Genomic DNA, 262,649 nt, shown 5'->3' on the forward strand with positions numbered 1-262,649 from the left:
CTGGTATGGAGGACAATGGCTGAAATAAAAGTGTGGAGAGACATGGGAGATTGACTATATCACACTCCCTCAAACCCATGACGGCAAGTGCCATGTGCTTACAATGCTTACAATGGTGGAAGCAACCACCAGAGGTCTGGAAACATATCCTGTGCCCCATGCCATGGCCTGGAACACTGTCCTGGGCATTGAAAAGCAAGTCTTACAGCAACATGGTACCCCAGCAAGAAAGAACAGAGCTCATTTCCAGAACAACCTCATAGACATTTGGGCCACAGAACATGGCATTTGAGTGGGTATATCACATTCCCTGTCATGCACCAGCCTCTGGAAAGATAGAACAGTGTAACAGACTGTTAAAGACTACACCAAGAGCAATGGGTGGTGGGACCCTCAAACATTGGGATACACATTTAGCAAAGGCCACATGGTTAGTCAGCACTAGGGAATCTGCCAGTCAGACTGGCCCTGACAAATCAAAACTTTTGCATACTATAGAGGGGGATAGAATTCCTGTAGTGTATATTGAAAACATGCTGGGAAAAGCTGAGTGGGTTATTCCTACCTCAGGCAAAGGCAAACCCATTCTATGCTAGCCCCAGCAGCTGGAAAGGACTGTCGTGGTTTAACCTCAACCAGGAACTAAGCCCCACAGCTGGGGAAGAGAATAGGAAGAGTAAAAGGGAGAAAACTCAAGCCTTGAGGCAAAGACATTTTAATAGATAAAGCAAAAGCCATGCACACAAGGAAAGCAAAACAAGGAATTAATTCAACATGTTCCACTGGCAGGCACGTATTCAGCCATCCCCAGGAAAGCAGGGCTACATCACATGTAATGTTTACTTGCGAAGATAAACATCACTCTGAACATTTACCCCTTCATTCCTCCCCAGCTTTAGATGCTGAGCATGATGCCATGCAGTATGGAGTATCTCTTGAGTCAGTGGGAGTGAGCTGACCCATCAGTGCCCTCCCACCTTGTGCCCCTCCAGCCTTCTTGATGGTGGGTGGGGTGAGAGATAGAAAAGGCCTTGACTCCGTGCAAGCACTGCTCAGCAATAATGAAAACATTCCTGAATTTTTGACACTGTTTCCAGCACAAACCCCAAATGAACCTCTGTTCCAGCCATTGAAAAGAAAATTACACTCTACCCCGGCCAACTCCAACTCCAGCTCCAGCACATTCTCCACCCCTACAGACAGTGGGTTGACCATGGCTGGATGCCAGGTGCCCACCAAAGCCACTCTATCACTTCCCTGGACATGGAAGAGAAAATAAAAGGAAAGGCGCATGGCTCGAGATAAGGACGGGGAGAGATCACTCAGTAATTATTGTCACAGGCAAAACTGTCTCTATTTGGGGAAAGTAATTGGATTTATTACCAGCCAAATCAGAGCAGGACAATGAGAAGTAAAACCATCTCTTAAAACACTCTTCCCTCACCCTTTCCTCCTTTCCAGGCTTAACTTTATTCTTGAGTTCTCTACCTCCTCCTCCCCCTGAGCAGGATAGTGGGATGGGGAATGGCAGTTTGGGTCAATTCATCACACACTGTCTCTGCTGCTCCTTCCTTCTCAGGGGAAGGACTTGTGCTCTTTCCCTGCTCCAGTGTGGATTCCCTTGCACAGGGTGCAGTCCTTTGGGAACAGGCTGCTCCAGCATGGGATCTCTGTAGAGTTACAAGTCCTGCCAGCAAACCTTCTTCAGCATGGGCTCCTCTCTCCAAGGGGGCCACAGATCCTGCCAGGAGCCTGCTCCAGCATGGGCTTCCCACAGTTACAGCTTCCCTAGGGTATCCACATGCTCCAGTGGGCAGTACTCCAGAGGCTGCAAATTTTAATTGCTATGATACAGTTGTCACTGTATCATACAGCCAATCTTGCCGGTCTCTCCCCCTCAGCTAGGCCAAATCTCTGAGCAAAGCTTGTGTTACTGTAACAATCTGGTAGCAGTCTGTGATAGTTCTGTAAAGGCTGATAATTTCATGCTTGGATAATCATAGTCCAGATCTTGGTCAGGTGTGTCAGGTGAAGGCACTGTCCAAGCCCCTGAAGATTGTGCTAATGTTGTTGTATCAGGCTGTCCATCAATGACAAATCCAAGAGTTTTCATGAACTGAGAAGCTGATTTGATAGAGTAACACCATACTAGGATCCTTAGTCAAAAGAGGTTTCTCTGCAGATTCAAGTTCATCCAGATGTCACCTTCTGTTCTTTGGTATCACGTTTACTTTGTGCAAGGTCAGTGTTCCCTGTCTGTTTTACCTTCCCAGGCTGACCTTTGTGCTCTTTTCCACATGGTAAGCTCTCCGCTCTAGGGACCTGCTCTTTCTCATGAGACAGAAGAAGAGAGAAGGAAGAGTCGAAACAGTCTCTGAACCCTACAGCTAGTTTTTTGGCAGCCCCCTACCAGTGCTCATCTCTGATCAACTCTGCAGGACAATCTGTTAGTGGGTGAACACTGTGTCTCTCACTTGAAGCCAAAGGAAAGATCTCAATGACTATAGAGGCAGCTAGCCTAAGTCCAACTCCCATCAAACGTCAATGAACCTGCTGGATAATAGATACCTTTGTCATCTACATCCACTGGTTTCTGGGGTCAAGTAGTGCAGTGAAGCATTTTGCATGAACCATTTCTACCCAAACTGCTTGCTTTCTGCGTGAATGCATGTTTCATGCTCCAGGAATATCTGTCAGCAGTTTTTAAGATCTTAAGGAAAATTTAGGATTACTTACTTCCAAATCCCATTCCCTGCTTTTTGATAAATAAATAAATTTTAAAAAAATCTTATTGCTAGCTCTAAAGTGTGTCTAATGGAAGATCATTTCAGTTTCATTTGAAAAATTCAGTCTTTGATTGTGAAAAACAGGGACAGTTTGATGTCTTTTCTTGAATTAAAACGTTTGTTAGATAGAAGCTCTGTATTAAACCTTTCCAGATGTTTATTGCTAGCTTGTACAAATAGCTGAGAACACATGAAAAAGTAATTAACTTAGATCTACAGCAAGGGAGGACAAGGGTTTACTGTAACAGTGATGTGAAGGAAAACACCAAGTGTTCTCTAGAGGAATCTAAGGAAGAGATACGATGTAATTCCTCTTCTTTAATTTGTTTTTTTTTTGTCTAATTTAATCCACAGCTTTAAAATCTGAGATTCTCTTATCTTTACACTTTCAAGGCACAAGAAGTGCCTTGGTTGCCACGGAATTCCCAAGGCAAGGCAGAGCTAGCAGCCACGGCTCCAAGAAAGCGTGTGTCTGAAGGGCTATCAAGAGCTAACTCTCTAGAATAAGTATTGAAATTCAGGACTGCCAGCACTGGTAAAGATGTTCTAGTAGTGGAAGACCCTGTTGCAATTATCCTAGCACTGTTTTAGTCCTGCCTCCCTATCTCAGCTGTGCCTAAATTAAGCCCCAGCATCTGTAATGGAGTGCAGTAGACTCTGCCAGAGTGCTCAGATCACCAGAGCCTGAGCTCATAAGGGATTTAAGCACTTGGCTGTAGCCTTGCTGGATTTTTAAAAGAGTTACTGGTTTTATGCCCAGAAATATTGCATTGCAGTAGTTTACACTGACAATTATTTCCTAATCACTTGTGTTTTTATACATACATGTTTAGTAAATAACATACTAACAATCCTGAAAAAAAAATGGATTGTTGCAGCAAGTATTCCGTCATCAGTAGACTTACAGGAACAGATTCTTCTTCTCAGCTAAAATAAGTTCAGATAAATCAAACCTCAGAATACAGTCTTGCTCCCACTAAAATTGGTGGAACTTGAATCATCTCTTAATATTTTGTAAAAATTTTTTCACCACAGATTACTTTAAAAAATAATATGAAAACCTTTTATGGAAGATATTGGTATATCAATATAAGATACCCAGCCTTCCTGAAATCACAAACATGCCCATTCATTAAAGGTAATAACTGTTCAAAACACATTTTTAAAAATAGTTACCATTTGATTAATAGATAGCTAGTTAAGTGCTTTCCACTGTCCCCCAAACAGAACAAAAAAAAAGCAGAATGCATCTGTACTTCAATAGAGCTGAGTCTTCCTGATACACATGCATGGTTAAAAAACAGCTTCTTCAACTTTCTGACTGTGGCCATTTTCACCTCCCTCAGAGAGGATGCTCAGAGGACTCTACCTCGAGCTGAAGATATGACTGGCTTTGTTCTTCATCCTCTTCAAGCCACACATACCTGTTCCCTGGAATACTGGTATTTTGTTGTCTCTTTATAATGCAATTCTTGATGGGAAAAAAGATCTCAGCTCACCATTTTTGCACTAAGTAGTGACCAGTAGCTTGAGAGATCAAAGAAAATTTTATACACCATAGCTGAAGCTGAGTTTGGATGGCAACAGGACAAGTTTGAGGTGTGAGACTTGTTGTGGGCAGTAATAAGATGCAATACTTTAAAACCAGACCTGCAATTGTGTAATGACATAATCACGTTGCATCTGCTTTACTTTCTATGCAAGCAGAAATTTTTCATGGACCTCCTGTAAACCAGACACACAAATATTTGCTCTCCTCTGTGAGATTTCCATAGTTGTATGTAGTTTCAAATGTAAGGTGCACTAGTATAGTGACATTTTTTCACAGGAGACAGATTTGTCAAAATTGTAACTGTAGACTTTGGATTGTAATAACATGAATATTAACAGAACAATACGTACAAGTAAAAAAATTTCAAGATGGTAGCAGGAGAGCTTTAAAATATTTTTATATTTACTGAGACTGCTGATATATTTGATCTTTCAATGGCACGTCAGTGAATTATTTGCAAAAGGATTTATTGGTATAGAATTACTCTATACAGTCTGAATTTGTGAATGCAGTATTCTTTAGGGCTTTGTCCTTCAATAAATGAAGATTTTGAGAGTTTTTCAGAAATGTCAGTGAGTCAATGCTACTTTTTTTAGGCTGCATTGCCGATGTGTGTCCAGTTTGTGGTTGTGCCTAGGGAACATACAAGAAATTGAACTTCAAGCATTAATTCCCATGTTTAGGTTTTTTTGTTGTTTGTGTTTTCCTTCTGGTTTTTGTTTGTTTGGTTTTTTTCTGGTTGGTTGGTTGTTTATGTGAAAAATTCATGTACATTTTTATTTTTTCAGGGACAATGGGGAAGATGGGAGGGATGAAATTAGAGGAGAAGAGGTACATTATTTTCTTTCTTTTGCCTTCTTGACCTCAAAGTTACTGAGTGATAAAAATGAAATAATATACCATATTTTGTCTTTAAGAGATCTCCTGGGGCTCCTAGAAAGAAAGGAGAAAAGGGTGACATTGGGTGTTGGTAACATTTTGTCATCTTTTATTGGCCAGAGTTTGAATTTAAGAACAATAGTATGGCTATTCCATGAAACTGTCCCTGTGAGAAATGTCTTTAATAAACTCTCAAGCACAAGGCATAGCCCTTGTACCACAAAATTATTTGCACTTTTTTTTAATTTGAATTCCTATCAGGAGACATATTATAGAACTTATAATATTTTTGCTCTTCTGAAAAACAGCAAACTACTGATGAATAGCCAGTGGGTAATTTTGAAAATTACCCAGGAAATAGTTGCCTGTATGATGCATCTATTGAAAAAAGAATTTGAAGAATAATTATATTTTTATCATACCGTCTTCTAGGTGAGCATTTTCTCAGATATATTGAGGGATCAAGTAATTTCTGCATATGACTGATTTTTATTTGGTTAAAGATAGATATGAAGCTTCCATAGTACCCTGGCAGGGTTGCATATAAGAGACAAGAGGTTTTTTAATTGTCTGTGTTGCCAGCATCAGAAAAGTTTTTATAAAGCTTGGAGCAGCTCTGTGAGCAGGTGATCAGTAACAGTTTAGCCTCCACAGTTCAATGCCTGCTATTAGGGATGGCAGGCTGGTGAGTAGCCACCACACACATCTATGTGTGAACAATTTGAGCTTTCAGGAGCAGCAACTGGATACCTGTTTCAAGTGTGGAAAACAATGCTCTCAAATAACTCCTTGGCACCTCACTTCCAGAGAAAACTATCTTACCCCATCTGCCCTTACACAGGTGCCCAAGGAGGCTCAGAGCTGATTGCTACTCAGAAAACTCCGGTCATTCATAGATAAGGCACTATTACATTCAAAACATGAAAAGTGTGCTAACATATGCCTTTCAATGGTATAGCCTACCAGCCAAGTTCTTTGATATTTGGAATATTTTCTGTTGCGTTGCAATAGGCATTTTGAATTTATTCTTTTGTAAAAAACAAACAAACCAACATCAACAACAACAAAAAATCCCAGGGAACAAAACATAGAGCACAGTGCCTGTTTCTGTCCAAGAACCCCCAAGTTTCTGGTTTTCTTTAGAGACAAATTGGGAAACAAACTTTTATGTGTATGCTTCATGTGGTTACATTGACTACCTGCAGGAGTGTGTTCCAAACATGGCATGGATAAAACTACAAATTTTAGGTAGTTATAGCTTGTGTAAAAGCATTGTTAGATATATAAAATTTCTTTTTTCATTTGTATCAGTTTCCACCACTAGGCCTAGTGCTCAGCAAGCCTTTCCCAGTGACTATGGTATTAAATGATTTTTAGTGCCAACACACAAGATTTTATTTCAAGAATATTGCCACTGTATGGTTTCAGAAGTACTGTCTTTGAATTGTTTTTGCTGTGTTGATTGCTAGTTTGTTCTGACTGGTTAGGTAGATCCTCTGGAATCTTCACTGACATCTGTAAATGCAAGAAAATATGTTATACATAGCAGGAAGATGTAAAGAAAAAAACAGACCTTGTCAATACAATGAGTCTCAACATGTTACTCTTTTTTAGGTCATCAGGATGTAAGGGTATACTGAAAGCATACCATATTGTTTAGTTGTAAGGTACTGGATGTGTAACCAACAGAGGATTGAAGTCTGAATGTTTTTCATAACACTGTTTTTCAAGTTTCTTATCAGTATATGGTTTTGACCAGAAAATGATATACATGTTGCTAAGAGACAAAAGAAATTAAAAAAAAAATCTGTAAAACTTAATTATTACAAATAAAATATTAGATTTCTAATAATTCCACCTTTCTTAAACTAATGCAGAAAAAAGTGATAGTGTAAGGCACTTCTCTTGCATCAATATTTTTACAAACTATGATAAATTCTGCAATTATACCTAATACATTACTGTTGTTATCTATAACAAGCTATTAAAAAGGACTTGACAGTTTTATTGTAGTAAGCTAAGACAGAAAACAAGAAGAAAGGTCACAGATTTGATCATGCAGAAACTTTTAAGGATGAATTAATGTTATTAATCTAAGAATTATCATAATTTTACTTCCTAGGAATTCTAGTTGTTTCATCAGCGAAAACCTGTCTTAGAGAGGTTTTCTACCTTTGCTCCTTAGTCTCCTTTCTGGGTGTAACTCTTGTTCCAAGTGCTGTAGCACAGGGGGTTTTGTAAGGTCTTGCTTTCAAGAGCAGTGATGGTTGTGGATGTTTTGTTAGGTGCGTATTAACCTTTTTATTGTTTGTGCTCACACTTCATACAACCTCTTATGCATTGTCAGCTCTTCTGTATAACTCTAACTCTTTAATTCAAAAGCAGAGTAGACTGATTTTCACAATCCAGTGGAAAAATTTGACCAGACAAAAGATTGAAAGTTTTTTCCATGCTGAATGTGAGGTTGGTGCCTGAACCAGTTCTGAAAACAATGAAAATTGCATAAATAGGACTGAGCTGTGAAATTGGTATTACACTTGAGGCTTCAGCTAATAAGGCTGCTTAACATCTGTATTCTCTGTGGGTGCAGAGCTATTGCCACATGAAGAGCAGAGTCACTCTGCTGAACATCACAGCATGGAGATCCTGTGGACAGGTTTTGTGGCAAATCTCTGACCCAAAGCTTTCTGGTAAATTGTCGTTTGTATATGCAGTACGGAAGAGGAAGTGGTGCCTCATGTTCCTGAGTAATGAAGAATAAGGAGTACCTCATGTTCCTGTAGTTTGCTGACTGATATACATTCCCTCACAAATGTAGAAAATCTGACAGAGGCTCATTCTTGTTGATATCGATGGACATTTTCAATGTTCTGTGCATAGAAATTGCCTGTTAATATTTTCTCCAATATTTTTACTTACACAGCAATTATGGAGCAATGAGAAGTTTTTAAAATAAATTGAACTGCCAGCTCTTCACTGTTCTCATGGGAAATCAGCGTGTGCTTCAGTAAACAAGTAGATAAATCACATTTTGGAAGTGACACGCTTCTGTCATAGAAGGTATTACTTGGAGAGAATACACCACAGTCAACAGTATATTTTTGGCAGATGAGAAGGAGAAATGCTTTCACTTGTGTGAAACAAGATGTTGCATGCCTTTTGTTATCTTATGATGCTGTGTTAAGGTAACAGTTGCATCTCATTTTATCTTTCCCCCAGTAAAAAAAAAATTATGGGCTGATCATTGTGTAGATTTGGTTGGGTTTTTTGCATGACTCCATGGCTATTTTTTTGTGTTTCATAGCCCTCTGTTTCAGGGGGAAAATGCTATCGTAATTTCTTGAGAATTTTCCATTTTTATCAGAAGAGCCTCTTGTCACATTTTAATTGCATGTTTTTCCAATTAACTAGGAGACAAGCTGGAGACAAGAGAATTGCAGGGGAACACGGACAACCAAGATATGACAAGTACATCATCATTGATATTTTTTAATGGTCTTTTTTATAGGATCCTTCTTGATGTGCTGATTGCACACTTAGATTGACTGTTAGATGTTATGTCTCTCATTTTCAAAGGCTGCTAATGGTGACTGTGCTCTGTCCCCATGTATGTCACACTAAACAGAAGCAATGACCATCTCTGAATATCCTACCTGCTGGTCCAGTTCACTTTCCATTTGTGCCTTTTAGATAAAAAGCTACTGCAGAAGAAATTAGCTGGTTTAAGGGCAGTGTGATGACTCCATTTATTCCCCATTAACTTCTTTGTCCTGATTTTTCTGAGTTCTTGTATGTTTCTTTCTCCCTTTTCCTCTTAAGCTTTTCTATGGCTGAATAGTAACTTCAGATGTCCTTTGTTGTGACAGGGGCTGACAAGGGCTAGCTTATCCCTGCCAAAGTGTCTGCTCATTTTTTTTTAGGGGTTGTATTTTTAAACCGACTCTGAACATACTTTATGAATATCACAGTTAACAAAAATGAGCTTAACTACTGGAGGAAAACTGTTGCTTTGATACTATCCATCCAAGTTATTAATCTCCTAAAAGTAAAAAGGGTGTCAGACTTGATGTTCTTCTTTCACACTTCTCATTTACAATTCACAGAATAATAGAATATGCTGAGCTGGAAGGGATCCACAAGGATCATGAAGTCCAACTCCTGGCCCTGCGCAGGTCACCCAAGAATCACACCTTGTGCTTGAGAGTGTTGTCCAAATGTTTTTTGAGCTCTGTCAGGCTTGGTGCTGACCACTTCCCTGGGGAGCCAATTAAATCACTGGAACTTAAGTATGGAGCAAATAAAGGAAGACAGAAGGAAGTCTATTGATTTCCAATAGAAAATAAAAATGTTATGTCACCTCTATATTTTCTTTGAATACCACATATGTAACATGCTACTCTTCATAGGGCTATTCCAGAACCTGCTGGCCTCGAAGACTGTTCGGATGAGAGGGCATCTCCAGGATGCAGGGCAAGACCTAGATTCCTTATATTTTGCCATTACTGGAAAATATATTTGCTCTTTTTAAGGGAAAATAAGGAATGAAACAGAATATTTTCTTCCCGTTCTGGTGGTGTGGGATGGCTATATATGCGATGTTCTGATGACTGACAATGATGTATTGTGCATATATTGTAAATTGCATGATTGCATTACACTGTGAACTTCGAGATTTTTTAAAATAAGAAGATTGTGAATCCATCTGTATCTAAACACAAACCAGGTACTTCTGCAAATAGCTAACTATATACCTATAAACATAATTTTCAGAAGACATAGTCTAAATGTATAATTTCTGCATGTTTGAAAAGTGTACCTGACTCATACTTTGAGCATTTCCTTTTAGCTAATGCAAAGTAGAATTCTTACTGCACTTTTTGGTTGTCAGTAGCACAGTAAATTTTGCAGTTATGTGTTCCTAACAAGCTCCTTAGAAGTACCATTGTGGGAGTTCAGTGGTATGTATCTTAAGTCTCAAATGAAGTATTTATTTCCTCTTTGACTTTCAGATTTGCAAGTTCAACACGGTATAAAAGACAGATTGGATTTTTCTCTCATTGATTGTTACCACTGGTAAGAAGTCTGCAGCTCATGCTAAGCTGGTATTTTCCCTGTATGTCTTTGTCAGATATGAAATTATGTACTCTGAATTTCTTACAGCTTCAAAATAGGATTGCAGCTGAAATGAAATGCAGTAGTCATGTTCAGAAATTCCTCAAAGTACTAATGGTCTGTCCTTCCAAACAGAAATAGTTATATTTTAATATAACTATTTGTATTTTTAATAGTTATATTTTCTCACCCTAAATGGAATAAAATGTACACAGATAGTGGAACCTGTGTTCTACTAGAGAATTTCAATATCTAATCATGGTAGACTTGAAATAAATTATATAAAAATCTGTAATGCAATCAGCCCTTTTGATAAATTTTTGCTCTGGTGAGTAAAATATCTGAGCAATCAAGTGAAATAAGAGAACATGACTGTAATCTTTTTATTTTTATTTTTTTTAGGGGAATAAATGACTTAATGGAGAGGGCTTATTTTCTGTTCGTATCTCAAGCAAAGTCCATGTTAAAAGCACACACAATGCACCATCTCACTAAGTAGTCATGTGCTCATGTACACCTTTTTTGCTCTGATCCACAGCTATGTGAACTCATTAACTACATCTGCAAATGCAGCCATAAACGCTCAATCTTGTTTTGATATTGTAAGCCTGAGTATCACCACTTGCTTTCGTCCCTGATTTATCAATATCGCACTAGTTCTGTGTTAAGCATGCGTGTGAATTTATGGTCTTAGTGGGCAGGTGCTTGAAAAATGATGTTAGGGTTTTGAATGAAAAAATTTTTTTTGTTGCTTAGATTAATTTATTTTGCCAAACTTACTGCAACACAATTTATTAGAAATGGCAAGTGCCTTAGTATCCACTGGTTCCAGTTACCATGAAGTAAGTTTGCATTATTTTTTCCTAGTCTGTCTATCCTAACTCCTTAGAAAGTGATTGTGCCAAATAGTGTGAGTTTCTACAGTTAATAGTATATTTGGAAGACAATAATGCATCTTAAGTCACTGAAAGTCTTAAAATCTGCAGAATTAGGGAAACTAAATTCAGTGTATGTTCCAACAGTGATTTCAGCTTTTATTTGAAAAACTTTCCAGATCCAACATTTTTCGATTTAACTTTCTTTTACTTATTCTTTACCTTTCTGGGATAGCCAGTACTGCTTACTCCTATGTTCCTGTTAATAATGGTATTGTTCATTTTTCAAACTGACCTAGCAGAGATCTCATAAGCTGTGAACTCTTTGCCTATGTAGTATTAGGCTCCACTCAAACATTCTGAGTTGTGTGTTCCCTTCACAGGGGTTAAATCCTGCACTGAGTCAGGTGTTTACTGAACTGGAGCTTCAGTTTGCTAATCTATGAGCAGGCAGGAGAAACTAAACTGAAAAAGAGCTTTTAAAATTAAATGTAGATTCTCCAAATATTTTACATATCACGAATTTCTATTTACAATAAAGGTTCACAGGTCTTCTTAGAGCCTTGTATCATTTGGTTTCAGTGGTATTGGATTTAACTCCGTTGGTAAGAGCACTGTTCGCAATATCAAAATAGTCTGAGTTCCTCTGTTGTACTTTCCCCCTATTCTCTATGTTCTTGGGCGTATTATTTTTTGTTATTCCTTTCTACCCTGAGAGATCCAGCTAGTACTATCCTTCTCTCACCTTTCATAATTCTAGTTGTCTTGCAGCTTCCGCACTGCAGATTGCCTTCCTTGTCCCTTCTCTGACCTTCTTTTTTGTTTTAACTTCACTCCCACCAGTTCCTCCACTGCTTTACATTGAGCTGCCAAATAATTTTATCACACCTATTAATTTAAAACTTTCTCCTCTTTGCAATATTGCTCTCCTTTGTTTTGCTGTGAGGTTTTGGGTTTTTTTATTTATTTCTTACTATCTTCAGTACTTGGTGCGTTCTTTGCCCAAATGTGTCTGATACTAGTTATGTATAGAAAATTATAATGGAACTTGTGTCCTACACTGAATTTGGCTGGAATGGTGAGTCAGTAATCTCCTCCCTTCATGAGTGCTAGATAAATGATCCTATTATTACTGTAGTTATGCTACCCACTACAGCCTCTGATTTTTTAAATTACATTTTTCTTCATGATGCAGCAAATTATTTTCTTCAGCATAATTTCTGATTTTAGATATAATAATGGCTGGAGTAATTACAAGATGAGATGTATTTTACTACAGAAATGTCACATGCATTTTAAAATCCAAACAATTCTCCTAGTAATAATGTAATAATAACAGCATCAAATCAGTATCTGAGCCACATAGCAGTACCTGAATTAGTGTGGGCCCACATTGTGCCCCAGAGGAGCTTTAAAAGGGAATACTGTGTGCTGAAATTACAGGGTACTTCTATTCAACCCAATGCAGACTCTGCAGGCTCACTCTGAGGTCAGCAGTGTAGGTTCTACCTCTGCAGGCACACTCAGCAAAGGGGTACAGACTGCAGCAGGCTTGCATCCCACAGATTCGGAGTGCAAGTGAATGTGGAGCCTGTCAGAATTTTGACAAAACCCAAGGCTGTTTCTGCTCCTGGTCCTGTTGTTGTCCTGTGCTTGGGTGATGCTGGAAAAGCCACTTTCACTCAGTGCTTCAGCTTCTCCATCTGTAATATAGTCCTAGGGTAATTTAGCACCATTTTTCAAATATTTTTGCAAAACCTCTTGATAAAAACAAGCAATTTTTACTCTTCAATGCCTCACTTCAATCTACACTGGGCAGATTTTTGTCTAGCTTTCCATTTTTCTTTGTACTTGTCCGAAGTGCAGGATGAAGTTTAGCATTCTGTCATATGGCTTTTATGTGCATTACTCTCCATGACTGAGATGCAAGAGAACAAAATAATTTGGGGCTGTATTTTGTTTTCTGCAACTCGGTTACCGCTACCTCATCTACTTCTCAGAGTTTCACAAGAACAATAAGCTACTCAATGCACTAAAAAATATTTCTCACCGGAGATACTCCAGTGAATAGGACACTGGATGTGTGATGAAATTCGTTGCTGCAATTGTAGGTTTTCAAGAGAACTCTACAAGGTCCTAATGTAAGAAAAGAAGCTGTGGCTTTCAGCCATGGACCAGCCGCAGATACATCTTCTGTTAAAGAAGCAGTTATGGAGGTGAGTGCAGTAGAAGTCATTCTAGTAGTTATTGCTTCTGAAAACACACCCCATATCTCCAAAGCTTTCCTGGTAAGAAATTTACTAAACTTTTCTTTGTACTGAGTAATGTTAGTTCAAAACAAGAAACTTTGAATGTATTAGTTAGGTTGTGCTTGTTCAATATGTGACGCTCTTGGGCAGAGTCACTCACCTGTATCAAGCTTTGATCCTAATGTTGCACATGAGTCACTGTCAGTTATCTTTAGTGATGTAATTGTTTTATTGTCATCCTCATCAACATCATTACTTTCTTCCTTTTCTGTCCTATTAAACTTTTTTATCTCAACCCAGGAGTTTTCTCACTGTTACTCTTCTGATTCTCTCTCCCATCCTGCTGTGGGGGAGTGAGCCAGCAGGTGGGATTAAACCAGGGCACCAACATTGCACTGTCTTGCTAAAGACCCGTAGGTGGATGTTTAAATACAGAATGTGTTATCTTCTCATAAGTAGATGTGTCTGTCCTACTTTTACCTACGAGTGAAAGCAGATTCACTTTACAAAATAAGTTCTCAGGAATGTGAGTAGCACTTTGCCACATGATGTGCTTTCTTCTTGTGATCTTATTTCCCTTTCCCTTTCTCTGCCATTTTTTAAAAGAAAGTGAGTGAGAGGCTTCTTCCATCTTGCTTTAGGACCACAGTGGAGAGCAGGTACACCGTGGAAAGGCATCCTGTGAGGAATTGTGACTGACACAGTTCATGGACTGTTTTCACAAAGGAGAAACTGCGAAACAGCGTGAGCATAGGAAGTCTTTGGAGTTGGAAGACATGGTCCAGCCTGGCTACTTAGTTGGACGTTGTGGCCCACATTCCAAATCTCTTCTATCCATTGTTGCAAAAACTGCATTAGTTACATTATTAAGGTAGATTGTCGTTATCACTGGGGACTTCAAAGTCCTCAGGCCAACAAAATGTTTCTCTTGCAAAGTTTGAGGCAAATCAATAGTGCCCACAGAGCAGCTAACGAGAATACAAAACCTGTTCTGAGGTGTTTTCTGCCTTTTTCTTATATTTTAAGTGATAAAGCTCAAACTAATTAGTAGTTAGGTTGCTCTTAATAGGATATTTTGTAGAATTACTATAGGTAGACTTAGATTCTAAAGGAAATTGCTATATGCTCTAAGTTCACTGAAGTATGGATTAATTTTTACTATTCTGCCATCTAGTTTCCGAGAGGATGTTATACTCTTGTCACTTGCTGTAAATAAAAAATGATAGAAAGGAGTTGATAACTGTAGTGGTTCATTTAATACTGCCAAGTGGCCCTACAGAGAAATGTGATTTATATATTATAAGTGTCCTAGAAAATCACATAATTTCGTTTTAAACAGAAAGACCAAATTTAATTACATATACTTGGCATTAAAGAATGTGTTGTAGAGTGGGGTATATTTCCATGAAATCATGTAAAAAGGAATGTACAATAGCTATAAATTTTGTGTTCAGAGTAAATTATTTTTCTATCTGATTAGGAGTGAGAGAAAGGATATATGAAAAAAGTATTTGTGAGAAGGACACGGAAGATTTTTACATTAAGAAAATGGAGTTACTGTTTTGGATTCTGTTAATGTTCACCAAAAATAATATGTGACCTTGCAGAAATTATGATAATACTGCTACACAGGAAGGATTTTATGGATTTAAAGGATTTATTTCTTCCTTTCTTCCCTACCTTATAAAGAAAAACTCTTACTTTAAAATCGATGCAGTTGTGTTTCTCTAACATGCAGTTGAAACTCATGAAGCAACGTCCAAGTTTATTTTAGCCTATTGAGTTTTCATTCTGACTTGCATAATTAAATAATGTTTTCTGGTAGAAAGAATTCCTCATCATGCACAGTCTATAAAGAGACTACATTAGGTACAGTGGAACTCATGTGGAAAACCTCAAAGGGGAACTGAGATTAGCTCAGTTGGTTAGAATACAGTGTTAATAACACCAAGGTCATGGGTTTGATCCCTGTATGGGCCATTCACTTAAGAACTGGACTCAATGATCCTTGTGAGTCCCTTCCAACTCAGAATATTCTGTGATTCTCATTAAGACTGAATTATTTAGTCCCATTCTGGTGGTTTCTACTGCAGATGAGTTATTTGAAATGGAAACTCCTTCCTTTTCCTCAAGTGTCATGCTCAGCTTAGAGGTTAACAGATGAGAAACTGAAGCTTGCTGAATATCTCTGTTCTTGTTCATATGCCTCAGGCCTCCTCACGTGAGCAAGTCCAGCAGAGTCTGGCCTGCCACTTCTTCCACATTCACTAGATTTTACATATTTCTTAAAGCACTCATTGTCTTCATACAGAAAGGTGTGACTTGTTTCTAAAACCAATGAATTAAAAAAAAAAAGTTTTAAAATGCCACTATAAAAGCTTATGTAGTTTGGTTAAGTTTTACTTACTCTGGCATCCAGAACAGTTTTAAATTTCATTCGCCTTGCAAAATCACCACAAGGTGCCAGTGATTGCTGCTGCTTCCTCTGTGTCATGTCCTAGGCAGATAGGAAGTCTACTTTCTTTCTCTTGTAAAAATGTGAGGAAGTTCGTTCAAGTTGCATCTGTTAGAGCAAGTTGCATCTGGTGTGAGAAGGCAGACACAGACAGGGAACATAAGAACTAGTTTTGCTGTTTCAGATCTTTCCATAAGGATAAATAACAGTTGTCTGGAGACAAAGTTCATAAGAAAGGGTGAAAGAAAGCTGGTATCAAAAAGCTGGATCAAAAAAGCTGTTACCAAATGACTTGAAATCTTGCCAGGGGTTTTGGCCCAGACAGGTGATATTCTGGTCATTACACTCCCTGTATATATCATAGTGAACTAAAAAGTCCTGCCTTTGTTTATTCAGAAAAGAAGAGTTTTTGGAGTAACTCCTGAGAGTTGTCCTGCCAGATATTGGCGAAGACAGGCGGGCAGGCAGGAAGGCAGGCAGGCAGGCAGGAAGGCTTTTCCATTGCCTTTAGACTCTGACATCACCCAGACCTCTGCCTTCTAATAGGATAGAAAATCCTCAGTGCAGTTTCTTGAGTGACTTTATTATCATGTACTGTATATTCATCGTATATCTAGACAGGAAATTCAGATATCATCAGGGTTATTTAAATACAGGTCAATGGAGAATTTAAATGGGGACTGAGTTAAGAATTCATTTTATAATGTGTATATGGAAGTTCTGCTGCACTGCTGGAAGTTAGTGGACAAAAATGACAGTGGGGTGAAATGCTCTATATCAGATGAAATATAGACAAGTGACCTGCTCTCATTAAAGATCAACTCCAGCTGACCTTCAGTCAGATCTAAGTGCTTCTGCCTCTTCCCTCGGCTTTGGAAGTCTAACACTTTGGTTACTGTAAAAATATAAAAGCTATCTGTCAAATGAAAATAAGAACAGTCTAATGATTGCCTGTATCTGCTACAGCATGTGTTAAATTGTGGATGTAGACCATATAAAAAGACATTGAGCATTAAGTTATTCATAGACTTTGTTAGTGGCTTTTAGCTAAAAAGTCAGAACACTTTACTGGGGAAATAAATAAGGTGTAAATATAATCCTCACATTCATATAAAGTGAAGTTTATTTAGGTCCTTCATTTTTTCTTTCAAGTTTTTCTTATTGATGAGTGCAGAATCAGACCGCCATTCATCTCTCTCTATATAGTTTTTGTTATAAGTGTATAAAATAACGAAGTTACTTATTTTGCAAATATTCTTGGATAAAAAGTAAAACTTTGCCAAAATCTTCTAAATCCCACAAAACTAATGAATTTTATTACTGTCTTCTGAACAGATGAGGACAGCTACACACCAAAAGACCTCAAGCAAAAGTATAAGAGACTCCATATTCAGAGCCAAAGACCTGTGTAAGTCCATCAAACAATTATTTAGATATCAGGCATTAATGGTGAATAAGATTTGCTTTCAGAGCACTCTCTTTATTGGGTATTTTCAACAAGCTATTTGTCTGATTAGTTTAATTCTGCTGGATTTCTAAAGATAGAGAGTGGAACTGGACCATAATAAACACATTAGAAATTGACATTATAGCATGTTGAAAAAGGTCTAAAGTTGTTGTACATAACCAGTTATAGCCCTTGTATTATTTTTGTGTTTTAAACATACCCCCTTGCAGTCACCCAAAACTACTCATTGTGCCCTTCTGAAAATTTCCAATATTTTAATATTAAAATGCTCCTTTTTTTTTTCCTTGTTACATGAAGGCCTAAATATAATGAGAAAAGAGTCAAAAAAGTCAAAACTGAGGAAATCAGTGAATGATGGCAGCCAGTTTTGTGATTCCTCCTGCTAAAGGCATTGGTTTATTCTAAAACTGAATTGAAGCAGAAAGGGCTCACTTTAAATGCAAGATTCATTAGGAAGCTGCCCAGGAGGGGACACTGCAAGGCCAGGGTTCAGATCAGCAAAAGACAAATGAAGGCCTTATGAAACATGACATCTCCAAGCCATTGTCTTCGAGGTTACTTCCCCAAAGGATAACTGAGAATAGTGCAAAAGTTCCTAACATTTTCCTGGTTTGCATTACTTCAGTATAGAAGGATCTCTATTATGTAGGCAGGCACATTGTCAGCTTATAGCTACTTGTTAGGGCAGGTCTAACATGAATGTGGAGAAGAATCTGGATTCTTGTATCAGAAAAAAATGATGATAATAACAAGCAAAACCAAAGGTTTTGGAAGCCTTTCCTCCTGCCCTTGGAGGAAAATAGCTAGAGCAGTTGGTTGAGACTTCTTGTTTCTGTTTTCTTATGTTTAGAAACAATATCTCTTATTTGCAGTCTGAATTTTCTCTAGCAGCAGTTCACATACACGTTACTGTGGATCATGTCTAATAATAGCAGTATTATGGAGTTGTAACAATCAACTTTTTTTCTTGCCCCTGCTTCAAGTTGTTCTTTTCATCACTTTTCTTCTTCTCTCTTTGCAAGTGAATGATTCGTATAAACCTCCATCCGTTTTCTGAGTGAATCCTCTCTAAGGGAGACAAAAAGCATGCTGCTTTTCCACTCACCTGCAGTCTCTTCCTAGCTAGACTTTTAAAGCACAGGGTTGTGTTTTGGTTTCTCTCAGCTTCATGCTGTTTTCAAGATTTAGGTGAATAAAAACTGAACTGCGTAATAGGTATCAGAATAGCCAGTATGTGCTTAGCTAAAAGGAGCAGATCTTGTTGTGGGAAAAGCCAAGCAAATCACTCTTAACTTTTTCTTGAATTGAGTTTCCTGAGAATGGGGTTTGGGTTTTTGTAATCAAATGTTAAAACGTGCTTCATAACTTTATTTCCTGAATTATTCCTAGCTTTCATGCCTTTCCCCAAGTGTGAATTCCAACCACAGATAAGATGTTGTAAGAAGAAAATTGTCAGTACCATAAGAAGATGAAATGGCTTTTCCTTGCAATTTTATGCTGTTCATCATCCCTTAAGAATGAGTTAGCAATGTTTACTGAAATTGTGATCTGATGATGGCACTGATGATGGTAGATGGGAAATCATATTCATCAGTTCTGCTATGAAAAAGGATGATGAATTCAGAGAGACACATGGTCAGTGGCAGGCTAGAAAGCAAGGATTTCAGGTCCTTCCAAGAAAGAATTAAAGAGAGTTTATCAGATTAATTGCAGGTGAAGTACATGGATTCTCCACTTTCCATATCTATAATGTCATTGTTCCTTTTTTCGCCTCATCCTTAAGAGGATAAAGTGGGTTGTATTTTGTTACTAGGCACTTAACAATGCTGCACAGTGATGAGAGATGTTTTATTTCCATGTATTTCCATCACAAGGTCCTACATAAGCACTCAGTTTGTGACTCTATCAAGCATGGGAACTGGGAAGAGATTTCCTCAGTTAAATACTTGCCATCTTAAAGATAAAGAGGATGCAGGTGATGGGGAGAAATAAACGAAGAAGTAAATTTCTGTCTTCATAAGTTGCTTTTGTTTGTTTTGCTTGTAAGATACCTGGGAAGGAGAAAAGGACTGTGCTTCCCTTTAAAGGCACATAGTAATCTGAAGACAGACAGGAGCAGTTCACGATTTTACTCTGGAAGTCCTCTGGATTTCAGAGAGATGTCCGTTTCTCTTCCAGTGTTTCCAAGAGTTACAGAGACCAAAATCACTTGAAAGATACTTTGTTTTGAAATCACAATACCTGCCCCTCTTGCCTCAGAGAATCAAAATTTCTACATTGCTTTCAGAAACCTGAAAAAAATACTTAGTGTTTGTTGATAATATGTAGCCTCTGTAATGCCCAGATGACACTATTGAGAAGCTGCATTCTACCACAGTGCTCAGTTCATCTGGGCTCTCTGCTGGCGTTAACTGATTTGCAAGGTTCCATGAGCTTTGTGTCTTACTTTGTGTTTTACTTTTTGTTGTTATTAAGCTACACTGCAGGACTTCCACTTATCCCAATGGCTCTTCTATAGCATGTATATAACTCTTCATTAAAATATTCTGCACAAAAATCATCTATAGGACAATTTATTTCAGATCAGAGAGAACTGCAATGTAAAAATCCTGATTCTGCAACCTTGGTAAAGCTTGCCATTGATTCTTGCTTCATGTGTCTTAACATGTCTGGCACTGAACTACTTGGACTGTCTTGGTGATGACTGCACTGTAAAATGTAAGGAAACTCTAAAATTAAATCAATGCATATAATCATCCATTGCCATAGCTGGGTATATGTTATGTGTCTCTATGAGAGTTCAGGTTGCAGCTGAGTTCACACTCTGATTTTCCTCTCAGTAAAGCATTAAATTTGTCTCTAACCTCTGTACTGCTGGTTATCTTTGTAAAGTCTGCAAGAACTTCATAATGTGTCTGTCACATTTAGCTGAAATTGGCCAACGTGTTCACAATTGTACTGTGACAAGATAAACAGACAGACACCATTAAACAATATTAACCTTATTTTCATTGGAAAGGAGGCTAGAAAGAACTGTAGAAAAACAGGATTGGTACACTTCACTTTTCCTTCTCAAAATGGCCAAATTTTTATTGTATGTATGAGAAACTTTCTTTTTAAAACTAACCCAGGTCATCAGATTCTGAAGAATTTTAAAGCATGTCCTATTTTAAAACTGGGTTTTAAAATGCAACCTGGGTTAAAGTGAGAAGTGGATTTCCAGCTAATCTCCTCTGACTAAATTGTCCAATAAAAGGTGGCCCAGAAATTTATTTTGTAATTTATGTCATGCATGACTAAATTTGTGGGTTTGGATCCTGAGTCCTTTGTCCTTGCTGTGAAGGTAACCACAGCACTTCTTGTGACTGTATGACTTCCTGTGGATGGTTTGTATTGACTGACTCACTCTAGCTCACTCTATTTTTTTTTTCTCTTTTGAGACACATTCACAAAGCACAATACAGCACAAAATGCTCATTTTCTCCAAACGAAACAGAAAAACCAATAGGTGTTCCAGCATAGTTTGTCTTGTAGTCTGATACACAAATATGCATGGACTTCTGAAACACGTTACTTTTCAGTATGAGGAGTGAACTGGACTTGTGTGTGATGGAAAAGAGTCATTGAATGCCAGGGGCTTTTTCTTTCACGCAGTCTTTTTACGGCTTGAGACATAATGGCCCTTTCCTGCTTCAGTCTTAGATTAAAATTTTGGCTTTTGCTAGTTAATACAAAGCTATACATTTATGCATGTTACATTTTTGTTGTAAGATGAGGATTTATGAATTTTAAAAGTCAAGTGTCTCCCTTGGCAATTCCCTTTTCATTCTGCCCTGCATAGTTAACTCAACTGGCATTTGAAATAGATTATTTTCAAAGTTTGCTTTGCATCCAGGAGAATTTCCTGATTTTATTATCTTATTTCTGTTTTCAATTCTGCTATTCTTTTTTGCTTGGTTTTATTACATTTTCAGATGCTAAGGCACTCTGGCAATTTTTGTTTAAGAAATCATTCTTTTAAAACCATGCACAAGCAAGATATCAAAATGAAGGATTTTAAAAATGTTGTTTGAAATAGATGTCTTTGACCATGTACTCCAAAATTGCAAGAATTAGTAATAAAATTGGGTGTGTCTAATCCTGGTTAGGATATCCTCGGGGGAGTGAAGCAGAGAAGACCAAACTGCATTCTGGTGGCTGCTGCTGGCAGTAGACCAGATGGTTAGGGCTCAACTTTCATTTCCAACCTTTTCCTTAGCATTCTGCCTTCTTTGGCACAAGCACAGATTCCACTGAGATCATGTAAACTGTGTCAGAAGTGAACCCTCTAAACTGCATCTCACTGGCAAATGTGATATTTACACTGAATTACCAGGGTAAATCTCATCTTGAGGAGATTAGTGGGAAGCCCAAGGTCCTACTTTTTAATGAAAAAGTTTGACATTCTGGAAACAATAGAACATGATTTTTTTCCTTGCCATCACCATTCCTGAACATGCTAAGCTCTACAAGGTACTGTAATTCATGTTGATTTGTATATTTATGAATTCATTTCAGATTCAGTGGTCAGTATTTTAATGAGGTGAATAACGAAATGTGTTTTCTTCTTGCAGTGCCACCTTTTCACACAATGTGTACATGAATGAAGTTGATTTTATTTGCAGTTTAGCCCATCTGACACAGTTGCCTTCAAAGATGTAGTATTCTCCTTATGATCACCTGCAACAGTAACGACAACCATCCTTGATTTGAGCTCTGAGAGAGAAGTTATGTCTGTAACTCAGCTTGCTTGTATAATTCTCAGACCTTTGTCTCCTCTGTGATTTTTAGACCTGCTCTTCTTGTCCTTGCGTCTCATAGGTTCTTGAAAGACCATTTTCTTTGGCAGTCCCTTTCTTTCCTGTGTACCTAAGAATATTAACTTCTTTCTTCTTAATTATGCTAGCAAAGTCTCTTGTGATACAGTCTCTTCCCAAGAGATTATATTTGATATCTCTTATCACGTAATTTCTAGGTAATACCAATGTAATATATTGTAATTATATTCCATTTCAGTTTCTTCTAGTCTCCTGGAAAGGAGACTCCTTCAAAACTCATTTTTTACAGATATATGTAGATGCTGGTTTAATGCATAATTATCTCCTTTGAAAGTGAGTCTTTGGAGAAAAATATGAGCGATGGAAATCATAAGGTGAGAAAACAGGCTTCATTTCAGTCATTACCCCTACCCTGCATTCTAGAGTATAAATGCCAAAGTGGTGTCAGCAAGAACAAAGAGTCTCTTGGAGATTCCAACCAGTACAGCACAAACTCATCACACTGAAGGATGAAACCCAGTGACTTTTAGCACTTTACTTTCCCCCCACCCTTTTGGAGAAGGAAGATAAGAACAGAACTTTTGCTTCTACTCTCAGAGCTGTTGCCAGCTTTACTTTACTTGTAGTGCTAATGGTTTCCCTCTCTTCCAGAATCAATGGCACCTGTTTGACTTATGGCAGCTGGTCTCATTCTGACAAGAAATAAATTACCTGAGGAAATTACTAGCTATGTCTTTGCTTTTTCCAAGGCCAGGATATCCCCCCCCGCCCCCCACCATGAGTGTTTAAAGTTGTAAGGCAAGGGAATTTGTGATCCTGACTGGATTTTTAAAATCTCAGAATAGTAAGACAATTCATAACAGTCTTGTTAACAACAAAACACTGCTTTTTTTTGTTGGAAAATGAATTCCATCCAGGAAGTTTTTTGGATAAAAATAAAATTTTCTTTCACATTTTACAGAAACCTGTGCACATAAATAAAATTTTATTATTTTTTGCAGGTCACGTCTGTCAGAAAATTTATGCTAGTTATTGTAAAATCCCAGCTTTAATTTTCAACATACTATTTTTGTATATAGTAGTTTTGTGGTTAATAGCCCTTAATGGATTCTTTTTTGCTTTGAATTAATATGAGTATTTTTTTAATACAGACAAACCCTTGGTGTTCGCAACAGCCCAAAACAATGAGTTTCATCACTTAATTACATGCTTTATGGTATAGTACCTTCTTTTGTACGTTTAGCTCATCTTTTATTTGATACTCTATAGTTCTCACATTACAAGCACGAGCAAGCAGTTATTGCCTATTCAGTTCTTCCTGTCACTGCTTATTTACAGATCTGTTATCTCTTTCTTCAGGCTTCTGTTTTCCACATGCTGACTCCCAGTCTAGTTACCTGCTCTTTATACGGAAACCATTTTTTACCCATGACAGACTTCTCTGTGCCTTCCAGAGTCGTGTTATATGTATTTTCATTATTAAGAAGGACTGCACACATTAATCGCAGTAAGAGGGCACCATGGATTTGTTCATTGGTGTTTTATCTGACTGTTTCCCTGCTAATATCTAACATGCATTTTAACTTGTGGATCAATACTGAGCACTGAGTTCATGTTTATCTCTGTGCAAAATTCCTAAGACAGTTTTGAACTTCAGGGTTTGGGATTGGTTTAACCAGCTGCTTGAGATGTGTAGATGTGTTTTGAACTGTGGGTGAAGCACCAAGGGCTCTAAGATGCTTTTGATGAAATATTGATGAAATTTTCTGAGTTGTATCTGCTGTTTCTCTAGGCTTGGGAAGGAGAACAGGGACTGAACCAATGTTGCTATTCTGAGAAATTAAAGACAGGTCCTGAATTACTGGTTAAACCAGCACTTCCACTTTAGCCAAAAGCCTTCCTTGTTAGAGGGAATATAGTGAGCTAGTAAGTGAAAAATCCATGTTATTGATAGACTAGTATTCTATAAGATGCAAGAGTTTTGATAAATATTATTGAACAATACCATTTTCTTTTTTTCGGTTAGCTTGTCGGAAAACTGAGTCTCATTATGACAATTTGAAGTAGATTTGTTGACATTGTAACATGTTATAATCAAAGCTAAACATGCTATCTCCCATTAGCTAAATCCTGCTTTTGCCTGAACTGCTTTCTGGGTTTCACCAGCTCCTGACAGCTCAGTTTCAGCTAGTGTGTGAAAGGTAGAGTTCAATGGCAGAGGTTATGTTGGGTGACAAATTATTATGTTCCTTATCTGTTATCTCACAATTTGTTAATTTATTAAACATTTCTACTAAGAGCTAGCCGGTGTTTCCCATTTCATGACCTCTCTGCAAACTTTTTTACTTACTACTGTAAATTTTAACATAGCTGCTGTCCTTGCTTTACCTCTGTTAATGAGGACATCTTTTAAATACACACTTTGTCTCCTTCTGTCATCTTTTTCTTCCAGACTCCTTAGAGAAACATAAATTAATGATTTGTTTTCTTCCACCCTCTGATTCTGTTTTCCTCTTGGCCTTTTGCAGTTCTCTGCCATCATCACATGAGTCTCCGTTCCCTATTCTGAAGGGAGCAACATAATTTAGTTTTTCTAAATCAAGAAAATGTAAAGAAGTTGAACACAGGTCCCTGCTCTTAACAGGGAGGAATTGTATGAACAAAGATGAATAGCAGCAGCAATAGAAGGATTTGGTTGCTTCAGTAGTCAGGAAGCAAATCTCAACAGTACAATATGATGAAAGCCCCAGATCTCACCCTGCCATGCACCGACCAGACTGTTGCAGATAAGACACAAGAAAGTGCTTTGTACACTTGGAGCACAGTGGCAGGTGTTTGTTAGGTGCCACATACCATGGAAAATGTGGGCAGAATGTAGTGAGTGGCAGCGACTGGCATTTTGCAGTAAGTGCCATAAAAAAGGGATGAATAATTTGAGTTCACTGAGCCTAAAGATAAAGGTGATAGCCAGGTATAGCAGCAGGCATGGTAACAGTCTTCTTGGTGGTGTCTTAAAGAAGAAAAAAAAAATTTGCATGATTTGCAGCAAAGAAGACGAAAATCAGACATAAAAGGGAGGTGGCAAGTGTTGTCATCAGGGGAGGTTGCAGACTTTTCTGGCGACTCATAAGAACATATTACACAAATGTCTCTCAGGGATAGTATAGGTATAATGATCCTACTTCCACCAAAAGCATAAACTGGATAAGCTTTTTCCTTTTTCTTTTACAATTGTTGCTCTCCCTGTCCTTCATTAAGCTGCCTTATTCTCTGCTTCTGACTGTCCTGCCTTTCCGGCCAAATTAGCCAGTCATTAATGCTAACCCAGTTCTTTCTTGCAGGATGCTGTAACCATAGCCTCTGAAAACACTGGTATGAATTTGGGAAGCAAATTATGTGTACACCTTGAAAGCTTCTCTGCTGGGAACAGTGCAAATGTTATAAGCTGATAAGGACAGCTCTGTGAAGTGAGTAATGTTGTTGTTTAAGAAGCTGTGGTGTCTCCAGAAAATTGTCCTTCCCTGAACTCTCAAAATGAAGTGCTGCAGATATCCCCCTTTACATCTGTATACAGCACAGCAGTGCAGCATGGTTGTCTTTTCCTTTCCCTGATCTGAAGCTGCTCCTGAGCTGAAATAAGTCAGCTCTGATTTTAGAGGTTCAGGACTACAAGTAAACCTAGGCAACAACAGAGAAGACCTCACTGTGTTCCTGCAGCATGGCCCAGCATGCAGCAACTTTTTCCTTAGTGCAGTATATTGTGGGTCTGTGGATGGTACTAAACACCTCAGAAAAATGCCTAGTTTTATTAATCCTTCTGAATTGAGACTCTCTGCTCTAGGTTCAAGTGTACCAGTGTGCCTTGTGCCTCCAACTGACATGGTGTTTGCCCTGGACTTTCACTCACAAGTTACACCTCAAATATTTGAAATAATGAGAGAAATGATAACTGTAGTAGTCAATGTCATCAAAATCAGAGACACTAACTTCCTTGCAGGAGCTAGTCATTGTTGTCTCCTAGGCTCTGGCTGTCCACAGGCCGGTCTGCTTCTAGAGTCCTGCAGCAGGAATAAAAATTTTTATGACCTCAGAGGTCATAAAAATCTGAATTATCAGAGATCATCAAGTGGACAAAATATTGGCAATGCACTGAGGCCATTGCCAGAAACTATTTCCAGTAAATGATGCAAGGTTCTAACAGAAGAAAGAACTGCATATTTCAGCCAGATACCACCAAAAATATTGTATTAAACACTGCAGTCCTGAAGCGCAGCAAATTGGACATTTTTGCTTTTAATGATATTCCCAGCAATGAGAAAGCATTTGAGGTAGTACATTTGCTTACTTTGCTTGGTTTGGTTTGTTTGGGGTGTTCTTTTGTGGTTTGCTTGTTTGTTTGTTTTTCTGGGCAGTGTTGTTTTTTGGTAGTTTTTTAAAGTCAATTAAAAAACCTACACAGGCTAAGAAAGAGGTAGAAGAAGACAGCTTGACGGTTTAACAAAGCAATGTGGAAGAGGGAAGGGAGAGGTTACAAACAGAACTGCATGTTTCTGTTCAGAATTTGGTTTATGGCATTACAAGGATCAAAACTCTTGAATCTGGAAATTGGTAGTTAAGAAAACTTAAGGTGCCTAATGAATCTGATAAAAAATAGCCTGAATCTGCCTGCCTCGTTATAGTTAGTTGAGACCATCACTTGATAGCAAAGTTTTTATTTGTACCAAAAAAAAAAAATCATGGTTTTCTCAGTACATCCTTTCATACTTGCTTTCCTCTCTCGTTCCCTTTCCACACCTGCTCAATTATGGAGTATGTTAGTGGGTTACCAAGAGTGTTTATAAGTTTTTTTGCAAGCTATACCTTTAACAACTTCCTGCCAATTCTTACAGGGTTGTGTAAACCCCTGTTTCCTCTGACTACCTCTCATAATTTGGATTACTCCCTTGAATTGCTGGCTGTGCTGAGTCCTGCAGGGATTCATGGCTTCTCACTGGATGAGTGTATTTCTGACTTTTCCTACATTTGTTTCTCTTTCAACCTTGAGCTCTTCCCCCCGGGAGTAATTCCATATTACTGCTTTTTATTCCATTTGCTATCCCTGTATCCATGCTATCAGTGTAAGCTCCTGTGAAAGGCTGTCTTAACATGTGATGAGAATGCTGTATTTTAAGATATAATTTATAAACTTTGGGGACCATAGGGGATGTGACTAGGTAAACATGGAGCTGACCTAAAGATGAAATGGGTGCATAGTGTTGTGGGATTTGGATCAGAATTTGTTAGGTAAAAAATTGTATACAATAAACCCTCAAATATATGACTTATGGAGGTTACCAAATAAGGTTGAAACTGAGCAGAATACTGTATTAGAATATGTATTTCCACATAGTATTTCTCTGCAAAGACATGCAAAAATAGTTTTCTCTGAAAAAACTGAACTGTTCCAAGCTCCTCTCAGCTGTGGTAGCTCTAGGACATAATCTCAAGCTGCGCCAGGGGAGGCTCATGTTGGACGTTGGGAGGAATTTTTTCACGGAAGGGGCGATTAAACATTGGAAGGGACTGCCCAGAGAGGTGGTGGAGTCACCATCCCTGGAGGTGTTTAAGGAAAGACTGGACATGGCACTTACTGCTGTGGTCTGGTTGACAATGTGGTCAACCAGATATCTCAGAGGTCTTTTAGAACCTAATTGATTCTGTGATTCTAATAGCTCTCTTACCGAAATTCAGTTACGTCAGGTATTCAAATCAACAATGTCTACATTCACCTAAAATATCTTTAAAAACCCTCCTTTATATTTTATCTAGATACTATTTACAGACTGCCATCTCTTAAACAAAATGCTTCTGAACTGTTCATAAAAACTAAAAGTAATCAAAAGTCTATAAAGGCATATTATAACATCACAGAAAGAGGAACTACTGAAACTGTAACTGCTGTGCTGCTTGGCAATACTGACATTTCTCAAGGCTGGTCCAAAAGCCCATTTCCCTACAAGTGGTCCCACTGAAGCCCAACGAGATGTCTTGTAAGAATGGACATAATTATTTTTTCTTCCATAAAATTACTATATACAGGCAAAAGACGCACTCAGACATACAATTTACTGATAATGATGTTTCATTGCTTACCCTGGTTTATGACCTTTTAACGATCACTAGAAATTATTTTAACATTGTAGAGATAAGATTATATTGCGAATTCTTTTTTAATACTATACCCACCATTCAAGAGTTCTGTTTTTTGGTGTCAGTGGATTACAGTACCTGAAAATGAAACCTGATGTGTTTCTTTCATCAAACTATTTTGTCAATGGGCAAAACCATTAACCGACCAATACAGCCAAAGAGATGATTCCTTTCACCAGGTGTAGAAGGACCTGTTTAGAACTACACAGCAAATGGATACAGCAGTAGAACAAGCTTGACTTACCCCCCCTTTCCTTGCTAATCTGCAATACAAGTGGATTGAGAAAACATACCTTATTCCTGAATTCATACAAGATAAAAGGACAGTTATCAGCTCCTCTACACAAGCAAATAAAAAACTTCGTTCAGCTTAACAGAGAGCAGAAATAATAAGGTCTGCAAAGAAATGTCACACTGTTCTTGAGTTTACTTCCTCTTTTGAACATGTTATACTTGGGGCAATGTCTACCTGCTACACTAAATTGTCCAAGTAATGCACACTCTGATGAAAAGCAGATAGTTTTTTCCAGTGAATTCTGAGACTCTTCTTAAACAAGTCATTATTTCATGTGTTGTCTCTTCAAAGAACCCGGTTCACAAGTTAAGAACATTCCTTGCTTCCATCAGACACTCTGTAGAGAAGTAGTCTTCCATTTTTTTCCAGCTACACAAAAGAAACTTGTCAAATTAATGATGTTTGCTGTCAGTGACCTTCTGAGTCCATCCATGGAGAGGAGGTGAATCACCTGTTTCAGGGGGAAAAGCAGAATCTGGAACAGCAGCTAAGGAATAAGTTAGTAAAACTTACAAGAGGGAGAGTGAAAAGGATCTGGAAATCTGAAAAACTGGATCAGACAGTGTAATAGTGGTAAGAAAGTTTACTGCCCCTGTCTGACCTCCAGAATTGCCTCTCATATGAACATTGCACAATGAGGAAATAGTTCCTCCTGAAAGCTTGTGCTTTGGCTATTTTTGATAGACAGAGAACACTAGCCTGGTAGGGCTACTTTAGGTTCCCAGGACAGCAGAGCTTAGCATTAGACTCAAGATTAAAGCAAGGTGGATGCAAGGCACAGCTGAGGATCAAGGACATAATTGTCAAAGGACAGCTGAGGATCTGACACAAGGTTAAGCCGATCTCAAATGACAATTAACAGCCCAACGGCTCTGAGAGCTGAGACTATGGAATCACTGCAGAGGAACCACAGATGTAAAGAAATGCAAGTACCAAGGAGGGAAGCTCAAGTGGACTTTATTATAGCTATTAGAATGTACAGGGACATTAGTGCACTGGTTCTTATTTCATTTCTCAGATTCAACATAGGAGCAGTCAGACACTGAAGTACTTGTACTTTGTGCACATTTAGAATGTGTAATGTGGGACACCTTTAAATAATTTTCAGAAAGATTCTTGAAGAACAATGTAGTCAAAACCAGGCTAAGTAATTTATTCATATATTGCTTGGTATCTCAAGGAAATGCTGTGGATACCAAAAAACTTTAATATAAGAAGTGATAAAGAAGTGATGACAGGGTGGTAGAATACAGGTAACCAAATTTATCATCACTTTTATAGTCTTTAAAGTCCATTCCATTCCATTAACTGGAAACAGTCCTTGAAAACTTCATTATAACACTATTTCTTTATTACAAATATTTACATATCATATATTAATACAACTTTTATTTCCACACTTTAACAATTCCATCCCTTGACGCAGTTACTATAAACCCTTGTGTGGTCTGGAAAGTTGCAATATCTGTGATAATATCATGATGTCCAACTGGGAGAGACTCTGGACCCTTCCGAGGGGTCTCATCAGTGGGCCCCAGCTTTTGTTTGTTCTGAATTTCCTGTATAAAAAAAAAAGTGAGAAATAGTATTTACAGAAAAGTGAGCATTTGCAAAGACAAATTGTCACATGTTAGGTTGTTAGTGTAAGAAAACTAAAAAACCTCTTCAAATAAACAAGCAATCAAACAAACAATGCCCAAACATAAAACCTCACACCCTTTGATAGTTTTATCAGGATTACTCCTTGGTTCATTTCTTTTCATCACACACAACCTAATCTTAATCTGAACTGACATTACAGCTCTTTGATTAGGGAATGTTTTTTTCTTAGATTCATTTCAATTATGCTAAGATTTGATATTCCCATAGGGGGAAAAAAAGCTACAGCAACACACACATCTTGCCTCTCCAGAGTTTTTATAAAAACTGGTTCAATAGCATGAATGCAATTGTGTAAGAACTTTAGATGAAACACTAAAATATCGTCGTGCATAGGGTAGACCCACAACTGACTTTTTTAGTCACTTTTAAAGTAGCATTCATTCCACTGAACTGAAACAAAACATTGTGCTATTCAACAACTAGCAATACTGCCAGTTCTAAAAGTCTCTTCCAAGGATGTAATAAAAACTTCAGCATTCAGCTACTGTATTATTTTGGTGCCAGTACATCTCACATTGCCTCGCTAAGGCAATGGCTACACAAAAGCCATTCCAAACACTGATCAAAACCAAAAGTGCTAAAACTCTAGATTTTAATATTCCAGAAGAATCACATGGCTTCTCTGTGTAAGTAGTTTTTGGTGAGCCTAATTCTGTCAAAAACAAACGACATTTTTCTTTTAAAATAAGTTCTTCCCAACTGCCTGAAAATGCAATGCTGACACCATCCATAAAAGGTAGGAGAGTTATAATCAAAACCATCATGTAATTAATATAATCCATGGGGCCATCCAAAAGGCAAGCAGAGTAGGTGTCTATCAAACAAAGCAAAATACCTGAACCACCTCCGTGCCCTCAATTATCTTCCTGTAGTAGGAAACAGAGGGGCAATTAGAACTTCCAGCAACAACATATGATCTCTCAGGGTAGGCTAGATCCCAAAACCTAAACAGAAAGAAACAAAATCAAGGTGAGATATTCAATTTTGTCAGTTTAAAACAGCTGTTTAAAAGCAGCCTTGCTCTTATGATGAAAATGAGAGGGCACAAACACTATATGCTTTCAGGAAATGAGTGATGCAGAGAAATCTACACCTATATCAAGCTCACATGAGTTATTGTTTTCTTGTCATGCAGCCCATCAAGAACTTTACAGAAGGATACACACTGTGTTTCAGAGAAGCACCAAGTTTTACAGTACTTCCGCCAAAAACAATTCCCTTAGGTCGCTGATGCTTACCAATGAACACATCTTCAGCATTATTGTTTTGACTTCTTGGAGATTACTTAGGCAATGCTTGGCAAAATTTAGTACACCAGCAGGGGCAAAGGGGAGGGTGACAAACAAGAAAGTTGTTAGTTTTGTTACCTTATTTTCATGTCTGAGCCTGCTGTCAGTAATATGGGATTACCAGATGCCGGACTACAGTATATTCCATGGATGCTGTGAGGAGAAGGCTAGTAGGGAAAAGGGATATATAAAAATATATTATCACCAATAGCTGTTGCCATGCTTCAGAAAGGGAATGCATTCTTTGCCACATTCATCCACCCAATTTCCAGAACTTTCTGGCAAATACCAAGTCACTTTAAGGGGCCACATATTAATATATTATAGAGCAATGCAACAGATTGAACTCTCCATAATGGTTTTTATCGAATCGTGGAAGTTACATTCTCAGTGATGGCAAATGAGAGAGAATATTTCTAAAAGAATCAGGAAGATAAATCATACTGAATAGCACGTGAATGCTTAAATTTTTGGGTATGAGGGCGTTAAGGGACAGATATACAACAGAAAACCAGCTTAGATCACAGAGCTCTCTGTGTGCAAAGCACACGACCAAAATGAACTCAACACCTGCAATCTTTGTAGTATGTACAGATTTAAGTTTAGGTAGATTCCAGATATGCATTTACAACATCTATAGAAGCAGCTGTGGTTATTTTTGTGTATGTATTTGTGATTTAGAATGATATTCCAGATTGCTCCTTCCCCAATTAACTCCTTGAAGAGCCACTACTTAACTAGCAGTTAAATGTAGAAGTGGCAATTATATTACAGAAAAAAAGTGCAAAAGAGCAGGTGATTACAGAAGCATGTGCAATCCCAGAAAAAGCAAGTAAAAGTAAGTACACCATGAATTTTGGCTTTGCCATAACCTTTACAGGCTTGACTGGCTCACTGGTTTTCTAAGATCTGGACTGGATATACCAAGTGAGTGTTACAAGTACATTCCACAGAGAGTGGAGATATCGGTGAAGATTCAGGTAACACTGCTGTTTTACAAAGGGGATTTAATTTTGACAAGCAAACCAATTATGGTGACAAAAATAAATCCCAGGGCAAGTTCCTTGTGCCAAAGTGGCAAAGCCATAGAGGCAGGTAACTGTACTGATGTACAGCATGTAGTCTAAGCCTGTTCTAGCCTTGGCTACTCAACAGAAACTGGAAAAGAAAGAGACCAGACCTGCAGTTCTGAAAGAGGTGGTGCACTGCTGGCCCACAAAGTGAAGCGTCGATCGCCAGTTTCCATATCCCACATGGAGACTTCATTGTTGCCTTGAACAGCTTCAGGAAAGATATTGCCAATGCAAAAAATATAAAACAGGTTGGTTGGCTCTTGCTACTTGTTCTACTGACATCACAGAGGGTATGGCATAGAGACACTCTCCACTTGCTCCCTGTAGCATTTGTGTTAATCTCGCTTTAGCACTTTGGTTTTACTGCTTGGAAGTAGCTTCACTATAGTTAATAACAGCGTCTAATTTAAACAATTTTAAATGAAACTTGTTTTAATGCCTACCCCTTTTAAAAATGTATAAAACCCTCACTTTCCTCCCTAGATGACTTTGAAAAGGCTGGACAGTTCTTTCAGCATGGTCATCAGGGACTTCAGAGGACACTCCTGTGCAGGTAAGACAGCTATCCAAAGGTATAGACTTCACTAGCTACAGTGATGTTCCACGCTCATGTTTGGTGTGGACATGCAAAGAATTCTGTTAAAGGGATTGTTTATATGCCTGGCAGCAACCTAGCAGGCAAGACTAATGCTCCAGAAGGATGAACATTGTCAGTCTTTTAGTCTTTAGCAGGGAGGAAATGAACTAAAAAGCACAAGGAAGCTTGCTTTATTTGCATGTATTTTCAAGAAATTTGTTTTATCTCCCAGGATGGTTAATAACTAAGTGAAGCTTAAGAAGGAAGTAAAATATGAAACTCAAATTACTCTCATTTTACAGCAACTTAATCAATTTTGTTATTGTAGGATTAGTTTAAGTTACTTGTCCGTTTCAGAACATGTTCCTGACACAAACACATAGAAGTATATGACAGTGCTACAAGCAGTGAGGATGAAGCAGCTGTGAGCATACCAGATGAGGAATCTTGGGATATTTTTGAAAGCTCTAACCCATGACATAGCTGGATTAGATTCAAGTGGGAATTGGAATGGGACACCCTTCAGTCTCTGCTCCACAGAAGGCAGTGGGAGAACTCCTATCAACTTCAATGTATGTAATGGAGTTTTACCTTTCCTAAGATTTTGTCCTTATAAAGTCACATATTATTTTGTCCTTATAAAGTCACATATTATTTTGTCCTTATAATGTGGTAGAGTACACAGGGATGGCCCCTCATGAGAGTTGCAATGCTCCAAAGATGAGAACTGTAAAGGCTGTCTCTCAATTTCAGAACACTTTAATGCTACTTTTTTTCTTTTTAAGTCCCCCCAGGGCTTGAAACAGAAGCTGAAACAAAAGCTGCTTTAATCACAGCCTCTGGGGGTTGTGAGGTACGTTAAGAGACCTTTTACCTGCGATTACCCAAGACTGATACACAGGATGCATGAGCAGGCGTCTGATTCGGGCCTTGGAAGGATGAGAGTGGCTGGAGATGGGTAACTGAAACCTCATGTCCCAGCATGCCATGGTACCATTGCTTGTTCCTGGTGAGAAAAAGTTCTCCATAGTCAGAGGGATAAATACTTGAGTTTTTGCCCATATCCTTGTGCTCTGTTCCTAGGGAGATGGACTTCACTCTCAAGTACTTAGCAGACAGAATACTTCGCAAAAATAGATTAGAAGGTATTTATTTCCTTTTATTTGAGAAAAGCATATGCTAGTAAAATCAGATCAAGCAAAAGTTTCAGCTATAGTTACTATAAAATGAAAACTAGAAAGAAGGGGTTGGGGCAGGGAAGAGAGAGAAATTAGCAAGAAATGCAGGCTTACCAATACACAGCCAGCACTGATGTATGTCCACAGCAAATGAAGTTATGAGGCCTAACTTCAAATCATGTTTCAGTGTCCAAGCGTTGCTGCTAGATCGCAAATCCCATCCCACCAGAGATCCATTGACTGTACCATAAGCCAGTACTGACTGGGCTCCTGAATTGAAGTGATGCATATCTACCACACAGCCATCATCCTTCAGATCTAAGGACCTGGGTTGAAAGAAAAAACTAATTTAGAAACAGGTATGACTCCTCCCAAGTTTAAGACTCTTTCCAATAGCTTATGCTGAGCAGCTTTTTCCTCTTCTTGTCACTGCTCAAGGCATCTGCCAGAAACAACTTTCTGATTTTAGTACAATGGATTCTTATGCTCTTTCAGATCTCTCCACTGCAAGCCTAGTAAAAGGCTGTCAGCAGCTCTTTGCAAACCTAAACATAGCTCTTTGCTCTGGGTCTCTCACTCCTGCACCTGGGTTGGGGCAATCCCAAGCACAAACACAGGCTGGCTTGGGAATACACTGAGAGCAGCCCTGAGCAGAAAGACTTGAGGGTGTTGGCTGATGAGAAGCTCAAAGTGACCCAGCAATGTGCGCTCACAGCCAAAAAAGCCAACCACAACAAAAGAATCAAAAGAAACATGGGCAGAAGGTTAAAGGGTGTTATTCTCCCCCTCTGCTCCACTCGTTAGACCCCACCTGGAATACTGTGGCCAGCTCTGCAGCCCCATCATGAAGGATGTGGACCTGCTGAAGTGAGTCCAGAAGAGGACCATGAAGATGATCAGAGGGCTGGAGCACCTCTCCTATGAAGACAGGCTGAGAGAGTTGAAGTAGTTCAGCCTGGAGAAGGGAAGGCTTTGGGGAGACCTTATAGCAACTTCCAGTACCTGAAGAGGGTATAAGAGAACTGGGGAGGAACTTTATACAAGGGCATGTAGTGATAAGACACAAGGTGATGGCTTCAAACGGAAAGAGGACAGGTTTAGTTAAGTTGTTAGGAAGAAATTCTTTCCTGTAAGGGCAATAAGGCACTGGACCAGACTGCCCAGAGAAGCTGTGGATGCCCCATTCCTAGCAGTGTTCAAGGCCAGGCTGGATGGGGCCCTGAGCAATCTGATCTAGTGGGAGGCATCCCTGCCCATGGCAGGGGAGTTGAAACTAGCTGATCTTTAAGGTCCCTTCTAGCCCAAACCATGCTATGATTCTGTGATTCATGCTCCAAGTTTCAGATATTCATCTACCCAGAGTTTACAGGCAGGAACATCCCTCTTCATTTTATACAGCCAGCACTGTCCTCAATCACTTACTGCGTGTGCAAAATTGACACCTTCTTCCGGCACAAATGCATTGTATACCAAAAGGGAAAATCTGGTTTATAGTTTGCATCTCCACTGGATTTATCTTATTTCATTTCTGAACATAATCTCTAATAAGAGAGGATATTTGAGACAGATACCTTACTTTTACTTCGCAAGTAAAGAGATCTTCGAGATGGTTGCTAGATTTGCTGAGGCCTGGACATGTCCCCCACCCAAGCTGGAAGATTAAGCTGTTGAATCTGTGCCAAATATTCAAAAACTGCTCATATGGAGGTAATAAAGAGCTAAACCAGCCCCAAAGACTCCCCAAAATAGTACCCCATTACTCATATCTCTGCTACCTTATCACATTAAATGCCTGGGAGAAAAAAATTGCAGGTCCGAGGCCAAATCACATGTTGTACATCTGTAAACATTTCTCTAATGACCTGTAAAAGAACTTTCTAAATTACTTTCTAAGTATTAAGATTGTAACAAAGGAGGTAAGAAACTAATGGACCCAGTGCATAAATAAAGGACATGAGAACTATTCAGATTGAATGTTTCAAGCTTGTAATGACTTCAGCGACACAGGAAGCACCAATAACCTAGAGCTAAGAATGCTCCTGTTCTTTATGAAGCAAGATAAAATCAGGGATTACAGCCTTCTAGTACAGCCTGGGATCGGCCAGCAGGAAGCCTAGAGCAAATTAAAGGATCTAACTGAGGAATATACTAACAGCTTGAGCTCTGAGTGTGGCGAGATTTAACTGCTCTAAGTACATACCTGCTTTGTATTGGATGAATTTTAGGAGATTTAGGGAGCTTTGAAGCTTCAATACCAAGAAGCTGGATGGCACCATTATCCGAAGCTATAGCCAGGTAATGTGAGCCTTGGCAGAATGTAAGTGTCTTTACATGTCCTCCAATCCGAGAGTATGTCAGAATTGATCTAAACAGTAAAGAGAGAGAGAGGGGGAGAGAAAAAAGAAGATATTTTTGGTGGCACTTAAAAAAAATATAATTACTTCTTTCAATATAATTACCTACTTAAAACCAATGACTCTTGAAAGAGCTCTGAAAGTAACAGTTTCTAAGTGTTCCAAAATCAGAAAGCAACAAAGCCAGTGTTGGCTTTAAACAGCAACACAAGAATATATTTATATATGTACAGAAATTAAATCAAAAAGCCTGTAATTACTATGACTGCAAAGCAGTCCCTTTGCATTTGCTAGGGATTTTTTCTTTACTAACTAATTGAAGCAGCAATCTAATATTTTATAGCTGCAAGCCAAGAGGAACACCAGTATATCTCCTTATTGATATTTTCAGCATGCCCACAAGTGATTCATATTTTGCTCTCTGCTCTACTTTATTTTTCCTTCTAAAACAGCAGCCCCTAAATCCCATGAGTTTTAAAGCTACCTGGTTGTAGTGGTTTTTCCTTCCATTTTCTGGCTGTTCCAGACTTTCACTGTGCCATCATTTGAGCAAGTGGCAAAAATGGAGTGTTCATCAGAGACCCGAATGCGGTTCACCGCAGACTTGTGTTCATGAAGGTGAGCTACCAACAATCCTTTGGGACGCCATCCTACAGGGAAAAATAAAACCATAAAGTCTGGTGTTGGCTTCGCAACCTAATTAGGAACATGAACCAAGATCCATCCACCAACAGCTATATCAGGATATAGTCATTACAGCTGCAAAACACAGATGGCACCGAAAACACAGAGCTAAGGCATTTTAAATATTAAATGCAAAAGCCAACTTGCTCACTTCTAAATTGCACAATAAGTCATGCATGTATTTTGCCAAATAGGTGTTCTGCATAGTAGGCACATTTCCTAAACTAATGATTTCCTCTTTTCCTTATCTCTTGCATTTCTTCCATGAGATAATGATGTTTTTACTCAAATTATATCTATATATATCTATATACATATATATCTATAGATGTATAATTTTTTATCTATAACCTCAGTGGACTGTGATGTACCTGGAGGTGGGGGCTTGCTCTCCCACTCAGCATTCTCCATCATCTGTTTGGCAAGTCTCTCTGCATTACACTGCTCTCGCTTCTGCTGGATCAGCTGCTGAAGTTCGGTTTTGCACGTGGTGATGCGTAACTGGTGTGCGGATGGGGACGCTGTACTGCTCAGGGCCTGCATGGTTGGTTTCCTGGGTTGAACAACTGTTCCATCAGATGCCTGCAAGAGATCAGCATTTATAAATATATGCCTTACATTCTACACACAGATAAAACCCGCTCCTAAGATTTCTGGGTCACACACACTGAATAAAAATGGAAAAATCTTTTATATTGAATCAATTAACAATGAATTAGCATTAAAAAAAAAATCATACCTGTGTGAAAAAATTAAAAATAGTGAAATTTATAGAAAAGATTAACCATTCACTTATTCTACCATTTGCCTCATATGTTCTGTATACTGTTTGGAGAAACTGTAATCTGCTGAGGACAACTCTTAATGTGACTATTACAGAAGCAGTTATTGCTCTCAAGACTGACAGAACTACAGGTTAGCTGTCGAATGATTATTTGTTTATATTGGTCTTTATAAACAGAAGTGTCATTGTTTCCCTCTTAGTTCAGAGTGGACACTCATTTAAAACCAGCAGAAGTAATCTCCAACTAGAACCCAAATAGAATATAGTGTTCAGGGTTGAGAGATGCCTCCACAGGCTGCAGGGCTTCCAGCCCATCCTTCTGTAGTCAGTGCAAAGTATTACAGGTACAGCTGTGATGCCATACACCAGTTCCAAGTTAAAATCATGACACCTCTTCTATTCCTCACAACACATATCAGCACGTGCAATTTGAGGAAAAGCCTTCCCTGCCAGAAAAGCTTACCTAATAATTGTCTAATCCACAAAGCCCCATCTTTTTGTGCAAAGCATCTATTTGTTAGTGAAGTTCTTCTGTTCAAGAGACTAAACTTACTTCAATCCTTTCTCAGTTCCTATTTTAAAAATAAGAACTTGAAAGTCAGTGACTCTGCCAGAGAAGATGCCTGGCAGTAGCATGACCAATGTTAAATAACCTCCAAACAAGAACACCATATCTCTATAGTCCCACTTGACTCTAAAGTAGTTCAATCATTTCAGTTTAGGATGAGAACATAGTATTTTTCAGGTATACCTGTGGAGAGGATGACAAAGTGGCACAAATGCCAGCTGAGGACTCTGAACGAAGTGGTTTCCCAGCCTGGATGGCTTCAGGATCAGTAGTCTGTCCATGTCCTTTGGATATCGGCTGGGAGATGTTTGTTGGTTCCAGGGACCCAAACATGCTTTTCCATTCTTCATTTACATTTGAATCTTGCTTTACGTGTTTTCTAGCTATAAGCAGTTCGGAGGGACGGAGGAGGTGGAAGGAGAAGAAAAAAAAAACAACCCAACCAACATTATCATAACAACATTCACTCAGGCTACCCATTACTGTGAGACTGCATGGAAGTCCAAGGTTTACATGCCAGATTGTTATTTATATACAGAGAAAACCCTACTGCTAGGTTGTTGAGGTAAGTTGACAGGGAGGGAAACAAAACAAAGCACTTGCCACTTGTGTTCACACCTTCTTAATCCTACAGTTGACTCATGCAATACATCATTTCACTATAGGGAAAGTTCACATCTAGAAGGCTGCAGGGTTAGACTGCATCATATGATAAATTTTTCTTATAGAATCATAGAAGGGTTTGGGTGGGAAGGAACCTTCCAAGGTCATCTAGTCCAACCACCCTGCAATGAGCAGAGACATTGGGGATAAATTTTTAAAAGCACAGTATGCAAATCATTGCTAGTGCCAAATACAATCAGTTTTCCATCACAATTGCATCATCACTTGTAGATTCAAGAATGTTATCTCTGTAAATAGGATTCCTTTAGAGTCACTTAGAACTGTAAAATATAGAAAGAAAAATAAAAACATGGGACAAATTAAATTTGGACAAAGTCATTGAAGAAAATTAAAGGCATGCAGACTTTGAAGGTGACAGTTTTGGGTGAAACAAATCAGTTCAAATACAGACTTCATACACACTACCTTTAAAATCCTGTTGACTCCTGATTCAAGAATGCAAAAAAAATGAAAAATCCTGTACTTCTGTACTTTCCTTTAAAATGATACGCAAAACATTTGCAGATAAGGATCCTAATTCTGGAAATAAGATGGCAATAGCTATATGGTTTGCAGGTACTTCTGTATTTTTTATCTAAAACCACAGAACCTATCAGTGATGTAACAGAGGAGGGACTTACAAGCTTCAGAGAGCAAAGAGGAAGCTCAAACTGTCTGGAAAAGAAGAATTTTGAGGATACAGAGAACTAGAATAGTTAACAGCAAGTGGATTTCAGAGTTGAACAAGGAAATGTAAGAGGTTTTTGGAGTTGAAAGAGGAGTGTAAAAAAGTTCAATGGAGTGGATGAGAAGCTGAAGAACCCTAAGGCCAAAGGCCTGTACTTGATGAGTGAGCAACAGCTGGCAACTCCTCAGTGGCAGCCTGAGGACTTTTCAGTTTTCTCCAGGCTACCTCAAGAAAATATCCAGAATTTTCACAGTTAAAGAGCTCAGCGCTTCTTGAGAAGACACAGAGAGAGCAGAAATGTAGCCTTCAACATTTACACTGTAGCCATGAGTCACTAGAGTTTGTCACAACCAGCTGAACAACTGGCACACATAACTACTGCAAATGCCGTCAAAATAATTTAAAATATTCTCAGGGGGAAAAAAATCTCCATCTTCAATGATCCTGAGAACATTTCACCACCTCCTATTACAAACATTAGCAATAATTTTCTTATTGCAAATCCAGTGGGGATGGTGATACTCATGTATATTGAATTACTGAGAACACCCTGAAAGAAAGGCCAAACTTCATCTGTAGAGACCATGAAATATACTAACCACGTTTGTCATCAGAATCCTGCTTTGTTTTAACAAGATCCACTTGTCTCCCAGTTATTCCCAGAGCTGACAAGTCAATCACCCCTTTCTGACTGCTGTCATGCAGGTGGCTCTGATCCACTATATTGGCTTTAGCTTTATTTGATTTTAACATAAAGTCTTTCAGTGCTAACAGTTTATCTTCTTCCTCCTCAGTCATCCCCTACAGAATAAAAGAAAAGGTAATATTATTTATTTTTGAGCAATAACATGCATCAAGGCATGAAGATTTAAGAAGCAGTAAAATTAATGACTGGCTCAGAAGTGGTAGGAGAGAACACATCCCCAGAATTCAAAGCATCAGCACATTGCTCTTGTATACAAGACATAAGGTAAGCTGCAGTAGTGTAAGAATATCTTTTGTCCTAAGGAATGGGGCTAGGAATAGCAAAAGGGCAGAACAGCACTTAATGTTGGATCACTATCTGGTGCAATCTGCTTAAGTGCCACCTAGACCACGCTTATAGCCCCACAAGCCATAGGGAAAAAACCCATACTCAGCTACGGTCCTTTCTCTACCCAGTTCTCATTACTCTGTGTGAATGATTCCTTATGTTCCCCTCTTCACATATAAGCCTCGAGACTTTCCAGCTCCATTTGCTTTTGGCACTGCACGTCTAGCTCTTCAACAAATGCATGCTCCTCTGTCCAACACAATGCACAGCAGTGTTCTGTAATGCTGCCACATCACAGGTGTCAGAAATTTGAGACATACAATCATTTTTTCAAGACTTAGGTTGTATTGTTCTATATCTGGCAGATCTTTTAAAAATCTTTAACTTCTGAACTTCTTGTCACACAAGCATATACTGAAATCAATGGAGTTAATGGTTTGCAGGATCAGAACCTCAGGCTGGGAGTCCCTCACAACAGCAACTGCAAGGTCAGGGTCTGTGGAGGTGTACAGAGCCCAAGCATCTCAAGCCTGACTTTCAAAGTACAAATGAAAACCAATTACTTGTGAAAGAAGCTTCTTCAACAGCTGTGCAATGGCAGGGTCCTCCGGGGACGGGCAGTCACGGAGAGCTCCCGTTCTCTTCTTTTGACGCATGTGAAGGTGTCGGAAGAGGCTTGTGATATCCTTTGATCTTAGGACATAATCAAATATGGAACGGCTGACAGGCTCTTTAAGTACACTTAGCAGGACTATTTCTTTATCTACCTGCAATTCAAAAAGAGAGACCAGTCAACATGATGATATGCATATAAACATGAGGAAATCTAGCACCAAACACTGTCATCTCATGTCTACAGTGTTTGCCATTTTTTTCTCCTTTCCTGAAAGTCAGCAACTGGACAACTGCAAATGTTAATGTATAAAACAATCTCTTCCTCTGAATGCATGTACTAAAAACCAGTTTCCAGTTCAGACTTGGGGACATGCTTTCAAGCTTTCAAATAAGAAGAAAATCACATAGGAGTTCAAAATCATTGCACATCAATATACCAACAATCCAGATTCAACTAGCCTCCTTTCTTGAAAATTAGATGTGTGTTGGTCATATGAGACTTTCTGCATTCTCTTTCCCTCATTCCTATAACAGGCTTCTCATAGCTTACTGTCTGCATGAAAACCAACTTCACAATTATTCCAGAGTGAGAACTTTATTACAATCCAACTTAATGTTGCCCCCTACTTGCTTACTATATTTAATGATGCATAGCAAAGAAAAGATTTATACACTAAAATGAAACAGGAAGTGAAAAAGACAAATTTATCAATCAATGCCTAAAACACAGCACAAGGTGACTAAGGACATGTAAACAAGTAAAAATGTTATTTTAGTGAAGTTACCACCTGCAAGGTTTAGAAGAAAATAAACACAGGATGCATTTCTCAGTGTAGTAATCCAACTATTTCTTATATTTCTTAAATTCCCAAGAGATGCAGTCTACAGGGTCTGAAGTTATATGCAAAGATGCCTATGTGATCATATTACTAGCATCATGCAGGTCATTCCTAGGAATGTGCAGTTATGAAATCACTTAATTCAAGCTGAATACTCTGTCTTTACCCTTGGCAAAACACTGAATCACAGGAGTGGTGCTCCTGAAATAGTAGGCATGGTAACTGCTACCTAACAGACTGTTCATGTTTGCAGAGGTCAGGCCCACAGTCAAATGAAGTAGTGGGGCAGGGCTGGAACACTCAGCCTTACAGATGAAAGCATAGAACATAAACCCACTTGTTTCACAGCCAACATTTCACACCTCCTAGACTCTATAAACTAGCACAGTGCTACAACAGTTTGATTGTAAACAAGGCAGAAAAGGTTTGAACCAAAAACGTACTTGTTGATTTCAGGCTTTGTAAAATGTTCTGCATTTTGCAACAAATTTGAGACAACAGTTCTTGAAACGTGGAAAGCAATGGCCATTCTGTAACCTGCCAGCAGAGATCAAAAACCTCTATCACCTCTAACCTTAACTGAAAAAAAAGTAATATAATATTCTTATAGCCAGGACCATGGCCAGGATAGACTTAAGAATCACAACTAGTCAAGATTTATTCACATTAATGTTATTTGAAATATTACCTGTATTATTGGTTGTGTGATAAAAGGATGGAGGTATGGCATTAGCTTGCAGTAGACATCAGCAATATTCAAATACTGTGCTACCACAGTGATAAATCCAACTGCACCATAACATATCCAAAGATTAGGATGACACAGGAATGGTGCTGAAAGAAAAACAGGTTGTTAAAAAATATATCATTCATACAGAAGAGAGATCATTCTGCATATGGCAGCCTGCGATGTCATTTCCTTCCAATAGAACTACTCCCAAACTGAACCTTCTCTCCTGCAGAGCACCAATGTTAAAACACTTATACTAAGGAAATTATTTCATGGATTTCACTGTGCTCACGCTGCTCAGCTTCCTTCCTGTTCCCAAAATGCATATTTTCCCTATTTGTTCATTTCAATCCCTAATTGTCAACTACAGATTTGCAATGGAGACTAATCAAAAAATAAATCTCAACATTAATCTAGACAATTACAGAGAATTCTAATACCAGTGATTTGGGTTTTTTTTTTTAGTTTTTAAGTAAATATTTTATTCCTTCCTTCTTCTCCTCTCTTCCTTGAAGAGTCACTACTTATTTTATAAGATCATCAGACTCAGAAATCCTTCTCAATTATGTGGATTTTAAGAAGTTGTAATCAAGGGACTGTATCTAGTCATGAGATATAATAACAGATCATCTGCCTCAAATTCTGAGTGCATTTGAAAAGCCATAGCATTAAGAAGAAGCAGACTACATCTCAAAAGATCAGGTGGTATTTTCTTTTCCATAAATAGCTGGTAAATTTTGGGCACATCTACATTAAAGTGATAAGCCTGATGAGGAAAGAGAGACTAACTCTACATTCAAGGTTGTATTCAGGTAATAGGTTTTTATGGTGTTAAAAATTGGATGAGAAAGCATCACGATTTGTCTGAATTCCCTCATCATCAAAGGCTGATGGGTTCGAGTTTGCAAGTTATGTGCCTGATGGACTACCAGAAGTAACCAGGATTTTTTCTTTATAGCAGATTGGGATGTAGAACAAGGAAAGATCTTAAAGCAGAAAATTTTTGGACTAAGTGTTGTTTGCTGCTGTCCTACATACAACCAGAGGAGATGCTTCCAATTTGTTTGAGCAAAATTATTATTTTAGAGGTTTGAGCACTAACATGGTCCAATTAGTAATAGTTCCTTAACAGAATTTTGTGTAGAGTCTAAAACAGTACTATAGGTTTGCAGTCTGGACAGCTAAGCTGATGGTGAAGCTTTATGTAGTACTAAGATTTTTTTCTTAACTAGAAAAACAAGGTATTCTCCAGTATTCCAACTCACCGATATCACAAGCAAACTCATAAATATGGGGCTTTTGCAAGAGCCCCAGTTGGCACATACAAGTAAGAGCATTGAGGGCTTTATAAATGACAAATTCTTCAGCATCACTGAGACCTTGCTGAAGCAGAGGTTTGAGTATCGATGAGCTTTGCCAGCCAACATAAGCAGCAACACCTGAAACAAAAAGAGAACACCTAAAAATCTGAAGTAGATTGATAAACACCAGAAAATTCTATGTCTTCCCATCAGAATTGAGATTAAACATAAAATAACTGTATCACTTCTAATCTAATAAGGTAATAATCAATATACTTGTTCACATATTAATCTGGATTTTGCAACCAGTTGCTAAAAGGAAGACAGGAAGAAGGGAGAAACAGCACAGGTAAGAGAAATGCCCTCAGTGCCACTGTTACAGAAGGACATCTGCCAACAGCTACAGGTAGCAGTGCCTGCACATACTTCAATATGAGTTAGAGAGCTCAGTTTATAATTTCAGAATTTTATCTGAGTTCTTCTGTGGAGGTTTTGAACAGATATTGAGAGAGGAGTTAAAAATATAGGTTATCTTGACTTTTTGCCTCACATCTCTCTGTCTTTTGCAAGAAGCCAGGACAGTCTGACCTGTGCTTTGGCTACTCCATTGCTCCTTCTAAACAATTTCTGACAAGTTATCAGCATCACCTCTTGGGAGGGTTTGCCAGCACAGCATTTTGTGGCTTCCAGTCCTAATGGAACGTGTACATACCATAAAGGCCCTGCTGAAAGTTTGATCATGATTGTTTTTCTTGCCATGCACCTGAAGTACCATTTCTGCCCCCAGGTACTGCAATGGGAAAGTTTTCTTGACTCACAATTCCTGAGCCCTGACTCTCAGCAACAGTCATGTGGAGTAATTTCCAGCATATATGATGCATCAGATATACTTAACAGCTGATATCATCACTGCTAAGACTTTTAAATTGCTATTAGGTTTTCTGAAGTGACAGGAATCTTTAAGCAAGGTTTTAAGGTACTAAAAATAGTTTTGCAGTTATAACTTTAGCCTATACCAACATACAGTTTTCATCATATTAACAGACCTACTGAAGTTAATGGGAATATGCACCAGGTGAAGTGATACATCTAGTAGAAAGCTTGCAGAAATCTTAGTATATGCTTGTCATAATTTATGGTGAGCTTTTTTAAGTCAGTAGCTTTAGCAAAGACTCTAACAAAAAAGAGCATTTAGAGTTTATTTTTAAGTTAATCTACCCTAAACTTAAATGCCTCTGTCTCACTGGCACCAAACATTTGGACTCAAAGAAATACACATTAGTATTTACATTGTTTCATCTACACTCCTTAAAGAAACATTTACAGTTAATAATTCAGCAAAGTCTTTTCCTATAAATTCTAGAAATATATAGAAGAAAGGACTTTTATACTACTTAATTTTTGCATATCCTGGAAACTGTTAATTTACACACATTATTTTCTTCCTACTCTGTTTGGCTGAAACTAAATACTTACCAACAATGCTGTCAAAGAAAGCTCCTCGAAGATGCCAGTCATTCTTATCATTTAAGAAAGTAATCATATGAGAGAGAAGAACATCATTGGCTTTCTGACGTCCAAAAAAGACACATAGACGTGTTATTCCATTTTCCATCAGTGTTTGTTTCACAATATTCTCCGGGTCACTTAGCAAAGTGACAACTTTCTGCTGGACCATTTCATGCAAGGCTTGCAACTCTGCAAGGGACAACAGTATGAACTTTTGCTTGGTAAGAAGCAATATGTGCACATGTACTACCTGCTGCTGAAGGAGTTACAGTGACAGGTCATCCTGAAGAACACCTGACTCAGTAAGACAGGCAACGCAACAGAACCTCAACAATTTTAACAAGGGCTTACCGAAGATTTCAGGCTAAACCTGAGGTGGTGACATGACCAAAGAGCAGAGAAATGTGCAACAATCTCACCCAGATCAGTATATTCTAAACTTGTAACTTCAACGAAGATGATCTAGCTCATTCTGTATACAGATGAAATGCAGATGCGAAGAAGCACCAGAATGAGTCAGCTTCAATGTTACAACAGTAAACAAAATGCTCCAAGGCAATTCTGGTTTGATATGTTTGTTTGACTATCAGTTTCAAAATTCGTGAACTGACAACAGATAAAAAGTATGTTTTTAGGTAGGTAGATAGATTCACTTCATTAAGCATACAGGAGGAAAGTAACAACCCCTGCAAATGTAATACTTCTAATTTCATTAAATATCTGCAGTTACCGTAATGATACTGATGAAAAATTTGAAGATGACCTTGCCTATGGCTTCTACTCCATGAAGCAACTAAAAAAATATTTCTATTAAGTGGAAATAACAGAATTGTTAATGCACTGGCTATTATTGAAAGCCGTATAAGACAGGTTCTCAAACAAGTAAACAAAAATTTCAGCTACTGCTGCCCCAGCTTTGCAGGGGTGATTACTGTTTGCCTGCAGTCAGAAGGTCAGCTAATTTGCTTTCTATCATGACTCTGTCTGTCAGTCACATGAAAAAACTGCCTTCTGGGTTCAAATTTCTCATGCTTGGTTTCTAAAAGGGTAAAAAGAATAGAACTACTCAAGCTTCTTTCTTCCTTTCATCTCCAAGCTATTTCAAGGGATAGGTTGTATTCTTAGAAATACAGCCCACATGATGAGGCTTCCTCTCTCACTCCTCAGCAATTCTGAGCAACTCATGCCTTATGTGAAGGAACTTGAAGAGGATTTATGTTTGTTTTTAGTACATTTGTTGTTGCTTTATCTTAAAGTATCATCCTGCAGCTAGTTAAGAGATAATTGCCTTTTTCCAAAATGGAGTATGTGCAGGATGTTTACCAGCTATGATTAGTCACAGACTGATCTACTTAGCCCAGAAGAGAAATGACAGTTTTTAACCACAAACTCTTCCAGCTCAGAAGACTTGCCCAGCATTCTTCTGGGAATCTATGCATCACTAAAAGGCACTGGAGATGACATGCAGGTCATTTATTACCATCTGTCCTTCCAAAGGAAAAGAAAAAGAAAATCCATCCTTAGGATTTTAATTCATTCTCTGGGCGAGTTATAATACAAAGTTTTATTACTGCCAAATGGCATCCACACATTTAGATTTTTCAGGCAAAGAGACAGACAAGAATTGCCAGGCACAGGAACAGACAAGGAAGAACAACTGAAAGATACAGTACTATGACTATGCCATAATTTGACATGTTTTCTAAAGCCAGCGCTGCCTGCCACTTCAATGGAAGCAGCATTTGGAGCACATCTGTGTTTTTGCAGCTGACTTGTTTATGAGACCATGAGTGAAGCTGGATATGCAACCAGGCCACCAGCATCACCTACAAGTCAAATGCCTTGAGGACTTTTGGAGATGAAAAGTATGTTCACTTATATACTTCTTTGTCTTTCACAACATCCAGAACAGAGGTGTCTGTCTCTGCATGAAACTGTAACACACAGTGGTTGAGGCAAAGCATTCTTCCCATTTAACAGGAAGGCTAAGCTCTGAGAGATGAGATGGATCAGTGCTAACTAGGAGTTTTGCCCCGTGATTTGCTATCATAGGCAGGAAAGGTAAGTAGAAGTGACATTACCTGTGTCATAGTTATCACTAGGGTGAGATGTTTCATCCATTTCTTCACCATTTGGTTCATTTTCCATATTCAGATTTTTCAGCTGTACTAATTCCAGAAATCTCAGAGCTGTTTCTGCCAACAACGCTATGTTTTCTGCAAGGGAAAACTTCTTGGTTAAGAATTGTTCTACTTTGCCTGTTTACATCAGTCTGATAATCTCCCTGATGAGAGGTTATAGCCACTGACAGTACCAGTCATGATGGACAAATGGGACTGAAATTAGACAACATGCTCTGGTCAATCCACCTCTGTTGACCCCCAGCAAAGCTACCAAGTACATCAAATCACACAGTACTTTTGTCACGTAAACAAGTGGAAAAATTCTAACAATATTAAGTGTAACAAATATTAATTTAATTCTTCTAGAACTAGCCCTAAATGCCACCTAATCTCAGCCTAGTGACTAAATAACTTGATAGAATTTAAAGGCCAAATAGCCTGAATTAACTAAGGTTCCCGTCTGGTACACTGCAACAAAATAACAGCAAACAACCACACCAGGATATGTATCCTAGGGAATAACATTATCCTGGAATCCACTTTTGGAATATTTGACACCATATCTATCCACACAATTTGGCACCGTTCTGCACCGTTCGGAAGATGCTGAAGCAACTCAGGCTGCACTATATGGGTCAGGCCACTGCTGGCACAGGAATGATAATGCCGAGACAGAAGTCCCACTTAAGCAGCCGTTCTGAGTGTCATCCAAGAAAACAGCAGCATGACAATGGAGCCTGTCCACAGTCCAGATCAAATCCTCTAAGTCAGTAAGCCTGACCACTTCCAAAAACAGCACTATAGTAACAGAAGTTAACTCAGATAGACTACCTTTCAAAGTATCAATGTATTTTTTTCATTTGAAATTTAAACTGACCAAGGTGACCTAAAGCAATTGGTTTTATTCATTAAACGTAAGATAACTTCAGTATTAGTTTTATCAGTTTACTTAGTAAATGAAATAAAAACATGACCTGAGACATTTTCAAGGGAAATCTACGTTTATAATTAAAAAAAACCAAACCAAACCCAAAACAACACACCTGAAAATACACTGGTAATAGCAAATAAGGGTCCATGGTAAATAGCAAATACTGGCATGACTATAAAACTTCGTCCTGAACCACGCAGAACTCATATCTGAATAACATATGAAGAAAACATCTGCTATGGTATAATCAAGTCTATTACATAGCAAATAATGTAATTTCAGCCCCTGAATATCAAATTTCATTTTGTGGGAAAACAACTCTGAAGCACAGTAACACACTGATACTTTTAAGTTAGTTTTGAATTTATTCAGTTTAACTAGGTCACTCCAGGTAAACACTCTGAGCTAATGAAATTTCAATTAAGATAAATTAATAAAAGCAGCAAAGGATGGGCATGTCAAAAAGCCCTGTTCACGGTATTAGCCATTTAAAGACCACTTGTAGTTTTCTTCCTTACACTCTTGCCCATCCAGGGAAATAAGCCAGGACTGCTTCCCTGAGCATAAGGCTTTAAACTCTGACCCCTTACCTTAGCTGTGAGCAGACCTGCTGTGTGCTACATCCAGAATGTACACATTCTGCAAGTTACTTTTACATGCACAATTACAGAGGACAACAGATATTAACTTTCTTAAAACTTAATTCATCTAGCAGAGAGCAAATGCATTTTGTCAACAATTTAAAATGCAATAATTTACTTTGGGTACAGATCTACACTGGAAACCCACCTATTCGTATAAGTCAACTAATTATTAAGTGGCTACTACCACCTGCACCAGTTACCTTAAGTGAATGCATGTATCTTTACCTGCAGTCCTTTCTGAAACTTGTGGGGAGATTTACTGACATCGAAACAGCGAGCTAGATGATGGTTTTGAACAGAGGGGAAAACAGTGAAGGAAATACAGAAAAGCCCAAGATTCTGAGTTTTGACTGGATGTTCTCTTACCAGCGTATGCAAGTCTGACAATGGTGGCTTCATCCTGGGCCAAGTGTGCAATGCCTGGTAGAATGTATTCTGGGTAAATGTTAATATCATTGCGTGGCACCTCTTTGACAAGAGCAAGAACTTTAGTTAGTGTCCTCACAGATTCTGCCCTCACCCTGGGCACAGAGTCATTGCTGAAATGTAACAGATAAGGAGTAATACGATCCAGAAGAATCTCTACACTTAATCTTGGTGCTAAATGAAGAATCAGTTCCAAAGCAGCCAGTTTTGAATCACAGTATTTGAGAGTCTGTAAACAGGATGTTATCACAGACACTAGAATAACCAGCCCATTCTCTTTTGTCTCTCCCTCGGCTTTCTCTGTGCGGTCGTGCCCACAGAGATTGTGAATGATGTTGTCCAAATCTTTACGTATGACCAATATACGCTCATCTGCCGACACGAATGTTTCCTTGGCAAACTGGGCCATGTAAGGCTGAAGGAAAGTGTAAAATATTTCAGGAAATGCATTGTTACGTTGCTGTTTCAAATAATCTTCAGCTGCTAAACGTTTATCTGGCTCCCGATGGATCATCTGAGTGACCTTGAGACAGGCAGAAGTGGGAGGGAGCAGGAGAGAAAGATTAAAGGTTTAGACATTTGTAATACAAAATAACCCCAAAGCCCAAACCCAAACAATATGCAATCTGCCACCAAAGTAGGTGAAACAAACTGCAAACAGACCACACAGATGGTTCTAGTGCAGTAGTCCATCCTTACCAGCTCTCTGATACTGCGGTCTTCAATTTTGTTTAGGACTTGATCAGGGGAAAAGAGGCCATTTCTGTAAGCCAAAAGCTGAGATAAATCAAACAAGGGTACACCTTCTGTGAAGAGCTCTGCTATTACACAGCCTGGGGAACAAAAGAAAAAAAAAGTCAAAGATGTAAGAAGATTATAAACAGATGCTTTAACTTTACTTTCTGCATGTGGACAAGAACAAACCCTAAATGACTCTTTGATGAATTTAAATTAAGGCAAATGAGTTGCCAAACTAATTTGCAGAAAAGAGATAACATCTCACATTCCAAAACCTGGCTTTTACACTTGATCTTTGAAATATGTCCCAAGTAATTTATTACAAACATGTCAACAACAGAGGAATTTGCAATTAGGAAACATGAGGCAGTAACTTCAGCCACCTGCCAGGTGGAAAATACATTACCAGAAAAGGAACCCACATCACCGTCATGTGGAAGAAGAGTGCTGGTAAGTCAGCATGGATTGGGCAGTAGGTCAAAACTAAGCAGCCCTTTTACAGAAGGTAAAGAAATAACCTCTGCTTCCACAGCAGATGCTGGGAGACAGCACACATTCACTCACACGACTGCCAAACACAGACTCTCCTGTGTCATGTACGTGACAAAAATCCACTTCAAAGAACCCAGTCCTGCAGTTTGCTCCCAATGGTCTGCTTTATCAGTGGAGTGTCCTGGAAGTTTGGCCAAAAGAGCAGCTTATAAAATGAAATAACCATTTACTTTAAATCCATATTTTCAATCACTTTAAGGCGAAAAAAAAAAAGGTCAAACTTTTGGCTGTCGAACTGCTCAAGACAAGCTCAAGACTCAAAATAGGCTCCCACAGTCAAACTCCAACAAATATTTGTGAGCAAGACTATGACAGGAGCTTCCTCCAACTTCCTACTTGTGGGGAAAATGAAATGAGAAGAGGCTTCTAAAGCCAATATTGCCAAATGACCCTGAAAGCTGTCTCAGCGCCCAGGCAACTGGACCACCGACTGGTTCCTCCTCTCAGGTCCCATGAGGCACATGCTTCTCAGCCATGAGAAGATGCTGGTCTGTGCCTTGCAGAACCACCTCTTTCCCAGAGCAGAGCTGTGCCATAAAAGAATAGTTTGTGATTTCCCTCCTTGGATAATGGTGATGCACTTAAGTTTTGTAGCTTACTATGTCGTGTCTGTACATTTTATGTGAATGAAAAAGGTTTGGGGTTGGGTCTTATGCTTAAAATACGCAAGTTTTTTGACATGTTGTTCTCTAAGCCCACTGTAGAAAACCAAACCAAACTAAAACATCACAAAAAACTCCCAAACCAGACAAACAAAACAACAAATCAATTTTTCTGCATTGGATTATACAGTCAGAAACAACATATTGGTCTCTCCTGATAGCTCCAAGTACCTGCAGAAAAGATATCCATTGCACGTTTTAAGTCTCCTCTTGTTCGCTGATTGCTATTTGCCAAGTCTACCAAAGGAGTCGAAGGGTCCCGCATGTTTTCCAGCTCTGTAGCAAACATACTGCCATCGACAAAGCGCTCGGGAGCGATGTAACACGTTCTCCTCCGTGATGTGTCAAAGAAATAATTGAAGTCAGCAGGATTGTCTTCAGGAAGGTAAGTTGGTTTAAAACTGGCAAAGTCAGTTAGAAGAACCCAGTTCCAGCTGGTGACCATGATGTTCTCTGTTTTAATGTCCCCGTGGCGGACTCCAGACTTGTGCGCTTGATCCACCGCAGTGAGGATCTGGAAAGCAATCCACCTTTTCTCAATGTTGTTCAGGAATGGCCTGGTACTAATTCGGTCATAAAGGTTGTCCCGTACATACTGTCTGAAAAGCATGGCGGCCTTCTCGGACAGGGTGGCTTTCTGGAAGGGAAGGCAGTTCTGTGCCGAATGTAACCTTATCTTCAGCTCCTCCAGCTCCTGCTTATAGCTCGTCAGGGGTAAGGTCGGATCCTGGATGGCAAACACCTTCACGACTACCAGCCCCTCCCGGTGCTTGGCTCGGGCCACCTTGAAGAAGCGGGTGCTCCCCAGGCTCTTGTCATACTCGAAGTCGTGGATGTCCGAGAAGTAGCTGTCCACCGAGAGGATCTGCGAAGGGGCGATGCCAGCCAGCTGGTTCCCCATGGCGGCAGCTCCTCCGGCCGCAGGCACCGCGCCGGGGCTCTCCCGCGTCAGCCTGGGGGACAAACGCAGCGTGGGTTTCACAGCGCCCGCTGCCCCGGGCCCGCCTCGCCGCCCCGGGCCCGCGGCCCCCGCTCCCCCGTCCCGGGCGGGCCCAGCCGCCGCCGCTCCCTCCGCCCCCAGGCCCCGCCGCCGGGGCAGCGCCAGGCCGGGCCCGGGGCAGCGGGGCCCCCCCGCAGCACTCACCGGCCCAGGCAGCGCCAGGCCCCCTGGCCCTGGAGGCAGCGGGATGGAGCGGGGCGGGACTCGGGGCGGCGGAACCGGCACGGCGGGGCGGGCGGGGAAGGGGCGGTGCCGTGAGCTCACATCCTGCGAGCGGGGTGCGGGCTGTCCCTGGCGGGGCTGCCGCAGTGCCTGCTCGGGCGACACCGTCCCCGCTGCTCCCGCGATGTGGCATCGTGATCTCCCGATGAACTGGTTTTTTTCACGCTGCTTACGTTCTCTGGAAGGGTTTCTTCTTGATGTGTGCTTGTAATGCGCATAACAGAGATGAGTTCAGGCAGTTTTGAAGTTCTTCTCGTCTTTTTGTTTTGCCGTGCCAAGTGAGAGCTGTGAGCCTGGTGCTGAGCCAGCACAAACTGTGTGGGTCGGAAGGTGCCCGGAGGAGATGAGGTGTGCTGGTAGAACGGGCCTCGGAGGCATCAGACAAGACCTTCTCTCGGCAAACGGGAAAACAGCTGCCATGCATCCTTCTCCTGATGCTTAGTACTGGGCACTTTTTTAGGTGACTTAGTACTGGGGAGGCTTTTTTAGGGGACTTCACTACTAAGTCTGTCCTGAAGGGTTTTGGTATATCTGAAATATGAGAAAAAGACTTTTCATTTCAAAGACAGAATGAAACAAACCCCTTATCCTTATTGTTTGATATCCTTATTGCGCTTGAGAGCAAGGAGAAGCCCAGGGCAGAGTTTGCTCATCATTCCCTTTGCCTTTTCCCTTTGCCATGTTCTTTCTTTGCTACCGGAAATATATTACTAAAGATGTGGTATTTGTGTCCTGTACACCTGTGCCTGTATGCTCAAAACTTACCTTAATACATGATTTCCACCAACCATGCATGAGGTCACTTAATCGCGTAGTCTCCAAACTGGTTTGGGTTGTGCTAGTGAGGGCTTCTTGCCAGAAGGACTCTCCCACCAGCAGTGGACATCCTGGGAGAGTCAGCCTTTCCCAGGGCAGAAATCTTAGCCCAGAGCTAGGGTTACAGTGAGGACTGGGACCAGGGTGAAGAGGGTAAGAAGTGGGGAACCTATAGGCATTAGATTAGTGCCTAGACACAGTTCCTTCTAGAGTCATAACTATTGTGCCATTTTTCCCTTTGGAATCCCATGATCTGGACATAACTGTTCGACTCACAAGACCTTTACCTATATGGCAGGCAAGTGCCTGCATCAAGTGTTGCCCAGGGGGATCTGGAAGAGAAGGAAAATAGAGTCCAGAGTCCGTTTTCTGCTTTGCTTGAAGCTTAGCATATTGGCTTCGCGCTGTAACGCTCTAAAGAGCACTGTTTAGCTCTTGTCAGTGGGTACAGAAGGGATTGCGGAGCTGTGACTCGTGCTCCTTTTTTGACTTGAAACAGCCAGTGAGCTAATGGTACCCTGTTCTGATCACTCCCAATCGCCTAAAACATCATTACCTCCTCTTAGGACGTAACATGGATGGAGAAAGCTGTGTGGGGAGAAAAGTGAGTGGCTGCTGAAAGTCTGCATCTAAGCTGGATGTTGATTGTCTTGTAAGTTAATAAGAGGGTAATCAGAAAGTTTCCATTGGCTTGTCTGCAAAACAATTATGTAGACAATTATATTGCTCTCTAATAGAAAAAGTAAATGGATTTAAAGCAGAAAGTTTTTCTCAGTTGAATCATATGCAAGGAGTATAAGTTCGGAAGAAAGCATCTGAGGCTGTTCAGTAAGCATAATTCCCATGAAAATTACTTTAATTATGCTCTGGCTGTGTGTTCAGTGAAGAACAGAATGTGTATTCATGCTGTGACTTACTTCCTGCTCAAAGCACTGAACTATGACTGTAGCTACAACAGCCCCCAGTTAAGGCTTAGAAACTGTAAGGGTTCTGTCAGAAGGCCAGCCCACCCCAGTGATGTGCCTCATGCTTTTTGAACAGAAAACACATTACCTCAGCCAATGTAAGAGGCTACACCTCCCTAAGTGGAGTGCAGGAGTGCTTTTGCTTCCACTCGTGACTGAGCAGTCATCTCAGTTGTGAAGGGATGCCACAGACTGCGTGGTCAAGCTGCAGACTTGGTTGGAGAGGAGCATCTGTCAGCCCCTGCAGCTTAGCTGTGCTCTCCTCCCTTTGATCATAGGAGATAAGCTCCATTTTCAAGAGGGTAGAGCTTTTCCATACCCAGGGCTCTTTGTAACAGCCGCAGGCAGACTTTGCTCCAGGCTGAGCCATTAGTTACTGTCTCCTGGCTAAGATGTATTATTGTGTGTGCACACTGTCATGCTGGGCTGGAGTCACGATTCAAGCCAGTTTTTTAGCCACCTGTCTTAGGGGGATGGCCTCCCCAGTACTGCCACGAGTACAGCATGAGTGGGCACAGAGGCTGAGACAAATACAGGGGCACATTTTGGTACCCTGTAACTGGAGTTAAATCTAGTTAAGCTAAGCTGGCTGCAACAAATGGTGAAGGTGCATTTGTGGCTTCGGAACAATAAAATGGAAGAAAAGAGTGACTCGTGTATATGCTCTCCTTCCATTCCTCCTCATACTACACTGTCCAGGTGATCCTCCAAATCAAAAATAAATAGAATGCAAAACTTAATCATTTCACTATGGCATCTTTGGTCAGCATCTATTCAGATGGATACAAGAAGTAAAAAGAGACACTTAGTGGTGGTTGTTGACTGTGCTGAAGTTAACAGAAATTATGTAAGCTCCCGAATGCATTGTTATCTTTTTCCTTGTCTCCCAGATCTGTTTCCCTTCTAAAGCAAACATGCTTGGGTATCTATGCAAATGGTTTTGCCTTTCATGATTTCTTGAAAATGTCAGAACTCTGCTGCTTCTGCAGAGCTGAGCTTAAACTCTCAAATTCATACGTTTTCCTGAAAATGGCTTGGGAGGTTTTAATTTATTCTGATTCTCTATGCCAGGATTTTGGATAATTTATTACTTTAAAAATGTTTTATTAATATATCAGTTGACTTTCTAAGAATGGTGCTTTTTCATTGCTAATTTGCAAAGGGATTAAAGATCTGTCCTTATCACCCCTGATTAGTATGTGTTAGCATTTTAAAACCTTCTGCAACAACATTCTGTGCTATCATGTCTTCTGACAGTCTGTCCTGCTGATTTAGCAGGATTTCACTGCATGCAATATGGCAGTGATCCCAGGGACTTAAATGGGTGAGAGAAGTGGTTTATAGAATACTTTCTTTAAAAGTACCTAGAGCAGGAGGATTGCCTGAAGTTTAGTCTCCAAACTGATGTACTGACAGATTTGTTCCCTAGTCAAGTGCTAATTGTTTTGGAATGAGAATCACTTGCTCCTGGATTCTTCTACCAAAGCAGAATGTACAAAATTAATTTCACAAAACTTGGCAAGAGACCATATGGAAGGGGAAAATGGTATTTATTTTAAACAAAGTTGATTTCAGTCACTAACACACTGTGTTGTAGATGTCACTCCCATGCACACCCACACCACGTATTCAGAAGCATCCAAATGCGTGTGATACTTTCATACACACTTTTCTGTTTCATTCAGACCAAGTTTAGTGTTTCTGCCATGCAGTGAGTTAAATTGCACTAGCATGCATTCCCACCATTAGGTTATATGAGTGCAATTTTCTTCTGTGTCTGCAGCTCCTTTTAACTTTGGGAATTAAAATGAGAAAGCTGGAAATCATGCAGGCAAGCTCTATTACATGCCTTAAAAACATAAACCCAAAACATACCTGCAAGCTGTGGATAGTGCTTATAAGCACCCCCTTACAGTGAGAGTGGAGCAGTAAAAATGCTTTGCTTTTTGTTTTACAGAGCTATGGAAATCCACAGGGAGAAATCTCAGCCTGTTCTGAGCTTCAGATGAAAGCTGAGTAACTCTTTAATCTCAAGGACTAAACTGTGTAAATTTCCCTTTTCCCACATTTGATTCCTCTGCCAGAAACTCAGAAATGGCTCTTCTGTATTAGCCACAAGTCAGCAAATGGTTACCTTTCCTTGGCATAAGTCAGTTCTAATGCCAAACAACTTATGCATTTTATTTTATTATATTATTTTTATTTTATTTATTTTGACTATTTTATTTTATTTTATACTATGACTATTTAGTCTTCCTGTGAAATCCAGGGTACAAATCCCAAATGGTGCTCTGAGGCAGCGCCTCCTTGGGTACCTATTTAACGTGTTCTTCAATACAGACACCAGCCCTCTGCTAGAGGAGCCGATCTCTGCCAGACCTGCTCTCAGTTCTGGCCCCAGAGCGGGTGGACCATGGGGTGTCAGTGCTGCCCCACAGCCCTGCGGGACTCTGGGTGGGGGAGCGGGGGGCTCATAGTGCCCCAGGGCTCAGGGGCTCCCAGCCAGATGTGACCTCTCTGACATGTCATCTCTCTGAAATGTCAAGTGTTTCCAAGCAAGCAGGACTCTGCTGGAAGCTGAGAGGTTTTGTGTTTTTCATCTGTTTATTTTGTATGCTGGTAAGAGTTTGTGAGGGTCTAACAGAGTGGCCAGCACGTTTTGGAAACCTGTTTTTACATAGGCAGGTTTTATGGTGAGCAGAAGCCCTCCCAAAACAATTGTAGCTCGCCGTTTCCAGGGCTTTAGCTTCCCATGCCTCACTTGTTCCTATCTCAGCTGGATATAATTTTACCAAGAGACAGAGGCGACTGTTCAAGCACCTGCTGACAAAAGGCTGAGTATTATGTTGCAAACTCTCATTTGCTGGAATTGTAGAGGCAAAAGATAGCACAGAACTGGGGTTGAACATAAAATTTCCCAGAAAAAAATCAGCAAACAGGTGCTGGTTGCTGTGAAATCTGGATCAAATTAAAAGTCATTCCTCTCTTGCAAGGGAGATGATGATATATATGAGTGTGAGCTCTTTGAGAACAGGTACACTTTGAAGAAAGTCTAATGAGAAAACTCAGTTTACCTGGCACACAACTGACAGGAGAATTGGAATGGCAACATCTGGGGAGGTGATGCAGAGATGGGAACATCTAGTTGGCCAGTCCTGTTAGTTATGAGTATGTCAAGGAAGAGGACAGTGGAATAGTTATGGCCAGTTCTATAACAGCCTTATTACCCTCCAGACCCTTGTGTGAGAGCAACCATGGTGATACTGGGTTTATCCCTGTGAGAAAGGACTGGGAATAGAATCACTGCTCTTCTTGAAGTCCTCATGTGGGCATACAGCATTAAAAACAGTTGCAGCTTGTTCTTTCAGTGACAACTTTCTGGCAGAGACAGAAGCAGTAATGCTTATGCTGTGATATCAAACAGTGCCCATTTTTCTCCTCCCTTCCCCATTGAAACACTAATATATCAGGGAAATCCACTCCTAGAGTCTTCTGTGGTGTTGCAGTCCGATTGTTTAGCTCTAAATTCTGATCTGAATACAGCTAACATAGTCAAGAATTTTGGATTTTCAAATTTGAGAGGAAAATGATTGATTCGGACCCATCTTTAGTGAATGATCTATTAGCAGATGCCAGGGATAGTTAGACAGATCAGAACGTAATTATGTACCTCAGTGCAATATTAAGTTGTTAGTCATTCTTGCTTAATGGTGAAATGCATGACAGTTTCTGGTTTTGATTGGCGTCTGCATTACCTGCTCTCAGTAAACAGACTGTTGGCCTCTTTTTTTTTTTAATAGAAATTTGCATGCCATCTTCACCTTCCACACAATCTTGTTACCCAGCCTGCTTTAATATGTGATGCAACTAATAAATGAGCAGCTGCCATGGCTACTGTAGCCATAAAAATACAAAGAAAAGCTCTTCAGCTTTTAAGGAGTGGCTGGAGGCAGGTAATTAACCACAGCTTCACTTCTTGCACGCAAAGCGTGTGGAGAGCAATGCGCTGGGCTTCCCTGTGGGTTTTACTTTTATGAGCACGAACTTCAAGGATTGCAGTGTCACTGCCATTTCTGGGTGCAGCAAGAGGGTAAGAAAAAGCAGGGCTGGGAGCTACAACAGTCAACAGATTCCTCTCTAGCAAATCCAGCTATAATTAAGCTGCCAATAATGAAGGGGTCGTAAAAATATAATAGCAGATTAATCTTTGAATTCCTACTTCTGCTTCCTTTCCCCCATTTTCAGGCTTTACTCCTTCATGCTGTTCTTTCCACTGCTTCAAGTAAAGCACCTTTAATGCATCCAGGAGTAGGAGGATGTTCACCAAAAGATCTTGGCTCTTTTCATATCAATGCATTGTCATTTATGCATCTTAATATGCTGGTCCTCTATTTTTAAAGAATCCCTGATATTATAGAGCTGTTTAAAAATCACTTTTTTAGCATGCAAGGTAAATCAGATTCTCCTATGTAACAGATTATTATTTGTCTGTCAGCCCACAGTAAGAAGTCTGATTTCTGCCGACTGACTTCACTGTGAAGTTCTTAGTTGCCTATAATGAGGGTAAAATTGGGTCCAAGAGTGTTAAATTATATCTTCTCCAGCACAGAAGAGCACACCCAGACTTTCATCCATATCATTCCGTTTGCAAACAACAGTGAAATTCTTTTTGGGTTTCACTGAGCCATGACAACCTGATAGTCTTTTAGAGCTACAGATTGGATTTCAGGACAGAAATTGCTACTACCAGCTAGTTTGAATTCTTGTAGAGAGAGGCAAAAAATCATCCAGAAACGTGCTGCAAACCTACACATCTTCTTTAGTCTCTTTGTCTCAATAGCAAAAAAGTCTTAACAGGAAAGCTACTGGTATTGGTTTATTGGTTTTATCTTTGTCTCTCTATCATGTCTCATTCAGAACTTATTCACTTGTCTCTGAAATTCAAACCATTAGTAGTTGCTCTTTAAAGGTTAAAAATAATTTTAAGTTGCTATAAAATTAATCTGAAGCTGAAGTTGCATTTTCACTCTTACTGTTCAACCTAGTGTATTTTAAAGTGTTTGGGGCTTTGGGCCAAGCATTGGTATAAATCAAAATAAATACTTGTCTGACTTACTTGGGTATGTTCCTTCAGCAATCTGTTTCTAGCTCACAGTTTGGCTTTCTTTGCAGCTGGGATACCTGGATCTTTTCCTGCCAGCTCTCTTTTTAGTGTTTTGGGTTTTTTTGTTGATGGTTTTATTTTTACGTCTTCTGTCTGAAGCAAAAAGTTATCTAGGTTCAGCAGTCTAACATTGTGATTTCTCAGCACTCCAGTCAAGAGTTTTCAAGTTTCTTTGACTTTTGCCACTGCAATCAATATGTTTGAAAAAAATACTGCTTATTACCTAACTATATAATTAAAATTTTTCTGAGACAAAAAATTGTGGTGATAACTGCTGGCATTGATTCACACTGCTCTTTGTGCCCAGCCTGCCTGTCTGTTGACTTCAGTCAGGCTGCTGATGTAAGGTTTGCAAGCCTCTGCAAGAAAATACGCACAGTTCCTTCTTATGGAAACCCTTGTTTTTAAAATCTCCATAGGTTTCAGTCCATCTCATCTCCATTCTCTCCCCAACCCCTCTTGATTTCCTAACTGTGTTTTCTGTGGCCTCACTCCTGAGGCATATTTGAGCCTTGCATAATGCCTAACTGGAGAGGAGGGAAATAGCAATGACAGCTGGCTGTCTCAGGTGGCTGGGGAACTGAGTGTTGGGCAATCAGTTTTTTTCCTTGGTCCCACCATCCCCTCCTACACCAGCACTGACCATGGGAGCCAGCTCAGTAACTGGTTAGGAACTGCAGCTGACTTGGGGTGGCTCGATTCCTCTAGAGAGGTTCAATTTTAGATGTTCTCTGGGCTTCTGCAGCCTTTAAAAGAACGAGTGGGATGTTTTGTTGTCTTTCTGTTGTTAATTGATTTAAGTGTCTTTTAAACTAGGGGATAGCAAGTGAAGTGACATAATCATCTCAGCAGGTTTTGAAAATACTTTGAAGAGCAGCAGAGTGCATCCTACAGGGAAAATATGTCCCGTTTTGGGATGTTTGTGTTTGCAGCCCTGTGTCATTTGGAGAATCTCTCACCATGCACGCTGCAGACCACTAGAAAAACAAGTGCAAAATGAGGAGCTAAACAGCTGGATTTTCTCCTGTAGAAGCGTCCACTGGCTAATACAGTCATTTTGTAAAACAATGTATTGCAACTTGTTCCAGTCAAATCTGAGTAGTGAAAGGGTATTCAGAGTGAGCTGGGGGGTAGGCATTGCATCTACATGGCTCAGTTCTGGCAAACTCGCTCCAGCTCTGAGACTGAAATGAGACTTCAAACTCCTCTTGGGCCATACTTCTGCTGCAAAGCCATCTGATGGCAAAAATACAGTAGGAAAGAGTTATGGTAGATTGGAGTTATGGCAGATTATTAAGAAACATGCCTGTGTAAGGAAATGCATCTTCTTAGCAACACGGAGCCAGGCACAATCCTTTTTCTTGTGCTTTTTGACTACAATAACAGGTTCTGCCTCATACAAGAGCAGTGTTGACCACCTCAAAACATTTGCAGAGGAGCAAAGCACAGCCAAGACCCACTCTCCAGCATATGCTGCAAGTCAGCTGGCACAACAGCACTGTATGAGGAAAACATCTTTCCTTCAGTAAAAAACCCACTGCATTAGGAGCAGCAGGATGAATTCTGCTGTGCTTCCACTTAAACTAATTTTATATTAGGGTGTAAACAAGATTATTTTAAAGTGAGATTTTTTCATTCCCAGCCTGCAAAAGATTCTGTTTTCCAGCTGCTGGAAAATGTAGTGAGCTGATCCTGTTATGAACTCTCTCATGTAAGAATTGCCTCATTATCATTAAATGTTGGCAGCTCTTAGATTTGAGTTCTGCTTCATAAATTCCAAAAAGCAGCTCAATGTATTCAGAAGCTATTTCCCTGTTTTAAAAGAAACTGGAGTCTGTTCCAGGACCCAAGCCAGATCTCTTACAGTTTAAATGAAGATAGATTGCCACAAGATTATTTCAAAAGATGAAGAAAATTTTTTGCAGAGCAATTTCTCTCTCTCTCTTTTTTTTTTTTAAGGAACAAGAATTTGTACTTTTTCTGTTTTGAAGAACAGCGAATAAGTCCATCAGAATTGCACTATTGTCTGTGCCCACTAGTAAAGTAGTAATATTGTAATATTTTTTCCCTTGACAGAAGGCAATAAAGGGCCAGAATCCATTCTCCTTGATTCTACATACCAAGTCCATAGGATTCAGTTCACTCCAAAATAAAGTGAAGCTGCTTAGGAGGAACTAATGAGGAAGTCTGGTGGATTTCTCTCATCAATTTTTAATTTGAATATAATCCAGGTTAATGTTGAACACTTTAGGTCAGCTCTGTGTTGTTTGACTTCTATGAAACAATGAAAATCTCTTCTAAATCATAATGGGTTGTTACTGCAATTTTTCATTTTTGTTGGCAGACTGAAGTACTGAATAGGAAAAAAAGACAATTTTCTTTTCTTACCTAGAAAGATTTAGGCAGAGCAACACAACAGATTCTTAGTTATTCATGTTTCATATGCCCATAAGAAATAGAAGGGAATTTGCTATAGGCTGCAAAAATATTCCACAAAAATAAATTTACCAAGGAGAACATCAGTTCCAAACTGTGTACCCTCCAAATATCTGGGAATTCTGCCTGGGCAAAACAGTAATGTTGGATCTTAGTAGACAGTGTTACATACATGATGGATTTAAGTAATAAATATTTCCAAAAGGAGATGGAGAAGGGAAAAAACTGTAATGCGGTTGGGCATTTCTCGTTTTGCATTAAAAACTGTCTGCTTTCAGCATGTCCAGGCAGATTTAAACAGATGAAAGGGTCAACTAAACAATGATTGTATATGTACATAAATTAAGACCTGAGAGCTTCCAGTAATTTATTTTAGCTATTAAAATGCTGCTGTAATTTTAACTTTGAGAAAGGAAGTGCCTTAGAAGGATCAGAAGACAGGATCTCATGGCAAACAACCAAAACTGGATGAGTTCAAAGATGCAAGAGGATATGTATTCAGTCTGTTGAAGGGGGAGCATGCAGCTGGGGCCTAATAAAAAGAAATTATTGAATTTATTTGATCTCCTAGGGTTCTTTCCCTCATAATCTATGCAAGACAGCATTTTTTGATGTTATGACTTTTTTTTCATAACATCTTTCAAAGCAAGGCCTAGTGTCAAGAACTCCTTCTTATCCAGCGTTAGCCCTGACATTGCATCTCTTCTGTACTGCTTCTAGACTGGACCTGGACTATGGGTTTCCCATCCATATAGGGCAGAAATATATGGAGAGGGAAAGTAGCAGGTCTGACATGACAGTGCTGGAGAAACTTCTAATTGAATTAATGCTTCCACCAGGAAACCGTTGACTCTCTACGGGGACTTGTTTTATTATGCTAACCCAAAATCAAACTTTTCTCGGCATGTCCTGACTGGAAGTAGAGTACATAAAACAGGCTGAAATTCCAACTGCGGGTATATAAAAAGATTAACCCTAGTGCTCTATTCAGCCATTGCTTTGTGTTCCTTTCAGTTGAGAGGAAAAGGGGGTTTTCTTCCAGTTTTTCTTCAGAAAACTTGTTAACAATTATCATTTCTTATTGCAAGAAGGGCTGAAAAATTTGGCATCTGAACATCATCACCTTATGGCATGTTGTACCTGAGCAAAAACTTACCCTCACTATTCAGAAAACCAGAATCCATGAAAGGATGGTTTGAAGCATAGCACTTTGAAGTGCTATTTAAGCTGTCAGTTCTCTTTCCATACATGGTTTTAGATCAGGGATTTCAATTAAGCACTCACATTAATCACTCTCAAACTAATCAGTGAATTGATTCCAAATCTGGCAACCAGTCAGTGTTGATACAAGATTTTCTGCACGTATACTCACAAATTTTGTTTGCACAGTATTTTACTGCAAATATAGAAAGGCAAATGAAGTTGTCAATTATAAATGAAATTGAATCAGGATAAACTGAAGTGCAAAACTGGTGTATATATGCTCAGCAGCCTGTCAGTATAGACAAAACTACCTGTGAGTTAATGTCTTATTTGATTGATCTTCTTGTAAATAATAAATCACCTTTTCTTTCTGCAAGCAACATGAACCATGTTTATAGTTTGAGATTCTTTACATTATTCACAGGTTGACAGAGAGTTCAGAAACTCAGGTGAAGAAAATATTCAGTATATCCTATATTGTTTATATTAAGATTCCATGCTGATCTTTTGTACATAAGCCTTCCTATTTTACTAGCAGATTTCCATAATTTTGTATTAGTCAGGAAACTCGTGGTCTTCTACTTCTTTGGGGCATTTCCATACTGTAAGTATTGGAAAATATGATTTGAATAACAATACTCATAAAATGGTTTGGATTGGAGGAACGTTTAAAGATCCAACCCTCTGCCATGGACAGAGACTCCTTCCACCAAAACAGACTGCTCAGAGCCACATCCAACCTGGCCTTGAGTATTTCCAATGGTGGGGCACTCACAACTGTTCTCCGCAACCTGTTCCAGGGCCTCACCACGCTCATCATTAGAAGTGCCTTCCTTATATCCAATCTAAATCTTCCTTCTTTCAGTTTAAAACCATTGCCCCGTGTCCTAGTACTACAGGAAGGCTGGAATCTTTTTTATTTAAGTAATGCATACAGTTTGCTAGGTACTTCAGAAAGTAAGAAATTTCCAGCAGTGCTGTTACACTTTTACAGCTTCTGGAGTTAATGTGCCAAGGAGTAAATTTTTTCTCAGGAGGAGTCTGACTCAACTGGCTCCTAGAGAAACCATGTCAAAAGAAGGGAGGAAAGACAAAAGATGCAAAGAGTACATAGTAATCTCCTAAGAGATAAAATAATCCTATTCCTCCTATGAAGACAGTAACAAACAGAAATCTGTCTTTGTAGCTAAAGGTGGTTACTTTCTAGCCTTGACATGCTTCAAAAAAATTATTTCTATGATGTAGACAACAATAACAGGCTGTTATCTGATGAAGACAGTGGTACCTTAAAAGCCTTACTGAGTGATACAGAGCTGGATCTGTATGTTTACTCCAAAAAATGCCAAATGACAGGATGTCCCTGCATAGGAAGGAAATTCCATGTCTCATTGGAAAAGTTTAGTGGCCAAAAAGAGGAAACCAAAAAACCTACCATGAAAGAAGAAAATAAGTTTGAAATTCAAGAAACACAAAACAAAGTCTTGATGATGTACCCCTTTCTCCCAGTCCTTTTTGTTATCTGAAATATACCTTCACAAGTTAGAAACTTTGTATTTTTTTTTCCTGCATAAAACCTTACTAATGTGTTCTATTTATTTGTTGCCTGGGCTGGCCGAGAGTATGCAGGATAGATCATACAGCACAGATCCCTGCTTTGAGAATGGAGCAGTGGGGAATACAGAGGATTGCTGAGGCAGGGGAGAAAACTCAGCAGGAAAGGGTTTGTGTCCATGTCTTTTTCTTGGTGCTATAGTGAGCATGGGGAGGGTGGGCACGGAAGTGGGGGACAATGACAGAGGCAGGTTTTTATTGCATGATGTTCACTTCATCTTTGGCCGTAACAGTAGGAACCCTCTCTCCCCACCCTTTCCAGTACAAGATCCAGGGTCCTGAGTGCCCTGGGGCAGGTGCAGGTGTTTCAAGAAAGTTGAAGATCATCCTGGTTTTGCACACCCTAAAAATCTCCACAGGAACAGCCAAGTTTGGTTTTAGGTCTTGAAATTACGTGTGGGCTGCTGAAAGTAAAGCTACTCATTAACTATTCATTAATTCCTTTCTAGAAGTAATTTAATCTTCTACTTTTTTTTTTCTCCTCTCAAATAGACATCTCTTCCTCTGGTTTTTGTGGCAGATAACCTGCAGGGCTAAATGGAAATTGGGTTTGTGCCCTTATTTCTAGAGCGTTTTGGATTGGTGGTGTATCACTGGGAAAAACAGCCATCCTAGCTGCTAGGGAATTTTAATAATTATTTAACCACTTTTCTCTTATTTATTGTGAACTTCTTTCCTTAGTTTCATATTTTATTTTTCTTAATCTAAACATCCAATTTATAAATATATAATTATTTACCGTAAACAAAACATATATTTCTTCCAGTAGTGATTTATAACAGTTGTATAAAATTTAAAAGGAAGAAAAGCAGCCTAGTATGCTAAGGAACATGTAATATCTGCAACCTATCTTCTTAATTGCTCTACTCCATACTATTCAGCACATAGGCTTTGTTTCTGTCACTCAAAGACCTGCAGGAACATCACACCTGCACATCTGATTACCTAAAGCAAAACAAATCTGAACATTAATTCAGTACAATCCTCTGAACTGGTAGACTGACAACTCAATTAAGCAGCTATTCTGATAAGGAGAGACAAAATTGCTTCTCAAAAGACTTGCCATGGCATAAAGTAGCCACTGAAGTAAAACTACTGCAAAAAAGAGATTGTTGACAGCGTTTCACATGTCTTTGGTATTTATTTCCTTATTATGACTAGAATCTCTGTTTGTGAGGGAAGTTTGACATTTCACACTGATTTCTGAGCTTGTAATACTTAACTCCCTGTGTAACTGGATGAATATATCCCTGTTAAGCAGTTTCACTGTCATTAAGTATAATTGTGCTAAATTAGCATCCATGGAGATGTCCTCGTTAAATTTTTTTTTCTATACCGGCCATTATATACAAATAACATAATCCTGACAGAAAAAAAAAAACAGAAACCTGAGCAATAGCTAAGAGAAGAAATTTGTAGTTGCTTTTCAGAATAGCAGGCAGGGAAGTGGCTTCACACCAGCATCTCCTGGGACAGGGAAGATTACTTTTCTCAGCTAAGTCAGCAAAGTAGTCATGGGCTCTGGGCATTGCCATCTGATACAGGTTTTTCTCTAAAAGAGATGCGTGACCATTGCAGACTGGGTTTGGCAGAGTCCTGATTTTCAGAATGCTCAGCTTTATGCATGGAAATTATCTGTAATACTGTTGTTTCTCTGGCTTCCTCTGAGCACCATTCACAAGAACAATTTGCCATAAAAATTCTTCAAACGATCCTTTTAAGAATTAATGTTGGGAGAAGGCTTTTTCCTTTTTGAGCTCTTATGCTTAACATCTAATTAGCCCATGGTGTCAAGACTAACATGATAACTCTGTAGGCCAGACATTTCTCATGAGGAGTAAGGAATAATTTAAAACCATCATTAGGAACTGCAAGGTCTGGAAAGTGGAAATTCACTTTATCTATAACTTTAGATAATTGTACTGCAGTATTCCTTCCAATTTCTGGAGTTACTAGGTAAAATAACAAGCTGACATCTGTACTGTATCATATACTTGATTACCTATATGCAAAAAGTGGCAAAGAACAATTTCAAGTGATTTGATGCTTGATGGAATTTCCAATATAATTAATCAGCATCTCAGGATATTAAACTGTTTGCTTAAGAAGGATTTTTGGTTAATTGAGGTTCACTAAATAAGGTTACATAGAATGAAGAGCAAACTAGTTTGGCACTGAAGCCTTGCACTGAAGGGTATTTCAGAGGATTATTTGAAAAAATGTTTTTCATATCTAATAATTAACCTCTTAATTATCCTTAATTACTAGCCATTTGATTATCTTTCTTCTCATGTCCAGTAGGCTAAACTGACAGAAAATTATCTTATTTTATATAAAAGGAAGGGTTAGAATTTGTCCTTACTTACGTACAAAGAAACTTTGAGTAAAAAAAAATCTTTGATTCCATTAATATTAAAGTCTTATTAATTCATATTCATGTACACAAATCAAACAAACATATATTTTGAAACTACCCTGATATAATCTATCTTTCACAATATGCTTCAGTCAAAGCACCAGGACTGTGTTAGACAGGAAGGAAAAATGAATTCCAGAAAGAAGAATCTTTCTGATCATGCCTCTTCCTAGTCATTCAAACCCAGACACCTCCAACCAAGAACTTCCCAGCTAATTTTAACAATTAAGGAAAAAGAGTGATGGACTTTCTCAGGTAATCAGGCCAGATGAGCTGAATTCTCTGGAGAGTAAGGTTTTATAGCACAATATTGCCTGCCAGACAAGACCATTTATACTACTTTTACTGCATGGTTAGAGGAAAAATACGACCATGTAATAATTGCTTTTTCACCAGCGGCACCTACCTCCTGCATACCACACCTTCATCTACACTTCTTGGTAACTCTTGTGCAACAGCACAAAGATCCCAATATTGGCCTGATGTACCAGATGGGACACCTTGGCTAATGCTTAAGAATAGAAGGCAGGTTTTGTAACATTTTGCTTCACGTTTTCATGTGCTAGTAACAGAAGCTCATCCTGAGGTATAGCATCACTCTTTCTCCCATGCCAAGGCTTTTCTGAACAGGTTTCGCCGGCTTTGCAGCTGCAACAGTCATTTCTCTGTGATATCTATAGACAGGGACTAAAATAACACTGTCAAATCACCCTTCAGATCTTGTGAGTAAGGAAGGATATGCAAATGTGAAGGGCTAGTATAATATTTTATAATGCCATAGTATCATGTAATGCTAGTTCCTGGCATTTGTTTTAACATCCTAGTACCACAACATTTCTATAGACTTTCACATCAGTTTTGAGTAAGGTCATCAAAATTTTCTTAGGAGCTAATGATTTTCAACATTTCCTTCTCACATTTAGTATCTAATTATTCCTTGTTTAATTCTCTTTGAAAATTAATGCTCTTTTCCAGCAAATGAATGAAAGAACTTGTGTTATACATCGTTTTTATATTCTTATTTTCATTTTCTTAAGAAATTGCAGGATGAAATTGCAGGGGCCACATGTTGACCAACAGATTACTGTCAACTCAACTGACCACTAGATTGGCCCATGTGTCCCTCAAGGAAGTTGTGTAATTTCCATCCCTGAAAATCTTTGGCTACAGAGCAAACAAGAGCTGTGAGGAATAATATACACAAAATTCAGGACAGAGCAACAGTCGATGCTGATGTTTCTCAGACTTTACAAATTGAAGAACAAGCCAAAAAGCAAAGAAAGATTTATCTTACTTGGTTTTGTCATAATTGTTTTCTTGTGTAAATAAACAACATGTGGGTTGAAATGGGTTATTGATGCTTTCATTTTTATACTGTTATTTTTATTTGTTTGCTAATATTTGGTGGTATATTTTGCTAACATTATGGGATTTTAATTTGTTCAGTAAATGTGCCGTCTAAGATCTGATGAGCCAGTGGTGAAAAACTGTTGAGAAGTATTCAACTAGATAAATTCTACAGATCTTTTCTGTCCATTTGCTTTACAACTCTTTGATATGTTGTCATTTGCAAGTAGTTGTTCTTTGGCACCCGACTTGCACCATTCACTTCAGAGTATGCATTCACTTCAGAATGAGGATGCAAAATCTTCCCCTGCATTCCCCTGGTCTGTTTACACACTGTTAAGCTACCAGGGCAAACAGAAATGTTTACTGATGCTGTCTGCATCTCAAATTCCCATTTTTTCATTATTTCAATGACCTTTCATGTAGCAGCTGTGTGTAATGTTTGTAAAAACATTCCCAAATTTTGAGGCAAGGGATTTGTCTATAAATTCTCATTTGTTTCTAACGGTTTTATTTCTGATGAAAGGTCCTGATTGACAAACTAAGTGTAATCTCTTCAAAAAACAGCCTAGATAGATGCTGCCTTACAACTAATATTTTATGAGATGTTTGTGAACTCCAAGTCAATATGAATGTCAGCCTAGGAAATATATTTAATCTTTCTGCACAGCTGTTTTTATCAAGCTTCTTCTCAACCATTAACAAACAGCTGATAAAGCACTCAGGGGAACTTCTCATGACACAAACTGAAATTGGTTTGTCCAACCTGTCCCTTCTCTTGCCTAGTTAATGCTTTAAAGGTTAATGCTTTAAATTGGTCAGAGAGTTTGAGAAGACAGACAAATTAAGGAGCAGTTACACAAGTGATAAGAGGTGTGAGCTTAGCCCACCATCTCATATGAAATAAGAACACAACTCATTTCACTGGAAACAAGACCCCTCTTTTAATGATGGGATGAATTTTGTGATTTGCTAATTTATATCAATAGATCAGCCGCTCCAGATGGAAATTCTGACTCACAACCAGTGGAGTTGCAGGAGAAGCGAGGGCAAAGCACTTCCCACCTATCTGCAAGTTCCAAAGCGAGGCTGTAACTTGGTAAATGTTATTCCTGACTAATGCTTTAAAAAGACTGGGCTGAAAACCTTATCTCAGTACAATCAATAAGGGCATTTCCATTATTTTCAGTACAATTAGAATTTCATGCTGAAGAGGGAGGAATGTAATTTCAAAGTGACTTCCTTGATGTTAGAGACCACATGCCCGTGATTTACCTAGAAAGTTATTTTTCTAGTGCCCGGGAGTTTCTGTTTTTCATTTCAGTCAAAATTACTCTATTGACAATATTTATTCATGATACATTGCTTTGTAAGATACTCTTTGTTTGCTGTGTTTACCTGACAGGGGTGACTCAGTAGGACAGTTGTGCCTTTGGGTAAATAATATTTAGGGTAAAATGTTTGAATTGATCATTGTTCTTTCTGGCCATTTTTGGACTTAAAAGGTACTGAGGAGGGCTTCAGTTCTGGAAATACATATGTGAGTGAAAAAAAGATACCTTTTGTATCCCTGTTTTGTGACCTGGGAAATGATATCACAAAAGTGAAGTGTTTTACTGTGAATTTATGGCCATGTTCATAAATGGCATCCTATAGTGTCCTAGTGTAAGCCCTCAGAAGTCTGATGTGACTTTACTGGAGGTATTCTGTGTTTATAAAGAATCGTAAAATCATTTAAGTTGGAAAAGACCTTTAAGATCATGGAGTCCAACCTTTGCAGACGTGCACAGGAGTCAGGCAGGCATGGTGATGGAGTGGCATGGAGCAAGTGTGAGCACTTGGGAACTAGGGGAATAAATGTTCCCACAGCAGGGACCAGAACTGCTCCTGTCCTGCAGGGTGAGAAAATAGTTGCACAGGCTTCTCAAAGGAGAAATGAGCTGACCTGAGGATCATGCCCCTAAAATTTACTGACAGCTTTTCCTCTGCAGTGTTAAGACCCAAGCCAGATGGAAAAAGATTCTCATCAGAGCAAATTCACTGGAAAGTGTCCTCTGATACCTCCAGTTCAAACTTTTGTGTTATTTTATCATTCAGTATAATAGTTACAGCATCACAGAATAATTCTGTGTTGGAAGGGACCCACAAGGATCTTTCAAGTCCAACTCTTAAGTGAGTGGCCCATGCAGGGATTGAACCCAGAACCCTGGCATCATTAGCACCAGGCTCTGACCAATTGAGCTAGTCTCAGGGCCATATAAAGGTTCTTTAATATAAGCTGTAGGTAGTAAAGCCTTTCATTTACAGTCAAGATGTAACATATGCAGTGCTCCTGTAGAATGCCTGTTTTGCCTTCTAGTGTCCCTTCAGCTTTTGGTAGAGAGAATCACAGTTGAATCTAAGAATGGAAGTAAGGCTTGGTTTTCATGCTTTTCTCAGAAAATGCATGTGGTAAACACTCCTTAGGTTACCTGTATGTCTACTTCTATGCTACTTTTATGTTACCTGTATGTACATGATTGTCACTGGACAAAATACATGAGGTAATTTTGCAGCTTAGCTACACTTAATAGCTAAAAATTTAGAATCTAAGGCAGTGGGAAGAAAATGTTTTTATATATGGCTATTCTATCATCACTATGCAATGAATCACTGATAACAAAATCCACTTCACAGAACACCAGTGTTCATTTCATCACAGTGGCCGTGATGAGACTGACTGGGTACTGGGATTTAAAGAACCTCTTATCCTTGAGTGAAATTTGGCCTGTATTTCCAGCTGCCTGAGATTCATGTCTTGTGAGTAGACAGCTCCTTGCAAATGCATCAGATAAATTATGCACTAATACTCTACCTTAGACAAAAAAAAAAAAAAGGATATAAATACTGCTTTTCTTTTCCCCAAAAGTGCTTGTTTCTATCCGCACAATCTTCTCCTATCTCACACAGTACATTTATTTCCACTAATGGGCACTCTGCACACTCATTTCATCAAGGGTATGAAATAACCCAGTAATGTTGAATCAAATTCTGCTATAGTAAAAATAAATGTGGACATCTCCTATATGCAGCCTTCCCAGGTGGTTAATTGACAGTTTAGACAAACGTTGTTTTCTTGCACTGTTAATAATTTTTTGCGATTTGTGTCATAATACGTTTATTTACAGAATCTAACATTGCATTGACAGCAGGGAGTACAGTGTGTTTTGTAAAGTCAGCTTGAAGATCGTTATTTAGAGCAGAGTCAAAGGCTTACGAAGAAGACAGGCACTTAGCTCCCATGAGGTGATAAGGAAAATTGCATTGAGACAACAGAGCAGGATGTTAGCTTCCTATGCTCTGGGATAGAGAGATATGAGAAGCAAAATGCAACAGTAGTAAATCACGGGGTAATGGCATCATGTTATTTCATGGAACACCATGGAAAAATAAATGGAAGGACACCATTAACCCCACTAGAAACTCTATCTTGAAATGATCTCCTGAGATCATGAAATGTAACTCTTCATTCTCCCACTCAAAACTCACAGAAGCTCAGAAGGATTCAATAAGTTGATTGTTCCGTATGAAGGAAGCCCTTGAGATCAGTCTTGCAAGGAAAATCCTAAAATGGAGGCATGAGGAAAATGGAGACTTCCTTTTTCATCAGTGTTTTAAAGCCAGCAGAGCACCTGGCATCAGCTTTCTGCAGCAGATGGGGAAGTGGTTATCTTCTCTTACAGGATAAGTCACTGTTGGAGAGCAACAACAGCCTGAAGTTGCTTGTAGCAACTTTGGATAGACTGGTAATGTGCTGTATGTGGTGCCTTAAGATGGGCCCTACGGCATATATACCCAGCTAGATTTGCCAACAAACTCTCATGAGTCTTTTTTGAAAGCTGCTCATTCAACAGAATGCATATAATGCCAAGAAAAAATGTTCAGGGATGGACCAAGCTTTCCTGCACTTCAAAAGGCAATGTGACTAAGGTATAACAGAGCAGTGTCCTAATCCCCAGTGTGCACATTCCCATTGCAGAGGCACAGGGAAAAGTCCTTGCATTTGATGCCAGTAGCAGATGATATAATTTTACTGATGTCCTGATCTGCTCTTCAACGTTACTTCTCAAATTTTCCTCATAATCCATAGAGTTAACAAGCATTTCCCAGTTATATGCTGCACTGAATATCCCAAATACAGTAACTGTATGGTAATTTTCTTTTCTAACTGACAAATTGTGTACTGTTTCTCTACCATGAGAACTTGACTGAGTCTGGCAACAGCATTTGTGCATATTTGGTGTATCATATCGATCATAACGGGGAAAAAGCCAGGAGAAGGCGTTCTCCATAGAAACAAGGTTACAGTGGGAACGTCGAGTCTTCTCTTGGTGATAAATGGCACTTGACACTGTGATTGCTCTGCTCTTGTAGTCTCTGGAGGTGTCTCTATGCAATAAATTTTTACTAACATGCCCTTTACTTTCCTTTTTAATCTGCTCAACATTTTGGCTGCCAGATTTTACAAAAGCAAAACACATTGTATCATTTCTTCCCAAGAGTCCTTTTCCTAGTATCTCTAAGCCTGAAATTTTATATTTGCATGTGAACACAGTAAAATCGAATAATTCAAAGCAACTGATACTTCTACAGCTACACCAGATCAAGGTCTGTTCTCAGTTACCCATAGGAATTCAGCAGTAATGTAGCTACACATAGTTTTTTGCTTTTTAGGATTCATAAAGGAATTCAACAGATAGAGGAAAGATAAGAAGGGGAGCTCATTGCTACAGGATGCTGTGGGCGCCAGCAGTTTATATCGGCTCTTAAAGGAATTAGAGAAATTTATGCACAAAAAATTAATCTGGGCTGTCACACCTAAAGACACCTCTTCCGGTGCAGGAAATCCTTGACTTGGAGAATTCTGGAAGCTGACGAAAGTACCTCAGGGAAGCAACGTTGTGTGCCTGCTCTGCTCTTAGTTCTGTGTTCATCTGCTAAAAGCCATGGCAGGAAGCAGGTCTCAATGGAGACGTACTCTGATGGGGTATGGCTCCTCTCATGAATCCCTTAAGGCAAATAGTGAAACCTGCAAAGAGAACCCTCAGAACTGTAGCTTGTGATACAAGAACAAAACAATACTCCTTTTGTTTGGCAGAAGTGGGTGAGGACAGTCTCTCACCTCATGTCAGGGCCTTGAGGGCACCCCCCATCCCTCCTAGGGGTTTGACTGCCTGGGCTCAGGGCCAGTCCGGTGCCCTGTGACACAGACGGTGGTCTTAGGGACAGAGCTGGAAGGACTCAGTGAGGTCCTTCCTCACCTCCATTCACACAGAATCTGGTTTTAACCTCAGACTCTGGCTCTCTGGCTCCCAACCAGTCTACATGGCAGATGCATCACAGCCATGCCCATGCATGGCTGTGGACTCTGCTGATGCACGCACTGCCCCTGACCCATGAATTAGCTTCCCAGCCTGACCCCAGACCTGCCTCATCACCCATGGGCTTGCTTTGCCTGGCTGCCCCCCTCCAGCCTGTCCTGCTCCCTCCATGAGGGTGGTGGGAGGGGCCCTGGCCGGTGGGGCCATGCCCTCACAGCTCGCAGATCACCCATGGCTCAAAGCTACCCGCTTCTCTGCCTTATAGCTCACTCCTTTGCTGTGACACACCAATGTCTGTAGCCCTCTCTGAGGTGTGAGATGCCATGACCAGGTCGTTGACCCAATCTGTGATCCACTGATCCCTGAACATGAAGTAGGTGATGAGTGGTTGGTGTTTTGTTCGCTTCTGGGTTTTGTGCATCTTTAGCTGTTGGGCATGGGCACAACCTCAAGCTGTCATACACTCTGCTACCCATCATATTCATCATGTGAATCTAGCACACGTGGTCCCACACACTGGGAGAAAAAGTAATAGGTGTGACAATAATATGGTTGATCACGCAGCACCATGTATCTTATAATTCAGTGACATCTTCACAGAGATTCTCTTACAAGAATTTATAAGGTTGAAGGTTACCATGCTAAAAACAGAGGTGTTAAAGGTACTTGTGGATGTGGCTGCTCAATGAACTTCAGCAGTAATTGCAAAGTGACTGAGACGTGTTTTGCCTGGGCTTTGTAGAAGTTTACCGGGGGTTCTTTTGACTTCAGACAGGCAATGATAATGGAACGGCCTGGGCTGAAACGTGGCTTATGGCTCACTTGTGGTTGCAAGTCAGGATAATAAAGGTAATAAAGATCACTACAGCTACCAACATTTTGTGTATCAACATAGTGTTCAGAGAAGTTAATAACACTACATACTCTGCAGTTGGAATCTGTTCATCTAATTTGCCTCATGAGACAAAAAATTGGTTGCAGGTTTTCTCTTCCTGCCTTCCTTCCTTGAGAATTCAGTGGCAAAGGAAGCCAGTGCCAAACTACCCTGGTGAATTATTATTTCTCTGCACAAAACACATAATTCAGGCTTCATCACCCTTTCCTGTTAACAAGTTTCAATGCTGTTGGAGAATGATAATTTCTGTGTAACCTTCCACCTCTGCTAGAATTGAACCATGTTCAGACCAGGATGAGAAAGGACATCAGGTAAGTAATTTCAACAAACTGATTCTTTTGGTAAAGCACCAACTTATATTAACAAAACTTTTAAATAAAATTTAATATTGAATCCGTTCTGTGGTTTGCTTCACTGTAATTTTTATTTTAATAAAAAATCCATTTATTCATCTCTTCAATATGTCACACTTCTGTTTCACCCTCATTATAACTGTGCTCAAAAATTCGGGGGATTTTTCCTGTCTATTCATATTTCTGCTGGGCCTAGCCTCAGGACCTCGTTCTGTTTCTCTCTGCCTGATCAATTTATGTTTCATCCCTTTCCTTTTTCTAAAGAGTAAGTTGGGGATTTTCTTTGTAAGTAAGTCATCATATGTGGATTCATTTGCATTTTTACTAATTCTATTTCTATTTCTTTTTTGCGTCTATATCCTGCCCTTGTGTTTTAGGTCAAAGGCATGACAAATGAATTAACAATTCTTTCCCTGTCTGCCAGGATAACTGCTTCTAAAAGTCTGGTTTCTAATTCCTAAAAGCTGATGAGGGACCTATGCCCTGAAGCATACAGTTTGATATCCCAGCCTGTACCCTTTCTAATGAATGTTCCCATTATACATGCACTTGTCCAATCTTCTTTTGAATCTGAGTAACATTTGACCTCGGAGATGACCTGCAGGAAAAAAAAAAGCCACATTTTAATCAATTATTATTAAAAGGAAAATATATTTAAAAAAAAAAATACTTCCTTCCCATGTTTCAGATATGCTGTGGCTTCGTTCTTCCCCTGTGCAGAATAAAAGCAAATAAGAGCTCAGCCCTACTTTGCTGTACCTCGTTCTTCCATACTGTCTCTTATTTCCCTCTGTGTCTATCTCCTGCTAGCTCTAAATAGTTTGCATCTTTTTAGTCCTTTCTCATATAAAAGCTTTTGTAGGACTATCCATGACCATTGTCTGTCTCATGTCTTTGCATTCCTGCAGCTGGTTTTTGTGAGATGATGATATATCTGGCTATGGGTGCTCTCAGTTAGACACATCCTTAGTTTCTTAAATGGAAAATAATACTGCCTCCTGTCATTCTCTAGGCACATTTTTTTGATCATCCGTGCATAATGTGAGCAATAGCTTCTGCTTGATGTCTTTAAAGTGGCTGTATATCCTTTGCACTAGAGATCCAGGCTATCCAAAACTGACAGATAATTCAATCCTAAAATAATTTTTGGAGTGTGTACAAGGCAGAAAGAACAGATTGACATGCAGCTACTAGGAAGAATGTCCTTTGATATATAAACAGATAAAGTCTAAATCAGTGATAATTTTCCAGAATCTATTTTCTGAATATATTGTTACTTTCAAATGCCATTCTTCAAGTCAGACATTTGCCAATTTACAACACGAAATTCAGAGCCTTTTGGGCAAGCTTTTATTTTAAACTATCATGCTGATTCTTACTTTTAGTTGTATGTAGGTTTCCAACACATTCTTATTTTAATCTGATCAATAGATAAATGAACTGCCCTGAGAGATAGATATTTTAAAAATGGAATCTTTTATAAAGTAAGGCATGGGGTTTTTTTGGTAGATGCTAAGCAGCTGAACTATTAATTGCACCTGGAGTTTCAGTGGTTCTTGTTCACTTGGTTCTTACTCTCCATCAGCTTTCAAATGACATATATGCGTTCAATTAGATCCTTTATACCCTGTCATTGGTAAACTCACATTCTCCACTGTAGGATAAGTCACATTTCATACACTCACACTATCTCCTCTCCTTGCTTGCTTACTTCACCACCCTCAAATCTGTGATATTCACAAAGACAAAAGGGAAAAATCTAGAATTACATAGCAGTACTCTCCTTAAATCGTAGGCTAGGCTAGGTCTCTTTAAGTGAGAGGAAGGGGACCCAAGGTGAGCCCTTATAAAGGCAGTATTGCAATCACTTTCCTTTCTTATGTGGTGTGCAGTAGTCACATAAAGGGAAATGTTCCCAGAGGAACATTTGGGAGGGCCTTTGAAAAGGAAAAGAATTATAGACCACGAGAAGATGGGAAAAAAGGTTAGTTGTTTTTGATTCTCAGCTGTCGAATTATCTTAAGAATGGTAGCTACATTTAGAAAGGAAGAGTCATAAGAAGATGTAGAAGAGTACGTTGCACAACAAGTTTGAATTGCTAGAAAGGTGCTACTTTCACTTTAGTGAAGAGTCTCCTTAATTTCGGGGAAATGTTGTATGCTTAATCTGGCAGAATGCATGTTGAATTTCCATGTTATCTTTCCCTAGTCTTATGAGAGGAATATTTTGGAAAGCTAATGCTAAGTGTTTAAAGGTGAATTGCTGGAATCAGACTCAGTTTGAGAAAGACTTTCCTCTTGTTTAGATGTGGAGAAGAGGAAGATATCTTAACAGTAAGCAGCACTTCTGGCTCTCATTATAGCTCTTCTGATAAGATTTAGGGAAAAAATAAATTTCTACAGTGTTTTATGGGGCTCCTAGTAAGAATGTGTCTTGTATCCCTAAGTACATCTGCAGATCTAGTCCTTGATGTCCCGTATGCAATTTCTATAAAGCTTGTTCTTGAATAAGAGAGGACTTTCTCAATAATGTGACCTTGTGTGTCTCTGATTGTGCCTTAAATAAGTGTGCCTGTTTAGGAGCTGGACTGTACTGCAAGTGTTCTCCACCTTAGGCAAACCTCCTGTGAAAGTGCTTTTGCTTAGAGCTCTTCTGAGTAAGAGATGGAAAGCATTCAGATGAGTCCTCCTCAGAGCTGGAAGATCTCTGTGTCTGAAAAGAGGAAAAGTAGTGAGAAAAGGCCCCCTTCATTGCAATACTTCCACTCTTCAAGCATTTTCTGCTGGCTAGGAACATAGTGGGATTTTGTACAGGCTGCCTGATTTCCTGTATTTGAAGGCAAACTTGAGGAGAGCTACTGCACAACAACTTCATAGGAAGATTAATTATGCTAGACAGGTGAGACGGTGGGGATGTAATGAGTTGAATCTTGGATGAAAGAGTTAGGGGTGAGAAAAAGCTCAGCTGGCTGCCAGGTTCACAAGAAGTGAATTTCAGCCTGGCCTTTCTAGCCCTACTGCTCCACTAAGCACCCTAAAACTAACCCACAGTCCATCAGTACAGTGAAGAAGATGTTTTCATGCTCCTTTGAGACGTATGTGAATACTTAGTTGAACCTTTTTATCCAGGCAAAGTTAATAGGATGCAGTGTGTTATGTGTTTAGTAGACAAATAAAACACAGTGGATTTCTGTTATCGAAATCTATCATGGCTTCTTTTTGCTATGTGTGGTAAGCTCCTTCAGGAAGAATTCAGTAGGAAAAAAGCCTTTCTCTGCTTCATAATCCTGTCATATGAATACAGAATTGCCTGGGCTACAATGTCAGGATAATTAACAGTGAAGCACCAGTGGTGAGGGAGCTATCAAATGGGATATCTCTGAATCAGTATTGGGTCTGGTATTAATTAATGAAAGCACTAATTAAGGTTTCTATTAAACAATCTGGAAGATAAAATGAAGCACGCATTGATCAAGTTTGTAGAGGCCAGGCTGAAGCTACAGAATGATTGATCAACAGATTTTAGAGCAAGAGGCAAATTTTAAATAGGGTGAGATTTTAATTTAGATAGATTTAAACAATGCACTAGAGGGTGACACTTTATAAAATGGAAGGCTGCTGATTAGAGCTCATTAACACAAAGAACTTAGGAGAGTGGGTAACAAATGGGACCCAAATCCCAATACCATGAAGCTTTAGAAAGACAAATCGCTTTCCTGGCTATAGAGAGAGTAAAAGGGAGGTCATTTGTAGGATAGTGGCCATAAGAATAGCTATTCTGTGTTTCTAGTGTGGCAGTACAAGTGTAAAGCTTCAACCTGTTATCCTTGTGAAATAAACTCTTTCATTGCGACCTCAAGGTTGGATAGTAAAGGAATAAAGTTTCTGAAAGTGATGTCAAGCTGATAGATATGTGTACACAGTCTAAGAGGCATGTGGGCACAGTGTGCTCCACTGACAGCCCACCTCTCAGCCATGTGGCACCTGATCGGACACCCTGCATATGATCCACTGACGCTGACTTCTGATGTATTCCTTAACTTGCCACAGTGCAATGGGAGGAAGCTGCTTTGGCCATGGAAAATGTAGCAGGACATAAGCTACATAAGCAGGCATAAGTAGGAGTCTCAGCCTCTGTCTACCATCTTATCAACCTGTTCCTTCCAGCTACAAAGCTGAATAAACATTATCTTCTGACTGGGGCGGGGGGAAAGCTGGTGAACATGAGTAATGTGTCCAAGGAAAGAAATTATGAGAAATTTTGCTTTTTGAGCCTTATTTTATGGCTGGGGTCTCTTTCTTCTAAGAATGACTTCTAAATTGAAGCCCTGGCAAGGCAGAGGTACCATTACAGGCAGTTGCTTCTCATGACTTTGTGTTCCTGGAAATAAGATGTCATTAGGAGGAAAAGGGGGTAGCAATCTACTTCATGCATGTGTGGGAGAGATAGTAAAAAAATCTCAAAATACTTTGACATCTAGGAGGGGTTATGGACCAGATATCTGGTCCAACAGATCCACGTAAGGTATTTGCAACAAAACTTGTAGTATATGTGATTATTTTATGCCTGTGTAAATGCTTCTACACAAGAGTCCTGTATTATCTTTGAGAAGCATTATGAAAACTCAAGTAAATTTTCTTGTGGTAAAACTAATATTATATTTTGGCACTGTACTGACAATGAATCTATACATTTGCGAATCAATTTACTGGAGATCTTTTTTTTAACAATATCTTTTTTTTTAAAATGCACTTATTTTTACTCAAAATCAATAATACCATTTGCATATCCTTATGTTTTTTATAGTAATAGCTCGTAATTTCACAGAGTTGTAGAATAGCTGAGGTTGGAAGGGACTCCTTGGAAATCTTCTAGTACAATACCCATACTCAAAGCAAAGTCAGAAAGAGCAGACTGCCAGGACTGATTGCAATGTTTTGAATATATCTGAAGATGAAGATTCCACAACCTTTTGAGTAGCAATTTTCAGTGCTTCATCAATAAAACAGTGGTTTAATAAACAAATAATTATATTAAACGTACCTTTCTGAATTTCAGTTTTTGCCCATCTCTTCCTGTCCTTTCACAGGGCACTGCTGAGAATTCTGGCTCCTCCTTCTTCATTTCAGCCCCTCAGGCTGTTTATATATTAAGAAGATCCCCCTGAACCTTCTCTGCCCCAAACTAAACAGTCCCAACACTCAGTTTCTCCTGTCATAATAGGTATTCCAGTCCCTTATCTTTGGGACTCTTTTCTGAAATTGCTCCAGTATACACATGTCTGTATGGCACTAGGGAGCTTGTAGCTGGACATGGAACTAAAACTGAATCATTAAAATCTTACAAAATCTAAATCAGTGATGCATGTTGAAGATAGAGTTTGCATTACTCAAAATAAAAAAAAAAGGAACTGGATCAAATTTTAACTAGAATCGAACTAATAAATCCTCACAGAAAATTATATTAATTGAAAAGAACAGAAAATTATATTCGTTGAAAATCTTAGGCTAACAGCTCTGTTGGAGTTGTTATTTATCAAAGCAATAAGGTGTGGGGAGAGGGGGGAAGAAGCAAATTCTTATTCTGACAGTACACAGACTCAAAACACAATACTTGCTTTATACATACAGGATATGATTCAAGGACCCAAATGCCATGGCTTCCTTGGGATAAAGAAGTCTTGGTTCAAGGAACTTTGCAATGAAAGGTTTTAGAAGACAAAGGTCTCTGGCTGAGATGCCAAGATAGGAGAAGACAAACGAACAGCTCATAATGAGCAAGAATTAAATGTTGCTACCTGTCCTGCTGCTAGCAGTGAGTAGTAGGGCGAAGTCTGTTTGTTGATTAGCTTCTTGTTATATGTGTTTTCAGGAAGGGGACATTGTGGTATATGCATCTATATAGCTATACACATATACCTATATAGATGCATATGTATCTCTATTTTTTCCACTTGATGAAAAGAGAATTATTTACCTCTTTTACAACAGGATCTGGATGCTGTTTGTGGATTTTGGCTGCTAGTGATGTATTTCATTACTGTCACTAAAGATGTTTATAATACAAGGCAGAGGTTGTCTAAGTGCTGTGTGGGAGATGCTTGATTCACCTTGCATGATACCATAAGCATTAGTTGAACAAATAGGTTAGTGCTATTCTTGTTAATACTGGATAGTTGCCTCAGAGCTGAGGATTTTAATCTCTGTTGTTTGCTGTTTTCTGAGCACATAATGGATCGCTATTTTAGTAAAAATTTGGTTCATTTGTAGGTAAAGCAAAAATGTTTAAATTTCTTTCATTTTCTTTCAAATATATCATGGCATGAGAAGTGAGGGGATTTCTTTAACAAAAACACAGGGCACAACAAGAAGAAACTGTTCTTTCAGGTGTGAGAACGCATGTTTGGAAATTTTGTCACATTATTTTACACCAGAGAAAGGAGCACTTTTCACTAAAACCCTTAAACTAAAACATTCTGACAGCTGATATGGTATATCGAAGGCTTGTCTTCGCTTGTCTTGGCTTGTTACTGCCTTTCTTATAGGGGGGTGGAGGAAAGGAGAACATTAGTGATATGTATTACTGACTTACTCTTGATAGTGCAAGTTTTTCCTAGTTAAGGAATCTTTATCTCTGTTGCAACAGAGAATTTTAGGAGCTAATCAAGACAATGTAGAATTCTGATATTGGCCAAGGCCAAGTTACAGAGCAACCAGATGATGGTCCTTGTACACTTTTGAGGCTCCAGCTGCCTGGGTTACTGCAGATGTCTCTGTCTGGGCTCAGTAAGTACCCATATGTAGCACAGAAGAGGTGGGTGTAGAAGTGCCTGCTGAAGTACTGATGTTAGGCCTGAAACAAGCCTACATGGACAAGTGGTCCATGCCTCTGGAAGAGCTTCGTCATGCACTTCAGAACTTTTCAAAGGAGCATCTTCAGCCTGGTATGGCATAAACCACAACATCCTAATTTTAGGTAAACATCTGAGGTTATACAAAACAAATATGTCCTAGTATTTGTCCATTTTAAAGGAATCATTACAGCAATGTTTTCCCCTGCTTGACTCTTTTGTGCCTGTGGCTTGTGTCATCGGTTTTACTATTCTTGTCCTCCTGCTTATGGTGATCCTGGCTTTGCAGAGCAATTAAAATTCTCATGCTATGATGTGTCACTGATCTTCTTAACATTCCCCTGGCTTCACAGTAACAAGTGTACTTGGCAATTTCCAGTACTGACAACTCCAGTTTTCTTCCTCTGCTGCTCAGGTGGTCAGACTCACAAATGCCAACAAATTTTATAAAGCACAAAAGCAACGTCTCTGACTCAGCAGGGCTTTGTACCAAAGTGAGGGCAGGAGAGGTATTGTGCCAAGAGCCCAAAATTGGCTGGCGTCTCTCAATGGGAAGTGAAACAGCAAGATCACCTTGCAAGTAGGGCTGGTGCCACCCAAACAGATGGGCTGAAGTATAAGCAGCCAAACAGTCATTTAGGAACACAAAAAGGATTTGTTGAAGGCACATTTCCAAGCTTGAAATGTCAGAATGGTTGCCTGTGTCAAGCCTCCAAACCTGAAGGGAAGGATATGTGCAAGTAATGTGGGATGAGCTAGTGCTGAAAACAAACATGCAAATCTGTTTTGGATCCTTTCCTGAATCCACTGAAAGATTTTTTTCATAGCTGTGAGACCTAGAAAGGATGAGTGGGAGGAGAGTCCTGCAAATCAGTATTATTTCCCTACCATGTGCATCACTTTCCACAAACTGTGCTGACAAGGTAAAGAAATTATTTCTTTTGTCTCCCACAAATGTTGATGTGCAGGAAGCACATAACATTGCTCTGGCTGGTTAGTCTTTAGCAGCTGTATTTAATAGATTCAGCCAAGGTCTAAATCATAGAATCATGGAATGGCGTGGGTCGGAAGGAACCTTAAAATAATTTATTATACATAGGAACATACCCTATTAAAGAATTAAAAGACTTAGAGTTAATCTCCAGTGGCTGTGGAGTTTTATTAAGGACTGAATTGCTTCACTGTAATAAGAACCCAGCTCTGGTACTTTTCTACTTAAAAGATCGACAACAAAAGAGAGGGGGGAGACACCAATCCAAACTTCTATAACTGTGAAACTCAAGAATTTAGGATAATAATTGATGGAAATGTGCTTCGCTGCTTTTCCATCCACTACAAAAGCCAGACAAATACTTACTACTTGTCTGCTGATCAAAGGTGCAAAGCAGAGAAGGGCTCACAAAGACAAATGTAATGACTTAAAAGGAAATGAGTTTGCAGGTAAAATTCAAAGCCCCAGTTGCAAGCTAAGGTTTATCTGAGGTTGCATTGTTATGCCTTGTAACTGGTGCCTTGCAGTTCCAGTTTAGAAAGTGGAGAATGAAAGAAAGCATTAATCTGGCTGAAATCCATATAACAGGATTGTATGTGAAACAAAAGTGAAATCAGACAGTGCAGTTAGTGAAATACAGCTTGAGGAGGAGGGGGGAATATGCTAGAAACAGCAGTTTTCTAGCCTCTTACTGCAGCTGAACAAGCTTTAAGAAGCATTAGGAGGGGTAAAAAAACACAGGACCTACTTACTGTTATTTGATTTTTGCAGCAAAATGTTCTTACCAGAAGAGCTGTTAGAGCACACTGCCAGGGAAATGATTTGCATTTGGTAGAACTGCCCCTCAATTCTTTCAGCTCACACTGCCCTTGTGGCACTTTAACACTAGTCATTTGTTGTAGGCTCTGCATTTGATGTTTTCATTTTCACCAGTTCCTCTGCAGAAAAGGATTGTGCAACAGTCGAGGACTACCAGTCTTTGGGAAGAGGCAGAAAACATGCATTCATATCTCAAATTCCAAATACGGAAGCAGTAAGAGAAATTGCCTAAATTATGGATAATCTGCTGCATAAATCTGTCTTCTCCTATTTTATAAAGCTTCCTATCCATGCGATTTGGAAACTTGTATCGACAGTGAAAGACAAGAGAATTCAAGAAAAGGTAAAAGCAAATTAAAAAACCCCTTCAATTGTAACCCTGTGGGCTATATCTTAAAGGGAGAGGATCAGAAGTTTAGCTGCACTGTTTTCTAGATGTCAGTATCTGTGAGTAATGGCTATGTTTAAGATTTTACGAGAGCACTGTGAATTTGTAAAAATTTGCTCTGAGAACAAATAATTTTTGATTCCGAGGAAATTACTGGACACTTAAAGCAATTGGGGTGTGAGACTGTGGAGCTTTAAACAGTCATTACCTGTCTGTTGAAGATGGCAAAAATCCATATTTCACTGCTGTCATGAGCTGTTTTCAGTGTAATTCAAGTTCATCTTGAATCACTAATGTTCATACTACCTGGCTAAAAAAATTGTTAAGCTTCCTTTTATTTTTGATAGTCTTGAATCTGCTTGTTATGCTAAGGGGGGGATATTTGAGAAAATTAGTTCATTAATATGTATATAAAATAAACCAGACTTTCCCTTTTTTAACTTTTCTCTTAGTCATAAACCTTATGCTGTGCTGTTCTCTGCTGTTCTGTAAGGGTTTTATCTTTGCTAATAATTGCTCATTTTTCTGAGATCAGGTGTATGGACTGGTCAGTATTCAGGTCCTTTGTCATGTGTGAATAAGAGGTTGCAGTCTTGGCAGTAGAGCTTGTACCCTAGTTTTTTAAATGTTTCGGTAGATCATGATTTCTTGACTTAAATGCAAAATGAATATCCTTAGAACTGAATTGTAATCTGAAGCTGTTGCTGTTTCACAAGGAAATGGAAGCTGTTTAGCATGGGACAGGGGAGAAGTGGTTAGTCTGGAACGAGGCTATATCATCCAGTATGTGCTCAATATTAAGCTATGAGGTGAGCATTCAGAAGTCTATAACAAGAGCTGAAATTCTGCTTTTCTTTGAAACAGTTAAACTTCTTTGTTCTTTTTTTTGTGCTAAATGATACTGAACAGTGTACTTCTCCAAATGAGAGGTCATCGGGCAAAGAAAGACACATTCCTTTGCCATGATATATTTCGGAAAAAAAAGTTCCAGGGCTGTAACTGGCGGGAGGTGGGAGTCAAATCTGCTTTTCCTGTTTTGGTACAGTAATGTTCATTATTTTCTTTCTTGCTCTTAATGTTTTTACAATGGCTAACAGCTCAAGCACTACATACTTAAAGAAACATCTTACTCATTCTCCCTTGTTTTGTCAGATGATGGCAGGGCTGATTTTCACCACATAGTAACACTTGTTGGTTTGATTCTACAAACACTGGGAGGGTGGGACGTGCAGTTTTGCTTGGGAGGTTGCCCTTCATGGTGTTGAGAATAAGCTCTTTATTTCTGAGGATAACATTCTTTTATTTAGGAGGGTAAGTCCTTGGGATTGTTTGCTTAATACTCCCTCAATGTCTTTTAATAAATGTTATCAGTAGATAACTGCTTTCTCTTTGAGGGTTTTTGTTGTTGTTTTCTCCATATTCACCCCTTTACTGATCTCAAAAGGCATTAAATTAAAGCTCCAGAGAGCTGATGGGTTCATGCTAACTCTGCTATTGTCATGTTCTGTTCTGATAGCTTTCGTCTGATGTGCACAGTGATTCTTGTCCAGTCACGGAGGCAGAAATTACAAATGAAGGATGCATGCAGAGCTAGTTGGCTAAAACTTTTGAATTGTTCAAGGTTTGTCCTGACATCTTAACTTCAAAGGATGCATAGACCAGTTATAACCTGAACATTCATGGATGGAATTGAATGGTTTAGACAGCAACCTGTAACTTGATGGTAAATTTAATCATTCTGTTTTCATAAGGATGTGAATATCTTCAGTACAGTATACTTCTGACTCTGCTGCTTCTACTGCTGGAAGGAATCCATTTAATCAAAACAAACACTGATGGGGTTATTAGCATATTAGTCTCGAGACACAAAGCTTTATCAATATAAAATGAACTCAATGTGGTGCTGCTATCCATTCTCTTTACATTGATATTGTGCACTGAATATAATGAGGCTTGTTGAAGGACTGCTCTTCATTTTGATGTTCCAGAAAAGTTATGCATCCTAGGAGACTTGTTCTCTGATCAAACATTTAAAATGAAATACAACATTAAAATAAGTGTAATGGCTTCAATCTGAGGTTAGCTTTGCATGCTCACTTTAATGAGTTGCCTTTTCCTCTGGAAACCAGACAACTAAAAAATCCTGTTTACTAGTTGCTTAGAAACTGATCATCATTAAGAGCATTAGACATCAAATATTTCAATAAAACCTAAAGCTGTGAAATAAATGCATATTGTTCAGAAAAAGTAGATTCTGGAAATTACCACAGATTTTTATGAAGTCCAAGAGACAAACAGATTATAAGAAGAACATGTGTATAGATAAGAACATCCAGACTTATACTAAGAAGGATAAACTTACTTGCTTCAGGTATACAGTATGGTTTAGGAAGACTGTTTCAATACTAGCAGTGCATTGAACGTCTCCTTTCTTGGATCACCTTCTGGAATCATTCCTTACTGAACATATCAGGCCAAGGAACATGGACTTCAGGGAGTATCGGTATGATCCAATAATGGAATTATTTATGATCTTTGAGATTTTTCTTTAAAACTTCAATGTTTTAAAGCACACAAATCAGAAATCATTTTAACAGGCTTTATAGAAATGGTATGAAAATGTGTTTTGTGGCTACATGGTAGAGTTTCTTTGAGAATAAGTGACATTTTAACAGCATAGTTGAGTTTAGGAGGTAATTCTGGTTAAATGAGGCTTTTATCCAGAATTCTACAGCTATTTCTTATGGGAATATGTATTTTTGAAGAGTAAATCTTACATAATTCTATACATTGAATTTTTCCATTAAAATTATTATGATTAAGTTCTTGGAAGGTATGAGGTATTGAATGTTAATTCAGCCTGAGTAAGGAAATGAAACATGCTACTTATTTTGTTGTCAAACATAAAAGATCTATTATTTCAATGTGTTTAAGAGGCCTCTCTGTTTAGATAAAATACAATAGAAAACATGTATGCGGCTTATTTAATTGCGTTTATGCTGGCAGGGTTATCTCCTTTCCTTGAAGTTTTTTTTCAAATCATTTGGCAAAGCAAGAAGTAATTTTTTTTGCCTTTGTTGCTACTTAGAGTGTACCTCATTAGCATTGGAGGAAATTACTTTTCAAGAGTATTGCAATGTTACTTCTTTCCAAAACATGGCCAAAAACTTATACTTCCTGTTGAAAATTCCAGTTGGACCCAGATAAAAAATTTTTCCTGAAAGAAACCACAGGGTGCTTTTTTACTTCACAATTAGCTTCCAAAGGGCATGTGACCAATCTTAAAGGAAATTGCTTTGTGCTGAGAAACCATCAGCTCTCCTTCTGAATCCTAGCAGTAAAAGACATTACATACAGCCTTTCCAGCCAATACTTCTTTAGAATTATTTCTTGATTACACACCAGCCATAAGGTGAATGCTAAAATAATTTCTCTAGCTAAGAGTTCATGCATAGAAGCACCAGAGTGATACCATCAGTGAGGTTCTGTACATGAGAATTACATGAGATGGGGTCTGATCCTCTAGGGAAACCACTAAATGAGCTTCGGGAGTCCAGAGCTGAGGCAGATGGAATGATTTGTGCATTGTGCTTGGCATTGAGAGTATATGTGTATTTAGAAATTAACACAGCTGCTTTGGCAGAACCTTTTTCAGCCTCTTTTCTGAAGGAGGAGAGCTGTATCTGTTCCTCTCCCCCAGTAACTGCAGAACTCATGGATAGAAGAGTCTCAAACACGTGAAACACCCACACACTTAATGAAAATAAGGCTGGTTGGTAAGAGGGGAGGCATCCTATTAAAACTCTCTTTAAGAGCAACATTTCATCAAAGATCATGCAGGGGAGAACAATCATAAGTACTTCATATCCTGAAAAAGCTCCTGTCAGTGTTGACGCTTCTCAGATATTAAAAAGAAAAAATTCCAAACCCTACTCTGGAGAACCTATCTAGGACTATCTTGACTTGTCTATCTGGTAGTGGTTGACTCTCTGCTGCAGCGCCATCAGTTAATAAGTCAGTCAACCAGAGGACACAAGACTGTGGAGACTAGACAGGATATTCAAAATGTCATAAGAGAGCTACTGGCATTAAAACATATTTGTCTTTCTCAAGTTCACTATTCTCAATTCAGTCACTGCTTTCTAAATTAATTTGATTAGAGGTGGATAAAAGCATCTATGCTGAGTTGCATTAAGCTGTCTTTCCTTCAAATCACTGTCCTAACTGTGATGGGCAGGATTTGTAGGTCCTTCTGAGGACTACAGGAACAGAGTACACATTCTCTTGTGAGGATTTCTCCTAACAGAGCTTGTCAGATGCTTGCTTATTTAGTGCATTGTTCTTTTGCCTTATCTTTTGTTTTCCTCAAAAGTAGCAACTCTATCCAGTTTAACAAAGTCTTATCTCAAAGTAACCAAGGAATTAACACTGTCTTTGAGGAAGGCAGTGCTCACAAAGAATGGATCTTTAATCAAGGAGAAAAAAGCTCACAGACTTCATGCAAATAGGATATAAGGTGCACATTTCAATCTGTATTTAACATTTGGAATAATTAAACTGTGCTCAGCCCATACTGAGTGGTTAGAGATGCTTATAAAAGACTTTATACAGGTGAAACAGAGGTTACAGTCTTTGTGCACAGTTTACAGACCAAAGTAACATTAGTGTAACTGAATCTGACGTATGTTTGACACACAGTTCCTGAAATTTTCGGACTACAGGCATTTTTAAGTAAATATTCCATATCCTCAAGACTTTAGCAAGAATCAACTCTTCCAAATGGGAATGACTTTAGACATCTAGTTAGCCTGGAGATGAGATATTGGGGATGCAGCTAAAGGGTCTGAACAGGACATTACTTTATCCAAGAAAAGATCTATCAGCTTTTGCTGAAATAGCTGGCACTTGACCTCTGCACTGAGATTAACAGTACCTCCCATCCCACACAAGTTAACCTCTACCTGGAAGTGATGCTCTCTCTCAGTGTGTATAGGAGGGATGGGATCTATGATTGCTGGTGCTGTAACAGTGATAATGCTTGTATTATGGTTGTGGCAGTTCTAATGCTACTATAAGTTTTTTTTTAAAAAAAAGAAGAAAAAGAAAAAAGAATGGGGCAGCCTGACTTTTTTTTGCTTCTCTAAAGATTTCTGTATCTAAAGATACATTTGTTGTAGGTGCCTCAAGTTTCCAGTATAAGTGCAATCTATATAGCTATTAATGAAAAATTCATTATAATGGCTTTATCATGTCAAGTTAAGTTTATTTATTAATAGTGGTATTTTTACTTTTTGGTGTGTAAAAAATCTATGTTAAATTTGAGATGACACTTTAAAAATGCTGCTTGCTTTGAATTACTAAGGTGCTATGATTTTTGTGGTTCAACAGAGGCTGCACTCATTTCTCTAATGAAACATTTCCCCTAATTTCTCTTCTTTGCATTCTGAAGCATAAAAAGCTCTGACTGCTGTGTATCCCTCAGTTGGTGAATGTCCAGAATCTGAAATACTTCGTGATTCTCTGGGGCTGATGGATATTATGTTGTTTAATATTTTATGCTTAAGACCATCGTGTCAAAACGATTACTATGTTTTAACAGTTCCTTGCAGTTCACAAATTCATTTGGAAAACTCTAAATCTTCTAATAGAGATGTATCCTCTTTGTCACATTAGCTTCTTCTAGGGTCATTTGGATCAATATTTGAGAGATTGTATCAGAATAAATACCCATTTTGTCTGATTTGGCTTTATGCTAGACTTTCTCCTGTAGTCATAGAAATTCCTGTCAGGATTGTCTGAAGTTTTCCAAGGACGTGTAGATTCTTTTTTTTTTTTCCCTAAGGAGATTTTCTGCTTGAATTATGATCAGTGGTGTCAAAGCTCAAATGTTTTGTCCTTCAGATAAACATCTTTGTTGAATTAACATCTTATATTTAAACCACAGTTTAGGTCTTCACTGCTTTTTGTCGGACATGACTACACAATTTTTCAACCATATGCTATCTCTATCTATACAGATATATTTTAAGATGAGCAGGTGTTGGTGTTGTCATAAGAAAGCAGCAACTAATACAAACCACTTGAGGGAAGCACCATGCTAAACAATGATCATAATCTGGCACTGAGTTTCTCCCTTTTTTGACAAAAGCAAAAAGGAGCTGTGGTCCCTCACCATCTTGAAGAACTTATCTAGCTGTTTATGGACTGCGGCAGTTCTTGTCTAATGGTTTATACTACTCAAATTCTTACTTTAATATGTTGAAAATACATTAATCTAAATGGTCAATGCTTATTTATTTTCAGAGTATAAGTTTATGGAAGATCTGCTGAGGAATTCTTACACCATTGACATCTAAAATAGAATAGTATTATGATTAAAATATGATTGTATTACATTTCCTGAAATACTGTTCTTCATTTAGGTGTTTTTTTGTGACACAGATATCATCTCAATCAGATATGGTCAGGTTGGATGGAGCTGTGAGCAACCTGGTCTAGTAAAAGGTGTCCCTGCCTATGGCAGGGAGGTTGGAACTAGATGATCTTTAAGGTTCCTTCCAACCAAAACAGTTCTATGATTCGACGATTCTTCACTTAGGCAAGACTTGACTTAGTTTTCACTGACCTTCACTTAGACTGGACTGAATGGTTGCTCCTGACAACTATTCCTTGGGGATGGGGGGGAAGTGGAGCAGGCTGGCTGCCACTTCTCAAATCTAGTGAAATGAAAAACCTTAACAGAATAGGCTGTGCAGTAGAAAGGTAATTCTCTCTTTAATCCTTAAGCTCAACTTCTACAGCATTATTTGAATAACTGGTAGAACAGTGTATGTAAACACAAGTATGTCAAGGATTGAAAGCCAAGAGAAGATTTGAAAACTAAGATACATTTCATTATTGAAGCTTTATTTGTGTATAAATGGAACAAAATACTTTTAACTAAAAAAAACTTCTGTCCTATCCCACTGTTCCTTCTCTTTTTCATATGAGAATAAGTCTGCCAGATACAGACTAGATTTAATATATGGAACCTTCATTTTAGCATTTCTAATGTCATGGAAAGACAAGGAACTTACCAAAATTTAGGTAGCATTTAAAATTCTGAGACAGTAAAAAAACCCAGATGCTTGATTCCTCTTTTCTTAATTGAATTTCTTCAGCTGTGCCCTCTTGAACTAGCTTATTGCACCATCAGATGTACTGAACATGTGCTACAGTTAAGAAGTACTGGGCTCATATGCACTCAGTAACACATATATTTATTTACATTTCTCCCCAGGAAATTAGACAGAAATATAGCAGCTCTATTTTTTACCATATTTTAAAGATAATTAGAGCAGAAACTGCTCAAGAGGCATTAAAAAAGGCTAGGTGAAAATGATTTTGAATGTTAGAAATTCTGGGATTGTCTATCCCAACAATTACAACAATTATTTAGCCTTTCAAATTCTTGTTTCTTTTCAAAGCAATTTCATTCAGCCTTCCTATTGAAGTTTTGAGGTTCATACTTTCCAGATTTTCTATGCAACTGAAAAGATTAGGAACTTTTTTCAGCACAGGAAAACTTCTTTTATATAATGGCACAGTTCCATGAACCAGCATGTAACATCAAACAATATGCTATTAAAACCCAGGAATTACAAATGCTGTAAACACAGCAGCGTTATCGGAATTGGGCCTTTGGTTGTAGCCTTTCTCTGGCATTCGTGCCATGCCGAGCCTCTTTATGGTATTTACTTTGTATCTATGGCAAGTTTGTTAGGCTACTACAGCCTAAACTCAGCCCTCAGAACAACGGGAGGAACCTAAATTAGTAACAGCAACCTTAATAATAGTGGTTGCCTTTCATAGTAACACACGGTATTTTAAGTGAGGGCTAACATAAAGAAAAAATGTTTGCAACCATCTTATATATAGGACCCAGAAGTGCTGACATTGCTGTTAGAAACTTTTAAACCTGAACAAATTTCATGTAGCTGCTCCTTCAGTTACAGTGCTGCAAGAGGCATTGTGTTTGAGCAGGACTAATTTCACGTGGAAGGGCAGGATGTTGAAGTGAATTACTGTCACCAATGACTAGGATGTTTCAAAATCATATAAGTGTACCAAAAATAACCCCAAATTACAGTCCTGTTTAAAGAGAAGTGCTTGTGAAGCTTGTATACCTGCAACAAACCTGAAACTCATCAGAAAACATTTGCTAAAAAGTTCTCATTGGGATCAGAAGCCATTGTGTACAGGGTTGCAAAAATGAAGTCACTTGCTCTTTTCTTCAACGTGGATGTACTTCTTTTAGTGGCCTATGTCTTGTGGGGGGAAATGGTGATTTTCTTCTGTCACAAACTGCAAAAGAAATGCTATTTTAGAGGTTTTTGCAAGTCTAAAAATGGACCTTATTTTTCCTCACTGGTTTCTCTGCTACACTTCTGCATTCTTTATTCTTTGACCCTAGAAGCAGTATCTTGATTAGACTCTGTAGGATGTAATAGCTTAATTGCTGCAATGCTTAATTTATTCAAACCTAGCTCTCTCTCTGTCTTTAGATATTCCAGTAAGGCTATGGTTTAGGATAAAACAGACTTCATAAACAGGAAAAACTGAAACACTAAGGTTATTTTGTTCTAAATCCTTTGTAATCTGTCCTTGGAAGTGAAAAACAGCATCAGACTGTACACACATGTTAAAGATGTGAGGCTGTAAACAACCAAAGATCAACTTTTCAAAAAAGAGAAAGCGATTTGGAGTGAAAATTATGGGAGACATGAAAGACAAATTCTTAAAAGCATCTAGCTTACTGAAATCTGTATCTACTAAAGAAAATACTCTAGGAGTCCTGTTCTGCAACTTCAAGAGAAGCAAAGTCAAGGTTTTAGTTCACAATGCATACACACATAAGTAACTTCTAATTAATCCATGTTGCTCCTACAATGTTACAGGCTTCCAATGTAGTTTTGGTTTGTTTTAGTTTTTTTTTTGCTTCGATGGATGATTTTCTACAGGTGAATGAGTGATGAATCAGGAACATTAACAGCTTGGTATCTTTTTATTTCAGCATATTAAATAAGTCATAGATATGATAGATGTATTATTTGATATAACCTAATGATGGATAAACTAATGATAAACAGATTATGATTAAATAAATTATAGATATGATAAGAATCATAGAAATATAATGTGATCTTATAACAATATCTTAATACATCTTCTGACCTTAAATATATTACATGAAATATGAAAGATATAGGACAGAAATCATGCTTCTCATTAGATATCAAAATATTTTGGTCAGCTTTTAAATAGCATACAGGAACTTTAGGGTTATAATTTACTGTAAGCTGAACTTCAAATAGGAGACAGTATTTTCACAGATTTATCACTACCAGTTTCTGTAGTCTATAAATAGAGTTGTTTCCTCAGAACTCCTCAATAGATCTGGATTAGGTTGGAGGCCCTCAAAGATGGAATGGGTACTGCCTAATACTTTTATTGAATGAGAAACTTTGTTTTTCTTCCTTCTGAATAGGCAGTTAGCATGCTGAATTTGTACTGAATCTCCCCACTAGTTGGATGGTGGGGAGGAGGGCCTATAGTACAAATTTCAACTCTTTAAATTAAATCCTCCTCTGGTACTTCTTGCTTTGTTGAAGATGCATGGGATGCAGCTGATGTTAGTTGCTGAATTACTAGGAGGCAGAGGGGCACCTCAGGGCCCTTTTAACCTTCCCTTTGTGACAGGCTTGTAGAATATACCCTCCCAATTCATATGATATAGCTGTAGGGTTTGTCCTTCCTATATCCACTCCTGTCACTTTCAGCTGGGGCTGTATCCAACCTTTAGTGACGCATGGACTTGAATGTGAGCTATTATTTAATATAAGAGTTAGGCTGTAAGAGTTGCTGCAAAATATTTTAGCACATTTTTCCAAGGTAGACAGGAGCCTTCTGTGAAATGGATGTTTATTTTTTAATTCCCTTGTGCTGAAGTTTGATATTCATCAGCAGAGGTATGGAAACACTTCTGAGCACTTGCTCCCACCCTGAATTTGTCCTCACACAAGCTTGTGTAGATGGATGGGGAACCAGGTCAGAATAACCTTGTAAAATTTGAGTATTTTTGCTAAGCGTACTTTACTAAGTTTCTAAGTGTTACATAACTTGTGTGTGCAGTTTTTACTCTTCCCCTTGCAGCCTTATTGTTGACTTTGACTAAGAATGCATCTGAATACAAATTTAGTCTTTCTATTCACCAGCTGGGCCCATCTTAAGGTTAGGGGTCTTTTATGCCAGAGCACGTAGTTGCAATAGAAGCACGTTACATTAATTACTTTTATTAGTAACCCCTACCAGCTTTAAAAGTGTGACCTCGGACCACTTTTTTAAAGATATAATGGAGGAAAAACTCCTCTGTATATTTGGCTTCCATTTACATACACATTGTAGTTACTCTGAAAATAAAAAGGTATGTGGGCCTTCCTGTAAAACGAAAGTTTGTAATAAATTTCTCCCAACCTGAAAAGCTGCCACACGCTTTCACTGATAAAATTTTTTTGGCTCTGAGTCTGAATAAAATTTCACAGCCCAACATATTATGCTTAAGTTTGTTATCAAACAAATTATCTTATTCTTGCCAGGAGCAGAAATCTTTCAACTACGTAAACATCTGTTTATTAACTGCAAACTCCTTACTGAATATTACCTTCACACTGGTTTACTCTCACCAATGATCTTGAAAAAGAATTTCCAAGAGAGACTTGGCAAGATTACTTGTCTGTAATATATGCAGCATTCCTGAAATTCTTGGCACATAACCCTTGAATCAATTAAAACAAAAGTACTTTGCTGTTGCTGGGTTTTTTTTTTTAACTGTTTATAGTTTCACTGTTGAAATGTCTTTATTCTCTACCACAGACATCTTGCTATAATGTAACAGAAATAGTTTAAAAGTAAATGGGGTGTCTCCTTTGCTGTTTAATGAATTGTAGTAATCCTTCAGCAAGGCATACACCTTTACTGGCGAACAGTTTTCCACTTTCTCCTATATTCAGGCCACAACGTGACTGTAGCTGAAGCTGGCAATGCAGAGAAGTGGAGTCTTTGTCCTATAGTAGACATACTAACAAGGTATTTTGCCCGCTACAGCTAAGACTTCCAATAGTAACTTGCTTCACGGCATATTCCAATTATAGAGCACAATCTCCTTGGCCATGTTTCTTGGCTGTCTATTATAGGCAACGTGAAACTAGATCTTTACTTCACAAAATGTCTCAGGAAATGTGAAGCTTACGGTAGATAGAATAGAGGCACTTGTGAGAGCTTCCACTTTAGTAGTGAAGCTTTTACTGGAGTAGTCAGCTTGGAAAACAGTCACTGAGGGTGAAACAAACAGCTGAATAGCTCTGTATGTCCTAAATAAAGGGAGGAAAAACCTCTCTGGAAACTGTGCAATTAATATTTGTAACTATTTCAAAATAGTGCAGCTGAAGGAAGAGAATGGCAGGTGAGTAGTGAGTATGTGGGAGAGATAGAAGGTATTGAGAAGGAAAGTATAGAAGATGAAATGCAGGTTTGAGATAACAGTTGAGTGTTACAGATGTATGAAACTCGATTTTCTTGAGTGCTCTAAGAGTGTATGTTCACAACAGTTCAAAACTGATTTAAGGTTGGAACTCCCTTAGTCCTGCCACTGCTTCACACTGCCTTCCTACACTAGTTCTGGGAGTTCCGCAGTAATGCCTTTTGTGAGGTAGGCTTTCTTCTCAGCTGGGTTACCACGAGATGACAGTGTCTGGGCCCGTGCAGAACTGATTGCCAGGAAAAGGACAATTGCCAAAGCTTGATTTTGTTAGCTGAAACTGCTGTGGTGCTGCACCCCTTCTCTGAACATAGAATGTTGGTAGGAATGCTACTTAGGGATGGAATGAGAGGGTTAAACTTAAGCGTTTTAAAAATCAGTGAAATATAATTTGATTGCCATAAACCAAAGTTCCTTAATTAGCATAATTGTACAGTGTCAAGACAGGGCTGAGCTAAGGTAATTTGAAAATGTAGCTATGGTTTTCACACCTTAACATGCTCAGAATTATAAAATGAAATGTGTACTTATTTCCTCTGGGAAGGCTGTATAATTTTTCTTCTTTTAAACTTGAACTGATTTTATATATATACACGCACACATATATATATAAGCATTCGAACTTTAAGTGCAATTGCCATGGATTTTCCTCTGGAGAATTCTATTTGGAGATGAGGTGATTGCATGGATGGAAAGGATTTGGGGGGGAAATATACAACACAGGCTTTACAAATGATGGGCCATTTAAATCGTGTAAATGAGAAGCTCCAGTATCATCCCTCCTCTGTCCTGACTCCAATCATACAAGTACTCTGTATAGGACTGTAAAAGCACTGGTGAGTTTTTGACTTGCAGATGAAAGACAACAAATAATGAGATTAAATCAAATAAAAGTCTGTCTTACCAGAAACTAATTTTTTTCTTCTGTAAAAGCTAAATTATGCTCAGCGTTTTGAGGGGAGCTTGAATTATAACTAAAGTAAGCAAACAGTTGAGAAGCCTGTTTTGACAGAAGAATCACGTATTAACCTTTTCTGTCCCAAACTGAAGTGCTGTAGAAAGCTCTGTTGATGTTATGATTCAAAAAAATGTCTCTAGTTATAATGTATAAATAAATTCTCATTAGATTAATAAAATTTGCAGTAGATTTCATGACCATTACTCAACACTGACAGACTTTAAACAAATGCATCTTTAAAAGGATATTCAAAAGAATCTGTAATGTCACTTCAGAGCAACAAGTATTTCAAGGGTTGTTATGGCCTGAAAAGTGACTTCACCACAATTCTGTGTAAAGGATCTTCAATCTGCGAACCATGCAGTTATAGGTATTTTTATCATCTTTAAAATACATTTTACTGCTTCTGGTAGTGCTGTAGCACAAGGGAGTTGTTGAGATGAAGCTGAATTGAGATCCTGAAGACTAAACCAAACTTGAGGTTCAGCTTGCATATAAACATGCTGCAGCTTAAGGCTTATCTGTTTAATGCCATTAGACTGAATTCTCCCTTCTTTAATTCCAACTGATTGATGGTACTACCTGGAATGTAATGTATTTATTACTTTTTCATTTTCCCAAGCTTTCCAGAGGCCCAGAATTAATTCTTTTCTGAAGAAATAGAAAGGCAGCTAAAAGCAGCCTTTTGGGTTGCCTCTCGATTCATACAGAAACTATGTATGCATTTTTACAGCTGCCTATTAAAAAAAAAAACCCAAACAAGTAAACAAAACCCAAACAAACAATTTCTTTAATCAAATTACTAGTTTTCAGTCCTGAAGGCCCAAGAGGTCAGAAAAAGTGCTGAAAGCAGCAGCACCTATTCATGCACCCCATACCTGTTCCACTCTCTTGGCTGTGCCAGAGTAACCACTTCTGATTCAGTTAAAGTCTGTATTCACTGATCTGCTGGGTTATTCTAGACATGAATCAGTTCCCACGTGAACTTAGGTGTGGATCAGTTTGGGGTTGTGGGTCTGAGATAACCTATTGGCTGCCCCTACTGACAGCCACTCACAGAAGGCAAAGTCTGACTTGGCCATCAACAGGAGGCAAATTTTGAGACTTCTGTGGGGAAAAGGATGGGGAGGGAATGGGGGGGGGGGGCTGGGGGTGGTGTGGCAGGAATTCTTTTTGGTTGCTGCAGAACACTGAGGTAGTACTGTGAGGCATTTAAACCTGACAAGAGATGGAGAAAGCCTAGGGTGAAGAGTCTGCTTAAGCAGTCATTGAATGCTCTTGTGTCCTGAATGCAAAGCTATTTCCAGAAGGTTTTCTTGTTTTTATGAAGTATTTTCAGGTCTGTGAACTAGAAAGAGAAAACAGTGATGTAACAACCACTAAAGTGTTCAGTCTTTTCCCCCCCAAAACCCATCAGTATTGCACATCATTCCAAGTACTATTTTTTAAAAAAGAGAATCTAACTGAAGTTTAAGGACTGTTTGGCCATTTCTAATAGAATTTGTGTATGCTTTTCTGATTTGTATATGTGTATTTTCACTGAAATTATTCTGTTGGGACTAGACATGTTTGCTCATTGGATATTCAGAGGAGCATTTTATTGCAAGACTTTTTTTCAAGATTAAAAAATGTAAACCAAATATTATTTTAATTTGTGAGTACAACTGGCTACAACAGGTTACTGTAAGCAAAACATTTTTTAATTTCAGACTTATCTCTTCAATCATATCCTCATAATGTGCTTTGGTTTGCCAAATAATGCCTTTGCCACAAACTTTTATGGGGCTTCCTGAAGATATTAAGGCTGTCCTAATACTCTTGTGGATCAAGCTCATATTAAGGACAAGATTTTCAAAGAAACAATATTTAGTAGCAGATGGAAATAAAGTACTTTGAGCATTGTTTATTAAACAGACACTATTTGCAGATGTAGAGTATGGCAGAAACAGTGATATAATTTTCAAGGACGGATATAGTCCTGGTATAATGCTGAAGAGGTGCTTCCCAGCTGCCTGGCAGTGTCACAGGCATGTAAGACTGGCAGATGTATGCAAATGTGAAAGAGATTAAGCCCCAGAGATGAAGCTTTTTTAGTTGTTGTTACAGAGTAGGACTTGCTTTTGACTTTATTCTCTTCTTTCGAGACACATGAATACAGGATGTATGCAGACTTTGTCACGAATATTTAGGTCTCAATTGTGAACAAGCTCAATAATGTTCAGGAACTCCCAGTTTTCTCCCCAGACGTTTTCACAGTGTAAAGAAGTCCAAACCTGTTGTGAATGTTACCAGTATTAGGACCTACAGGCTTTGTTTTTTCCTTTATGGAAATATTTACATAAGTTTTTCACATTTAGTGGTAACATATGACATTGAAAGCAAGAGCTACCTGTTTTAACCAAGTAACTAAATGTTTTTCTTAATGACTTGTGCGTCAGTTTTGTGTTGAAATTGTGGCATTATAACTAGCATTATGAGTATCTCAGCATGGTTCTTTGCTTGCCTTACACACAAGTTAACAGAAGCACTATTTTGGAGGAGACTCACTCCTGCAATGACAGTGCTACCTGGGACACTTCATGGAGTAATCAGGGAGATATTCAAGTAACATGGCAACTATATGGGACAGGTCAGAACTTATGTGTTAGGTATTCCCAAACAATTAATCTGTCTGCTGTCATCTAAATTTTCTGAATGCAAATATCTGGAGCCTCTACTTTAAGTCAGCATTTCTAACTCTTCTTTACCTCTCAAAATATATTGAAAAATCTATATTGCATTAACACTCAAAGTTACCTTCAAGAGCTTCAAAACAAGCAAGGATCCTCTTTAACTTCCCCCTGTTTAGCTCAGGAATTCAAGAGGCATGCTGTTATGGGTTGTGAGATTTAACTGAAATGTTAAAAATTTAGTTCTGTTAAATGCTGCTTATGAACTGTCAAAGATTGAGTTTGGTTTCTTCTGCTGCTGAAGAAAAACAAACCCAAAGTGACAGGTTGTTAATCATGAGATGTTAATGCAAGTGCATTTTTAGGGCCATGTTGTCATGTTCCTTTAGAAATGGTGTGTAAAACCTACAATTAGCATGCCTTCATTAGATTTTGACCTTGAAAGTTGAAAGGCATTTTGTTCTTACTAGTGCTGTGTATCAGATCTTAAATTAAAATTTATTATATTGGTGAAGGTTGCTTTTATTTGAAAATTTCCCTAGCCTTAGAGCTCAGCACTTGTACTGGAGTTTCAGGTAATATTCCCGTGGTGTCTAGATAAGCATAATTGAATTGGTAAAGCATATTTTCCCCCTCAGAATTCAAATGGTGATTACGGTTGGTCATTTTATGATTGGCAGCTAAAACCTAGTTCGTTTAAATCTTAAACCTGAAGTGTTTAAGATTTTTTATTGAGTTGATTTTTTTTTTTCATTTTGCTAACATTTATAAAAAAAGGATAATTTGGTGATGCAAAACCAACTGGACTACCAGCCTAGTCTAGCTGTACCGTAACTCCAATAGCGGCTACTTAAGGCCTTTAAACTGAGACAGGGGAGATTCAGACTGGACATTAGAAAAAATTTTTTCACTGTTGTGGAGGTCAGGCACTGGAATATGTTGCCCAGGGTGGAGGTGTTTAGGAGGTATCTGGATCTGGTGCTGGGTGTTATGATTTTGTGTTTTAGGGGTTACAGTGGCAGTGCTGGGTGGACAGTTGGGCTGGATGATCTTAAAGGTCTCTTCCAGCCTCGATGATTCTACGATTCTACTCCAGATACGTGACACACATTTTCATGGCAGCAGAGCAGCACTGTGGCGGGCGGGCGCTACGGGATTGTTTTCCCACGCCAGGAGGGCCAGGCTTGGCTCCCAGCGCTGGCGCAGAGCCCAGCGGGCCGAGGGCACGGCCGGACCCCTCAGCACAGCCCGATGCTCCTCACCCCCCGCGCCGGCCGCTCAACGCCGCTCACCGCCCCGCCTCCCTCGCGGTGCCGTGCGGCTCCTGCCCAGGCAGGGAGGCGAGGCGGGCAGCGAGGTGGGCACCGAGGCGGGCAGCGAGGTGGGCACCGAGGCGGGCAGCGAGGTGGGCACCGGGGCAAGAGAGGTGGGCACGGGCGGGGCGGCCGCAGGGGCCGGGGCGTTCAAACGCGCTTATTTTTCAACCGCAGCGCGGCGAGGCCCCGCAGCCTGAGGGGCTTCCCCGGGCTGTGGGCGAAGCCGCTCCGCCATGTGGGGAGCACAGAGCGGCCGCCACCCCTGTGCTGCCGGCGGGCAGCGGGCGACACCGGCGGGGCTGCGGAGCTCGGCCGTGTGTGGGCCCCGCCCGCCCTTCCGCCGCCGCGCCCCGCCCCGTCCGCCGCCTCTGCCCGGCCCCCGCCGCCCGCGGAAGTGAGCGGAGCGGGGATGCGGCCGTGCCGCCCCGGGGCTCCGAGGTGAGAGGCGCGGCCAGGCGGCGCGGCCGGGGCGGTGGCCGTGCAGGAGCTGCCGCTTGCGCCTCTCTCCGTTCCTACACGCCGCCTCCACCGCGCTGCCCGCTGCCGCCTGCTCTACAGGGCGGGCGGGGCCGGGGCGGCCGAGGGGGCTGCGGGGCGGGGGTCGCTTCGGAGAGCCGTCGCTTTCCTTCGCCGCTTCCGTCCTTCCCGCCTGGCGCTGATGGTGCGGGCAGAGAGGGGAAGGGGGGTTACTTGGGGTGAGGGTTTATTTTTAGGTGCGAACGCCCCTCCCCGGGCGGGACGAGGCTGTTGAAGGCGCTGGTGGCGAGGGGGAAGCGGCGGCGCTGCTCCGCCGTGGTGCTGTAGCTGCTGGGCGACTAATCCTGATCTTCATCCTCGGTGGTCTCTGACAGCTCTGCGGGCTCGCTGCGTGTGCCTGTGCTGCTCCGCGCTGGCAGCACGTTGGGCTCGGCTCTGGTGTTCTATTTTTTTAAATTTTATTTTATTTTTTACCATTTTTTTTCCTCTTTTAGCGTTGGTTTCTCTTGCAGATGTTGCTGCAGGTGGGGGCAAAGGGAGCACTGTGATTGCCTGGGATTTTGGGGCATTTCTCTCTTCACCTTTCCGCTCCCGCTCCAGCGCTGCTGTTGCTAAAGACTTTTGTAACTATCGACTCAAGTACAATTTCGATGGAAAATGAAGGTAAAGGTCTCATCAGAGTCACTGACTTCATTGGAGCTAAGAGGATTTTTGCATGCAATTTGGTGACAACTCCTACTGGTGCGTGTGTATGTTTTACCGTTCCAGGGGTTTGCAGGGTTGCCCTTGTGTGCTTATCTTGTGGTAGGAATTTTGGTCTGCATTTTGTAGTTTAAGAATTGCAGGAGCATCGCTTTTCTTTATTTGTGCTGCTGCTTTTTGAACTAGTTATCAGAGAAATTCTCGTTTAACAGATATTAAGATATGCATCTGTTGTGCATTTCAGTGCTCTATGCATTGTTGTGCCCTGTGTGTTTGGAATAGGAACATTTTATTTAGATAGGAGCTTCTGAGCATTAGTTGCTTGATATTTACTTAGATTATATGATTTTCTTAAATTTATGTTTCAGGGTGAAACTGAGAAGCATTGATTGCATTTTATGTTGAGTGTATTTTTGTGTTCTTGAAAATGACTTAAATTTGCTCTCTTGGACAGTATTTAATTAAAAAAGTGGTTCTAAAGTTTTGAATTCTGCCACTTGAAAGATGTGGTATGATGTTGTAAACTATGTACTGAAATAAGTTGCTCTATTATGCTTTCTTCTTCTTGTCTAGTTTGGAAATGACTTAACCTGAGGACTTAGTTTGTGCATGTTGGTCCTCAGTTTTATGCTCTGGGAACCTTGAAAACCTCTTTGGATTGTGATAGTGACTTTGAACTTCACTGAATTTTTTTTTATTTTTTTTTCCTGATTTTTGTTTGTTTCCCTTTCTGTTTGATGCTGGTTGTTGAAATTCCCTGAATTGTATTGTTTTTATTACTATATATGTAAGAAAAGATTCCCCCTCTTCCTTATGTTATCACAATTCTTAGAAGATAGATGGGGTTTTTTTAGGTGGCTCCTGAATTTCCTTTGCTCTAGGTAGTTACATGAGATGTAGGTGCTCCTTTTCCACCCACCCCAGTCTGAAGAGAGAGGGGTGCTTTTTTAATAGCTTGACTTGATTGAAGAACTGAATTGAGTTTGTGGGGTAGACTGAATTATTTTCTATGATTGGATATTGTTCTGTTTGGAAGCATGGTTGCCTTGGATGACTGAAAGGTTGTGGTAATTGTGAAGTCCAACCCATGTTGAAAATTTGTGTAGGTTGTTATCATATGGTATTTCAGAACTTCTTTCCTATTTTAAAATCATGTTAGAATATTTAAAATTCTATTGATCAGGTCTTCCAACTGAATATTTGTAATAAAGAGCATGGAACTTAATAGGTAGAAGGAATTTTGGAGTGTGGGGACCATCTCTGGAAAGTTGGTCTTTGTTTATAGAGAGGCTGGAGAGCTGATAGAAGTGATGTCAACGCCTTTGCATTTCAGTCACTGCTTTGCAAGTAAAAGGGTTTTGAATGGGCAGTGCTGTGGGTGGAGGAAGGCAGGTGGGTGTACCACCAGTGAATAGAATTACACCTGGGAGGGGGGAAAAAAAGTAGCTGTCTGATACCTGTGTACCGAACCCAAAATGGCAGAAAGACTTTTAATGCCTCATAATTCGGTTACCCAATAAATAGTATATCATAGATGTGGTTTATAGTCAAGTTGCATGTGATAGTATGGCCCATTCTGGTTCTTCCAAATGCCGGTAGCACAAACATGGTATTTCTCATGGAATAAATAAATTAGGCATAAACATAATAATTGTATGATAGAAATCACATAAAAAAGCTTTGTCTTGGGGAAAATACTTTACAAGATGATCAGATGCATATTTCAAAGGCAGGAATAAAGGCTATGGTTTATCGAGGGCTTTCAAAACAGGGTAGGCTTCTGGGGGTAGGAGAAAATAATGAATGATAAGAAGAGTGAACTGGTCCTCTGAACACATGAATTAATTCTCCAATCTTTCCACCCCACACCCTCCTCATCTCATAATTATTTGAGTCTCGGGAGGGACACATATTTACAACTGTGTAGTGTCTATTTTGGTGTTCATGGTATTTTTGAGCCCTTCTTTTTCTATCCATTTGGCATTTTGGACACTAGACACTAGCAGCTTTCATGTCGGAACTTTTCAGAACTCTTGAGAGCATCCTTAATATATCTTCTCCTGGCGATAGTTGAATAATCTTTGTAATGTTGTAGAACAAAGATTGCCGTTAGACTATTTTTAAAATTTTTTTTTTCCAAGTTTGTTTGAAAGGTCTCTTGAAGTTTGGGTATTGAGCAAGAAATGACAGACTTTTTTTCCCCTCCTGTATTTGAATGAATATTCAAGATTGGGAAGTGATAAGATGGTTTGGAAAACTGATGTTTTCCTGTGTTAATTTAGTACTCCTAAGCGGTAAATGTATATTTACTCCAAGTTACTGTTTTGTCCTGAGACTTTGTGGTTCCTGTTTCTTATGTTGGGTTGATTGAACTTCCGCAAGAATTCATGTTTCTCATGATGGGCAAGAGAGAATTTTCCATCATAGGAAGACTTCTGCTTAATCATATGATTTAGAAGAATGATGTTTTTATTTCTGTTTGGAAAGATGGAATGTTGTGCCTTCTTTTCCTAAGAGGTGCTTTTTCTTAAACTGTAGGCAGTCAGGAGAACCTGGATAGACAAAACATAACTGAATGTAAACTAAGCATTTTGGATCTCTCCATTGATGCCTCTGGGCCGTTTGAAGTAGTTTTCTGTAGTGTGGTCTGAAATTTTTTCCTTTCTTTTATCAACGTCTTTTAGGTTGTGATTTAGGGTTTTCTAATGAAGATTGTCTTGTAGAAGACTGCCTTTTAGTAGAAAAATGACAAACATAGTTTAGGTTTCGTAGACTTTGAGCTTCTTTGAGGTCAGACTATGATTACAAATATAAGTTGTTAAATATGAGTACTGTTCTGTTCTCAAGGCCTTATGTAGTATTTATTTTTATATAATTAAGTGCCCAACAGAAGAGGTCGGAGTAATGTTTTTTCACCTGTAAACCCAAAAGATTTTCCACAAATCATGTAGAAGGTTGGTACAAAAACTCAGACCAGAATTGCTGCATGTGATAAAAAACATCATGTGATGATTCAGAAATCCTCCTTAATCCTCATTGTTTTGAGTCCTAGTTAATTTTAGCTAATCTTCAAAGATGACTGTTAACTTCAGCCTATAGTCTGTCTACATCCTGTAGTAATTTCAGGATAATTTTGATGATTGGATGAGTAGGGAGATATAAGTGAAGAATGTTTTATTTCTTTGAAAAGTATCCTGAGAGGACAAATTTTTGTTTGTCTTGTGCTTAAAGTGCAGTTGAATTTTCCAGTGAGTTTCATGGGTGGTTTTGGTGGCTTTTTTTAAATGATGAGAATGGGCTTAGTTGCTAAACTGACAGATTGAAGAGCAGTGAATAGATTTTGGGTTTTGGGGGCAGTGAGTTAGCAGCGTAGACTTAGGTCATCATGGATTAGGCAGCCGTACTAACGAAGGGGTGGAGCATGTGTACATGGGACTGACAACAGAGGGGGAAGGGATGCCTGAGGCAGTGGTGACTTAAACAAATTAAATAGTTCCAGAGTGGCATCATCAGTAGTTCATTAAATAATATCGAAAATAATCAGAATAAAATTTGTGATGGAAACTGTTAGAAATTCTGAAATGGATTTGGTGTAATCACAGCAGTTCAAGTTCCTTTTGGCATGTAGATAATTTCTTAACGAGTTAATAGGTGAAACAAGAATTTTGATATTCATTGATTACAGTTTTTTAATATCTGCAGCTTGCAGAAAACCAGAAACAAGTACTTAAAACTTATACTGGCAAAAGTCACATCTCTTCTGTTTAACTTGAAGGTTAGGGTGAGATTTTTTTTTTTCTTTTTTCTTTTTTTTAAAGTGGAGTCTTCACTAAAGACCAGTTCTAGTAGATATCTTAAATATCTTCCTGTATTTTAACAGTGCTTTGATAACTTAAATAACTGCCAAGTTAATAGAGCTCAGTCTTGCATTAGAAACATATATTTCCTTTTTAAATGAACAGTCACTGTCATCCTTTAGTCTGGTTGATGAATTATTAGCCTTTTCTTTCCCCCTTTTCTCCCATGCAGTTAGTTTGGAAATGCTGATCTGTAATAATCTAGTTCAGATGTTGCAGAATGTGTTTAGTTATTTTGCTAGCTTTGTAGGTCCTTTTTGTGGAGAGTCTATGGCATAATCTCTTGGTGAGTCAAGAGAAACGGTTTAAGGAAAATGCAGACAATTCTTAGGGCAGCTAATTTAACAAAAGATAAACAAATATTTTTGCTTACTTTTTTGTGAAGAGTGACAAATATGCTGTGATCTTGGGGTGCTGTTCTGTAGGACTGAATGAAAGTGTTGTCTTACTGCTGAAAGATGGTTCTACTCTGAGACCTGTTCCTGCTTGTAGTGTTGAGTTGACTCTCATGATCGTTGAGTTTGTCTGACGTGGCAGAAGGTTAGCTCAGCCCTTCCTTCCTCCTGCCCCTGTTGGATGGCTTTCTGTTGAATTATGAAGTTGAATGGGTTTATGAAGTGTCCAGTTAATGTTGAAAATGGTGAAGGACAGAGACCTCCTTCTTTTAGCATAAGCAGAGTGTTAGCTTGACTGAGTTTATTGTGTAACCATAGTATCAATTCTTCTGTAGACCATGGTGGAATTTTGCAAGAGTGGAGTAAGTTAATAAATGGATTTTTAGTTGCAAGGCCTTTTGATTTGGTCAAAGGCTTCAGGGGGTACCTAATTGACACTGAGTGATAAATAACATTTGCAGTGTGGTTTGTAGAAGCTGCAAGGAATGCTAAAGTTACAATGCATAGAAGAGAGGGAGAATAAAATACAGTAATCAAGGTATTAAATTTGGGACCAGCATCTGTTTCTAGTAATTTCTTTTGTAAACATTTTACCCTAAACAATTGGAAGGGATAAAATGGCTAATGGGCTAGCAGATGCAACCTGCAGAATCTATTACAGAGGCTTTTAAAATATTTTTAAGTAATAAATTTTCTGCAGCATTTTTTTCCCAAATGAATAATTCACAAAAAACAATGTTTCTGCTTTCTTGATACTAATTGTAAGAACGCTTATTGCCATAAGTAGAGTAATTATGCAGTGAGTTAAGTTTGCATTTAAATTGACACTGACACTAGCTTGGTCCTGAGAACTTTTGTGAACAGTAAGTTCAGTATTCTTTAATTAGAAATTTATTTTGTCATATTATGAGGTAACTGCATAACTGTCAAGGATATAATCAACTATGAGGTCTTGGAGCTTTGTTATTTTAAAAAAATACTGATAAAATATTTCTGTTGGTGTTTTTGCTTAACACAATTGTATGGCAGCTGAATTCTGTACATTCTGGATACATCAGTAGTGTATCACAGGGTGATAAAATTATTTATTAGTGTTTGCTGTTCAAGTGCTGTCCTGGATTCTGAGAAGCTAAGCACTTCCAAGTATTATGAGATACAAGCAGACTGTTGGAGAGGAGCCATGTGATCTTATTTCTAAGCTTAAATGTTCTCTTCTAGAAAGTTAGCAACTCTTGGTCAAGATAGATGACTGATATTTAGACCTGAAGTCTTTTGGCCTTTAACTTCTAAAGGGCTTCATGTGAATCAGGATTTAAGCTAAGGCATGTGCTATTTGGAGTTAAATGAGGTATGGCCATCAGTGCTCTCTTCCTTAATGAATTTCTGAACTGACCCAGTGTTATTATACATAAACTTTGCTTTCACTGAGGCACTACCATTGATTTGATCATTTTAATGTGTCCTTAGGATTTTGTACCTTTTTGTTCTTCTGATTAATAACTAGAGACAATGTATGAATGAAATGTTCAAGCGGACTTTTCTAGTGTTTAAGGAGCTTTTTTGAACAGGAAGAATGAAAACTGAATATTTTGGCCAGCCAACTGCAGATAGATCTGATGTCTTTGTCAACGCTTTCTTGGTAATGCTGGTGCCACCTCAAGGCTTTCAGCAATGAGGCTTTAAACTCATTATAGTACATCTTCCAGAGTATGTAGAAATGCTCCAAATGGTACATCTTTTGTAGCAATTGAGTAAAAAAATTTGAGTGTTTAGTATTCTTAAGTACTCTGCATTATTCTACTGTGTTCTACACTGAATGAGCTAAAGGAAGCTGAAGTGGTGTTGGAGGCTTAGCTGGATTTTTTTTGTTGCCATTACTCCTACAGTCTACAGCACCGCAGTCAGGTTAAGGTATCATTATTTTTGTGAAATGTTTTGTCTAGCTGGAGAGCAGGCAGTTGTCATTCACAAGGTTTGCAAGATTACCACATGCTATATACTATGATTACAGAAAATTGTCCATCTTTACTCTTGTGCTGGTAGCCTCAGTTGAACTAGATGTCCTACTTTCTATTTTTTAAATTGAAGAAGACATGATGAAACTTCCTGAAAGAGTAAAATGTATTTCAGTTTGTGGAGATATGTTTCTCTGAGAGTGTTCTTTTTAGAAGGTATTTTTAGGACTTGAAAATAGTTCTTGGGCTTTATAGTCTATTGTAGAGTTAATAAATTGGGTGTTAAATGGAGCATCTTAGTCTTTATTACACTACCTGAAGTGTAGATGGGGTTGGGGATAGGTTGTTTAAATATTTTACAACTTTTAAGGTTGGGCAAGTGCTGAGATTTATAATGGTCAGTGCCAGTATTAGGTGTCTATTTCTTAATTGATCAGAAATGCTGAAGTGTTGTGTATCAAGGAGGACAGTTCTGCATTATGGCTGCATCTTGGCCATGCTGAAAGTCCTAAGCACTGCTAAAATGGTACTTGAATACAAGGCAGGTTTTTTTCTAGGCTTAAAGGGCAGCCTAGCAGGTTGTTCTCGTAATTTGAGTCTTTATATTCTAGTTAATGGGTGGTGGTGTCTGTGCCAGATTGAATATTGCCTTTTTTCTGTAAAGTCTTGTGAAATAACACATAGTGGCAAGGGGCTGAAACTGTGTGACCTCCCAGGATAGAAATTACTCTCCAAGGAGAAATCATTAATGCAAATTAGTGTTTCTCTTTTTTTTCTGGCTTTTTTAGAGTCCAAACTTTTCTGTATACACTTTCTTTGATGTGGGGACTCCTGGTAAAATGTTTTAGCTCAAGTACTGTTGAACAGGAACAAATTCATTTTGAATATTGAATACAGGGCTGCTGCAGCTGTTTCCCCAGAAGTGAAAAATCATCAAGCTTTTCCAAGGGAGTCCATTCAAATGAAGACAGCATACAGTAACTTCCAAAGCCCTCAAAAAGTAGTTCTTTTCTCGAGTAAACTGTACCTGGTAGAAAACAAAATGCTCATTACAACATTTTGAGGGGCAGGAAGGGATAACTCTTTGCAGTGACAAAATACCCTTTTTGCAAATTGGTCATGAGTGTTTGTGTTGAATGAGTGTTGGCACTTCTTGCTCAAAGAAAACGATATTACTTCCCATAGAGGTATGTGTCAGACCGTTCTCTGACCGTGTTCTTTTGGATAATCCACACGTGGAGGGTGTAATGTTGGATATAAGGGCAATGAAGATGGTGAAGGATCTGGAGCACATGTCCTATGAGGAATGGTTGAGGGAGCTGGGATTGTTTAGCCTGGAGAAGAGAAGGCTCAGGGGTGACCTTATCGTTCTCTACAACCACCTGAAAGGAGGTTGTAGCCAGGTGGGGGTCAGCTTCTTCTCCCAGGCAACCAGCAATAGGGCAAGAGGACATAGTCTTCAGCTGTGTTGGGGAGGTTTAGGTTGGACACTAGGAAGAATTTCTTCACAGAAAAGGGTGATTAGTTATTGGAATGCCCAGGGGGGTGGTGGAGTCACTGGCCCTGGAGGTATTTTAGGAAACACTGGATGTGACACATAGAGCCACAGTCTAGTTGACGTAGTGGTGTTGTCATAGGTTGCACTCGATCTCAGAGGTCTTTTCTAAACTAATTGATTCTGTAATGTCAAATGTGTCTGTTTGAAGATACTTGATGTTTTATGGTCTTTCTACTTTAGAAGAACAACACATTTGTATTATGTTTTCAGTATATTTTTTAAGTTACACTTAGCAAAATCTAGAAATTGAAATAAACAGTTCAGTTGCAGTACCAATGTGATTCCCGTTTCCAGTCTCTATAACATTCGCACCATCAGGATGCTGGGCATCCCCCTTGCTAGAAAGGATCATGTGGGTTAAAATCCCATGTGCTGCTCTCTTTGAAATTTTGTCAGTGGTTCAGTGCATATGTTGACCAAGCAACATAATCCAGACCAGCATGGGGTGTGATGCAAACTCAGACATTAGTATTCTTTTGATGAAGTCAGGGAGACACATTCATATCACCAGTTGATCCACTCAACGGATTTAGTTGTTTATCCAAAGCAAATGCCACCATCCAGTCTCCACTGAGTTGAAGTACATTGTTTGTAACAGCTGTGGTTAGTCACACCTTGCATTATTTCCTGAGCTTTGTGGATGCTTCACCTTTACCCCCTCTGAGCCTTCTGTTACAGGGGTTTATTGGTCAGTCACAGTACTTGAGTATTTATCATGTCTAAATTCACAGGATTTTGAGGCTCATTTGAGAAATTGCTAATTGACAATCAGTCATAAATGGTCTTTGTGATGTAATCATGTATTAGGTACACACAACTGTATCAGTGCAGTCTGTATAGATAAAGCCTTCCTCGATGTACGTTCCAATTTTATGCACATAATTAAAATGTAGATAAATTAGTTCAAAAGCCAAGAATAAGACATTAAACATTGGAATTTACCTAATCATGGGAAGTTTGTAGCTTGTCTGCATTTATGGTTTGTGAACTTGATTGCAGTGATTTTTATTTATTTTAATAAATCCCTATCTGCTACACTCTGCTGCTTCCACCTGCTTCTTCTGTTAGTGTAACTGGTGAATTTCTCTGGAGATTTAATTCCTGTTAAAATCTGATTCAATTTCACAGAGAAAATTGCATCATAGTCACCATGTCAACCATAGTCAACCATGTTGAGTATTACTTGTTTCAGAATGATCTGAGGGCTCTTTTGTGCTCCTCTCTGCTTTAGCTCCACTTTTGGAATCCTCCCGTGAATCCCAGGTTTGCTTCTGGCTGTGCAGTTGGTCTAGGGCTTACTGTAACTATTAAGTGTGCCTAATGCCTTTTTTTTATATGTTGACTTGGCTTTTTGCTGTGTCTTGTTGTCACTTGGCCATTGTTCTCTGACTGGGACCTGTATTGAAGTTCCAGGAGCACCTTGCCTTCTAGACAAACAGGGGAGGGTAAGATGGCATAAACATCTAGTGAAATAGATATTTGTTTAGGTGATTGTTAGCTAGAGATTCTGTGGAATCACAGCCATGATGCTGAGCAATGATCTGTTGAAATGGAGAGCTTGAAGGTGGATGGTAAGATAGGTAAAGATCTGGCTCTCCCAAACCTCTAACCACCATGTCCTAATGAGTAGAAGATTTTGAACTGAATCTTCATATCTGATGGAACTGTCAGAAAACAGGATTACTTCCATTCTGGGTAGAGTCTTTTCCTTAAATATTCCTTTCCCCACCAAGAGTCTGCCTAGCAGGAATTGTTTCCAAAGTCCATGTGCAGACACATGGAGACTCAAACCTCTGTGCCTATTGACATGTAGTTGATCTCTAGCCCTGTGTGCTTTCAGGATTCCAGACAGTGCAGAAAAAGGTAAGCATTTGGTATTTTATTATGTTACTGTGTGCACAGATGAGGTTTTTAAACCTTTTAGTGTACATCAAATATAGTTTGATGATACAGAAAATTCAGGAAATGGGAAGCTTGTAAGTTTCAGTCTGTTCTGTGTTCAGTGAAACACCTTTTTATTATGTTGTTGAACACTGCTGTTTTTTCAGTGGGGGAAAGGTAGATAAAAAATGAAAGCTAATTCTTACGATGGGTGATGAAGTGCTGATTCTTTTGGGGTCCCAGTACGAAAGGCATGAACACTTGAAAGGCAGATCACGAATAATAACTCAGAAAAGGTGATAGCAAGTTATAACATCATATGTCCTGTCTGATTCTTGTAATCCTGAGATGATATGGCTTGGGATGCATCTCTGCTCAGGGCATGGCACACTGTAGATCTTGTTTGCTTGTTTATTAGTACTGTCACGTGGTTTTGCTCACAGTACAGATTCGTCCATCACTGATAGCAGTCGAGTCTGCAATGTGGGCTTTGTTGTCTCTTGGACCATGGTCTCATATCCTTATTAATAAAACTGCAGTTCCTGAGCAAGGTGCTTGTAATATTTCAAGTGGAAAAGGCAGCGTACTGTGCATAAAATGAAGTGCACATTGATTAGTTACACATCGATTATGTGGGTGTTCATTAATTGTGCTATTGATTAGGCACAGCATGACTCAGTAATGATCACATGGTATCTGTGATAGTCATGTACCTGAATGTGGGTCACTAACTGCTCATACAGCAATAGTCTTACAGGTGAATCATTACAAACAAGTTGAAAGGTCTTTGTAGTACTTGAGTTGGCTTGAAAGGGGTTCATTTTTACCATGACTGATGGGATAGATTCAGGCAGACTTAGTGAGCTGTTCAGGTGGACCCAAAGACTCAGAAGAAAGAATCTCAAAGAAAGAATCAGAATTTCTCTCAGTACCTCAACTTAATTGTCATTGTTTTGTGAACATCTGGTTGTGTTTTTTTCACTTTTGCTGTTCTCTATAGTTTTGTTTTTCTACTACCTTTGTGTTTTACCCTTTTAGGTCAGTTGAGTAGCTTTATGCAACATTTACAGGGCTTTATATTAGCTAATTAGCCAAAGTGTTTTGGTCACCAGTTTGTTTAAAAATAGATTTTTCTATGAGAGTGTTCTTAGTTTTTAGACAGCTCCCAGTGAATGTAAGTCCCACCATTTATGTTCTCTGAGCAAGAAGAGCTAAAATTTCCCCTTAAAAATAATTGTGAAAGTATCTTGATGTCAGTGAGCCCTGCTGATTAAAATGGACTCATCCTGCTAAGCTGAGAAAAACAATGGTAGAAGTAAGTTTTTGGTACTTGGTATTGGTCGTGGTGGAAAGAGGGTAGGCAGGCTCTTGTAGCATCTGAGGAAGAAGAAACAGTAATAGCTTACTGTTAACTAATTAACTAGACTTTTCTTCAGAGAAAACAAAAGGGAAGTCTGAATTTCTGGTAGTGTAAGCCTTCCAGATGAATTTGTATTCATTTTCATAAACATAGTTTGGTCACAGTTCCATAGTTATGTGATTGATGCATATTTCTTGGCCTAGAAATGGTAGTGTGTACATTGGAAGTGGTCCAAGAAAAGCCCTTCCTGAGGCAGCTCTTTATTTTTGTTAGTTAGCATCCTGCTGCTTTGTTCCTTAGTAGAGTTAGCTGCAAGTGGGGGATGGGAAGCTGTAGTCATAGCTCCAGAAGCTTCAGTGGTCATGGACGTGCTGCCTATCTGATAGCTGCCATAGCCCAGTATAATTTCTTAGCCCACATTTTCTTCTGCCATGTAAAAACTTGGCCTGCAGTGAGGTACTGAACTATTTTAAGGTATCAGCTGATGAATGCCTGAAAATTAATTGCAGCATAGGATGGGAAGGCATCTTGCTATATGTGGGTTGTCTCCTTTAGTACAGAATGCTGTGGTTTTGGGAATAGCTTCTGTTGGAGACCTTAAAAGGTGTTGCAGAAACCCAGATCTCTGGTGTGCAACTCTGGGCAGCAACACAAAAGACTTCAGAGAGCACTTGCCAACAGTATTCAATAAGTAGTTTTTCTCTTGTATTCTGGAACTAATGCATAGTAAAAGTAAAATCATTGGCTTGAATACAGTTATTGTGGTCCAGCAGATAGTAAGCACGACTGTTTTTTGGACCTAAATCTGTTGGTGTTACCCACTTCATATTTTGTGAAGGGAACAGTGATTGGTTTCTCATTGCCTGAGCAATTGAATTTAATTTGTAGCAAAGTTAGATATTTGAAATTGTTCTTTTCTGAACTACAAGTGTAGTTTAATCTACAAAGATTATAGAGGGTTTTTAGAAGTTAGATGAGGATCCATCCAGAATTGTCATACAATATGTAATTTCACTCTGTTGAAAGGAGCTGACTATAAAAAGACCTTCTGAGCCTTTATCTTTCTGATGCTATACCAGATTTTCTTTGTAGGTTTTTTCACTGCACAGAATACAGTATTCTTCATAAAAGTGGGAGATAATATGAATGAAACACATTCAAAATGAATGGCTTTTTGAGAGTCACAGAAAGCTTGTCAAAATAAGCTTTGTTGTAGCACAGTAGTTCTGCATTAATGAAGACTTATTTGGAAAAAAACCCTAATCTCTCAGAGTACCTTAATATTTCTGTTTAAGGATATTTGAATTCTTAAAATATCCTTTAAAATCATGTTATTAAACTTCCCAAAGTCCTAATTGGTAATATTAGGGAAATGATCAGTTATGTATCCTTTTTTGGGGTGGTTATTTGCGTTTAGCAGTGATGTAATTTGGTGTAGGGAAAAAGGTTTTTCCTCAGCATTAAAATTTTTAATGGCTGTCAGTTCATTTCTGCCTGCTCTTACTGAGAAAGCTTCGTTGCTCAGCATTTTATTGAGGTTGTAGAGTCATTGTGGTCAAAGTCATATGTTTGTGGGTTTGTTTTGGAAGAGCACTTAGGCTTAATGGTTTTCAGCCCTAAACTGGTGTCTGGTAGCTACAGAGGAAATTAGCCACCATATTCGAGTGCATGGCCAGCAGTGTGCGGTATAGAAAATGAAGATTGTCGTACCTCTTTTAGGGCATAAAATGCTGGAATCTTTTAATCTTGAAGTGTTTTAAGTCTGAGCATCCCTAGAGGAGATTTATATAATACATACAGTAATTATTTTCTAAAGCATAACCCCACCTATTGAAATTCTGTGAAAGTATAATGCAACAGCCATTTCTGTGGTCTGCATGTTTGCATGTTGGATGTCTTCCAACTGTTGGAGGGGGATGTGTGTGTGGCATGATGGACAGATAACTAATTGTGGGTGCACTAAGACAGAGAGCAGGAAGAAAGAGTATCACTCCAACTTCTCATCTAAAAAGCAAGAATCAGAAACTCTGAGGTTTCATTAAATATCAAAGCAGTGCTGAGCTGTGCAACTGATGTTGCTATTGCACTGTTCTGCAGTTCAAAAAATTTTAACTTCCTAAAATTGCAGGAAAACATAACTTTTTATAGCATTGACTTGAAGCTTTTGTATTGTAGTCAAGTTTTATGATTTCACTTACATCTGTGCTCTTTGAGGGTTTCTTAATGGTGTTTCTCCTTTGTGTACAAGAAGATGTAAATAGACCTGTTTGAAGAGCCTCCTTCTACTTCATTAATGGGTAGAAAGTAGCAGGGAGTGAAATTTATCTGGAGTGATAGCTTTCTGACCAGATATTGATGATAATGAGCTAAAGGATTATTAAGATATTTAACTGTTAGAATCTTTGTCATCACTGAACACATTGTTATAGAAATTAAGTCTTCTCAGTTGCATGTCCAATGTTTTCTCTTGTTATTGCAGGTGGTAACTGCATGAAAATAAGCTCAATTGTAGATTTTTTTTTTTAAGTGCAATGTTTATAAAAACCTATCCTTTAATGGCATTAATACTGAATGGCTCTGGTGTACATCATTTGAAATGAAACATTGGCGCTCTCCTTCCCTTCAGACTTTGGTTTTGTTTCTAGGTTGCACGTCTTCAAAAAATTCCTGATGGTGACAATGAGACAATGATTCCTGTACTGTCTTCAAAAAAAGCAAGTGAATTACCAGTTGATGAAGTAGCAAGTATCCTGCAAGTAAGTAATTTTTACATCTCTTAAGAATGCGCTTTTGTTACCAAACAGTAAGTTTGATATTTCTTAGGGACAGATCTTGTAATTGAAAGTTGATGCATTATCATGCATTTTGATATTAGCTATTGTCTGCTTTTAAAAGCAACTTATTTTTAAATTGTTACTTGAAATGCTCTGATCTCTTAATATTTTCGAAAAAAAAATTGAGTATTTGGAGGGGGAATGAGATTCAACTTGAAAATGTTTGGATTTCTGTATGCTTTGAAGATGGCTATTTGTTAATAAAAATCCTGGAGTCAGTCCTGTTATAAAATTCTGTCCTGGTTTTTTGTTGTTGTTGGTTTTTTTTATTGCTTTCATTCCTCTAAGGAATCCTTAATGTCCTTAATTTATTTTGGTAGCCTTCATTTTAAGCAGAGAAACAGGACTGAGGAAGCTGCCCATTGACAGATTTATGAACCATTGAATCTGGGTTAATTTTCATGATAGATGGTCTTTTTTCATTTTCTGTGTGCTTGACTGCCTGAGGAGTACACCATGATAAATGGTGGTCACTGACAACTCAAGACTTTGAAGTTATTGCAGTCATTTGGCTGAGCAACTGAACTCCTGACATCATTCTCAGGAGTCTGAAGTATGCCCAGAGTTTGGTTTGTTGTAGAGTTTTCTACAGGGAAGATCAGTCATTTAGAGATGTGTAGCAACATCTGCTTCTGTAGTTCTTACGTGACTTTTTGGTTGAATCTCTTAAATACTGCCAAACAGAATTTTAAAATAGTAGTCTGTTAGCTTTTACTGTCATACAAACATTTAGTACCAGGCTTGTCTTTTGAATGTTGCCCCAATGTTTATAATCTAAGGCTGTATATTTTGGTGTTGGAATTTATTTTGAAGTCTAGTTTTTCAGGGTAATTGCTGGCTGCTTTATTCTTTGCATATTTTAATAGGCTAATCTTCAGAATGGCTTAAAAAACTGTGAAGTTTGTCATAGACGGGCATTCCATGGATGGAATGAATTTGATATTAGTGAAGATGAACCACTGTGGAAAAAATATATATCCCAGGTGAATGTTTTTGTCCTTTCTCCTTTTTAGTTTTAATACCTTTCAGTAGTTTTGCTTGTTATTTTGGTTTACTTAGCTTTTGTGTACATGAACACATTTTTAGAAAAGTGGGAAAAGTCTAGCAGAATGGGAAACTGCAACTTCTATATTTTATATCTAATTTACCTGTTGAAAAAGCTTTTATTTAGGTATATACCAATGTTTCGATTAAGTGATTTGTTCTTGAATGTGTGTTCATACCTAGACAAAGGGTGCCATTCATAATTAGCCTGAGGGTTAGAAAAACAGAACTTCCTTGTAGTCAGACTTAGTCCTGAGTTTTACTAAGGTCGTAGAACAATACTGTTGGTAAATATTTAAATGGAATATGCAATATTAATAACTTGATAGACAATGAGAATTTTGAAAAGCAAAACTGCTGCCTTTGAACTGAGGGCGCAGGTGGGACCAGTCTTGATTCTGGTGTTAAGCAGAACTGGCAAAAGTGTGAATTTTTTTTCAGTGTGATAGATCTCAGAGACATATAAACATACCTGATATATATATATATCAGAAAGTGTCACTGCTTTCTCCTACCCACTCTTCCCACCCCCTAGCTACACAAGATATTTACACAGAAGTTTTTTCTAATTAATTTACAATGTTAAATATTTTGATCAACATTTCAGTGCAACCTTGAAGTAATAAATGGTTGACTCTAGAGATCCTGTGTTACTTGGGAGTGACTAAAAAGATATTCAGTGCTGTGTTGATGATAGCAGTGGGAACATCATCCCATACTAGCTGTACTCTGCTTTATTTTCCCATGTGTAGGGTCAATTAGTCTGATGCATCAGAACATGTCTAAGACATATTATCCAAGTCTGTTTTAGATGGGATTTATTAAGATGCATATTTGCTTTGAGTGTGCTTATCAGATGTGCTTTTAGAATGTTCTTCACTTGAACTGTTGGAATGTTCTTTTTTTATAGTGTTTCTCAAAAAAGTCATCATGTTTGCAACCAGCTGTCATAGAAGCAAGGTCCTTTATTATTTTAACCTTAAAAATCTGAGAAAATCATGTGATCTAAAAGGAAAATTGGTGTCTTGTAAAACAAGAAATCATGAATTGAAAGTTAAGAAATATATTGCTGCCTTAATAGTGATCAGTTGCTGAGAACAGGGTCAGTCTTTTACCTCAAAGACGTTTTGAATGTATTTCAGGCTTCTTTTTGTATGTTTAAATACAGTATAAGCAGTTATAGGAGATTATTCTTTTTGTATTTAAAATGTGAATCAAGAAATGGAAGAAACATTCCTGTTGCATATTGAATACAGTCTATTCAAGGTCTTTGATATTTAAAAGAAAACTCCTCAAGTAACCATCTGAAGTGCACAGAGTTAGATTTTCTTTGCACTGGTAGGTTATAAATATTTTAATAATAGAATAATATGCTTCAAAAATAGATCTGATGTGCTTTGAGGGGTAGATAAAATGGCCTTTCTGTCAAGAGTGTGGCTGAATTACTGTTCTGTTTCATTGCAGTTTAAAAACCCCCTTATTATGCTTCTCCTGGCATCTGCAGTCATCAGTGTTGTAATGCATCAGTTTGATGATGCTGTCAGTATCACTGTGGTAAGGAACTAAAATTCTGTCTTCCTTGGGAGTACTTCAGATTGTGTGACCACATGTGTGTTCAACATCACATGAATGACAATATGGGGTGGGAACACTTGACTACAATTAATGAGTTTGATTTGTATGCTCTCATTAAATCTGTTTAATTTGTGAGTGGATTTTGGTTTTTTTCTTTTCCTTGAGTGATAGCAGCAATACATATTAAAATACATCTTTGAATAATTTTCTGACTGCTTCTTGTATCTTTACTCTTCTGTTGGTTAAAAGACCCATCTTTAGGTGTTTGTTCAGAGGAGCAATTTTTGGCATTTTCTGTGTAATTTTAATCTTAAATTATGCCTTAATTTCAAATTTAAACCAACATAAGCCTTCTGTGAATTTACTTGAATGATGTAATCTTTTAAAACATGAAAAAGAAGTGTAACCTGAGCTCTCTAGAAATCACAGAAGAAAGATAGAAGCTGAAATAGTAATTTTTGTGTAGAAGCTTGCAGTTAAATAGGGTGCTAAACTAGTGAGCCAAATATAATACTCATGAACATTTGTCATTGCAATTGACACAGAGAAGAAAATTGTAATCCCTTTGACCTTTTTGAGGTGATAGGTGGTAACTGAAAATCTCGATTTCTGTGTGACTAGAGGGAAGTTCTGGCTGTTTTATTTTGCCCTTGTCTTACCTCCGCACTTCTTGTGTTGAGTTTTGCTTCCATGTGTAACTCAAGGTAACTGGAGGTTTGCTCTTTACCCCTCTATTTCTTTATAAAGAATAGTTGTCTTTGGAAGATAAACTATGTAGCTTCTTAAAGAAAAACTTGCAATTTTGAATTTGAGTATAGTGTTAGTTTGGAATAGTCTATTGTGTTCTAAGTTGGATTTAGGTAAACTATTTTATTATGAAATTTATTTAATTATTGTGGCTGAAAGTTGAATTATTTCATGTTTTTTTCCCTTGGTTAACGCCCTTAACTCTGTTTCTTAACTCTCTTGAGCAAGGCAATGAGAAAAGAACAAGGCAGTTAGTGTAAGGGAGCAGTAATTTCTGTATTCTGTGCTACAGCCTGAGAAGGAGTCTTTCAGTGGCTTTGTGAACATTGTAGATGTGTCTTAAAATATGGAGGTGTGATTGAGTTAAGGTTTATCAGTTGTGGGGTTTGTCTAACTTCTGACTATCCTCTACCATTTAGTCTTGTTATTATTGTTAATGCCTGCTTTATCACTGAGTGAATGCTTGTTTTACTTCATTTTCAGATGACAGTGCAACTTTTCTATGACTATGTATTTGTGTTCAGAGCCTTATCAACAAAACTAATTTGCTGCTAAAGATCAGTGACATATATTACTTTTGGTGGCAATGCTGGCTTGAGCTGCTTTTGCCATCCTTTTAGCTCTGCTGGTACAAAGGTATTGTAAAACTTTCTGCTCTGGACTGGGAACTGATGAAGATTAAAAGAAAAATAAAGTAATTACATACTTCTTTCCATTGATATGAGGCTAGGAATGCAAAGCTGTATCAGGTAGCATGATCTGTAGAATATAATATTGCCTCCAAAAGAAACATGTGTAGCTGTGATTGAAATATTTCATGGAAAGATGGAATATTTATGTAGTTACTTCCTAATATTCAGTTGGTGAAGCTAATGTTAGTATCACAAGTAAGGCAGATTTATTGGATTTATGTGGATTTAGTTGAGTTCAAGGGAGTTTTTCGCTTGCAAAACCTTGGTAATATCTTGGATATTTTTAGTAGTTGCTGCATGTACTTTTAAAGGCTTAATTAATGGATGTTGTGTTTATGTTTCTGTCAGAAATCAGTGTAACAACTCGGTTTCAGTAACAACTCAGTTACTGTAACAACTTCAGTTAATGTAAGAAAACTCAATTGACGAGTGTGTTGAAGGAGAAGATGAGACATACTTTACAATAAATTGATCATTGTTATTTCCTGTTATAGCTTTAATTAATTTGTGTGCTTTCACATCATATACCTAGAAGGCCCGTGATGTTTATGTTGAAACCTTGTGACCAGAATTGTATTTGATATGGGGGACTATGAGGGCTTTATATTGAGGCCTTAGTGTACTTATCTTGGATTCCTCCTAATGAGCAATTTTATTTTTTTTTTTAGCTTTTTTGTTTTGGATGTCTGGCATCTTGGCTGTTTGGGGTGTGCCTGGTGTCCTGTCTCTCTCCTTGGATGTCTGGGGCAGAGTTTGAGTTGCTCTTCTTCCTCTTGTTCTTCTTGATAGGATATTTTATGACTCCAGACCAGTTTTTCAGCTGCCTTATATCTAGTCTTCAGCTGATTCTTAATCTTTCTGTTATCTGGTTGTTTGAATAAAACCACATCTGTGATGCCCTGTAGCAGTTAACACACCTTTGTTTTGTTCACAGAGAACACCAGTCAGTTTTTCTATTTGTGTCATGTATTTTTCTGCTGCTGTCTCTTGCTCCCCATTTAGAAACAGGAAGCAAAGGAAGTTTTTCAAGTTTGCTATCTAGTTATTAATCTTATTTTTAGTAAAAGCAGGTTATCGCATCCTTGGACATCACTGAAGCAGGTGTAAATAGATAATGGCATTGCTTTTGGAACAGACCCCAGGGATACCAAGTGATTTTGAGCATGAGACAGTTTGTTTCCAAATCATCTTGTTAATATGAGCAAAACCAAATATGATTGCTTACTTTCTTGGTAATTTGGAATTCTTTTATCTCACCTGGTTTTGTTTTCTTGCAGGCAATACTCATCGTTGTTACAGTTGCCTTTGTTCAGGTAAGACAGCTGTTGGGTTGTCCAAATAAGAGTATTGCTTTTATGTAAACTCTTTTATTATTAAGACTGAACTAGTTCTCTTGATGCATTGTGCTGTGAATGATTGAGTAATGTGCTTTCATTGAAGTCCTTTGCCTTTTCTAAAGTGCATGATTTGTCCTGCTTTAACCACACTGACATTTATGCACCTGTATCAGTATTATACTCAGCCATAAGAGTACTTGCAAAGAAGCCCTTGGAATAAACAGTTGGAAGTACTTAAGTATTTAACTTCATATAAAAGATTTTGAAAATGTAGCTCTTGCTTCAATTTTGTGCAGAAATGGGGAAAAAAATCATCTAAGTAGTTTCCCAAGTCTTAAAATAGTTGTTTTTGTTCTGTAATTACACAGCTTTAGTCAGGGTGTGCCTGAATCAAAATTGCTTTGTACTTGTGCTTTATATGTTTAATTACGTGAATTCTGTACTATGCTTATTGAGTTACATATGAGTTGTGTTACCTTAGTTTTCCGGGAGCTAAGAGCACAGTACTTTTGGTACTAACTTGTTAAACTGTAGAATTCAGTAAGGTGTCTAATCCCTGAGTTTAGAAGTGTTACTGCAAGTATTACAAATAACTGAAGATAATGAAGGAAGTGCAAAGGACCTCTGCTATTCTTTCAGAAGAAATGCATGTGGGCAAATCTGGAAATTTTTCAGCGTTTGGACCATATTTGCTTTTTAAAGTATCTAATGCAGAACTGTTGAATGTCATCTCTTATCTGGTTGTTTGGAATATTACTTAATGCAACTTCACTGATAAAATAAATTTCAGTGGCTCTGTCTTATGTTGTGAAACTTTTCCCTGTTTTAAAAATATTATCTGCTTTATTTTTTAAAAAATGTCTCTGCAGGAGTACAGATCAGAAAAATCTCTTGAAGAACTTAGTAAACTTGTGCCTCCAGAATGCCATTGGTATGTAGTTTTGCCCTTTCAGTCCTAAGTTAAATCATATGAAGTTTAATCTGAAATGAGTAAGTGGAAAAGATTTTACTGAACATATTTCCTTTGCATCAAGTTTATATGCTGATGTAGAGCACACTTCACTTTTTCTCATTTTAAAGATTGTTTTATGAACCTAAAAAACTACACCATGTTGTTGCCTCTCTGAACCCTTCAAATGATGTTACTGAGATGTAACCTGTAAGAAAAAAGCGGCAAATTAGAAATATTTTGCTGCAACCTGTAACGTTGCAATGTGTAGTCAAGAGTGTGAATGCTTTTCTCAGACAAAATGCCAGAGAAGACATTCTTGCTGCTCTCCATGTTTTTACCTGCAGTGTACGAGAAGGTCGGGTGGAACATACCCTTGCAAGAGATTTAGTGCCAGGTGATACAGTCTGCCTGTCAGTTGGAGACAGAGTCCCAGCTGATCTACGATTATTTGAGGTATGTACCTAAAACGGATTTAATACCTCATAACTTTCCTTCTTGTGGGATAGAGGGGAAGGGAAGATAGCTACTGATTGCTGAAGTGCAGTAAGTGTTCTTGTTTGGAGTTCACAACTATCTTGGTAGAAAATTTGAAGTAATTACTTTCCAAATGTGATCACACATTCTTAACCAATGTATGTAGTTTCTTACTGTAGGACATCAGAGGAAAGAATTTTTGAATTTTATGTAGTATTGTATTCTTGAAAATTTTATTTTTTTTCCCCCTCAATGTTAAACATGTTGCAAAAACATTGTTTTCAGTCTGAATGCTAAGATATTTTAGCAACTGGTTGCAGGTAACTGGTTTTCAGTCTTTATTTGCATCAGTTTTAGCATATAGTTCCAGTGTTCATTGATAATGGAATATGAAAAAAAAAATGTGAAATTGTACTGGTGTAATCTTCTCTTTGACACTTTTTCATCAATGTGTGTCATTATATCTCCCAGTTTACTCAATACTTAACTTGTGATATTAGCATTGCTGGGAAGTGTTTGAGTTGAAGCAATGGCACTATAGCAGTATTTGTATGTTCTCTAGAAATGGAGTGTAATGGGTATATATATATTCATCTTGCTTATTTTGATGGTTTTGCTTGAATGTTACATTACTTTTCTGTCAGATTGGACATTCTCAGTGTGCCCAGTATCTGGGCTATCTGTCATGTTAAGGTAATTTCTGGATTTGAAGATCTACATATTCAGTTTATCCACTGTTGATACTTGATTAATCAGTGTACATTTCATAGACAAAGTCTAAATGAATTAGTTTCTGAGGCAAATTTGTGTTGCTCTTGAGAAATTTGTCTGGATCATGTTTTTAACCCCTGCAGTGTAGTTAGTAGTTGAGTGGGTTTGTTTTCGTGTTTGCAAACACTTTCTGCTTCCCTTGGCAATTGTGTAGTCTCTGCATTGTTATGAAACTGCTGTTGCAGCAGCACCTACTTTCTTGCTCATATCTGATATCATAAGTTTCTCATCTGTCTGCAGCCCTACACCAGATGAATTTTTTTACCGTCCTTAACCACTCTTGCAGATCATTTGAAAATAAAAGCTTGTCATCTTATTTTCATCTTGTGTCTATTGGTCATTGCTACAAGGTGGTGGGTTTCAAAGAAGAGGATCATATGGAGATCATCTTTTCAGAGAAGGATCTAGATTTCTTCTGTGTATTCTCACTGATGTGTCCTGAAAGCAGTAGAAATGATAGACACTATTTAGTTTGTGAAGTCATTTGCATATGTTAACTTTTTTTTTCACTAGTCTAATCTTGCAGAGACAATCTTGTTCTTAAAAGTATATTTAAGAATCTTTGCTGGCCTAAGTTTTCTGTATGTTAATAAGCAGTCAGTCAAGTTTTATGATAATATTCTCTAAAGCCAGAGTATTGCATCAAGAACTAACATGCCTGGAACAGTGTAGAATTTAAATACTATTCCTTTTGGTAGTGATGATATAAGTTTCAGAGCTCATGGCTATGTCTGAACAGTAGCAAAGCAGCATCTTCATCTTCCATCTTTGGCTCTTTTAAGTGAGAGCTTTGTGAGGTTTGTTGCTTCATTGATCCTTAAAATGTGGTCGATATTGACATGGCTCCTTACCACATGAATAAACTGGATGCATTTTTAATGGTCAAAATTGTGAAACTTAAGTAGTTGGAAGTGTAAACCTAACAAAATATTTTCATGCTTTTTACCTATTTTGTTTTTGAAGGCTGTGGACCTTTCCATTGATGAATCCAGTCTCACAGGTGAGACAGCTCCTTGCTCTAAATCTACAGCTCCTCAGCCAGCAGCAACCAATGGAGACCTTACTTCTAGGAGCAATATTGCTTTCATGGGGACATTGGTCAGATGTGGAAAAGCAAAGGTAAAATCATTATTAATAGAAAAGAGCATTTTCCATGTTTCAACAATTTGAAGTCAATTCTTATTTTTAAAGTTCACTTCTCAGTCATTAGTGGGATACTCTGCAGAGCGCTTCTCATTGGTGCTTTTTCAGACACTGGTTTAATAAGAAAACTAGGCCCAGGAGAGCTCAAATTTATAGGGAGCAGATGATGTGAAACTCCTCTTTCTAGAATGTGCTGATTTACTTCTAGAGCTACATTCACGTTTGAAAATTCAGTTGTGGCTAGTGTAGGTGTTACCCTTTTTGAGTTTTGTTACTGGTAATTAATAAGTATTTCAGCAGTGCACAGAATAGCAATTTGTTTCACAGGGACAAAATGTTTTTTAGGAAAAAATATCTACTTGTGACAAGAATAATTTTATAAACAAAGTTAACAACTGTAGCAGGCTGAAAAGCATTTGCCCACTATTTGAACCAAAGCTGTAAGATCAACCACTAACATTATAGTTAAACCTCAGATTTAAATTTTCTTTATTTTTGTGTGTGGGTTTTTTTTTTTTAGGGGATAGTTATTGGAACAGGAGAAAACTCTGAATTTGGGGAGGTTTTTAAAATGATGCAAGCAGAAGAGGTAAGTGTTTATTTCATTCCTTAAAACTTTGAATTTATTCCATGGGAACTTAGTTAAACATAATTATGTTGCTTTCAATATTTTTGTTTCCTCTAGTGAAGCAGATCTTAGCTCTTGAACATGAAAGTAGTAATTGAATTTTAGTGCAACAAAATATCCATAGCTGACTTAAAGATATTAACTGTGAAAATAATATTCAGAACCTGTCTAAATATTTACATAGTTTTCTATTTGACTAAATTGAATTTTCTACAGATGATTAAAAAATTCCTTTTGAGATATAATTTACCTTCCATGACTTTAATGCCTCTGTTTTGAAAATCAGTTTTATTCTTCAAGAGCTCTTTGGTCTTGGAAGAAGTACTGTGGCTTTTAGTCAGCATGTTGTTTTGGTTTTCTTAAATTTTTAATAAGACTTTTTGGATTAGATTTGTTGCAGACATCACAAAGCTCCCAGAGAATATTTCTAATAATTTTTTTTTTTTAATTCTATGAAAGAATAGTCTGTTTTCTTTAAGTAACGTATGGAAACATAGGGCATAACTGCACTTTATTCACTAACTGTCTTGAATTTTGCACCTGTGAAGTAGTATGTGGTACAATTAATTTGTTAACTGCTGCATGTTTGCCATTTATCAAGGCTCCAAAGACACCTCTGCAGAAGAGCATGGATCTCTTGGGAAAACAGCTTTCCTTGTATTCCTTTGGTATAATAGGTAAGATAATTTATGTAAAATAATTGCAAATTATTATCTAATGGAAAATAATGTGTAGGCCTGGGAAATTAAAGGCTTGATCTCTTTTTAAACAATATTTTGGCTTCTGATTTTATTGGTCACTGAATTCATTCCACTAGTCATCTGAAAAATACTAATGTGACATAACTCTAATCATAAGGTTGTTAACTTGCTTCTTCCTGCAAATGTGCTTTTCTGACTTACTTTTTGTCCTTTAAATACTTCCTTTTAAATTGCAATATGTCTTTGTAGTCTGGTTGAAGGTGTGCATAAGTGAGTACCTCACTGTTGGTATGATTGGGCAACTTGACTGGCAGATACTTTCTTCACCTTTGTTATACTAATGGAATCATGCTTTGACAGTGAGAGAACTAACAGATTTTTATAGGTAACTCAATGATAAGCTTGGTTTTGGCTATTTGATGTCTTTTTTTTTTTTTTTTTGTCCCCATGAGGCTACAGTACATGTTGGTTTTACATTTTTCCCGATGACTATTTTCTTTATAGGCGTTATTATGCTAGTTGGCTGGTTGCAAGGAAAGCATATCCTTGATATGTTCACTATTGGTGTGAGGTAAGATTTTTGTTTTTAAATAGTGTAGATCATGCATTCCAGAAAATGTCTGAAAGCTAGAGATGTATTTTATAATATGCTTGCACACACTGCTCTTAACTTCGTGTTAAATAATTAAGAATGAAAATGGAAAAGCAAATTCATACTTGTTTTTAATGATGCAGTATGTTCCTGTCTGTCTCTTAAACTGTACGTTTATATGGTGATATCTGAGTGTCTTGGGGAACATCTGCAAACAAGCACTAGAGTTGTACAGTTTGAATTTTCATCACTGAGTAAATAAAGTAATTTAATAGTAAACTGTAATTTTGTAAGAGGCATCTGACAAAGCTAAGTTACTGCAAGCCTTATGTCATGTAGTTCAATAGCTCATTTTCTACCATATTATGCAAACTTATTCCCAAGGTGTTTGCTGAGAACAAATCTGAATTTAGATGGTCTAACTCTGTACTCTTAGAAAAGTTGCTGAGATACTAATTACATGGACAGTGCATAAGGCAGAAGTGTTTCTTTAGATTACATGGTCAGACTCTGGATATTTACCCTTCTGTGGAGGGGAACCACCACCCCCCAGGAACTGCATCTTTGAGCATTGCCTAATGAGTTATTGTGGTCTTGTTTACACTGTCATCGTGTTTTTTATTTGTTTGTTTTTTAAGAGTGCCATTCCCTCACTTAAATTGCTGCCACATTAAGGTCTGGCAGTAGCCACTGTGGATCAGTTGTGGCATTTCTTAGTTCTGTTTAGTGCTGACTACACTTATTCTTACCAGTCTGGGCTGCTTTGCACAGCCCTGATTAGTATTTTGTGTAGGCAAAATAGGTACAATCGATTCCTCCCTCACCCCCAACATTTCTTCATACTTTTGCATAAATAATGAGTAGAAGTTATCTATTTCATTTTTTTACTGTCTTCAGTTGATATGTTTTAATGAATGGTATACATCTAGAATCACATGGCAGCTTCTTCCTTTCAGTTTTAACCTCAGTGACCAGACAGCTACAAAAACAGTGTTCTGAACTGTAAATGCATAATTACTATGTAATCTTGTGTGATATTCCAAAACAAGATTTGTATATTTAATTTCATTACAGTTTGGCTGTAGCTGCAATCCCTGAAGGACTCCCAATTGTGGTAACAGTGACACTGGCCCTTGGTGTGATGAGAATGGTGAAGAAACGGGCTATTGTAAAAAAACTGCCTATCGTCGAAACTCTAGGTATGACTAGACTAACTCAGAGATAGTATTTTGATACAAATGTTAGGAAATCAACAGAAGAATTGATGACTAAAGATAAAAACAAAGCAGGTATTCTTATTTTGCTAGCAATGTGGAGGCATCTTTAAACATTTCTAAATCGAATGGGTTATTACACAGTAGCAATTCAGGTAGGTGTTTCTGTGGGCCTTCTAATTACTTAATTTTTTGAACTGAAATGAACAGTTAATAGCATGCCATGCTAGCAATACTCTAAACTGAGTGATTGGCTATATAGACTCTTTAAACTTGTTTGCTGTACGATGTTCCTGTTAAATAAGACTTGTGAAATTATTTTCGAACCAAGAATTTTTGGTGTAAATTTAGGAACGATATTGACAGTAGAAAACAAATCCAGATTTGAATGCTAGAAAAAACTTTGTAATCATAGTGCACCTTCAGGATGTTATGCTGCTCATATTAAAACTTAAAATAATTTAAAAACATTTAAGCTCAAAAACATTCGGTGTGCAGGTTGAATCGTAAAAAATGTAAAGCACGGAACATGGAACAGAAATAGAAATACTCAGTTAAATAATTCTGATACATTTGAATTTCTTTTTGCATTTGAAGATTGGAAATATTTTTTTTCCAATGCCTCTAGTGGAGTTTTGTTAGTGTTGCAAGGGTTTTTGATGCTTTTGCAGTTCCTGCTGTCCTGTCCAGAAATGGCAAGATGCTGCAACAATCTATCCGAATCTCCATTCCTGAGTTAAAAAGACATATAGAAATCTCACATTTTTGTAATCTTTTCAAACTTATTGAAATTTGCAGGCTTATCAGTAAATCACACTTGTGTGACAAAAGTGTTGTGGCTGGTGTCAGATAGATCTTGTACTTTTTAATAAAGAGGAATGACTGCTGTAAAGCAGGGCCTCAATTTTCCTTGTTACCAGGAATCACAATTGAGATTTCAGTAATGTAGTTTGAGATACAGCAGAATAAAATAAAGGAGAAGTAGTGAATGGAAGGATTTTGGATGAGTTGTGAACTTGGGATTTTAATTAGGTTTTTTCTGTTTATTGGACTAACTTAAAAAGTACTTCGTACGATTATTCATTAATACTTGAAAATTTACTGTCTTTTGTTAAATCTCACTTTTTTTGTTTCACAGACAGCTGCAGTATTTCTAGAAATTTGCTTGTCTTGAATACTTTTGGCTTCGTTAGTTACGTTATTCTAAACAAGCATTGCCTTATAAATGTTAATTGGTTATTTCAGGTTGCTGCAACGTAATTTGTTCAGATAAAACTGGAACTCTGACAAAGAATGAAATGACTGTTACCCATATTTTTACTTCTGATGGACAGCATGCTGAGGTATGTAGTGTGATGCTTAGGCTTGAATTTTCCTTTTTCCTTTGTTTTGTGTATCAGCTCAAACATGCTTGAATACACTGCAGGTAAAACATCTGTCAAGAAAGCGTAAATTTACTGCACCAAGCTCCTGTCCCTCAACTTCCAACCATTTCTGTTCTTCAGTTCATTTAGTATTGCAGCCTTTGAGCTGTGTTATCCAAGCCTTTTCTGGTTACAGAAGAATTTTTTTATAAAATATGTTAAGTTCTTACATCTCTTGGTGGCTGTACATCACAATAAGAGACAGATGCTGAGATACAGCACAAAGGCAAGTTGAGAGATTGTGTTTTTTCTTCAGTGTAGAAAGTTGAGGCTATTTTACTGTTTCAGGTGCATAAAAATAAAATTTACATGTTACAAACATTTAAAATGTGGATATCTAGCTTTTGGCTAAAAGACAGTTTATTGTGTGAATCCTTCATATTGAATATGTACTATCATTCATGTTTTTTTTTTAATAATAGATGGAGTTGGAAGTAGGAGTAGGACATGAAAGAGTGGTTGTTGAATTTGGGGAATTGAAGTAATTGCACAAAAGAGAAGCAAAAGCAGCAGAGTGGAAAAGCAGTGAGGTGTGGAACTGGGAGTGTTTTAAATAACTTCTTGAATTCTCTAACTCCTTGATCAGGTTTTGTTTCCACAGTACAGTTAATAGATGGTCTTGTTTTCTTTTGTAAGCATAAATACTGGCATTTTTTCTTACTGTTTCCTATTATTTATCTGTGTTTTCTTATATATCCTGATAGCTATTTTTTTATTGTTAGAATACTGTAGGAATACTGTAACTGCTTTTCTTTTACTACTAGCACAGTTGTATCTGAGTCAAATCATCTCCTTTATCCTAATGGGAAAAGAACTTTAAATGACTCTGAAACATATTAGCTGTTAATGCTGTAGACAGGAAGACTTTTTTTAGGATCCTAGTGGGATGCCTGGTTTTTATGCACTAAAAATACAATTTTACTGGTTTTAACACTTCCCTGAAGTCTCAACTGAGAGGCTGTTCAACTGATTTTTTTTTTTTTCTTCTTACTGGATGAAAGTAGGACTCTGCTCTATACTTCCATTCCTCTGCAGGGGGTATGCATTATTAACCAGGGTAAAGATGAATAGGACACAAAAATTAGACAGCAAAAGAAAGGGAAAAAAAGAAAAAGAAAGCATGCCTAATACTATAAGGAAACAATATACACTGCATTTATTTATGCTAAGGAATAAAATTGATACTTGTTAAAAAAATTAGTCTCTAATGTATTTCATTGAACTCAGAGTGTTGCTGCATTAGAAGCTGAGTAAGAAGAATCCATGCACACTGAGTAAAATCAATCATTATGAATGGCCTTTTAAAAATTTTCTGTAGTTTATAGTTTGGCTGCTTGTTTTGCAGGTTACTGGAGTAGGTTATAACAGGTTTGGAGAAGTGATGCTCGATGGTGAGGTTATTCATGGTTATAACAACCCATCCATTAGCAAAATTGTTGAGGTAAGATCTTGGCACAGAGAGGTGAGTTTTAATTGATGATGTAGCACAAGAACTTTTTATGGCATTCACTTTGTGTTCTGTTTTCCCCTTTCCTTCCTCAACTTTTAGGCTGGTTGCGTGTGCAATGATGCTTTGATTAGAAACAACACATTGATGGGGAAGCCAACAGAAGGGGCTTTAATTGCACTTGCTATGAAGGTGAGTACCTGATGATGCTTTTTCAATTCATAGCAGGTGGTAAGTGTGTAGAAATAAGTTGTGGTTTCGTTTTTCTCATTTTATTTTCCTTTGGGTCTCCTAGATTTGTATTGCAGCTGCTCATCTCCTATGTTTTTTTGCTGTAAATCTTGGGTGTTCTAATGGATAATAAAAAAATACTTAGGACTGAAGTAAGATCTCTATTTTGATCTTCTTGCACTTAGTACTGTCTTTTTACCTGCTACAAACTAATTTACCTGTTGAATGTTGATTGTGATGTCTCTTTCCTACTTCTCATCAGAAGCAGTGAGAAGCTGATAACTGATGTATAGGTGCCTGCAGCATTTATAGCTCCCTTCAACTGCAGGGTGCAGCTAGTTTGAATTGTGGACACTGTGCTGAAATGTTTAGGTTTTTTGGTGGGGGGAAGGATGGAGGTGTTCCTTTTTTTTTTTTTCTTCTGTATAATGTTGTGACACATCCATTACAGCTACTGAGAAATGTGACAAGGCACTTGATCTAGCACTTGGTTTTTTTTTTTTTTTGTGTGTGTGTGATGGTGAATGAACTCAAGAACATTAAAAGATGAAGGTATGACAGTCTTTCCCTGTGTAACTCAGGCATAGGTTGTGACTATCTTTTTGCTGAGACTCATTTTAAGTCCCCAGTCTTTGACTGGAAAGGACTAGAGCAATGTTATTTTGACAAGTGTGTAGAAACTGGAAAGAACAGGAATCTTTCACATCTATTGCTGGAAAGGGAGGTAGTGATGGGGTGAAAGCTCTGTAAGTACTAAGAGTGGTTTATAGCGGGCTGCTGTTTTTGCATCTTCTTGAATTGGCATTTTCCCTTGGAGTAGGTTGAGGGTAGAGCCTGGAATGCAGCGAATTGCATCAGGGCTGGGGACAGAATAGCATTTGAAATGAAATGCGTTTTGTCTGGAGTCTTCATGGTTAGTTTCAGTTTAAATGCTTGGGTGATCCTGATCACTAAAAAAAAAAAAGTCATTTCAGATTCGGTCATTCAAACTTCAACTCAGAGTCTTGCCTTCTCCAGACTTTTTGCCGTAGTCTTGTGTTATGATTTTGTAGGCACTTCTAGCAGAGAAATTATATAGGAGGTATTTAAAAAAAATGCATTAGGGTGATAGACATTTTTTGTCCAACCAAGAACTATATTGCTAGCCATTGCAAGACTTATCTTTGGATCAAAGATAAGAAGTAGTGTTAAATGGTCTGACTCATGTTGAAACCTGAAAGAAGATGGTAGGTGCTTTCACTGCTGGTTTGTCAAATGTCTGTCTGAATTGAATAGTGTACACAAAAGCAACTTTGGAGATGAAACTGGTTTTTAACGGTGTGATGTTTTAGCTGAGGTGTCTCAACAAGTGAACAAATTGCACACCTGTTTGAAGAGAAAAGGTCCTGACATTGTGGTCGTACTTCTGTTTTATACAGATGGGTTTAGATGGGCTCCAGGAAGACTACATAAGAAAGGCTGAATATCCCTTCAGCTCAGAACAGAAATGGATGGCTGTAAAATGCATTCACAGAACACAGCAGGTAAACCTCAATGATGATTTCCTTGTGCACTGGCTTTGTGGAACATTTATCTACTTTGATTAATATCCTAATTTTTCCCTTCAGAAGTTATGGCAAGCTGGCAGTAGTGCACAGTCCTGGAAATAGGGTTTGATAAAAGACACAGTTTTAGTTTCAAGCTCTGAAGTGGAGATAAGGAATGGCAAGAAATTATTTCTTTGAAAGGCATACTGGGAAATTATTTTAAGTATATTGAAAGCTGATGCCTTGAATGTAGACCTGGCTGTTTTTTCTTCCTTCTCCCTCCTCAAACATCTAAAGCAATTCTGCCAATCTTCTGCTGTTTCAGTGCTGCTTAGTTACATAATGAATTAAAAGCAAGAATATGCATTGATATTCAGTAGTAAAATTTCTTTTGTTTGAAAACAGAGTTTCTGGTTTTGATGCGGACCTCATGTCCACAGTGTTGACAAATTTTATCCTGGATTATAATACAATTTATTTAACCTTTTTTTCTGTCTTCTGGTGCTTTCCAATACATACCTGCTTTCATGTTTCATTTAGACCAATCTGAATGTTTTTGTTACAAGTATTGACATAATCTCTGCCAGTCTGATAACTGGAGCCTTCTAGACACTATGTGCAACAGCAGACTTTATATTGGATTTATGGAAAATTTCCTAGTACTTCTGACCAAAAACAGGCTTGCTGATAGTGTTCAAGTATCACAGCAAAATCTTTGCTTTGGGAGCGAAGCATTTGACTCCTTTTATTTATATGGATTATATGATTGATGATTCATGTCTGTATAAAGAGTGGTGAGCAGGACTTTGTATAAGATTTTAATCTTAGAAGGATTTACTGTGTCTGTGTTTTGGAATCAGCAATTTTATGAGATTGTTGAAAAATTGGTAACAGATTTAAAGGGAGCATAAACTATTTGAAGGCTAAGAAAATACAATGGGTTTAGAAACTCGGAGCTCTATCACTTAAGCCTATCACGAAAGATTGAAATAACTTGACTACTGTGCATAAATACCTTCACAGGGAGAAAATAGATATATTGAAAAATACTTTTTAGTTCAACTGAAGAGAAGGTGAGTGATCAGTGATTGGAAATTGAGCTGAGGCAGCAGTTCTTAATGGAAAATGGGGGAAGGGAAGGAATGAGTTGATTTAGCGTTGGAGTTAAGTGTTTGAGGTAGGTGGTGGACTCTCAGTCTCTTGATATCATCATATCAAGGCTAGATGGCTATCTGGAAGATATTAGAGTTGTTAGGCCTGGTACAAGTATGCAAGTGATGTTTATTTACCTGTGCAGCTGGTCCGACGATGAGCTGAAGGTCTTTCAGGTCTAATGTTCTGTGTAGGTTTAATTACTGTCCTTCACATGGCCTCTTTAGTCTGTAAAGTGACTTCACATGACCTCTTTAGTCTACACTGTGACTGTGTCTAATGTGCCTTATGTCTACTGAAATGAGATATTGATTGTTAGCTTTGCTCTTTTGACATTACTGCTCTTGAACAAACACTGTGCAGAGATACTGAAAAGAACAGAATTTGTGTTTACAAGGTTGATTTTCATTATGTTCTGAAGGCTCTAAGCAAAACTATAGATATGCCATTCTTATGTGTCCATGTGTGTATGTACTTGTGTGTGTGTCCTTATATATACACATGTGTGCACACAACAATTCTTTTTCCTTTCAGGACAAACCCGAAGTTTGCTTTATGAAAGGTGCTTATGAACAAGTCATTAGGTACTGTACATCATATAACTGTAAGGGACAGACCCTACCTCTTGCTCAGCAACAGAGAGAGCAATACCAGCAAGAGAAGTCATCTATGGGCTCTGCAGGACTTAGAGGTAAGGCTGTTTCAGTGTCTCAACATAACAATTTTTTTTAAATGGCACTGCTTACTGTTTAAAAAAACCTAACAACAAACAAGAGCAACCAAAAACACTAGGATCTTTTTTTTTTATTCAGTAGGTGCCACTGAGTTGTTTAGATTTTAGACCTGTATAATAACGTGATTAAACTGCAAAGGGTGATAAAAGGCACTGTTGGTTCCTGTCATGCATGTGACCATAACTGAATGGTAAATTGCTACTTAATAGCTTCCATACCTTATTATAGATGTCTGTGGACTTTTTTGAACATGAATGTGTTTATTTTTCTATTACTTTGGCTCCTTCCACCTTCATGAATTAGGCTAGCACAACTGATTGCAGGTCACAAGATGCCATTATGATTATCTTCTATATTAACAAGCTGTGTAAGATTTTAAATATAACAGAAAATATTATTCAGAAAACGATTGTCAGGAGTTGATTTGGGACCAGGATTATACATGACTGGCTTTCTTTGGCCTCTGGAAAGAGAATTCTAGGCTGTTAAGTCCATATACAGCTTTTTTTTTTTTTTTTTCCCCCCAAGGTGTGGATATTCTGTGGTTCAGGAAATTTCTAAGATGCAAATTATTAGAATCTGAGAAGATATGCTAGGAGGGGCATCTCCTTGTGTTGTTTTGTTCAGTCATTCTTTCTGTCTGTCAAACAAAAATCTAGGATAATGTTTTGAAAAAAGTGAACTTGCTTTTTCCTTGCAACTCTAATGTCACTTAAATCTATTTGAATTAAGAATCCTACTGTAAAAGGCATTCCAGAAAATATTCAGCATGTACTCAATGAAATCTGCCTCTATAAAAGGAAAAAATGCCAAAGCAGAAAATAAATACGTTAACCAATCCTCCCTTTCATCCTTGTGCATAAAAGAAAGGTACAGAGAAAGCACAAAGCTAGATGCTGTTCTCTTTACACACAGTGGAAATATAAACTCTTTCAGCTGAGAACAAATAGGAAAGTTATCTTTAAAACCTGAAATACAACTGTTTGGTAAGAAGACTACTCTAAATGACAGGAATATACATAAGTAGGCTATTCTGAATATTCAACATATGTTGCTACCAAGGTTTTAAAAAGAGGAAAATTGCAATTCCCACCCTTCTGCTTTTTGCTGGCCTGCTAGTTTGAAACAGTTGTTTTTAAATGCTGTGTAAATGTTACTTTCAAATTGTAACATTCTTTCTTTATTTGTTTTTTAAAAGTTCTGGCCTTAGCTTCTGGTCCTGAGTTAGGACAGCTGACTTTTTTGGGACTTGTGGGAATAATTGATCCTCCACGGACTGGTGTAAAAGAAGCTGTTACTACACTGATCACATCAGGAGTTGCAATAAAAATGGTTACTGGAGATTCACAGGAAACCGCAGTTGCCATCGGTATGAATAGGCCACTTCTTTTCATTTTTTACTTTTTTTTCTGTTTAGCTAATAGTTGTGAAGTGTGAGTATTAAGTCTTTAATATTTGTGAGTTTTGTATATTAGGTTAATGTATGGCACAGTGCAAACAGCAGGAGAGAGAAAATCAAACAAAAAACCCAACACCCTAGCCTGAAGTGGTACTTTGGTTTCTTCTTTAACTGTAATTTCTCTAATTTGGTTAATATGACGTTTACTTTTGGAAGCTATGTATTTTCTTACTGTATTTTGTTATAGCATGTAGTTGATTTCTGATTCTGACACCCTCAACAGCACCTTCCTTACACTCAGCTTTGGATACCTGCCTCGTGGCAATGAGGAGGAACTAAAATAGCCAGTAACAAGGAATATTGATCTATGGCACTTTAATGCTGTCCAATACAGTTTTGTCCATACAACTAAGTTTGAAGTTTAAGTACTATTTAAGTATTATAAATATTTAAACAAACAATTTCTTTATGCAATGTAGTGCATTAAAGTACAAGCGCTTTAGCCAGAATGTGAATTCTTTACAAACAGGATGGTGAACAAACAGTTGAATATGCACATAAAAAGTATACCCCCAAATTTGCAGTACTTTCTCAGAGGTTTTTTTAACTTGTCTCCCCGATGTTATTTTTCATTTTCTGTCTTGTTATTTTTGAACTGTGAATTCTTCGAGGATACTGAGCCCTTGTGTTTGTTTATATGAAACCTAACAGAATGAGCTACAAACCTTTAGACCTAGAAGACTAAGCAAATAAATATCTGATTAGAATAGACTTTGTAGCATGTTTTTGTTACTCAGGAGTTCAGATAATTTACTCCAATGTACTGAATCAATAATGTCGTAAGATGGTCTGATATTCTGTGGAAAATATTAGGATGAAAAAATATAACTGGATATTTAACATCTCAAATGGATAAATTATTATAATATGTCTTTTATATTACTTATTTACAGCTAGCCGACTAGGATTGTATTCCAAAAATTCACAGGCAATATCTGGAGAAGAGATAGATGATTTGGATATTCAGCAGCTTTCTCAAATAACACCAAAGGTTTGTTTTGATATACTACTTACTGAAATGCAGTAAAAGATACATTTATATATTGAGAAATGCTTTTATTCTGTAGAAAGCTAAAGACAATATTATCTGAGACACAGTAATATTGTTCTAATAAATATCTTTTGGTCTGACATATGACAATATGAAAATTTATTTCTTTCAACTTAATTATCTTTTTAGTGGGTTTATTATTTTTGTCTCTTTTAATGATTCAGTATCTTTATTGGAATGTTCATTTTGCTACCTCTCAGTGAACATCATCTTTTTGTATTATTAGATTATTTTATTCCTAAGTAACTCAACTCATATATATATATATATATATAACCTTACAGTCTGCATGTTCAGGCAGTCCGTTGTTTTGTAATTTGTAAGAGGAGCTGTCTGTGTTTTTAATGATTTTAATCGATCTGAGGTCACTGGTTGAGAATTTTGAAAGAGTCTATTTATTAGGTTACTGCTTAATACTTTTTAGTTATTAGATAACTAAATGGATTAACCAATGTCAAAGTTGTAAATGTGAAGGCATAATCAAATGCAATTGAAGTTCAGGTTTAGCTGTGTTGCAAAATTTATGCATCAAAATACTGCTCTGTTTGCAAAAGACTGCAAAATTAGACTGCAGCATGCTTAAATCTGATATGAACAAGCCAAAAGCCAATGTTTACAATCAAGAAGTGTGCTGTCAGCTACTTGTCTTTCCTTAGTGACTCACAGAAACTGGGAAAAAAAAGAATTGTGTGGCAAGTAGTAATTTTTAGTTTATTTGGCAATACTTGTTCTTAAGGACTCTCCACATTAAATAACTGAAATTACTGCAAATTTGCTGAGACATGTTTGACCTGAGACCCAATTTCTTTTCGAGGTGTTTCCTTAAAATCTTATTAGGAACTAATTAAAATCAACTAATAAGATTGATATCTGTATGCAGTCTAAAGTGACTATTGAGAAGTCTGACTTCTTGTTAGGCTTTTTAAAAAGGAAAAATATTAACTGTATGGAGTTTATGGAAAACTAAATTCCATGTGCTCAAATTTCAATTTACAGAGAAATCAAGAGACCAAGAAAAATCTGAAAATTATTCCTTCTAATCTGGAATCTTTATTAATTAGCTATGAAACGTCAGTTGTTAATATTGTGATACAGAAACTGGTAAAGTCGAAATATACTGAATAACGTGCCACTAGTCCTGACAAGAGAAAAACACATTAATTGTAGAGTCAGCATGGCAATTGCCTGTGTGAATTTAGTCAGGAAGGCCAGCAGCTGTTGTAGCTCAGTTAATTCATTATTTTAGAAGGTTTCTAAATTGCATGTTCTATCCTGAAATAAGTAGCACCAACTTTGTTTATCAGAATGCACTTAGAATCTTATCTGGAATTAAGGATTTCACTCAATTAAAAAAAACCAGCTCACTGGTGCTTCAACTTTATAGCTAACAAGAATACACTTGGCCCTTGATAGTATTTTTTATCCTCTAGTTTTATAAAATCCAGTGCAATTCTTTTTATTTCTCAAATTTTCACTGTTTCTTCTTTGTGCTTTTAACAGGTTGCAGTATTTTACAGAGCCAGTCCCCGACATAAATTGAAAATTATAAAGGTACGTCTCATAGAGGCTCAAATCCTGGACTGTTGCTATGGGTATTGCCTGTGGTGCCTTTACTTGAATTATAATGTGCTACACTGTGTCAAGATGAAATCAGAAGTGCATCTGCTTTGAAAGTAAAGTATGTTTGAAAATATTACCTAGAAAAGTGCATAGTGCCCATAAGGAATAGGCAGCTACTGGTGGGCAACACTGTGCTTTCTTCTGTGGAGGGAGCTGAGGATTGATCGAGATTTTATGTCACATTGCAGTTGAATTGACTGGGAACTTGAAAGAATCGTATATCTGATTCCTCTCAGACAAGATAAAAGGGCATGAATTTCAAGCTATGTCTGTGGCAGTGCTTCTGTACAGAAGTTAACAAAAGAAGGTAGCAAAGAGGGACATACTCAATGTAACAATTGGTACAATCAAAAAAGTAACAAAAAGGAGAAAGAAAGAACACTGAGACAGCTGGAATACGTGAAAACTTATAAGCAGTTGATAATGTTAAAATGTCAATACAATGTCTTCATTCTTTCTCTGGAGTTTTTTGCTTTCCCTTGAAGGCAAATTTTATATACCCTGGCTTTAAAATTTAGGCTGTCTGAATATATGAACTGAAGTTTAGCCTAAAATCTTGTATAAAAATTAATTAGAAGAAAATCTGCAGCTTTTTTCTTTAGGAGGTTATGATGAAATTATAATAAATGGGGGAGGGCAGGCAATGACACAAACCTTGTATCTAGAATCATTTTATAGGATGGGTTATTTCAGTCCCTGATTTAAGCTCTTCTCCCTTTCTTTAGTCCCTGCAAAATAATGGTGCCGTAGTAGCTATGACAGGAGATGGAGTGAATGATGCTGTTGCTTTGAAGGCTGCAGATATTGGTGTAGCAATGGGACAAACTGGAACAGATGTTTGTAAAGAGGCAGCAGATATGATCCTCGTGGACGATGATTTTCAGACAATAATGTAGGTGCCCTTTATGTATATATCTGGTACTGTATAGTTTTAATAAGATATTGCCTGGATTAAAACCAAGAGAAGTTCCCCAAACTTGTAAGTGTAGCAGCTGTAAATGAGTTTTCCACTAAGTCAGGAGAATTATCTTTATGTGGATCACCTGTATTATCCCATTAAAAAAAAGATGTGGGAACATAATAGTGCAATGGGCAACTAAGCATTTCTGTGGTTTTTTTGTATGTTTATAATAATATAAGCGTGTATTTACCTGTTTAGACCTTTTTCTACTTTGGACTCATACATAGATCAGATGTAAGTAACAAAGGAGGCTGTGCATGTGTGTGCTATAAAAAGGAACCTGTATTTCTACTACTCCAAGTAGAATTATGGAAGTAGCATATTTGGAAACATAACTGAAGTGAAATTGTGAGTCTATTAGCTGTCAGTAGAATTCATCTTCATTTAGTTTCTTACTTCAGAAGGATAAAAATTATGAAAAGGTGACAGAGCATTCCACTCAAGATTTAAAAAATTTACATAGTTCTGTGTTTGTCTTCAACTCTTAAATGTTGTGGTGTTGCAGAAAATAATACGAACTATTTATATATCACAGGTGAAAATAGATTATCAGCTTCTGGTAACCAGCTGTTTGCACTTGTTCACCTTTTTTGTTTGGTGTATTTCAAAAAGAGCTCAGCTAAACTTATCCTATTTTGACTTTAATTCATCTGACTTTTGAAGGTGGCAATTGTTGACCAATCTGGACTGCTGTCTAGCAAGATAGCCTCCGTTTAGAAATTTTGCATCAATCTCAGAACACTTCAGTTTCGAACTGTGACACTTAACCCTGGGGAAGAAGTGAAATGTAGAAGTACAATATAAGAAAATCTACCTGGTTAGCAGTATGTTAAAGGGTGATCTGAGAGTTAAAAGGTTCCTATACTAATTCAGCCAACTGCAATGTGCTGTTATGCACAAACAAAAGAGAGTAGAGAATTGTTTTGGCATAGTCAGAAGACTACATAGGAAGGACATGTGGGCTTATTGAGGCTTTTGCTGGAATGCTTTATCCAGTTTTGCTCCCTTCATCAGGAAGGTTCTCAATAGGAAAGTGAGAAGAGTGATGAATGCTAAGGAGAAAAAAAAAGTGTGAACTTTCATAGTTTTACATCCTCCTCCACTCCCTTTAATGTTTTTATCTTAAAAGTTACAGGAGGAATGCTGATTAATTGTTATTCTTGGCTATTGGGGGAATAGAAGAAAAAAATCAGTTTTATTTGCATCAAAGTTGGCTTGATTTGGGTATTAGAAAATTCTTTCTCACTGCAGTAATTGTGATAATGTGATAGGCAAGTTGTGGCACATGATAGGGGTTAAGGGGATGATCTGTATGTATTTCATTCTGGTGCAGTAAGAATACATGGTCTTCTAAAGTCATGCTGTATTTCTGTGGTTTTTTTAAAGTGTGTGTGGAGTTGTTTGTGGTTTTTTTGTTTTTCTTTTTACATTTGAATTGGAAGCTCTCATCAAAGATGATGATGAATTTTGAACAAGGAGGCAATTTTACTAATAACCTTTCATTTTGGAAGTTAAACAGCTGGAGAAATAACTTGTGATTAGTCACAATCAGAGAATGGTTTGGATTCTTATAGTCAAGTTGAAAAACAATGAGTGCCAGCATTATAAGAACATCAACTCCATTTGTTTCCTGCCATTTTTATTGCTGCTTAAATTAGTAGCTTTTTTGCTTTGTTTTAACTTTTTTTTGGCAATAGTTTTATTCGTCTTGTGATGTAATCTTTCTTTTTAATTGCAGGTCTGCAATTGAAGAGGGTAAAGGAATTTATAATAACATAAAAAATTTTGTTAGATTTCAACTGAGCACGTAAGTTAGAACATTTGTCAATACCAGAAGTTTCTAACTAAGTCGTGAATGAATCAAAGGATCATAAGCAGATGTGCTTCATGTCAATATTGTAAATGTCATGGAGGATGCTGCTACGCTGTGCTTTTGAGGTTTTTTTGTGTTTGGTGGCTTGTTGCATTTTGAAACAGAGCAATAAGTAGAGATCTAACTTTGTCACAGTTAAGGCGTCCTGTTAAGGTGTGTAAAGTCAGTTACTGAAAGGATAGAAAGAAACAGCATAGCTCCCTTTGGGTCTTTGTTTTAAAGAAGCTAGTAGTCAGTCCCTCCTTAAGCAGAACATGTATTCAAAAGGAGGAAACCAGGGAAACAGTGTAATCCATACTCTGGTTTGTGGAATGAGTTAGCTATACAAAGCTGACTTCCTTTTCTTGCGTATAAGGATCCATATGCTAGCTATGTAATGTGTAGGTAAGACAAGAGTTTGTTAAGCCTTAGTTTAAAAAATTTATCTTATTGAGTCTGGATTCAGGAACATGGCTTTTCTCTTCACTGTGTTGTTTATGTACTTCATGGCATTTCAGGGTGATCTGAAAGTTGCAGAAATTAAAAAACAAACAAACAAAAAACCAAAACATAAACCCCCAAACAAAACCAAAACAACCTCCCCAACCTACAAATAACAAATAGCCCCACCCAAATAATACCAAAAAGAAAAACTAAATCCTCAACAAAAACTCACAACAAACCCCAGAAAATACCAACTTCTGTACCTGCGTAAAACTTAAAAGAAGTGTCATATATCTCCAGCCTTGACTGAGCAAGCAGTGCTTTCCAAAGGCTGCTTGGTCATTCAGGGTGCTGCCCCAAGAGACTGTCATCTCCGATCAGCCTCAAATGACCAATGCCCTGAACCGCCTGCATGCAGGGTTGGGTCTGTGGCTTCCAGTGCACCTTTCAGCTGCCGTTTCAACCCTCGCCCGTCACTACAGGGCTTTGCAAATGTGGGTAAGGCCTTCGAGCCTGTGCAGTGGATTTTTTAGGTGAGACGCAGTGTGCGTGGAACTGAACCCACCCTTTAATCCTAAGGTTCGTCTGGCAGGGCTGAGCGAGCTTGGACAGTGGCAGCGAGGTCCTCAGGACGCAGGTTTAATTAGAGTATCCTTCTCTTAGATGGATGGCCTTCCAGGGCTAAACAAGCTCCATCTGCCCAGGTTTGGAATAAGAGTTGTCCTTCTCCTAGAATGACTGCCAGAAGGCTAGCGAACTCATTCTGCCTGTGGATATATTGTATCTGACCCTACAGTTTTGACCTGTCTGGCACGGGTGACCCTACCAAAGGCACGTACCATTGCCAGCGTAGCTCGCAACTGCAAAGGGGTACACAGGCTTCTTTCCCATTAAAATGCTTAGGGCAAGCCTTATATTCCCTACTTTTCTGCCACCCATCTATATTCTATCCCAGGGAAATACCCAGGAACATCCCTTTGTCTTGACCACCCTTTCAGGATGCAACAAATATATCCAGAACCTACCGAACCTGGGTGGTAGCTGCAGATGAGCCAAAACCAAACCGTTCCAGCCCCCGTACCCGAACCCCGGGTGGGTATCTCTCAAGGCCCCAACCTGGCCAAGACCCCCAACCCCCAGAAGAACCCACTATCCACCCTGACCTTAACCTCCCCCCCACTGTGTTACTACATATCTTCCCACGCACTGCTCACCTGCGACACTTATATACAGGGCTGCCCTGCCCGCCCTCCCGCCAGTCTGAGGGCCCCCATGGCCTGCCTGACATCCTTCCCCTCCCCCAAACCAGACTGGCAAACCTCTGTGTGCTCTAAAGCTCCTGCTTCTGAAAAATAATTAAGTCTAGATATTATGGGAAAGTGTGCTTGCCTGTTAGCCTTGGGAATGGTAGCCTCAGGTTTTTGATGAGTAAGTTGCCCTTTGTTTTTTTTCTGTCCCTCTTTGCAGGGAGAGCATAATAAGGTTCAGTAGACTGCTAAATTTGGAATTATTAAAAGCCTTGCTCTCTTCTTGTTGGTTATGAAACCACTTAATCTTGCACTGAGAGCAATTAGTGCTTACTTGTTTACAGAGGTTTCTAATACCAAGCTTGCAGCCAGCTAATCTGTTTTCAGTCTTTCACCCAGCCTTCTCATCTTGCTACTAATGATGAGTGGTGCAGGTATTTTTAGGGAGCTTGGGTAGTACCTTACCTTGACTGATCAGTCAAACTAGTGACAGGTGCACAAAGTGATTTTGTTTACCTTAGAAGTGTAAAAGCAGTTTGTTTTTCAAAACCATGTTTACAAGTTCCACTTCTGGCACAGTAAAAATATAGCACCCAGTTCCCCAGTAAAAAAAAATCAATTAGGTGAAGGTGAGTGATAACTCTGAATGTTATCTAAAAGTTTGGGAGGTTTATAGATGCAAATTTGCTGCCTTTTTATTGCCAGAACAATACTGGTTTAAATATGGACTGTGTCAGGATGAGTATTCTAAAGGATTTCATGCTCTACCTTTAAAGTTTGTCTTATGTCAGTCATGATTCACACTGTCAAAATCTGTGTCTACTCTTAAACAGTTGAAGTGTTGATTACAAAGCAGTTATCAGTGGATCTTCAGAAATGTTCCATGCTGACAGTTATAAAAATGGATTCTTTCAACAGGAGTATAGCAGCACTGACTTTAATCTCACTGGCTACATTAATGAACTTTCCTAATCCTCTCAATGCCATGCAGATCTTATGGATCAATATTATTATGGATGGACCTCCAGCTCAAAGGTAATTACTTTAAATTCCATTATGTTCTGTAGTCCTTTTATTTCAGCAAGGAAAATGGTTCCTCATAAAGGAAACTGTGAAGTGTTAACCTTCAGTGAAATGTTTGTGAAACAGCAAACTTTTACTTTGAATTACAACATTTGCAGTATGGTTCTATGTTAATTCCATTTGGTTTGCTTTAGTGACTAACAGTATTATGGGGGCAGCAAGGATACCCAAAGATCGGTGGATATGCCCATGAAACTTGCATGCAGGGTTTTGGCTTTCCTCTGGGGTCTTCCTCTGACCCTCTTCACTGCAGGTAGATGGTGGTGGGAGATATGGAGTGGAAATAGTAATAAATCCTCTTTCTTCCAACTCAGAAAATCTAGTTAGAAGCCGTGAATTATTTTATGATGATAAAAATGTAAGATATTCTTTTAATTGTAAGCCTTGGGGTGGAGCCTGTGGATAAAGATATTATTCGAAAGCCTCCAAGAAATTTGAAGGACAGCATTTTGACCAAAAACCTGATTGTTAAAATCCTGGTTTCATCAATAATTATCGTGTGCGGAACGCTGTTCGTCTTCTGGAGAGAGGTATGACAAAAGTGCAAAACTTAAACAATAACAACCTAATTTAAAGGAAATCCTTTCTATATCAGCGCTTGGAATTCAGAATTAATGTGAACTTAGTTGCAATTTTTGCCCATGCTTATTTAATACCAGCAGATTAAAGAAGAAGATTTTCAAAACAGTTGTTGAAATGAGAAATACAGTTTTATTCCCCAGTCTCTAGTTTAACACAGACTTTTCCAGGTCCCAAATCTACTTGGGAAACTTTGGCCCATCTAAAGTAATTGTACAAATCTTCTAGCCAGACTGTTATGAAACAACCATTTGACTTTCTTTTCCTAGTAGAGAAAAATGTTGTTTGAACTTTTGATAGAGCATCATAGAATTCTTGCTATTCCATCTGCTTGCATAAATGTTGGCCATGAGACTTCATTTAATCATAGTTCAGAATTACAAATTGTTATAAGTGTGTAATTTTTGCTGTATGATTTATTAAATCAACTTGGAGCAAAGAATATACTTTTGTTTCATGTCCTAGGTAGCAGAACTTGAATTACTGTAATAACTTTAATTGTGGCAGATATAAAGCATGCTAAAGCCATTTAATTTTCTTTTGTTGGCAGTTAAGAGACAATGTAATAACACCTCGAGATACAACCATGACTTTCACCTGTTTTGTATTTTTTGATATGTTCAATGCTTTGAGTTCTAGATCTCAGGTAAGTGATTCTTATTGTCCATTTACACAGTATTTACACAATATGCACAACTTTCTTTGAAGGAAGATCTTGCTATGTTTGTTTCCAATGTTTTCCTGTAGATTTACTTCACACCTGCTATTAAGCTTCAGAGTTTCACGTATTTAGTAGGTAGTATTTCTTAAATTATAGATAAGTTAGGTTACTTAATTTGTTTACATTGTGCACAGCTGGTAGTAATGCTTCTGTCCTGACAGAAGCAAGGAAATTGTTATTAAAAGCTGAAGTGTTATGGTTCTTTATAGTGTTGTGTAGACTTGGTGGGTTTTTTCCCCTTACCAGAATCTGAAATTTCTTGAAGGCCTTAGCTTTTGTAGTTTATATTTTATAATCCTAAACCCATAGTCCAAGGAAAATTTTTTAAACTGTTCTATTTTTTTGTTTTAAGGAAAGTCTGAAATTTTATGCTAGTATACATTACTACATTTACTCTTAATTTGCAGTCTGTTTTCTGATGTGAATTGTCAGACCACGAAAAAAACCTTCCTTCTAGTATAGGGGGAACCTTTTTCTAATACACTGTAGTTGCAGAAAAGTGAGCTCAATATGCAAGTTGTTGACTATGAAGACAAGTCTTGTACTCTGTTTACCAGGGAGAAAATGCAATTAACCTGTTTAAGAACTTGTTCTGGTTTATCTAAGAGGTTAACAATAGTATTTTACATTTTTTCTAAAAGTCTGGATGAAAAGAAATTGTAATTACAAATTATTTTCTTGTCAAGATAACTAAGATTACATGTACAGTGTAACATATTACTTTTTTTACAGACAAAATCTGTGTTTGAGATTGGACTTTGCAGTAACAAAATGTTCTGCTATGCTGTCCTTGGGTCTATAATGGGGCAGTTATTGGTCATTTACTTTCCTCCACTTCAGAAGGTTTTTCAAACAGAGAGCTTGAGTGTCTTGGGTAAGAACAGTTCCCTTTTCAAAACTGTACATTAAGGATTAATTTATAAATGTGTTAGGTGATTGGAGCACTTTCTGGCTGTTTGCATACAACAGGAATACAAAGTCTGCTGACTCTTGTTGTTTTGTGTGAGAGATTTTTTGGGGTTTGTTTGTTTTGTTGGTTTGGGGTTTTATTGTTTTGTTTTGTTTTTTAAATACTTTTAGATATTTTCTTTGGGAACCATGATCTAAATGCATGTGGTACACAACTGATCACTGTGTTCTTAAATTTTTAGCTGCTTATTTATACTGGCCTTTTTAATATAAATTTTGTTGCAGGCAACATTATATGCTTTGTAGTTTTTTTTGAGCACCATTAATTTTGCTGTGTCACAAGTTTTTTCTCTAATATAAACACCTTATTTAGAAATCCCCATCCGTTATTATCAACTGCATTGTCATAGGGTAAACAAACATGGGGATTTTAAGAAGCTATAGATATGTAATGGTGTTGGACTCATTAAGACTTAGGTTTATTACTTTTATGGTTTTCTGCAGTTAAATTGTTGTAATGAAATACAGGTATTTACATAATTCTTTTTATTGTAGCATAATTTCTGATTATGTTAATTTTTTTCAGAATTAAGTTAATTATGTTGCTAAAAATAAGGTTATGAAATACTTTAAAAGCTTGTAGTATCATGCCTGTACTTATGGTTTGTGCATAAACTATGCATGTTAGTCTTCAGTTCCTGCAAAACATTGAATCTTGTTTCATTTCTCCGAACTTACCCAGTGATTGGGAGAAAATCTGAAAGTCTTGTTCTTTTCTATGTCTCTCCTCAGCCTTAAATAGCAGTTTTAAAAAAGGCTAATTGTCTCTTCCAGATTTACTGTTTCTTCTGGGACTCACTTCCTCTGTGTGCATAGTGACTGAGATAATAAAGAAGTTTGAAAGAAGCAAGGAAAAGATCCAGAAACGTGGAAGTTCTTCTTCGTCAACTTCGTCTTTTCTCGATGTATGATGCATATTGCATTCTTTTGTTTGCAAACTTAGCGATTGCTGTCTAAAGATGTAGGAGAAAGCAAAACAATATTTGGAGGATAAGGAAATCCTGAGGGCTTTTGACAAGTCCTTTGTTTCACTGGCTAATGACGAACTTCATGTTTCAAGACTGTTTAGAATTTAACTTCCAGCTGTGGAAGTAACAAATGAAATTATGCAACTTTGGTAACATTTTTCCTCAAACATAAATTTACTTTTGAGATTGAATGGTATTGCAGGGTGGGGGGTGGGGGTAGGGATTAATTTAAAGAAAGATCTAAGCCCAAGTCCCATTTTCTGCACTTAAAAGATATAACTGTGTAAAAACCTTCTCTTAGATATAAATATTTTAGTTTGTTTTTATTTAAAGCATTGTACTATTCTACTTTTCTGGTGGTGGGACTTTGCTACTAATACAAGGATAAAAATATTTCAGAGGCATTCCACTGGGTTTAGAGTCTGTCACAAGAGTGCCATATTCTAGCTACTGTATTTATTTACTTTATCCTGCAATGTGTAAGCGGCTCAAGTACCTTGTGCTACAGTTCTTTTGTATTCAGAGTTTGGTTTTTTGTTTTGTTTTGTTTTTTTTGCACAGGATGTGACCGCTGTCGGATCACTGTTTTTCTTTTCTTTTTCTGTGATTGAAAAGCCTATACTGCAATTTGAAGTAAATGTTTGCATTTCTTATAAGTGTGTTGTCTCTTTGTTTTAAAAGAAACTGGCATTTTACGCCAGATGAGCATGCTTGTTTTGATAGAATTGTAGATACAGGCTTTGTTTCATGTCTCGTTTGTTCGGTACTTACTCTAACACTTGACTCTTGGATCACTCGAGTGATTATAAGACAGTAGTTACTGAAATTATTTGTAGTGTACTGAATAAGAAAATGAATGCAATACTCCTTACTCTAATGGCAAAAAACCCCACTCCTCTTTGAAAGAAGCTTCATTTTCCTTCCTTCTTCCACCCTGTTCATAAAAATAACTTTTTATTGGTAATGTAACTTTAAATTTTAACCTACAAAATTACTTTTGTGCCTAGAAAAGCATGATAATAGATTTGTGTCTTGACGTGTTAAAAGTATCTTTAATTTATTATGATGTCTGAATATTCTCATATTCACTAATTGGAAATAGGTTTATTCCTCAAAATAGTCTTGTAGCTGTTGTCATCAGTGTCTTCTCATCATCCCTTGAGGAAATGTAAGGAACTATCATCTAGGGAATCTTGAAAAGAGGATGTCTGAGATCTCTAGAGGGAGTCAAAGACACAGTGGTATCTCTTCTGCTTGTAAACATGCGCATATGCATCTTTCCTCACTGTAGCCTGCAACTGTGGCAGTGGCATTGGCTCTGGACCATGCTGTCATGACTGTTGTCCTGTCAGTTGATGAGGAATTGTTGGAAACAGGCACTGGAATATTTATGCTCTTACCATTGTGACTTGCCCCACATACCACGCTCAGAATGAGGGGAGTTCATGGAAAACAGTTTGGCTAGTGCTGTATGAATTTTTCTGCTAATATGTTGTTTTAATTGTTTTCTTCTTTTTGCCTTTGGAGATTCCCAGACTTGGTCAGGAATCAGGGCATGAGTGCACCACTGAGACTGCTTTACGCATGCAATTCATCCATTGCTCTGCCTGACTCTGGGCCTGCTCAATATGCACATATTACCTGGACTAACCATGTGCTGGAGATCTGATTGTGTAAAGACAAAGACCCCAGCATGTGGTGCTCATCTCTTCCTGTGGGTTGTTAAGTGAACTGCTGAGCTGGTGGGGCCCGAACAAGATGACCTCTTACAGAAATGCTCTTGTGTCTTCAAGCAGAAGTTTCTTATTTACATCAGTTCTGCCTTTCTGAAGCTGAACAGACTTGACAGTTGTTAACTGTCTTTGGCAAGTGGGGCTGTAGCTCTTCAATACTGTAGGGTGTTCAGTATTCCAGTACAATTTCAGAACACTTTATTAATAAAATCCTTAGTATTCATCAATAAAGAGAGATAGTAAAAATTGACTGTGCATGCTGATGAAGAATCTCTTTAATAAACTTCGGTTTTGAGAAAGCACAGTAACTATACCTTTCACATAGTAGGTCTTGACTTGTGGTTGATATTCTTCTGTGGGATTTGACTGCTTTGTGCGCTGCTTGTTATCTTGGAGCCCCGGAAGTCTAGATAAGTACAGAAGTGCAGATGATGCCAAATTGTTGTCTTCTCTTGGAATTGTCATTGTCTCGTTTTTAAACAAAGGAGTTAAGAAGTACGTCTTTCCCAGCACAAGTTTTCCTTTCTGAATAAGGTATGTCAGTCTAGACAATAAATAAACTGTCAGTCTCCTATGGACAGTTTTGCCTTCTTGGGGATGGACTTAATTGAATGCAATTCAGTTTAAATATGCTAAAAGTTTTGGTGCTGTGTTTTCTAATGGAAGATGAAATACAAGTAATAAATCAAACTCAATGTCATTATTTGTAAAAATTTCTTGGACTGAATTCCATTGCCATTGATTTGGCTCTGCTTGTGGTTCATTACCACCTCACAGCACGTTTGAGAGATTTTTCTGCAGAGGAGTTGAATCAATAGTGAGAACTTTCCACAAAAATGAGGAGGCATTTCTTGTGGGGTGAAAATAGGCAACAACCAAGGAATTTACTTGCTTTTACTAAAACATGGAATAAAGAACGTTTCCGTTTTAATAAGTAAAGGCCCTTTATTTTTTATTTTTCTTCCAAATAAGTTGGAGACCCTGTAATGAGTCAAAAAGGAAAACTAACACTTGATTAAAATTCTGCATGGTAGCACTAGAATCAGTAATTATTTTCTTCAGCATACAGGATTGGTGTTTGCAGTGAGGTGTATGTCATTTCATGAGCAACAAAGAACAGCTGAATTCTGCATTGAGAACACATTTCCGGTACAGTAATTCTTAATCATTGAGTCAGCATTCCCAAAAGTATTCTCAAAATGCAGTGTGGTCATAGCAGTGTTTTTATCTGAAAGTGGAGTATTTGATCTTATCCCAGTCTTCTGAACTGTCTAATTGAAGACACCACTTCTCAGAAAGTCTCAAGAATTTTTATTATCTACAGCAGTTTTCCTGAATGGGATTCAAAAGTAAATTAAGATCTCTCTTCTCACATCACTAACAAAGTGGAATCAAACATAGCTGTATTTTTATACTTAGGACTTATTTTACATGTGACTATTTCTGATGATTAAGAACTGTAAGGAATTACAAGCTTGATAAAATAAAACACATGGGATCATAATGGATCAGAGGATGATTTGGACAATTAAAGATTTAAGTTTTAGTTAGTAAAATCCAGATTTTTAAATTTAATCCCTTTCAACTTTTATTTAAAATTGTCTGATGGAGATGCGATGCTGTAGGCTGCTGCAAATAGAAATCTATTTAGAAATAGGTTGTGAAGTTCTGGTAACTTGCCGTGTGGTTGAGTGTAGCTGCCATCTGCTGGTAGTTTAGCAAGTAGCAGCTTTTGTACTGAAACAAATCTTGCTATGACAGACTGTATCTCAAAAGCAGTTTTCTCATTAATGTAACATCTTATAGATTTATTCTTTTCTTATTGACTGTATTAGGGCAGTGTCGAGATTCAGCTGCATGGTGTCAGAGATCTTTCCTCTAAGTCTCAAGATCTAGTGAGTTACTTCCATGTGAACAGATGTGATAGGGAGCATAAGCAGGACTGAAAACTTGAGCAGACAACGCAAGAAGCAAGTTTGAATTCTGGTAAGTAATGGGAACACTTTAATCGTGAAAGGTGGAAATCACGATTTTCCTAAATGTAGGAAAAGGTATGTGGATTCTTGAGGAGAAAAAACCAGAAATGTAGTAATTAGATTTTACGTGGGGAAGACACTGGAAAACCAATAGTTTTATAAGAAAAGCATTTGTGTAAATTGATTAAATATGCTGAAAAGTTTGCTAATGCAAAGCACTGAGAAATACTGATGATGTAGGATTTTGCTTGTTAATTATAAATTGTTTTTCAGTATTACCACGTTGATAGTAAGGGTTTGTCAAGTAATTGGAGTACATCAGGGGAGTCAAAACAAGTCTGCTGTTTTGGTGTAGGCATTATAGAAAGAGTGACAACAGTTTGTTAATGGCAGAAGATTGTACACAATTACTGTGACAATTACTTGGAATTAGCAAACCTTCAGAAACATGCTCCCATGTGACAGCTTTGTGTGTGTGTGTAACTCTTTGTTTAACCATGTCACAGGGGAAGGGGGAGGAACAGAACCTGAAGTTTGTCCCTGAGTACAGTCAGTACCTATAATACTCAGTTGTCACCGAGTAAAGTTAGCTCTCCCTCAAAGTACAAGCACTCTATGTGTAAAGGCTGATTTTACAATATTTTTAAACTTGGCAATTTCCATTTCAATCTCATCTGTAAGACTATAATCACTGTGTTCCTCAAACACAAACTTCTGGATTTTTTGGAAGGGAGAAGTGTTCAGAGATATGAGGCAGAGCCAACTATAAATGTGCAGGAAAAGAATTCTTCAAGAATAGTCCAGCTCTGAAATGCTGAACAACTTTGCTCTCATTTTCAATTAGACTGATACTTTAAAGAAAAACAAAACACAGCTTTTATATAGCATCTCTTTTATATGAATATAAGTTACAAAAGGTGAATAAAAAATCCCCTGAAGCAAGATTTTTGGTAAAGATTGAATCAGGATCTTTTGTGAAAACAGCAGAGCAAAATCCAATATGGTCACATATTTCAATGTAATTTCTTTCATCAGCATGGCATTAGAATTTATTCCAGGAATAATGCTTTCAGTCATCCACTTCCAATGATGCAAACCTATTAACACTGCAAAAATGCAGATTTTCTGGTGTTGCACACTTGGTGGCTGTTCTTTTCTTATTAAATGCTTTCTTCTTCTTACAGGAGTCTGATCTAGTCTTGGTTGTCTTCTGAAAGAATTCTGGAGATACAGTTGACTCCACTGCATTTAACAAAAGCAGATAAAGTTGAGTCATTTTTGGAGATAAAATAAACAGATTTTCCACTGAAGGTGTTGATTTAAGCTCTTGGTACAGTCTGTGCACAAGGGTCCCAGTGTAAAGCCTGCTCAAAGGAAGGAGAGAATCTTCATTTAGAATTGCATTTCCACAGGCACAGAAACATGTTGCTTAATGAAACAACACAAATGCATACAGTATCCAACAGTGACCCCCGAAGGGACACCCATGCTACAGAGTATTTTTCTCTGTATTAACTGCTTTAAAGAAGGGAGTTCAAATGTAGGACAACTGGCCAAAGGAGTTTGACACAAAATAAAACAACATGTGAACATATCCCATCAGGGGCTTGTGGGGAAAGCAGATCTCTGAAACATCCTTACCTACTTAGGTCTGGCTCAGAGAGAGGAGTGCAAAGTAGCTGGTTGAGATACAATCCCATCTGAAGACAGCACTGCCACTGGCAAAAACTGTGTGCAGCATCTAAATCAAAGTCGTTATTTTGCAATTTCTTTTCCTTCCATTTTAGAAATTCGTTATATGCAATACTGTCATCTTCAGCACATGAGACTGTGGGATATAGGTTATAAATAAAAAATACATGGAAATAAATGTTCTGCTGTGAACAATACAAAAGATATCTGCTAGGTCTAGGGTCTTCAAACCTCTGATTCTAATTCAGGAAGCATTAGTAATGTTTTCAAATGGGTCAAACTTAAAATTAAGACATAATATTGTGTAAAAATTCAAGTATGAATATCCATGAGAATTGTAAAGTCAAGAATTCTGTTTGTTAGGTAATTTGCCAGACTGGGCTGTGAGGGGATCGAGTCTACCATTACCAAGGTTGGACTTGATTTTCTCAGAGGTCTTTCCCAATCCAGTTGATGCTGTAATTCTGTGAGCAAATCCAAACAAGCTTCCCATCTCACTCCAACCCACTTGAAAACCTGTCAGTCTGGTTTCTGTAAACTAGAACCTAAAGAAACTGCATAACCCTGGCATGCATCACCTTTGCCATCAAATGAAGGACTGCTGGAGCACATGTCACCATAACTCTAATAGGCATAAATATTACTGAAGCAATTTTTGTGACAATTTAGTACTTTCAAATTTGCAATTCACAAGTAGATAAAGTGTACTGTATTAAGTACAGATGATTTTAGGAAAACTCAGAGGAAAAAAAACATTGAATGCTTCAATAGTAGGATGCACAAGGATGTTAAGCTTATTTTTTGTAACTTTGATATCTAAATTAATATTTAGTCCTAAAAAAGCATTTATAAATGCAAATTAATTTTACAAGGTGGCAAAGTACTGTTTTACCTATATAAAATGTTATACTGAGGGTTAGCACTATTTCTCTGCACATATCAATGCAGAGAATGTGACACCTCAGAATATAGTGTAAATCAGTGCTAATTCATCTAAATTTGGACACCTCACCGTAAGCGGGAAAAATTAATCATGGTACAGATTTTTGTAGTAGCTGAACACCTGAAATTGTATTCTTGGGAGACATACCTGGATCATCGTTTATCCTGTGCAGTTCTCCAGATACTATCATTAGAAGTAAAGCCTTTAATTGATGCAACTTAACTTTCGGCTCTGAACAACGTATCCAGTAACATGTTACAGCAACAGGGAGTTGTAAGTGAGTTGGGATAGATTCTAGGAAACTCATTTTCACTCCTAGAGTCTGTAGCAAAAGCATCTGACGGCATGACGTGGACATCTGAAAATAAATTTAAAAATTGGAGTGGAAAAATAAAGGTAAGAGACTTTATTTGTTGTTAGCAATTTCCAAAAGGGAAATACATTTCTGGTTAAACTAGGTAGCACTTCAGATTTTTGGTAAAAAATATTTAAGTTTCATAGATATTCTGAACAGGAAATATTTTTAAAATATTACTTAAAACTTGAAAAACTACACCATTAAATGTCAGGTAGAAAGATAAAAGTAATCTTTTAGAATTGCATGAGGTGAGATTTTGAGAGGTTTCAAAGTCTTCATATCTTTATATATTCCATAACTTGTTTGGAAATCTTGTAACCATAATGCATTAAAATTATGTATAACATATATATATAGATATATATATAAAACCTTCATTCTTAGAAGTTATCCTTGCATTGTATGATGTAATGGTGATCTCTGTTCTTAATATGTTGAAAACATGCTTACCTATAATCACAGTGAAATCTAAGTGTGAAGCTTGCATTTTTCACCTGCAGTGTATTAATTCCTAGCACATGTTCCCTCTTTGTTGTGCCATTTAACTTCTGGAAGTTAAATGTTATAAACTGTGCCCCTAACTTCAAGCATGCAGTAGAATCGCAGCAGGCTGTTCAATTGTAATTCAAATGTTTTGTAAGCCTTGATTAGGGTTGTTTTGCCTACTCTCAGGCAGACATCTCCATGGCAGAAGAGAAACTGAAGTCAGTTTTGTCTAGAGCACTTTCAATGCAGAATAACATTTCTTCTTTTACCTCCTGTTCAATTGATAATTTCCATATATTTAGTAAGGAAAGCTGTAATAGCAGAAGCTCAAATCCATTAAACAAACAGCACACATACCAAGGTCAAAGTAAGGTGTCATTAATGTCTCTTATAATCCCAAAACATGATTTTTCAAAATCTTAAGTGTTGCATAATGCTCGTTTAAAAGGCCTGTGCCAATAACCTGCATAAAATAACCTCTATGTAGGCTTTTGGATCCATAGCTGTCTGTAGCATTTAATGGGCATAGCAGTGATACTCAGTTCCTTTCCAAAATAGCCACCAGCAAGTGATAAAAACATCCAGCACTGGCCACACACAGAAACGTGTTAACAGTTGATCTGAATACCAGAATGGACAGAGGACGTGGCTTAACTATGCAGAATTAAAAGACACAGACTGTATTTCTAGATGTTGCAGAAATTACTGCATACAAAACCTATTATGCAACTTCGGGAACGGGAGATTACTTTCCAACACGGGAAGAATTAGTCTTAATCGTTAGAATTTAAATATACAGAATTCCTACTGGTGATGGGAACTAGCCTAGTACAACTTTCCTTTGGTTCCACCTGTTTTTCAGGTGCTCCTCTGCTCTATCTGGCAAGCAGTAGGGGTTCACTTTAGCAGGAGCATACCTGGGGCAGGTAAAACTGCTGGGCAGCTGCAAGATGCACACATGAAATAATGATGATTTTTAGAAAAAGGCATGGGTCAGATTTTGTTTCAGAACATTGCTCTGATGCATCCATAGCTTGATCAAATACAAAGTAGGTTTTGTAGTATTAAACTGGACTTTTCTAAATGACATGAAACTGAGTTCCTTCCTATCATTATAAAAGCAAGTATTAGTGTAACAAAATCCATAGGATGAAATAAAGGCCTAGAATAGAAAATTTAGGGAGTACTGCATATACAAACAGTAACTTTTCATATCATTTATCTTGGCACACTGGAAGGGAGGCAGGAAGAGAAGGAGATAAAGACAATCTATGTAGCTTCTTAAATATCACAGGTACCTCTGTAGGAAGCAGTTACTTACTGAGGTGGCTTAGTTCAGACATCACATTTAGCGACCAGCTGGCAACCATGAGTCCCAACTACTTTTGTCACTCGTGAAACACTGTTAACCGTGATCTGTTGTGACAACCATTTACCTCCATTAACTTGTCCAAAGGAAAACGATCATCACAAAAATCTGTGGGTAGGCTTGCTGCTTGAACAAATGTTTTTTTAATTGTCTTTTGGCATCTGTCAAATTCACATACAACGGGCAGCTCGTGGGTCTGCTTACTTGGAGAAGCAGCTTCGTTATTTTGACGTACGCTCAGGAGCAGTCCATAGATAACTTGTCGGATGGGCAAAGCTGCGCTATGAGCGCTCGGTCTCTGCATGTTCTCCACCTGAACGCGGAGGAAGGTACTTCTCAGTATCAGGGCATTGATGATGAATGGGGCGAGCTTACCTTTTGCCAAAGCATCAAGTACCCACTGTGGTACGTCTGCTTTCCTGGCAGCCTCGCATTCATACCTTCCATTCTGAAAGAAGTCTTCAAGATTCACAGCAGACGGAGTGTAATCCTCCATCGAAGTGCACAGAAGCTCCCTTATTTCTTCCCTCTGATGTTTCTTAAGGTGTTTCAGCACATTCTCGACGGCCTCGGTGGGCTCTGCAAACTGCGACAGCCAGTTCAGGAGCCCCTGGAGGCGGAGGTGCTTCCCGCCCTTCCCCGCCGCGCAGCCCCTCGGCAGGCGGACCTTGCTGTAGAACGCCTCCAGAGCTGCCAGGTCCACGTAGTCGTTCCCGTTCATGACGGCGAAGAGCGGGAGCAGGCTCTTGTTCAGGCGGCCGAAGTGCCTGCAGAACCGGTCCACGGAATAGCACCGCGCGGGCACGTAGCATCCCTGCGGCGCCTCCCCGGCGCACACGCTCTCCCACTGGAAGTGGGACAGCGGGCAGTACCCGCCTGCCAGGTCGAAGACGCAGAAGTCGCTGTCGAGGGAGAGGACGGGGCAGCCCCAGCTGTTGGCCAGCGCGGCGATCTCCCGGTCGGCCTCGGCGAAGCACTGCACGAAGGGCACGCCGAGCCGGCCCAGCGCCTGCACGAAGGCTTCGCGGGTCAGCAGCGGCGCCAGGCAGCCGCCGGCCCCGCGGGACAGCCCGTGCGCCGCCCGCAGCTGCTCGGCGGCGCGGCCCCGCAGCGTGGGCAGCTTCCTGTCCTCGGCGCCGCGCCCGCCGTCCAGCACCACGAACGGGGCGACGCGGCAGGACCGCAGGATGCCGAAAAAGTCGCGCACGGCCGCGGCGAAGGCGCCGTAGTCGCCGCCGCGTCGGAAGTCGGCGGCGGGGGCGAAGCAGAGGCGGTGGTAGAGGCTGCTGCCGTCGATGACCAGCTTGGTGTCCCGCACCCGCAGCTCGGTGAAGAACACGCCGCGCTCCTCCACGAAGCCCGTCAGACCCTGGACGCCCATTGCGCCGGAAACGGTGCAGGAGCGACACGCGGAGCCCTCCGCTCCCAGATCCGCTTCCTTTTCCTCTCTCCTCCCGCCCGCCCGCCCGCTGTCGGGCGCGTGCGCGCCGTCTCCTAGCGACGGAGCCGCAAACACCGCGCTCCGCGCCGGGAGAGTGGCGCGGCGGGGCTGCTCTGCCTCTCCGGCGCTCTGCCTGCCCCGCGCCGGCCCGAAAGGAGTCGGAGGACCCAGAGGGATCGTAGTCCCAGCCGTCGGGGCCGGGCGCTGAGTCGGCAGGAAGCGGTGGGAAGGTGGGATAGCTGCTCGTGGGTCCCGAGCAGTCCCACCTGTCCCAGAGGGGTGAGGAAAGGGGATGGAGTGAGGGCACGCCGCCGTCGCCCCTCTGTGTGAGGGGAGCCGGGCGACCCTCGGAACGTGCGTTCTGAGTCTCACACGGTTTTTTAACAAGGCAGTAGCGTCTCTCAGGTTATCCTAGGGAATCTCGGCTTCCCGAATGTGCGTCAGATACTAAATATCTTCTTTGATAGTCGAGTACATTTGACCTTGTTTTACCATCACCCTCAAGCTCCTTTGCTACCGGCACTGCTAATAAAATCTTAATTATCCTTTCTCTGGATAAAAAACTCTCAGTAAAAAACCTGAGCCAAATGAGATTGTGTTACTTTAGGCTTGGGTAAGTTTATAAAGATGTTGCTGAAAATAATAATAATGGAGTCAGCATTAAGAAGTGTTTTTGTTTGGGTTTGGGTTTGTTTTTTTTTTTTAACGAAAGAAAAAACAAGGAAAATCTCGGTTTTTTTTATTTTCCAAAACATTTAAAGGAGTGGGCCAGTGAAGTCACTGGCAGGAAAAAAAAAATCAAAGTAGTAAGTACTGAGACTATTTAGAGCTTAAATATAAAAACTCTGGAATTTGTGCTGCAGGTGGTGGGAGGTGGTAAATGTTGATGTAGCACAGTGGTTCTTATGGAATAAAAAGAAAACCTGATAGAACTGGAAAATGGCCTTGATTGGCAAAGAAGGGTTTATCTTGGAAGCAGAAAGTGTCAGAGTATGTTAGCTGTTGCTAAAGAAACCAGGAGGTTAATCTTTCTTAAATAAACTAAGAAAGGGAAGAAGTTGAGGTGCTTTGTGCTTAGCATGTGTAGGTGAAACTATGAAACCCTAAACAACAACTTTCCTTTAGCTTACAGCTCAAAAAGGAAGATCTAACTCTAGCCAAGGAAGAAAGTATTTTTTTAAAAAAGTGATCCAGAAAACGTCGTTGCATTATTTTGGTTGGCATCAGCAGTCTGCCAGACTCTGGGATGGGACTTGGTGGTGGTGGGAGGATGGGACAAAATTTAGAACATAAACTGTTTACCAGTGTTACTGAATAGGGTATACTGGGATTTTTGAGGAAAAGGGAGCTGAGGAGTTGATTTTTTTGAGTTATCTTTAGTTGTTCTGAACTTTAATGGAACAATTGATGCTGCTGCTTGGGAAATACCTGCTCAGTGGGAGAAGATGGACACTGGTGGGAACTACAAGGAAAGTTGGGCTAAAGGTTTGAGTGAGGTAGGAGAGGCTACTGGTACATGCACTTCTTGAAGTATCAGTCAGTCTTATGGTTGAGTCAGTCTATTGACTCATACAGGGTATTTCTTTCAATCCACCTTTCTGTGCCATTAAAATCTGCCTGTGATGTCCCAATGGCAATCACTGTCTCCTGCCTTATAACACTGTTCAGCAGTAGATATCAAAACATTTCACAAAGTTACTATTATTATATAGAGAGGGGAATTGAAGCATAGAGTAGGTGGTGAGAGGCATTATAAGAAAGCACAGAAGTTACATTCAATGGGCTACTTGATCTTAAGTGTGATATTGTGGTGTAAAGGATTGTGATATATTCCTAGGGTCCAAGGAAGTATGAAAATTTGAAGGTGAGCTGTGCCAAGTGTCTGTTCTCTTGAAAAATAGGTATAGATAGCTCAGCACTTTTTCTAAGTGTAGTTATTTCAAAAGGCATTTATGAAGGCATGCATAAAACAGCAACTAGGAAAATAGTAAATGAAAATATTATGTAAACTTTCTAGAATTGGCAGTGTACTATTTTATGGAGTTCATCTTCCTGCCCTCTCCTTCTCCACACCTCAGTGTGACCCATTTATGTTTCTTCAGACAGATTTCAGAGAAAGCTGACATTCTTTCTTTAGCATGTGCATTTCAAAATTTTTGTCAGTGTTGCTATCTGAAAGAGAATAAAGAAAAAATATTAGGAGTGCTTTAGTTCAAAAAACATACAGGATTTGCAATATTAATATGTCTTGTAGTAACTGAAGTTTATCTGTTTCATAGCATAGTGACAGTGCAATGTCAGGCTTTTGGGCACAGTGTGACAGCAGGTCAGCAGATGGGCATTAAAATAGGTTCTTGCACATATACACACACACACACACACACACACACACTCAGAGTTTGTTGCTGCAAGATGCAAATTTGTAATCTTAATTTAGGCTCTGCATTTGTTTGGAAGAGAAGCCAATGACTTGGAACCTAAAGTTATGTAACTTTTAAAATTAAACAGTTTGTCTTTGTTCTTCCAAAACAATAACAAAAAAGGTGCATTTTTATGCACTTGCCTTCACCTTAAAATGAAATGGTGAACAAACCTAGCGTGGCCATGCTGCATTGCAGCTCAGGCAGTGCTGACAGATAGTAGTATTAGCACTGGTCTTGCAATATCTTTATTTGTTCCAAAGGATCCTCAGGCATAAATGACTCAGGTAGCATTATATAAAGACAAGGTAATGAAAGCAATATTGTTTATTATATGCAGTGAAACACCTACCCTTTATCATCTGCAATGAGGAAGGTTGAGTAAACAAAGTTCAGTTATTGAAAACCATAGACACATTAGAGGTTTGCCTTTGCAGTCCCTCTGTTTGTGGAATTGGGACTTCAATTAGACAAGAACTCCAAACCAAAGCTAGATTGTTAGAAAGGTGGGTCACGAAAGGACACGGCAGAGGAGAAATTAAGAACTTTTGGAAGGATTGGGTTATACTGAAAGTCTCTAGGCTTGCACGTAGCCACAAAACTCTAATTTGCAGAAGATATCACTGAATCACAGAGAGCTGTGAGGTCAGCGCTGAAGCAGATGGTGAAATCTGACAGATAAGTGAAAGAACAGATAAAACAGCTTAGGAGTTGTTGATGGGAGAGAACTCAAATCATGGGTGGAGGTTATGCTTCAGTATATACAAAAATCTTGAAACTTTTATCCTGGAACACAGATATTTTTGGTGTCAGCTACTGTGGTGTTATAAAGACAGATGTTGAGGAAGAGTTGCCATATCTAGGGGAATTGTCAGGTGAAATACAGCTGTAGTTGTCATTGCAAAAAGCACCTGAGCTTTTCAATAAGCACCTGCATGTCATTTCCGCTATGTTATCAGTTCAGTGAGTTAATTTAAGGTTGTTTTAGAGGGAGACTGTGTCACATCTACAGTATCTGTAGTTTGGTTATCAAGTCTGCTACCCAGAGCTTAACAGCTAGCAATTCTACTTAATTTGTGGTTTGGTGCCAGCTAAGCACTATAAGCGCTGCCATAGAATTAAATGAAAAGTTTAGTAAGAGTAATACATTGACAAATCAATTTTTTTTCTGTTTCAAGTGATTTCTGTGAACATCCATAGAAGAGTAAAGGGATTTGAAAACTACATTCTAGAGAAATTTGTGTAGTTTTTGCTACACTGAGAAATGCTGAAATTTCAAGAAACTGCTAAGCATGTCGCTGTTGCCAGATTTAATTCTGCTTGCCGAGATGGAGTGATTGCAAGAAGATACACTATTCAGAGGAAACTTGGCAATGGGAGCTTTGGAAGTGTGTATTTGGTTTCTGACAGAAAAGCAAAACAAGGAGAAGAATTGTAAGTAAAGCCTTCACATGCTTTAAATAAAAATTTTGCAACATATTTCTTGCACTGTGGATGTTTTTCTTTGTGTCTCATGTCTCAGTTTGGTGTTACACTACAGCCTTAACTGTTTAACTTTAGTGAGGATATGAGGTAAAAGCAGATTTTATGCTGACTCAACATTCCAACTCAATCTGGTTTTGTTTAATATAGTTTATCTAAGCCCTCTTGTGCATGGCAAGAGTGGAAATAGATAAAAAAAGTCAGACCCTTATCTCCATATTGATGTACCCCTCTGAAGCTTTGTTAAAAAATAATAAAACTAGTAAAAATATATGTAACGTACCTATTTCTCAGTGTCATAGCTTGGACAGGTTGCTAATGTAAGATTAACTGCATTTACATAGAACCAAGGTAAATTTTATCACTGTCCTGACAAAAAGCAGGGCAAAGGTACATACTCATTTTCACAAGGTTGCTCTTCTTCTTTGTAACAAAACTGTTTGCTAAAGGCTTAAAGTTTTATAAGTTATCATTTCATAATTATGTCAATACATAATATATGTGTGTATAGTATGATTGTATAGTTTATTTTTGAGGTCTTTTTAATTTATAAATGAACTCAGTTCTTGAAGTTGTTTTTTTTATGGAACACTTACTGATGTGCTGGGCATTTGCCTTTCGTCCAATGCTTATCTATCTTCATGAACATGATGTTTTTCTTTTTAATGCTTCAGAAATCAGCTGTTACTTGCACGCATTCTTAGAATATTAACAGCATAGTGAAATGTGGGTCTTCGCACATTTGCTGCTACAGCACAAGCTGCCAAACCTCAAAACCAAGGAATATGCTCTTATCCTTTAACTAGCTATTTCTATATTTTTTTCTTAAGAATTTTAAGTGATTGTCTTGAGCAAACATTCACTGCCTGCAGCATTTCATGTCTCTGTTTTTTTAGGGATGAGTCTGAGTTTGTCCTCTGCTTCCTTCGGGGCAGAGACCGAATATCAAGTGCCTTTTTTTTTTTTTTTTAATCAGTCTCTTTTTGTGACCCCAGTACAATACAAATACAACAGTATTTACAAGCCCAATTGCTGATGTGGTGCTCTAGTTCAGCCAAGGATCACTAGGTGGTGCTCGCGTATCACAGTTCATTCCTTCGGCGTCTCGAAAGTAGGATGGCGAGCGGATCCCCTCAACTTTCCATCACGTCTGTGCCAATAGATGGCACAAATACTGTCGCAGGTGAACTTGAAAACGCAGGTAGCATAATGAGCTGGAGTGTAGTCTCTTTCTTCTATTTATAAATAGTGGGTTTAGGTGGTAAAATATGCTGGAAATCACATTCTCAATACTACTTTCAAATCAGAAAATAATCTGTTATGGAACTGTATATTTACTGCTTCTGTTATATATATACTTTTGAATGAAAATTTAGGTGGCTATGCTCTTACTGTTTAAAAAGAGCAAGTGCTTAATACAGCTCTTTAGGCATTTTGACAGAACAAACCCCAAACAATGCAGTTGTGACCTCAGCAGAATTAGAAGTCTATTTTTATTGTTTTGGTGATGATCTAGAACGTGTTGAGACAAATATTATGTACAGTGTGAACTCAGCCAAAGATAGTTTCCTGAAAATTGCTCTAGTCTAAAGCACTGTGAATAGGAAGAAATAATAAGAATGGGAATAAATAATAAGGAAACAAATTCCCAAGATAGGTGACATCTTGGATATTGGTACAGAAGCCATTCAGGGATATCTTTTCAGTTTTCCATTAGTGCAACGTCTACAGAATAAGCTAAGGCAGAGACTAACAATGGTTATCATGTAATTTCATATATGCTCAGCAAAGCTTTTGCATGATTCGAGAAATAGTTTTGGGTCATGCCTTGTACTTTGCTGCCCCTCTAGGATCGTACCTGTAGTGAGCGAGTTGCTTCATCTGGAAGGGAGAGAGGATTGATTTTTTTGGTCATGCCTCAAGTTAACAGACTTACTTCACATATAGCTCAGAGCTACTCAGGCCAGCAATGCCCACCTCTCTAAGAAGTACATGCCTGCTTCATGCTTATCTCCAGTTCTGTGTATGGATGGGATTACTGACTTCCCGACTGTCTAAGCCAAGAAAATCCCTAGTCATACAACACATCTTGTGTTGAGGAACTCTGTTTTCCTAAAAAAATAATGGTTGCAAGTCCTTGTATATTCTCAAATGTGCTTGCTTAGTTTCTGATCCTGTGTAAGTTTAGTGAACAATAGGTTTTCTGGTTGTATTGATTGTGTTTGTGTTTTTCCAAGGTATATTTCCAAGTATTTTTAGGGCCATGAAGATGGTGAAGGGTCAGGAGGGGGAGTTGTATGAGGAGTTGCTGTGGTCACTTGGTTTGTTCAACCTGGAGAAGAGGAGACTGAGGGGAGAACTCATTGCAGTCTACAAATTTTTTATGAGGGGAAGCAGAGGGGCAGACACTGATCTCTTTGCTGTGGTGACCAGTGACAGGACCCAAGGGAATGCCATGAAACTGTGTCATGGGGGTTTGGATTGGATATTAGGAAAAGGTTCTTCCCTCAGAGGGTGGTTGAACACTGGAAGAGGTTCCCTAGGGAAGTGGTCATAGCACCAAGCCTACCAGAGTTCAAGAACTATTTGGACAATGCTCTCAGATACATGGTGTGATTCTCGGGGCTATTCTGTCAAGAGCCAGGAGTTGCACAAGATGACCCTTGTGGGTCCCTTCCAGCTTAGGATATTCTATGATTCAATATTATCCATGGTAGAGAGGGAGAAAACCAAACCAGTGATTAGTATTCTGGATTGAGATGGTGCCACCTTGGGGTTATTTCCGACTGGCTGTTAGACTTAAGGATTGCAATTACCTCATTTTGAGGTATCTGCTTAGTGTAGATGTGATTAATAACTTTTCCAAGTTTCATGACAATTTCCTAAAAAGAAAAGTGTAAGTTTTTCATTTCAGATTTATGGCTAGGGAACATGACTTCTGTCTTCCATGTTTGTGTAGTAGGTTATTCCTTCCACTGAACATCTTCTACAAGAGCTTTTGATCCTGTTGGGATGATTCTCATAGAATATGACAGAGGGTTAAATATCTCAGAAGACCCTGCAACTTGAAAACAGACAGCAGAGTAGAGACCAAAATCAATGCCCTCAAAAAAGAAGGGCCAGAACCTGGGAGGATCTTCACTGTGAATGAAGTTTCTCAAGTACTAGACAATCTACACAGGAGAGAGATTATCAATTTTCCCCAATTTTGGAAGAAACTATAGTCAGAATTTATATCATCTTAGACCCTAAATTCGGTTAAATACAAGAGACACATCTGTACAAAAGCAAGCTGCTTAGTTCCAGTTTACCCAGGATGCCTTGGTTTGTGTATTATTTGATATTTATTTGTTTCTAAACATAATGGACCTAGACCTACACAAAATAGTTAGGTTACTTGATTTGTGTAGAGAAAGTAGCAGGATTGTAGCAGCATTTTTACAACAAACAGTAGTCCCTGCAGGCGCTTCTATCCGAGTCCCCCTGAGTATCTTATTAGCTAATTCTTACAGGTAATTGTGGTTAAATCTTAAAGAGATTTAAGTTCAGCAGTAATCTTGAAGGACAGTGCCATCACTTAGAGATAATGAATGTCCTAATCAATTGTGCCAAGGGAAGCTCTGGGTTAAGTTCTGCTAATTCATAACCTTGTATGGGCAAGCAGCTGAAGTACACAGTAGGCAATAGGGACTTCTCGTTCATAAATATTCACAAGGTATTTACGTGTCCCTGTGGTGGAAAGCACACGCTGACAAGTGCCAAACTCCCTGGACTGCTCTACTGTGTGGTAACTGTGGGGTGTCAGCTCAACTTCTGCATCTGACTTGCATTAGAGCGTTAATCCAGACTCATGCTATGAGTCCTTGGAAACTGTGCACTTAGCTGAATAATTCATCATGTGACTTTCAATTATTTATGACTTCTTATAACAAATGAAATAAAATCTAAAGGTGGAAGGGATTTGTAACTTATGAATATCCAAGCAACAATCAGCAGATTGCTGTGTTGTCAAATTCTTGTGTTTGCTGCCTGTTTGCTTCTCTGAAGGTATTCCAAGGGAATGGTCATTTGCTACTGAATTGATTAAAACAGTAGAAAATTACTGCCAGTTTGTCATGTGCATGTTCATCTAATTGTACTGCTTTCCTTTTTTCTTCTCCCTCATTTAATAACAAAAACTAGAAATTAAAACTGGAATCCATCAGGACATCTTAGATTTGTAAATAGATATTCATGATCTCCTTGAAAACTAATCAAAGGTGCGTTTCCTGTAGGACCTTCTTTGATTGCTGCTAATTTTTAAATAAGCTTTTCTTAGCAAACCATCCCTTGCTCGCTTCAGTCACATGTCCTGTGCTGCTTCGTGTAGGGTCAGCTGCTGTGCGTCAGCAGAGCTACCATGGCTGCTGAGGTGTTACAGTCATGCTTGGCCCCAAATAAGAGACAATAATAACACTGACAGAGAGGCCTTGTGGATTTAGCTAAAGTAGTTTGAGGAATTAGCCTTCATGAGCTTTCCACTTGAGTGGCCAAGCACGACTTTCATATTCTGTGAGCAATGCTATGGGAGTCAAGACTTAGAACTAAGTGTCCAAGTCCTTGCTGAAACCTCTGTAACAGTGGCTGATGCACTTGTGTCTGATTTTAAGAGCACACCTGCAAATGGAGGTTGCCAGGGAGTGAAACTGTAAATCTTTTGTTTCAAGATTAGCAGGCAGTTCTAGATCTGGCCACAATTGTTTCAGATAATTTCTAGTGCAGACCGATACTGGTTCAGAGACAAGTTTGATAACCCCAGATTCAACCAAAGCAGATCTCTAGTCCCTACCTCCTGCATCACTGTCAGTGCCCAGCTTTTCCTGCGGCCCAGCATTGCACAGTAGAGCTCCTCCAGGCTTTCAGACCCTGGAGTGAAGGACCTGCAGTCCTGCCTTGCAGTGGGACTGTGACAGTGCCGAAGTACAACATGGGTGCAGAAGGCAGGAGCTGCTGTTAGAGCCTACAACAGTTCTGCATTCCTCTCTCCAGTAAAGCTATGCTTTTACACAGCTACCACAAAGCTACAGAAACATACACACACCTGCATCTTTGCATAGGGATGTTCTGCTAAAATTGGTAGCACAGCAGAATTTATCATTGCAAAACATAGGAGTCCAAGAAATGGACTATCTCACCCCGAGATGATTTATTTAGAGCTCAGGGTAAGAAAGTCTGGACATTTTTTGTGCTAGATGAACCTTCAGTGGGGGCTGCAGGGTAGCTTGGCACTGGAGCACAGATACAAGATTTTATCCTGCCCATGCTGGGGATGGATTTGGCAATTTAAAGCCACAGCCATGCTGTAGTCCTTTGCACAGGCAATTACTTTGTTAAAATTTCCAGTTCCCTCATTACCAAAAGCATAAAACCTGACATTCTGTGGCTTCTTTGAAATCAAAAGGTGATTATTGGAACATGTCGAGACCCTTTGCTCAGCTTGTGTAACACGGATGTCTGTGAAATCCTCTGCAGCAATGTCTGATATCAGTTTTACATCTGCTTAGTCATCTTTATGAACTTTGGTTGTATTGTTATTGGGTTTTCTTTTCTCTTTTTTCTTGTTTTTTTTTTTTTTTTTAACTGCTCTCCTTCTAGTATACTTTTTTTTGACTGAGTAGCCTACTTTTTCATTTTCATTGGGATTTGTCCGTTTGTCTGGGGTGAATTCTAACTAGGAATTTAATATATGTGAGTGGGAGGCAGAGTGCCTTAAAGGAAATATCACTTGAGTTTACGATAAATCTCATTCCTCACAGAGCTGAGCTCCGGGGAGCTCAGTGCTGCAGCACTCAACATATTCTGATCTGATGTGCAGGCAGTGAGTGGTGCTGATGGTTGAGTTCATTGTTTCGAAAATTGTTTACAAGTTGCACTTTCATTTCTGTGGAGAGATGTGCTTAAGGCATTATTGGTGAATTACCTTTCTTTGAGGTGAATGGCAGAGAAAGAATTTAATGATTTTGTAATTAAGCAAATGCCTTGAGATCACTTCTGTCTCATTCATTTTGTTGAAACTGATGTTTAGTTTTTATGCATTTGTAAGCTAGCTTTAATAAGGAAATGGAGAGGTGCACTATTATTACTTTGGGTTGAATTGTGGCCACCTACCTCAAAGATACCATATGTTATTGAAATATTTGAATATGTCTGTGTACTGTATCTTCTCACAAGTTAACCTTGATGGCAAGGTGTTTTCTTTTGTCAGCATCAAGGATGATGTAACTTCTTCCATGCAGAGTGAGCCTCCAGTTCTTTGTTGCATTCAGTAAATTGTAATGAGAAAACAGATGCAGTGAGGGGAATTGTGTATTTGCTGGACAGTCAGTGAATTTTTCCCTATTTTTTTTCTATGTTCTTTGGGTTATACTTATGTGATGTATTAGCAAATATAATTCCTAGTTCACTGTTTCTCTTAGCATCAATGATGTGTCCTTCATGTGTTCTAAAATAACTTTTCAATATTGCTGGTTAGTTGCTTCATTTCTGAATTGCACATGTTTCACTGATTGTTAAGATCACAGTATCATACTCGGGAGGGCTAAAATGTATTAAAAGATTTTTATCTAACAGTGGATGTTATATATGAAGTTATTTCCTCAGCATTGCTTGATTCCCTTTGCCTTTGATTGTAGACTATTTAGCAACATGCTTTTTTAAAGCTATAAACTGTGCTTTTATCTTTTTCTTCCCTCCCCTCAAGTACTATAGGTACTTGAATGCATATCAGAAATAAACATTGAAGGAGATGACTGATAGAAAGAGACATGTAGGAAAAGTGAATTTTCTCATTAAAGTTGCAGCAGTTAGTATTTATATTACTTATGGGAATTAGTTCCACTGAAGGGACAATACAGTTGACATAAATATCCTTGCAACATTGAAAGGAACGTAATTCTGCTTGCAAATATATTTAAATTCACAAAAGAGCCAATTAAATTTTACATTAGGAAATGTTTTAGTTGAATTTCTATGGAATGCATTCTTGCAGTGGTGACTATTAGTATGTCTAGTTTCCTTTCATAACTCCCGTTATTCAAAATAATCTGTTTTCTGTGAACTGATGAATATAGATCAGTTGATATGCAGGCTTCTCTACAAAATTTCCAATTACAACTAATTTAAAAATTCAAACTAATTCCAACAGAAGGAAAATTGTTTTTGGCAGATGCTGTAGCCCAAGGCTGCAAGAAGAATTACAACATGGCAATTGTGAGACATTTAATTATATTAAAATGGTTGAAAACAAAATGCTGCATCCAATCTTTAGTTCTGTAATGGTGTCTCCTTTTTTTTTTTTTTTTTGTAAGGGAGCATTAATTAGAAGAGGGTAGTGAATAGTGAAGTGTATCAAGTATGGGTAATGAAATCGCAATGGAGAAATGCCTGGTTTAGATGATTTGATGTTTGATGGAAGTAAGTCTTCAAAGATAAAGAAAACAAACAAATTATTTAGTCCTTGTCAGATTTCTCTCTAAAGTTACACTTACATTAGTGGCAGCATGAGACTTAATTACATTCTTGAACAAAGCTAAACTGTAGAAAAAAGGTTGAATGAACAGTAGATGGTGATAATGCAACATGTAAAAATAAAGTATTGCTAAAAATAAGTATATTCACAGGTATTTAGTCAGTACCTCATAATAATTTTTAATAATTCTCCTGTTTAGATACAAATTTCTTCAGTTCAATCACAGTCTCTTAGTATGTGATTTAGAACTGAAACATATGAATAGACTATAAATTTATTTACATTTTATTTTTTCATTTTTTTCTAGAAAAAAAATATTTAGTTTTCAAAAATGTGTCTTTGGATGCAAATTCATCCTTTGTTAATAAATGTTCACTTTTATTCTGTTACTTTTAATCGATGTAGATGGCAACCCTAAGATTTTTTTTCCAACATTGTCACATGGTTGACCAAAAATAATTAAAAGTATGCTCTTTTGTATATATGAGACTTTGCTAAGTGCAGAAGAAAATTATATAAGCTGTATTCCTTGAAGCTAACTTATTTCAGCAGTATTGTCTTTCATGTTCCAGAAAATATATTCTACATTTCTTTGGGATACTAATTAGGAACTGTTAATTTTCAAATAACCGTAAACTGTTTTCATCATGACCCGGCCTGTTCAGTGTTAGTGCATATGTTAGAGCATTTGAAAATTTGGCATCTTGAAAAATATTTGTAAGTGCTGTAATTGTGACTTGATGATGGAAAAGTGAATCATCCATTTCACCTGCAAATTTAAGAAATCTCATTACCATTCAAAGATATTTAAGCATGGTTAAATTAGTTAAAGTGCTTATTCAGAAAATGAAATTATATTTAATCCATCTACATATATTACAGTGCTCATATAGTGATTGAATTCTTAGTGGTTAACTCAGGGATTAGTTCTCAATGTTTATGAATATTCATGAATGACGTGAATAGGCTGTTTTGGAGTTGTTGACCAATGTTATGGCTTCACTAGTAAATCAGTAATGTTCAGGGGGATGACAGAAGAAGCATTTGATTAATCCTAAGAAATACTTAGGATTTAAATGGGTTTGTGCTTTACTAATAAATCCATAGTGGGCAAGGGAATGATAAAAGGAATCCAAGATTTGATTTTAGAAGTTATGTAGTAATACTTAGGTTTGAAATGTTTTGGTTAATGAGTAAACATATATATGTAAGGAGGAATACCAAACAGCACTCATCATTTGCTTTTCACTGGAAGTGTGGTAATCTTGATTTTCCCGCAGAAATCAAGTGCTGTTAATTTACTTTGAGTGTTTCTTTCCTCAGCTAAAACCAAGTATTCTTCTCGATAGGACTGATTTGTGTACCGTGACTTTTTGTATTTCACGGTTTCACCAGCTTCTTCTTTCTCAAACAGATAGATGTATGTCTTTAAACTGTCTGAGCACGCAGATACTGGTGTTCCAAATATGACGGGTAAACTATAAAGAATGATTATTTGAATTTTTCTTGCTAAGCTGTAAACTGCGGGAAAGCCAGTCCCTGACACCAGGGAGAGAAATCTGATTAAGTTACCAGTAACAGAATAGCTGTATGTATGATGGGTAAGGATCAGCTGAAAATTACGGTGGAACTAGAAGGCCAACTTAAGTAGATTCCAGTAAATAGGGTGATATTTAAAATCAGTAAAGTATCTTAATTCTAAATAAAAGCTGGATGTGCAAAAGTGCAAACATGAGAGGTCTGAAAGGAAACGAGAGGAAATTATAGCACCTGACAGCAGGCTAGTTACTTTATATAAGGAATATCCCATGTGCACAGTGGAACGTCAAATCAGACGAATCCTGTAATATCAAGATGTAAACTGTACAGAAAGGAGAGTTTCAGCTGGGTATAAGCATGACTATGTATCAAAAAATAGATTCTAATAGTATAATATTTCAGTGTGGAAGTTATAAAAAGAAATCTAAAATTATTATTTTAGAACTACACTGTTGTCCGTAACATGCAAATATCATCAACTGTGTGATATTCTAGAAAGCAGCTGACTGAGAAGCAGTAATGATGGGTGACTTCATCTTGTCTGTAGGCAGGTGGTGTCTTTGTTACTAAATTTCCCAAACAGTTTCAGTACTGTGGAGCTTACCGTGCAGACCTTTTGTGTGAAGGGTGTTGCCTCTTCTTCATTTTGGTCCCCATTTGTAGCACTATACCTTCTCTGTTTACTCTATGATAAGTAGAATTGAAGTCATCATTGATTAGACAGGCACTCCTTTAATTTTATTGTTTATGCTACAGGCCCAGTGAGAGGTGATGCATTTTTACAGCATTGCACCTGGTCCTTGTTCTGAGGAGTTACCAGGGTGAAGAGGTAGCCCTGCAAGTACCAGCATGGATAGAAATACAGTACACAGTTATGGGTGATGTCACAATTCTCCACATTGGCAACTCAGAAATAATAAATTAAATGAAATTATAATTAACTGCAATTAACTGAACAACTACCTGTGTAAAATGAAGTTTATGTTTAGTTATAAACTTCAAATTTTGATCATATATTCCTAGATCACATCTTCTCTGTAGTATATTATCAGACCTATTTATTAATGACATTAAGAGTTATATTTCTTGTACTTTCTTATCAGCAAGCAAATATACCTAGTCAATAATTCATGTTACAGTTTACTCAATAAACTGGGAAATGCTGTCTTTTCAGAATTGCATCCGATCCAATAAACAAAATCATATAATAATAAAGTATGTCATCGATGTAAACAAATACCAGATGGGTTGTAAAACATTTGATTTTAGATCAGTGCAAATAGACTGAGATAAACACTGCTGTGGTGCATTGTCAGTCACTAGTAAAGCTGAAAAAGGGATTCCCACTGTGTGTCCCTATTCTGAAGGATTCCACCTTCATGTTTGTTTTTCTCTTGCTTTAAGTGTTTGATGCTTGTTCTGTTTAGCCCCATTTGCTCCCTGTTAGCACGCTTTCAGACCAGGTGTGCTGGCATGGCTGCTTTTCAAAGCGTGACAATACAAGCCACCAAGGGTTTGCTGATGAAAGTAGATGTTCCCAGAGAAGGTGCTCGCAGAGAACGTCTGTGAGGCGGCTGAGGCATGGGCACTGTGGAGGCTGGGCTGCTGCTTTGTGTGATTTGGGAAGTGGGTTTATCTCTTGTGCTATTTTCTCACTCTGAAGGGATGAATTTTGTTACCTGTGCCAGAATCAGCTTCCTTCAGTATGGATGTACATAGTTTTTTACTCCTAAGATGCAAATGCATTCACTACAAGACTCTTTCAGTTGTGGTCAGTTCAAGATGAAGTTCCAAGTGTGTTTACATTATTGAATTGCAAGGCTATGTTTTTTTCCACACATTTAAAATCCAAAGGCTGTTGTTCTGTATTTAATATATCTGCTAACATTTCTATAATAAAGTTTTCTAATTGTATGTTCACTGACATTTTATTTTATCTCTAGGGACATGGTTTAGTGGTGGATTGGCAGTGTGAGGTTTGTGGTTGGACTCGATGTTCTTAAAGGTTATTTCCAACCTAAACAGCTCTATTATCTGTATATGTGTCTGTATTCTGTATTAATTTATAATAGTAAATTTAAATTTTGAAGTGTATTTGCTAAAATATTATCAAAAGCTTTGCAGAAAGCATGAAGTGTTGTTATGTTCTTCATATTAAATGCACTAAAATCAAACCTTCCTACATACAGAAACATTACACACATATGCCAGTGCAGATATACTTAATCTTGATTGCATGACAGAAACTTTCTTTCTAGATAAAAATGTCTTCCAGCTGTAGATATGAATTAGAATTATGTAGCAGAAAACTAATACCTTATTTACAAAAAGTATTTTCTTGATTTCTTCTTTGGAGAATTAATTTAAATAAAAAAACACCTGTCATCTTGTCTGACAGCTGATGACAGCATCAAAATCACTGAGTGACTAAGATGACAAGCTATTCCTACACATCAGCACATCAGGCTTTTATTGCTCTCTTGGGTACACAAGAAACTTGTATTAAGTGGTGTTTAACAAGGACTCATTTAGTTTGTCAGTTCTGTGACACAATTTATATGAAGGAAGGGGTAATGTTCCCATGTCAGCTAAGATGAGAAGATTGCATAGATGTTGTCTGTCTGCATAGAATGAAGCTTGTCTGTGGAGATGCAAACAAATCAAAGGGCATGTTTTTTCATTACACTTCCAAACGGGGATTAGGCAAGTTTATGTAAAAATTCATGCATTGTTAGTCAGAAACTGATTGTTCAGATTTAGGAAGAGATTTTCTTATGAAGAAATACAGCATTTTTTTTTTCCCTTAAGTCAAGTGAGTTACTGTAGTTTTATTGCTGTCATGTTTAACTACAGTGACTTTCCAACCATGTACTATTAAATAGGGAAATTTCTAAAAGCACTGTGAAGACTTCCCTTCAGTGAAACTTACCTTTCACGTATTCAAAAGTTTTTGGAAATTCATCACTTTGTTTCAGTAAAAAAAACATGATATTTTCTGATAGTCTCCAACGTTGCCTTCAGACAAAGTCCAGTAATCCATTCCTCAGCAACTGGTAAAGTAAATGGGAATGGGGGCTGTTCTGTGGACATTTTTAAACATTTTATCAGGAAGATCACAGCAAAATATGCGTTCTCACAGTGTCCTGCACTGAGGGGTTTTTCCCAAGTCAAGTTGGCAGTAAACTGCTCTACTCCAGGTTCTGTATAGAGCCAAGTCTGAACTACAAATTTTCCTGTGGCACATTCATATCTTAAAGTTGAAAAATATGAAAAATCCCTAGATTTTTACAGCCTTCTCCAGGGGATTTAGGGCTTACCTAAACAAACGTTAAATACTGAAACAGTATAAATAGATTTCAGCCACAAATCCAGGTTTGCGCTTTTCGCTTAGATATTCAGGTGAATAGGCTGATCTTTAGAAAAAAAATTGCCATCCTGAGTTTATCACCGTGAAAACAGTCACAAAAATAATATTCTGTGTGATTTTTTTCATACCTCCATGAAGAGACTTTGACAGAAGCTGCAAAAGAAGTTTCTTGCTACTCATTATTTCATATATGAGTCTTGAACATATGCTCTGAGTGGGTTTGAAATCACTTAGATTTGATTTTTTATTTATGTTTATTATTGTGCAGTAATCCATAGCAATGAAAACATGTCATAAAGAAAACTGTGCAGTAGGGAATTAGTGGGAGAAATATTTCAAAACAGTATTTTTAATATGTTGCTTAATCTCTATGATGACTGGCATATTTACTTGATTTGTAATGCATTCTCTTTGTTTACCCATATTTGCCTCATCATCTCGTATTGCCAGGGATTTTGTTGATGTTATTGTTTTGCACTTGAAGAAATTATGATGGGATTTTGAACAGTACATGGTTTCGTATTTTTCTGGTTTTATTAATATAAATATTTCTTTTTTCCTCTAGAAAGGTCCTAAAGGAAATCTCTGTTGGAGACCTAAAGCCTAATGAAACAGTTGAAGCAAATCTGGAAGCACAACTACTCTCCAAATTAGACTATCCAGCCATTGTCAAATTTTATGCAAGCTTTGTGGAGCGAGATAGTTTCTGCATCATCACTGAATATTGTGAGGTGAGACTCAAAAATTTGACAAAATCTGGCAATTAAGGTACGGTCTTCTAAGAAGCCATTTAAAAAAATGTTTTAGTTTGAATTTTAGGCTTTATTTGTTACTTATGGTATCACCTGCTACTTGTTAGGTGTATTTCAGATAAGCAGTGTTAGGCACTGAGGTGAGACTCCTAGCTCATAGAAAAACAAACCAGAGAAGAGCAAATAGGTATTCATTTTGTGTGTTATAATCAGTATTACAAGGAAGACCTAAATCAGATACATTACACATCTGTGGGAGAACTCAGAAAGGTTGTACCACGTGTACTACTTATAGGTAAGAGGATGAGACTGGGAGTTTGGGGCATGGTATGAAATGTGATATAAATGAGGAAGGGAAAACTCACTTGTCATTTGTGGTGATTACAAGAAACCTAAGCTTGATCACATGCATGATGAGATTGGTAGCAACATTGGCTTTATGAAATGAAAAATAGTGTAAGTCAAAGACCAGAGTGTAGTGGATAAAACAAATATTAAACCAGGATGTATTACAGTATTGTTACTATTAATTTTTTAACTCCAGTATTTGGTGTAAAAACATGTTGCTGAAATCTGTCTTAAGGCTTTAAAATAAGAATTTAAACATATTTAAGCTAGCTTTTTAGGAGTTTATGTAAAACAAGTGCCTACTTTGTATTAAATATAGATGTGCTCTTCAAAAAAAATAAGTCTGTCATACATGAAGTGATCTTTTATGAAACTGTGAAGCAAACTCTTCAGTTGTGCTCTGCTAGACATGCTGAAATGCTTTGGAAGCTAATGATCTTTATGCTACTGGATTGCCTGTTCACAAATCAGTCTTAACTAATCACATTTCTTCAAGAACTTGGCTTTGGTGAGAATAATGAAACAAGTAAGGTTCCTGACAGTTATTTCTTCCTTAGAAGCTTTGTTTGATGACAGTAAGATGCCTGTTTATTGCTGGGATTTTTAAAATTTAAATCTGAAATGTTCAATTCTGTGATGCAATCTGAATATTTGTTTACATATTATTTTAACACCCATGCAGAAGCTCTTTGTGTCATTCCCTGAATGTCTGACAGCTGAGGCTTGAGAGTATTGCCAACTCTTTGAGGAAATCCAGAGCTCAGAGCTGAAGGATTATTCTAACTGTCCAGCTATTCCCATATACTCATCATTTCCTCTCTACCGACGGTACAAAGTGGCCCAACACCAGATAAGTTGAACATGTAGGAATAAAGGAGCCTATTTCAGCAGCATTATATGGCTTTTGTCCACTGATTTTCCTCTCTTTTCTTTTTTTTTTTTTTTTTTGTTGTTCATGCAGAATAAAGTTATAGGTGAATAAAAAAGAGCATGATAGCAATCACTAGAGTAGTCACAACCATCACTCCTTGGAGATTTGGGTTTTTATTCACGCAATATAAACTACCCTGCATGGAAACATTTTGGTACTGAGTTACCCTAGGATCTGGGAATCATATACTCAAACACATGAGACTGTATTAGAGCAAGTCAAATGAAGGAGGGGGAAATAGATTCACTGGCTATGCACTGAATCTCTTCAGTTTTGAGTCTGCTGGGTCAGGTCAGAATGATATTTGGTACAATAGGATGTGCTTCTGACTTTTTCGAAAAGGACACGTGTGATACGATTGCATTTAAGCAATTACAATATATTTCATCAAGTGTTCAGGCAAGGAAGGTATAAAGCAAAGCTGTGAACAGTGCTATGAAGTTTCTTTCCTATTTTAGTGGGAGTATTTTCAGGAGGTATACTTTTGTATTTGCTTACCTATAACCTGCCTTTGTATGTGGTGGGATTTGGGTCTTTTGACCTAAAAGATGCCTGGTTAAACCATGCATAAATTGAGAATGAGAAAAATGTTTTGCTACATGATGTTGTTTGGAAGTCTAGTGCATTCAGTTTCTCGTGCATAGAATAATTACCAGATTGGCAGTAATTGGTACTCTTGGGCAGACTCAAAACAAAGAACAGACATTAAGTTGGCATGGAAACAGAACTGCCCTCTGAGCCTTACTCGCTTTCTCCAGAGTACTGTGACTTACTCATTAGCCAGGGTAATTTCTTCATTCTTGCATGAGTAGCATAGAGTGAACCTCCAATGCAGCTGCCCCATGCTATACTTGTCCTGTGAAAGAAAAAAAAAAGACAACATTGATCTGCATTGCTCAGCTTGACATCTTTTATTATAACTGAATTCACTCAAAATTATAGAGAAGAGGTATATGCGTTCTATTTTGATCTTCTTGTTGAGCTTCTTTGACAGTTTCCCCAAATCAAAATCTTATGGGTAATATAAATATTGTTAGCTAAGTCAGATTTCAAACAAAAATGTCTTAATGAACCTTGGATTTAATTTTGTAGTATAAATTGGACTTCAATAAAATACAGTTTTTACAAAGTAATTACTTTAAAAGTTGCATCATTTTAATATATTGTAAATCAGAACTGGTTGTGCTTTTCCCTGGACAATTATTTATACCTCTTCACTGTGGTCTCAGCTGTGATGTGAGTACACATATGCTAAGGAAATCTTAGCAAAAAGAATAACTAAAGCAATCAATGCTTGTTCACGTTATCAGCTCTAGATGCTAAGCTTTTTCAAATAAGTTAGTGGTGTGTTTGATACTCTGGATATTTAAATAGAAACTGCAGCTTGGAAACTCCATACGTACACTAATTGCTAAATTGTTGAATTCCTTATGAAGTTCATTATGCTGACCTTCCAAAGTGCAAATTGAGTTAACAAATTATTTCAGAGTTTCACAACAGCAGTATTTCAGCGAATCTTTTATAATGTGTTTTTGTTTTCCTTTTTTCAGACACAAAATTAAGGTTAAATATATTGTAGGACATTGAGACCATTCTTCTCTATTTGAAGGTAAAAAACCGTGCAGTTATGTGAGGGCACATGTAGTGCATTAGTGAACTGTTTTGTTCTCCTTCGACCTTTTGAAGGAATTGTCCCTCAACTTCAGAATATTCACTACCCTAACTCTGGAGGTCCTGCACTGATTTTCTTTGCATTTTTCATTGTAATGTGTTCTTGTGAGAGGGGCTGCATTGGGACAGGGAGAAGCACTGACTGGAGCCTACTGCACTTCTTTTATCCTCACCTGAATAGTACATAGTCCCTTGTGGCCAGTAGCCAGTTGACACGTGTTTCAGCACCCCCTCAGTCTTGGGCCATTGTTACAGTTGGGTGTGGATGGTCTGGGGCATCGTCTGGAAAAGGTAAGTCATTATTTTCAAGGTGTGTGAGTAATCTGAGACACAGTCCATCTAGTTGCCATGCAGCAGAGTTCCCAGCATTTTTCTTTCTTTTCTCTGCTTTGCTGCAAGCAACCATGGGGGAAGCTGTTGAACATTTGGAGTTGCAAAGGGGAAGCAGCTGCTGAGAGCTCCAAGTTCCCAGAAGAGCTTCTCTCTGGGCTGCAGCAGGGAGGCAGATGGAGAGTTGAAGCCATATTCCCTTCCACAGGGAATGAGATTATTCAGACATTTCAGTTAAAAAATTGCAAGACATTGTCAGGGGCACGCGTCTTTGCTATATGACAAAATACTTTTGCTTTCTTTTAGCAAACTTAGTAACTTTTAGTAAACTTTTAGTAACTTAGAACCTCAGGGGCTATAGAAATTACTGTAAATTCATGTGAAAGGCGTGGGACATAAATGCATGAATCTGCAAGGGCAGAACCTGCTTATTTTGTAGCAGCAGTATGAAGCACTTTGGTGTTGGGAACAGAAAAATGAGAAATGCTGAAGAGATCATAAAATGTTGAGGGTCAGCAATGCAAAGGATCAAAGGGGTTGATGATGGGAAATGACAGTACTGGTACAGTCATACAGGCTAAACTATGTTCTTGTATGTGGCACACAAAACTTCTGATTTTATGCAGAATATATAATGTAAAAGTAATGATTTATGGTGAATAAGCTGTCCTGATGTAAGGTAATTAGTCATTAGAATATAATGAGGCTCACAGTCCCTTTGCTCTGGGGTTAGTTACCTCAACACATTGCTTACCACTAATGTGAGTGCATTCTTGTAGACAAAATCCATTCATTTTATAAACTGGATAAACAATCAGCTGACAACCATCTGTCTAATTTTTTAGCAAAAAGAACAGCTTTCCTGTAAGTCTCCTCAAAATCCACTTTCATCATGTTGTTGTACAATTGATTTTTCCAAACATCTGGCTTACAGTTTTCAAGTAGTCTTTTTCTGAATTTTTTTTTTGTTTGTTTATTGTCACTCCCTACTGTGTGTCATATTGTTCCGTTTCCACTATTAATTCAAGATCAGTTGTAATTTTAATGAGGTATTTACAATAACACATGCTACATATTCTTGAAGCTTTAAATCTGCTTTGTTTCTGGAAAAAGTGAGTTTGAAAGAGGGGCAAAGTATCATAATTAAAGACTGTGTTTTAATTCTTAAGAGAGCAACATGGTTTCTTTGATGCTGACATGGTTATTTTAACATATTAAATCGGTGTGTCTCTTGACTGTTGAGTGTTTCACTGGAGTGGAAAAGTTTTTCTCAAATTTATTAACTTATTCAGACTGATTGGGGCAGATAGATTTCACTTATTTAGTTATCTATATATTAACCAGTCAATGTAGGTTCTCACCATAAGTCTTTGCAGAGAAACAGCATTTCTACAACATGATCCATCCCTTCCTAAGGTACACAACTGCACTCTACGGGTGCGTGTTCCTTTGTGTTAACTATAAAGGGGGTTTGGGGTGACCAGCTTGGATGCACACATCTAAAGTTGGGTGACATGAAGTAAGAAGAGTTGAAAACTTTGATGATATTGAGTAACATTAAGAGAAAATTGACCTGCTTTCCCTATGGAGCCAGACTTCTTGATCTCACTTTGATTCTCAGTTGTGTATGCTTTTGGTGATGGGAGAGTTCCGAATTCACATGCGTGCATTAATTTTACAGACTACGTGGTAAGGAGCCTGAAAGGTCTAAGAAAGTGGAGTCCTGTACTTTGATGAAGGAGATGGCATTTTAAAAACTTGCTGTAAATATACAAATATGTTGTGATATTTTTCAGGGTGGAGATCTAGACTTTAAAATTCAAGAATACAAAGATTCTGGGAAGATATTCACTCAAAGTCAAGTAGTAGAATGGTTTATACAGTTGTTACTTGGAGTCAACTATATGCATGAAAGGTACAGTCATTTAATATGAGAGCATTTAGCTTGGGAGGGGAGTGAATATGCTTACTGACTAGTAGCAGATACTCAGACAGAAATGAAACCATATGGATTGTCTTGTATTGGTATAAAGTTCTATTCACCAAAATGTTTTATTTAGTATATGTTGTATATCTCAATTATGATTAATTATCCCGCAAGAAAATTGCGCATTATATCTTTTAGTAGCACAGTGGTAGGTGTCTTTTAGTGTTAGACACACTTTTTCTAAGAGCCAGATTAAAAATGTATCACAATAGAAAGAGTTCATTGTTGTTAGAAGAAAATGGATTAAAAGTTTAAAACAGAGTCAGTTTTTTAAAGCGGAATCAACAAGGATGTCTTGCAGATACTTAATGTGAAGAATCCAATATATATGCTTGATGGACTCCAACTAAAATCAGTGAAGTTACATACATACCTTCTTTGAAAACAGACATCACTTTTAACAGAACATCAAAGATTAACTTAAAAAAATTCTGCAGGTGATCCAGACAGTGATATGTGGAGATCACACATGGTTTGAGTAGGACTAGTGTATATAAGTGAATACCTTCCTAGATCATATCCATGAGTGCAGTTCTTGCCTGCAATGTGATTTAGGCAGGCTGACTTCAGTGATCTAAGCAGTTCCCTTTTGCCAGTGTACTGGACATATGTGTGAGCCCTGTCTGATCCCCTTTCTACATCGTCCAGTGCTGTCACCTTTTCAGGGCTTGGGCAAAACTTGCTTGCCTGAACTTGAGTTGCAACAGGGCAATAGGTAGGAGAGAAGCCACGTGTCATCAAGACCACCCATTTCTGAGTTGAACTGAAGTTAAGCGTGTGGAACATGTTTGATCTAAACTGATGGATACCTAATGAGTTTTTGCACCTACAGAGTCAGACTGTAGAGGGAAAAGGGCAGAATGAATTGCTGTCCAGGATGCAAGAGCACTTGTGTTCCTACACGTCAGTTTATCCAGGGCTTGTACATGAAGTGCTTCCCAACAGACCGCAGTGATAGGAGCACAGTGAAGAGAGCTCTCTTGCAATGCTGTGCTCTCCAGCATTCACCACAGGCTGAAAGGACAGGGCAAAATGGAAATAAAAAACTCGACGATTTAACTAAACTATCAGTGTGGGGATTTTATTCTCTTTCTCGAACTCCAATTTAACACTTTATCATTAAAAGTTTTGGTACTTTGTAAAGTCCAATTTTGATGAAATCCTTCCTTTAATATAAGTGTTTAGAAGATGCGTTGTGCAGACTAATGCAGAATAATAATAACATTGCACTTGGACTAGGTGACCATTGTAGGTCCTTTCCAACTAAACAATTCTATTGTATGGGTTATTCTTTTTGTCTTTTGTTTTCTGTATTTCTTCATGCCTCTTTTATCTCATTTTCACATATGTCCCTTTTGTCTGCTCTTCTTTTTATATTACTCATCTTCTACTTGTTCTCAAAAAAACCTTCAAAACCAAATAAAATCTTAGAAATAAACTTTCTTCAGTAAATATGTATATTAAATTATTTGGTTTATTGAAAAGTAGGTTAATTCTCCAGTGGAAGCAGCAATTTGATTTTCTAAACAGCATTTAATTTTCTCCATTTGAATCATAGCTATTTAATAGTACCTCTCCAGACACTTACAAATGACTTCACAGTTTTAGTTTTATTTATATGTATTTGTTTGTATAATCTGTTATTTGAGTATGCATATTAAAAATTTAGATTTTTTTTCTTATTAGTTTAGAGCCAAACAATAGCTTAAATTGGAAAGGCTTAAAAGAATTTAGAACTACTTACAGAAATCAATTTGAAATACTAAAACATAATAACAGCCCTGTTTCTGTATAGGGGAGTCATACATGATTTCTTCTCTACTGATATAGAAAAAAGCTGTAATATATGTTTGAATTATGTCCTAATGCAAAGAAAACTTTTCCCTAGAACTAGAAGCTTGAAGGGTTTGTAACCTCTGGGTTGGGACTTCCTCATGCCATTCCTTAGCAAACCCAGCTGCTGTGGATGGGTGCTTTTATTTCAGAGCAGCAAAAATTGTTATTTCTGGTTTTAAACATAGACTATTCATTTGGTTGTCCTTCTTGCACAGCTTTAGATGAACGCCCATACTTTCTGAAAACTCTTATGCTGGAAACTTACTTTAAACCAGGACTTTTTGACTGCCTCAGTTTTTTTTTTCCTTTTTCTGTGATAACAAAAGATTATACAGGTTAGGCATTCCTGTCTTTTACTTACACTTCATGAATTCCAAAAAATGACGTAAATATCTTGTGGACATTGTGCTATCTACTGGCTGTTTTACATTATTGCAAAGATTTTTTAATTTGCAACCTGAAAGCTGACTTATCTAGAATTAAAAAGATTCAGTCTTCATCTGTATTTAATATAACCAGAGAGAGAAAGAGAAGTAAGGGAGAGGCAACATAGTTCAGTGGTCTTACCTAAATGGAGACAGCATGAAACCATCACGTGGTCTCTCTGGCATATGTGTAGTGCATCACATGTCAAGTGCACAAAATTAATCCCACAGCAATCAGGCAATGAGGCCATTGATTAATTTAACCTCACTTTGAATAAATCTGACTGTTATGTTATCCATGGCTTTGCTAATCTTTATGAAGAATTTATGAACACAGAAATTTTTAAAAGGTTACCGTTTATGTAAACAGCAGATAGTACAGGATTTAAACTTACCCAGAACCTCTTATTTCTCTTCATAGTTCTTCAGATAGAGGAAAGAGAAATTAATTGCCGAATATTTCACAGTAGTAAACTACATCAGCTTCCATCAGATTCACTTGTTGGTGGTTATGTTGCAGACAAAGCTTTATTCAAGGATGCTGCCCACTGCTCAGTGCTTTGTCCTGTTTCTTTATGACTAAGAGACAGCAAGCAGGTACTCTATGGAACATAGATATATTTACAGCCCAATTTAGAAACTGTCCCTAAGTGTCAATTTCTAACCAAAACAATCAGTCGATGGCTACTTCACTGTCTGTCAAGTTTTACTGGAGCCCAGTTAATTCATGTTACCTTTATAGGTCTGTCTTTTGCTGCAATAAAGAAGTCACACTCTTTCTTAAGAAGGATTTACAGTGCAGGCTCAATAATTTTTTCTTACTAGAATTAAAGTAGTTGTTTCAGGTAAGGCTTCATCTTGTAACTTGTTTTTCTTCTGATACATCATGGCAGAACAGGTTGGCTTGCATTGAGAGACATCATCATGCAAAGCTCCAAAGACTCAGCCCATATATTTCTTTGTCGTATTTATATGTGAAAGCATCTTATAATTATTGGTAATGCAAATAAGGTTCATCATAATAATAATTTTCATCATAATAATTTTCATCGCAAGATTATATCAACATTACATTTTAATTCAAGCTAATGTGACCCAAGCATCTTCTTTTCATCTCCTTTTCAAACAATATGCTACCAAAAGCTTTGTGGATAGTTTTTATATTTAAAGATACCTGTTATTAAAATAATAGATATTCAGGAAATGTTTAGGTTCAAAAATTCCATGGTTATATTTATACAAAGTAGTAATAATAAAAAAGGTTAAACCCTACCAATGCTCAACAACAGTATGCAAGAACACATATGAAAGAGAAGTTCTTTCAAAGGCTCTGTGTGATAAATTGTAAAGAAAGACTTTATGAATCTAAACTAACACAGCAAGATTTCTGTAAAACTGTGCATGTGTGTGTATATATATACTTATAAAAGAATAATAAATACCATCTTAATTTAATTTCCTTACTGATGTAATGTATGATGAGTACATGTATATTGCTCAAGAAAGCTGTCAAACAGAAAACAAATTATTTTTAAACAATAATTTATAAACATCAGTGGAGGCACACTGAATAAAACTTTAATTTTTCCCAGTGTGCAAACCTTCCTCTACAGGCATTTCTTTCAGGACACGAAATTGAAAGAAAAAAATTGTAGAAAAAATTGCTGTAGGAAGCATAAAGAACTCTTTTCTTTGACCCATAAAAATAGAAATATTTCTTTTTCATGCCCAGTCTATGTACATGCTGCAATGTCTTCTAGTATTATTTTTCATGGTTTTTTTTTTCATTTGTGAACTGAGTAGGTTGAATTTACTATTTTTTTCTCTTCTTGCAAAAATTATTTTCAAATGAGTTGTTAACTTAATTGTGTATTGAAATTGTGCTGCAGAATGCATATTTTCTATTCTTAATGTAGAAACTATTTTGGAAATAATTTCATTATGTCAATGCATAAGACTTTAATAGTTCAGTCAAATTTGAGATAATCTTTGAGGATTGCTCAGGAAAAATTAAAATGGATTAATATATTTGCTTTTCCTGCCCACATCTCAAGACATCAGTTGCTTCCTTTACATGATCTAAATGGCTGAATGACTACTGTATTTGTATTAGCAAATACAGTATGTATCAAATGCCATTCTAATCTCTTCTGAGCAGATCTGATAATTAATCTGCTGTGTTAGCAGTCATTTTAAAAGCGGATGAATTCTAATTTAGTTGAAGTTATAGGGAACAATACTTTTGGAAGCATTATTGACAAGAATTAGTTGAGAACATGTTTTGTAGAGATGTTCCGTTTTCCTAAGAGGTTGCAGAATTACTGTCGCACATGTAAGATTTCTAGAAATTGAGAGGATGCTGTATATCCTTAAATGCTGTGTGGCTTATGATGTTGTTTCAGGCTTTGATGGAAAAATAAGTCTGTAAAAGCTAATTGTTCTTTTCCTTTTAATCTCTGTCTTTTTAAAGTTCTTTTGTCTTCCACACTATTACTGTAAAAATTGAACTAGCCTAGTCTATATACATATTTGTCTTTCAAATAATACTTTTTCTGCAAAGGAGAGTTCCCTGACCTTTGAGAATCTCTTATTGCTGTTTTTCTCATCACTTATTCTCTTGTGAGACATCTCATTCCCCTGGCAGAAAATAAGATGTAATGCTTTTAAGACGATTCAGATAGGAAGACTTGCCTTTGTCCCTTCCTCTGCAGCTCATGCTAAGTCTGTATCTGTATTCTTAAGCTGGGATCCCCAGGTACATTTTTATTATCCTGGCTGCTTAGGCTCTCATCCTGCATGTGGGTACCTGTGAATGCACCTCTGTGTTTATATGAAGCTCCTTAATGCCATCGTCTGTGCGTTGTCACTTGCAGAATTAGCCTGTAACAGTGGTGGGCTAGCCTTTTGAAAAAGTTAAATACTAGAAATACTTAATACATGACTGTGAATGCTTCCAGTTGGATGAGGTTGAATTTCCTTTTATATTCCAGACGGATACTTCACAGAGATTTGAAAGCGAAGAATATATTTTTGAAAGATAATCTTCTTAAAATTGGTGAGATTTCCATACTTTTTAAAGATATATTTTGGTATGATAGAACAGTCTAGCAGATGTTTTGTCAATAAGGAGATTTAAAGAAAATCATGTCTGAAATAGCATTTTGATTTGTGGTCAAACATTTATTTGACAGTCAGACACAGGAGAGGCAGTGAAATCTCTAGCCTTGAAGGTACTTTAAGCTTGGCTGGACCTGGACCTGAGCAGCCTCATGAAACTTAATTGCAGCCAGGGGTTTGAATTAGATGGCCTTTGTGAGACCTCTTTAAACCCACATAGTTCTGTGATGTTATGCTTTTGTGGTGTTTTTATTTTGAAGAATTACAGAAGATCAGTTTTTCCATTATTTTAAATACTGACAGGTTTTTTTGGATGTACAGTCATGTCTAACAATAAACCAAAAATGTTTATATGATATAGATTTATATTAATAAGTTATTGGTGTTGCTTATATTTTTAGGAGACTTTGGAGTTTCTTGTCTTTTGATGGGTTCATGTGATCTGGCAACCACATTTACTGGGACACCATACTACATGAGTCCAGAAGTACTGAAGCACCAGGGATATAACACAAAATCTGATATTTGGTGAGTAGTCAGCTAATTTAGTTTCATTAGGTATTTATTTTCTAGGTCAGCATTTGGTGTTATTCAGGAATTACTCTTTTTTTTTTTTTTTAAGACTTTCTCAGTAGGGTGCTTCTACTTCTCCATTAAAACTAGTTCAGGAGATTTGAATCATATGTTGCCAATCTGAAGCCTTGCCCTTTATGTTAAGAAGCATGTAGTTTGCTATTATTCTGGGTTATCTGGAACTTTAAAGAATAGTATGTTTTCAGGTCTGGTCTCGGACATGGTACAGGATGATTGTAGGCAAAGTTCAGGTTTTGCTAGGAAGGGGGAAATCTCTTTTTTTCTCGTATTGAGATAGATGAATTGAAAGAAGCAACTTTCTGTGAAACTTCTAAGTGGATGAGCAAAGAGTGACTCCTGGCTGAGAGGATAGCAGAAGGATCTTCTTAGGAACTGAATTGAAAAATATTGGCAAATTTTAAAAGGAAGAAAGTACTTGCAAGTGGAAGTTGAAAATGAGAATAACTGTAGTGTTAGAATGGAAGCAAAAAGGCACTCTGTTTTAAGAAAGGTTCAAAAGTAGAAAGAAAAATGTCAGTTCTGCACTTAGTTGGCATGAAAATTCTTGAGATCAGGACTTCTGAAGTGATGATTAAAGGCTTTAGGAAACTTTTAGGTGTGCAGGCACTCTTACAAGCCAAGATGAAAAATGGGTTTTTTTGGAATGGGAAAATGTCTGGTTTGTTTATATGGGTGTCCTAAAACGTCTCATGTTTTAAGATTATAGTTAAAGCTATTGGGTTTTTTTTATTCTGTCACAGTATTTTTATATGTGAGGGTCTTTGCTTTTTTTGTGAGGTGTTTTAGTTGTTTGGGGTTTTTTTTCTGTAGGTGTGCATATCACAAGGGTAATTTTTTTATAAATATTTCAAATCATGAAAACTCTTTGTAAAACATTTGGCCACTGAAATACAGTGTTTTTTACTTGATAATTTACTCTAGTTTCAGCTCAGTTCTGCCTTTTCAAAATAAACTTGTGACTGCAGGATATAATTCTGAAAGTGGAAAGCAATCATCTACACTTTCAGATGATGGCAACCATTTTTCACAGTTAACACGTTCAATCCAGTCAACGAATGTGTCATGAATCTCATCTCATGGTCTCTGTAGCTGACTGCTATGGATTTGATGTCAGATTCTCTCTAGTTCATGTGTATCAAAACAAATATCAGTTAATATGTGTCGTCAGTAAAAATATATTGAGAGAAGATTTCAAAAGATGTCAAAACAAGTCAATAGACAGGGAAGCCTGCCTTTTGTGCTCTTTTAGTGTAAGGAATAATTGCTTTTATTGCAGTTGAAATGGAATGTAAAATACATGTTTAAGTTCTATTTGTGGTTACTAGCTTCAATCCATGTAAGTAATTGAATTGTACAGAGTAAATGCAAGCAGAGTTTGTTCCAATATTTTTATAAATGATTTTTATAAATTTCAGAATTTACAAAAACATAGGAAAAAAAAAACCTCACCCCAAACTCAGTAGCTCCTAGCTTTCTGCTCTACTTTATGCATTTTGTAATCTTTCCAAAGCATGACCAAGAGCACTTACCTGAGAGTGGAACTGCCTTCAATAGGAGCTTCTTGGCCCTCACTGTAGTGGCATTAAGGGCAAAGTGTTTCCTGACTCACTAGTTCTCCAACCTACAAACACCTTCTTTTTCTGAAGCCAGGAAACTCTCTTTTCATCAGGACTCATTTTATTGATTGATGTTCTCATCATTTCTTCTTTTAATTTTTTAATAATGATTCTATTTGATTTTTTTTTTTCATTTTCCCCATTTAACAGGGCCCAAAAGACAAGAGATCCCCGAGTATACAAGGAACACACCCTGGAGGCTCCAGATGAGATTGAGTCCTTGGGCCACTGTGCAGCAAGTTCAATTGCTCACGGAGAATCATATACTCATAGAATGGTTTGGGTTGGAAGAGACCTTAAAGACCACCTACTTCCAACCCCCCTGCCATGGACAGGGACACCTTCCACTAGATGAGGTGGAAGCCCCATCCAACTTGGCCTTGAACTCTCAGTTTGAATCCATTCCTCCTTGTCCTATCACTACAAGCCCTTGTAAAAAGTCTCTCTCTGGCTTTCTTGCTGGCCCCCTTAGGTACTGAGAGGCTGCTCTGAGGTCTCCCTGGAGCCTTCTCTTCTCCAGGCTGAACAACTGCAACTCTCTCAGCCTGTCTTCATAGGAGAGGTGCTCCATCCCTCTGGTCATCTTCATGGTCCTACTCTGGACTTGCACCAATCGGTCTGCATCCTTCTCATCTTGAGGGCCCAGAGCTGGATGCAGTACTCTGTGTGAGGTCTCACAAGAGGGAAGAATCGCCTCCCTCACCCTGCTGCCCATGCTTCTTTTGATGCAACCCAGGACATGATTGGCTTTCTGGGCTGCAAGCACACGTTGATGGGACATGTTGAGCTTCTCATCAACCAACATCCTCCAAGTCCTTCTCTTCAGGACTGCTCTCTTTCTCTGGCCAGTCTGTATTTGTGACCTAGGTGCAGGATCTTGAAATTTGCCTTGTTGTACTCCATAAGGTTGGCATGGGCCCACCTCTCAAGTCCATCATGGTCCCTCTGGATGGCATCCCTTACCTCCAGCATGTTGATGATACCACAAAACTTGTTGTTGTCAAACTTGCTGAGGATACACTCAATCCTTCTGTCCATGTTGCTGACAGTGGTGCTAAACAGTAGTGGATACAGACCCCCGAGGAATGCCAAGGAGTTGCCCCAGTCTTTTACATTTACCTGAAGTGATGTTCTCTCTTCAGCCTTGTCAATCTGATCTCTAGCAGGACTCAAAATATTACACACAAAAATTCAGAATTACAAAGGTTCCATGTTAAATGTAAGATAATGTAAAATATCTTCTGCAAAAGACAGTGCTATCTCACTATGTTATCATGGTTGTCTCACTGTTCACTCCAATTAATCATTGTTCATTGGAAAGACCTTGATTTATGCTGCATTAAAGATGTGCTCTAAAGACACATTGTGCTTTTCAGATTCACTGAAATGTTCTGCAAATGGCTCTTCAAAACTGGTTTCAATATTCATAGTACAGCAGCTGGTGCAAGAAGTGTTGTCCTTTATAACCCAAGCTCAATAGATGGGAAAAAGCTTCATGTTTTACAGTTTTTACATATGGAAGTTCTGCAGTTAGGCTCAGAGAAGCTGCAGCATTTTTGCTTGTCATCAGTTAAAATTTCAGGGCTGGAGTTCTTTGCTATTCCATGCTTTATGTCAAATCTAAATTCACATGAGGCAAATTAAAATTGTCTCACATGTTTTCCTCAGCATCCCTAAGCCTGGACTGGCCAGGCTGTAAGTGAAAGCCTTTGTAGATAACACAGTTTGGGGTTTCTCCTTTCCGTGTGAGGAGCTTCCTCAGGGAGCTGGTCTCCATTCAGCAGTTCACCAACCCCTCTACCCATCAGTGCTTCTCCCTAAGAGCCAAAGCAGTGCCGGCACCTGAGCTGAGACAGTGACTGACCCAAGGACAGGTCGGGGATCAGTCAGTGATGTGTGTATGTGCAAGTGGTAATTGGACTCACTGGTACACCAGCACAGTGTGACCCAGAGGCACTGCTGTGCTGGTGTCCTGGTGTCCCTTCCTGGTCTTATGGACTGCAATAAGGGACTGGCACTGGTGTTGGGGGTTGGCAGGAATTCCCATGGCACCAGTACTATGGCACTGCATTCATCTGCCAAGCAAACTGAAGCAAACAGTTACCAGCAGTAACGTTTCTCTCTTCTTTTTAAAGATATGAGCATATAAGGTAAACTTCATCCAGGAACTTTTCAGCGGATTTGTGCATATTGTACATTAGAAATTGTCTCAGAGGCAAAAATTATAACAGAAATACTTACTGAAAAGCAAATACTTTTTTCCTTTTTTTCCAAAGTAATGTCACAATCATTCACAATCACATGTAAATCCATTGTACGTAAATTGGGCTACCTACATCACAGATCTTGTGACTTTGATTTTATTGTGCTTGCTTGTCTGTGCTTTTCCCCCAGTTTGTCTTTTTCTTTAATATTAACAATCAAAAAATGGCCTTTTTTTTTTTTTTGCTGCCAAATTTTAGTTACAAAAAATAGCAGTAAACCAGTGAAGACAGTGGCTGAGATAGCTGTGATGGTATATGAGTACATAGAATCATACGTTATCTCAGGTTGGATGGAGCCCATAAGGATCACTGAGTCCAATTCCCTGCTCCTCAGAGGACTACCAAAAACTAACTCATAGGACTAAGAGCATTATGTTCATCATGCTTCATGACAGCTTCCTTCTGTACGTGGTGATAGAATTTGTGTCCACCTTCTATTTTCCAGCCACTCTACTGACAGTGTTCAGGCAGGAGCAATGTTGAGGCTGAGGTGATGGGGCTGGGGAAGATAGCCAGCATGGGGTTCTCATTTAAGGGCTGATGAGTGAATATGAAGAAATTAAATTCAGAAACATATTCCTCATATTCCTCTGAAGCCAACAAATTCTGAAGACTTTCTGCTATGATCAGACTGAGAGATATAAGCCACAAAGGTATTTACATTTACATTATTGGCTTTTGGAGTTGAATTTAAAAGCTAACTTGGATCTTACAGCCTTGGAAAAACTATAACATTTTTTGCAAAAAAGATCAGAAGATGTTAAAAGGACAAGAATGCTTATGGAAACATTTAGCACCAAAAACCTCAGGGTGGTTTCTCCTGAGAAGGAAAAGATACAGGTCTGTCAGTCAAGATTGTACAGAACACACTGAAGCCTGTCCAGATGATCCATTTTATGGTGTAATTGAGCATAAGCAGCTGCAGTGTGAACTAGTCATACAACAATTTTGCTAAAGTTATGTGCTATTTAGGAACTTTGTCAAACGTGTTTATGAATATAGGGAGTCGTCAAACCAAATGTGTTGGCTGGATAGTTTAATGACTATTTTAGAATTTTATAACATTGGCAATTATGTGGGCTGAGATTATAAAAGTAATTAAATTATATGTCTGGATCATGTGCAGATTGGTTATGGGAATAGGGAAGAAATTTTCTCTTGCTCCTTACAAGGTGCTTAGACCAGAAATGTAGAAACACAACTGAGTTTTGAGGCAAAAGCTTGGTGCAATTGCAGCTCAGCAGCTGTCCTGAGAAGAAATAACCTTGCTCTGGGACCCAGGGCAGCATTTCTCAGCTTAGGAGATACTTATTTAATTTCAAAGTTTCGTGTCCTGCAGTAAAAACTTTATTCTTTTCTCTTTTTTTTTTTTTCCTTTATTTGTCTTTATGGGACAGATGGGGTTTTCCCTGGGTAGCCTGTTCATGGTCCTGGCTGCAGCAGAATGCGCTGGGCATTCTTTTCATCCTTCTCCAAAGTCTCAGGTGTAGTCAGAGTACTAAACTAGACGAATAAATCAGCTTCCCTGATGCGACAAATCCAGTGTTCTTAATGGCTCATTAAGCAATTTTTAGCTGCCAGAACCAAGCAGCCTCCAAAACAGATTGACTCTGCAGAAAGAAGTTATAGTACAGTCTGTCAGGTTGGGATTTTCCTTTGGTTTTTTTCTTTTCTCTGGCTTATTTCCATATTTATTTGATGGTTTTAGATGCTATGTGCATAGGGTTTTTTTGTTGTTCTTTTTCAGTATTTTCTCATATAGTAATTATTTTGTTTCAGAGTTTGAACATGCATCATAAATATAGATCATGATCTGTGTGTTACTGTTTACTAGTTTTGGAAGTTTGAAAGCTGTTTGACAGTTAAATCTTTAAAAAACTAAGCAATTGTTTGTGTACCTCATTAGCTGGTCTTTAGACAGTCCCTAGCATAAATTCACTGCTAATTGTTTTCACATACTGCTTGAAAAGTACCAGTGAGTGGAGCATCCTTATTCTCTCTCCCTTATTTGCACCGTATGTAGATCCTGTGTTTCAACTTTAAAATTATTTGCTCTTGTTCTTTTATTACTAGGTGGACCAAAACAATTCTTCTCCTTTAAACAGAATGAATAATTGAAACTTTATTCATTGCTTGCTTTCAAAGATAATGTTTATATCCTTTTCTTGAAAACCATTCACCCACACATACTTCTAATTATTATTACTATGCTTTATTTTCTTACTACTTCTGTAAATTATAAATACCACAGTCAAATACTACATTAAGATATTTAAGTTGGTCTTCAACTCTGTCTGGCTCTCACCAGCATTTTCTATGACCTTACTCAAGTCAGTCATTGGTGTCTCGGCTCTCCTGAGTGCAAACTGGAGGTAACACTGTGCATCCTTCAAAGCCTGGACAAATCAACACCACTGTTTTTTAAAATACACTTGTCAGACAGAACCTGGTTGAAGTGCAAACTATTATAAATAGTCATTATATAAATTATTATGAGAGTGTTTATTTTAAAATGTTGAACTTGGTGATTTTTTATGATTGCCATTAGGACTGGTGAATAGGGTGATGCAAAAGCAAAAGGCCTTTTAAAATTGTTTGCAATCATTTTTCCTGGTTTTTAACAATTTAAAACTGACACTGGTTCTTGGCTAGGTTTCCAGACCTACGTGTTCAGATTTCTTCTTGTCTTCTCCAAATAAAATTTTGAGGAAATTTAGTTTTAGATGTTGCGATATGATGCTCTCACCTAAAGTTTCTTATTTCTTTGAGTACAAACTGATTTCATAATCTGTTTTGAGTATGTGGCCAAATGAGTGAAATCACACCAGAAGACACTTCTGTTATTTCAAACTGGCATTATTTAATTTGAACTTGAATTTTAGCTTCAGTCTGTTGTCAGAAATTAGTCTGCAAAACCAATTTAACCAAACCTATGTCCAAACACTACTAAACTGTTTTCTCAGTCAGTCACTAATTAAAAATTTGTATTCTTTACTTTACTCTTTAATGAGTAACTGCTTAATGTAGTTCATCTCATGGGGTTTTACTTTATTTTTACATACATACATATATATATATGTGTGTGTGTGTGTGTATTTATTTACAGAATCTGTGGAAATAGAATGTTGATTCATCCTGTTTATAAATGTATCAATTTGTGACTTGAATAAAAATATCTTAGATTAAAAGGATACTATGAAAATGAAATATCCTTCCCTGGAGAAAAGGGCATACAATTGAGATTTTACTTACTGTAATGTCAGTATGCATACTACTTTCAAAAATATTGCTTATGCTATTCCTATTTCTTTATTTTTCAAGGTCTCTGGGATGCATTTTGTATGAGATGTGCTGTATGAACCATGCATTTACTGGACAGAATTTTTTGTCTGTTGTGATAAAAATTGTGGAAGGTGATACACCTTCTCTTCCTGATAGATATCCAAGCAAACTGAATGCTCTGCTAAGCAGGTATGTTATTTTCTTGTTTAGTGGGTTTTTCAGTTAGTTTGGAAAATCTCTTAATTATTAATTTTGTTTTTTAATGTTCCAGCATGTTAAATAAGAATCCTTCATTGAGACCAGCAGCAGCTGAGATCCTAAAAACTCCTTATATTGATGAACAATTAAAGGTATGTAAGGAAAACTGATAGCTGTACACTTACCATTTGAGTATGCATTTTGCAAAAACAGAATGGAAACAAGGAAAACATGTTGAGAAAAAATAATTAGATAACAGCTCATTGGAACATTAATCCAGGGGACTTTCAGAGATGTATTACAAATATGACTGAGGGAGCGAGGCAGTGAGAAATGAAGCCCTTGTCACTTGATATGCTGAATTTATCTCCTCTTAAATGTTGTGAGCAACAAGGAAAACAGACATTTATGTGTAACAAGTGCAGATCATTTGGGCCTGGATATATATGTCTCTAAACTGTTCTGGTTAGTAATAATTTTAATGAAAACCAATGCATCTTGCTCTTTTGGCCCCTGCTTCAGGGTATATATTATTTGGCTTTATAAGAAGGTGGGGAAGGAAACTGCTTAGTCAGGTTTTACATTAGGACTGCATTGGGTCATAGCTGAAGAGTCTGAATAACTTTAGCATCAACTGTTGATACCCCTTCTATTTTATTTCCTTGCAGAAAATACAGTACAAGTTCACAAACATGACTGTGAAAGACAAGGCACTTAACTGGCAGAAAGAAACTGCTCCCATTTTTGATGCTGTGTAAGTATTTTTACCAGTTTTATGGGCAGCAGTATATGAAATTACAGTGTTGCCAAGTAATATAATTAACACTTCTGTTAATCTTATAGTGCTTTATATCCAGAGGGACCCATTCCCCAGAAATACAGAAGAGAAACCTTGTTAGTGAGACACATAATTTGTGGATCAAATATTTTTATTATATGACTGTGTGAATTGTGGATGCATGTGTAGTATATGCTTATATTAATTTAGTACAAATTGGTATGTAAATTATGACCTTTGTCTTTAAATTTTCAAGGCTTAAGTTGTCATTTTAGTTATGTCAGGATCGTTTATAGTGCTGCTGTTTCTGTACCTACTAATAATTGAATGTGAAAGCTGTGTTTCCTAAATGACACCAAGCTAAAAAGCATATAAACTTAAACTAATTTTAATCTAATACATTTGTAGGATACTGTTATATTTGTCTTGTAACTATAGTGAGAAATTAAGGTTCATGATACTTCTTGGCCCTAACATCGGTGGTGTCTTTGCACATGATCTCTCTCTTAAGCACTGAATATATATTAAATTATTTAATTGCATTAAATTATCATGCTGCAATGTTTAAAGCAAATGTCGGTATGGGCAATTTAATTTTGCCCTTGTAAATTAGCTCTGCAGTTTCATTGGCAGCTGGCTCTCCCCTTTGCTTCCAATCCCTGAGTTTTCTGTACAGGTTTTGCTCAGTTAGAAGCTAGCATGCTCAAAACCAGGAGTTTGTAATCCTGTGAGGAAGCAATGGATGTCCTTGCTTCTTGTTTCCTCTGACTAACTTCCAAGTCTGTAACAGATATCTGAAATTTCTTTTGAATTATTAGGTAACAGCAATAAAGAAACCCACACTCCAGTCCAGGATTAGCAGTGCTTTTGAGGCAATAGGCCTTTCCCCTTTGATTTTTTGTGACCTCCGCTCTTGGACAGGACCCACAGTTTTGCAACTGTGGTCACTTTGCAGATGCTGCCAGTTCTGCTGCTTGCAGTCATCCCTTCAGAAGAGGTGACCGTCTTCAGCTTTTCCAAATAAAGTGTTGTTTACTATCAGTGGCAGGGAGAAAGCAGAGTACAGACAGTTGGATTCACATAGCAAAATCTTCTGTACATCATTTTACCCAGTATAACTACTGGTAGTGTATCTGTAGGCTCTCGTCTCTACAAATTGTGGTTTGGGTTTCTGCCCTGTCACTTCTGTCCTTGCTGTCTCTTGTTGACAGATAAGTCTCTGTCTTTTTATGAGACCAAAGCTCTCCATTTTGGTGTGAATAGCTACTTTTGGTATAGATAGGTTGTTGAACTTTGCAAGCACTGATGTAAAATCCAACAATATATATTCAATATATTCAAGTTGTTTCAATTAGCTTTGAGAAGACTCCTGCCTTTCCAAATTAAATATAGTTAAGTACAGAGAAATTCCTCAGAGATATACCATAAATAATTTTGTGGCACTGAAATCTTGCCCAAATATTACTCCAATAGTATCTAGGTTATATTGAGTATTTAATGCTTGCGGAAACATAGAGTATGAGAATCTTCAAGGAACTTTTAATCCATGCCTTTATCTTGTGGGTGCAAGATTTCAAATTTTCTATATGCACCAAAAAGATTGCAGCTGCTTTGAGGAAGCAGCGTTGTTACCTGCCAAGTATATACTCAGACTTCAAATACCCCCATGCTTCTAAAGCAGACTGATAAAAACAATTTCTATTGTCTGTGATATATACTAAATTCTATACCTGATGCATGGTCACTATTTTGAATATATGGAATCTCATCACCTTCCATCATTTATTGACCTAGCTAGCATATGGGGAGGACATTCATGTATATCCCAGAATCTGTAACTATACTTGTTCAAAAGCAAGTATCTAGTCTCTAAGATGAAAAGCAAATTCTAACTACTTTCTGGTTTTATACTTTCATTAAAAGGAAACAGAAAGTCAGCTGCTGCCATGCAGAGGTCCAGAGTTCCCATAAATTGTGAAACAATGAATGACAACTGCTTTTGTTTGAGAATGGAAATTTACCTGGAGGTTTTAAAATTCAAGACATTAATTTGAGAAAAAAAAATCCTAGGAGAAACTTCCCTATAAATTAGCCTCTCATGTGCTACAGTGTGATTAGTTTTGCCCAAGTATTTGAAATATGGAAAAAATCATAATCTTATCATGACTTTCATTGTACTTATGAGAACACTAGCTGTCTGTATTGCTACTGGTAAGCAAAATGCCAAATAATTTCTGCAATTTCCAGATCTAAAGAGGCAGGTAAAATGAACTAAAAATACCTGGGTAAAAATGATAGAGAGTTGAAAAGAGGAGGAGAAAAATTTAAACATAGTGAATTCTCCACATTTACTGTAATGAATCAATACTCTGATCTCAATGTTGTACAAACAGTTTCTTGTAATGGTGTCCTCCTCAACCATTGCTACTTTATATTTAAAATTTTAAAAAAGTAATAAAATATTGCTTTTTTCTCACCAGGAATTTTTTTAGCCATGTATGGTTGAGTCTGGTTTCTTCTAGTAAATGCCTCTGATGGCTTACTTTATTCATATCCCATGCAAGTCATAAATTTTAAATATTTAAGTAAGCATAAAGCTGTACAAGTTCAGCTTTGACTTGAATGAAAAAAATGGGTCTTTTTACCCAGGAGATTCTTATAATTTAAATTAGAGTTTTTTACAGAGGACAAGAAATATGTCTACATTATTCATACTTGAAAGTTAGTTCCATTCTTATGAATAATTGAACTCTTCTTGTCTATGTCCTTAATATTTCATATTTCAAACTAATATTCATATCTTTGCACTATTTGAAAAGCATGATGAAACCTTCTCTGCTCATTTATTAAAATCCTGATTTCAAAATGATAGTCCGGAAGGAGTGTTACAATTTGTATGATTACAAACCTGGCTCTTAGATTATCGGAAGTGAATTTATCTCGTAAGGGCAAAAATAGTAATTTGAAATTAATACTTGTTATCATAAATACATGGCAAATATATATTGATGTACGTGAAACATGACTGCCAAGGCATTTCAAACAATGGTTGAATTTTTGTAATTGCTGTAGGATGTGAGATAAAAATCTGAGGTTAGTATCCTTTTTCAGGTAAAGGGCTAATATTGCTCTCCTTTGTTGATAAATACAACTGAAATACGTAAGTCAATAATTCATGCTCAGCTTTCAGAGATGGTCTATGGAGACCGTTTCACCAGTGAATTGTTATTATTGATTAGGACCAGAAATTCAAGAGGACAACATGATAATTATATCTGTCATTAAAGACTCATTAATATTCTCTTTTATTCTAGACAGCTTGTAACAATCGATGTAAAATGTACAAGCAATATTGCTTTTTTCTGTGGCTCTCACTTAGAGACTGCCTTTGTACTTTGAATATACCCAATAATGAAGCCTGACAGGGTAAATATTTCACTGTGCTTCAACATTTATTTTTCTAAGGAGATGACTTTACCTTTTCCATCCTCCCCTGAAATGATTCACATTCTTCACAAATCCAAGTTTAAATATTTCAATTTAAAAGAGTAATTGCTGTCCAAACTAAAGTCTATTTAGTCTGTTATACTCCCAGTGATTTTCTAATTATTCCCTCTGAAATGTCACTGTGTTTCAATATCAAATCAAAATACTGAATATTTATCTTTTTATATGAAGATGGGTTTGCACATGTTTCATTTCAGGCAGAGGAAAGTTCATTTGCAAACTCTGCAGGAACTGTCTGAAGTACAGAAAATGACACCATGGGAACGAATGCGGCTGAGAAAGTTAAATGCTGCAGATGAGAAAGCAAAGAAGTTGAAGTAAGTTGTGCCCTAACCATGCAATTTTCCCCATCCAACAGTCTAATGAGAGAGTTAGAATTGTCAAGGTAGAAATAAAAATAGAAAGGATCTTCAGTTACTCAAAGTGAATGGGGATTTTGGATGACAAAAAATCATAGTAAATATTTATGTAAGAAAAAAGTCAGAGCATTAGCCCAAAACTGATACTTAGAGCACTGTGTTTCTGGTTAAATAAGTATATGAGAGATTTTCAGATGTGTTACAATAGGAGGCTTTTTTTACTGACTTGTTATTTTAAGAATTGAACGGTCTCAGGAGTTGGACATTTAGTTACAATCCAGCTTTTGTCAATTGTTTTGGCAGCAGAGGTTTTCCAATAGAAGTTAATATCTCAGAGGATAGTCCTATCAAAGGATCACGTGGGGGTAATGGACGTGCCATAAAGGCTTTATGATTTCTGTTTTTTCATTAATGAGTAAGGCATAATAAAAGGTTTTGGAGGACGTTATGTATTGTTTCTGATGGAATATGAGAAACAGCTGGAAGGGTATGTGTCTATGCATGTTGATTAGTTTTTGTTTGTTTTTTTTTTTAAACCAGAATATATTGTTTTGATGACACATTTTGTATTTTCCCAGTTAAAAATATTCAGTGATTTATTTGGTATAAATGAAAATTGGAAGAGCACCACATTAATTTTAATTAATTTTTAATGTTTTCTTCTAAAGCATTTTGCAAAGTGCAATGTAAGTTAACAAATATTTATTCGGTATTTATAGAGGGTAATAGAGGGAATCATTCTTTTTGATCATTAGAATTGGCATCTTAACCCTGTTGTGCCAAAGCATGTCAGCAATTTGGTAAGACAGAGATGCCCTAGTACAGAAAAATATTGTGTGCTGAAGTTGGAATTTATGGCCTCAGAAACTCTGCGGTACATATACCTGCAAATAATAGTAGTTGCAGTTGAGCAAATGTGTTCTGTAAAATCCCATCCTAGCAATACTTGAGCTAGCTTGTGACCCCCATGCCCAAAATCTAGAAACAAAGAACTAAAGGCCTTCATGTCCTTTTGGAAAATATGTCTGAAGACCATTTGTGTCTGACTGAAACCATTGCATTTGGCGCATACATTTATTCTCATTTTAGAAAAAAACCTCCTTGAATTGAAACCACTGTATAAAAAATATTAAATTTAACACCTCTTCTGCATGGTGTTTTCAGTAATATGGTAGGCCAATTCTTGTACCAATGTGAAATTTATAAATAGGATGTCTGTCTCACTTTGTTAAAATGAATGGAGATTAGGAAGTAATAACTAATTGCAGGATAGTTCTAGTTTGCTTTTAATTTTCTTTACTTTCTTGCATTTTGATGTTTTCTATTGAGATTTTCATTGGGATTTTTTTCCTCCCAGCAACAAAATTAAATGTATTTGTTTTGTAATATAAAGGCAACATTAATATTCAAACCCTGTCAGTCATGAATCTTTAAAATGGATCTACATGGAGCTTTAGATTATTGTCAGCTGATCTGACTGAAAATATTTGAAACAATGCAAAAATGATACCTTCTCAGACTGGAGATCTGCTTTCAGCAGTGCAAACCTAGAGCTGGATGGGAAGGGAATATAGTAATAGAAACTGGAAAAACTGGAAAAACTCAATGCTTAATGTAGCTTTTAGTGCTTAATGTAGCACCTGTCTTAAGTAGTTCCATACAGAAAACCGCAGCTACCAACTCCTGCAGATGAAATGTTCAAAGCACACAAATGTTGCCTTCCCCTCTACAGCTGAAGGGTCCCTGCACTACATAGTGGAATAAAGCTCAAAGTATTTAAGACCTTTGGAAGAAATAAAAAAGACTGGGACTAGTAATTTATTAATTCTTAATTGTATTATGCAAGTTGTGAAAGTAAAATATAATGGTGTTTGGAAATAAGATCTGAAATCTCTTCGAGTGCATGAAAGCTAACCTTTAGTACATGCCATGAATGTTTGACTACATGGGAATTTCATTATGGAATCTGCTTTTACAAGATCCTTTTGTGCACACCCTGCTATCACATCCTAAGCACAAGCATTCTGTATTTACAGACAGCTGGCAGAAGAAAAATATCAAGAAAATGTCAAAAGAATGCAAGATTTCAGGTCCCGTAATTTTCAGCAGCTGAACGTCAAGGTCCTGTGTGTAAGTATAGGCTGTTGTTTTGGAGGCCTCATTTATGTGCATCCAGTGTACAACACTTTTCTGTTTCCCACATGCTTTCTTTAGCACTAGAGGCACAGTCCTGTTCTGAGACTAATAATTGGAAAGCACATCAAAGTATGGACTGCTTAGCTGAACCTGTGAATCTGGAGGGAGGGAAAGTGCATTCAGTTATTCAGATATGGTTCAATGGGCTCTCTATTCATTGCACAAATTTCTTTAAGTCACCCTTAAATCTAAATCTGCTCTCTGAAATGTTTTTACTGACTATGTGGCATCAAAGTTCAAAATACGTTAATTTTCAAGATGTTTAGAATTGTAATCCTTTTAGCACTAATTTGGCATGGCTATGTATTCTTTTCATTTGGTTGAGAATACTAACACTTCAACTGGCTTTTGAGTAGGAATGAATCCTTGGAATGACTCCCCAGTGTAAGTTGTTGTCCTTTGCTTTTAAGCTATCTGCAACAGAAGATGGACTTGTTCCATTCTAGCACCACATCTAATTGTAGAGAGAACCATGTGCATTTGGAAATAGTCAATGAAAGCATCACAGAAATAATGAGGTTTCATGTGCTTTGTCTTCTACCATTTCTTTTGCATGCATTCTGTTTTCTATTTCCCATTAGAAATGGGAGAAAAATGTATGGAGAAAAAAAATATGTTAAATCTCTCTCTGCTTATGGCTGAATGTTAGGATTTTATTTTAGTATTTGCCCAATGTAAGTCCCAGCAATTGTGTAGATCAGAGCAACCATTGTATTGAGATCCTGCTGAAAGCTCTAACGGTACCTGTTTCTCCATGCTGCTTCATCACTGGACTAAGGAATCTGATGAGCAGACTTCAAAACACGTCATTCATTCTCAGCCAGTCATTACATGCGACTGCGTGTCTGTAGGACATGATGAACCAAGTGGAAATGAGACGAGTGAACTCTGCATGTCTGAACTTACAGACCGTGGTAAGAATTCAAAATTTGATGTTGAAATGAAAATTCCTATCAAGAAAGCAAGATTTGTTAAAGTGTCGTGGGGAAACTGCAGTTTAAAAAGTGGTCAGATTTGTAAGGTTGCCAAAAAAATTAAAAAGAGGAAAGGAAAATAATCTAGGTGGATGTATGTAGAGCAGATGTACAGCAAGGTTATATGGTAGGAGATCTGTGTTTCCAAAGTTTGGGTGACCTGTGAGCAGAAACGGTCATGACCGTACTTCTTCCAAATGACATGCTGAATTATAAGGAAATAGCTTAAACTTTGCACATATGAAATGACTGCTGTTAGAAAAACATTTCTTAAATTATCTCTCCATTGCAAAAATGAATACAAGAATTCAGAGTGTTTGCACCTTTGGTACTCTTTGATGCCATTTTCTTTATCTTTAACAATGAGAGAAGCAGATGGAAATGCTTTAAACTCTGCTTATTTATACTTCCTAAATACTTAGCTACTGTCTAAAGAATGTGAAGTACTAGATAACATGTATTTTTCTGTAATAGACAAAAAATAGTCAAGGTTTTCGAAAAGGGTCAGACTGTGGAAATGCTGTGCTTAACGAGGAAAGACTTTTTAAGATCACATTTATATGTTTTGTTTCTACAATGTTCTGGAATAATGTCTAAGTCTTAGATATTGAAAAATCATTGTATAAGCACTATTATGGTGAAAGATTTTTAACTGGATTAAAATCTTGCAAGTATGCATTAATATACTTTTAAAATATGAAATATTTAAAAAATAACAAATATTTTAAAATTTTAAAGATGAAAACTAATAGCACTGCTTTTTAGTGTCGGTTTATGTACATCTGTGAAGGTACATTTCATCAAATTAAAGGCATCAGAGTCTGTTTGTTTGTGGTGGAGGTGTTTGGGATTTTTTTAAGAGCTTTTTTCTCTCAATGTACCCTCATTTATGTCTGTGTAGCTGCTGTTTCACAGTATGAGGAGAGATGACCTGTGTAGGAGAGAACCCAGCTGCTACAAATGCATCCTGGGGGGAGGGTGGGGAAACGTGCAAATAGAGGAGCAAGAGAAAGCAGTAAACGTGGGTTGGAGATGTACTGGGAGAAGCATACAAAGATACCAAAATAGAAACAGAACAACATACATGAAAGAAAAGAAACTGATGTTTTTGCTTAGAGGTCATTAAGCTGTTAAAGCATAATGACAGAAAAGAGATGCATTTATATCTGTGATGCAAAACTTGGGTCAATCCATTGTACAGAGCTGAATGCATGCTTAATTGCTTTTGCCAGAGTCTCTGATGTGGAAGTGGTGGGTTCTGACAAAAAGGTTTTATGGATAGGCATGAGAAATTACATGGTTTCTTTTCTTTACTTTGTGAATACCTTGTTATTCCTGAAGCTGATGTTGAAGTTGTTACTTACTCTTTTCAGTATTCATACTCTTCTTTAAACATTTCAGTGCAACCATGCATATCCTACATGCCTAATTATTAAGTTATTAATTGCATCTTTGTATTTGAAAATGTAGAAACTGTTCCAGCTGTTGATTTTCCAATAGAATTTTGTTCTTGATCAATGGTTATACAAAAATAAAATAAGAAAACTAGAAACAAGGCTATAAAATGGTTTTAGAAAGTTGTCTTACATGTTAATAAACCTTGCTAACCATACTAGGTTAGCAGAAGTAGACTATGAAGACCAGAATAACAAGCTCCCTAGTTATAACTAATAACTAAAAACTGTTGAGGAAGGAGAGAAAAGGCAGGAACAGGTTATAAATTATTTCAGGGCAGACCTAAAAAAATCCTCTCAGGAAAGGGAGAAGTTGGTGCGTAACAGCCAGGGTTAGAACCCCAATCCTAATGGGTTTGGAGGAAAGGTCAAACTATCTTTGGTTCATAATCTGCAGTCCTTAAAAAATCTGCAACATGAGCAAAGGAGATCAGGGCTTGGAGTATTGAAAGACCAGGCTTTTGAAGAATTAGGGAAAGGCATAAAGAATAAAACACCTTGCACTCCTCTTTCACTGAAAATTATCTAAAACATTATGAATTGCAGTTGTATGTCATTGTGGAAGGTGTCAAATACAAAGCTCAAGGTTTAGCTTTAGTAAGTAGTTTTAAAAACAGTGGCATCTTGATCTAATTTTAGCAGTGGTAGTTAGCTGAAAGTTCAGAAAAACAAGGTAGTGTAGTTAGATAAACAAAAATCACTATGACAGTTTGGGGTTTTGGATTTCACAGTGTACAGGTTTCAGCAATGTCAAAAGCATTCAACTGCTGTAGACTTCCCTGGGAAGTTTAAGCTTCTCTCTGTGTTTGCTTTATGTAATCAGCATTGATATTCTTAACATTTTTTATTCTAACTAGCATCCCTGTGCACTTGAGAGACCATTTAAAGAGAGTTCTTTGAAGTCACCGATAGCTGACCAAGTTGTTAGTCTTCAAGCATGTTTGTTTTCTGGAACATGAAAGATGTGAGTGGACCCTGTGCTTTTGATGTTGAGGTGAACGCAGTCTATTACAGAAAAGCTTCATCAAGATTTTTAATGGTGCAAGTTCTTGAGAAACTTAAAAGAAATTATCTGATTCTTATGGAGAAATGATTCAGTAAAATGTAAATACTGGGTTTTTAACAGCAAAAATGTTAGTTTTTCAACACTGTGTTCCTTACTATGCCATCCAGCAATTCGAGCAGACTTATTCTCCCCTCAAAGAAGGCTAGGACTGCTGCTCAGTCCTGTGGGACTGATTGAGAGGACAGTTTTTAAATGTGACTGTTCAGATATCACTTGCAAAGCCACACCAACTTACGATGGCTTTTGTACCTTGGGTGGATGTTGCCTTTCTGCCTGTTCACTTCTGAGATTTCAGGCACATGTTCTGCAGTATCCTTCATGCCTCAGCAGAAAATAAAGAACTTGGGGAGGGGGAGCAGGTCAAAGAAACATGAAGTTTTGCAGACAGAAATAATTTTGGAAGTCTTCTGTGCTTGTGTTACTTCAGCTTAAGAAGAATGGGTTCCAGTTCTAACCTGGGAGTGGGCAGCAGTGAAAAATTATGTGAATAGCAAGTCATGCTATTTTTGTTTTAATAAGCCAAGAGATGAAGCTGTGCATTAAACACGCATATTTCAGAGACATTATCCTGTCTTCTTTTGGTGCTCTGCTGGAGAGAAAATGCTTTCCTTCAATCCTACCACTTTCTAACCATTTGCTTCTGTTCCATGGAGAAAAGTACAAGCTTCAATTTGACCACCAGGTCCAGACTGTGACTACTATAGGTGTCTACTCTTACTGTTCCCTTCCTAAAGAACCTGACCTGTTTTATGCACCTGGAAAGTTCCCCATGCTCCTCTGTGTAGAAAGCTGTTCCTGGGCTAAACTACTGCAGTGTTTATGAACCTTCTTATTTCTGGCTTAGACTTACTTCTGGCTATTTCATGCCAACATTTTTAAGAGGCATTGCCTTATTACCTTGCAGCTTAAGTACTTCTCTTCCTTCCTTTGCTTATTCTCCTCATGGTTTTATAGGCAGCAGTAATATCCTGCTGTGTATAAACCTCTATATAACACTTTTGTAATAACACTGATCACTTTAAGCCTACCTGGACCTTTGTTCCTTATTCATTCCTTAAGATGATTTCTAGCTCTTACCTCTAAATTAGCAATAGACTATTTTGGTTTTAATGCTATTAAGTTTTAAACTCATGATTCTGTTCTTTGTCCTGGTTCTGGGATTTGGCTCTCCAGTTCCTTGATCTAGCTGTGTTTTGCAGGATGCTGGAACAAAGGATTCTTTTGATTTGACTATCATTTTTCTCCACACTGCAGATCTTCAGGGAGTCATGGCAGATGGATAGGTAACAGTCCTTGCAATAGCAAAGGTTTAAAAATGCACTTTAAATTTATATATCTCTTAAGCTACTGTAATAAGTTTCTTAACAGTTTTATATTTTTAATGATAGATTTTAGAGTAAAAAAATATTCCCTTTATATGTAAAAAGACAGGCAATGGTGTGGCTAAGCAAAAGCTAGAAAAAATTACTTCTATAATTACTATTAATCATTTTAAGTAAGTAGTTGAAGTGTGTTGAGTGTGTCATTGTGACAGTATATACTCTTACTGTATTTTTTCAGCTACTTTGACCACTAACGCATTCCTTGGAACTGTAAACCTTTGTCAATATAAACCAGTAAAAAATTGCTTTCCTCATTTGCAAATATTTTATGTAATAGCTTTAATCTGCATTAATCGTTTTAGATTCATTAATTAGAAACAAAACTTAAAAGAAATTGTATTTTGATAATGAGATATTTATGGAAAAATATTTTATAGTTGTGTTTAATATTAGTTGAAAAATGTAGATGTCTCCATCTTATGTGTTCAGGAATTTATGTAATTGCCATCACACAAATAACTTAACACTAGTGTGGACAGAGCAGTTAAGAATATATTGACCTACTGGGAATAATTTTAGTTTACTGTAGATATCTTCGTGTCTCTTCCACCTCCAGTTTCACCAAGTACAAGCAAGAGACAAAAGAGCTGAATGAAGATTTGTATTGAGATTGTACACAGAAACACTGAGCCACTGTCAGTGTTAAATGCAAATATTTGTGTGTTGAAAATATAGGTGTGTATCTCTACATTTCATTTGTTTTTAAGGAGCAGCATAAAACAGAATAGCTAACAATTCCCCTTGTATTTTAATTTGGATTTTTTGTTTTCTGCTTCATTTCTTCAGCTCATTTTATTCAACAATTATTTCCGATTGTTAAAAAGACATATTTTGCAAGTCACGGCAATGACGCAGGAATGGGCAATGCAAAGTGTGTCAGGATAAACTGGTACCTATATTTCCTGTTCTTGCTAATACTTACCTAGAAAATAAGAAATTCATCCTCCCTTATTATCATCAAAAAGAAAAGCCACTTTGCAATGAATTGCTTAACATCACCCCCCCATCTCTTGACCCATTTTTATAGAAACTGTCTCCATTTGAACTGCAATAGATATGCCAATGTACATTTTCCTGAAGAGTACTGCATTTTTGGTGCATGTACCTATCTTTCAAGAGTGGTTTTGTGAAAATACTGGTGAGGCAAATTATACTGTAGTGCTGGCAACCAGAGGTCAGTTCGTCTAAAAGAAAAAAAAAACCCCTGTGAAAAAGAAGCCTGCATATTTAACTGCTCATTTCCATGGATGACAGTGAGTGCAGCTGGAACAAAATAATTTATTTTCTAAAACATGAGCAAAAAATTATCAACAAAATAATAAAAGTGTTAATGAGCTACACCTGGCCTTGATGTTATGGATGAATATGGTCAGTGTTTTCCTATGCCAGCTAGAATAAAGCAGTTCCAGCTAGGCAGGTTCATTAGATGTGTAATGCTTAATGATGTGGCCTCCTTCTACAAAACTACTGGAACCATCATGAAAGAATGTATTACTTCCTAATATAGCAATGTAGTTCATCTTTGTCTACTAATTTATTGAGCTTATAGTCTACTTTTCTGATTATAAAAGAGTAACCGGAAGAGCTGAGACCCATTTTTCCAGAGAACTGGATATTGAGAGCTTAGGATGCTAAAGGTCATCCTTTCCCTAGATTTTCTGCTGATAGGCCAACATGGCTTTTCTATGTGTGCTACTACACACTGGGCTAGGAAGAGTTGAAAATTGCAGATCTGTTACATTAATTATTTGAGTGCAGGTCATTTCACTTTGGTTACAGTGTCTTCTAATGAAGCTAGATTTTACAGCGTAATTTCTCTCAATTCTGTGTACAACTTGATTTCTTTTGACTGGCTCCAAGTTTTCAGAGATATTTAATAAATTAGGAAACATTAGTTATGGGGTCTTATTGTAAAAGATCCAGAGAAATCTGCATCAGAACATGCATTGTACTTATCGATGTGGGAAATTATTGTGGAATATCTGAAATTTCTTAGTTTACTACATAGAAAATCCTCTAGGTAGAGAAGCTCAGTCTTTGCAGCTGAAAATACCATGAAGAGCAAGGTATAATCCTGTTATACAGTAGTAATAGCTAAATGTTCAGGGTTTCTGATTAAATTTCTACAGTAGAACTTACCTTGAAATTGGCTACAAAATCATAAACTATATCTAAAAGTGCTTCCAGATAGTTCAGCACAATTACGGATACAACAAAAACTACCATTTCCTTACTGTCATTGTTGATGCTTCTGATTTGGATCAGTTTTTACAGTTGAGAGATACTGAGCACAAAGCTATCTCCATTACCAAAACCCCAGACTTTTTACAGGAGCCATAAGGAGTGTTAAATTCAACAAGCTCCAGTCTAACAGGCATGAAAACTTAGAGCCATGCACTAGCATTCGTGGCTAAAAGCACCACTTTATATTCATATCAATTTCACAGCTGATGAGACATGGTAAACAAGAGTGGGGAAGATATTTTTTTTTTTAAAGTATTCAAGTAATTATTTACACAAATGGATCCATATTTCTAAGAGCTTGTCCTCATTGCACTGCTTCATTGCCTGGAATGAAAAAGACAAAGCAAAACAACACTGGACATAAGGCCCACTAATAAAATATTGTATTTTGCATTTTTGGATTGTCAGTACAGTGCTAGCTGGGGCTTCACCTGTGTTCATATCCATTTCTCTAAGATCCCAGCTCTGCATAAGCTACTACTCTGCTCTTAATAGACATATTTGTGTGTAGAAAGGAGTCAAGTTAAAAGATGGAAAGAGCTGAAGTTAAATATTTGTGGTATTTAAATTCTTTGTACAGAAAAATAATGTTAAAAATTAAAGGCATATAAAAGGGACATATTATAATCTTTCTAAACTGTATTATATTGCTTTTTATGTCTGTATACTGCAAGGATTATAACATGTTAAATTCCTTAGCTTAATATGTTGCAATACATTTTGCCTGGCAAACCTAATTTCACTACAGTTCCAAAATAGCTAAGTATGTTAGAGTAATTGCATACATTGTTTCTGTATTTCCATTGCTAATTGTAAGTTATGGATATATTGCTTTGAATTTCAAGTGGGCAAAGTTCAGTTGGCTCTCAAATAGGAAATGTTCACTCATTATAAAATACTGTGGGTTTTTTCTACTCTGTTATTTTTACAAGTTTTGTTGAAGGATTTTCAAGGTAGTTTTGTAAGTCTCAGAAGGTTAAAAGCCTGTAATGTTTCTGAGCACATCTTTAAGCATCTATGCATATACACATTTAGTTTAGTGTCTGTAAACCAGCACTTATGCATACTGATTGGGTAACTGAGTAACACTCCAAAATATGATCATACTGCTCAAGTGATCACACTGCTCAAAGGCTTTTAGGAGAATCAAGTCTTGTTTTGTTTTTCAGTCTGGCAAGTTAAAATAAACCAGAATACTACTGATAACAAGTGACATTAAGCACCTTTCTGCATTATTCTTGTTATAGTATCCTTTGTAACCAGACAGTCTTGTCTCGATTAAGAAGATAACGTTGCAGTGACTTCTACTGTGGGTTACCCATTAGTCTCTTTCATGTGGTTACCCTACTTCCAGGATCATAAGGCATATTCCCTGACTCGCTACTTGCTGAAATGATAGCGTGGGATGCTTGCAGAGAGAAACTTGCTTGTTTAGTTCTGGCATTTGCACTTACCAGTCCTACACTTGTCCTTGGAACATGGGGTGAAAAAACTCCTGAGACTCTCACAGGATCTGAGGGCGTAGTGTGCTCCTCTGACCTCCTCATCTGTCTCTTGTTTTCATTGCTTGATTTCACACTGAGCCCAGCTTGTCCCAGATTCAATTAAAGGAACAGTAAATCTGATTTATTCTAGCAAAAGCACTATTTAATGAAGTTTGAAAGTTTTAGTCAGAAAGTGTAAAATTAATCAGTGGGGTTTTTTACATTGTCTGAAGCATTATTCTTCTTGTTTAAGGAGTTCTTCACTAGAAATACTGCCTTTGAAAAGCTGATTTCTTGCTTTGGTTGTAGCTTCCCATTTAATATCTTCTTCTATGAGAGCAACCATGGAATTAAAGACGTATTCTTGGGAATGTTATGGCATTCAGAGTCCAATGGTTATAGTAATTTAGAAAGCTACATGTAGAGGTTTCTGTGCATTGTTCATTATTTTCAAGTTTTTGCTCAAAGCTTTAGCTTATTTGAGGGCATGCAGAGTTGAACTCTACTCATAACCTCCTCAGGAAACCTTTTCCAAGTGTATGTACTGTTCAATATGCCCTAGCTACTTAAATCTTTTCATAGCTTCACAAAAATTCGTAGCTTACTTCTTACAGAAAGTCTTGCTCGTACAGCTTCACAGGGGGAAGCTTGTGGAATGAAGTCTTGACACAGCAGTTATGTAAAAAAACCCAAATGCTTTCGAAGTGTGGGAAGAGCAAATTATGTTACTGTATAGTTCCTGCATTTTTCAAATCTATTTTTCATATTGATTTAGTTTGACCTTGATAAATAGAACCTACCTCAAAATTCACCTTGGTCAATTACTGCAGTTAAAATTATTCTGGCCAACTCTTTTTAAAACCTACACAGGAACTCCCTTCACTCCTTCCAAAGCATTGTGTTACAAAACATTTACAAAGCACTGTGTGAATTTAGGAAACAATTAGAAGCAAATGCACTGAGATTGTATATGTCAAAAAAATACTGCATACTAGATTCTAAGGCAGATACTTTAAGATAATTTCAGTGTTTTAAATCTTCCTTAGAAAGAGCTAGTTTTTATTCCAAGTTGTCCAACCGACAGAGCAACATATATTTACATTACACTTTAGACTCAAGGTTAAACTGATGTAAAGACACAGTAGGCATTTCCTTGCAAACAAAGCATCTGTGAACAGGATGATGTTGAAAAACATTTTATAGGACTCCCATTCCAGCCCCAATTCAATTTTATGGATTGCTTATCAATCTGAAGAGCATTTTGGGGGAGCTAAGTTGTATGGTGACATAAGAAGCTGTAGCCAATTCTAAGTGGAGGAGAATTTGCTCAGAAAGTAGCTGCAAATGGTGAGTTAGTTTGCAGTTTCTACCCGTTTAGCTTTCAGTGCATGTGGCTGTCAGACAGTGAGGTGGAAGGAATGAGAAGGTGACAGCAGTGAAGATCTTAGTTGAATTCTCCTGCTACATTTTCTGCTTCACAGAGCAAAGTGTGTCTCTGCAATCTTGTAAATATGTTGGCTTTGACCAGTTAATTTCATCTGGGTGTTTAAAAGCTCAATACCTTTTTCTTGGTTTCACTTGGTTGCAATAATTTACTTGTTTTTTTACTTGTTCTACATATAAATTATTGTTTATGTCCAATTTAAATGTATTTTGCATCTTTGCTACATCCAGACTCTTATATGCACAACTGCTTACACCAGCTTTGGATATTAACCATTCCCATTTGTTTTCTAGTCTTTCGGTGACTTCTAGTTGTGAGAATATCCCAAATTTAAGTCTTAAAAATAGTATTCTTGAACCAAATCTCAGGGAGAAGGAAGTGACTGTCTTAAGGGGCAGGGTTTTTTTGTTAATATGTGGACACTTTTGTTCCCAACACTGATGTCAGACTGAAACAGAAAGTATCAGGCAGTCTCTGTCAGATTCAGCAGGAAAGCTGAGTTTTTATTGGAAAGTATGCTTTGACTGATCAAAAAAGTTTAAAATAACTCAAGGGCTAAGATATTTTTAAGTTGATGTCATAAGGTATCTTTGTGGTCAGTTTTCCTTTAATTTACATCTCTTGCTCTGTTCCTGCTGGAACCAGTTCAAATAATGGGGCAACCTTTACAATAATGACTCTTTTTCCTAAGGGAAATGGCTTCCAAGACTAAGTGCTCCCTGTTATTGACTACATCACTATATTGTTCTTTCTCCTCATTCACCCATCAGTACTAAAAGGGTTTCTGAACATTTGGAACATTTTTAGATTTGCTGAACTTCAAACAGTGTTTGAAAGGCAGCATGGCTTCATTGTCACTTTCTCCCATTTCTCTTTACATGACAACTAGAAAATCAGAAGAAAAAACAACCAACTACTCAGAAAATTAGGGGAAAAAATGTGACAAAAGTGTTTCCTCTTGCTCTTCATTTTTGTTAACAACTTTTAGCAGCTCCTTTTTTCCTCTCATGCTTTGTCTCTGTGCTTACTGATAAAATACCAAGAGGTGGAAGGTTTAAGGAAAAGAATTGTGTTCTTCAAATAAAACATTTTTCTTGGAAATTTCATTTTGGTTCAAAAAATAATTTTTTCTTGGAAAAACATTTGATACTTGCTACTTCCTTTCTTACGTCAAGTAGTGGATGATCCCCATAAAGCCAGTCTGATTTACATCTACTTTATCTCTATCTTCACAATAGGTAATTCATCACTCAGTGAAGCCCACAAGTGAATTGAAGCTTTTTTCCTTCTTTAAAATGCTAAGAGGAGAATTATAAAGCATTAATGTTTAAATTTGGTTGTATTTCTGGTTCTCATTTAGAAAAATCCATTTTACTTTATGTCTAAGCCATACACAGCCACATCAGAAGGTAATTCTTTTAATGAATTCATAGCCCTTTTGTGCTAATAGAAAAGGATCGTACAGGACTTTCATGGGCACAAAAGTCCTGTATGTCCACTAGTTCATTTCTTAAACACATATTCGGAGAGTCTTTTTCAGCCTAGTTTAGAAGAGATGGACAAAAGATTCCACTGACCTTCTGAACAATTAAGCTTCAGAGCTTGATAGCACGTATGGAGTCTATAGCTGACCAAAGGATGGTGATTCTCTTTGAAACTTTTAAAGTTGAAGGGGTTTGTACTGGGGGGGGAGGGGGAACCAACAAAAAACCAAAACGAGTCTGAGTGTGCTTCAATTATAATAATGGAGTTATTTTATTTTTCCTAGTTGTATGAGTATTGACCTGAACTGCAGAGGGGCACAGAGCCATTTGCAGTAGAATTTCTCATTCAGGATTATGTAGCTCAGGGAAATATATCTATGTTTCAGACCTCTCTCCCAGTGACAGTGCTCCAGTTGTTTGTTTTCTTCCTTCGAGGCAGAAATCCCTTTCTGTTTCCTCCCTCTGTGATAACTGCTGCACTGCTCTGATGAGTGCTGGCCAGCCCTGTTCACCAGCTCCTTTTGCTAGTAATCTGTGAGACTGTGTACACATTGCAAGGACATACAGAAACAGGAAAGCTCCTGCTTAGCTTGTGAGTGTGTACGTTAAATATGCACACACACAAAAACACATCTGGGGTAATTCTGAACAGTTTGTTTGTGAAGCATCATGTAACCACAGAATCATAAAATAATTTAGATCAGTGGGGACCTCTGGCAGTCTAGTCCAATCCCTTGCTCAAAGCAGGTCTCGTTGCCCATGGGTGTCTGGTCAAGTTTTGAACACCTGCAAAGACTGAGCTCCTGCAGCTTCTTTAAGCCCTGTTCAAGTATTTGATTACACTCTTTTTTTTTCATAATGTCAAATTTGAATTTATGATGTCCCAGCTGATGTTTATTGTCTCTTGTCCTATCAGCATTCATCTCTGAGAGGAGATGGCTCCATCTTCCTTTTATCCTCTGATCAGATAGTCACAGACAGCAGTAAGGTTTCCCCTTAACCTTCCCTTCTTAGGCCTTAACAGACCCCACTCTCCCAGCCCCTCCTTGCACCCAGGTACTCCAGCCTCCTGCCCAGCCTGGGGGCCACTGTGGCATTTGCTCCAGTAGGTTACACCTGCTCTGATGGGATCAAACTGGTATTTGCTGATGCTTTTCCACAAAAAGGAAAGGATCAGGGGCACCTTTGTGTTGTTGAATAGGTCCTGCCAGTGGGCTGTCTTATGCAACATGGAAGCAGAAGGTGGAGGAATGATTTTCTCTGCCTCAGTCCCCAGCATGGCTCATGTACAAAGCCTTGCAAGGGGGGCAGTGCAAGTGTCTTTGTCCTGGCCCTCTCATTTTTCTTGAGTTCTCTGTGTCAATCTTTGGTAGCAGAGATATGGTAGCACCACTTTGTAGTGTCTTGGTTCTAAGAGTACGTTATATCTCATCACAGTATGTGTCAGAGCAGTTGAATGATTTGCTCCTCACTTTCCTGTTTATAGTACTGCGCAGACTGAGGAGTGTAACTACATGGAACTATAGCAATCTTTTCCTAAAAATGGGAATGTGTCAGCTGAGAAAATCTGCCTGTTTTCAGAGATGCAGTGAAGTCTTTGGATTGAAAAAGGACAATAGTCCTTAAGACCTGAGTGTGACTCTCTTACTGTGAATACAAGTGGTGAAAATTTACATATGTTATACCATTCTGTTTTATTTTTTTTACTTTTTGTCCTTTTTATAAATAGAAGAGGCCTTACTTACTGTCTTCTGCATGCTCTGGAATGTGGGAATGCTGCATCAATGCACAAATTATGACTTTGAGGCAAGAGAAAATGAAAGATATTTATCAAAGTATTTTCATATTTTTAAAGAAAATTGTTATTGTTGCCAAGTTACCATGCTACCTGAAACAAGCTCTTGGTGGATTTAAGCAAAATATTACAAGTATCACATTCCTTTATTTTCTGTTTAGCTTGTCTTCTTGGGAAGTAACCATGCTTTTATGATTTTTTTAGATAATGGGTTTTTACCCTTCATTCCACTATTAGCATCATGTTACTATTTAGAAAGAAATCTAAAGTGGAATGTCATCATTCAGAGCTTGTTTTCTTTTGAATATCTAATAGCAAATACCAAGTGTCTCAATGCTATACCTAAGCCACCTAATAATACAGAAGCAGCAGCTGAGTTTGTTCTGAATTAAGTGTTTTGTAAGCAAATAAAAGGTACTGTGACTGGCCATAGTGCAATACACACAGCTGGATAAAGCACAATCTACTTTCAGAGGCCAGCTGACAGGGTGTGAGGAGGCAAAAGCAGCTGTAGAGACCTTCATTTGAGCTTCATATGGAGCACAAAACAGAGGCAGGGTACCCTGGGTTCTGCAGCAGCAGTTTTGTTTCCTCTTTCAGCATAACAGACTTGATGTTCCCCTCACTAGCACCACTTCTTTACCCAAGTAGCTTTCTATTTTATGTCAGAACAAAGGACGGGGTCAAGGTCCTAGCACTGGAGTCCATGCTAGGCTTTGCAGAGGTGTGCAAACAAAAGTCAAAGATCAACACTTTTATTAAAACTACTCCTCTGAAAGCACAAACCAAAGAGTTTTCTTCTGCACTATGTTGCTAAGTGTGCAACTTCACCATTAATGTTCAGGAATGTGGGCAGGAACCAGCCTTTTGCCACTTGGTTTGTTTAAACTGGAGGTGTTTATAAAATATCCAGGATCATGGGAAAACTTAGGTAGCAGATGTTCTAGAGGATGGACTGGAGACATGGAAATGGAAGCATATGGGGTCCAAACTCCCCTGACATTGCCTGCCCTGAGCTGAAAATACCAACTCACTCAAGTCATCTGCACTTGGACTTTACTTGGCCAGCAGATACAGCTTGCCATGTTGATTTATGGTTACTGCTGTGCTAAAACCATTTTACCTGTTCTTGAAATTCATCCCATCCTGGGTCTCAACTAAATAGGCTGTTCTGTACTCAGATTAATTCTGCAGAGAACCAGAGATGTGTTTGTGCATCTATAACACATGGAGGTCTGTGAGTTGGACTCTAGGAACTGTTTTATGGGACCAGATAGTCTAAATGAATGTGTAGAAGTTTTGAAAACTCCTTCTTTAGAGATGCTAGTCATGAAACCAAGAAGTTTTAAGAACTTGTATTAGCTAAATCCCAAATTCCCATCCACTGGACATCCCATCTCCTTTCAGAAATGTCACTTGGGACAGTTTCTGAATTGGAGCCAGTAAAAATACGTACCGTGGAACATCTCTATCATCTGAGCTAGCATTTCAAATTGTATTATTAAGCTCAGAGTAACTGGCCATCTATATACAGCTGTCAAGCCAGTTTAATGAATAGTGAAGTGAATAATTCCAACAAGGATGCAAAAGCTGGCGTGGAAGTGGGATACAGCCAGTGCCAGCCTCTCTTCATAGTTCAAAGGCATCAGCAGTTTTGTATGCTCATGGGCTGCTCATGAAGTATAGAGTTTACAATAGACTGAGTAGACATTTTGAAGGTACAATTATGAGTAAAAAGACTGGGTTTGATATTTTGTTTGGTTGGAAAGGGAGGATTGCATTTTTTAGTACAGCAGTAAACAAGTGCAGAACGTGGGAGGAGAAGATGACTCAGAAAGCACTAGCAGTAGTCTGATGTTTGTATTATAACATGATAAATGGGCTGTTTTGTATGTATTTCACTGCACATATACACATAGAATGAAGAAGAACCTAATAAAATTATACTAATTGCAGGAATGACAGCAGCTCTGCAAGAAAGAAAAAATAATGTTCACCCCACATGGAAAAGGAGATGTATCTTAATTTTGTAGTGTTCTTTCCATGTAGAAATGAATGATATTTAAGATTTCTTTTTTAATGAAGTCCTAGGCTTTTCTGTCAAATGGCACTTTGTAGAACTCAAGCAATTAAACACAAAAATAAATGCTTTTTTTTGTGGGAAAAAGTTTTTGGGTTGGGGGGTTTCTTCTCTTGGAAGCTCATGTATTGATTAGTTGTTTTGTTTTTTTTTCAAACTAAGAAAGGTGAAAAATAGAAACAGGAGGATTAGGAGTAGAAATTGTGAATGTGGAACATGATGCTGTTGTGCAGCTTCCATAAATATCTTAAAACAGAGAAACACGAGTGAAAATGTGTCAGCATTTTGAAGCTAAATCGGGTTTATAAAGAAAGTATTTTTTAAATTATTTTGGAGACAGTAGATAGTAAAGCTCCTATCTCAACAGGAGAGCTTAACCACCTCATGCTGCAGTTAGATACAGCTTCACAGAAAGTTCTCTTTCTTAGGCCTTAAAGATAAGAATTATTCCTCCTGCCCAAACTCAAATGTCCTTTAATGGATTTTAATTGTATTCCACTGTTTGAATGCTTTGGGTTTTTATCCATGTGAAACAACTAAAAAAAATCTATTAATCATTTTTATGTCATATTGTTTGAATGTAATTTCTTTCAATGTAGTAAAATTTAAGATAGTTCATATTTCTTTAAAGGGGCAAATTTAGTTGAGGAGAGTGGCGGAAGTCAGCATTAGCTGAAATTATGACAATGGTGATTTATGATAGCTGAACAGTAAGCACTTTTTATCTTCAACTATCATTTCTTGTCATAATATCTCCCCGAAGCAGATGCAATCACACCTTGAGCTGTTTCACTAACTCCTTTCTTACAGAGTCTAGGATGCTAAAGTATTTCACCCAGAGAAAAGTGACTGGAGTGTCTTTCATTCTGTGATGAATGTGTTGAGTTTTAATACCAATTATTGTACTTCACGGACTCAATGACTATAATAATATTGCACTCACTGCTATTACTAAAACTTGTGATAGTAATAAACTGAGAGAGCATTACACCCAAGTATGCATAGCTTGACTTTACACAAGTTTCTTTTCTTTCATTATTGTTTTGAGTGGGGAAAGTTTGGAAAAATATATAGATTTAATTTCTCATATCTTTTAAACATGTACCTGGTATATATTATTTATATATATATATATATATTTTGTGTGTTAGAGAAAACCAAAGTGAGGCATAATTTCAGCTCACAAAAGCTGGATTTGATTCAGTTCTGGCCCTGCTTTGACTAGATGATCCCATGAGGTCTCTTCCAGCCTGAATTATTCTGTGGTTCAGTGATTTCAGTGCAATATCAATATAGATCCTTTAAGGTCATTAATTTGCATATGATGAGGATGTAACCTTTTGCCAGAGACAGCTTTAACACTGCTATCATAACATCAAAGACAAGCATTTTAATCTGAGAAAATATCCTTTGATTTCAATTACAGAATGCATTGCTATTGACATAACATTCTGCTATAAATTTCATTTTATCTTTCTAAGATCATGCATTTTTCCCTATATATTCTATAAACCCATAATTGCCTTCAGAGATCCCTGAAGATCCAGAAATTGCAGAAGAATATTATAAAGATGAGTTTGAATCCTGTTCAGAAGACAGTGAGGAGGAAGAAGATGCAGAAGGATCACAGACTGTCTCTAAGACCAATCACCAGGTATATGTGACCTTTGAGAAAACAGTGTACACTTGGTGCTCGTTTTCCATGAGAAAACTGAATTCCCTCCTGAGAGTTTGTCCTGCTGACATTACTGATTTTCTTTTTTTTTTTTTTGTTAGGAATATGTGTATATATCAATACTATTAATTAATTATAAGTGTATGCATATGTAATTCTACTGAGAGATCGATGAGAAAGATTCTTACATTCGTTTAGCATTAAAGATAACACTCCCATGAAAGCCTTTAGGTAGATAATTGTCAGGAAACTCCTTGTGACTCTAAAACACATTCCTCTCACATGTTAGGTATGGTTTAAAATAAATTAAAGCTGAAAGTATACTTCAAGCATAAGATCTAAGTTCCAGCTCTAATTCCTGGACAGAGATAGGCACCTCTAGCTGACCCTTCTTCCTGTCTATATTAGACGTATTTTCTAGGACAGTGTGATGAACTATGAACCTTAACAGCTGCAAGACTTGACCAGAAAATCTGTAGACTTTCCCAAGAGTCACAGAAAGTGTCGTGGAGAGAAAACTTATTGCTGAAAGGCTTAAAGTAGTTGAGACTGCCACAAGAAAGTCAGGGGTTGCAGTGTGAAGGTTGAAGATTATTGGAAAAGGCACCTAATTTAGATCTGACCAGAATGAGCTGAGCTGAGTCTTGTATCCAGTGATCAAGCCTCAGTGAAATCAATTAACTTAAATGCCCAAGGCAGTTCTGAAAATGGATCTTCCTAAGGCACTCAGGAACAGTTCATTTCTCTCATGGACCACCAACTTAAAGCATTGTCTACATTGCCTCTGAATGGTACTGTCTGGTTCTGTTTAGGACCACTTACTTTATTCTGTGTTCATGTGCAAATTTTGCAGAACAGAGTATGATGTCTTCTGCATTTCAGGGAACCAGCCAAGTATACTAATGCTCCTCACAAAGTTATAAATAACCTGTACTTTTTGAAGATTTTGAACTAATAGCTTCTTTAAGATATAGTTTTTACAGCAAAAGTAAAATGTTGTGTGAGAAATCAGAACACTATTTCTATCACAGTAACAGGGAATCCTGAAGTTGTCTCACCAATAAAACTTGAAGTTTACTCAGAAACAGCTTCATTCCATCTAGAAATGTCCTTCTAGCTTTCAAATTAAACACACAGCATGCCTTAAAATTCAGGAGTGGTTTGTACAGTGGTGGTCTAAAGAAATAATCAGTCAATTGTAAAACAGTGGAATATCTCAGACAATGTTTTTTTTTCAATTTGCTGAGTTTGTGCTTACCCCCAAGACATAGACATACAAAGAATCTGTTGCCCACAAAGTCTACTACAAGATACTCTTGAGAATGAATTATTGCTCATTTTCATCAGACTCTGAGAAAATATTTTTTTTTTTTTAGAATGCCTTTTAAAATTCTCATTCAGCTTTCAGTGATGGTATCATTAAGTGTCAATCAATAGTGTTTTTGAACAGGCAGACTGCTGCTTAGAATTAACGAAGGGCAGAAGATAAAAATAGATTTCTCAATAATGCAGAATAAATTAACTGTTGGCCTTCAGATGCAAGCAGCGACAGTCCCTCATGTTGCAGTGACCCAAAATGCAGTGATGGCAAGAACCAACGAGGTGGGCTAGAAGAACCATCTCACTGGCACCCTGTTGTCTCTACCCAGCCCCCCTGGCCCTGAGGCTTTGCTTTACCAGCAGTCTCTGTGCACACAGAGCATTAACCCTCTGTGAACTGGCCTGCACAGACTGACTGGGAAGCACCCCCATGACTATTTGTCTTTTAGGACGTCCTCTATCAAAGCAAATAATTATCTGTGCTTTTCTCCTGTTGACTCCAGCACCTTAGATACACGATAAGTGTGTCTCTGGCTACTGACACAATTACCTTTTCTATTTCTTGGGAAGTGAAAATAGTCAATTTTCACTTTCTCAAGTGAAAAGTTCTGCAGTAAGTCCAAGGTCAAAGCAGAGTGATTGTAGCTGTGCACATATGAACCTGTGTCTGAACTCACTAAACAGAAAGTCAGTACTGTAAGGGGAAGTAAGAAAGCATAATGCAGGTTAGATGGAATATGCTGAGAGGTCCCTCTTTGATGATTATAAAGGGATCTAGAGTTATTAGCATGCACAGGACATCTTCATTCTGGATGTCAGCAGTTGTGTGAGATGAATCCCACTCAAAGATAGGAGGGATCATGCTCAGTATTAATAATAAGCTTGAAATCCTACCGGAATAGCAGAAATTTGCTTCTGCAGTCATTTACTTAATACCAAAACTCCTACTTCTATTTCTGTGACGTATTTCATACTCTCAAACCCTTTCTTCAAAAATACCTTCATAAAGTAAGCTTTTGGAGGTGTGCGCTAACAAAGAAGTCATTCCACTGCAACCATGTAAGGACTTTTAAGCTAGTTGCCATCCTAATTTCAGCAAATCTCTCAAATTTCCAATTCCAAGATTGCTTTACTAGTTATTTCAGTGCAGAGTGTACAGAATTGCTGCATCTGGTGGCACTCCCTGGTGACCCCATTACTTCAAACAAGGATTAAAAAAAAATCCCAATGTTCGTGCAGTAGCATGGGGGTCAGAAAAGTCATCTAACTGAAAAACAAATTGGGGTGCAAGATGTAGAAAGAGATCTGAGCAATTTGTTCAAGCTATATTAAGCTCCCACAGATGTCAAGACAGACTGAGAAGCAGTGGCCTTACGTGAGATGCAACACCTTCAGTTAAGAAGGTAGAGTTAGGCACTGGAACATTGTAATTTTAAAGGTTTAGGATGGGAGCTGAGACAGCTTTTTTTCTCATATTGATACCTTTCAATACAGCCTGTCTGATTTCAGATACATTGTCCAGCATTGGAGTTTAGTGTCCCTTGTTCCTCTGTTTTGGAGTAGGAATGCAGATTGACAGATTTCAAGCAGCAATTTGCTGATTACTTTTCCATCCCTCTCCCTCTTCAAGCCAATGTTTTTTTTCCACATATTTTTTTCTCAAGGAGAACCAGTTTCTAAATAGGGAGAAATCATGAAAGAGAAGGACAACCTGTTTCTAGAAATATTTTAAAATATGATGTTTAACAGAGGTTTCATCTTGAAAAGTTGGTGCATAGTGAAGCTTCCATTGGCTTTGATTTAGATGAGATGCTAATTAATGCTCTCTACTGCAGTTTATCACCTTGGTCTTTGTGTTTTCTTTTAGTGACCATAGTAACAAATTCACCCTCTTCATTACGACAAAGTCTACGAATGTGCTACAATAGGTTCCTATTTTAAAATTCCGAGTTGCTTCTGAGATTGTCAGACCAGAAGCTGGCATAAATTATCATAGCTCCAGCAGCTGTGAGTGGTCTGTGTGCTGTCACCCCAAAAATGCTCCACTGGATTCCTAACACATGCCTTGGTATGGCCGGTGGCTGTTGTTTGTTCTGAATCTGAAATGAGCAAGCATTCATCCACACTGGCCCTCACACGTAGGAGTACCTCTCTTTTGTGTGTCTGTCAGAGTCCCTTGCCTATTCTGTAGGGCTTTGCTTTCTTTGCAAAAAAAAAGAGAAACATTAAAGAAATACATTAAATAGATAAACATTAAATAAATGTATTAAATAAAACAGCTAAATCCTTTTCCATTGCTAAACCCAAGTGGAGAAAAGGCAGGGGTGATGAAAGAGGTGAAAAAGTATCTTTTGCCTTACAGCATAAAGAGAAAAAAATCAGCTCTCTTGTTATAATTGGAATAAATGTGATGTCCTGTTGAGAGAAGTCCCATTAAAAAAAAAAAGTTTTAATTAAAGCAATAATAGTCATTTACTATGCTTTTCTCTGTCTGTAGGTTTGTGGTTAACTGAGTAAGAATGAAAAAAAAAAGCAAAATTATATTAGCAGAAAATTAATATTAATTTTTATTTTTTAGTGAAAAATATTTAATAACTTTTTAATGAAGTCTTACAGGTTCTTTTAATAATTTTTTAGAAGTACTGAGAAATTATATCAATAATACTGTCTTAATTCAATATTTAATATGTATTCTATATACAAATGTAATGAATGCATTTTCTAGCATTTCCTGGGCATTTTACTGCTGACTGGCAAAACCCTGGTTAAACAAATTGAGATTAACTTGGTCATCTGAGGTAACTCAGACACTTCAGGTGGGCTGCAGAACTGGAAACCCTGGTGCTGACTTGATCCAGGATCCCACAGGCTGCTCCAAAAGGGCAAAGGGGCTTCTTCAAATCTACAGCTTTTGTGTTACCAGTTGCGATGGACACCAGCAAGCTGATTCCTGTTGTGCTAAAATAGCAGAGCCTGCCTCAAATATTCACTTGGGGTGAAGAGTAGTTAGTTCATGCTCATCCATAACAGCTCCCATTTGCACCAGAAGGTCATTAACCAGCTAGCAGTACTTGCCAACTGTTATTGCTATCCCATTAAGGTATACTGGCAGTTCCTCAGTTTGAGAAATTTAGGATGAGCATTTTGAGTAAGATCACAGAAGAATATAAAGCAGACTGTCCATTGTAGAAGTGGAGGTCAGTATTGGTTTGTTTTTTTTAATCCCATTTTTTCTGTCTTAAAGGTATAGAGTGCTGAATATTTATTTAAAATACATATTTTTGACATTTTTTTTATTAAGATCAAGATTTTGACTTTCAGTTTTAAATAGTCAAGAAATACCATGTTGTCAAATGTGATATGGCAGCACCTTCTAGAAACCTGGAGTCCAAGTTTCTCTTGCACTTAATAAAATTCTGATGTACTTCCTAGACAACAGTCATTGCTTAAGAACCAGAACTTTAAATTTCATCTGTGCACACAAACAGCATTTCACATGAAAGATATCATGGAAAAACTGTTAACCATCTGGTAACAGAACACTTGAAATAGAAAAGTGCTAAAATCTCTTCTTAACTGAAAATTTTTCAGTTAGTCATTGTTACTAGATGCGTAGATGCAATTACATGAAACATAAGTATTAATTTGCTGTGGACATCTGTCACAAGCATAAGAAATTTTGGCATAGTTAAGAAGCACATACTTGCCTTTTTCAGTGTAATGTTGGTTTAGATATTCCAGGACTAACTGATGGTAAAATGCTGGTGTATTTTCAGAGACTGCACTCCACCCTCCCCAGTAAATATATGGGATTTTAAAGTCCATGCACAGCTGTTCTAAATACTTGTGTTGTGCAAGGAATCTGACATAAATTGTTTGGATATGACACCATTCCCAAGCCTGGTATTTTAGGAGAAGAAAACATAGAAAAAGTCCTGGGCAATGTAACTTCTTTGTAGTCTAGTCTTGACACTTTTTGGTGTGATATCCTCTGTGTTTGTGGGATCATACCTCTGGAACATAGTGTTTATATTTAAGTTGGTGTTCACACTAATACTATTCCTATTTCATTTATTCACAGAACAGTGATATTGAGGCAATGGTTAAGTATTTGGAGAGTGTCCTGAATAATAGCTCATTGGGTAAGATGATATCTCTTCTTTAAACAATATCTCTTCTTTAAATAGCAGCAGTTATTAGCAGTCTGTACTCATCACAGTCCAATTATTTCCATTTTGCAACAAAGTAACTAAAAAAAAAATGTGATCTTGAAAATTACTTCCTTAATCTACTGCAGAGAAGTATAAATATGCAGAAAGAAAATGCATGCACAGTTAAGTGCTTTTGTTGAAAATAATAAAACCGTTAAAGCATGATAGTCAAAGGTGTGGAATGTAGTAACAAAAGCTTTTAAAAACTTGGCTTCTACCATTTTTTGTCCAGAGGAAAATATTTGAGGATATGTAAGTTGGTTTATAGTTTTTAGTACTGACAAAAATAAGAGAAAATTAATTAATTTTTTTTTCAAATTATGATCAAGGTTTGGGTAATATTTATCTTGCAGTATCTCATTAGAGGTACAGAGAAATCACTGAGACTTTAAGTTTGCAATGTAGTCCTAAAATCGCCTGCAAATTCTATATATAAATTCAGAGTTTGAAAGCCTGGTTTCTTGTGGTCAACTCAAAAGCTAAAAAGAAGACATATATGAAAGAAAGCTATTTACTGTGGCTGCCTTAGTCACTGCCCCTGAAGACCACCCAGCTGATCTGTGCCAACAGCAGCCTGTGTGTGAGTTGCACGAAAGCCTGGCTGAGTTCCAAAGGCTCCCATAGGAACTGCAATCTCATTTAGCTGCTTCATTTGCACTTGTTCAGTTGGATAAACCTGACTCAGTATTATCTTGTGGCTCTAAGACTAGAACACAGGGGAATCCTGAGAAGTCCTCCTTCCAGAGGTTCTTCTGAGCTCTGTTTCGTCCCTATTTGTGAGCATGGACTGGTGGGAAGAGAAAGCCAAAGAAGAAGAAGGATGAAAGGGAACAATCAAAGCTATGGCCATCATAGTCTTGTAGCCACTGGTCATATTCTGGGTCCCTTGTCAGGGAGATCCTTAGGACTGAAGGAAGGAACATTTACATCCAGTTTCTCTTTGCACTAATAGAAAACTGCTGTCAGTTTCAAATTCTGCAATCAGTTATGCATTTGCAGCATCATTGTCTTCAATTGTTGTTTTAATTTGAGAGGAGTTATCTTGAAGGCTTCTAGGAACAAACCTGAAAATTAATCAAAGACAAACAGTGTTTTTTAAAAAACAGTCTTAGTATTACAGAGATCCTTATTGTCATCTTTTTCCTTTCAGTATTAAGAACGAGGAGATGCTTTTTTAAAATTGTAATATTAAAGACTAAAATTGTGCTTTTATTATTAAAAAAATCTCGGACCAGTCTGTGCCGAAACTTACAACCTTTCTCCGAGCTAAGGTAGTAATTAGGTTTGTATGGTCTGCTCTGAACAAATATGTGTGATGATAGTAAGAAACAAATCTGCTAGGGTCCCTTTTATCTTTGTATGCTCAGTGTCACTGAGAAAGTTTAAACTTTTACTATTTTGAGTTCTTCCAGTGTCAAGCTATAAAGCTGCAGTTGGGGTAATTTTTATGTGTTTGCTAACATTCATTTATACTTTGCATATTCTTCACTGGATTGCAAATTCACGGTACATAAAAATTTTCTGTACATGGGGCATTTTACATAGGTTAGATACTTGTTCTCTTTTTTACCCTAAAGCTAGTTTTGTCCACTTCCAGGCCTGCATTTTTTTAACTACATTGGTTGAATTGAGTTAGTTATAAATGTGTCTTTCTACACAGAACACTACTATCCATCTGAAAATCCAGGTTGTATGTTACAAGAATAAGGGGAAATAAAACAAAATAGCACAACTAACTAGTCAGTAGAACTGCTCAAGAGCTTAAGCAATTAAATCAAAATTTCTGTCAGGACAAGATCAGACGAAACCTGAATCCTTGCAAACTCAGATCCAGGTGTGTAGTCTGGTGCTAGAAGTTGCAATAGCACAATACTGGGCTACAGAACAATATTTAAGAATGGCTACTCCTGAAAACAGTATGGATTTCATGGCAATAATAGAACAGAAGCAGAAATTTGGCCAGGCCAGAATTTCTTGTAGCGTCTTTCATTGTTAAAGGTATTGTGAAAAAATTATGAGACATTTCAAGCAGTTGTTAGTAAACAAATAAGTAGGAAAAAACTAGAACTTTTTTCATGTTAGCAAAGGCTGTGATAAAAAGAATGCAATAAATATACTTTTTTTCCCCACAGGTGAAGTTTCTTTAGTATAAACCTTAGTGTTTAAGGGTAAAAGGACTTATGAGGTGACTAAACTTTATCCTCAAGAGGTCCCACAGAACCATTCTGAATACCAGAGCTTTAGTGGTTGCTTTTTTGTTGGCTATACAGGTACATGTGGAGTGTATTTGAAATAAGATAGTCCATACTGATAAAAGTTGGAAAAATTGGAAAGATCGCAGAAAAAAGCTGCAAAAGGAAAGGGAGTTTGAAAAACAGTTTATTAAGGAGGAGAAGGTTAAGGGCAGTTTGGTCACTTTGTACTGTTTATGAATCAGGAAAACACATCTGATTCTAATATTTTACACCTTGTACAAAAAGGCATTGTAGGATCTCATATGTAGCAGTGAAAGCTGAAGAAAGAAATCTGAAATCCAAATGGAAGTCTATGATTCAGTGGAGATAATAGCTTACCAAGAGATGCAGTAGATGTCTGTCACCAATTCTTTGGTCATTAGCAGAAATATTTGTAGGAATGCCTTTGGACCACAATGTATGAAATGTCTCACCAGATAATGCACCTGTGAATAAGCATTCAGGCAGAGGAATTCGTTTCCTTACAGATCCTCAGTCAGAACCTCAAACTGATGTTCCATCACCTGAAAGGACAAAGACCTTTTGCCCTGTATTGTTCTCTGCAATACTAGATACTGGGAGATACTATTCTCTGAAATACATTTAGAAAGCCACAATACCTGGTTTTGAAAAGTCAGTGCTCTTGTTTCATTTGATTTTATTTAATGAATCAAGAACTATATATTACATAAAAAATGCAAGTAGTTATCTGGTAGCTTTTTGAAGAAGCTTAGTTCCATGCTCTTTGTTGGTAGGCAAACTGCCCAAAGCTGAGTGCAAAATATATTATTAATCAAGTAACTGCTTCTAAGAAAATACCTTTGATATAAAAGTTGGTGTGATAATGAATCACCCTAGCAAAATTCTTTGAGGTGTGTTGTAACACCAATGTGTCAAGCTTAGTCCTTTTCACTGAGAACTCATTTTTTTAGTGATTAACCACATCTTTGCAGCGTCCTACAATCTGCAGTCCTTGCTGCTTTGCAGTACCCAGAAAATCTTATTAAATGGAGGAGAAGATAGATACTAGTTTACATGTAGAGAGTAAGTTTTGCTTGGCCAACTGCCTATGTGGAGAGTAGACAAAGCACAAATTATTTAGTCAGAAATCCCTGGGGAAAAAAAATCTGAGAAGGATGTCTTTAATAATGAAATGTCAGAGGAGAAGGAAATATTGTAGCAATAAATAGATTGAACCCACTAAGCAGAAAGAATATGCCGAGCTCTTACTACAGTGATATATCCTGTAATAATAATACAAGAATTTATCTGGGGCCCGTGGTTGAACATACTCTTTCTTAAGAGAACGCAAAGATTATATTTTCCTTAGGCCAGTGGTGCTCAGGGCATTGATGTTTTTTGGTCTCAAAGCCCCAAAGCCCCAAGTCTGGACCTTAATTCTGTGCCAGCTCACAAAGGAGGGTGCTGCCCAGTAATTCATGAGCATTGCTTTTCACAGTGCCTGGGGTTTCCTCAGGGCCACGCTGAGGATAGTTGAATTTTCCAGTGCCGCTAAAGGGATTGAATGCTTACAGACTCCATGGCAAAATGTATGGACGTGCATGTGCAGTGTTACAGTAAATGATCAGGACATGTTTTTTGCATTAATAGATGAATTAATTGGTTGCTGGTTACAACTGAGCTTGTAATTTTTCATCTTTTAAACTATGTTAACTATATCTCAGTTGTAATACTTAGGCACCAGACAACTATTATCCATTAGGTATAAAGATAAGCTAGGAAAATGTTTTAAAATGTCAAAACATGCCAGATAACAGTCAGGAATCCATTTCTTCTGTGGTCTCTCTCCACGCTTGCTTCCAGGGTTCTGAATCCAGCAGACACTGTGAGCAATTCAATAAGATCCCTCACAATGGAAAGTTTTAGTCTCAGCATTCAAACGTATGTGATCAGGACCTAGAACTGTGTAAGACATAGGAGCTTAACCCTTGGAAAAGCCATGATTACACATTCCAGGGAAGCCTTCAGTGCTCTCTGGGATTGTCTATACTGCTCATGGCAGGGGGGTTGATGCAAGCTCCCTCTGCCTCCATGTGATCGATGTTAATGCAATCCAAACTAAATCCCAGCTGAGTCCAAGGTAAAAAGCACTGCTAGGAGAGGAGTGCGTGTTCATTTAGACAAGGCACTGTGTTAATGTGTTTGACTTTGGGCTTGTTCATATCGTATGCAGAGCCCTCCCACTCCTGTTCAGAACCTGAGTCTTGTGTGCCACAGCCCACACATTTACACAGGATGTAATCCCACCCTGTTACATCTTCTCCTTTTCTGGGAAGTGAAATCCTAGTACTAGGATTCTTCTTCTTTTGCAAGAAGCCACTAAAATAGCTGCTTTGTTTAGCTTAACAAATTGGAAGCTGAAATAGGATTTCTTTCCAATTATAAAGAAATGAAAGGAGTATGCAAAAGGGAAGGAAAGAACTGAGTAGAACAAAGAAAACGACTGGCACAGGAGGAAAATGAGCATGAACTGGCCAATTAAGAAGTTTATTCAGGAAATAGGAGAGATTTTAGCCACCAACTCTCCCAGTGAGACTTAGGAATTGTCTTCCAATGGGAGCAATCAGGGTAATAAATGCATAAATTCCTTAGGAAAACCACAGACTTGTATGATGGAATGACTATATGAAATTGCAGGATATTGGAGCTGATAACCCTCAAAGTCCCCTGTGATTCAGTACTTCTGTGTTCCTGTGGATGGGTACCTCAGTGGTATGTGAACCTTAGACCCTTAAATATTGCAACAGCCCAGGAGATCTGCAAACAGAAAGAGTGAACATGTGTGTTTATGCATATGCATATTTCTTACACATATATGTGTTTACATATACAGGTATGTTTTTGTATATTATATATATATATATATATGTGCATACATAAAAAGAGTACCTTTGTCTGAAGGAGAAAGTTATATCATAAGTTAGATACTTCTAGTTTACAGTAATGATCAAGCTAAAGGAGAGACTTACCCGCCAGGAAGAATGTTCTTGCTCTTAAAATAAGTGCAAAAACAATGGAAGAAAATGCATATTATCTGGCCAAATTTTTTTTTTAAAATAATTATCTGTCCCAGCACTTCCTCAAGTGACTGTCCTTTCTGTTGTAATTTCTTGTATGCTACATGGAAAGAAAATTATTTTTATAATTCTGGTGCCTTTAAGATATAAATCTACTTGTCCCTCAGAAAGGAGTTGCCCTTAATGTGCATTTAATAATCTAATTCATCTTTAATTAATGTGGCACTACCTTGTGAGAAACAGGAATAGTCTTCCTCCTTCTAACTGCCCTTGATTCTGCAATAGAGCTCAGGGGAGAAGGTGAATAAGGTTATGTGTCTGTGCATTGATTTGTAGGCTCGAGGACTGTCACCGGAGTGTCTCCAGGGGCACCCCAGAAATTCAGAGCTCTCAACAGTACTATGGCTGAGACCAAACTGAAACGCATGAGGGAGTAAGTAGCATATTTATGTGTTACCAATATCCAGGCAAAGAATATGGATTTGAAAAACTGCAAAACACAGCAAAGAAAACCATGTGTTGTTTCCCTACTCCAAAAAAATCCCTTTAACAAAAAGAAGTGGATGGTAAGCTGTTCTTTACAGACTGGATGCCTACTTGCCTCCAGAGAGAATGAAGGTCGACTATCACTTCCTCTTTTCTTGTAACCTGCACAATCACTGACATCCTTCCAGGATCCAGTTTGCCTTCACCGCTGTCAGTGTTGTTCTGAACTTCACTTTATTAGCACACCAAATTTCCATAAATCACCTGCAGGTATACACATTATCACCATGTTTGCTCCCTAACCCACACTTCTTTCTTGCCTGGAACAAAAGGCAAATGGATTTGTTTTCCGTGGTGATACAATGTTTTAAACCAAACATGATTGCTGCTGATGGCTGGGATTTTCAAATTCGACAGAGTAATTTACATATGCAGTTCCCTTTGAAACTCATTGTGTGTTTGTTTTCAGCATTGCTGAAACCCCAGCTTTATTAATAAAAGTTTTTGTTTCTTAATAAAACAAAGATCTGTACTTCCTTCCTAGAATGTACTGATTAATGTATCTTAGCCTTTATCTTGATTCAGTAATTTCTGGCTTTCCAAGTTTTATTGCATCCTAATTTAGGTGCTGATCTGATAATTGTAAAGACATATATTTTTTCTGAACTTAAATATTCTTTGCAGTGTTGCAAGATTCAACTGCTCTCAGATTGTAAACTCTTTAAAAAAGGGCAGTTTTCTCTTGTGTGGGTGGACAGTGCCAACAGTGTGGTGGATGTTATTGGAATACAAATAGGTTCAAACAGTAAATGTTAATAGTTATTCAAGTGAGTCGTCTAAAGAAATTGAATACAACTGCAACAGCATTGATGGCAATCACTGTTTAAAACCAATCACCATGTATTCAAGGGAAATACCAATCAAATTTACTCCAGATAGAAGTTATTTGGTTTTGTGATATTTCAAAATGCAACAGCTCCCAGGGTTTCACTTCATGGCTTAGACTTTATCGTGCAACCAATCAACAGGTCTCACAGCCTGCCACTTGTATTGCTTTCCATTCTCTCTCATGGAAACTACTTATGAAAATAAAAAATGTGTCATGTTGTGCCATCTAGTCTCAAGTTGAGGTGGTTTAGTCAAAATGTCCACTAATCTTATAGCCTTCACCTTGTGTTCTCATGGTTCCCAGATAAAACCTTAACTATTTGAACTTCATGGTCATTGCTTTTAGGGCTGAGGTATGACTAAATCACTTGCTTCTTTCAAATTCTGTTTTTCCAGAGCTCTTTCATGCTTTTCATAATCTGTTATGACTCATGTTATTCTCATTTCTCCAAAATATGCTACAACTATGTCATTTTCTGAATATATAAAGGTGAGTGAGCATGTTAATTGCTTGGAAGGTAAAGTGTTAAGGACCAAGTGAGTGAGCACAGTACCCAGCACGACATACACAGGAAGATCACTGCAAACTCTAACCCATGGCCAATCTGCCCACAGGGCACAGTGGGGGTTTCAGTGGCAAGAAGGAAGTACATTTGGCTGCACAACAACGCATGAAGCCACAGCTGTTCTGCTCATTCCTCAGCAAACTTCACGTGATGTGTTTGTTGTATGTCATCCACACAGCAGTGCCACCTAAGCAAGGCTAATATAATTTAGACTTGTGGAATTCAGTTTTACTCAGGTAGATGCAGGCTCAGTAGGGGGGTCTTCCAGATCACAACTTCTAATGAGAGAGACAACGTGGGGGGGTTGTCCTAGAGGAACTGAGTAGCTGGAGTTCTTATAAGGAAAGAGAAAAGAAGAGCAGGGATGATAATGTGGAAATGCAGTGAAATCTGTTCCAGTGTCAAGTCACTGTAGAAAGAGGAGTATGAAGATTTGGGATTTGCACCATTTTCAGATGCTAGCAACAATAGAGTCTGATGAGGGAGACTCTTATGTCATGGATTGCTCAGAAAGTAAGGTTTGTGCCCACACATTACAGGTGACATTAGTGAAAGAAAGTCTCATTAACTCAGATAAAATGGTAGATTCATGTAAAATAACACAGGGTTTAACAGCAAAAGTGCCTTTTAGCCATTTCTAATGGACACGTGAATAATGTGGGCTTGCAAATAACTGTAGCAAGACAATCACTTGATCACAGATGTGATGTACTCATTGCTTGAGTTACTGCAGTGTGCTGCACTGAATGGCTTTGACAGTAGAGAGACGCTGCTTATTAGAGCATCAGTTTAGGAGGCTTCTACTGTGTTTTTGTATAGCACTTTACACAGATACTCATGTGAGATGGAAGTTGCACTAAAAGTCTTTACAGGAGTACAGAAGGAAGCCATTGATGTCTTTGAATATGGTAGGTAGGAATCCTTGGTCTCCTCCTATTTTAAGTTACAAAAAAACCCAAAACATAGCTCAGAGCTTAACCTGTAGACATCCTGAGCATGTTTATGATTCAGCCACCAGCTTTCTTCACTACAACCCCTGAATATTTCCCCTTACTATTTCTTTCCAATTCCCATTGCACTCTTGGTTCCAGCATTGTGAATTGCTGTCCTCTCAGTAAAAGCATGATAAAATCACCTACTCCAGTGACAACGATTTCTAGTCTGTTTTATTTGGAATGAGAATTTGTTATAAAGTTAATAACAGAGAGTTACCTTTCAAGCAGAGTTCATTCTCTCCACAAAAATTTCCACTTCAGTGTTAAACATTTCGATATTGGGATCTGCAGTATCGATAAGGAATCTCCATTTCTGGATTTAACTCCCACAAAGGTTATCTTGAGCTTTTTCTCATTATGCTCCTTCCCAGCCTTGCATGTTAACAGTGAGAAGTCAACCAAATATATAAATCAGAGTTGTGTGACTTGTATTTCTCATATTTTAAGCTGAGGAGTCATGTTAGATGCAGGAAACAGGAGGAGCCCGCCCTTGGTATTTTCTGTCCTGCCCACCATCTAATTCTCATGGTGGTTCCGATCCTTGATGGTTCTGGGTAACTTGGTGCGTGCCTCAGTCTGAGAAGCATAGCTGTCACACACTATCTAGAGCCAGATTACCTTCACCAGAGAGATCCATGAAGAAAAACTAACAACTGTTCCACTGATGCTCCCTTATAGAGACTTTCCAACTGTGCATCTCAGAAGAGAACCACTTCTTCAGAAGCAGCTCTCTAACCAAAGCATTTTTTTCTATGTCAGATCAAATTGAAATAGCACCTATTAATTTTTTTTCCCCTGAGGTCCATACAAAAACTTAGTACAGTGTTTTGTTCTCCGTTGTGGACGTACCCATGACTAAAATGAGTCATTTTAATAGCCATGAACTTTAATATGCAGTTTAGAATTCAATGAAGTGTTCGTCAGTAAAAGGAAAAGGCTTTTACGCCCCAAATTTTAAGAAAATTAAAATCCTTTAACACAGCAGTGAACACCTCTTAGTCAGTCCCTGAAGTCTTACACACAGCAGCATACCATGATGAGGTAAAAGACTTCATCATCCCCTGCTGAGCATAAGTAAAGCTGTCTTTCAGAAGTCATGGGGAAAAGGCATTTGGTGATATTTTTATTCTGCTCCTGTGAATGCTCATAACACCATTGGTTCAGACTCATGAGCATTATGCATATATGCTTCTTGTGCTTGTGACGTTGGCATCAAATGCATTGTTTATTTCAAAAATTCAGAAAGAAAGGTTATATTGAAGTCATCGAATAGTCACTGGATATTCTTTAAGTCGTTCTAAAATGCTTACAGTATAGAAGACTTTTTGTACATTTATTTATGCACATTTTTGAATTATTGCAGTAAAGAAAGTATTATTAGATGTTGGGTGGACTTTTTTGAGTCTGCTGACACTGGTTTTGTTATTGACGTCATTGAAGGCAACTTCAGGTGAAGACAAAAGCAACTAATATAGAAAACCTAATTGGTTTTTTAGACTTCCATTAAAGAAGTTCTCAGTGACTTGTGAATTGCCATTGACTGTCATGTTGGAGGTGCCATGATGCAAACATACTTGAGGAATAAGATGTCTTCTCACAAACAAAAGACATATTTGGTAAGGAAGTTTATTGACACTGGGCTCTCATGGTTTTTTGCAGATGAGTAGAGTATAGGATTCTTGAAGGTATTGATCATGAAATGTCTCTGAGCATTGAATTCCTCTTACGCATACCACAGTTGTTCTGTTCAGCACTCCATTTTCTGTTAATGATTTCTGTCTAGTGATCCCAAGACATCTTAAGGCATAACCATGGCTTTTTGCATCTCCTGGGCTAAGCCAAAGTGTTATTTACAAATCCATCCTCCTTGTCACAGTTTCTCACACCTCATTTTTAAAGACCAGTCTCCAAATGACTCGGATGAGCTCATTATGGAAACACATTGAACATCTTAGTCCATAAGTTTCTCTTTCTTTTACTGTAAATGTGTTTCAAGGTAATTGCACCATTATCTTCCAGACCCAAATTTGAAAGAACTATTTGGGGTTTGCTGTTTTCTGCTTGCTTTACAAGCAAGTGAGAGTACAGTAAACTAACCGGGAGCACTAGGAGAGTTAAACCTACCTGTATGTGACCAAACTGGGAAATTGGTTTTTGGCTCCTATCAGGAAGAAGTGAGTGAATGCTTCTGGCTTGGAGTCATTGCTGTCCCAAGGCAACAACTGAGAGAGAAAGTGGAAACAGGTGAATCCTGCCCAAGAAGAAATAAGGGCAAGTGAAACAGTGGCTCCTGCCCAGAAGTGTGGGAGTCCTCTGGAGCAGAAGCAGTAGTACGCCCTCAAGGCTAAAGCTGAACCTGAGGGTCTCATGCATTTTTCATGGGTCTTCATTCAACTTCTTCCAATTGTCCATACTCTTCCCCTTTCCGTGTCAAAAAAGGGCAGCCCTTTGTTTTTTACACTATGTCTCTCCATCCTGCATCTGACATGGGAAAAGCCTGTCACCTGCCAATACTATCACTTCAACAGTCCATAGTAACTTTACCTTTGTTGTGATGCACCTTGAAATGAATAATGAGAACAAACTCAGTAGTTAAAGTGAGTGTAATAGGGCACAATTGAACTTGATGCATTTTCTTGGAATGCTCATTTTGCAGATTACTTAAACCTCAGGTCTAAACCTTAAAATAATGTGTAATATTTTGTGAATTTACTTAGATATGTAAAGAAAACTCATATTTTTTTCAGCTTCTCTATTGAGCTGCACATCATAGATCCATGAGCCATTCTGTTATCCTGAATTTTAAGAGTTTTTTTGTGAGTGGACAGTAATTTTCTAATTGTTTAGCACTAGAGACAGTTTTTATTCAGTTTAAAAATTGCAGTCCAATAGCAAAACATATAAAATTATAAGTATAGACTAATTTTAAAATGTCAAGGAACAAACACAAAACATTTGGAGAATTAAAGTTATACACCTTTTTGTTTCGCACACAAAGCCTTATTTCCTTAGTTTCTCATGCTGTGCATACATAATGCATAGATTGAGCTGTTCAGTTTTCTAGCACCTTGATTTTGTCAATAGTTTGCAAATGTGAGAGTGCTTTCACAGAGCATTAATTGTGTAGTCTGTTTTCAATGTGGAACCACTTGAAGAATCTTGACAGTGTTTACTAGAAGCAGCACTGCAACCTTGGGAAGTTTACAGAGGCACTTAGGGGAAATATAGGCAGGGAATATGAAAAGGGCATTTACCAAACCCTTACCAGGACTACCAATGTGTGTTGTGTCCCATATTGCTTCTGTCTTTATCTACTTGCTACTCTAATACTGTACTTCTCTGTAAGAAAAAATCTTACTTTTTATTTCTCAGTCATCACACAGTGATTTCTTTCTTTTGTATATGTAAGTCATTAAGGTATATACATCTCACATTCCCCATGTGGAAGAAAATAAACAATGCACAACTGGTAGTATAAAAGATAGGGGTAAACCACCAGAGACTGGGCAACATACAAACTGCCTTGCATTGGGAAGAGGTTTGCAGATCCGAAACACCGCATTTGCCATTACTCCAAAGAGAGCAGACGCCACTTTTGAGGGTGCAGCAGCATCAGAGGTGGCTCTATTGCATGTCTGTCTCCTTATAAAAGGAACCTTCTTGCTGAGCACCTTGTTTTCATGAGGTGTTGGTCTTCAGAGTTTGGAGACCAACCAACTGTACAAACCAACTGTACTACATTCACAGTAGTATATGTACCATGTTTGTGTAGGCTAGACATGGCCAAAGATTGTGACAAAACCAGAGGATACTAGTATTTGTAAGGCCTAACCTTCCTCTTAGTTTTAACGTAACACATTAGGCATGTATCTCCATTAACATTTTTCTGCAGGAAAGTTAAAGGAGTTGAATATTGGAAAAATGCCTTTGAGCTTAATGACAATTTTTCTGCATCAGTCACGTTTCAGAGTGAGCTTGGGTTTTATCTTTGTGAATCTACTAGCTGAAACAAATTATTTAGATAGCATATTATGCTTGTTATGCTTCTGTGAAAATTAGTAGTATTCTTTGTTGGGTTTTTTTATGCTGTATTTTCAGGCATCTAGATGTACAATTCTCCAAAGCAAGCCATGTAAGAAGAAATCAGCTTTAACTCTGTATTACCACACAGCTGAACAAAAGAGATTGCAGTTATATTCTTAAACTCTTATGAGAACTGTATATAATTATTGACTTTTTGGAGGTAACTACTGTATGCTCACATGCCCACATTCAAGATGTAGCTGTATATTGTGCTTCTTTTCAGACACATCTGTCTAAAACAAATGCATTGATAAACAAAGCAAATAGCATCAGGTGTGTGTTAAATGTGTCATGAATTTTTGCTTGACCTTGATCAGTGATGCTGAGTGAATTAAACTAATGACTTTTCAAAGATTCTTTGTATGCCATGACAGTGTTAAAAATCAGGATGTTGTTTAAAATAGTTTTAGCAAGACTGGGAAGTCTCGGATTGCATATAAAGAAACTGCAGCCCAGGGAAGTGTGCTTTGGGTGATTCTTCATGGGCACTAAATGGCATGATTCTCACCTATCCTATCTCATGAAGAATAGCTCTATATAAGCAAATATGTTTCCTCTCTCATTTTTAGTATTGGTAGTAAATTTCCTGGTATGAGAAGGCAGACTTTAAAATCGGAATATTCAACTTTGATTTAAATGGCTATGTTTTATTGTAATTTGTTTCTTTCTGTGGGAAAAACTAAAAAAAAAAAAATTTTCTCTTATGAAAGAGTATCTTCTAAATTCATAGTAGCTAGACTTCAACTAACAGCTCTAAACTCTAATTAATGCCTCTTCCAAGAGCAGATGTCAGTTCCAATTCCTATTTTAAAAATTCATTTATCTCTCAAAATGAGGTGCACGGGGAGTATTATTGTTGATATTTCTTCACCTGTGTGTCTACATCTTCTAATAATAAGATCCTTCCCGGCTTATGGGAAAACATGTCCTAAATATGCTTTAGATTTTGCAGGTCTTTGAAGTAGGACATCAGAGAGTTTTGTTTGCAATCAAATTAAGGTGTTTTAATTAAGGAATTAGGAAGCAATTAAGGACGAATTATGAAAATTATAATTGTGTCTTCAAGTGAAGAAATTTTCATTCAGCAGTAATATGCATAAAGTCAAAGTCCATTGAGGCTTGAAGGTGAAGGCTAATATTAGCAATTCAGATTTCTGTTTTACTAGCTTTTATATAATAATTCTTTCAATTTCCTTTTTTTTTTTTTTTAATAAGGCCTTTTGTTAGACTTTACCATTTCCCAAGATTGAACAGCTGTGAGAACTACAAAGGTGTCACCCTACCTTTAGAAATAAGTTCCTGAAAAATAAATCATGGAACTTATTATGCACTTCTAGCAGATCTCAAAGTGTTGTTATACAGCAACAGACAAGCTTTGCTGCAAGTGTAGTTTTGAACCCAGAGCCATTTCTTTCAAGTTTCAAAGAAGTTTTAATCATTCATAGTCAGTAATGCCAGCAAACCCAATGACAGGAAGATAACTTGAGAGGACGAAGATCTTTTGTGTTCTGAGATAAACCTGTTTGTTTACTGAACCGTGAGATGTTGTGGCAGATATCCTAAGATTTTCTGGTACAGTTAGAAACCAGAATTTTGTATGAGATTAAAGATATGTAGTTTCCTGATTCTTTTGCAGAGTCATCTTGGGAGTTAAATGTAACAATCTTTTTCAGCAAGATTCATGTCACTGCTGGTTCACAGCAAAGTGGAACAATTGTACTGTTTTAAAGAGAAATATAAGGTTAATAAATTAATGCTTGGAAATAAAATGTTCAGGGACAAATCGGAGTTGAATGTATTGATGAGAATCCTGAGTAATACTGCTGAACTCCATAGGGACACCCTTGGGTTAGGGAGAACAGAATTTAGTGGCATCTACTGAAATTATTCTTTCAAAGATCCCTGTACTTGCTTTTGTGCCTCATGAGCCCAAAGCAAGACAGATTTGCTTTCTGCTTTAAAGTATGCTCATAGATGTTTGGCTGCATCCAAAAAGATAAATAAATGCCCACTGGAATAGGTATTCCATGTCCAGAAAGTTTCTTTATTAAGGTTGAGGTAGGCATGAGTAACAATAGTATTTTGAAATAACTGAATTTTCTATGGTTGTCTTAGGAGCAGTGTGTGTGTTGCCTGTTACCACAGAGGTGAGATGTTGTTGCTGATGCCTGATCCACAGGGGCTTTCATGGTATTACTCTGGGGTGTTCAGTAGTGACTTGTGCAGAGCGTGGTGACTCGGCACCTACAGAGCCTCTCCTTGCTCCCAAGCACAGACCACACCACAACTCCCTGGAGGCACTAGTGAAAACTGGGTGTTTTCAAGCAAAGTGTGACACTGCCCTTTGGGAGTGCGTGAGGGAGAGCAGGATAGTTTTAAACGAGTTGCCATCATGCTGAATGACATTTGAAAATGAGAAGCTGAAAACCCCTCTAGCTTCTGATTTGTGTCATATTCATCCTTCAAGGCAGGCAATGACAAGCTGTTGAGAGATATTAACCCGGCTGCTAATGCCCATGGAGGAGCACAAATGTAAGCATTAATCTTGTTTTGTGGCTTTTGTCAGTGCTGCATAAAGGTATGTGCATTGTAATTGATCTCCAAACCAGAAAGGAAATGTTAATATGTAGCTAGAAGCAGAATAGTCAAAATAAAGACCCATGGGATAATAGAAAATTCTTTGTTCACCTAGAGAAAGATTTACAACTTCCTCAGTCAGTTGAGAACACAACATTATTGTATTGTCAAATTTTAGTAATTTTTGCAGTGATGCATAGGAAATCAGCTGCAAATCACCAGATAGCCTGACAAATTCATTTGGGCCCAGATGCACTAAATTACTTGGAACACTTTTAGGCACCCTGAGTATAAAATTGCAGTTCTCAAGGCTCTTATTTAGCTCCCCTCTAACGCCAGCAGTGAGTCGAAGTAGTAAGTGCCCTTTTGCTGATATTCTTACTGCTTCTCACATGCTCAGAAGTGCCTTATCCTTGATAGAACTAGGTCTCTATCTCGTGTCCAAACCCCATTATTATCCACAAATGAGATATCTGTCTGCTTCTATGGCCTTTGGGCTTGTTCCAGTTAATTTTCTCAGGCGTGGGTTGTGTGCTGCACAAAAGCTGGCAACAAGAGGCATTATTTTTCAGACCACAGCTTCCATGCATAACAGTGTCCCCAGACTGGCAATATCTGCTGTGCAGCCACAGGTTGGTGGTCACAGCATGTTTCCAGGCTGTGGAGGTCCCCAGCCCTGTGCCTCCTTTGTCTGGAGCATTAAGACTGCTCTCTAGAGCCAAAAGGAGTGAGAAAAGTTGTGCTCAATGAATCTCTCCATTGATCTAAGCCTCTGTAACCCAGTGAAACGAGAGAAAAAACAGTCTGAGATATGACATTTAAGCACATTAGTGTGTATCATCCTGGGTCAGACCCTTTAATGGTAGAGCCTGATGTAACTCCTTTGATTTCAGCACACTGAAAAACAATTTAGGGCAGTTTGGGATAGGGGTTTGGGCCACAGAGTTCGTCACAAAAATGAAATCCTAGATATCCCCTTTGCTTGTGTTGTCTAGGCTGAGAAAGAGATGATGATTCATAGTGAGTTTGTAGGTGAGGGAGCTGTAAGATAGCACAGAGTAAATGCCAGTAAATCAGAAAACATGGATGGCCAAATGGGAGTATAAATGGGAATTCTGTACTTGCTCTCACAGCACATTTGGTGATTTGGCTTTTATTAATTTCAAAACAGTAGTGCAGGTGTCCTGTATTTTATGTGAAATCAAACCAACTATAAACAGAAGGGCAGTGCAAAATCCATAATTGTGCCTCTGTAGGACTTCACATGGATGGACAAATATCCCCTAGCAAAGGATCAGGGCCATAATGGACAAACTTTGCTTTCTGGGAAGTGATTTCCACCTTCCCTCAATCAGGGTGATAGATTCACTCAGTAACACCTCTTTGACATTTACTGTCTTAGACTCTACACTTCTGCTTCTGTGACAGAAAATGCATGATGTGATAGCAGAGTCAAATTAATGCAGCTCCCAAGTCCAAACAGAGCCTGATGTCTTCTTTTGTAAAAGCAGGTTGTAATTTTTGTTACCTACCCCTTAATTTTCAACCTATGAACAATTCCCCATTAATTCTATTGTATCAGCTATTATACTGATTAGCTGATTTGCATGCTCTCCCAAGCTGAACTGAAAAGATTCAAGTCTGCAGGTCACATTTATTGGCAGAAGCAATACTCCCAAGGTACATATTTGCTTAATTTTTCATCTTTAAATAGACAGCTGAGCCGAAAAATTAAACACACTTGTCTAAGAGGGAGAGAGGAGTCAGTAAAGGCACTGATGAAGTAGCAGTGATTTCAAAATAGCTTCTCATATATTGATTTTTAACTGCTGGAGAGAAATACTGTGATATTTTTGATGATGTTTTGTGAAGAAATGTACATTATTTGTCAAACAAATCTCTACTTAGCTTTTTGTGGTAATCCAATCCCTCGGCTTCCAGTGTCTGAGAATTAATTATTTCCAAGAGTTTTAGTTTTCCCCTAAACAACACTCTTGGTAGAAAAGAAAAAGGCAGTTTCTAGTTATGGGAAGCAGCACTGAGTCAAGTCTGAATCTGCAGAGATTCCAGCTTGGCCCTGTGGCTTCTGATCCTGGGTCTTGGTTTTCTTTGCCCCAAATTCCTGATCTGCCTCTGTGTCAGGAGCCAGCAGGAGGGGTAACGTGAAGACAAAGGGGGATCATACCCGGGCATGACCAAGGTGTAAGAAAAGGAAAAAGCAAGTGGGATGGGAGTAGAAGTTTGAGAAGCAACAAAGTAAAATTCTTAGTCATGTTTTCCTAAGAATGGGGGAATATACATAATGTGGGACTCTTACTGGCTGCCGTCTCAGTATGATGATGTTATTCCTCAGCAGTAACAGGATGTCCACTGATGAAAAGCAACTGTTGCCTAAGAATCGGGGGAAAAAAAAAACTCAGCAGGCTGATTTAGTAGAGATAAGATAGGTCTTTAATGAAGGTCTTCTAGCGCAAGGAGTACAAAAAGGCATGCACAATTTGTGGTCTGATCCGAGAACTACTCGCCCCCAGCTCTGCCCCCCGCATGCCTCCCCAGAAATTGAGTTGGAGGTCCTAAGATGCCTTTCTTCCTCTTCTTCTTCATCTTTTCTTCACAACATGTACGGTCTTTGGAGCTTCTCCAAGGTTCTGGACTTGAAGGTTGCTTTGATTATGATGGTATCTTGTTGTTCAAGCCTGGGGTGCATATGTTCTTAAACAGAATGTGTTTACTATAGTTCTGCCTTGAAAGGAGCCTAAACAAGCCTAAAGAATTGAGAAAATTCAATATGAAATAGAGGAATAGGGTTTGATGAGTGTTAACTACTATTCTAAAGTGTGACAGACTATACAGCTACATTAAAATCTACAAAAAGCTAAAAATCCTAAAAATTCAAAGGCATCACAACTACCCCTTTAGGTAGGTTATGCTGTTGGAACAGTTGACCTTGCCCTGGTGGTAGACATGTAGCAAAATCAATACAAAACCAACAAAAAACTACAACTGGAGTATGTGATGATGTTGGGAGACAGATTTAACCATTTAAACTGCTATGGGAAGTGTTGTGCCTCCTCCCTCTGAACCCATGTGCAGAGAGAGTATTGAAGTGTTAAGCCTTAACGCTGGCACCAGCAGACACCTCTATAGCTGTATAGTTCAGAAAGGGCAATCCTTGGTATGGCCACAAGCCGAGCGTGTCCCAGCTCCCTGCTGCCCTCAGGCGTTGGCTGTGGAGCACCATATGACATGGTTCCCTTCCGAGTACCCCCTTTTCATCTGAAAGAATTACCACAAGTGTTAAGGCATCAGGTGTTCTAAAATGACATGTGTAATGCTTGAGAGATACTTGGGAATCTCAGATACAATTATTTTAGTATCTGGAAGAGAAAATTGTCAGAGAAACCTTCTTCAGATTTGCTGAGAAGCTTTATTGAAGAGGTCTTCATGCCATGACAGATCTTCTGTCATGGCATGAAGGAAAAGGGAATGATTGTCCCACCTAAATACTTTTGAAATCCTAGCAAAAATGCTAGTGGGAGGAAAGACTGCTTAGCACAAGTTTACCTAACCAAAGTAAGACATTTTTTAATGCAAATTGCAGATGTTCCTGCAATGTGATTCCAATTAGTCCAGCTAACTTTCTAACTAATTGAAGGCATCATCACCTCTAAAACGTGCAAGTCAGATACTAAAAGACAACCAACTCTCAATTGCTCTAACATATAGAACTTTAGTGAAAAAAACAAGCACAAATCCTGTGGCAGAAGTGTACAGAGTAAGTAGATAGTCTCTGATATGCTGAAGGGAAATTACTCTGATATTTTCATCAAAATATTATGAAGCCATCACTGAGTGGAAAATTTTGTTACCTGTGGCCTGTGATATGCAAATTTAAAGACATTTTCCTTTAGAAGGAAGAAATGCTGTTCATTGCCTTGCAGTTTTCAAATGGGTCTCCTTTATAAGTCAACATTAAGATGCTGTGAGTGTATGTTTTGTCACTGAATTACAGATCTGTTTTCTGATAAAAGGAGAGCACTGTAGGAAAAGAAATAAGTGTGAGTTAGCTCATGCTGAGCTTGTACAATGGTTTTCTTGTATTTGATAGAAGCTAAAATAAAGCAATGAATCCCAAAATGTGTTCACATAAAATGCCACTGGTGTTCAGCTGACTGGGGTTGCTCCTTTTTGGTTTGGATGAAATCCAAAGGAAATAATACACATGTGTATACCAGACTTTTTGTAGATAAAAGAGTATGTTGGGCTCAGCATGGAAAAGATTGTAACAATGACGATGGCCATGCTTCCCATGACTTTACTGTATCCAGGTTTTTACTCCTGGGCTCTTTGTATAGCAAACAATCGTGGAGGAATTCTCCAGGAAATTTTAGTTGCTTTTACTGTCAGACAAATAAGGTGCATCGTGATATCATTTTAATCAAAACTAAAACATTTAGAAAAAATCAGTACTGATTATTGCTTGTATTATTAATATAATGTGAGTTAACTTTTACTTGACCTTCTGTGCAATATTTATCCCCAGATCTGCCATTGGGAAGCTGGGAGTGGATGTATTTGAAGCTGTGTACAGCTATCTCAGGCAAGCGAGACAGCAGAATGCCAGTGAGGAGGAGATCAGGAGATGTTTGGAGAAACTAGTTGCTAGAGCAAGCGATTGCTTTGAAGTAGATCAGCTTCTGTACTTTGAGGAACAACTACAGGCTTCAGAACCTCATCTTCAGCTGTAACAGGTGTGTCAGTAACAGCGCTGGAAATGGCAAGAAGGGGGGAAGGTGCTTAGCTGCCTTCTTCAGGCCTGCAGGCAAGTACAGGTATTTGAAGGAAACTGCTGAAGGTTAATGTAGTATATAAGCATGTAGAAAGGCTCCATTTGAGAATCCAGACTGCAGTGAGCAGTGGGTAAATATGGCACAGGTTACAGGGGCAGGAAGAACAATTGTTTGTGACTGTGGAGGGGAGCATTCACCGTTACCCAAGTCCCCTTTTTCTACCACTTAAAGGCAGGCCATAGCCAGGCACCAGTCCTGCACTCAGAGCATCACTGGCAAAGCTGCCTCTGATAGAATGATGCAGGATTAGACTCCAGCTGCTGTTGATTTCTGTGCTAACTGGTCCTTGTGACATTTAAACCTGTAGTTTTTGTACTTTGGCAGATTTACCCTTAAACATACGTGTATCTGTATGGCCACTCAGCCCCTAATTGCCTTGTTATTATTGATTGTTCAAAAGGGCTGCATTTAATCTTTGTGACTTTCAAAGGAACTGTGGAAATACTCATATGCTCACATACACTGAGGTAGGTGTATATATTCATAATGGCAGAAAGATGTCTGGTCATACTCTGTACACTGTCTGTAAAAAGACAGACATAGCCTGAGCTATAGCTGACTTTGTTAGATAAGAATTCTCACTGTAACTTCTGAGACTGTTGGATCAAATTCATTCTACACAGATGGAACAATAAATTGATTTTTTTCTTGCACATTGTTAATGTTTTTTCTTAGTGTTTATCCTCCCTTCTTCATATGCATCACATTTCTGCTGATTTCAATTGTATATCATGCTCTGATTATATACTTGATGTTTTCCTTCTACCTCTTTCTTCTTTATTCTGCATTCTGAGCTCCTTCATCCATCTGTGTAAAAGGCTAAAGGATAACAAAGTGGTACAATCTGTAAAGGAATCTCAAATGAATTGTGGACCAAATTAATTTGAGGCACTGAGTCATTATCATAATCCTTATGTTTCCTGCTTTTCTGCTACAACTCTTAAAGGACTTGGGGACTGAATTAAATAAATTAAAATAAATTCATATGAATTTGAAAAAAAACATTTCTATTTGACCTAAGGTGTGTTACTTACAGCTAGTATTGATACTGGTATCAATGGTCAATTAAGCAGTGCTACTGGCCTATCTTTATGACATGCTTTAAGAGACTCAAAGCAAAAGGCAAGTGGAGTCATCTTGATCTATTTTAGCAACAACATAAACTGAGGAAGCAAAGGGCATACCCAGCTATAGATGTGGCACTGTACTTCCAGCTCAAAGTAATAAGAGATTCTGGCATGTCTAGTTTCAGCTTTTATTTGTAATACATGGTGTTGCAAACCAGAGGCTAAAATCCACTATGATGGTCACTGAGGTAGGGGAACATTTTTTTTATTTCTGTGTGGTGATTCAGATCCCATAGGTGGAGAGGCAGTTTGAAGTTCAAATTCTCAGTCAAGTTGCAGTCTCTTTCCTATTATTTCTTCTTGTACTCCCCATGCTTCCCAATGTTGTTCCTGTGTACCTGCTTCCATATTTTTTGCACATAACTTTATTAAAGACTATTTGAAAACAGGAGCACTGAAGTCCAAGATATAGGAGGAATACTTAGATGTTGCAGGGACTGTAAAGTCTGAAAGCAAACAATAAATTACACATGGTCAGAGGGAGATAATCTTCACTCCCGCGATTACCTCTGGCTGTGATTCAAAGTGATTTCTTACAAAACCTCCAAAACCAGCCTCTATAAGCAGTCATTTCCTTCTTATTAGTGATGAAGGCTTCCTCAGATTTTTTTTTTGTGCAGCATGGAAGAAAAAATACCCACAGAGGAATGGGTCAGGCTCCTTAAGGCAGTCAAGGACTAAGGAGATCATTAAAGCGAAACCTTTAAAACCTGGAAAACATGGTTTAGCCATGCAGATTGCCCTCAAGGAAATATGCTTTCTGATGAGCAGTACTTTCTTTCATTTGTTGCACAGGAAAAAGAAATCACAGTGCCTTTTACAGTTACTTCAGTTGCTTTCTGCTCTCTGCAGGGAATGACCTTCAAGGTATATGAGGATCTGGAGGTTACTGCTTTACTGGTTATATGCTTTAAACCATACTTTGTTTCAGAGGTTTTTTTGCATCAGTTGTGCTACAATTAGCCAATGCAGTATACATATTAAACACAGCAGGAAACTTTTTGTCTTTGAACAGTAGTAAAAACACAGAAATACATCCCATGGATTTGAGGGAAATTCTTATATCACTATTGCTTTAACTTGCAAAATCCCATTGCTGGTGGTCATTAGAAGAAATCTAAAAGGAAGGAGGTGGTTTGTTGGTATTGTGGATCTTCAGTAATAAGAAAGCAACAGAGCTCCTGGAAGTAAATGTGGGGAAATTAATGTAAAGACATTATATGGCTATGGATAGATCTTCATAAAGTGTTCCATTTTACCTGCATATTTGTACCAAAAGCTTCACAAGCATCAGGCAACCTTGCTGCTTTTTTTATTGATTCTCTTAAAAATGCTACAAACTGTACTGCTTGATGATGAGATATTGCAAACAATGGAAGTGAGGTGAGTAATTATGTAATGCTTTGAGGCCCTGAACCTGGTAAAAAGGTGCTTGAACTATAAAGGGGAAAAGAACATCTGAGTCTTTTGATAAGTATGACTGTCAACATCTTGTCAACACTTGGTTTAGGAGGCAGACCAATCATATTTTTCATAGCAAACAAAAAGTCCTTTCTTAAAGGTGATTGCTCTGCCAGATAATTCCTAGAAGGCATCAGAGTTCTCTCTCTACAGGATGAATTAGAGGTTTCCAGTGTCTGAAAATCCTGCCTGCAGGAAAGGACTATCCTTCCTCCAGGACCCAGAATTGTGACTGCTGCCTTGCAATGTGCAGCTCCAAGGTGCCCTCGCAGTCAAACAAACCTGCACCCGGCACAGCCAGAGCTCACCCCTAACCACTGCTGGCTCTCCAAGTCCACACGTAACCAGGGTGACGGAGCATCGAGCAGATACACAGGTGAAAAAAAGTGGTAGGAGTCAGCAAAGTAGCCTTGTGGATGATGCAAAGACTGACCTTTCAGTCTTTGCTATAGGTCGGTTCAGACTGACCTCTCAAACAGGGGATTCATTTGGAGACAGGAACAATAGGCGCATAGGTGTACTTAATTTCATATTTGTTTGTAATATGTGTGCACAACACAGCATAACCTGAAAACTCTTTAGCCTGTCTCCACTGAAAACTATGTTTTTCATTAGAGAGAGGTCCAGCAGAAAGTTTTTTGTAGGTCATTATTGGTAGAAGCAGAAGTCTCATGAAAATACAGTCCCTAGCTGCTGACTTCGCTGATGATCATTGCCGTTCAGGAATATGACTGCCTTGATGATAACTCTATCCATATGTGCTGGGTATATGCACATAAGGACAGCTGGTAACAGCAAAGGCAAATGTATTTATGTACAGACTGGTCAGGCATAGAGGGTGGGGAAGGGATGGAGGAGGAAGGAAAGGGCTGTAGGTTCCTTCCACTTACACCTTCTCATATACTTAGTTACCGCACCCAATCTTATTTCTTTTGTCACTCATTTATGTCTGGGGGAATGAAGGGAGAGTGAATGGTTTTCTGAAGGCCACTGAAGTATCTGAAATGAAACAATGAGTGAAATACTAACAGGAAACCTTGACCTCACTCAAGACCAGTGGTCACACCAAGAGAAGATGCACAAAGGCTTCTGGTTCCATACATGGGTCCGATTTTCTTTTATCTGGATCGGGATAGGGCCATCATGGCAGGAAAGTAAGTTAGTATTTACAGATAATTTACCTTTTTAGCTCTGTAGACAGGTTTCAGTCTTGAGTTGTTCATGAATGGTTGATTACAGCCACTAATCTCCCGTATTCTCACACTGTGCAGGTTTGTCTCTACCCCATCAGTTCAGGAAGCAAAAATCAGGTCATAGGAAAATTTTCAGCAGAAAATTCAATAGAGGAAAACAGACATTTAGTCAGTTGGATTAACAGTGCACCTCTTGGGTGAATATTTTCCATTCCACTTGATGACACCTGGCCAGGGATTCCCAATGTTTTGCAATGTGTCAGAAACGCACACAGTATGAATATCATCCCACAGATGAAATGGGCTCAGTTTTGTTGTCATTTTTATTACTGGGTAGCTGTAATCAAAGTACAAAGGCAGTGGTGTGCAAACAATAAGAAAAATACCCCTGAATTAAAATGGCAAATGGAAGGGGAGAAGATTACTCCTTTCTACTAATTAACTCTCCTATGTATTGATATATTTTAAGATTTAGAATTCCTGTCTTAGGAAGCCTGGGAATGTTGTACGTATGTATATGCATATACATTAAAAAATGAATTGTGATTGTATCATGAACTGTCTGTCAATCTATCAATCATCTCTCTACATCTACACACGCACACACAGGCATGTATATATACATATGGGTTTGTATCTATCCTTATCCACAGCTTGTCAACAAACCTTCAAGAATATTTTTTCTCTCTTGATAAATAAAATATCTGCCAATTGCTCTGAAAAATTCTTACAAGCAGGTAAAAATACACAGCTGAATGCTCCTTGAGTAAAAAAAACCCCAAATGTTGTGATCAGCTACTGTACCAGGGGCTGTACAAAACAGCCCCAAGGCAATCCCAGATTCCCAGGCCTCCCAGCTGAAGTGTCCAGCAGGAAGAAGACTGGATGATGGTTCAGAGAAGTAGCCTGAGCATACGTAGCAAAGTGCAACAGACAGCCTCCTCTTGCTCCTTGCCTGACACTGCACCAGGCACTCAGCAGTGGCTTTCAGGTACTGGGGTGAGGCAAGGTATAAAGAACAATGCAGTGTTGTGAAATGGATTTTAATACAGAAAACCATTATTTAATGAAATATGACTCTGTGACAGGGCACGCAAGTGTGCAGGTGATGGATTATCGACGAGGTGATTCTGTGCCAGAGCTTTATGCCCTAGAGGTGACAGAGTGCTATGAACAAGCTGGGAATCTGTGAATTGCTCTCCTCCCTCCATTGTCATCTGCTGACCCCTCAGAGTCTGTCTTATTGTACCATGGAATGCAGATATTCCCTTGGGCTGTGTTATTTCCTCTCAGCATCTCTAATGTGAGTTCTATTTCAGTTTTTTTTCATATAGAAGCCTCTTTCTGGTGGAGGCTGCTCTACTGATATGCATCTACAAAGGGTCAGCAGTGTGGAGGTAGTCTTAAATAATGCATTGGAGTTTGCTCCCTCTGCTCTCACTGACTTCCTGGGAAATACTCTTTAGAACTGCTGTGAAGTCTTCCTAGCTTGAATTGCCTCAGCTGTCTTATCTTGTCCTCTTTCCTCCCCAGCTCCTCAAGGACAGAAAGCAAAGCAAACTCAGGGTGCTCAGAGTGTGCAGAACAGATGCTGTTGTTTAATGTCCAGAGGCAATCCTTTTAATCAAGAGAAGCAGCTTCTCTTGTTTAATAAGACAGTTTTTGAGTGGCAGCATTATTTTATTGATGCCTTTATGTATCTGACAATCAGTGCCGTACTTTTGCCATCCTGTCTGTGCCAATGAGTTGGTTTTTTCCCACCTCAAAATGAAGCCTGCTCATTTCAAATGCTGTTTTAGAGTTTGGAAGAGCTTGGCTCCTGATGCTGACAATGAATGCTCCCGACTCCCTAGAGCCCTAATTTTGCCAGTTACTCATGCTTGTCCTTCTACAAGCTGTCTTTGCAACTGGGGGCATTTTTTCTGGGAGGGGTATTCTGAACAAGTGTAAACAAGGGTGTTGAAATGGTCCTTCTATGGCCTGAGAAGGACAGGAATCACTGCCAGGTTGTATCGGTCCCAGCCAGGGAGCACAGCAGGAGCAGGGGCAGCCCAGGGCAACCCAAGGCAACCCTTCTCAGGTGGGTTAGCTCCCTTTGGCCATCTCACCTGCCTAGGCTGCAGGGACTTGCATCACGGGCTGATTTTTTTCTCCCCTCTAAAAAGCTGCTGTGTTTGATGGAGTGACCGTGGGAACTCTCCAGTGAGCAGCACTGGTGGGAGCAGATGCATTGGTAATTAATGCCAGAAAAACCATCTAGAGTAGCACTTGCCCACGAATCAAAAGAAGTCCCCTTAAAGATAAATGGCAGAAAATGTGGTTTTGGGGAGACATTCCCTTAATTTCACTCTTTTCAGCTCTGAAGGGTGTGCATTTGTGGGATATTTTAACTTGAACCACCAGAAAACTGTAGCCAGGTGTTGATGCCTCTAATTTTACCCTTTTGTTTCTCTCTTCCCATGTCACACCTTTTGTCACCAGACACTACTTTGACAGGTCTCTCTTGTGCAAATTCTCTTTAGGCTTCTACTCTGTTGGAGTTTTAGGTAACTCTTTTATGCTCCAATGTTTTCTTTCTTTCTTTTTTTCTCTCTTTCTTTCTTCCTTCATTTCTTTCTTGCTTTCTTACTTTCTTTCTTTCTTTCTTCCTTCCTTACTTACTTTCTTCTCCTCTTCTTCCCTTCTCTCTCTCTCTGCGTCTCTTTCTCTCTGTATTATTTTGACTCTAAGAAGCTTTCTTTTAAGTGTGTACTGCATGTCCAAGTCCCTGTAACAATTTAAAAAATTCTCCCTCCAAACTTCTGACAGGCATAAGGCTTATAAGCACAATTATTCTGACATTTTGGATCAATTGTTACACTTTCTATTTATTTATTAGTAGCCTCCTCTTAATAGACACTAGAACTGTATTTCTGTCACATCTCCTCCTTTTGCTTTTCTTCCATTTTGTAAGAACTAAACTTTTCCTTTATGCTTTCCAGGTGTTCCCTACATTTTAAATTAGTTTTGATCTTTTGAAATAATTACAAACAAGATTGTTCCTAGGGATTATGAGAAATATCTCTAATTAAAATTTAGAAGACGGTCAAATAAAGTGAAACAAGGAACTTTATTAACAGCGTGCTGGGTGCACCGAACTCATGACCCGGTTTGAGCACACTCGACAGGGAGAGATGAGCCCTTTTAAGACCCTTCTATTAGCATAACCACTCCCTTGCTCCTCCCATGACAGCCCTTGCTCTTTTATTCCTTAAAAGGCAACCTTTGCTTTCTGGTGCAGCCCATTGGTTGTCCTCATCCATCTATCAGTTTGTTTCCCTACCCCTGTCTGCATAGTTCCCTGTCAGTGAGTCCAGGTTGGTCTCACCACCTTACATTCTTCCTGGCTCGCCTTCGCACTGTACCAGTAAGCAGGCAGAAGTATAAGCAGCAATAGGCAACCCCAAGCAGAACTGTATGTAGCAGCAGGTAGGCAGCAGCAATAAGCAACTTCAAGCAGAACCACAAGCAGTCCTCCAGTCCTCGACCACACATTGGCTCCTCAGTCTTTCAAACAAAATGACCTCCAGGTATCTCAACACAAGGTAACCATGGAAATCCCTACTTGTAATAAAACCACCTTATTTATTTCCCACAATCTCCCCTTTTTCTTTTCTTCATGGTTTTATTGCAAGCTCAACATTAGATGTTTTCATTGTCCTTTCAAGATCGCTCCCATTCAGCTAGTGTCTCCAATGCTTTGGTCTTGTTTTTTACTTGTTCAGGGTCGGGGTGTAGGACTGTGATCTTCCACGTCTCAAGGTTCCCAGTTGTAGCGTCCTTCGGATCCATCGATATGGTGTTCAGGTGCATTCTTTGAACTACACTCAGAATAAATCTTATAAAACATGGAATTAAACAAGGCAGAAATGACAGTCCAGCCAAGGTACACAAGAGAAGGAAGCCCAGCTGTTTCCACCATGTTTTCCTGAATGGATTAGCCCACCACCCCTCGTATACGGGTTTATGGGCTGTTTTCTGGGCATTGGTTGCTGTATTTGTTATTGCTTCTCCATCATCATCTATTTGCAAAGAACAGTTTGAATATTAAATTTACCACACACCTCTCCTTCTTCTACCAAGAGGTAGTCTAGCACCAGCCGATTCGGGTACATGGCTGCTCTGCTCAGGGTTTGCTGGCGGGTCAGTAACCCCAAGCCTTGTGTAGTGTGATTGGTAATTATTTCAATTACTGCTTGCAATCGTATTATTCGGTTAAGCATGTGAATAGGAGTTCGATAACTGCAACTCCCATCATATACCCATGTGTCTCTATAATTCTTTGGGGAGACCATTCATCTTTTTCTCATTCCTGAGTTCTCCCAATTGTCCTCTTTTCCTGTTTTACATCTTCATACAGTGGAACTCCTAGCTTATTCCCCTTCTCTAAAGATAACAAGAAAAATTCAGGTTGTATTAACCCTAGGGCACAGCATCCTGTCCATTTTCCTGGGAGAAGACTATATGCTCTTTTCCCACATATCCAGAAAAGCCCATCTGGTGCTATTTTTATCTTGGGGAACTCTCTTTGGCATTCCCATTTAGGGACAGCAGGAAGAGGCATTATTGGTCTTTTGACTCTTGCACTATGAGTCCACCCTTTTTCTATTGTCCTTATTGCTGTCTCAGTAGTTAATATTACCTGGTAAGGTCTCTCTCACTCTGGTTTTAGTGACTCCTCTTTCCAAGTTTTTATTAGGACCCAGTCCCCTGCAGAAATGTGTTTTTATTTCTAATTTCATAGTTTGAGGCAGTAATCCCCGCTGTCTAAGATTTTCTAGTCTTTTTACTATCACCATAATATACTCCTTGAGGTTCTTATCACCCACTTCTAGAGTAGGGGTCTTACTACTATTTTTGTGGCATGTGGGTTAAAGTAGCCTAAATAACATCTCATATGGAGATAAATTCAAATCTCTTCTGGGAGCTGTTCTGATTCAAAAAAGGGCCAGAGGCAAGCATTTGGTCCAGGGGAGATCCGTTTCCAACGTTAATTTAGTGATTGTTCGCTTTAAAGTCTGATTCATAAGTTCCACCCTCCCTGAACTCTGTGGATGCCACGGAGTGTGATACTGCTGATTTATTTGTAAAGCTTCGCAGATCAGTTTTAAGAGCTTTGAAGTGAACTGTGGTCCCCAATCAGAGTCAATGGCCTCAGGCACCCCGAACCCAGGGATCATTTGTTGCAATAATACTCCAGCTGCACCCCGTGCAGCAGCTTCCAAGACTGGGAGTGCCTCCACCCAGCGAACGAGGCGATCTACAGTCACAAGGAGATATTTGCATCTCTGCACCAGAGGCAATCCTGCCTTGTAATAAAATGGCCTTATTTATTTCCCACAGGATGAAAGGCGAGCATCAAGCAACAGTTCAAGGCAAAAATACCATTCTGGCTAAAGAGACTGTGCAAAGCAAAACATCAGAGAGACAAGACAGAAAAAACCCAAGTTTTTAAAGCTACCAAAAGAAGGAAAAGGTTTTCACAATTCTTGATGTGAAACGAAATATCTGGAAGGTTGTAAGGAAAATCAGAGGCATCATTTAGGCATTATTCTTACAAAATAAACCTAAAGTATTTTAGTATTATGAGGACCTGAATCTAATGCTTTGCCATCAAAATACCTTTTTTTTTATTACTGCATTTATATTCATAAGAAACAGGAGAAAGATCATCCCATTATTGTCACCTAAGAAATTACACATTTTTTTCATCTTATTAACCTAAGTTTGGCAGCAAAAAATATAAGAGATGAAAAGCCTGGACAGATGACTTTGGAGAAAGACATTTTTCTTTGTGATTTATGTATTTTTTCTAGAAAAGTAAAAAGAATTTGAAAATGTCTAAAGTGTGAGCTGCATCAGCTGATTGTGTGAAAATGAATTTCAATCAAACAGGCTTTGATTTTTTAGAGGAAGAAGCACGCTTTCAGTATACTCATTTGCAATCAAAAAGCCTAGACAGATTTGACTTTTTTTTACAGCAACAGATTTAGAGATTTGCAGAACCTGAGTATGTGTTGACTTAATGACAATTCCCAAGAATTATAATGAGTGACATTCTCACACCTATGAACATTTCCATTTCTCCATGGCAGAGCACCAGCTCATTTAAAGCTGCTCAGGAGCAGGAGGAAATTATTCTTTGTACGGTCACTAACTAGAAGAACCACAAACCTCCTTGTGTGGACATCTTAGGTCCATGGTGATGGAATCTCATAGGGATGAGTAGCAATAGGATCATAGGCCAAAAGCAGAGCCTCAGTCGCATCTCCACCTGTAAGAACTGCAGGTGCTATGGTCAGACCTCACACAGCAGCACATGATCCTTTTTCTGCCAGGATGTCTCATTGCAGAGTCAGTGAAAGGAGGTGATCAAGGGAAATATGCTCCCAAGGGTGCAGGTGGTGTGATTTTGTTGGATCGCAGATCAAGGACAGTCAAGCACACAGTTCAGATGGTGAGGAGGGGTTGGACCACTGCCTGACAGCCCTGAGCCAGTCTGTGTAGCCCAGCACCCTGGCCCACAACCATCCCAACAGTTTTCAGGCTTTTTCCAAGGGGTAAAGCCTCAATGCTGGTGCTACTTGTGCAAAAGGAGCCTATGTGACTGCTGTATATTGCCTGCCATTCCCAGCTTCTCACATCTGTCCATAATTCCAACAAGACAACAGAGACTTGTACAAACGAAAGCAAAGCAAGTATGGAGATGTGAAGGGTTATTGTTGCTGCTTAGTGCTAATGGCTTCTGTGTTATTGTAGCCATTTATCCCCATTCCTTTGCCTTTGTCATATCCTTCTCAGAGATACGACTTACTGTCACCAAAGACAGGAAACAATTTACCAGTGCTGCTCCCTAAGCACAAGTTGCTAATTATAGACCAGGAGCAGACAGAAGGAGCCAGGTACATTATGAATCTGTTTTGATTAATGAGCGAGCAGTTAGGCAGAGGGTTTCCAATTATGTTCTGTATGTTGGCAGCTTATTTGCTTGTATCCTGGCTCCACATTCAGGAACCAATACAGCAGTCCTGCTGGGTAGATATGTGCTCCCAGGGGGAACTGGACTTGCTTTGATTATCCTGCAGGTATGGAGATCTTAAAGCAGCACACCATGTGCTCAAATGCCGTGTGCCATTGCCCACACAATGTAGACTTTAAATGTCCATTTAAACCCACTAGCCTCAGCACTTGTTGCGGAAATAAGACAAAAACTCATTTGGTGGTGAAGTGAGCTCTAGGTATTTATTGTCAAAAAGAGGTCTTGCTCTTGGATTTATGACTTTCTACTGTTCTTTCCCTGCAGAAGTTTCTGGCTGTCCAGGCAGAGCAGTGACTTGTCAGTCACTGCTTTTGGTCATGCCACTCCTCTGTCTGTGGTGGGTTGTGATGGGTTGGGTGGGAAGAAATTCCACTTGGGCCATGCAGCCCTCCCTGGACTTAGTAGATGGTTATGTTTCCAAGAATGGTGTGGATAAAGATGTATTTGGAAACTTTCTGGGAATGGGATGCATGAAGAGAGATACAGAAATTCCAGATGAGCAGAGGATAAAGAGGGGAAGAGGCAAAATGCCTTGAAGGGAACCATAGACCTCAAACCCATCCTGGTAAATGAGGACAAATACCTCCCTAGAGCAGGTAGGAAGCCCTGAAAGAGAGACACATATTTGAAGAGGGAAGAGAGTGCTGCTATGTGGGTATGTGTCACTGTTTTTGTCTCTTTCAAACAAAAGAGCAATCAATTCTTTTGAGTACCAATAACACCATAAACATACCAGCCTCTGTAAATTCAGATAGGGCTGACATGGCTGACCTCATGTTTCTGATAGCTGCCATGCCTTAAGTCATCTGATTTCATCCAGAGAAGGGCATAGGGAAGTACTGGAGAGAGAGGGTTCTTCCTCATTCTACCCAGCAAATCAAATGTGAATAAGAGATTTCACAATGTCAGACCTTCTTTAATATCTGAATATTGCTAAATGTCTCTGAGTTTACAACTGGGTCTGATGAGTTTAATATCAGCCATCAAATAATGGAACAGACTGCCTGAATTCTCTTCCTGGGATAATAAGATATACTGAAGTAGGGATGATTCTTTTCATTTTAATAAGCCAAGTGTATTTCGTTGTGTTGGCATCATGAGCAATTTGAACTGAACTCATAATAAAGCCCTTGACCTGGCAGCAGGCTGACTGTAGGCTGTTTGAATTTCTCCTTTGTTTTAAGGTTTATCAGTGTGAAGATGAACCTTGTGTTCTTCAGCAAATGGTTGTCAATGAAATATCAGCTCCTTCATTAAGGGAAATTAGGAAAAAGGCTCCATAGATAAACAGTGTGCTCTGAGATGTTATTCTTGTTAAATAAGTTTTACCCAGAGGCTGAATTACCAGTGGTGTATCTGCTTGGCAGCAGAACTATTTCGAAGGGATGTAGAGGTGAAAAAACATGTTATGACAGGTGGCCAGGACAAATGAACAAGAAGTGAGGAGGCAGGAGAGCAAAGCAGCAGGACAAGTAAGCTCAGAGGCACCACTTGTGTCTCAGAGAAGCACTGAACTGGTATCGCATGAGAGAAATCAGCACACAAGGTTGAAGAGGGGGAGTCGGGAAAGGGATGTTTCCAATACAGAAAGTCAAAAGTTGCTGGCTGGAGAATCAGACAAAGGTCACTGCTCTCATCAGTAAGAGAGAAGGTAAGAATGTGAGGTGGTAAGGAAGGAATTATGCTAAACTCAGGAGCTCTGGAGGATGAGGTTGCAGTCTCATGTGCTTTATGAGTTTGACAGGCCAAGAAATGCAGAGTAAATTCCTCAGTTGCTGTGTCTGGGTGTCATCATGGCTAGGCTTAGTGAACAAAGATTTGGGAAAGGCTCTATCTACATTTGTTACAAGCATACTGGTGGCTAATAAGGCCAATACAAGATAGACATGTCCGATTGCAAAAGGCACAGCAGAAAGACTCCTTAGGTGGTATATTCTGCAAGACACGATTCTTTCTGCGTTGTCTTTTCTCCTCAAGAGTGATCCTGCGTGTGTTCTCAAAGGAAGCAGCTGCATTATAGATGGTGTGTCTCCAGGTCTCCTGATTTGAGGCCAGAGTAGACCAGTTATGTTGATCAATATGGTCAAGGCTGAGATGTTGTTTCAGGGAGTCCTTGTATCTTTTCTTCGGGGCTCCTCTCTTGTGGCAGCCAGTGGCAAGTTCACCATAGAGCAGGATCTTAGGGAGGCAGTGATCTTTCATCCTTGAGACATGTCCTGCCCAACGCAACTGTGTTCTCAGCAACATGGCCTCAATACTTGTGACTGCTGCTCGTTCTAGAACAGATGTATTGGTCACATAATCTGACCAGTGGATGTTTAGGATTGTACGGAGGCAGTGTTGATGGAAGCGTTCTAGGAGACGCAGGTGGTGGTGGTAGATGACCCATGATTCGGAATCATATAAAAGAGTGGACAGCACTATGGCTCTGTAAACACTGATCTTTGTGCTTTTCTTCAAGTGTTTATTATGCCATACTCTTTTATGGAGTTTTCCAAAAGCTCTATATACCTTTGCTAACCTATTGTCTATCTCTCCATCAGTCTTACCGTCTGAGGAGATGAAGCTGCCTAGGTAATTAAACTGCTGGACTGATTTGAGCTCTGATTGGCCAATGGTGATATGGGGATGATGGAAGACTTCCTGAGGTGCAGGTTGATAGAGAATTTCTGTCTTCTTCAAGCTGACTTCCAGCCCAAAGAGCTCAGCAGCATCTGCAAAGCAGGATGTTAAACGCTGCAGAGCTGCTTCTGTGTGTACCACAAGGGCGGCATCATCAGCATAAAGCAGCTCCTGGACAAGATGATTAAAGGTCTTAGTGTGGGCCTTCAGTCACCTTAGGTTGAATAGGCTTCCATCAGTACGATATCGAATGTAGATACTGTCCTGATCATCGAGGTCTGCTGTGGCCCTTTGGAGCATCATGCTGAAAAAGATTGTGAATAGAGTTGGTGTGAGAATGCAGCCTTGTTTCACACTGTTGGTAATTAAAAAGGGCTCAGAAAGTGTGTTGGCATATCTGACTTGGTCGTGCTGATCCTCATGGAGTGAGATGATAATTTTAAGGAACTTGGGGGGACATCCTAAACGTTCCAAAATCTGCCAGAGACCTTTTCTGCTCACAGTATCGAAAGCCTTGGTGAGATCAACAAAGGTTACATAGAGACCTTTGTTCTGCTCCCTGCACTTCTCTTGCAGTTGTCTGAGAACAAATACCATGTCTGTGGTACTCCTGTTGGCTCTGAAACCACATTGGCTTTCAGGTAGAATTCCTTCTGTACAGCACAGCTAATTACATGCATGGTTTGACTCAGACAGACTCACACCTATTGTGTTTGCCTGCTGACCCGTGGGTAGCTCTGTTCAGTGTTCAGTATCTACTCAGCTCATTCTCTCAGTGAGGGATTTTGTTTACCGCTTGAAAATTCTTGTCAAGACTCTGTATATTGTTTGAATTAGGCTCACAGGATGGCTCACTGGCAACTGAGGGGCAGAGCACTCTCAACATCATTTTGTAGTCTGTGGGTTTAGCACAGTGACCACCCAGTTCAGCAGCTCTCAAAATGGGGAGCAAAGGGAGCTTCTTCCTAAGTCTGGTCCGGGGATGAAGGGAAAATGCAAGCTTCCAGGATACTGGGGGAATGCAGTTTTGTGGTGAGCAAAGAAGATGGCTGGGCAGAGATGGGACTGGCAAAGGAAGCCCCATATGAGGTAGGGTCGGCAGTGTCTGGGAACAAGCAGACATTTTCATTCTGAACCAGAGATGAATTTGTAGTACTCCCCTGGCTCCTATCACTGCCAGTCTCAAAACCTCAGGTCTAATTTCTATTCCCACTGAGATGACCCCACATTAATGATTTGCTGAGATCTTAAAGAAATCGCAGGGTATGGTACTGAGGAGCACAAACAAATGACAAGTATACAGTATCACTAAAGCCCTGTTAAGTGGCTTATAGACTACTTAGCTGACAGCTCAAAAACTAGCTATCAGTGGGGAATTTTCATCCAAATATGATTTTTTTTTCTAGTGGGGTTTGCAAGTGTTGATGTTAGGCTAACACCGTGTTATGTTTCCATCAGAAGTCTGAAATTGAATATGATTGCCCTGCTGACAAAACATGATGGTGCACCAATTTGCAATGGGTGGTGGCTGGAAGTAAGATACACCTGACAGAGGCCAGTTCCTGGGCTACAGTCAGTGGATGCAGAATCATGTCACCCCTGGAACACTGGAAGGTGTCTTTGGCCTCTATTGAGCCAGCCACTGAACAAGTATTTCATGTAGTGATGTGATAAAACCTTTGCTAGAAGAATTTTTTAAGGAGGGAGATACTGACTGACTGTTCTCTATGTGTTACATCTCATTTCACTGTGCCTTATTTTGAAAACATCTTTGAATAAAATGAAGAGGGGCAGAAAAGATCCACAAGGGTGTTCAAGCACATACACTGAGATGTGTAGCTTGGTTTAACAAAGATGGAAGGTTAAAAGATGACTTATTGTTCCTTATATTTGGAAGAATACCAAGTACCAAAAGCTCTCATATCTTGAGATAAAACATGTAACAAAACCTACAGCTGGCAAGATCTCCAGACATGTTCAGGTTGATACATTTAATGTATCATGAGGGCCAGAGAAGAGGTTGATTCTAAACCTCTGGTGGTATGAAAATCAAAAACTGGGAGACAGGCTCTAGCCCTGCACTGTATGAGTATGAACAGCAGCAGCTACGAAGTTCAAGTAACTTGGTTCAGTGCAGAGCTCAGTAGGTGAAATAGAAGGATCTGTACAGGATAACCTGTATATCACCGTGGTGGCCTGTAGAAGCCTTCCTGGCTTTCCAAGCAGCTCTGCAGGTATGTTTTTTGTGCAGCAGTACAAGTAAAAAGCAGTTATTTTTAACATTAGGGTCTTTTCTGTGTTTGAAAGTGCTTGAGTGGATGTTAGCTGATTGGAGAGGTGTATATTTCAATGAGGAACATCCAACTGAGAGTGTCAACCATATCTGTTTTGTTCTTACAAGCAAAAAGATGCAGACTGACTGTCTTTCTGAATTCTGCTACAGTGTCTTTTAGGTAATCGGGAGAAAAAAACCATTCAGAGGTGTTACCATATCTGATTGCAAAACTAGAAATCAGAGTCTTCTCTAGTTTCGGTGCATTTGCTTCTGAAAAACTGATGGCATTTCAATCACAGTGCACCAAAATATGAAACATTGCCATTATTCAGTTAGAAATAACTTGCTGCTGCTCCTGCCTGTTTAGTCTTCTCCCACTCAGCTCATGTCATTCAGAGAAGGACTTCCATTGAAAGGAGGAGATGCTTCATAGGCTTGCCAGATTGCTGTTTAATTGGCTTCATTCCCTAGAGACTAAGACTCAGAAGAAGTTTTCAAAGTTGAAATGACAGTGGTGCAAAAAATGGTTTCCTCCTTCTCCTTCACTTTAACATCCCTGTGTGCAAATCCCCTCCCTTGGGAAGCCCACATGCTGAAGAGCATTCAAGCCTCAACTCAAGTCAGGAAGGGAGGGTATGCAGAGGTGACAGCATGTGAAAATGTGCTTCCACAGAGATGCAGATACTCTGGAGAAGAGCGATTCCCAGGTGGGCCAAGAGATGTGTCTGAGTTTATGCAGAACCGAGAAGAGAGGTAGGTAGGTCTCAGCTGGGTAAATGCAGAAAGATCTCTGAGTAGCTGCCCACTGACAAGCTGTCAGAGAGTGTGTGCCCTTGCTAACTACAGTATCTCTAGTATCTGCACACTTTGCATGACTCAGACTTTGAAAAGCATTTCAAAGCCACTAACCTGATTCAGATATGCAGTTCTTATTACTTTATTATTATTTCTTTTAATTATCTGCTTAACTTAATTTATATTAATTGATTACATTGAGCCTATTCAGATTGAAATAGTGTTTCTTCTGATGTGATTCAGATTTCAGATTCAGTTTCTTCTGATGAGGTTCCAGTGATTCAGATCAACTGCTATCTACAATTGTCCTTGGCTCCTTACAGAAGCAATGGAGGAAGGATGGAATATCCACTGTGGAGGCCAAAATAGTTATTTATAATAGCTTGCCCACTGCTCATGGGCAAGCTGAAAAACTCTGACTAAATCCACAATGCATAGCTATTCCTTGAGACAAGGTTTTGACCAGATTCTGGGAGATGAAATTGTCACTAACCCCCAACACAGGTTGAGCATCTCCTGAAGCCAGGTATGAAGACTGCCAGATTAAAGAGGTAGGACATAGGGATATGTGGAAAGTGAACAGTGCCTGGAAATTATACCTGAAGCATTGCAAACATTTATTGTCTATGGGTACATCAGCCTACAGACCAGGCAATTTGTCTGTTACCTGTCCATTCTTTAACTATGGATATTTCAGCCCCTTCTCAGCTCCGTGTTCTATTCCAGAGAAAGGCAACAGGCATTTTTTCCTGACTGACCTAGCAAAGAGGCTCTTTGTAGCATAAATCCTGCAGACACTGCTCCCCACACTAATACCTAGGTTTCAGGCAGCACATTTACAACTTCCTCCATGAAAAGCAAAATCATTCAAGAAAGCAAGTGGTCAACCCAACAGATGATCTGCTGCCCCCTCCTGTTTCAGACCACAGAACTGGAAAGTTCCGATTCTTGTTATTTATTCTTTTGCTTTATTTTCATGGAAAGCATAAGCCATGGTGGAAAGAAATGTAGTTACAGCTTCATCTAGGTGACACTGCAGACCAGATAGGATAGGAAACTGAGAGCACTGCAGCACCAGCACTGCTTGAGTGCCACAAACCCCAGGAAAGACTTTATTGAGGTATTGACATGAATATACTGTAGATGTAGCAGCTTTTTGCTATAGGTATATTGGAACAACTCTATAAATGGCTACACTTCACTGCTGGTACATTCACTTGTCCCACAGAGGTGTCTTCCAAAATCTGTCTAGATTATCCAGAATTAGCCAAACCATATCTATTTCAGGATACTTAGTGCTCTCTCAGCAGTCTTTCTTGGATGGCAGTGCATACTCTGGTTCTCATGGTCTTATTCCAGTAGATAGACAAATGCATTGCTGAGCACACCCAGTAGGCAGAAGTTCTGCTTTCCATAGTTATGCTCATGGGCTCTGTGCAACTCCTTCTTCTAGCTGAGTAATGGGCGACTGGAAAGGACACTTGAAAAACAGTTACATAAAAGCCTGGTAAGTTAAAGGAAGCTTTAACAAGCCTATAGGACCTTCTGCTTGGATTTGGCCAGTTGGACAGGGGACATGGTGTGGGTCTGGTCTCCAGGAAACAGCAACACATTTGAAGCTTCTCACACTGCTCCATAAAGAAATAAGCAATCTTTAAGGGTGACAGCTTACAAAAGATTCACTGCTGGATTCCAGACCTTGGTATTCACACTCTACTTCAGCTACCGCTCAGTACTGGAAACCTCAGCTTCCACGTGTAACCCATCTGCCAGAACTGGCAACAACAAGGGCTGCACTCAAGCTTGACAGAGTGAGCCAGAAACAAGGAAAAGATTTACTACGTGGTGAGTTTATGGTCTCCACTTGCAAAGAAAAATCAGATGGCTTAATGGATGTTATTTTTGTTAAAGTAAAGCTTTTGCAAAGCTCTAGCAAGACAGGTAAGTAGTAACCATTGCACCTATTTTCTAAAGTAGAGCTAGACCTTAAACAATTTTTACTGTATTTTCTTTTGGTGAGGTAGCTGCTAGGCCAGATGTTTGCTTCCCCCTGCTTTCTTGCACTAACCTAGATGAAGAAATTAAGATTCACTCTGTTGACTTACAAGATCTGCAATGACGTGTGCAACTTGACTCTGTCAGCTGCGCCTCGCTTTGCCAGCACTGGTAGAGTGGCCTCTGCCTGGCCACTCCACCCTGATACCTCTGCACAGTATGTCCCAAGGCTGTTTGCTGGCCATTCTCACACATCACTCTCTGCTTGAGCATATATCAACACGTTCTTTCTCCGTGCTTTTTCCCCAGGGAGTTCTGAAAAGGGAGCCTCGTAGGGAATGGTGATGCCAGGCTGGTGTGGAAAGCTGAAGGAATCTCACAAAACTGTGCTGGTGTGAAGTGTCTGATCTGTGCGTGGAAGGACATTGGTGTGTGATTAGCACAAATCTCTCTCCCTAGTACAATAGAGAGAGATAAGCACTGTGTTCTAACTGAAGAAATAAAACGGTTATGTAATTAAGGACAAAGGGCTTGGGCAGCATGGCTTGTAGTTAGGTGGACACATTACCTCTATTGGATTTATTTGATCTGTTTGCCACATTTGTTTTCCAAGGAACTTTTTGGTGAATTCCCCTTTTCCCCCACAGCAGCAGTCAGATGCATGAACTGTTACTAACATTGTTGCACTCCATCTGTTCCTGAAAACAGAGAAAAAGTTGTGAGGCTACAAAAATCAGCAGAAGCTGAAAGCATTTTGTTTGGTTTCAGGGGAGAAATGGCTTGTCCCTTTAGCTGTGTCACCATAATATCAACTTTCAGCATTGGAACAGCATCAGCCCTTCCTGAAGTCTTTGCTGTTCAGTTTGTCTCAGTGAAATTCTATTGTTCCTGCTCTAATCACTCTTATTCACTGTAACTCATGCTGCTTTAGCCAAGCTAGGTAGCTGTATCCCTCCTTGCTATAATGAGGCTATGAACTGCATTGCCCAGCTCTGCATCTGTCTTTCTAAGCCTGTTTCCCCAAGGTGCTCCCAGAGATTAAGGGTGTCTCTTCCAGAGATTTGGAGATCCTTGCAAGAGCAGCAATTTGTTCTTTCTGAGCTGTGAGGAACTCACTCACTGACAGTACAAAAACAGAGTACCAGTTTTCTCCAGCAGCACTGCTGGTTAAATAATGCCTCCTAGGGAAAAGAAAAGAAAAAAGAAAAGAAAAAAGAAAAGAAAAGAAAAGAAAAGAAAAGAAAAGAAAAGAAAAGAA

The 262,649-nt window shown here is 38.2% G+C and overlaps 4 protein-coding genes across 16 annotated transcripts; 2 read left to right on the forward strand and 2 right to left on the reverse strand.

Moving 5' to 3' along the window:
- Positions 1 to 29,614: 29,614 nt before the first annotated feature.
- On the reverse strand, positions 29,615 to 53,507 carry PIK3R4 (phosphoinositide-3-kinase regulatory subunit 4). Its single transcript, XM_027659502.1, has 20 exons — positions 53,445 to 53,507; positions 52,472 to 53,253; positions 51,048 to 51,181; positions 50,289 to 50,871; positions 48,306 to 48,440; positions 46,192 to 46,413; positions 44,680 to 44,853; positions 43,373 to 43,518; positions 41,794 to 41,997; positions 40,797 to 40,998; positions 39,030 to 39,229; positions 37,866 to 38,076; positions 37,295 to 37,460; positions 36,657 to 36,821; positions 34,571 to 34,782; positions 34,153 to 34,284; positions 32,809 to 32,909; positions 31,707 to 31,795; positions 31,175 to 31,283; positions 29,615 to 30,236 (listed from the first exon to the last, which is right to left on the reverse strand). Exons 2-20 carry the CDS (start codon positions 53,199 to 53,201, stop codon positions 30,066 to 30,068), a joined length of 4,086 nt encoding a protein of 1,361 aa, XP_027515303.1. The 5' UTR covers positions 53,202 to 53,253; positions 53,445 to 53,507; the 3' UTR covers positions 29,615 to 30,065.
- A 31,299-nt stretch (positions 53,508 to 84,806) lies between these two features.
- ATP2C1 (ATPase secretory pathway Ca2+ transporting 1) lies at positions 84,807 to 153,043 on the forward strand. 11 transcript variants are annotated; one of them, XM_027659397.1, is made up of 31 exons: positions 101,674 to 101,695; positions 102,644 to 102,794; positions 116,485 to 116,595; positions 117,540 to 117,656; positions 119,182 to 119,271; positions 122,009 to 122,044; positions 122,938 to 122,999; positions 123,365 to 123,473; positions 125,229 to 125,384; positions 125,929 to 125,997; positions 126,638 to 126,713; positions 127,242 to 127,308; positions 128,404 to 128,528; positions 129,789 to 129,886; positions 131,313 to 131,408; positions 131,517 to 131,606; positions 133,064 to 133,168; positions 134,858 to 135,014; positions 136,256 to 136,426; positions 137,410 to 137,507; positions 139,068 to 139,118; positions 139,913 to 140,079; positions 141,887 to 141,955; positions 144,610 to 144,726; positions 145,157 to 145,304; positions 145,904 to 145,999; positions 146,807 to 146,948; positions 147,818 to 147,948; positions 150,807 to 150,893; positions 151,580 to 151,730; positions 152,905 to 153,043. In XM_027659397.1, the coding sequence occupies exons 2-30, from the start codon at positions 102,789 to 102,791 to the stop codon at positions 151,688 to 151,690; spliced, it is 2,958 nt and encodes a 985-aa protein (XP_027515198.1). In that variant the 5' UTR covers positions 101,674 to 101,695; positions 102,644 to 102,788; the 3' UTR covers positions 151,691 to 151,730; positions 152,905 to 153,043. The 11 variants fall into 11 exon arrangements, with proteins under 11 accessions (XP_027515194.1, XP_027515195.1, XP_027515193.1 ...); XM_027659399.1 differs by lacking the exon at positions 101,674 to 101,695 and adding an exon at positions 102,011 to 102,092 and having other exon boundaries at positions 102,644 to 102,872; XM_027659395.1 differs by lacking the exon at positions 101,674 to 101,695 and adding an exon at positions 102,011 to 102,092.
- On the reverse strand, positions 152,720 to 158,043 carry ASTE1 (asteroid homolog 1). Its single transcript, XM_027659404.1, has 4 exons — positions 156,636 to 158,043; positions 154,503 to 154,713; positions 153,362 to 153,548; positions 152,720 to 153,084 (listed from the first exon to the last, which is right to left on the reverse strand). The coding sequence occupies exons 1-4, from the start codon at positions 157,947 to 157,949 to the stop codon at positions 152,790 to 152,792; spliced, it is 2,007 nt and encodes a 668-aa protein (XP_027515205.1). The 5' UTR covers positions 157,950 to 158,043; the 3' UTR covers positions 152,720 to 152,789.
- A 9-nt stretch (positions 158,044 to 158,052) lies between these two features.
- Positions 158,053 to 243,505, forward strand: NEK11 (NIMA related kinase 11). 3 transcript variants are annotated; one of them, XM_027659405.1, is made up of 16 exons: positions 158,053 to 158,397; positions 161,608 to 161,863; positions 174,890 to 175,055; positions 180,153 to 180,271; positions 185,595 to 185,659; positions 186,123 to 186,249; positions 193,517 to 193,666; positions 193,749 to 193,827; positions 194,344 to 194,429; positions 198,158 to 198,277; positions 200,356 to 200,449; positions 201,294 to 201,429; positions 217,452 to 217,576; positions 222,999 to 223,059; positions 228,737 to 228,833; positions 242,539 to 243,505. In XM_027659405.1, exons 2-16 carry the CDS (start codon positions 161,694 to 161,696, stop codon positions 242,741 to 242,743), a joined length of 1,800 nt encoding a protein of 599 aa, XP_027515206.1. In that variant the 5' UTR covers positions 158,053 to 158,397; positions 161,608 to 161,693; the 3' UTR covers positions 242,744 to 243,505. The 3 variants fall into 3 exon arrangements, with proteins under 3 accessions (XP_027515206.1, XP_027515207.1, XP_027515208.1); XM_027659406.1 differs by lacking the exon at positions 228,737 to 228,833; XM_027659407.1 differs by lacking the exons at positions 158,053 to 158,397; positions 161,608 to 161,863; positions 174,890 to 175,055 and adding an exon at positions 177,775 to 178,317.
- Positions 243,506 to 262,649: the final 19,144 nt, after the last annotated feature.

Source organism: Corapipo altera, unplaced genomic scaffold (genome assembly GCF_003945725.1).
Source record: "Corapipo altera isolate COAL_440 unplaced genomic scaffold, ASM394572v1 44b, whole genome shotgun sequence".
Lineage (NCBI taxonomy): Eukaryota > Metazoa > Chordata > Aves > Passeriformes > Pipridae > Corapipo > Corapipo altera.

What these genes read in the sequence shown, in the direction of transcription:
- ATP2C1 (XM_027659393.1), top strand. Translation starts at nt 84,984, where the DNA reads ATGGATAATCTGCTGCATAAATCTGTCTTCTCCTATTTTATAAAGCTT. An exon ending in GTATTCCTTTGGTATAATAG is followed by an intron (nt 126,714 to 127,241) that starts GTAAGATAATTT and finishes TTTTCTTTATAG; the next exon opens with GCGTTATTATGCTAGTTGGC. An exon ending in GCATTCACAGAACACAGCAG is followed by an intron (nt 133,169 to 134,857) that starts GTAAACCTCAAT and finishes TTTTCCTTTCAG; the next exon opens with GACAAACCCGAAGTTTGCTT.
- ASTE1 (XM_027659404.1), bottom strand. Translation starts at nt 157,949, where the DNA reads ATGGGCGTCCAGGGTCTGACGGGCTTCGTGGAGGAGCGCGGCGTGTTC. An exon ending in CTTTGGACAAGTTAATGGAG is followed by an intron (nt 154,714 to 156,635) that starts GTAAATGGTTGT and finishes ATTTATTTTCAG; the next exon opens with ATGTCCACGTCATGCCGTCA. An exon ending in TCTGAGCCAGACCTAAGTAG is followed by an intron (nt 153,085 to 153,361) that starts GTAAGGATGTTT and finishes TCCTTTGAGCAG; the next exon opens with GCTTTACACTGGGACCCTTG.
- NEK11 (XM_027659405.1), top strand. Translation starts at nt 161,694, where the DNA reads ATGCTGAAATTTCAAGAAACTGCTAAGCATGTCGCTGTTGCCAGATTT. An exon ending in GCAAAACAAGGAGAAGAATT is followed by an intron (nt 161,864 to 174,889) that starts GTAAGTAAAGCC and finishes TTTTTCCTCTAG; the next exon opens with AAAGGTCCTAAAGGAAATCT. An exon ending in CCTGAATAATAGCTCATTGG is followed by an intron (nt 223,060 to 228,736) that starts GTAAGATGATAT and finishes ATTGATTTGTAG; the next exon opens with GCTCGAGGACTGTCACCGGA.
- PIK3R4 (XM_027659502.1), bottom strand. Translation starts at nt 53,201, where the DNA reads ATGGGGAACCAGCTGGCTGGCATCGCCCCTTCGCAGATCCTCTCGGTG. An exon ending in CTTTGTCATCCTCTCCACAG is followed by an intron (nt 38,077 to 39,029) that starts GTATACCTGAAA and finishes GATCTCTTGCAG; the next exon opens with GCATCTGATGGAACAGTTGT. An exon ending in CACCTCTTTCAGAACTGCAG is followed by an intron (nt 31,796 to 32,808) that starts GTCTGGTCTCTT and finishes TTTCCCTACTAG; the next exon opens with CCTTCTCCTCACAGCATCCA.